Source organism: Cygnus atratus, chromosome 1, assembly GCF_013377495.2.
Source record: "Cygnus atratus isolate AKBS03 ecotype Queensland, Australia chromosome 1, CAtr_DNAZoo_HiC_assembly, whole genome shotgun sequence".
In the NCBI taxonomy this organism is placed as follows: Eukaryota; Metazoa; Chordata; class Aves; order Anseriformes; family Anatidae; genus Cygnus; species Cygnus atratus.
This window is the reverse complement of record NC_066362.1, coordinates 69,715,549-69,993,013: the sequence shown is the minus strand read 5'-3', so window position 1 is coordinate 69,993,013 and position 277,465 is coordinate 69,715,549. Positions and strand designations below refer to the sequence as shown.

The window sequence follows — 277,465 nt, the reverse complement described above, 5'->3', positions numbered from 1 at the left end:
GCTGAACTGACCATATTAACAGATAAAGATCCGTCTTTGAACTAGATCTTAGTTCATAGCCTGCTGCTGCCTTGGGATTAATTTCAGAATTTCTGTTTTTTTTTAATATGAAGAAATTACTTGCAGCTGATTTTTGAAGGTCTTTGTATTCTTTAAACAGGAAAACTACTAAAAAGAGATGGGAACATCAAAAAGAACTGTAAGGACTGTAATTTCAGATGACATTGACTACAACCTTTTCCTTTCAGTTTAGAAAGGAAGTGTTTATTGGGAACATGCATTGTCATGGACAGTCTGTTTCTGTCTCTCAAAGCTACTGTACTCCCATCACATCTACTGTCATGACCTAGCATATGAAAAATATTTGTTCCCCTACCCCCACTGGAAGGAGGCAATTGTTGGTGGTCAGATGAAGTGGTCAGTGAAAGATGTTTCTATGTGCTTACTGCATGTATAATACTCAACCTTCAAGTTGTTTTTCTTCCGTGATTCAAGTCAAAGTTTTCAAAGTAGTTTGTTATACATCCCTCTTTACTGCGGGATCTCTTCAGATCTTACAAATCAACTAAATGCAGGTCATCATTTGGCCTTCTAGACAAACTCCAGCATGCTGTAAAGAATTTTGAGTGGGTGCTAACATTAATGTCCAGGGGTGTTATTAACAGAAAGAATAAATCTGCCTGGGTGTTCATTCTTTTGATTAAAATTTATATTTCAAGTACTGAGCATAACTTATAGTATCTCTAAATCAAAGAGATCAGGGTGTTGTCATTGTAGCTGTAATTTCTCTCCCTAGATTTCACTCAAATTTTTAAATTAAATGTGTTTGGTTTTGTGTTTTTGTTTGTTTGTTTGTTTTTGTTTTGTTTTGTTTTTCCTGAATTTTCTGAACTAGTGTTTTGTAGTACAGGTAGTTCCACTGAGCTCAGTTCTCTGCTGCAAAAACAAACAATCAGCTAAATAAACAAATACATAGAAAGAAGCCTTTGAAAACTTGATGGTTTTCTCTGCATTTATGTCATCATGTATGATAGCAAAATTTGACCTATACAGAAACAGCTTGCTGCTGTAGTCCGTCACCTAGACTGGACCAAGTGACTTCATTAGAAAATATACAGCATAGAGCACTAGGGGATCCCTCAAAAGGCAAGGTGACATACAAAAGACAATGCAATGTGGAATAGCTGTGTCTATTTATTCATTTATTTATTTATTTTGCTTACTCCTTCAAATTCCCCATCCAAAGATAAGTTAGCCCATAGAGCCAACTGAGTCAATTGAGTATTTCAGGGAGTAAGTGTACTAATACCTTTTGAAAAAAATACACCCATCATCTTTTAGACCTGTAGACATCTCTAAGCAGAATCTTGTCTCTTATATTTTTCTAGTTCCTGAGAATTTGTGAACCAGTATTAGCTCCAAATAATTGAGATAAATCAGTTTCTTCCCTCAGCTGAACTCCTATCACTGTGACTTCACCAGTCCACATAATCCCAGATATCTTATACAACAACTGGACTAGTCAGGAAAACAAGACTTTCATATTGAGCAGAAGACGTTTCAGCTTTAAACCTTAACTGAACTCTTGCTTAGACAAGTCAAAAGTTACTGACAGTCTGAAGACTCGTCTGTCTGTGTGAAATTTGTGTGAACCTCAAACTAGTTCCATCTGAACAGACACAGTTTCCTTTTAGCCACTCTCATGGATGGCTTTGATTGGAGAAATCAGGGGAATGATCACAATTCTTTTTCAAAGAAGAGGTGGTTGCATGTATAAAATCACCTTCTGGGATGCATGTGGCAAGGTCATAATCTGAGGATTAGGCTCAGCTGTGACAAAGTTGTCTGCCCCTTTACAAGGCACATTTGCAGAATGGAATTTCCTGTCCACACATTAGGGACAGAAAGGATAAAAGGATTTATGTAGAGGAGGATGAGAGGAAGGGGATATACTCAGGATATCATTTCAGATGATCTCCTTGAAATACAAAGAATAGACTTGGGCTTGCTAGAGAGCTGGCCTGCTTTGCATGTCTGCTCTGTAGACTGATGGAGCCATCCATCACTCCTGACTTGACATTTTTCAACAATAACACATTAATAGCATATTAAATTTAAAAAGACATCAAAGGAAACTGTACACTAATGAAAAGCAAGGCTTTCTGTTATCCTCTGTAGAGACAGGCAAGGTGAAGAATTTTGGGAAAGGTCAGGTTTTAGAAGATGTGGGAAGGATGGATTATATTTTGCTGCTTTAGATTCTTGGCTGCTCTGCTACCCATGAATTACTTCTAGATGGAGAATGTCAAGGAGCCTGGAATGGCAGAGAGGTGTCTTACTTTACTTTGTATTTAAATCTAAATATGTAAAATAAGACATTTGCCATGGTCTTTTTCCCACTGAAAGAACATTCAATGGCAATTACTCAAAGTGATCAAATAGACAAAATAGTCTCATCTCAGACTGAAAGTCACAGTAGTTCATAATTTTTAAAACCAAACACAAAACAGCTAAGGGACTTACAATTTACATTTTTATTCTCACTCCTAAAAGGCTGAACCAGTTTCAATCACAGCTGGGGACAAGGACAGCCAACAACAGCACATCACTCCTAGTATGAGACCTTTCTATGTCCTCTTTTGGGATGCATCAAATGTTGATGACCCAGTTATGACCCTTTCCACCTCCCTTCTGGAGAGCATAACATTTTTGCTAATGGCCATCAGTCAAGGTTTTCAAAAATGTGAAGCATACAATTGTTTCTTAAATATTAAAAAACTTTCCACTGTATTTGTTTGATTCTTAAGCAGCTGCTGGTGACCTTGGCGTATTAAAGAACACATGGCAAGCAGTCAGGCATTTGGTACATGCTGGACACCTCATTGCCAGTTTTCTTTTCTTCAAAAACATCAAACTGGTGGCCTTACCTTTTTTAAATAAAAAGGTAGTGCCTTTTTTTTTTTTTTTTAAGCAATTACTCTACGTTCTCAGTAGTAGTAAGTCTGTAGTACAGGAGGTGCAGAGTCAAACTTTAATGTTCTTATGATAATGAGAAAATGTGAAGCTCTCTTGTTTACTTTCCAAAGTCATGGTGTACCCATAGCTTAGCCAATGACACATCCAATATGTCCTGAAGGAAAATGAGACAGAACATGTCACTTAGGATCAGATACTTTTGACTGAGCCTTTGGGATCTGATCCATTCTTCTCATACATGGGCAAGTAGAGACTATGAACAACCTGACAAAGATTTAAAGATATAGCTTAAAGAATCACTGAAATACTTGTTTCAACAGCTCTAGAGTTTATTCAAGGCTTTCATGCTTTCTGGTTCTGCAGAACTAGGTGGGAGGATTTATTGCAATAAATTTTCTCAAAAGAGCAGGGTCAAATTCTGCTATAGCTACTCTGCAAAATCTTCCAACTGTCCTATTCAAAATAGGTTGGACTGAAGAACAAGGCAGTGGTAGAAGATATAACTCAAACCTTCCTGAAAATGAAGGCATATTGAGTTTCTTCACTGTTCTTCATTATCCATGTTGGAACAGATGGAGTTAGCTGTGAGTGTCTGTCTACAAAATTCCAGAATTTCAGTTTAAATTTACTTCTTATTAGATGCACACACACACAAAAGACACTTTTGAGGAAAAGGAACATGTTCTGTGAAAAATTTTTGAATTGTCAATAAACATTTTTTCCGTCTCTGCACAGGAAACCTGATAAAAGTAAATACTATGGAATCTGCTTACTTTGATACTACACAACCTTCTTCAGGTTTATCTGTATTTACCAACATAACACACAAACACATAAAGTGGGCTGGTGAAAATATGTATCTACAATGATTTTCATGTGAAGTTATTTAATAGCAAAACCAGCACCTGACAGACCTACTGGTTGAAAAAAATATCCTTATTTCTGACTCATTAGAAGACAGAAAAAGCACCAAGTAACTCTGTACTGAAAGACTAAACAAGAAGCTACTTTTCCATTTCTGTATTCCAGAGCCATCACTAAATATGAAGAAATGTTAGTGATATTTTGGCTACAAAACTTTTACTCATTAATGATGTATGGAATCATTCAAAAGATTTTTGATTTATGCTTGATGATATAGTTAATGATTATTTTTGCTCTCAGCAGTTCTATAACAGCCTTTGGGAATCCTGAAACTAAGTATATGTGCCTTTGTTAAAATGTTTTTCTTTCAATGGGGCACACATGCTAGTCAGTCCTTGAAGTGTTCTTCTGGAAATAGTGAGTCCTTCCCAGCTGACAAGGGCTGTTGTAACATTGTTCATGGATGCAAGAGTGTGAAGATCAATTTGCTTTAGGGACTGGTAGCATGTGCTGAGATACATGACACATTGGCTGGCACTGGTTTGATTTAAAAATCATAACAGAGAAACCACTAATAACCTTTAAGCAATGTCTCAACAATTTAGAGTACATAATAAGAAATTACAGAAGATTTGTAAACTACACAAAACACCACTAGAACGTAAAAATTTATTACAGCTGTGGGGCTAGGAGTTAACTAGTCAAACTGAAGGAATTTAAATTCAACATTTTAATTAAGTTCAGATAAACTAATGAACCAAAAGCTGCAATTTATGATGGTTGTACAGTAAGCTACTTGAAATATATGTTAGCACAATTGTTTTAAAGACAGGCTTCGTCCTCGGTATTCATATCATTAGTATAACAGTTTGCACTGGTATAAGACATCTGAAGAGGAAGCAAAAGAGCAAATAGACAACACCTTAGCTACAGTCTCAGAGGAAGTTTCTCTACTCACAGAAGGAGTATATTGGCCAGTAGCATCCCCCACGATACAGTTGAAAATATAATTCCTGAGATACCTTTCAGTCAGAAGTCCACCTTCAGGACACCAACCCATTTTCTTTATCTAGCACTAAAACATTTTCTTGAAAGAGATTTATTTAAGATAATTTTACACCTTTCATGCTTATCATGTGTTTTTCTTTTGAATGTGGAGTGGTCAATGCTTTGCATGACTAGACACACTTGCTTCTTCAGTACATTCCGAGCTTGTAGTGTCATTGATTTTGTGTTCCTTCAGTACAGTGACAAGGATTAAAAAGAGCAGCAGAAATTGAGAGAGTTGCCATCTTCAGTTCAAATGCAGAACAACATAATATCAAGTCCATCTATGAGCATACATCAGATCCAAGAAACTAAATATGTAGGCTATGTCCTTAAAGTAGCGTAAACTATTGTAGCCAGAGGAGAAACACAGAACAGGGCAATGGATCAATCCTGTGTTTGGAGCATTTTATGGAAAACTATGGTACATTCCATTCCTTTCTGTAGGAGCTCACACAGACAGGAGAAATGAATGTCTTCAGGGAAACTTTTGGACAGCTAGTTATTTGACTCATTAAATAAAAATTTCTCCTTATCCCCCTCGGACTCCTCCTCTCTTCTACTTCACTCCCCCATTTTCAAAATGGCATGCTAAACCACCTTCTAAAACAAAAGCCTACCTCTAATTGAAATGAAGCAAACAAGGGCAAGATCCCTGCAGCATCAGAAGTCCTGTAAAGTATTCCAGGCAGCTGTTTCCCAGTTCAATTTGTTTGCTTAGAAGGTGGTGCAAACACTTGTAAGCTTTTCCTCAGGTGCAAACAGAAGGAAAATAACTATTCACACAAAATCTGATTAAGGATATAAAGTCATCTAGTCATCTCACTCTAGGCTGACTCAGCCTGGTGTACCAAATCCATGTATGAGCTTAAGGAAGCCGCAGACTTACTAACACCCTGGTCTAAGAGCCTTATCTACAGTGAATGTTGTTTTGTTATTTCAAAATGGTTTCATCTTTTTTCCTATTCCCTATGAAATATGAATTTCAAAGGAGAAGAAGACATTTCAGGGAAAATCTTTGATCTAAAGACCAAATCTAAAAGACTTTTAGTCCCCTAACATGCATTTAAATACTTTTCTTCCACAGGGAAGAATAGTAGTTGCTATTCTATGTTATGAATGACATACCAGTAAGAGTACTAGATGGGGATTTTAAGCTTTACATGCAGAATGAGAAACTTATTTTGCTTTTTGTTTTTTCTTTTTCTAAGCCAGACTTCAGTAGTCAGCTTCCTTTTCTCCTAATATGCAGCTGCTTCATTGAATATCCATCATCTTTATTATAGTGTCATTTCTACACGTCATTCTTTTACACTAATCAGAAGCAGACCAAGTGGAAAAGAAATTGCTCCACAGGGATGAGGTCTGTTGCTGCAAATGATATGTTGAATAAGAGTGGAATTCAAAGCAAGATACATTGTGCTTGTTTACACATGTTGAACTAGTGTCTTTTATCTGTAGGATACATTGCAGCTCTTTGTTGCGGTCATTTATGGCCATAATCCAACAATATTCTGCAGAAAGTGGTTAAGCAGTAAAGCAGTCCCACTGATTCCACCACTGTCATTAAGTTGCATAAAGCCAAGCACCAATTGTAGTGCAGTGATGACCTGGGGTGCAGCAGCTTGAAAATGTTGATCCATAAGCAGTAATACTGATGATGTCTAATTTCTTATGCATGCATATTCTGCATGCTTTACACCCTCACATTACAACAACCTCAGCCTCTTCCACTATCCTGAATTATTGGCCCAAATTTGACAGTAATTCCTTCCACCTTTTCTCCCCCACCCTGGAAATCCTCAGCCCTTTTCAACCTCTATTTATCTTTGGTAGCCTTGCTAGCTCAACAGAAGATAGGTGATACTGTCAGTTTCAAAGTTCAGCTTTCCTGATTGCTTGACTGACTGCTCATTCTAACTTGTTACATACAGCAAAGTCAGCAAGTAAAGGATGATCCCTTTTTTCAATAAGGCTCCGTCAGGGTGTCAGAGGAGGCTCTATCAGCTCTATCAGGAGGCTCTATCAGCCTCCTTCCACCCTTCAGTATGAGTTTTCACAAATAGTGACTTGTTGTCTTTAATACCACTATTCCTCTGTCAGGTTTTGTTGATGGATTCAGACTGTAGGTTCAAAAGTTATTAGAAAGATGTAGATGGACGAACAGGCAACATGAACAAAGTCACATATCTTTAGAAAACCAAGAGAGTTTGTACTTTCATCTAAAGTAACATTCACTGTAGTTGTTCAATCACTTAAGCTTTCAGAGAAAATTTTGCCATCTTATCAAATACATATTCCACAAGACAAGTATTATTAATGGAACTGCTTGAAATATGTAGTCACAGTGAACAGCAGTACCTGAAATCAAGAGGATTTGGGGGACACCGTTTCTTCATTTTCAAGTGATGGTGTGGGTAAACACAAATATCAGCATGACAGAATGGACATTACTGGGGAACTCAGTAAAGGAAAATCAATAAAGATAAGGAATTTAAATAAAAATAAGTTAAACAAACAAACAAACAACAACAAAAAATAATTAAAAAAAACACAGCCACAAATCATAAACAGAAATACAACCTTGTTAAAATAAAGGACTCTTCAGATTATTGTTTACCCTTAGGACTACTATTGGTCACATGGTGCTTTGAGGGATGGGTGTCAAGAAGATGGAGCCAGTCTCTTTTCTGTTGTGCCCAGTGACAAGATGAGAGGCAATTGGGAACCAACTGAAGCACAGGAAATTCCAGATGAATATAAGGGGACACTTCTTTACTGTGAGGGTGACAGGTCACTGGAACAGGTTGCCCAGAGAGGTGGAGTCTCCTTCTCTGGAGATATTCAAAATCCTCCTGGATGCCATCCTGCACAATGCGCTCTAGGTGATCCTGCTCAGAGGGTTGGACTAGATGATCTTCAGAGGTCCCTTCCAACCTTGGCCATTCTGGTATTCTGTAACAGGTTTTAGATATTAATGATAATATTAATAAGATGTAGAGTCTTAATATATATATAAAATCCAAATGTGTGTTTTATTCCTCGTTTGTATTCAACAGTCCATTGCAACTAAATGCAATAGTTATGTTTTCAGTGAGTATTTCTGGTGTCTAAATCAATGATATTGTGTGTAATCTTCCAGGTGGTATTTGAGCATGTTTATCAAACTGGGTGACTTCAAGAATACAGTAGTGTCTATAGGAAACTCCCAGTTACATTTGTAAACAGAAGTATGCAATTATATATAATTATATATTCCTAATTTATATAGTTATAAACACATATATAAGCACAGATAAAATACATAATAAAATGCATTCAATTCTGCTAAAAGGCATGCTGTGATCTATGAATTAATTATGTGTGTTTTGCCACTCACTACTGATGTCAAACCTTTGAAGTCTTCTCAAACACTAAGGTTTTAATTTTTCAGTAACTACCCAGCTGTTAAGTGCTGATCTTGCATTTGGTTAAGTCCGCCAGAAACTTGGATTGCTGATCCTGTTCAGCACTTTAGTCCTTAAAAGCTGTATGCATCAATGGTGATATCACTAAGGAGTTTTCACTTATTTGACAGGCCATGACATTATAAGTCAATTGCCTGGGATAACTGCAGGTAAAAGGCAAGACACAGGAAGGGGAACTAAATGAAACAATAAAAATATACTACTTCTTTGGTCATCTGAAGTCATACATTTTTCTTTGAATAGAAAGGTTAAACTCATCCAAGGTCATGTTGGGCACTTTCTTGAAAGCTATAAGGAAAGACATAGCTTTCCATTCACTTCCAGGAGCAAAAGTGGGGAAAGAGGGTGTGAGTGAAGAAAGACTGATACCACACCTGCCAAGGGAAAGAGGTTCTTCCTTAAGCCTGAGAAATACCATGCCCTGAAGCTTGGGAGGTTTGACATTAGGCTTTCTCACGGTGAAGAGAAAAAGAAATTACATATGTGAAGCACAGTAAAGCAAATAAAAAGAAAAGTCCTCTCATTCATATGATTGTGCTGTGTTTTTGTCTGTTTGTTTTGTCACAAAAAAAAAAAAAAGTTATATTTCTAGACATTTCCAAAGGCATGTTATTCCTAACAAATTCTATCTTTCAAACAAAGCTATCCGAGAACAAAATTTCTACAATTAATACTAATAGACGCTGTTCTTTTGAACAATCTAACATGTATTGATGAAGCTTAACTTTTGGAAGGAAGCTCACCAAAATTCCTAGGCTGCTGGGCCCCCTATTTGTATAACTTTGTAGGAGGCTTTTCTTTCTACTACAATAGCTCTTAGTCCGAATTTCATGTATCCTTGACATACTCTTCTGCCAAATCAGCATGGCCTATTCTCCTGGCAGATGCCAGACTGTCATCAGTGGAGGATGTGTCTCTTACGAATAGTATAAATATCACCTGACCAGCAGCAAGAGAAACTTGCCCCCTTCTCTCCATTCCTGTCCCCTAATTCTCACCAAGTGACTCTCCTGAATTGGTGAGACTACACATCAGTCCTTGTGCTGTGGCTGCCAAGAAGCCTGCAAATGGTGCTTGTGGTTTCTGTAATGCGGACACCTACCCCATAAGGTCTGGCCTGAGACCACCAGCTAATTCTGTTCTGGCCACCTGACAGTACCACTCAACCATTCGGTTTCCTTTAAAAGTGTGTGTGTACATGTGTGTGTGCATGTGAAAGACTGTATTTCTTTCCTTTTATTGTTTTTTTTTTTTTTTTCACCTGCTGCCAGATAAACAGCATGGGATAAGAGTTTGCTTTGTGCCAGACATAATTTTGAGTTTATTAACTTGCCATTCTTTTTACTCTTGATAGAATTTGACAGGCAAGCAGACAAGCACCTACATTAACTTAGCTCCTAAGCGGCACTTAGACAGGCCAAGAATAACACAGAGATAAATTGGAGGGGTAGAGGATGGCAATGGAGTCGAAAAGGGGGGAAGGGGGGGGGGGGAAGAGCATCGGAGAAGGGAAAAATGTGAACTTTGGACTGGAGAAGTTTAAAAAAATAATTATTCAAAGCATAAAACATGACGGAAAGCTGCCAGAAAAACCTCATCTGTGCGAGGAGGGCAACACATACGCAGTGGGAAAAACTCAGACGCACATTTGCCTCTGGGACAACATGGATTTAAATGTAAGACAACTTCGTAAATGGAAATGAATGCAATGACCTCAGCTCAGGTCGCAAGAGAGTAGAAGCCCACCAGGTTATGAAACTACTGCTGAATTAGCCATGTTTGGCAGCATGAGCACTTGGGAGAGGTCCAAGGATGAGCAAGTTCTGAGGATTTGATTTCATTTCAAAGGAGGGTGGTCTTTCCATTTCAGGGTCAGCAGCAGGACAGCATAGTGGGTGTAGAAGTGGAAAGGGAAGCACACAATTTGGCTGACTCTCATGACCTCTGGATAATTGGAGATTTAACTTTCCATGTCTCAACGCTCCCTAAATCTTCCCACACAAGCCGAGTCACCAAAAAAATAGATGGAGGAAAATCTTCCTAGGTGGAGGAAGGTGCATAATAGATATGTTATGACATTCTTCCTCATCAGCTGATGTTTTCTGTTTGTTTGTTTGTTTGTTTGTTTTGTTTTGTTTTTGTCATTTGCAACTGAAGTTGTAACACATCAGACTGGAAGTTCTTGGAATGTGTGGGAAGAGAACTCATTGAGTACTGGTTAGAGTTGTAAAGAACAGTGAGTTATGTCTGGAGCAAAGGGGTGTGTGCAAATGTACTCAGGGCTACAAATTTTTCTTCAGATGCATCACATCTTGTTTTAAGTGGTCTTTATGACTTTATCCCATGATCCTTCATGAAAAGGCAAGGTAAAATCGGTGGTGTGAAGCAAAATCAGTTGAGCAGAAGTAGCTATAAGGTGCACACATCTACATCTAAAACATAGAGAAAGAAAAGCATGTCATGTAGATCAGGAGCAAAAGTCTCCAAAGCTCACAGAGGTTTGACAAACAAGTTCAAGCCTGGGATGAAAAGAGGGCTTCAGAACTGTTCTGCTACGATGATGATGATGATGATGGTGATGATGATGATGATAACAATAATAACAATAATAATAACAATAATAATAATAATAATTAATAATAATAATAAATTTGGTAAGGTAGCTAGTGAAAAGCAATAAACTTAATATGTGTGTATGTGAAATGAGAGGTGAAACTTGGCTTTTATGAAAGAAACATGGAGAAAAATGTCCCAGCCAAACTTGTGAGTTTGCATTTTCAGGAATCGTATAAAGTACTGCCACTTTAAATGTTTTCTCAGGAGAAGTAAATATTTAATGTTATACTTAAATATCCTAAGTAATTACCCATGTTCCTCTAAAAAAGTGCCCCACAGGGTGTCTCAAGACTGTCTTTTTCTGATAGACAGTAGCTCTGCAGAGAGGCACCTCATGCTGACATACTGTTTCTGAATCTGCCAGTGAGCTGAAGGGTGGAGCACGATTGCTACAGCAACAGCACGTCCAGCTGCAAATGTACGTGCTACCATGAGTTTAAGCAGAGGACACATAGGTAGGCAAAAATACCTGTGGTGACAAATTACGCATGAAAAACTAAGTGGCCTCCTTCCTGCGGATGCTATCAAACCTGCTTCATCTGTGCCAGTGGCATATCGGGCATTTTAACATGCACAGAAGCAAAGAATTTACCAGAGGGATGCATGGTACTTGGCCTTCATTGCATGGTTAACTGTGGAAACAGTCTTAAAAGACTTCATTGTGCTGTATCAGTATATCATGGCCCTTGAACTGTAAAAAGTGGCATTAGCTTAAAGATAGAACTTATAATAAATAAGGCATTTTGCTAAAGAATTTTATTCTGCATAAACAGGAGTTGTACTCGATGATTCTTGTAGGTCCCTTCCAACTCAGGATACTCTATAATTCTATGATTCTATGTTAAACTGCATTTTTTTTGGCTGTTTCCTGCTCCTATTCTCCTTCCTTCTTTCCTTACCAAAGAAATTAAAAAAAAAAAAAAAAGAAAAATCAATTACTAGCTCTACAAAGCTCTTTGCAAATTGATTAAGTGTACTGAGGCTCCAGAGAGCCATCAATGTTACATGACACCACAGCTGGTAGAAAGTAATCCATAGTAGAGTATTTGCTTGTTTATCTTCTGTCTCCCCGTTCCTACAACATGGCCATGCCTCAGAAATATGTTTCCAACCAGTATTACATGGTTATTTCCTATTCTAAGCATAAAGTTCACAATATATCTCTTTCTAATTCCTGAATGTGACTTTGAAAAAGACAAACGATTACCCCTCAAGAGAATTCCTCCCATTTTCTGCTAATTAAGTTCAAAGCATGTTTGGGCAGGACTCTGAGAGTTTAATCAGTGTAGTGTAATAAATGATGCAGTGCAGATAGGATCATTTAGTGATTATAATGGAATACCCACTATTGAATATCTGAGCTTTGATTTAAAGAGCTCTAGGATGTTTAAATACAGAAGGATCTGTGGTATTTCCAATACCACTGAATGAGAGCTTTTGGTAATGCAGGAGATTTGGGGGACTTTTCTTTGCTTTTTAATAGCAAAAGAGTTTATTCATTCACATGGGGTATGGGGGAGGCACCAATAAATTACCTGCACTTCAGTAGGTTAGCTGGTATATATTCTAGACTAGAAACAATAACCAATAATAATTTTCCTATTACGTGGAAGACTTCAATAATGTTGCCTCTTTCTTTTCCATATCTGGCCAAACCATTTTATGAAACAAAACCACACTGCATAGCAGTGATATGCCCAACTCCTAAAACAAAAGGGCTGAATAGATAGTAAACACAGATTTATGTCATAAATAACTTCTGGTCAAGAAAACAGATGAGAAAATCTCACTGATTCATTGTGATATTTCCTAATTTCTTAACTTTTATTTCTGAGAAAGATTTAAAGTAAACAACTCCTTTTCAGTGGGTACTGCTTAGTGGGACTGATACAGCCATTGTGTCATGACATATATGTTCATGCATTGCAAGACAGTGAAAAGATATTTATGGTGATGATTGACTGGTACTATGCTTTACTTGCCTAAGAGCTGTGGGGGCTGCCAACCAACCAGCTGCTCACAGAGAGTTTGGCCATTCAGCCAATCTAATCCTGAGGTGTTTTAACAAGGTAAGCCATGACATATAGAACAGCAGAATGGTTTGTGTATATTCAGGTTCCTACAACTGCTTCTTGGGAAAGCTAAGATCCTGCTGGGTATTATTTTACTTATTGAACAGTAGAAGTCAAAGTGTTCTTGGCACAGTAGGAATAGGAAGACATTCCCCTTGCCCTCTTTAAACCTACCATCTGGATATATTTATGCTCAGTATAAAGTTCCTAGGAAATGACTCAGTATGGCTGGAGGTTGAATATGCCCTCCCAGAGAAGCTAATGTAGACAGAAACAAGTGATAAAAAGTTTGTTTGTTCTTTTTTCTTATTTCAACAATTGATATATTAAGGTGTTTCGAGTAAAGTAGGGGGTTGAGTTAAATTCTGTGTGAAATCTGACTCGGCATCCTAGATTTAAGTGCTACCTTTTCTGTTGCCCACCCTGCCAAAACGTTTGCACCAGGCTTGACAGCCACCTCAGCCAGTACCTGAAAACTACTCACCCTCAATCAGCACAGAGCACCATCTATCTCAGTCTTGGTTTCATCTCAAGTATGTTCAGTTTCAGGTTGCCACAGTCTGCTTTTAAAGGGAATTACCTCCTCATCAAGCATATCTGCAGGAGGATATCTAGTTCTCTTCCTTGCTGATACTCACCTGCCACTTCACAAGTTGTCAAATGCTTACAAAAGCAATTGTAATTAAAAAAAAAAAAAAAGCATTTAAAAAGCATTTGTAAAAAATAAAGTCTCCATGCAATTTTAATTTAAGTGGTTACAAATATCTGACAACTAGCAATAACCTTCCTATCCAAGGCTACAGAATAGGCAAGGAGACTTCACATTTTACTGAAACTCTTACACAGTAGTTAAAACTTTTGCTAGTTTCTCTTCTGATTTTTGTAGCCACAGCTAGCTGAACTTCTGAGCTTAGGACACAGTCAACTAACATAACAGACAGATGATTCCCATAGATCTATGTTCCATAGATCTATGTTAGAAGTAAACTAGCAACATTTATCAAGTACTTGTGGTTATTTCCATGAATTTACTAGAGCTTTGCTCCAGACATTGAATTTTTTTCTGTTAGAATATAGACATGTAACAAATGCAACTTGGGAAACAAAAGGCTTTTGTCACATAAATGGTGAGTCAGAGCTAAAGTTTTGCCCTGGATCATTCAAGAAGACTAGATCTGAAAACACCTAGATTTGAAATTTTGTATACTGCTTTTTTTTTTTTTTCATCAGAAGGCAAGTATTTGTACTTAGAGAAGACTTGAATCTATGCAATATTCCACTTTGTAATTCCACAGGGTGACCTTACTTTTGCATTTGGACAAGGCACATTGTATAGGTTGCAAAAGATATGGTAAAAATTTCTTACTGTTCTGTAACATTGCAAAATTGAGGGGAAAACATGATGCATATAAAGAACTGTTTAGGCAGGAAGAATGAAGCATAATTCTTGTATGATTAAAATATATGAGGACACTTGCTCTTACGTGTAAAGGTACAGAAAAAAAAATCTAACAAAATCCAAAAAAGTTACAGAAAGGATCAATTTATTGCATGCATGGATATGCTTTTTTTTTTGCTTTTTTTTTTTTAATCTAGTGGTGAAAATAAAGAATGCAAACAGTCTGAACCATTTCACACGTCTTTTCCCTTCATTTACCTCCCAAATTTTTAGTTACTTTGTTTGTTGTAAGGAAAGACATATTTTCTCTTCCTCCCTTCCATTAGAGTGCCTGAGGAATTGTGATGGAACACTGTCACTTGTATTGGCTGTCTCTCCAAGACATGCTTTGAGATCCTTCATTCCCCACTGTCTTTGACCCAATAAAACTTTGTGCCACAAATCATGGAAACTAGGAGAATGTTCTGGGAACTTGTCACTGTACTTGTGCTCCACTCTTCCTTTGGCATTGGACTATACCCCTCCTTAGATATCCAGTTTGACTACTGGAGGAGACAAGGTATTGGGCTAGACAGGCTGAGTCTTTTGTTCTTTCAGAGATTTTTTAACTTTCCCAGATACTTTCAGTTCATTTTGATATTGCATACAGTAATGAACAAAGGGGTAGAAACTCCAGACCATAAAGATATCCATCAGGATATGTTCATAAATTAGAAAGCACATGTTTTCTGCTTGTCCCCTGAGACCTTGACTGGGTTCTGCTGGAATAGCTAAAAAAGGGACAACAGCAGCCTAAGAGCACAGGTGCCAAGCTGAAAAGAAGCTGTGACAGAGATAGAGGGATTACAAGAGCCTTGTGCAAGTAGAAGGGCAAAAATGCAGGGTACTTACTCCATGTCTCATGCATGTTTGAAAACAACTAGACCACAGAGCCTTTTTTGTGCAAGGTAAGAGATGGATGTTAACCAGTGTTTTTCCATAACATGGATTGACAGGCAAATATGCGATGGGTAAAGGCTGGATGATGAAGCAAACTTGGATGCAATTACACAACTGCAGGACAGTAGTTTGACTGTGAGAAAGAAAGAGGCCTTCAGTTTCAACATAGCTCTCTGTAATTATAATAAAGGCTGCATAAGGAATCAGGCTATCTATTTAAACTGGCTTCATACTTACATTTCCCAATACTTTTGTCCAGAGCAGTTTACAAATGTCATTTTAGTGACAGGAACACTTTCCTAATTTTTCATTAATTTTTCCCATCTGAATTGAATCCCATTGCTCCATAGTGCAAGCTCTCTAAATAATTTCTTTCCCTTCTAGTGTTTATATTTTTCAAGCTTCTGTAGAATCTTACCTTTCCCCCTCTTCACTGCCCACCTCCACCCCCACCATCCCTCCCATCCCCCAGCCTCCTCGTTCTTCTGTCTTAGTTATTACTAAGCCAGGTTGTAGACAAATGGTTGGTTGAATCCCCGAAGCAAGTTATGACAGACATGCATAAAACAAATACGTGTATACACACCCTCAACCGCCCAGAGCATAGACAGGATGCAGTCAAAGCTCAGCAATTATTGCTCCTTGCTGTTTCAGACTTTGACACATAATAACACCCTCTGACCTAGCTGGGAGTGTCTTGCTAATCCTAGAAATTTTTGTCTTTAAATGACACAAATGCAAGAAGCTGACACATTTCCAAATTGTATTAAAATCTGGTGGAAAAAAAAAAAAAAAGCTTCAAAACCATAAGAAAACTTTTTTTTTTTTTAAGTTCATTGGGCCTGAATAATTCCTTGTGCAGCATCTGTCAGATCCATAAAGTAGAGCAGTGATGTATTTGTGTCATTAATTTCTAAACAAGATTTTATAAATCCAGCTTGTAGACATAGGCAGATATAGGTAGATAGATATACGCAAAAGTTTTAAAATTCTCTGCTTTTCTGTTGGATATAATGTCAGGAGAGAAGAATTGCCCAGTTGGTTACAGACATGGAAGACTCTCTGTGTTCTTTGCCTTGTCCTGCTAAAGCCTTTCTGTCCAATTGCAGTCATTTCATTTCAAGCCAAGTTTTTAATAATATCCAGTCACATAAAACCCTAGAAACATTTTCTAAAGTGCTCATCTATTTATCTTTCAAAGCTGGGAATTTCTGAAAGATCCTATCCAAAATTTGGTCCAGATCTCTTCTGGGGGGTTTCTCCTTTCTTCCAGCTAGAAAATATGTATCATAAATTTTGTCTTCAGAAAGAATGTGGGGAAGATGATGCAGAAAAAAAAGTGGCAAAGCCTTAAGACACTGCACAAATGGGAGTCATATAAATGCCTAAGAGTAAAGTTCACTAAGGCTTGAATCAAAAGAGAGCAGCTGTAATAGTGGATTAGGATGGAGATATTTTAGCAAGAGTGTTCTCTGATATGTTAAGATCATCATAAAGCACTTTTATTCTATCTTAGTTCATCTCCATACAATAATGCCATTGTGTTCAGTTCTTTAACATAAAGTTTCTCACTTCTTCAGCTGTGGAAATAATTCTTAGTATGGTGAAGCCAACAATGGAATTTAAGTGTTGAATTTGAACTAATGCTTTGCTAATTAAGAGTAAGGATTACATGGACAATTGCTTCTGGAGATGTTCTTGTGGTACCAGGTAGCAGTTCTCATCTGGCCCTCTTTCTTTTTTGATTTGGAAATCTTTATCCATTCCCTGCTCGATCTCTTGTCTATTTCTGAGATCATCCTTTCTCTTTTCTGAATCCCATGTGCTTAGAGATGGGAAGTTAGCTATCCCTGTTTAAATACAAAACCAGGTTCAACTCAGACCATTCATGCCCACTGACTTGAATAAATTATAGCATGTTAAAATTACAGGATTGCTAAATTGCTTTTGTTTGGGCCTGCCTTTCTGACTACAGTCCTTGGAACTGCTAATAGTATTAACAAACCAATGGGGAGAAGGTCTTTGAGCTTTCTCAGCAGGAAATCTGTTTAATAAATAGTATTCAGCTAAAATGTCCAAAGCAGATTCTAGATTTCAAGCAAATTCATATATCAAACACATATAAAACATGGAAGCAACCAGAATAAAAGCTACCATTGAATTAATCCTCACCAGAAAGGCTAAAAAAAAACCTTTGCAGAAGAGCTGTCTGCAAAGAAGCCTTCAGACAGGTTTCACTTACTTGCAAATGCATAGAGATGCCTTTGCCATTGCTGACTGTCTGATTTTCCTTTCATTGCACAACTGTTTCACAACATTTATACACATTTTTCTCAACAATGCAAATAGGACATTCCCAAAAAAGAAAGAAGAAATCAGAGTCAATACACTCCAAGGACCAGTGGAAATCTACTTTAGAAAGAAATGCCTACCTGCTGTAATCACAGGCTTAACAGGTACACTGGAGGAAGTTTCTAAGGTGAACACTGTATTGTGTTTTATCAGAAAAAGTGTCATCAAACACCGCAGTGTGCAAAAGAGTGCTGCTGTGAATTTATCGTCAGAGACTGTAGGAACATTAATTCTTGCTCTGCAGCACTACCAATGCTCTGTGCATTCTTGTGGTCCTCTGATATGATTGTGTGTATTGCCCAAAGCTATATCTGCCTGTGCCTGCCCAAATTTACGTGTTGGGGATGTACATCACTGCATGAATACCCAGAAAGCTTCTTGCTAGAGATGACTTGTTTCTTGTGAAAAGTGCAGATAAAAGAGGCATTCTTTTTGTTTTCTCTGAAGAATTTAAGACTTTTTCAGTTACTATCCCAGAAGCTTTCACTTATTGAAGTATTACTTCAAAAACTCAATATTAAAAAAAGACTTTTTCTGATAAACATTTTCCTTGACATAAAGTTTTAGCTAAAAGCCCAAAATGAATTTCTTGTGTTGAAAGTATATGACTTGTTCCAATCACTGAAGATAAAACTTTGTGAAAATATTGACTGATCATCAGCTCTACCAGAAAAAAATTCTGTGATTGGATTTTTTTTTCTCCCTCTATGTCCTCTTGCCCTTTCCCTCCATAAAATTTGGAAAACAGTTAATGAAAATATAAGTTTTAGTTAGGCTTTATAGCAAGTAGACCTTTTGTAAAATAAATAAATAATGATGACAAAGATGTATCCTTGTTTCTTGCAATCTTAATTTGTTTCATCAAATATCTACCTCTGTCTGCATTCATCTCTACAACAATTAAATCTGTTAAAACATTAGAAAACTATGACTGCTGTATGGGTAAGAAATTGGCTTGCACATCACTTGCAACAGACTTTCAAAATAATTAGACCAAACTAGGGAAAAAGCTATGCTGAGAATCTAAGACCTGAGCAGAACTGTAGACTAGAAAGAGTGAAGTCATAGTAACATGACAGTTAATGAGAATTTTGCAACTGATTTCTCAGGTAGCAAGCTTAAAGTTTTCTACCGAACAGCATTATATTTATTTGTTTCTGAAGTATCCTGAACTACACGGTTTTTGATTCAAACCTGCAACATTGCTGTTCTGTACTTCCCTTTTTCTCTTACATCCTACATCTGTAATGACAAAGAATAATCTCTAAATAGAACAAAGTAAATCTTATCACCTTAAGTATAACAGGTGTTATAACTTAACTAGTTAAGTTCACCAAACCAGATTCTAATATTATTTTTCAGATGCTCATAAATTTCCTCATTGACACTGAAATTTTCTAAACTCATACTCATGCCAGAAATAAATCTGTTTTCATGACCTTGTTCTTAAATTCTAATGTAAAACAACAACAGAAAACAAAACAAAACAAACAAACAAACAAAACAACAACAACAACAACAGAAACAACAAAACATAGGGAAGGGACCATACTATCTCTGTGAAGAAGTTTAAAATTTTTTGAAAAAAGTATTTCAAAGGCCTGTTGCTTCCTAAAGTCCAATTTTTGAAATAATGCCTGATTTGAGGAAAATAGTTCCATTATTATCATATTGAGTTAAAGATAATTATTTGAAGGCACACATTAAGGCATTTCTAATCTTTATCCTTGATGCACTTTCTAAATATATTAATTAAGGGATATAAGTGTTAAAGATTTGTTGATACTTTTTCCTAAATAATTGTGTAGCAATTGAGATTACTCTTTCCAGACAATCAGATTTCAGAATCTCGCTAGGTATATAAGTTTTTCAGACCAGATATGTTGTTCAGTTCAGTTGTTTTTGAGCTTACCTGTCTAAATAAGATAATGACAACTACAGCTGAGAAAATCACCATAACATGCAGAATAAGCACAGGCTCAGAGTCTCACTCAGTATCTGACCTGTAATTGTTCTTGTGTGCTAGAAGCCTCACTTATCTGATTTCATGACTTTAACACCAAATGCCTTGTAAAGTCGCAATGTACTCCCATATTTATTTTTGAGCCAAATGTGACAAAAACAGAAGTTAACAATGAAAAATATCATTATGACTTTCCAGATATTTATATCCAGTCAAGTAAGTAGCCATTCAGCATTGTCTAGTAGTTTTGCTGCAGTACCTTACATTGTTCTGTATGCCTGCAGGTCCACCTGAAAACATCTGTATCATCTTAGTCCAACAGAAACAATTAATAAATCTACTAATTCTATTTGTGCTGTTCAAATCTGGAAACATTCACAAGCAGTTCTACTTTTGTATTTTACTACCACAATAGCTCAGTAGAGCTGTCCAAAGTGGAACTTAATGCACACCTAGGTGGATGCTCTGTTTTCCATATAACAGTAGTCAGCATAGAAATGCACAGAAAACAGAAAAATATTAGACATCAGACTTGTCTCCAAAGACATATCTCCATATAGAAATCTGTATTCTTGGATTATCTGTATGCAAATAAAAGCTTCTGTCCTTTTCTACCAGGTTAGGTATCAATTGTGTAAATTCTTCCACTAGTTCTCTGACTTGCAGAAAAATGATCTTATCTAAAACAGTACTTTTATTATATCTCCCTTATAGTCACAAAGGGTATGTGGTACACCTGTCTTCTTGTCTATACTCTTCAAAGAGCTTTTCTGTTCCCAGAAGATGAAAATCTACCCTGTCCTGTTTCCATAAGCTCACCCCCCTTATATGAAAAGCCTTGTCACTTCTTTTTCCATCATTCATTTTTTTTCTCCCAAACTATATTAGAAATAGTGTTTGCTTTTTTATCCTCTAAGCTATTTACTCTTAGTGGATACTATTAATCAGTGTGGTTTAGCCTGTAATTTCACCTATTTAACATCCATTACCTTGTATCTTTACTGCAAAGACAGAATGTCTTTCTGTCTGGACCATTAAGAAATTAATTCCATTATCAGGCTCCTGGTCCATTCCTGTTACGAAAAATTTGTCTGATCAATGTGAATCTTTTAGAGTCAAATCTCATACAGTCCATTTGTCTTTTTCAAAATACCGGTTGTCTTGGACTATGATCTTTGTCACAGCTCTATTTACTGTTTGTTGTTGTTGTTTGTTTTTTTATTTGTGACATTTTTGTTTGGTTTTGGTGCTTTTTGTTGTTGTTGTTTTGTGAGTTCTAACAATTTCTGCAAGGCATTCTGCCATCAGTCTCTAGCTTGAACACTCCCCCAAGCCCCTTTTTTTACAGCCTTGGAGCTTTCCTTAGAGGAGTCAAGCAACATGTTTATAGCTTAGTTTTTAAATCATACTGTTTGTGTTTCCTTTTCTCAAGTCTTCAATACTGTTTTCTTGGGAATTAGCCAAAAACTACTGAAAACATCAAGTATGTTAAGAGTAATTATTCCCAGAATCAGGTTATCATCTGAGGGTCTCTCTACTGTTGGTATATTTTGTTTACAGTAATAGACAAATGTGCTGTTTGATATATTATCAGTTATCCTGCAGATATCTTAGAGAGTTTGACTTGAGCAAAATTGCTCCATTCTTCTATTACTCACTAATTTTACTGATACTATATATTATTCAGTATTTGAAACTGCTTCATTCAGCCTTCAAATGCTATCTGACTGGCACTGCAAATCATCCTTTTGCATAATATAACCATCAAATTTAGATCAGAGTCCCTGAAACTTAAAGTCCTTGTGACTGGTTGGTTAAAGGCTTAATGTTAAAGGCTATAGCAGGAATGTCTATGAGCAGTAAGATCTGAATTGTGAAAAGTTTTTAAAACTGTATTTTGTAAATTCAGTTTTGTAAAACTGAATTGCAGGAGCAACGGTGTCTGAAATGCCTGTAGCATAGTCAAAATTGGGTAGATTTTCAAAAGATCTGGGTCATTTTTCAAAAGACACAGACTTGACACAACTCAAGTAGATGAGCAAGAGATTTTAATCATTGCACCCTCTATTCTACATCATCCTCCCTGTCCTGGTTTCAGTTAGGACAGAGTTAATTTTCCTCCTAGTAGCTGGTAGGGTGCTATGTTTTGGATTAGGATGAGAAGAGTGCTGATAACATGCTGATGTTTTAATTGTTGCAGAGCAGTGCTTACCTTACACCAAGCCAAGGACTTTTCAGCTTCTTGCTCTGTCCTGCCAGCAAGCAGGCTAGGGGTGCAGCAGGAGCTGGGAGGGGACAGACCCAGGACAGCTGACCCAAACTGGCCAAAGGGATATTCTATACCATCTGACGTCATGCTAAACAATATATAGGGGTGGCTAGCTGGGATGGGGGGCCGGCTGCTCGGGGATAGGCTGGGCATCGGTCAGCGGGCGGTGAGCAATTGCATTGTGCATCACTTGTTTCGTACACATTATTATTAGTAATACTATTATCATTATTATCATTATTATTATTATTATTGTTATTATTATTTTCCTGTCTTAATAAACTGTCTTTATCTCAACTCACAGGCTTCACTTTCCCGTTTCTCTCCCCCATCCCAGAGAGGGAGGGGGGAGGGTGAGCGAACGGCTGTGTGGTGTTTAGCTGCCAGCCGGGTTAAACCACTACACTCCCCCACTTCAGCTTCCAGGAAATGGGATGACAAGAGATAAGTGCACTGTCATTCTCTAGTAGAGCATTTACTGTATCAAGACTGGCAATCAAGAGATTCATTTGCAGACCAAAGGAGTTGGCAGATTTCCACCTAATGTCAGGCCTGTACCCTCCTCTCACTTCAGAAATATCATTGTTGAATCACTAAATGACAATGGTGTAGTCTCTATCGTGCTGGATTTGGAGGAGAGTTTTGTTATGCACTTACAGAAGCTTGAAGTAGTTTATTAAAGAGTTTGGTAATAAGATTTAACCATCTCAAGAGTTTATACTAGGGTATGAGAAGTTCGTGTATGCCATAAAGAAAAAGAAAGAGAAAAGAATAAAACAAGCCCTAATCTCACTGGCTTTCTCTGTGTAAGAGAGAATGTAAGACTTCTTTCTTGAAAGCTTTTAAAATGCTCTAGGAATAACTTTTGGACAGTTTGGGAGGTTAAGAAGGTGAAGAAAGAACAACTAAACATATAATTTAAATAGCTTCCAAGAAGAAATGGAGCCTTTCAGTGATGTTTGAGATGGCAACTGTCTTTCTAATGTCATACTGGCATAACAGTAATGGAAAATATGTCTTGGTGGAAAAAAAAAAAAGGAATCAGAAGAAAAATAAAAAAAAGAAGTAGGTTTCATCATCAAAGGTGTGGCAAAAGGTTTTGTAAATTAAATCATATATCAGTCAACTTTTACTTCAATTAGCCTAGCCAAAAATACTCCTATTAAAAAGAAAACAACAACAACAACAACGACAACAACAAAACTCACTTCAGAGTTTAAGGAAAGCCATAAATCATCGCCTAATCACAGATTTTTGTACCTTAGAATAAAGTACCCTCCCAGTACTGCCCACCATGCTGGCATATGAGTGAAGTTAATAGGGAGCTTGCCAAAAATTTTTGAAGCAAAAACCATAGGGATATTACTCTTTCATTCAAAAAATGCATTAGAGACTTTGGCCATAAATCTTAGCGTGGTCTGTGGCACTGCTTAATCAATTTATTTCATGTTCTCAAGGGAGATAGGGTATGTGTTAGCCTGTGGTCCCTTTCTGAATATACATAGTAGAGCCTATCACCTCCCTGACAAATATAACTGCTAATTATTGAATAAATTCACTCTAGTGTTTTAATTAAAGCAACATTTCTTGTTATAATTTGTGACACTGTGTCAGGTCACTCAGGGCTCTCAGTGTAGAGAATGTGTGGAACAAGTCAAGATTTCACAACAGTCAGAAAGCTCTGAGAAATAAAAGCTGATTTCCCTTCCAATTGCACAATTGTGTAATATGGACACCAGCCTTGTGCATTTGATTCAGTACAAAGCTTACATCCCACTTTTCAGAGCAAATCATCTATACCTGAGATAGTCTTTTGGAACTGGAAAATGGATGGATGTCAGAAAACATAAAACATTCTGTTTCTGAATTCGGCTGGTTCAGAGAGTGGAAAGTCATAGAAATACTGCAGAAAAAAAAAAAAGAAAAGTGAATCCATGGTGTACCTTTTATTAGTGACAGAGATGAGAGCATTTGGAATTCTTACTAATTGTGAATGCCACACATCATTCAAGGAAGGGAGTCTGCCACAATTATGCCTGCTCCTCATCCTCCAGAGCACTCAAGATTTAACTGTTGCTCATTATCAGCTAGTATACAGCCTGCTGCTCTGCAAATCCTTGCACAGCTTAACCATGGCCATCTCCATCCAGTACTAAGTATTGCCAGCACCCTAAAGCCCATGCCTCTATCAGGACAAGGAAAGGGTGAGAATGGGAGGAGTTGTGGCTCAAAGTTACATCATGATGTCTATGTTGCTGAGACTTTTCTCACCATTTCATAAAGGACTTCTGCTAACCTTTCTCAGGAAAACAATTTTTGATTATGCAGAGGAGGCTGGTTATTTTTCTGTCTTTGCACAAATTTATGTTGAGTAAACTCTCTCCCAGGACCTTGGAAGCTGAGAACAAGTAAATCAATCCATCAATTTGTTCTACAATAATAAGAGATCCCCCATTGTTACATGAAAGAGGAATGCAAAGATCCTCTATTCCTTAGTTCCACTTTCACAGCAGACATGAATAACATTCAGCTAAGCTCATCAGTTAGTGAGGTGAACCTGTCTGGGGGAAAAGAAGCCCTCCAAAGAACTATCTTGCAATATAATGTCATCTTCAACAAAGTAAATCTGGTCTCAAAATGTCATGACGGTCTGCAAGTTTGATTTTCTTCTGAGCGCCAAATATTTCTGACCACACACACACAAAAAAAAAAAATCCTTTCCATTCGCAGTCAGGAAAACAAGATTAAGGCCAGCCTACTGGATACAGGATTAGTCATTATGATTCACTTCATAAATAACAGTCCTGGTTATTGTAAATTTCCTATATCTAGCTATCCAGTTTCCTTTGAGAAACTTACAGTTAGTTGAAAACAGAACAAAACTAAGACCTCAGTCTTTATACTTTACGCTTGATATTGAGTGACATTTTTTGGCCTGTTATTGGCTGAGGATCCATAACTTATCTTCTGTGGAAAGCCCAAGTCCCTTCTGACTTTAACAACTATTAACCTTCAGAACCCTCCATTGTTCTAACACACTCAGCATTCTCACCAGGAACAGAGCACTGTGGTCAGGACAAGCTCTGTGCTTGTAGAGAAGTCTGCAAAGTTATTGTTTGGTTTTGTTTTAATTCCTCTTTTGACATGTACAGTTTTCAGCATGCAACCTCCTTTTGTTTCAGCTCTAGGGTTGGGTTTTCTTTTAGTCATTAATTACTTGATTTAGTTTTCTCAATTTTTCTTTATGCTTTTTCCTCTTTATTCCCTCCTTCAAAGGGAATTGGATTTCTTTCATGGCATGCTTCTAAATCTGGCTTTCTTTCACAGTATATTTTAAAATGTTTATCGGCTTTGACTTTTACTTTTTATAGTGGTTTGAAAAATGTATTTGCTGCTAATGAAAGGTACCAGACCATGACAGCACTGGAGACAGAAATCTTCCCTTTTGTCTACTCTCAGAGTACCTATTCTAATTGTACAGGATAAGGCACTTCTGTAACGTTTTCCATCTTCACAACTATTTCAAATACTTTGTAATCCTCTCTGTGCTAAGAAAAGGATAATATCTTCTACATTCATAGAAGGAGTATGTGAAGGTCCTAACTGATTACAAGGAGTCATCCAAAATCCATGCATGATCTTTAGAGTTTTGATGATACCCTCTCAAGGGAGTCAATGAAGCAGAAAGGAAGGAATTTAAATAGGGAAACAGAGGCAACATCCAAGTAATTTTTCCAAGGCAGCAAAGGGGAAAAGAGTGCCATAGACACAAAATGCAATCCAAAAGGATCTGTCTTGACTTTGGTGTAGGGTGTGGTGGCTTTATTCGGGTGGGCAGACAAGTTCCACCACGGCCACTTTCTCACTCCCCCTCCTCAAAGGGAAAGGGGAGAGAATACAATGCAAAGGGCTCAAGGTTTGAGAGGACGGGGAGATCACTCAACAACTATTGTGACAGGCAAAACAGACTCAAAGTAGGGAGCTGGTAAGATTTATTGCCTATTACTAACAAGGTAGAGAAGTGAGGAACAAAGGAAAGAAACCAAAAACTCCTTCCCCCGACCCACCCTCTTCCACCTCCTCCCCCTGAGTGGTGCAGGGGAACAGGGAATGGGGGCTGTGGTCAGTTTATAGCACTTCTTCTCCTCCGCTCCTTCTCAGTCACTCTCGTCCCCTGTGCTGTGGGGTCCCTCCCACGGGATGCTGTCCTTCCTGAACTGATCCAGCGTGGGCTTCCCACAGGCAGAAGCTCTTCAAAAACTGCTCCAAATACAGGTTCGTACCACAGGGTCCATCCATCAGGAGCAAACTGCTCCAACCTGGGTCCCCCACGGGCAGCAGCTCCTGCCAGGTCACCTGCTCCTGTGTGGTCTCCTCTCCACGAGCTGCAGCTCCAGCCCAGAATCTGCTCTGGTAGGGGTCCTCCACAGGCCGCAGCTTCCAATAGTGTAGGTCCACCTGCTCCACTGGGGGCTCCTCCATGGGCTGCAGCATGGAGATCTGCTCCACCGTGGGACCCACGGGCTGCAGGGGGACAGCCTGCTCCACCATGGTCCTCACCACAGACCACAGGGGAACTTCTGCTGTGGTGCCTGGAGCACCTCCTGCCCTCCTTCTGCACTGACCTTGGCACCTGCAAGGCTGTTTCTCACTCCTCTCTCTCTCGCAGTTACTGTTCCCCAGCAGGTTTTTTTTCCCTTTCTTAAATATGCTCTCGCAGAGGCGCAAACAACACCTCTTATTGGCCCAGCTCTGGCCAGCAGCAGGGCCCTTATCTAACATGGGGCAACTTCTAGGTTCTTCTCACGGGAGCCACACCTATGGCCCCCTGCTACCAAAACCTTGCCACCTAAACCCACTACATTGGGTTATAGACATACTAAGTAGAAATATAGGATTTAATTCCTCCTGGTTGACTATACAGAACTTTTTACCTGTTCTCAACAGAAATGCAGCTGACATATCAAATAAAATGGGAAAACTGCCTCTCCTCTGGTGGCAGTGTCAGCACATAAGGAGAACAGCCTAAGAAATAACACGAGGAAACACAAAACAATGTTACTGTTCCACCTTAACATCACATTTCTTTCACAGAATTAAGGCTGCTTCTTTCCTTCTGACTCTGCAGTAGTCTTTACACTCCTCTCCTCTCCTCTCCTCTCCTCTCCTCTCCTCTCCTCTCCTCTCCTCTCCTCTCCTCTCCTCTCCTCTCCTCTTTTCTAAATCTCTAAATTTGTACTGTATTGTATTTTAGACAGCATACTTCAATAGGAGAAATAGACTTTATCTTTGGGAATACCCAAGTTTGCTCCTTCCGCAGAAGAGGCATAAAACTTCACTAATTCAGACAGAGGACAGCATTTAATGCCCTTTACCTAGTAAATAGCTCATTCCATTACTCTTTGTGTATCATGGAAGAAAGCCCCAGTTTTCTTTGTTCCATTAAGTCCTTAAAGCCTTAATTATATAGCTCTGAGAATAGGCTGAAAGAACTCAAGGAGAAAACGGAACAGAGAGCCATGATCAGTGTAACACAGTGTACTTGTGTTTGGAGACCTTATATTATTATATTGGCTAACATCCATTACATTTACCTCGTGTGTCACTTCTCAGTAGAAAGACTCTACCTTTCAGGGGTCTGAGACCACCCAAGTCAATGGGAAAGTACCTTGGGATATATGGTCACTTCAGGTCGGCTTGCTGAACAGGATTTTCCCCACTGCTGCTGACAATTAGATTCATAGTTATAAAAGGGTCTCAAAACAGCAGATCTGGACACCCAAGCAGGAGATACACCTTTTCCAGGAGTTTTTTAGGACTTTGTTTTATAATTCAAGTTTCTGCTTACATACCACCAGTGAGAGTAAAGAGCAGCTGTTAAACTCTTTTCCCTCATGTATGAGTAATAAAAACTCCTGGTTTACCTTGAAGCCCCTCTAATTAACTCCCTAATACTGCCAGTGAATCCCATATAATCCTGCACTCTGCCTACTTGAAAGTCAGCAGTGGATTCAAGCACTGCAGGGTTTTCCAAGTCTGTGTGGTCACCTCATTCATTACTCATGAAAGAGACAGCAAGAGACCCAAATCTCAGAGGACCCTCTCATCTTTATTTTACTGTTTGTTTGTTTATTTTGCCACAACACAAGAATTAGGCCAGCCAGTCTCAGAGGAGACCACTGCTCTTACGACCAGGTTTTCTAGAAAGAGCATTCAACTTCTGGGTTGCCATGAGCCTTGTTTTTGAAATAGTTAAGCCAAGATTTCTCTCTCCTCCACTACACTGCCTTTCTTAACATGAAATCTAGTAGAAGCAAAGTAAAAGTATCTCTGTTTATTTGTTTAATACATAAAAATAACAATAACACTCTACATAAATAAAAAAGGAAAGGTACTTCCTGTAAATTTCTGAAAGCTTCTCAAAATAGTCTCAGGACTCAGCCAAAATTAATACTGTTATGTAGCCAAAGTTTCCATGAAAGCATCTGTACCTGGGTGTCTGTACAAGTAAAATTGTGCAAATAATTACAACCTCTTTTCTGGCCAAAATTCTGCTACATATCAACAAATGAAGTCCTTTTTTTTTTTTTTTTTTTTTTTTTTTTTCTTACTGGAGAGATAGCAGCAACTTTTTTTTTTTCCCAAAAAACAGTTTTTAGAGACAGTTCTGATTGCAGAAAAGTAGGTTGTTTCATTAAAGTTTTTATGACTGTCATATTCTATTCAGTGCAGTAGCCAGCTGCCACCACTTGGTTTTTCAAGTCACAGACTTACACGCACTGATGGCTTCTGCATGCCACAGCTATCTGGCAGAGTTTACTGCCAAGTAGAGAGAGTGGTGGGATAGGACATTTTGTCCATGGCTCAGACTATTCATTTTAAAGTCCAAAAAATTGGTGCAAACTTTCCTTCTTCTGTAGTATAATAAATTGCTAATGAAGATGACGTGAGATAATATCTTGCAGCCCATTCTTTTACCTCTGCCATAGGGTGGTAATGCCCCATGTTGGGATGGGTCATCCATGGGAGAAGTAACATCTCAAATTGCTAGGGTTTACTCTCAGAGGGCTTTCCTGTCAGTGTCCAAAGACAGATGGGATGTTAAAACATTGCAGCATTTAGTGAACTGCCCAAAATCAGTCTGTGACACACAGAATATTGAGAAAGATGACTTGGTGCAGCACAACACTGCAGCTGGTGATGTGCTGCCCTAGCAAGAGCTTTGTACTGAGTAGAGGTGCCAGAAATGTTCTTTGCAACCACTGTCCTTGGACCTCCCCTCTATCTTCTCAACCACCAGAGTCCATCCCCACAAAATGACTTGAGATCAGATACAATCTGTGACATACAGCTTTTTGTTGTGCTTTCCACTGCTCTTCATTGCTTGGATGTGTGATGTGTGTTCCTGCTACCAGTCTTCTCCAGTATCCTGTTGTTGAGCATCCTGGAAACCTAGCAAAGCTTAGGTTTTGTCTTGGGAGGGTTGGGGGAGCTCAGGGGAGGAAGGGGATAAAAGAAAGAGAAAGTGCAATTTGTAAAGGTAAATCCCTAGAAATGAACAGTGGTGAGTCATGAATTGCTGTGAGTTCTTAGTGGTGTCACTGTCATTAATTTTGCTACACACTGCTCTTTGAAAAACTTTTATTTTGATAATTCTATTACCAGTGATATTTTTCACATCATTTATACTTATTTTTTATAAATATGAGCAAATAAATAAATAAAAGAACTGCCCTGTTAAATAGAAGCTCTTCCTCTCAACTGCTTTCATAAAAAGTTAAGTAAACAGATGGGCTTCCTGGCATGTCTGAAGTGGATGCGTATATCACATTGCAGGCAATTGCTCTCTATATCATCCAGTAAGCATTCACATCTTTGATGTACGGAAGACAGCACTTACACTAAATCTCTAGGTAGCCCTGAAATCACACACAGTTGGCTCAGAAATAGAGACCGGGCTAACTACTTCCTCTCACACTGTACTGGGTGGTTTACATTCAGGAGCCCCTCCTCAGTTTCTCTATATATTGTCCAGGTCAAGCACATCTGGCAACGTTCACTCTCCAGGAGTAAGGAGCCCAAACCATGGTGATCAAAGACAATTACTGTTCCTTCCCAGCTGAGAGATCAACAGCTTCTTGTGCAATAATATCTTTCTCTTTACCACACAAGAAGGAAAAAAAAAAAAAAAGAATAAAAAAAAAGGTCAAATAGCATAACAATATATTTTAAAATCTTTCCTGAAGATCAGTCTTGTGCTTCACACTTGAAAGAGTACGAGGCCAGCTTCAGGGCTCACTTGCAGGAAGACAGCATGCCATGACATGTCATTGCAGGTTTGCATCTGACGTTGGAAGATTGGGTATGGACACTGGTACAGTTTTCTCATTTGAAGAATTTCCCAGTATATATAAAACACTTACCAGGCAGTTATCTTGCAAAGACCTGAATAACTGGAATATGATACATTGGTTAGAAAAGGAAGGAAGAGTGGGGGGACACTAATATGCTTTATATATAGCATGCTATTAAAAAAGAATAAAAAAGGACATTTTTTTCTCTATCCTGTGATAGGTGGTTTTTGTCTTATTTGTTTATTTATTTATTGACAACATTATTTCTGAGTACAGGATAGTCTTTCTTGGTGTACACCTATGAGATGGAGTGGTAGGGAAATATAACGGAGAATTGCCTCTTTCTCTTGTCCTGGCTGCTAGACTATAGAGAAAAGGAGAAGACTGCTCCTCCCCTGAGAGTATCTGAAAAGATACAACAATGAGGGAAGGTGAGGGGAGGGTGGTAGTGGTTGGAGGTAGTGGGAGGCAGAGAAGACTGCAAGCAACAACCCTACAGTGGGGAAGAAAATAGTAGACTGCTGAGAAGAGTGTGGAGCAGAAACAGAATCAAGCCTCCTAGGCAATGGACAGAGATGGACTGTTCACAGGGACTCAGAGAAATCTGTGTAGAGTTGTTGCATTCCAGGAAGCAAATGCTGGCACATCAAAATGATGCTGTGCTGTGAATATGGGAAATGGTCACCTTGCACAACGAAGAGCGAGAATCCCTGTCAAATTCCTCTATTTCTGTCCATTTTAACCTGAAGATCTTATTCCTCTACATTGTAAAAAGATCCATACTTTAACTGAAGTTCTCAGAAATCCCATCTCCAGAGTTTTGAAATTCTTTCCAGTGTTTTGGGGGGATTCTTGCTTTAAAGAAAACATACAGGCAAGTCTCCCTCAATCTTCTGGCTGATTCAGGGTCCTGTCATAAGCAGTTTAATGCCAGCTTTGGCTGCTATAAGAAGTCTAAAGTAAAAGAATTGTATTTTTTACTAAAAGATTGGTAAGAAATCACTATCTTCCAAAAAAAAAAGTGTTGCTGGGGTGAATACACAGATTCGTATATGACTCTATCTCAGTTTTCTTTCCTCCTGCTTTTATCAAGGTTGTGTCAATCTGACCTAAAAATTTACTTCTCTGTTTAAGTTGTTCAAAAAACAGTCTCCAGTGCCTTTCTTGGTGGTGGTAAAAAGTTCTCTGTAAAGACATAATAGAAGCTGAGAAGCTTTTTTTTTTTTTTTTTCCCAAAATAGCTATTTTTAAAGCTATTTTTTTTTCAAATTTGCAAAATTTGAAAATGGTGTAAATGAAATATATGCTTAATAACTCAAAAAAAAAAAAAAAAGACAACTGACAAAAGTATGTTGCTGCTGGCTGGGGAAAAAAAAAATCGTGAAACTCCACACAGCTTTTTAGCTTTAACAATAAGAAAATCAGACTGACTAAAGGAGTCCCTCAGACCCAGTATCTTGTCTCTGTCAGTGGACAATAATATCTGCTTACAAAAAGGGTATAAGAAGCAGGTGCATATTTCTTCCAAGTATAATCAATCTTTCCTTTGGTATGCTATCCCATGCTCTGGCAATTTCACGAGAGGAGGATGAAATGATACTAAACACCAGATTCATACCAGGGCTTTCTTCCATAGCCTTTCTTCCCTGTCTACCTTACATAGACCATGATCCCATAATATTTAAAAAAATACTACCAGCCACTGCTGCCTGTTCATTCTCCTGTAATGAAACTGAGCAAATCCTTTCTGTGGGGTGGGAAAGAAGAGAAAAAGGCCAATTTCTTATTTAGTTTCCTCCCGTTACCACACATGGCCTGAGTTTGCTCTGAGGGGGAAAATGGAACCTTCTGGATACTTAACTTAAAAAAATAAAGTCATCTCTTCTTGTGTTTGATTTAAGAATTATTAAACTTATAATTAAACTGACAATTCCTTTGCTATTGAACCAGACTATCATCAATTATATAGGAATATAATAAAAAAGGATACTGAAATATATTGCAGCTTTCAAACCCTTTCTGCGTCTGATGCTAAAAATGGAGGTATAGGTTTTTGTTAAACATGTTTCTTAATTGCCTTCCTGATGTTATACTCGAGACTAGGAAGAAGAGGAGAAATTGACTGATGTGCCAGATGGACTTAAGCAGAAAAATACTGATTGAAGAGGTGGACACCCACATTTACAAGCAGAAAAGAGATCACCTTTTTCTGTTTCTCTGAATGTCAGTACGGGTGTGAGGTCCTGGATTGACAAGCTCAGAGACTTGGGTCTCCTGTTTAGCCGCAGAAACATTATACTGTGGCTTAGCTTTCTGTTTTTCCAATAAAACAGCCACAACACTGGAAATGGTGTTGTACTTCAACAAGGGTGGAAAGAAGAGAGGAGAAAGTTGTACCAAAAAGATTACCTAGAGGGTGCAAAACAGCAGGAGGCGAAGGGGGGCAATGGCAACCCCATAATGCTTTCCCACTAGCCAGCTGAGCAATAGGGGCGGCTGGAGAGTGCACATGAAGCCTTTGTGCAGATAGGAGGGCAACCCAGGAGACCATGCCCAGGCTGAGGCAGATGAAAGGAGGGTGGTGTGCAGTGCTGGCAGGGCTGCCCACAGGGTTAGCAACTTGTTCTGGTGCTGCCCAAAGCAGCACAGGGGGAGGCAAGTCAGGAGGCTTTGCAAGTCAGCGTGGTTTTACCTGGGGTTACAGGGGAGAGACAGAGATGGAGACAGACAGGTTTCACCCTGTCCCTAGTGCTTGGCATTACATTTTCTCAGCCTTTTTGACAGAAAGGAGCCTTTACATACAAGACAGGCCGGTCCTTGGAGCAGAGCTACAAATGATTAATTGTATCAAGAAAAAGAAACAGTGTCTCCTTGCTGAGCTTTGTAATGGGCTTTATATAAATTTGCGTGAAATATTATGTGGGATTACTGCAGCCAGCCAGGAGTTTGGCTGCAGGAGCCAAGAGGAGGATGGGAGCACGGCCAACAGGAGAAGCAGGAGATGAAGTGGATTGTGTTTGCCAAGGCCAGGACATGAGCCAAACCATAGCTACAGTAGCATAGTAATGAGGAATGGGAATTGCATTCAACATTGGTTCTTCTTCTTATCATGATCATTACTACTCTGAATCTAATTGTCTATCCTACCTGCCTCCCTGCCCCTGCCTCAGGCCTCAGCGCAATGCCTGATAACAGCAGAAGGCAAAGAAAGCAGAGTGCAGGAGTTTAAATGTAATCCTAGTGGAGCCCACAGCGGGTGCTGCGTGAAACCACCCACCCACCCACCCACCGGTACAGCTGAAATTGCCACAACGGGCGCTCCCTTCTTACACAGGAGCAGGGAGGGAGAGGGGTGACACCAGATGCCATTTTCCAGGAATTTTACTCACAGCCACACATGAAGGTCAACCAGGGAGAAATGGGATTTTAGGACATCATTTGTTGGACCCTCCTGCTTTCTCTTCTCCTGCACTGTTGGGTTCTCCCACTTTGGTTCTCATTGAGTTTTTGCACTAGGAGGGGGATATCCATCTCCAAAGCACGTCATGCCATTCAAAGCTAGAGGGGCTGTGTAAGCAGCTGGACCACTGTCTCATGTCCTGTCCCAGCACCTGGGGAGTCCCTGGTTGTTTTAATAGAGAGGCCTGACCTGGAGCTCCACATTTATGAATGCATCAGGTGTAATAAAACTTGAACTGCCTATCTCACTCTTGTTTCCTTCATGGAATAGACTGCAATCCCAGACCTTCCCAGAAAGTTGGGTCTGGATCCAGACTTGGCATCCTCACTCAGTAATGGCCTGAACTCAGCCTCTTCCTCCCAAGACAGACCGGATCTTGAACTACTTTGTGCTTCAGGACTCTTTCTAGTATTTCTGATTCTGTGCAGAGCTTCATGTAACCAATAACCAGTGATGGAGGACCTGACTTTCTGAAGACGCATATTATCACAGCTGAACTACACACTGAAGATGCTCTGCAGGCAACAGCCCCTCTTGGCAAGTCAAAGGGGAACCTTATCATTAGCCATGCTTAACAGGGCAACACTAAGCCTGCCTCAGCCCAACACCACCCTCTGCCTACCTCCAGGGTGTTTTCACCACAGAAAGTACTGCTTTCCCCAGGGGCTGAGGATTTCTGAGCAGGGTGGGAAGCGGGGTGCACACAAACCATAGTGAAATAACCCACAGCGTCAGGTGTGGGGCCTAGCCTGTGTACACAGACAACCTCCCGCCTGGCTAAGAAGAGGGTGTGTTTTTTCTCTCTCTTTTCCCTCCAGCTGGAATGAAATGTGAAATCTTCTCATAAACGCAAACTGAGAGATTCTTGTTTTCTCAAAGGACACAGGGCAAAGACCTGAATTTCTTCTCCCAGCCAACACTGAGGGAGTTCCCCTCCTGAAGGGACCATGCTTGCCAGCCTCACAGGGCATCAGAAAAGGGCAGCACCAACCAAGGGCTCCGTGGGCTGGGGATTTGTCTGTTTGCTCCACAGTGTCACCCATGTCTTCTGTCACATCACCTGTTCAGAGTAGTTTCTCTCTTGCCCTTGCCTTGCTCATGAAGAAAGGCAAATCTTTTCCACCGTACTTCATCTAAGTTAGTGCGAGTTCTGTGCTTTGAGATACCCACTGCCCAGAGAAGCTTTAGAAGTGATCATATGCAGCTTTCAGTAAAAGTTACAAAAACTGTTATGTTTGCATATCTGTAGAAATATGTACTAAAACTTTGGCCTATATCACACATGTAGTCTCAATGGTAACATAAATTAAACTCTTCATGTTTAGAGGAAAAAATCCATTACTAAGGTAGCTCCTCTTCAAAATGGAAGATTTGAAAATGTACTATTTTTAACCTAATGAAATGGTTTCTCTGTAGATAAAGTAGACATTCGGAAGTAGACATTCTGTAAGAATAGGACAGATAGAGACAGGATCTCTCTCTTGTTTTGTTTTCATTTCCTTTTGCAGACTTTTTGTAATTTAACAATTAATTTGGACACAGCAAGCCCATGTTAGCTGCATATTCACACTCACTACACTGCCTGAGACTCTTTCCTTGCAGAGGACAGATCAATAACAAACTCTGAGTAGAACCGCTTGGACTCTGATAGTGGGCTTTTCACTTTTTTTTGTTCATCACATCTTGAACTTCTCATAGGAAAGGGTTTCTTAACTTGGTCTGAATGGAGACAGATTGTAAAGTAAATTACTTGCTCTATCCCTTGAGGCTGAGCCCACAGTTTTTTTTTCCTGTAGTGTTTGAATGAGCTTTGAGTTTTATGATGTGGCCAAATACCATGATCTGTATTTCTCTGTTTTAACAAAAGCAAATTTTCTTCCACTCCCTATACCTCTCACCCCTGCTCAAGATAAACAGATGTGATTCTGTCTATCAGTTAACAAATGCTAAACTTTGCTTCCAACTTCCTAAGCTCTTTCTAAGCAGCCAGTTAGCCTTCCTCTCCTTTTCTTCTTTGTATTTGGCAACCACATATTTTGGGCTGCAGGCAGACACTCCTCAGAAATCAGTAACTCTAGTCTACTCAGGTTCTTTAGTGTATATTGCACTGCAATACAATTAGCCAAGATGACTTCCCTCTGCATCGTAGCTCCTCACCCTTCCATCTTTCCAAAGGAACAAATTTCCTCCCCCTCACCTTTGCATTTACCTTAAAAAAAAAAAAAAAAGTTTTGATGACTTAGTCCTGTACAGTTGTTTTTGCTGCCTTTCTTCACTTTGTGTAGGGAAACTTACACACGTGCACAAACCATACCCCCAAGTAGACAGAAGTGTCTGTGTCTTTGCCCCTTGCTGGCAACAGCCGATACAAGGGTAGATTTTGCAGCAGTAGGAACTGTAGCAGAGCTGTGATCTGAGCTTTGGAGCATTGGAGTTGAAAGCTGAGTAATGAGCCAGTTTATCTGGGCTCCTCCATAAAAGAGCTGCTGCTGTGGCACATATGCAGCCTAATGGCACTTGAAGGGGTTAATACACCTGGAAAGTGAGTTTTCAGATGTATTCCTTTTCCTCTTGGCCTCAACATAAGGCAGTGCTCTATTAGACTTGACCTTTCTTAATGTGAATTAGCAGCTCAGTGGAACAGGATCCAGAACTGAGTCCCTTCCCTCTTCACATCCATGCATTAATGTAACAAAAGCAAAAAGGTGTCAGCAAGGCTAAGAATAACTGAACAGATCTTATGCCAATTTGGAATAAAGTAAAGGACCCTCCAGAAGTGGAAGTAACTTGGTTACTTCTGAACTCTAGGTAAGGCAGGCATTTTAACTCACCCCCTCCAAACCGCAAAAAAAAAAAAAAAAAAAAAGAAACATGGACAAATTCAGGTACTGAATTTAAAATAAATAAAAATAAATAAAAATAAATAAAAATAAATAAAAATAAATAAAAATAAATAAAATGAAATGAAATGAGTCAGTTCATCATTTTAGTGGGACAAACAAGATGGAATGCCAAATTGTCTCTCTAGAATATAAATTACTTTTTCCCTCTTGCAACAGATTTGCTCAGTGATTTAAAATATAAAAGTGCCCCCTTGCCCCATTTCCACTGTTGTTCTGGGAGGGTTTCCTTACCCATTGCCCTACTCAAAATGTTCCATCAATCTTGTCACCTCAGTCCTACCCTGTCTCATGAGGTAATGGATGGAGCCCAGCTAGACATGAAGATGTGCCATCCAGGAAACCAGACCAAAAATGGTATGTTTAAAAACGTGTTTGAGAAGAGCACAGGATGACAGGGAGGAGGGAAAGGGGGCAGGGGATGTTTTTCAGCCAATGCTCTCCTTCCCCCCTTCTTCTCACAGGCGCTTGCTGTCGTCCAGCAGCCCAGAGAAAGATATATGTATTATATATATATATATACTTTTTTTTTTTTTTTTTGACGGGGGAATGGGAAGGAGGAATGATAACTAGATCCTCATGGCACATCTGTCTTTGGATCCTCATGGGAGCCACAGCCATACAAAGAGGGGAGGGCAAGGAGAAAAGGGGAGGGGGGGGGGAAGGGGTCCAACTTCAACTTTCTAGAAATTGAGTTATTTTAAGCAATATCTTTGAAACAAAAAAACATGTGTTCTCTGTTCTGCAACGCGTTGGGCAAGGCTCAAACACCGGGCTGGGTTGCCCGGGGTCGCAGGCCCCGCCAAAGAAAACAGGGAGCTCTGAGGTGGGTCTGAGGCGAGCTGGTCACCAGCGAGGAGCGGCGAAGGGGCCAAGTCTGAAGGAGCGCGCCCCGGTTGGCAAACAGGGAGTGCAGTGTTGACTGCCCCTCAGGTATTTCCCTTCAAGTTCGCTTCTTTCTCGGAGCATGCCACTACGAGCAAATGTTCCATGATGCGTGGATGAAGGATGGGGGCTCGCATACTGGGCATGAGCTTTGTGTGCATTTCAGGCTGGAATTTGCTTTTATTTGTTTTTCAGGTTTTGATCTTCCTGGGCTTGGCTGGACACTTTGCTGGTGAGGGGAGTGGTGACACATCGCACCCCGCTGTGTTGTCGCTCTGGCTTGCGCGCCCGCTAGCCTCTGTGTGGCCAAGTCCAGTCATACACTGCTTCCCTGGTTAGCAGTTCACACCATCGCACCTTGGTACCTCTTCTGCACCTATAAAAACCTACTTCCGCAGGCCCTCAAAGGAAGCATTTAACTATGGTTATGCACTGAGGGCAGGTCTGGATGCTAACTTCCTCAAAGGCTAAGTGTTTTCAGACAGGGAAACGTTGGTTCAATCACATCCCCAAAACCCAGGCGTTATTGTTAATTGAGTTTAAAAAGCTGTCTCAGCCCAGAGAGGAATTAAGCTCCATTTTCAAGTAGAAACAAACCAGCTGCTTTTCCAAGAAAGGACCAAACACCTCCACCATTCAAAGCTGTCAGAGTGCTTTTGACCAGCTGGAAAATAATGGCACTGGGTTCTGCCCAGCACCCAGTACCTTTTGGAGGAAAGCTGGTGCAAGAAAACAGGATGCCTGTCTGCCAGTGGCTTTTGGAGTGTGCTCAGGTGCTGCTGCAGTTCTTGGGACTCAGGGATGCATATGAGAGGGATGTGGAGGCCCTAAACCATTCCAGAGACTCAGAAAGTTAGCAGAAAAATCCTCACCTGTTTTTCCTTTTTGGCTGTCTTCTTGGGAGGTACACAAGAACATTTTCATGGTTTGGGAGGAACAATCAGATAGAGAGAAAATAAGTAGTGCCTGTCAGTTGTCATTTTCAGCTACAAGCCTACAAGTTACAAACCTCTCATGTAGAGGGTACAGATGTCAGGCTTGGTGGAACTTCTTATCATAGACATGTTTGCTTTCATAAAAATATGCAGACTGAGGGATCAGGCTTCATTCAAATGCCTTTTGTTCATCAAATGATTATTTTACAACTGAATTTGCTGAGTGCCCACAAATCAAAGTCAGTGGGGAGCAGAGGATACTCAGCATTCCTGAGAATTAGCCCCAGGATGTATAAGTATTAAATTAAGTCTCCTTAACATTTTACAGATTTGGTTGATTTTCAAGATCTTTAAAGCATGACACTGTACATTTGTTGTATTCTTTCCTTCGGTGTGGGTGTGTGCCCATGGTGGGAGTGCTGGTATAAGAACTTACCTCAAAAGCAAACTTAAATCCCATCTCTTGTTTTCCCAGGGGTATTTGTTTACACAGAAGACACTGTTACGGCAGTAATCACTAATGTTTTTGAAAATCTGTCACACTAATTAATTTATCCTCATTGCACCAAGCTGTTAGATAGGTTAACATTATCCCCATATTATAGGAAGAGAAGTGAGGAACAGAGATTAACCCATGAGGGGCCTATGGACGCTGTATGAGAGCCAGAAAAGGAACACAAATCTCCAGAATTAATAAGCTAATGCCTTAACCACATGAGTATCCTTTCTAAGGCAGTATTTGTTGCCATATCCTTTTTCTGCTTCATCACTTAGGACAAAATGACCTGTCCCTAGATAACATTTTATATGTTGGAACTAAAAATAGGAATTATCTTCTCCTGCACTTAAAGTATTGTAAGCATACAGCATGGGAACCTGCGCAAAAAAATATGCTAAGGATCAAGAGGAAAAACAGATAAAGGCTAACTGTGTGAGAAGAAGGTTGCTATAGGAGGGAAAGAACTTCTGAAAATATCTGCAGGGGATCCAGTTCCAAACGCCTCTCACCATTCAAGATTTTTCTTGCTGTTTTCCTTCATACCTTTTTGAGAAATAAATATGGGATTAAAGAGCATTTGGTTTAATCGTCACACATGGTCCATGTACATGCAAAGATTTACCATGTTATTGCTTTAACAAGAATCCAACCACCAAATAGGAGAGGCACTGACCAAAAGCTAAGGGAGAGCAATCAGATCTTCCTATTCACTTCATTACATTTTTGTCTTTATCTCTAAATACAGCGTATCTATAGTTTTCAAGTAAACATAAACCCAACACAGATTGGGGCCAGTGGTTTCTCAGTTGTCTTAGCAAGCACAAAGAATACAAGATCCTTCATACACCCCACTGTCCCCTAAGGCCAGTTTTGCAACAGTTTTGCAGTGCTCGTCCCTGACCTGCCAAGCCTCACAGTTTCTGGTTGAAGATTCACTTACCTGGCTCCTGTCTCACCGTCCTTCATCTCAGGGCTGGCAATGCAGTTAGCAGTGCACCACAGCTTCTCTCTGTCTCTGGGACCATCTACACCAGATGGAGCCAGCTGGTCTTCCAACCATCAGGTTCCAGGAAGCTCATGTAAAGCCTACTAGCAGGAGCAGACTCTGTTCAAAGGATCCTCCTCGGAATGGATGATGCCTCTGGCTGCAATTTTATGCAATACCTGTACATGACCAGTCTGGAAGAAAGGGGACATTACAATTGTCTGACAAAAATAATTGCTTAATACATAGGCCCTAGGCCTTGCAATACATGGAGATTCACATACTGAGACTAAAGTTATTTGAGAGGCTATTGTTGCATAGTTTCTGGAAGTGCAAGTGTTTTGTGGAATGGTATCTGTTGGAATAACACCACCAATATTATTAACGAGGTCCAGTTTGGGACCTAGGATTTCAAATAAGAGATAATTTATCTACCAAGACTGTGTCCCTCTGACCTTATCCCTCTGACTATGTCCCTCTACCACCTTTGTCTCTTCCAAACAATCATAGAATCATAGAATGGCTTGGGTTGGAAGGAACCTTAAAGACCACCTAGTTCCAACACCCCAGCCTATGTCAGGGACACCACCCACTAGATCAGGTTGCCTAGGGCCTCATCTAATATGGTCTTGAACACCGCCAGGGATGAGGCATCCACAACCCCTCAGGGCAACCTGTTCCAGTGCCTCACCACCCTCTGAGTGAAGAATTTCCTCCTAAAGTCTAGTCTAAATCTATCCTCCTCTAGTTTAAGACCATTGCCCTTTGTCACATCATTATCTACCTGAGTAGAGAGTCCTTCTCCATCTCTTTTATAAGACCCCTTTAAGTATTGAAAGGTTGCAGTGAGGTCTCCCCCGCGCCTTCTCTTTAGGCTGAACATCCCTAGCTCTCTGCATACAGAAGGCCGCCTTCAGTTCAGGATGCCTTTAGTCACAGTAAGAAAAGCCTGCCTTAGCCCTCTATTCTTATACTAAAATGTGCTTTCAATCTGTGGGAACCTGTGCTTCATGTAGGTGTTTTGTTAAACATCACTGCCAGTGCCTGGTATTGTGAAACTGGGAGGTTACAGAACAGTGTATGCAAGCTGAAGTCACCTTCCTTAGAAAACATGGGGGCCCCAAATTACCTTTCAGTCTTCAGGGAAAACCTGCAATTCCCTTTAGACTGAGCGTTCCTGGAAATACTTGGTTCTGGTACCATAACAGGCAGCGGTTTTTACTTATATGCCTGAGCAGGAGGAGACATTTGGCTGCTCACAGGATAAGGACATACATTGACTTTGGGAAACCAGCCTCAGAAAACATTCATTGCCATACACCACACACTTCCTCCTCTCCTATTAGTGTAGTAAACATTTTGCATAGCAGGCTCAGAACAATGGTGGCATTTTGCAATAGTGTAACTTGGATGGAATTGTCATACTAGTCATCTAACCAAAAAAAAAGCCAGGTGGCAGCCACACTCTGTGTACACAGAGACATTGCATACACACTCTATTGGGTAATCTGATGGGCTTGCTGTCTTCAGAACACAAGGATCCTGGTTTCAGATTTTACATAACTGGCAGGGAGCCAGCACAGTGCCTGTGCAATGCATCCTGCTAATTCACTACCAAAGCTTATCTTAGTATCTGACCTCTGGACACAATACTTGTCTTTGCTTAGGAAAAAGGCCTAAGTGTGGTGATTAAATGTTATTGCTGTGCTAGCAGCTGTGAAGTCATGGCTAAGGGCAGCTACAACACTTGTCCTCTTTGAGCCGAAGTGCTAATACAAGTATATGTAGAAATTAAATACATCTACTTACAGGGTTCAACTAAGATTTGTAATACTAATGTCTACATTCATCATTAAATCCAAGATAGACCTATAACATATAGAATGCAAATTTGCAAAAAGAATGCCAAAGCACAGTGCAGAAGAAATTCAGTACTCTTAAAGGGTCAACACCAAGCTTGTTATACACAGAAATGGCAGAAAGTGTCTCACCCAGAAATAAGTCATTTGACTGTCAGGTGTGAATGTCCCAAGAAGTGGAAGAGATGATCAGGCCTTGGACTCATGCTTGTAGCTAAGTTCTTTAAAGAGGAACCACGAACCTACACATGGTTATTTGGTAGAAGTGCAGTCAAAGAACCTGCCATTTCACTGAAAACAAAACCCTTTGAGCTGCTGTGATCGGCAAGTAATCTGAAGGAAGCAGGTAATACTGTCCTTCAGCAGGAACAGTTCATGCATAGTTAGCAGGATTGGAAAAATAGAGCATAATGAGTTTTTTCTGTCTGGGTGGATAATGAATGCTTTTTTAATGTCTACAGGGCTTTTACAGGTAAAATTTGAGCTAGCAAATTGGCATTATGCCGAGACCAGCTCAGCTCCCCCCTCATATTGGCTGCAAGGCACAATCATATTCTCTGTTCCTTCTCTCCCCTTTATCTCTTAAAAGGATAATTCCTGAAAATTTACATTTAGAGGCAGACGTGGGGACGGGAAAGGGATAGGGGAGCTTGCTTGCTTATTCTGTTAAGTCCTTAACTTGAGGTTCTGTGTCTCCTCTCAGGAGCCATTTAGATGTCATTTACTTGCACAAAGGGAGGTGGGAAACCAAACTGCCTATTATTGCCTACTATTTAATCTTTCAAAACAGGCAGAGGTGCAGAGCACTTCCCTCACTCCTCAGTCTCTGTTCCAAGAGGCAGAACAAAACCAGAGCTCTCCTGACTGGCTTTGAGCAGATGATACCAGGATCAGAGCCAGGTGTAAAAGTGATAAGGTGGAGAGAGAGGGATATTATATTCTATTCAAGTTTTATAGTTTGCAGCCAGTTAGTGGTATTGTTGATGCTCCCTGGCAAGGTCAAACCATGTTGTTCACTACTTTCAATGGATGTGTAGCCCAGAAACAGCTTCCTCCTGGGACGGGTTCTCAAAAGTGGCTGCAGGTACACTATCTCGGTGGGAGGACTGAACTTCTGAGCACAGATGTATCTTGCAATCTTGCAAGCTAGGGTGTATGTGGTGTTTAAGGAAGAGCTTTTGGTGCTTCCTGGGACTTGCAGACCCTTTAAAGGGCTGACCTGGCAAATGTATGTTTGGAGAAGGCACTGCTCTGTTCTTTGTTCCTCTGGTAGGCATGTGTGGCGGTGTGAAGGAGATATTTTCTTTTTGCCAATGAGCAGAGAAGCCTCCTAGAAAACCACCCGCTGCCAGTTTTTCACAGTGAGTGTTACCCACATTATCCCTGGCACAGAAGCATAGCCAGCTTGGAAACAGACACTATGAAAGAAAAATAATGGCTCAGCATTTCAGCCTCAGAGGTACAATGGGTTTATTTTCACTGCGCCATGGAACAAGCAGGAGAGGTAGGGCTGCTGAGCTGTACTTCTGGACCTGGCCTAGTATCACAGAAAGGCTTTGTGCCATGCGGATGTGCCAGCTTGACAGGAGCAGCTTGGCGCTTTCTGCTGTGTGCTCCTTTGTCTGCTGCAGATGTCCACATTCACAGTTTTGCCCAGCCTTTTCAAAAACTCTGTTCTTTCACTGCTTCATCAGTGCTAGCCTCTCCCCATGAATGAGGAGATAAGAAAGGGATGCATTCATCTGGTTTCTTTCTTTTATACCTGCAGTACTGACATGTGGAAACCTCTGTCCCAATATTCAATCTTGGTTTATCCTTCTCTGTTTCACCAAAGGGTTTAATTACCTGAAAGTTGTGTTTTATGAGATGGGTGGGCTTTCGTGCTTTTTTTTTTCTTTGAACATCACTATAAACATGACACAGAAGATGGCTGCATGGAGACTGATTCAATGCTAGAAACTTAAGCTGAACTCCTACCTCAGGTCAAAAGGTGAAAATAACTCAGTTACTGTCTCCTTAGCTCCTAGTGGGTTTGTGTTCATCAGAGAAATGAAACCAATTGGTAACCTCTGTGTAGGAAAACATCACGCTTCAAACACCACAAGAAAGCTTCTCATGTGTTGGCAAGGTCGTGTGTATCTCTGTACACAGACTGTCCCAGGGCCTTGACTAACTCTAACTCCAACTATTAATCCTTCACTTTCCTGCCCTACCTAATAAAAATCATGCAATCCTCTTGCATGTCCAGCTAGAGGCAGGATGCTGTCTTTAAGGTCTGAAAGTCAATTTGTTGTCTTGGTATGGTAGGCATTTTGTATATTTGAAAACCTCTGTTTCTGACCCTTATGACTTGTTCAGGAAGAAGTAATAATTTTTCAGCCATAACCCCCAGGCAACCTGAAGAGCAGCTCAGAAGATATTATCTTCTGAAATGTTTTATAAGAAATTTTTATTTAACCTAATTTGGCTTTGATCTCTCTGTATTTCCCTATTTGCATCATACGATTTGAAGTTTTCTTTTCTTCCCAGAGTAAACAAGAGATACAGAGCAAATAAAGGAACTAACAGACAAACAGAAGTATTTGCTAGCTTATTGACTCACCATTTCTTGAAAGCAATGGGGAATTTAGAATCTAGAGATGGAAAAGCCCCATTAAGTAATTTTGTCTATCCCCCTGCCAAAGCAGGTTCAAGTACTGGATGTTATTAGCCAAGCTGCTTTTCAGTTTACAGCTCTGTCTTTTAAGTGAGCAGATTGTATCTATGCTGGATAGTGCTAGAGGGGAATAGTCTAATGATCTAAAAACTAAAGCATTTGCTTGGTTCTCCAGGGCCTGGTTTGCTTAGTTCAGCTGATGAGATGGCTGTGGATGAGGAGCACTGCCCTTGTAAATAGGTGTTGCCCTAATCAGAGATAGTTATTAATGGTGAGTTGTACAGATAACTGGCTGAATGTGAAAGGTAAAAGCATAAACAAAAACAAAATAATGAAGTCAGAAATGGTTTAAGAGGAGAAGCTGATAAGACAAACAGAACTTGATGGCAGAGCAGAAGCCAAATATGAGGATTTGTTTATTTCACACCAATTAACCTTTGGGTTAAACCAATTAGCAATTGCATTTTTGGAAGCTTTACTGTAACACACATTACACAAGGAAAACCATTCTGGCTCCAAGGCATTGGGGTGTTCAGCTCAGTAGTTTTGTCCACATTGTTCTCATTGTTTTTGTCCCATTCCTGGCGTTTGCCAACAAGATCCAGGCTTTTCTATTCCATGTCATTTTATTTCACATGAATTTAAAGCTGTTGAAAGGAGCTGGATTTTCTGTCTTATATCATGGATTCTCTGTATACCTACGAGCTAGCCGTAGCTAAGCAAGCTTCTCTAGACATCCTGTCAGGATGTCCTAGTCCAAAGGACAGAACTCATTCCCCATCTCAATTGTTCTTACGCTGCTGAATCAAAGCAATCGTTTCACAGATCCTTAGGTTTTAATGCCCTAAAATGGTCACTCTGAACATTTATTCTAGTCTGTAATGTGTGAAAGTATAAATCAGATATGACAAGCAACAACTTCTACACAGGTAGGTAACCAAGATTTTTACAACACCTTTCTCTACTCACCATCCCAGGCAGAAATAATAATATTTGTAATATAATGTAACATAATATAAACACTCCTGGGAAACATAATATAAACATCTACAGAAGGAACTGCTGCTTGTGTTAGCCTTTAAAGTAGGTCAATCCAATCTAATTGTAGTGAGTTGTAGTTTATGAGCTATACTTCAGGTGATCGTGAGATGCTTGGATACACAGATCCTGGAGACCTGGCTAGATTTTAATTTACATAATACTTCCAGAAGGAAGAAAGCATGTGAGCCTAATGATTTATTTCAGTAGCAAAAACATAGAGAATGTCAGAGAAGCCTGTTCAGGAGCTGGTGTCTTCACAGCTCAGAGGCATCTCAGGAACTCATCTCCGTTGGCACTTCAAAGGAGGGTGGACAGCCTCTGAAGGAAACCTTGAAGGGTTATATGATTCCGTCGAGTCATAATAGGATAAAATGGGTGAAATATGGGAACCCTTGAGAGTCAGAAATAATTCATAAACAGAAATAATTTATAAACAAATTCATAAACCTGCTTAGGCCTTCTAATCACCCATGGAAGTAGAAATCCATCTGTAGAAAGTTCTGGATGGTCTTTTAAGCTCATGCATAGAAGGCAGTAGGCATAAAAAAGGTCCTTTAGCAATAAATAAATAAAACAATAAAAAAAATTTACACACATCAGAGCACCAGAACTCCAGAATGTCTGGTGTATAATTAGTTGCTTACCTGCCTATGTAAAGGTGCTTGAAAAGCTCATTTGTGAAACTTCTGTGTTTCTTTCAAGACCTTACACTGAGTGATTTACCATCCTAGCTTTTCATGCCAATTATACATCAGTATAACTCTCCTAACTTCAAAAAAATAACATCCCAAGACCTTCCAATTCAAAGATTAGAGAAGCTTATGTTAGGATCAGGCTTAGTTTTGGTGGACCTACAGATTATGCTTAGACCTATCCTGAAATAAAGAAAACTGGTCTTGGTTTTAAGGGGAAAGGAAGAAACAAAACAACGAATCAACTCTGTTATTCCCAAAGATTCGTTTTCTTGTTTGCAGCAAGCAAAACTTTTATCACCTACATTTGCTATCCGAGTTTTCTCACAACTAGCCATATACTGCTTAAATTCTTTCTTTTCCTCATTCTCTTATATAGTTTTGTCTTTTAGCTCAAAATAGTTACCTCCTGAAAATGTAGCTCTGCTTAAAATATAGATACATTTAAAGGTGCAGACTATTTGAATGCATAAACGTGTTATTAACTCAAGTATATTGTCATCATTAACTATCTTTATAACAAGAATAAGAAGGTACCTTGGAGGTAACTGTCTATCATGTGTAATTACTATTCATGCACTGAAATGAGGCACTATTGTCACTTACTGGCTTCTGAGCCTAGTGCTGGAAAACACATACTCTATGGCATAGGCTTTTGTGTGACATGCTGCGCACTGTTTGATGCTATGAAATTACAGAGAATGTCACACACCCAATATAATCAGGTATATTAAGCCTTCATAAAGTATCTCATAGGGAGCAAAGCATCTCCAGGGTAGAGTTACAGCCTGATATGCCACTGAGTGGATTTTATTATTAAAAATACATGCTAAATTATAGACCCCATATGCTCCTGATTTCACTGATTTTAAAAATAGAAAGTGAAAGCTCCCAGCTGGGGGCACAGCTGCTGCTAAATACTAGTAGAAATCATAGCCAGGAGTGTCAGTTGTAAATGCAGTAGTCCGCAACTGAAGTAGTGGGAGAGTTTTGTTTCTTCTTTGTCTGCAGCTGGATCGGGGCGGGGGGAGGGGGAGAGCCTTCCCTGCTGCCTGAAGGGTCAACTATCTCTCCTCAGAGGCAGATGCAGGCATGTTTAGCTGTAAGATTCTCAAATATTGACAGTATTCAGCCAACACTGTAATTCCAGGAACCTGTTGTTATTGTTGCTATCTTCCTTCAAAATCTTTCAAGTCTGAGCACTTAAAAAATGCATCCATGTGGACTGTCAGGATGGTGCTGGGCCACAGACTTAGTGACACTATGCACCAGGGTGAGGAAGAAGGCCAGCTATGGAAGGCAATTTTCATGACCTTCAGAAATAATGAAGAGAAGAATAAAAGTGAAGACAGGCATGGAAATGAGTTGCCACAGGAAAAGAGTACTCAGCAGTGGTATCATGCCTGTTAGGCAAGCACCAGCATCTTCCCAAGTAATGTCCTGTTTTCTTCTAGCTGGAAGGTTCTGTGGGAAGGAAGCTACTGGGAGAGACAGCTGCAGAGGTCAAGCATCTCCTCTTCCTGCAGATAATAGCTTGCATTGAGTCATTGTTGCCAATATAACAGTAGAAAAACCCACCCTCTGCTTGTTTGTGCTTTATTTTGGGTTGTTTAAAATGCACCTACTTGTAAAGTTTTATAAATATCAGATCCAGTTTATCTTTCCAATCTTCTGTCCAAAGTGGAATGCATTTGTATAAATGGACTTTAAAATGCAAATGTAAACAGTCATTTTACCTCTTTCCTTCTAAGAGGGAGAAAGAACAAAACTGTGAAAAATGGTTTTAATCTATTAGTGAGGCTCTGTGCAGGGTCTATGTAATGAGAGCCTCCAAGGAGAACAGTTTCTACACAGCTGCTGCCTCTTGATCTTTAATGTCTTCAGTGCTCCTGACTTGTACAGCAAGGAAAATAAGAAATGCTATCTTGTTTAATCATGCCATCTCCTACCTTGCTAAGAATTTATCAACTGGACTGGACCACCTAACTTGAAGACCTGCATTAAAGGGAACTCTTTGATGGCAGGAACTCTTGGTTGGGGGATTTCTGAAACAAGAGCACCCTCTAATGGAAGTGACAAAGTAAGAACGACCACAGGCGGCTGCAGCTGGGAACATACATATTCTCTTCCCTATTTTTTTAATCACTGTGCAAGAATCAATTCTCCTCCTATTCTCCCAGGAAGGGCTAGACATTCGGCCCCTTTAAGTGTAAAACAAACAAGAAATCTTTTTCACTGCTGATCAAAGCTTACAGAAAACATTCACCTTCTAGTCAGAATCCAATCAACACTTCACCAACCTGAAAGGCTAAATAGCATCTTGGCATCCTCTGGTCCCAGCTGTAACCTAGGACCTGTAGCCACTGAAGAGGCACAAACAGATGCACAAGCCTATCTTTAGGCCGATTCTGTCTAGGTAATTTACTTTTCCTGCTGCAAACTGTACCAGCAACAAGTCGGCTTCTCCTGAATTGCTGCTGGTGCTCTAAGAGAGCAAAAATTGTGACACAGAATAGGAGGACACAGTAATTGCTTCACTGTGGTCACTTATTCTTGCACAATCAGACTAAAGAGTTGTTTCCTGTGAAACAATGGCATTGCTGAGTGTGCACTGTGATAGAATTTTCTAAGGCTGTGTTGACAAGCCCAGTCTTACATGTCAGCATAGGTGTTTCGCAGATGGTGAAAAGCAAAACAGAAAGGATGACTTGCATAATGTCACATAACTAGGACGTCTTCCAGTAATGTTGCTGGCTGCTTCTACAAGTTAGATCTTTCCTAATTCTCATACAGAGAATGAACAATAGTGTTCCTGCAGAGAAATAAATTCCACGTGTGTTTATGAAGTTTCTTGCCTTGGGCTTGCCCTTTCTCATTCTGTGTGTCATCATGTGGCTACAGGGGGCTAAGAACTGTGAGAAATTAGTCACTGGTGCCCTGATTTGTGTGTTACTATAGTATCAGAACATTTGAATTGTGCCACAGCATATGCTTACCATCTAGTCATCAGCCAATTCCATTTTGCCCTGAGCACACACAGGACTATGTGATACAAAGGATGTGCAAGCCCCATGAAGCCACATCAAACAGAAGAGGTGTGTTATGTCCAGGCATGCCGGCTGCACCTACTGAATGAAACACGCTCAAGTATTTCCTGAGAATGTCTGATGAGTAACTAAGTCAAATCAGGCCAGTAGCATGTCCCAGCTGTGTGCATCTTCTGTTTTTCTTGCATTAGTGGTCAATAAAATAACTGATTGCCTCATCTTCAAAGATTGCATTTGTAAATCAATGTTATGTCTGTATCATAACATTGACATGGAAGCTGACGTAGTATTGTAGTTAAAGTTGCAAAACAGCTTCTGCTCCAAGTTTAGTGTTTTCTCTTGCTCCTGTGTTTCTGAAAGGTTCTACTTTCTAGGCTGAAATTTTCCATAACTGAGGTCAGCCAGTGTCTTCTGAAGAGAAAGTTTGAGGAAAATCCATTCAACCATTCTGTGAAAGTGGAAAACAAAACAAAACTTCTCTGGAAAATTATTTAGAAATACATTTTTCCTCACATCCAGTGTTGAAAATAAGAGTAGAAAACACCACTGTGATTTGATTAGGAAGCTGACTAGTGATTTTTAAGGACATGATTCCTGTTTCAACCGCACTGGATTAATACTGATGTAGCTCTCTTGATTTCACTCTTCCCTGGCACTGATTTAAGTGACACCAGAGCTAGATAGAATTTTGCCATGACATTAGGGTTATCTTTTTGTGTGCACTGTGAGTGGGGATGTGTTGTCACTTAGAGCAATGTGAGTATTGTCACTATGTAATTTCTTTTTGGTCTGTGCTGTGAGGCACAGGAGCTGCCCTTCTTCGTGATCTGCCCCACCACATCTGCCACGTGAGAGGTCCTGTTTCAAGTGTTACTCAAAGCCTGGAACTCCATAGAAGGCTCCAGAGAAGGCAGGTTATTTTATATATATATATATATATACATATATATATATATGCACTTTTTGGATGAGTTATATCTAACACAGAGCTCTATCACATGATTATAGAAAGTAACTATTATTCTGTACATACTCACTGTGTTGACTTTTTGTGCATATGCTTATGTTATCACTAAGTAACAAGGGACATGAGGCAAATAGATACTGCTACAGAATAATACTGTTTTGTTTCTACAGCTCTCAGTAATAGGCATACACCTTCACTTCATTTCATCCATACCTAACTAGAAGCAAAAATGTAATATTCAGAGTATCCTGAATACCCTGTGGGTTTCCCACACTTTTTTTTTGGTCATGGTGTCTCTCAAGTTACCAACAGAACTAGGCCAGCAAGTGGCCATGGAGTACTCATTTGCTGTGGTGGACGCCATGGATTGGGTCTTTGGTGAAACTTGACAGGGTAATGCTGGTGAATTGCATCAGCTGGAAGTCTGGCTCGCTGTTGTATTTGGGAACTGTGGTGACAGAGGTGACTAATGTGTTACAGTGTTTCTCAAGCTTTGAGGCTGAACATCCTGAGGAAACTCTGATCTCAGAGCAAACCTGAAGGAAGTGCCTTGTGTACGTTATGGGAGAGGAAGGCTAGAAGGATGGATGAGAAAGGATGGATTTTTAGGGGATTTTTAATGCTCAACACTTGGCAAAACCAGATCTTGGGACAAGCTCATATTAATAAACAGAGCTTGTTTTGCTGAGTCTAGAGAAAAGCTGACTTAGTGAGAAAGAAATGAAAAAGCTCCTGTGTTAAAAGTTTTAAGATGTGCTAGAAGTTTTTATAAAGAAAGAAAAAAGAAAAAAGTTCACATTTCCATGTCTATTTTCTGTTTTTTGTCTTCTAGTCTTGAAACAAATGGCTCTTTTCCAAAGAAGGTATTTAGTGTTTATGTCTTTGGACCAGACACTGTTTTGAGAAACCACTCCATGGAGCTAAGCTTTACCATGGGGGTCCTGGCCCAGAGCCTTCAACATGGCTGAGCTCTCCTGTCCTATGGACAAACTGAACAGAAGAGTGAGCTGTGGCAATTCTGGATCTCCTTCCTGCTTCATTCAGCTGCTTCCAAGTGATCAGCATGCTTAGTAATATACGATGGGGAGATTGGGGAAATAAGGCAAATAGCATTTATTTTGCCCAGGGCAGAAAAATTGCTTGGGCCAGTGAAAATGAATTAGGTAAATTCATTTTGTAGGACTCCATCAAATACTTCTTTAAGAACATCATTCAACTTACCTTCCACGGAGTTCAAGCCAGGAAAAAATGGGGAATGCTATAGGTCAGGAGAAGGATGATATGACAGGAAAGACAGGGAGAACAAGCTTCAGAGGGATCTAGCAAAATAACTGCTCATAGTAGCCACTATGAGTAGCTCGAAATACAGCTGTTTACCCCTGGATTTGTCTGAGCAAGATGTCACTAAAGCTAAAAGGAAGAGGGAGGGAAATAAAGCCCATTGCACGTATTTCTAATCCACACAGGCATTCGCATGTGGAAAGTTTAAGCGCGGGAGCCCTCCTGTGGCAGTTCTTTAGAAGTGTATTTTTCACCAGGATTAAAGTAAACAGAATCGTGTTGAAATCCGGGTAGAATGCAATGTAGTCATAAAAGGAACCGGTATCTGCGTGGTATGAGTGTGTATGTGTACGCAGTTACTAAATGTTAGAGGTCAAGCCAACAACATGTTGTCTGTGCTGGGCAGAACTTAAAAAAAAATAATAAATTAGCAAATTAAGCTGAGAAACTTCATGTCCACTGCTGAAGCTGTTTGCAACTGTGGTGGTCAGACATACTGACAGCAAGCACAGGGCTCCTGTAAATCTGAAGGTTTGAGGGTAAGTTATATTCTTGGTATACTTGGTATATCAAGGTGAACAAGGCAGCAGAGGAAAGCTGCATGCTGCAAGTTACCCCTATGCAGAATTCTGGCCCAAAGCTGATGCATGACTTAAAGGATTTGTTTGAGGCTTCTGAAACAGCCAGGTGGTCTGAATGTGGCTGAAGCTATCCCACACTGCTGGTGGTGAATTTGCAGGTCAGGCTGAGAGGTTCACAAGGGAGCACACTGGGCAAATGTCACCAGCAGTGGTCATGCAATCTGGCGTGTCCCTCTCACTCGGTGTCAATGTGGGCACTGCAAAGGGCTGCAGATGCAGCCAAAGCAAAATTCTCTTTGGGATTCAGGGATTGCCACCCATGCACACACACAGTTCACTCAGCCCACACCAGATTTTCTACTGAGATAATTATCCACCAAACTGAGCAGAGGGATCAGATGGGAGACTATTATATGCTTCCTTCTGTGCCAAATTGACAGTGGCTGTGGGTTTGTCACAGCTGTCCCCTGTGCCTCTGGGGTTTGCACTGCAGATTTACAGCTCTGGAAAAAAAATAAAATAAAATAAAAATCCCACAAGAGAGGCTGTTTTCTTGATGTTTATGAGTGGAGGGAGGGCAGGACTTGCCCTTTTGGGAGATGAACAAATGTAGATCTATGTAAGCTGGTCCAAGGGTGGTAGCGTCATGCCTGCAATGGTATCCACAAACTGCTGTAATGGCTGCATCCTATTAGCGGTGGTGTGTTTCAGCTGAAGCAGTCATTTGTTAATTATTAGTATTTCACAGGAGAACTTCAAAAGCATTTCTGTAAAGTCAGAAAATACATGAATTTTGGAATATCGGTGTCTAAAGATATAAAATTCTCAAATTTTAATAAACAAACCAAAAGCCTTTTGAACAGAAATAACACATATTGCCACATAGAGCAACTGTACACCTCAGTTAACCAGCACCCACTTTTATGCAGGTTCCAGACCATGTCCTGAAACTCACTTGGTGAAGCAAGAGCTTAAATAAACTTGAGTTTGCTTATTCAAGCTAGCAGTATCCAAAGGACTGAACCTCAGTGTAATTATTGCAGAAGAGGCTGTGTCCAGGAATTTTAATGTGAAGGACCTGCTTTTATCTTATGCTTTATATGCTTGAAATGAGCTTCCAATGACCAATGATGAAGCTGTATAGTAGCATAACTGGAACTAAAAGTATTGTTCACTGTTTTTGTTGTTGTCGTTGTTGTTGAGAAACTAATGCCTTTGTTGTTGTTGTTGTTTGCCTAATTTAGCTTTTTTTTTTTTCCAATACATTCACAATATTTCAATACACTTTTCAATATGTTTTACAGCATAGGCTGACACCCTCTGGTTTCTCTTGTGTCTTCTTGATAATGAGGTTCAATATGACCTATTTATGTCTAGTAGCTTTTATTAACATAAGTTGCTATATCCTACTATTTGCTACTTTTGTTAAAAGAAATATTTTACAGATAAAGCCAGTATTTTATGAGTGCTTAGGAAGACCGGAAAGAAAACCTCTGGACACTTGTACTAACACCAAGAAAATAATTTGTAGAAAACTCTCTCTCTCTAAAGTGCTAAAACAATGGGAATTCATGCTGTTTCCCCTCCTTAAATCAAGGCCATCTCTGAAGACACAGATATAAAGAAGTTTCCAGGTCATATAAAATATTTTTTATGCTTGGATAAAAAGTCAAAATTCGAATTCTTTTTGAAATGATGAAAATTCTTGAACATTTTCTTTGGCATGCCTAAGCATCCCTGCTGGGGCTAACAGGCTTTCTGACTGCTTGACTGACTTGGGCCAGTCAGATGGCTAGCAAGGCACGGTGCCTAAAGAAAGCAAGCAGACCAGCTGGTTTTAGTTAAATCAGTATATTCCCAGTCAAGTTCCTATTATACAGCAATGTGCTAGCATCTGGTGATCAGATCTATGTTGGGACTAATTGTCTAAGGAGGCTGTGGCAAACCATTTAAAAATCTGTCTAATTCTGTCCATGTGCAAAGTGTATTGCCTGATGGGAATAAAAATAAAACTCAAAGTGAGAACTTAAAAGTTTTGACTGACAGAGGGTCAAATGATCCCAAATCGTAACACTTTATTTAATATGATAATGTAAGTTCTTCTTGCATTGCCATACCATAGCCCCCTACCATGATAAATTGAGATTTTGTCCATACCTTTGTGGTTTTGCGAGACAAAATGATTTGCAAGTTGCAGTAGTAGAAATTCAAGGCAGTCTAGCATAGCTTGTCTTTGTCTTCTTCCCTTTCTCATGCCTTGGACAACTGACCCCCTCTGAGAAATGGATAGAAACCATATTTTTGGTGTGCAGCACAATATAATGACAATTAATTAGAACATTTTCTCTAATCCTAGTTGCTGTGTTAAAGGAAATAAATTTTAATTCAGCCATAAAGAAATAGAACATACAACAGTTCACTTGAAAGGCACCTACAAAGATCACCAGGTCCAACCTCCTGTTCTGTTGACTATGCCGGATAACTTCTTTGTTCTTTAACTACTTTTCAATATCACCCAGTATAATCTTCTCCGTAACATTTTGTGTGTCTGAGGTTAGACTAAAGGGTCTGTAGTTTCCTGGGTTTACCCTAGTGCCCTTTCTGTAGATGGGTATAACATTGTCTAGCCTCCAGTCAGGAGGGACCTTCCATGACCCGTGGTATATTGTTGAGAGGGGCCCAGACATAACATCCACTAACTCCCACTGTAAGGTGAATCTCATCAGGCCCCATGGACTTGTGAATATCCAGCTGATACAAACGTTCCCTTACAGTTTCAGCGACCACAGATGGAAAGTCACTGCTCTCCTTGTCATGGTCCTCCAACTTTGAGGATGAAGCAGCCCAAGACCTGTCATTACTATTAAAAACTGAGGGGAAAAAAAAAAAAAAAAAAGCGTTAAATGCCTCCACCTTTTCTCATCCTTACCTGGTGCAGGTGGTCACTTAACAAGTATCACTCCAATGTTTTCCTTTGACTTCCTCTTGCTTTTGACATACTCGAAAAAGCCTTTTTTGTTGTCTGACACCACACTGGACTGTGTCATCACTAGTTGAGCCTTGGCTTTTATTTTTGTTTTCTCCTTGCAGATGTAAACTGCAGCTCTGTATTCTCCCTATGAAGCCACAGGCCATCATTGCTTGTTCAGTCAGGCAAGTCCTCTGCCCCATTAGTTTGACTTGCAGCACAATGGCATTGCCTGCTTCCAGGCTTTTAAAAGGTTGTTCTTGAAAAGCAACTGTCTCTCATGGACCCGTAAACTGGTTAAAGCAGATTCACAGGGGATATTGCTGACTAGCTCCCTGAGTATCTTAAAGTTTGCTCCCTTAAAGTCCAGTGTGGTAACTCTGCAGAGATTTTTTCTTGTTGTACCAAAAGTTTTGAACTCCATTCATTATTACTGTGGCCAAGGCAGCCACTTACCATCACCTCTCCCACAAGATCTTCCCTATTCTCAAAAAACAGAACAGGGAGGGCACCCTTCATAGCTGGCTCTCTCAGTATTTGTGACAGGAAAATTTGATAGGTGTTTTATTCCCTCTGGGTGAATTAATTTGTATCTTCAGTAAAGCTAATTGTGAAAATCAGTGAATATTTTGTCTGTCATTGCAGATGAACATATACATATATATTTATATACTATATGTAAGTAGAAATCTCTTTAATTCATTTTGGAAGATTTTAGAAATGGGAGGAAATAAGGTTTTTCCTATATACTTTTTTCTATAATTATATTTTGATTTTCCTTTTCTCGTGTCTCTAAGAAGATCACATGGAAAGAGTTTAGGGATCACTGATGCTTCATTGTCAAAGGCTTCTGTGAAATTTAACTAATGTTTAAATGTCCACTGTTGGGGATTGAACATGACCCATAGTGAACTAATATGGTAAATCTTGGTATTTGGGCTGGCAAACAGCTGGCAAGTTAACAGTCACCTACTGTGCAAACCCAGGACATTCTTTCCCAAGCAAAGTTTCACAGGGCTTTCTATTCTGAATTCACACATGCTAATAACGCAATTACACACCTTGTTTGTTGCCACTGTCTAATTATAAAATATAATTTTCCTCTCCTAACAGAGAAGAAGAAGTATAAATATTTTTATAAATATTAATCTTGATTATGCAGATAGATATTTACAAAATTAGAGCTGGTGATGCTGTTTGCAAGGACAACTTCCCATCACTAAAAAAAAAAAACCACACACACACACACACACACAAAAAAGTAAACTAAACTGGAAGATTGGGATGTGCTGTAACATTATGAAAATAAAGGAAATAAAGGAAATAAAGGAAATCCTTTGAGAAGACCAATCATTCTGAAGAGTTCTGGCATAAGTCTCACCAGGACTGGTCCTGATTCCCCTATCCAGGCAAAATTCTTTCTGAAAAGGATTTTTAGCTTGTATGCTGCATTTAAAGGTCTTCTGAAACCTTATTTTTTGTGCCAAGTTTTTATTATTTCAAAACAAAAGTGAAATAAGAATCAAAAATGAATATGCCAAGGCCAAGTCTTAATAGAAAAAAAAAAAGCATAAGACAGTTTTCCCTTCCATGGGATATGTTGCAATGACTGACATCTAACAAAAGCTCTTGCTGATTTATACTGCATCAACCCCTTCCCACCTTTCATGGATGACTGTAAAATGAAAACTTGCCTTTGAATTTTATCAGAGAATAATTACTCCATTGGTAAAACTGTGATCAGACAGAGGTTGTTCATGTCCTTGTTAGCTGCAGAAGAAAAACAGAAAAAGGTATTTGGCTTCCAAGAGAAGTTCTGTTGCTAATGCAAGTATCTTTAATAATATTTACTGAGAAATGTACATACTGGCAAAGAAAAATGTAAAATGTTTTCATTTCTGCTTGTTTGTCCCAGCATGAAAGTCCCTCTTTAATTACTTGCTACAGCCATCTCTCTGCCAAAAATGAGGAGGAGGGCAAGGGAGCAGGCACATGGGAAAGAGCTATTTTAAGAAATAAGAAAAATGTTTTCAGGCTCTTTTCCTATTATTGTTTTACCATACTTTTTCTCCTTGAGAAATTCCCAAATACAAGTGGCTTTTTGCCATTCTTTATGAGTTAAATATAAAGTGTGTAAATGTCACGTACGTCTTGTCTCGGCTATAGTCTTGCTCTGTTTCGTCCTTTGCCATTGTGAGTTCCTAGAGACTTCTGAAAGCTGAATGCTTTTTCTCCTACAGACTGTGCTAAATTACCAAGGTTGAGTAGATGCTGCAAAGCCCCTCAGTGCTGCCAGAACCACAAGATCAGGGAGTTCCTCGGATCTTTTTTGAGTTTCAGAAACAGCCTGTTCCTTTAACGTGGTTTTGACAGCCTGCATATTGCTTCTCTTTGTACAACCTGTACTTTTAGAAGTAGTAAGGTATTTGTGGGTGTCTGGCTAAGAGATCTCAAAATCCCAGCCAGAATGTAAACAAAATACAGTTCTTCAATAAAATTCAATAAATATTGGCCAATATAAACCTGTGAACATCAGACTGTGCCATGCAACATTAAACCTTGTGAACTGCTGAAATCCCTCACCTCAAGTCTTTTTAAAAGCGCCAGAAAAAAAAAATACAGTCTAATGTACACAAATACACAGAGACTGTGTTAGGATAGTATGCAGAAGCCAGTTAGTGTACTTGCTTCATATTTCAGGGAACAACTTCTGAATCTGGATATGCATTTAGAAGATCCAGTCTCTAAACTCCAGTTCTATTGTCAACAGTATTTTCTTTGGAAAATAAACTGCCTTCGCTGAAGTTGGAACTGCTCCTACATTCAACTTGGTGCTCACTTCATGATAAATGGTAGTAGAAAATTTAGACCAGCTAACATAAACATTAGCATCTGTGTCCATAGAGAGAAAAATACATATAATAATACTGGGTGGACATCACTCAAAGAATTGTGTAGGCAACTTAAATACAAGAATCCACGGTGCTTTATTTATACAAAACTGACAGATAGTTCATCTGAAAAACCGAGTCAGGCTGTAGGGTAGCATTATTCAAATGGCAGTTGTCTAGGTCCAGACCACAAGTAAATGTGGTAAAGTAAAGACCCTATGAAGGATTTATAAATCAGATATATCCCTAATACTTGTGGGAGATCTTGTACTTCTGATGATATTCCTTTTTTAATTAAGGAGAAAATATGGTGCACAGGTAGAGTCCACAGCTGACGAGATGTGTTCAGATCCCAGCAGAACAGGAGGTTGCTCTGTTTCTTGCTGAGAAAAACTTCAACAGCACTTGTTGATCTTCATAAGATTAACCATTAGACTGTGCTAAGATTTAAGTAACTTTGAATCACAAACAGAACTGTGGCTGGACCAAAGCTCCTGAAACACTGCTCTCACAGCCATGAAGGAGCAATTTCTGTATACAGGGACACAGTAAACTAGAGGGATTAAAATAATAATAATAATAATATATAGCTTATATTTGTCTTCAGCTGTCAGAGAAGAAAAAGAACTTCCTCCTTAAAGAAGCATTTATATGCCCTTAACAGCTGCATCTTCACAATATACACAATTTTTATCCCTACTGTCTTGCAGCGCAGCCATTCCAGGCACTCTTGCTTGCTTTCTGCTGTGTTTCATTGCTAGGCAATTATCCCTGTTACAGTTCTTCAGGGCAAATGCATACCTCTTAATGGTGTACAGCAGAGAGATATGTTGCCCATCATGGCCTAAGAGCTGTCCTGTCCAAGCACCAGTTGGTTCTCAAACTGACAAACTTATTCATAACTAAATCTTGTCTTTTTGCAGCAAAGAAACACAAAGGTGTAGGGCAAAGGTTATCACTAGGAATCTTAGTAGTAATAATGGCTACATTCCTGTTCAGTACACACTCTCATGCTTTCCAGCACTGCCTTATTTCTTTTTCATCTCAGTTAAGTCATCGTGACTATTCTGTCCACATCTCTCAGTCCACACTCATGATACCACCATCTGGGAGGCACAGGATGTGTGGCTTGTGGCAGAGGAGCAGGATGTGGCAATGTAGTGGAAAGAGATGGGCATAAGCTCATGTTTGTATGGAGGGAAGACAGAGTAAGCTGCTAGGAGAGTTTGGCCTCTGACAGAAAGGATACCCCAAAACCTGGATCTGATCTCCATTTGGAGTCTCGTGTATCTTTTCTCCTTTAGCCATTCTGCACACCTATTTATGAATGCTTGCAGTGGCTGAGTTTTAATGGAAAAGCTGCACAAGCAACATTTTTGATACCTAGCCATCATATACTTCCAGTTGCCATGAGAGATCGACCTAGAACACAGGCCAGATGTATAAAAACTATACATGCTAGGATTTTTCATTCTGGAATGGCAATGAGAGGAAAGGAAGTAAACGTACTACAGGACAAATACCTGTCTAATGGTGACAGAGAAGGGGATAATTCAGAAATAATTGTTTGCTACTTCTCAGAGTACAAGAAGAAGGGAACACCCCAGGAAATTAGCAGGTGCATGGGCCAAAGTAAACAGAAGGAAATGCTCCTTTACAAAGAGCATAAAATGTGGAACTTATTGACACAGGACATTACGAAGGCCAAAATTATACTTCAGTTAAAAAAGAAACTAGATAAGTTCATGAAGAATAGACCCCAAAAGAGTAATTAAATTAGTATGCTCCAGTTTTAACCTTCTACTGAGGAAGCCCTTAAAATACCTCCTGTTGTAGGCTGCAAAAATGCAGGAGGATGTTTGTTTGCAAAGTTCTTCCCTGAGCAGACACCTTTGGGTAGATAATAGAACTTCAGAAATTGACATCAATAATCTTTGAAGAAGGTAATTATTATCACAGAAGGTGGTGGACAGATGCCAACATAATTTCTCTACCAAGAAATCAGAGAGAAAGAGACTTTAAAATTATATTTTTAAAATGTTTCGGGGAGGGACTGGGGGGGGGGGGGGGACAGGAAGGGTGTGTGGAGTGGTGGCACAGGGAGCAGCTGGAGCAGGTTGACCAGGAACACATCCAGTCATGTTTTGAATGCCCCCAAGGAAGGAGACTCCACAACCCCTCTGGGAAACCTGAGCTGGTGTTCAACAACCCTCACAATAAAAATGTTTTGCCTTACTTCTAATCATGTCTTCTTTTTATTTCAGTTTGTGCCCATTGCCACTTGTCCCATCACTGGATACCCCTCAGAAAAGCATGGCTTCATCTTCTTTGCTCTCTCCATCAGGTATTTTTACACAGTGGTAAGATCTTCCCTGAGTCTTCTCTTCCATAGGCTAAACAGTCCTAGCTCTCTCAGTCTCCACTTGTATGGCAGATGCTCTTGTCTCTAGATCATTTTGTGGCCCTCCACAAGACTTGCTCCATTACACCCATGCCTCTCTTATACTGAGGAGCACAGAACTGGACACTACTCCAGGTGTGGCCTCACCAGCGCTGAGCAATACTTTGCCTAATGCGAGATACCATTGACCTTCTTTGCAGCTAGGGCACAATGCTGGCTCACGTTCAATTTGTTGTCCACCAGGACCTCAGATCCTGTTCTGCAAAGCTGCTTTCCAGCTGGGTGTCCCCCAGTGTTTACTGGTGTATGGTGTCATTCTTCCTCATAGGCAGGTCTTTGCATATCCGTTTGTTGAGCTTCATCAGACTATTTTCAGCCCATTTCCCTAGCCTGTCAAGGCCCCTCTGGATCGAGGCACAATCATCTGGTGTATCAGTCACTCCTACCAGTTTTGCATCATTTGCAGGCTTGCTGAACTGCTCCATTGTCTATGCCATTAATGGTGATGTTGAACAATATCAGACCCACTATCAACTCCCGGGGCATGCCACCAGTCACTGGCCTCCGTCTGGACTTTGTGCCACTGACCACAACCCTCTGAATCCAATATCTCATCTAGTTTTTAATTCACTTCGCTTCTAGTGTGTACTTCATCAGTTGTTTTATGAGTATATTATGGGAGATAGCAGTGAAAGCCTAGCTAAAGTCAAGATAAATAGCAACGGTGAGCTCCCTTGGTCCACCAAACTAGTCATTTCATCATGGAAGGCTACCAATTTGGCCAGGCATGATTCTTTCTTTCTTTCTTTCTTTATTTATTTTTGTAAATCTGTTGTATTGATTGCATCACTGTCCTGGTTTCAGGTAGGACAGAGTTAATTTTCCTCCTAGTAGCTGGCAGGGTGCTATGTTTTGGATTAGAATGAGAAGAGCGCTGATAACATGCTGATGTTTTAATTGTTGTAGAGCAGTGCTTACACCAAGCCAAGGACTTTTCAGCTTCTCGCTCTGTCCTGCTAGCGAGCAGGCTAGGGATGCAGCAGGAGTTGGGACGGGACAGACCCAGGACAGCTGACCCAAACTGGCCAAAGGGGTATTCCATACCATCTGACATCATGCTGAACAATATATAGGGGTGGCTAGCCGGGGTGGAGGGGGGGGCCGGCTGCTCGGGGATAGGCTGGGCATCGGTCAACGGGTGGTGAGCAATTGCATTGTGCATCACTTATTTCGTACACATTATTACTATTAATACTATTATTATTATTATTATTATTGTTATTATTATTGTTATTCTTTTCCCTGTCTTAATAAACTGTCTTTATCTCAACTCACAGACTTCACTTTCCCGTTTCTCTCCCCCATCCCGGAGAGGGAGGGGGGAGGGTGAGCGAACGGCTGTGTGGTGTTTGGCTGCCAGCCGGGCTAAACCACAACAATCACTCAGCTTGGTGTCATCTGCAAACTTGCTGAGGGTGCACTCAATCACAATGTCCATATCGTTTATAAAGATATTAAAGAGCACTGGTCCGAAGATGGATCCCTGAGGGACACCATTCATCACTGGCCTCCAGCTGGACATAGAGACATGAACTGCAACTCTCTGGCTGTGGCCATCCAGCCAATTCCTTATCCACTGAATAATCCCCCCTTCAGATCCATCTCTCTCCAATTTAGAGATAAGGTTGTCATGTGGGACCATGCCAAAGGCCTTACAGAAGTCCATGTAGATGACATCAGTTGGTCTTCCCTTGTCAACTGATGCAGTCACTCCATCATGTAAGGTCACCATATTGGTCAAGCACAATTTGGCTTTGGTGAAGCAGTGATGTCTGGCTCATATCACCTCCTTGTCTTGCATGTGACTTGACGTTGCTTCCAGAAGGATCTGTTCCAAGATCTTCCCAGGCACAGAGGTGAGGTTTACCAGTCTGAAGTTTCCCAGGTCTTTCTTCCTACCCTTTTTAAAATTAGGAGTGATGTTTGTTTCCCTTTTTCCAGTCACAAGGGACTTCAACTGACTGCCAGGACTTTTCAAATATGATGGAGAGAGGCTTGGCAACTCCATCAGCCAGTTCTCTCTGGACCCTGGGATGCATATCATCGGGCCCCATAGACCTGTATCTGTTTGGTTTCATAGATGGTCTTGAATCTGCTCTTCACTTACAGTGGGAGGGACTTTGCTCCCCCAGCCCCTGCCTAGAGGCTCAGGGTCTTGAGAGAGTTTGGGAAACCTGACTGCCAGTGAAAACTGAGACAAAGTACTTGTTGAGTATCTGAGCCTTCTCCACGTCTGTCATTACCAGTTCTCCCTTCTCATTTATCAGAAGGGTACATTCTCCTTGTCCTTTATATTCTGACAAATGTACCTACAGAATCCCTACTTGCTATTCTTAGCATCCTTTGGAAAGCTCAGTTCCATCTGTGCCTTTGCTTTCCTGATCCCATGACTATATATCTGGACAGCATACCTGTATCCTTCCTAGGCCACATGTCCCAACTTCCACTGCCTGTGCATTTCCCTCTTACACCTGTTTAAACAGCAGGTCCTTGCTCAGCCTTGCCAGTTACCTGCCTTCACTGTTTGGTTTCTTATACATGGGGATGGAGAGCTGTTGCACTGTAAGATAAGTGTCTTAAAGAGTTGCCAGCTCTGATCAGTTACTCTGTCCTTAAGGACAGTTTCCCAAGGGATCTCATCCACTAATTCTTTAAACAGCTGGAATTTTACTCTTCTAAAGTTCACGGTCCTGACTTTGCTCTTTGCCAGGCCCATATTCGTTGAGATCACTTCTTGTAAAGGCTGTGGGAAAGATCAGCTGACTGGTGTGCATTTATGACCAAAAAAAATCTAGGGTCAGGTGTTATTGGCAAATTGGGTGCTTCTTGTAAGTGCCAGAAGTCAGAGTTGAGTTTCTGTTCATGCTGTCCAAGGAGCATGTCTTCACTGAGTTGTGTGTAAGCCTCTACCCTGCTGCCTTTCAAAGTGAAAAGAGAGCTGCAGAACAAAATGACATCTGAGGAGCAGACACTTAAACATGCAGAATAAATACAGACACAGGAACCTATTCTCTTTAATGAATTTTTTCTTGTGTATTGCTGAGAGTACTGCTATTGTGTTGGATTACTCTATACAGTGTTTGTGATGTTAAAAATACTATAAAAATCTTTAGCTGAATATATGGCTTTTAATGTTTGTGTTTTTTGTTTGTTTGGTTGGTTGGTTGATTGGTTTGGTTTGGTTTTTGTACCATCTTGCTCTCTTTATTCTTGTTTCAATTTTTTTTTTCATTTATTTTCCAAACAGTATTGCTGGGCCATTAATTAATCATGGATATATTCCTTTATGCAGATTCCAATTATTATTTAACATTTACTATTTCTGCAGTTCCCCGAGGCCTCTATAAGACACAAGACTCTTCTTCCACTTATAAATACATTTAAAGACTGGTATCTCACTCAGTGATTATGTTTTAAGCAATTCTAAAAAGAAAAACTTCATACTTAAATTAAAATTTCCATGATTTTTTTTTTCTGGAAATGGCAGTGTGTTGTTTAATACTTCATATGTTTCAGGATGAAGCACTCCAGGTATTTATAATCTTAAGGGATGCAATGTTCCATTTCCATTTATAGGATTAATATTTGAATAAGCTGACTCTGATTGCCAGTGGCTGAGAAACACTGAGATGATTTTAGAGACAAGTACAACTCAAATAGGAAAGTGGTTTTACATCATGTTATGTTTACTTGGAGGAATTTTGTTCACCCCACCTCCTCATTCATTTCCTTCCTTACTTGTCTGACTGGAGACTCCTTTGTGCTTGGTGTAATTATGTTGGTTTCACTTTCAGGGTACTTTACAAATGGTTAGTGAAAGGTACAGTGCCTGTTATTAGTCTTGTTCATCCCTTGTTATCTGTGGGTTGTTTCTGTTTGTTTGTTAAAAATAAATAAATAAATAAATAAATAAATAAAGATCTATGTCTCTGAAGCTTCATTATTTATCCAGTTTCTTTTGACAGATGCTTACTAAGACTTGGCTTTTCTCTTATAACAAATGGTATAAACAATGTCTTCGCTTAATATACATGTTTTTGCTGTGCACAAACCCCAGAGTCAAGTGTTTATCTCTGCTGTATGAATTTATGTTGTATTTTTAATATACTAAAATACCCAGATAAAATATAATACCTTAAAATTATGTAATCAATTTGTTCAAAACTCAACTTTATCCTAAAATATGATATACAATGAAATATTATTTATCATATATAATATAATATATATTATTTATATATTAATTATTTTTTTTTATTTTACAATAATATTCAGTTGCATAAGACTTTATTTTTTTTTCCATATATCTATGAGCTTAGCAAGAGAAGCTAGTATAGTAAATGAAGCTATGAATTTCTTTAAAAAAATCATATCTTGGCTTTATCATGGCTCCAAAGGAGATCTTAGCAGTTTCTCTAAGAGCAAGGTTCCATACGTACCCACACAGATATAGAAGTCATGTGCTAGAAACCTTAATGCTAGTGCCAACTGAGCAGACCTGGTATCCATCAGCCTTGCAAGTGAGAACATTGACTGCTGAAAGTATAGTTCTGTTTCACCCATTGCACTGAGGCTGTGCAGAGGAATTGTATATTCATCTGCAATGCAAGCTGGCTTTCTTCAAGACTTGGTTGTTTCTCTTGGTCCACCTAGCTTTGAAGGCCCTGAGCACTAAGATCCCCTTGGCAGGAGCCCATGCCTTTCTGCTTCCCCCACCCCATATTTGTACCTCTGGAAAGGCTTCTTTCTGACTTTGGGCTGTTCTTGATATGTGGCATCCTGAACAGGGAGAGGTTCCATGGTGCTTTTTCTTCTGTTAATGCCTCACTGGAAGAAAATCTCTTTGGACAGCAGCATACTGGTACAGTTTCTTCAGCCTCCTGTGGCCTTGGATTTCTTCAAAAAGAAATAGCTCTCCATACATGCACAGATATTCTCCTGCATTTGCAAAACTGCTGGGTTGCTTTCTTGCATGTGCAAAGGAACACGGACTGTGTATCAGAAATAAATAAATATTTAAATATAAATAAAAATGCATGAAGCAATTTAAATTATCATAGGTTGCAAAGGAGGTGTGCCTAGCTCTGAAACTCAAACACTGCTTTTTATGAGCTACAGAGAGCAGTATTGTTACCTCAGTTTTGTGCTGAGTGAATTTAATTATAATTAAAAGGGATTCAATAAAAGCAAAAGAAAAGATGAAAACATTATGTACCATCACTTTGCACCTCCTCCAATTGGAGGTTAGATGCTACCATTCTGTTTTGGCAGGATTTTGCACTGCTGTAATTGTCTGTGCCAAGTAGATGACAGCAAAGAATCTTTTTAAGAGGAGAAAATAAAAGAGTCTAACAAAGCATGTCAGGGGAATAAGCTGAAAATGGTAAAAAATAAAAATAATAAAAAAGGAAGACAACATTGGTAACTGGGAACATCCTAGAACTGCTTATGTAAGTGCACCAGACCATGTAGTGCAATGATGCAGAATGATCTAAATTTTCACCTAACAGAGTTAATCCAGTAGATTAAACTTGATATATTTGCACAGCCTGAAAATGGAAAATAGTACTTCGGGCTTTCTCACAGTAGCTAACTTTAGATCTGCAAGGACAATCCTGTTAGGTTCCATCTAGTGCAGTGACTTTAAATTTCTTTTAGTTGCAGAACTTAACAAATTTTTACTGCAGGTAAACTGAATTCAAGCATATTACGTAAATGTTTGCTGCTCTTAGTTACACTTTGCATCACCCTTGGAATTATCCATGGATCACAGGATGAGATTATTGCTTTATGGTTGAGGAAACAGAGGGAAGTTTATTTAGTATGTAAATCGGGACTGAACTGATGCACTGAGTATCAGCCCCTGGAGTAACTCCTTTCATTAGCTGTAGAATGACTGTGAACACAGGTCTGTTTTCTCTGAAGCTTCCCTTTTTGGAAAAAAATAAAAAATGAATAAATGAATCATTTGCTATCCAAATAATTCACTGCACTTCAAAGAAATTTCACACACACACACACATCCTTTCCTGAAGAGGAACAACTTATTCACAGATTATCTAAATGCAAACTTTTATTTACTTAATGAATAACCATTGGACGGAAACCCTGTTACTGTTGCCCTACTTTGTTTTCCTCATTTGTTTGTTTTCTGTTTGTTTTGGCCTTATGCAAATCACACAAAAGACATTGTTGTAAGACATGTTTGGTCAAGAGAACATCTTCTCCAAGTGATTACAAACATTAAGTATGTATGAACTCTTTCTGAACTACATATAGTTGAAGTTGACTTTGCTATTTTCTTAGTGCTCTGTAACGTAGTAGTTTTACTTACATACAAAGTTACTGTGGTAAGAGATATAAAGAGAAGCTGAATGGAGAGTCAGAGATGAGATTAGGTGGCTGCAGACAGGCTTGGATATCATTGTGAGTTACTGTTTTCCTACTTGAAAAACTGTATTTGACAATTACCTGTGAGAATCTGGGTGAGAATGCCATGCTCCCCAGCCGAGGAAAGACTTTTTGAGCAAGGAATGGAATGGAAGAACAAATGGAGTTATTCAAGAGTACTAAGGAAAAAAGATAAAGAGGAAATTTCAACAGAATTGTCTAATGCATATCATATTCACTTCAGAAATAGCTTTGTTGTTCATGGATGTGGCTTTATTTTTGCATGATTTCTATCTTAATAATGTATCGAGTCATTTGAATATCTTTTGTAATACTTTTCACAAAAATTCCTTTTCACAAAATACTTAAACACTGTAGCTAATTGATATTAACTTAAGATTGGGGTGTGTGTGTGTGTGTGTCTGTGTGTGTCTGTTTGTTTGGGTTTTAGTTCTTTTTTTTTTTTTCTTTTTTTCCACTCAAGCACTTGCACCTTCACATTGTATTAATGCTAGTAACAACAAGGCTAACAAAAATGTTTTTTGATTCAGGGAAGAAGATTTCTCCACCACTTTTAAGGGACAACAATACCCAAATCTTAAAAACAAAGAACAGTAACAACAAAAAAAAAACATTCTATTTTAAGTCTTATTGTTAGGTCAACAATAATGTTATTAGTCTAGTCATAGAATCATAGAATCATAGAATGGCTGGGGTTGGAAGGGGCCTTAAAGATCATCTAGTTCCAACACCCCAGCCTATGTCAGGGACGCCACCCACTAGATCAGGTTGCCTAGGGCCTCATCTAACCTGGTCTTGAACACTGCCAGGGATGAGGCATCCACAACCTGTTCCAGTGCCTCACCACCCTCTGAGTGAAGAATTTCCTCCTAATCTCTAATCTAAATCTCCCCTCTTTTAGTTTAAAACCATCCCCCCTTCTCTCATCATTTTCTGATTGAGCAAAGAGTCACTCTCCGTCATTTTTATAAGTTGATCTCTGATCAACTTCGTGGCCCTCCTCTGGACCCATTCTAACAGGTCCATGTCCTTCTGGTTTTGGGGGCTCCAGACCTGGACACAGGACTCCAAGTGGGACCTCACAAGGGCAGAGTAGAGGGGGACAATCATCTCCCTCGACCTGCTGCTGGCCACCTGTGTCGTTATGACCACACGGAGGCCAAGGTTCTTTTAAGGATCATAACTTCATCTTCTTTATTGAGGACATAACTTCAACTCGTTATCGATAACATGACTTCAACTAACTTTACTGAGGACAGCCTCCCTTCTTATACCATTAGCTCTACAACAGTACTTTTCCACTAACTATTCATTGGTCAACAACTTTGCCTGGAAACAGCAAACACCGAGCAACTTCCATGTCTTAACGGCTGGAGTACAAGTAGTTTGAGACAGCAAGGTACCTCCTGAATCACCCTTCTTTGTTCCTTCTAAACTCTTTACATTCCTCATGGCCTCATCATTAAGAGTCCGATGTTATCACCAACCATGGGGCTTGTCGACCCCCATGGCGATACTCCCACAGGCACCCCTCTGTTGATGCAGCCCAGGGAGCACTTGGCCTTCTGGGCTGCAAGTGCATACTGCAGGCTCATGTCAAGCTTTTCATCCACCAGAAACCCCAAGTCTTTCTCTGCAGGGCTGCTGTCAGTGAATTCTTCACCCAGTCTGTCATGCTTGGGATTGCCCCAGACCAGGTGCAGCACCTTGCACTTGGTCTTGTTGAACCTCGTTAGGTTCACGTGGGCCCAATTCTCAAGCTTGTCCAGGTCCCTTTGGATGGCATCCCTTCCTTCTCTTGTATCGACTGCACCCCTCAGCCTGGTGTCACCTGCAAACTTGCTGAGGGTGCACTCAATCCCAGTGTCTGTGTCACTGATAAAGATATTCAGCAGAACCAGTTCCAGGACGGATCCTTGTGGTGCATCACCCATCACCGGCCTCCACTTGGATATAGAGCCACTGACCACCACTCTCTGGGTGCGATCTTCAAGCCAACTCCTTGTCCACTGAATGGTCCACCCTTCGCATCCATATCTCTCCAATTTGGAGACCAGGATGTCCTGTGGGACCATGTCAAAGGCCTTACAGAAGTCCCGGTAGATGACATTGGTCAGTCTTCTCTTGTCAACTATTGTTGCAATTGTCACTAATGAAAAATATGAAATAATAATTAAAAGAAGATTATAGTCTGGTTGACAAGTCATATTTCAAATTGCATTTTTAAAAATAGCAGATCGCATACAGCAATTTTCTTTAATGACATTATCTCTGCAGAAATAAAACAAAGGAAAACCAGTTCCACAAATTGTTTCTCATTCCCAATTTGAAAAAAGTGAAATTTCAAAATTTAATCATAAACTAGAAATACAAAATTCAATGAGCTCTACATGATCTTTAATGTCCCTTCCAACCCAAGCCATTCTATGATTCTATGAATCTCTGCAGAGCTCTCCATTGTAGAGCTAGCTTATGGGATCCCTTTTGACTTATCTCACAGAAGAGCTGGAGTAAAGTTATAACTTGTAAAATGTTCTGTGATGTTCTGAGATAAATTGGAATATGATATGATAAGATATAAAACAGAAGCTGACCTTTGGGGGTTTAATAACAACCACAGGCTTGGTAAAAATTGCTTTAAATATTTGAAAGCATTATCACCCCTTCCCTTCTCTGCTGAGGAAATTGAAACAGCAGAAATTGCTGGGATGATGGCAGAGCTGGGAACAGAAAACAGCATCATGATTTCTAGGTCTGTGTGTTTATTGGTCTAGTGGTTACAGTACAGCTAAGTAGTAAGACTATATGTACTAAGAGAGAGTTTTTATTCAAACACAATAGCTCAAGAAATTAATAGGAAATATATTCCAAATTAGGACAGGTGCTTTAAAGTTAAATATATTCAGGAGTGATGCACAAGAAATGTTTTCTCTTTCAAAAAGTTTGTATTCATGGTATTGATCTTTTAAAACTCCCATCACAGTACTAATAACCTACACTGGGATGCATGCCTTCAGTGGTAAAAAAAAAAACAAAAACAAAAACAAACAAACAAAAAAAAAACAAAGAAACAAGCCAACAAACTGTGTCCAACACAATGCTATGAAAGTATTTAATAGATAGAAAAATAAAAAGAACTAGATCAAGCACATATTAATCTGGTATTTCAAGAAGTTCAAATAAAGCAATACATTTTATTTATGCCTTTTATTCGTGATACTACCTCCCCCTCACCTCTACTTAAAATATACAAATGAGTGAGTCACAAAAGCTTTGCTTTGAGGTAATCTAACTTTGAGACAGAACAATTTAAAGACCAACCAAACTGATCTAGAGAACCAAAGTATCTTCCCTACAGATTCCAGAAAAATTGGGCTCAGAAGGCAGAAGAAATGGCTCCAGACCAAGATACTAAATTTGACTCTGAGAATGTGATGCAGCTTGTGGTAATGGAGGTCACCAAAACATATGATTAAACAAATTTGTTGACAGTGGAATATTTAACTCACTTTGTTTCTGTTCCCTTAAACTTGCAGCAAGACTTGAAACAACATCTTTATTTCATATTTCCTTTTAGGGCCTCCTAGCATGTCATTTGGGCATCTTGCACCAGTGAAGATCTCTTGCTTATACCATGCCTTTTTGTCTGTCTATATCCACTCTCCTTTTGTGTTCTTCTAGCCAGGCAATAGTCTCCCCATGCTCTGCTCTTGCTAGCTGATTTCTGATGGGTGAAGTCTTGGTAACCAGGAGGTGGCTCTCTGCAGCAGCACAGTTCAGCTCTTGAGTTGACAGGAAGGGTAGCCCAGCAATACCTCAATGCTGCCAGAAGGTGCAAAGGAAGAGGGAACAACTCTTACTGCGGAGGCCCAGGTCAGTGTTTGGCAGTGCCTGAGAAGCTGCAGCATCCCAAGATCTTTAAATGCTCCTCATCTCATGCAACACCAGATGCTGAATGCCACATAACTCCAGCTTTGCTGGAAATACCTACGTTAATGTCAGTTGTGTACTTCTTCACCCATGCAGGTCTACCAAGGTACTAGTACAGCTCAGTGAACAGCATTTTAACATAACCATCATGTCACCTAACTCTGTACACAGCAGTAGTAGCTAGACAGTAGCAGTAGTTAGATTGGCTGGTCATTAGATTTCCATGCTGGGTTTTCTAATTTACTCCAAAACCTTCTTGAAACAAGGTCTTCTCTATGGGCTAGCTGTAGAATCCAAAGCTTGCTTAGTGGAGACAGGGTGAGGGCTACATGAACTCTGGAATATTACCAGTCTAGAAAGGCCGCCTTGGAGAAAGAACAACACAATTTCATTGAAGCTACTGATCTTTTCTTCAACGGATAAAATTTTGGGAGGCTATGGCCATTTTCTCTGGGGAGTAAAAAAATAAATAAATAAATAGATGAATGCAAAGCCTAGAAACAAACATGCAAAAAGCTGTGCTTTAATATCCTAACTGGTGTGTTTTTACTGTCAAATAACACAGCTTTCTGGCTTGCTTCCAAATACCAAGTCCTGCTTCTCCATATTGCTTCTGCATACATATACAAAGCAGACAGGATAATTCCAATTTCTACATAAGAGTTCTGTCTAATTTCTGCAAGTCACTTAAATATTTTATTAGATATTGTGCAAAAAGTGTCTTTAGCAAACCACATTTTTTCCTTGATGTACATATTTTATTCATTTATTTATTTATTTTGTCTTAATCCACTAAATAAGGTGTGGGAGGCAATATTTTTCTTTTTTCAGTTCTGTGTTGAAAATCTTCCATTTTCAAGCTGCCAAAGCTACCAAGATTTTAAAGTACCAATTCTAGAAAAAATGTTCAAGTTTTACCTTCTGTTAATATTTCTACTGAAGTCATAAGATCAATTTTACCTAGCTTTCTTTAGAGCCCAGCTGTGACATGCATGTCCATATGTATACTGTATTTTATACGTAAACTATATTTTATGTGGAAATTCCTCTGAGTTTTAGAAAGAATAGGGGAAATAAGATTTTTTCATACTTTTTGCAAAATGTTGAAAATCTATGTGTTTGTGTCTAAACATAGATCTTATTCTTGGAAAACAGAGATAATCTTTTCTATTTATAGCAAGTTTGTTTTAAAAAACAACTCAGATCTTCATCCAACAGACCTCTGAATCTACATGAAGTTAGAGCTAACTGTACAGCTAATATGCTTGTAAAGGCTCACAGTTTCTGTTTGCCAGGAAGAATATATGTTAGAAAACATCTGAAAGTCTTCATGTATATTTTTATATCATTCCCAAAGTGTTCTGGCTTTAGTAAATACAGCTAAGAAAATAAACTTGGAGGGGCTGTATTTATGCACTGAGAATATTTTTAGTGTTTTCCTCTGCTTTAAATTATCTGCAGCTTAAAATAAAATAAAATAAAATGTTTCATAAAAGCAGGAGCAATGTAGTTGAAAATGGTAGACAGATGAATGGCTGAAGAAGAAAAATATTTATGGCAGCAAAAAAATTCAAGAATTCTTACTCTGTCATGTTCCAGTTGAGGATATTTGCAAAGACAGATTGATTAATCTTCCTGTCACATTTATGAGACTGATATATTTTAACATATCATTTTTCCAGAGGGATAAACTGATGTTTAAATGAAACAAAGTTATGAGACCATAATAAATGGTTTTAGGGCTACAAAGATGGTGAAGGGCCTAGAGGGGAAGACGTACGAGGAACAGCTGAGGTCACAAGGCCTGTTCAGCCTGGAAAAGAGGAGGCTGAGGGGAGACTTCATTGTGGTCTACAGCTTCCTCACGAGGTGGAGTAGAGGGGCAAGTGCCAATCTCTTCTCTCTGGTAACCAGTGGCAGAACCCGAAGGAAAGGAGTCAAGCAGGGGAGGTTCAGGTTGGATATCAGGAAAGGTTTCTTCACCGAGAGGATGGTCATGCACTGGAACAGGCTCCCCAGGGATATAGTCAAGGCACCAAGCCTGTTGGAGTTTAAGAAGTGTTTGGACTGTGCTCTCAGTCATATGGTCTGAATTTTTGGGTAGACTTGTGTGGAGCCAGGAGTTGGACTCGACAATCCTCGTGGTTCCCTTCCAACTCAGGATATTCTATGATTCTGTTCTATGACTCTAAATGTGTAACAGTCAAAAAGAACAAGATGCTTTGCATGCACACTCATCATATTAAAGGTTCTTTCTCTTTGCTCAAGAGTGATCAAAGGTCTGCCTAATTGGCAGACAAGGCACATTAGAAGCAATTCTTATGTAAGCATGCGAACCCCAAGGGCATATTTTCACCAAGATAATATTACTTTTGAACCTTAAAGACTGACAGCACTCCCCCAGAGAAATGAAAGAAATGCTGATTTGGAAACAGTAGAAGGGTTGCCAAGTTCATCTCCCCTAGTGAACTGACACCAGCAGAATCCTTGCTACACATATTTAATATTGCATCACCTGATGTGTACTTACAGACAATCATTTTGTATATGCATTTTTATTATTCTGCATTATGATGTAAAATACTTTTTTTTTTTCTTTGAAGATGACATGCAAAAGGTTTTCGATTTCTTTTTAATGTAGGTTTGAAATTCTTTAGTGGTGAATAGGCAGGGCATGTATTTTCACTGTACTTTAAAGTCATGGTAGGAATGCTCTTTTTTCTTCCCTCAAAAGTATCAGGAGCATTACGTTATATTTTCTTTTTTTTTCTTCCTTGGACTGCAACATCACAGATGTGCTCTGAACCCTCACATTTTTATTGAAGTAGTAGTGGTAAGTGTTTAGCAGTGGTATCATTTCATGCACGTGGACTCTTTAAAATAGTATGAGTGAAGAAAGCTTAATTTTAAACATTTCAACAAACATTCTCACCGTTACTCATCTTTCTTGCACTGTCAACATAACCATACTCTCTACTCCATATTAATATTTCAAATTTAAAATGCTAGATGAATGTTTCAGTATGCTATTTTTAACTAGATAAAGCTAGAATCTTTTCTATAAAATCTAGATATTTTCCTTGTTTTGTTTTGGTTTGGTTTGGTTTTGGGGTACCATATTATCTTAAATAATGGATGTTCATGTACTTTAAATGAAACAGTAGCACAAGTTGCAAATTAAACTTGACTCTCAAAAAAGAAATCTTTGTCCCAGTGCTAACACCCCTGCCTCATGCCAGGATGTGCACGTTCTGCTGTGCCTCTGTGCTGTTCTGCTGGACCACTTTCTATGTCTCTCTTCAGAACAACACAAAGAGAGAGGGTTGTCCTAATTTGGCCGTCTTTTGTGGGCAGGGTTCTCCAGCAAAGCAGGGTAAGCTAGTGTCTTCTCCTCTCTCTGAATAGCAGCAGGTGGGGTTGTTCAACAGGATCTGTTGGTTTAGACGTGGTGAGATTTATAGAAGTGTTCTGCTTGGGTCTAAAACACACCGAGAAGGGACATGTATCTGACATGGTCTCAAATGGGGGAGCACTGTGAAGAGTATCATTTAACACGCCTTCTGGAAAACGTCCCAAAGAGGTGCATTCTTATAGACTTGCTACAGATGAGACTTGCTACAGATCAGGGTAGAATGCAGACCATGCTCTCACATGAAGCGAAGTGTGATCGCAGATGGAAATGAAGTTGATTCAACAGAAACTTAGACTTTCTTACTACCACCCCCAGTGGAGGATGTGCAGACTAAAGCATGAGCCATGTGGGTTTAGCTAGAGCCTGGTAAAAGAAAGAATGTCCCCCTTTGTGGAGAAGAGCAAGGTCTAAGCTCAGAGTGGATTTGTAAGAGTAGACAGGCTGAGAAATAAGCACAGCTGTAATGAAGACTCTTTCATCTTGTGCCCACTTATGTGTCAGGATCTGCTGGAGCTGGCTGGAACCAACTGTGTCCATGGGGCAGACCCTGGCCTCTTCTCCCAGAGGCCATCCCTGAAAGTCATTTCTCTTTGCCTTTTATAAAATGTTAAGTGAATTTACTATCCTCTCTCTCAAGCTTTCCTTCTCTTAAAATGTGCAAGCAAGTTATTTTTATGTGAGAAAGATAATGGTGGGCATTCTCAGTAGCCAATTATGAAATTACATGTGCAGCTTGGGGTTCTTTCATTTTGTTTTGCTTTGCCTTTTTTACATTTCTAAGTATTATGAATCAATATAGATTTACATACTCAGAAAAATCCTATGGCCATGCCCATACAGTTTAAACAATAGAGCCTGAAGAGCACCACTACTTATCAGTAAGTGTGTTTCCACATCTACGTGCATTTTGCAAGAGCCCTGCATCTTGGTAGCCCAAGAAGTGCTTGGTGAGAAAGTATTTATGTATAGAGATATCTAATATGTTTCTCTCCCCTTACTACATGAGAATGGCTACTTAATACCTTGCTAGGCTGCTCACTAACAACTGACTTGTGTTATCTTAGCCAAGTTTTGACTCTTTGTGACTTGATGTGCCATCCAATCTACTTCAGTGTTAGAGCAGAACACTGTAACAACAATGTAGTCAAAATGGGAGCTTGATTAACAAAGCTTATCACAAATCTGACCAGCATTAAACAAGAAGTTGAAGAGATGGTAGAATTTAGTAGGCAAATGAAATGCTGAAAGTCCTCAGCACACATGCACACATCCAGTTCTGTGTTGTTTTGGGCTCAGTGCTCCATTACTTCATGTGCACATGGTGGCCTGAGATGGAAATGAATAACATCACCTTGTTTTGCTTGTTTATATCTCAAAGTAAGTTTTGAAGCCACTGATTGTCATACTTCAGTAACAGTTACTCTTTATTATTAATAGTTTTGACTGTTCCAGGATCAGGATCTCCCTGCTGTAACCTTTACTGCCAGGTCACTTTTACCTGGACATCTTTTAGTACATTCAGAGTCCCCACAAGTAGTATTATACTTTCAGGTGAAGAGCAATCATTTATGAGTTAATTCTTATAGTAGACAGCTAGAACTAATGTGATAATAGCCTGAGCACTAGTATGCCTATCACTCCCATGAAGGCATTTCTTGACTCTGCTGGCTGGGCAGTTGATATGCAGGTGGGAAAATGCTGGCCTGGGCTATTGAAAGAGGATTATCCTAAGTCTTGCTCAGTCTCCTTCTGTCTTTATGATGTTTTAGCTTGAGGTTTGACATTTTTCCATGATGTTATTTTCTTTTAAGTCACTATTGTTGTCTCACTTTCACTTACATTTTTATTTTCACTTTTCTAATCTTGCATAGCATGTTATTCTACAGGTCAACGAATTAATTATTATTATTATTATTTTTTATTTTTTTTTCAGTGAAGCTAACCAAGGTGGTACAACCAGTGCTTCTCAGAAGAGAGCTAATGATCAGGGTTAGGTGAGCCCCTATGCTGTAGATCACTCAACAGTTTTCTGATCTGGAAATTTATAGGTGTTTTGGAGATCAGTAAGTAAATCATAATTGGGTTTTAACCCTACTTCTAATGGCTTAATAAGTTTGTCACATTCTGAAGTGTTTTGCTGAAATGCTGAAACTCCCTACTCATGCCAAGTCAGCAAGGTTCTTTCAGGAAGAAATGTCAATAAGGTACAAAATAAAGTTTGAAGGAGAAATCTGTTCCATCAAACTGCACAAAGACACAACATATGCACATGTAAGAAATAAATGCTACCAAAAGAAATACAAAAACAAAAACAAAGAAGTCAAATTAATGAACATGTTTAATACTTTTTCTTTTGTATATTTAAATTGTAGTATAGCTCCACATTTCTGATATGGATCTGGATTTTTTAATACTAATTCAAACCTATGCTAGTGGAAGTACCTCAAATGTGCAAAAGCAATTAGTCCTTGAATCATGTTCTTGCTGAATGTAATTTTCTGGTAGTTTTTCCAGGCTTTTTCTTCTGTCAAGCTCCAAGCAAGATGTCTGTTATATGTTCTATTTTTGAAGTTGAATTCAACTGTCTTTTGTGCTAATATTTACTCTTGTTCATCCTGCCTTTTACAATTGTGTTACAAATACTACAAATAACTGAGAAGGTGCATTCAAACTGTTTTGCATGGCCTCCCAGGCCTCATGGATTTGATACCAGAATGCTTATTGTGCTATGATACACTTGTTTGTGTTGTTCTATCTTGCCATTGGCTTCCTTTATTTGATTCTCTGACTTGATCATATATTTACCTTCTCTAGATTCTGCTGTGCTGAAACAGTTGATGGCTCCATCTCTGCCAAAGACCTCCTTGCCTAACTATGCACAGTTGTCTTTAGTTTCATCACTGTTTCTCTTCCAAATCTGCAACTATGAAGTGTACACAGTAGCTCACCACAGGTTATATGGTCTTGCCGTTGCTCCTGTGGCTTTGCAGCTGTGGCTTTTTCACAGCTGGGCTCAGTCTTGCTCACCAGTGCATAGTGGCTTTGCATACTGAGCCCTTTTGTGATGGAATAATGCTTTATCTCTAGAGGTGTTTCATCCAGCCCAGAGGAAAGTATGATACAATATTCTGCACTAATTGTATAAATAAGTTGCGTTTGTGCTTTCTTTGGATTATTATCCAGGGTATCTGACACTTTCTGTAGTATTACCAAGGAATATCTAGCATCCCCTACTGTAGCCTAGATAGGAATAGGAAATAGTGTGAGCTCACATATAAAGAAGAGTGCCTAATATGTTCAGAAAAGGTTGTGCATGTCTGTGACCTTCTACAAAATACCACTAGGTGTCCTCTTGTAGTAACTTTACTTCTGTAACATGTCTAGAACTGTATTCAGGGATGGGAAAATTCAAAAAAAAAAAAAAAAAAAAAAAGCCTTGTAGATGCATACCCCAGAACTGATTTTTGGATTGACTTTTGTAGGGTCTCTGAAGCTCGGTTTCTTTTCTGAAACACAGGAAATATTGGGATGTTTTCAGCTCATATTTCTGTGAAATATTAATAATATTAATATGATTTCCAGATCATACTGGTTTTGTTTCTTTGTTTGTTTTGTAAAGACCAAAGTAATATGTGTATATAATCAAAAATATATTAAAGCAGAAAATTGTCCACATGCATCTGTCACATGGAAGTTGTATTTACAGATCAACCAATCAGGAAATAACCCACTCCACCTTTGGACCCCTAAGAGAAAGATATTAGTCAAAAGATTACAAACATCGTAAAGTCTATGGTTTAAAAAGCAGAATTAAGACTCATGTGACAAGGAGCCTATTTCTGGCTGGAATCAATCACGTTATGCGAAGTAGGTTGACATTTTGTGATGTAAGTCACTTCAGGCATGCATAGTAGCATTATTTGCTTAGTCATAATTTGCTTAGTCATAATTTGACCTGAAAATATGAGGTATTTCATTAAGTCCTTGCAGCGCTGTGATGTTTCACTGCAGGTTATTCAGTACAGTTACTCAGTGCTGACACTGAGCTGGTGAAAAACAGCACTAATTTCAAGTGCACCACAGTATGTTAATCTGACCTTCTTAGATGTCTGCTTTTCTTGAAATCATTTGACCATTATACTTCTGTGCACTGCAGTTCTTGTGCTAGCAGGGTTCTTTTCAAAAATCTTTTTTTTTTAATTATTATTATTTGCACTCACAGCTTTCCATCTTCTCTATCTCTCCATGTATTATAACCACATGAGGAAGCTGAAAGTGGGATAGATTACTGTTAAGAAATAAACCTGTCCAGAGTCTCTTGGTAACATTACACTGCTATGATTCTCTCATCAGGAGGTTCAAAATAAATTCAGTCAGACTGACAGATGATAAGATCTCTCATTATCTTCCTCTTATTTTTAAACATTTAAGTGTAAACTTAGTTTTTTAAATTTCTTCTCAGAGTCTCTAATCTTCAACTATGTCTTGAGAGAAGAATAATAAATTAGTAGGGGAAAAAGAGAGAGAAACTACTAAATGTGGATTTTTGCATTAAAAAGAAAAAAAAAAGGCAACTACCTAAATTCCTTAATTCCCTCCCTTCTGCCACACACAAAATAAACAAAGAAAAAATCTCAATGCATATTGGTAGCAGAATGATGTTTTAAATCTTATTTTTTAATACATAGCAATAAATCTTCTGTTCAGAGTTTGACTGTTTACTTTTCAAGTGTCCCTTACTCCATTAATTGGAATTTTAGTGTTTCTCTAAAAGATGATTGAAAAATACCAGATCTTCTATGTCCTTTCAGTTTGTTTCATTCACCTGGTATATATTAGGTGGAATATAGAAGTGATAGAAGTGGGTATATGAACTTTGAGGATTAGCTGATATACCCTGGCTTAGCATTGATAGGAAAATGGGGCTCTGCATCTGTGTGACTACTATAAAATCAGCAGAACTGGAGCATAGCCACAACCTAGAGAGTTTTTGTGTGAGGGAAGGCTGACTGAAGTCCCCATAGTCTTGAAATAAATCCATGCTAGAACTGATCTGGCCTGGCACAGGAAACTCTGTAATGTGCTTTCGGTCTAGAGCACTTTGAACAGAAATTCAGGTGAACACAGAAGATCCTAAGACAAATTTTATTTTCTTAATTTTGCTTCATTTGTGCTATCATTTGACAATGCTGATCATGACTCTAGCCTTTAGAAACAACAACAACAACCAACAAAAAGGTATTAAGAGCACTGTAAAAACTGATTGAATGGTATTTTCTGTAATGTGTGTGCACACTGGCAATGTTGTAACCTGAGCCTTATAAAAGCAGCAGAAAATGTGCCTTTTCAAAATCCAGCTGTATGCAAGAAAAGATCAGAGAGTAAGCTGACTTGCTAAATTGGTTAGTTAGCTGTTTATGAAGCTCCATGGCTGTCAGTTGATATGAAATAACAAGGGCATGTGGACTAATCTGGATCATATTCTGTAATGAACCTTTCACTAATATCAGAATTGCATGTTTTAAACCATAAAGAAAACACGCACTCATTTAACATTTGGCTGCTAAATAACCATTATGTAAAAGAAATTTCAATCCAGTTCCAAAGTTGGGAAGCTGTAAATAGGAGTCAGTGGCTGGTTAAAATTACTAAAGACATGATTTTCTGCCATCATCACTGAGGGTTTGCAATAAACTTAATAGTTATAGGATTTGATTTTTTTTTTTATATATACGTTTGTTTATTCCTATAGGCCTCCACCCACAGCTGGGCTTTTCATGAAAGCTAAAGTATCTCTATGTTACTCTGCAGACTGTTTTATACTTGTGCTCTTGGAGTTGGTGATCCTGCTAGCTATGTTTCACAATCTCCATCTAAATAAGCAGTATGATATTAAACGCAAGTGAAAGATAAGTTTAGTGTTATATATTACCTAAAAACTGCTGTTCCTAGAAGTTCCCTTTCTGTATTGCAGTGGTAACAGGACAACTCTAATCTCACGGCAATATGAATATCATAGGTCAAGCTGCAACTTTTTAAAGCCACAGGTAGAAACTTCTGAGGAAGAAACAAAGTTATTTAATTCTGTATGCTTTCTTTCATAACATATTTCTTTTCCCCTCTGTATGGTTAATGGAAAACAGTTGCTTTTCTCAGAGTACCTCACAAAGTTTTAATTCCTCTCATTGGCAAAAATTCAGAGAAATACTGATATCTGGAAAGAAGCCAAAGAAAGCTTGTCTTTTAATAAAATGAAACCAAAAACCAAACACCAGAACCAAACCAAACAAAACAAAACAACAACAACAACAGCAAAAACCACACTGATATCTGAGAGGGTTTTGAGAACCTGTAGAAGTTTCACAGTGTTCTAAAGTATTTGCAGACCTCTTAGAGGAAACTGCAGATGTTGGAGTCCATATTGTTCTCAGTCTTTTCATCATTGTCCATCTTAACCTAAAAAAGCATATAATACTTATTTTCTATACACTTCCACAAGACTTCATATAGATTATTTCTCAAGCCAATCAGCATCTGGAAAGTACACGTGGAACAGCCATATCTGAGACCTTGGTATACTCTCTTGGGGACTTTTACTTGAGCCAGAACTATAATCTCAAAGTAAAGCACTGCTATTATAGATGTTGTAGTTTTCTAAGAAAGCAATGTATTTTACAATTGATATAAACCAGGACTATGAAAATTCAGTTGAAATAAATCCTTGATGATTTTTCTATGAAATTGAATGGATATTTTATTTGACACTTGCAGTAAGATGTACTAAATGCTGTTTTTTTAGAGCAAATGTGTACCTCCTTTTCTGAAATCTCTTCCATTTTAGGTTTGTCCTCTTTTCCTGGCTTCCAAAATCCATTTTCTCTTGCAAGCGATGGATTACAGAACTACTTAAAAGAACTTCTGGAATAAAATGAGCAGAGTCATTATGAACTATTAACGCCGTGCCAGTGATTTTTCCTCAGGCTTTTTGAAAATCATCTTATTGGAGAGTATTGTGGTTTTAACCACGTTACAATAGCCCTATTCTCGCTGCTCTTCAGCTTATGCATAGCTTGGCTACCTCTTGTGTAATATGGTTTAAATATGGTTAATTTGGTAATGTAATGCTAATTTAGTAGTACAATATGGTAAATGTAGCTTTATGGTTTAAATACTAAAAAGTGGTGTTGCCCCATTAAAATTAACAAAGTGATCTATGACAAGCAGTTACTGTGAGTTCAAGCAAAGCATTAATGGATATAACTGTTTGTAATTTTGTTTTATAAATAAAGATAGGGATTGCATATGCAGGCTTTAAGAAATCAAACTGATTCATCTAGAAATGTATTTATGAATGTAAATGAAAAGTTTATGAATGTAGATTAGTATAGTATAATATTGGGGGTTTGATGGATTTTTAAAATATTCAAGAGACGATCTTGAAATTACCAAAGGATTTGGTGGTTGGGGTAGAACAACCCATTTTTTGCAAATATATATACTTTTAAAATTGTATCAAATTTATGGTTGGACCAATTCAAATACTTCCTGAATATATAAATTATGAACATCTTTCTGATTGACACTGACCTTCATACTCTTGAGTTGTTTCATATTTAAGCAGGAATTCAGTTTATTTTTCCAGTTCCTACGGAAAAAAAAAGGTTTATGCAATCACTTGGTCATTTCTTTTTCTTGCAAACCACTGACCAAGTTTTCTTAAGTGTAGTAGAGACTGCAAAGTTCTGAAGTTTCTGTAAGTTAAAAAAATAAATAAATACAACAACAACAAACAACAGCAAAGTAAAGGTGAGAATCCAAAATATGGACCTCTACTTAGTCCCTTATCTATTTGGAGAGGTATCAGCTAGCTGGCTACTCAGCATGTGCAAAACTCTAAAACAGCTGAATCTGTTGCCAAATAACTATGTGGTCTGAGAAGGTCACACTGACAAAAGAGAGAAACATTTATCTGACACCTTTGAGAGAGTTTTGTTTTTTTTTGCTTATTTTGAGAATTTACAAGTGAATCTAACTCTTTTCCAGCTAGCACCAGCTACTCTGCGCTGGTGCGGCCTCACCTCGAGTACTGTGTGCAGTTCTGGGCACAACAGTACAAAAAGGACATTAAACTGTTGGAGAGTGTCCAGAGGAGGGCTACGAAGATGGTGAAGGGCCTAGAGGGGAAGACATGTGAGGAGCGGCTGAGGTCACTTGGCCTGTTCAGCCTGGAGAAGAGAAGGCTGAGGGGGGACCTCATCGCTACAACTTCCTCGCGAGGGGGAGTGGAGAGGCAGGTGACCTATCCTCCGTTATCACCAGTGACAGGACCCATGGGAAAGGTGTTAAGCTGAGGCAGGGGAAGTTTAGGCTAGACATCAGGAAGAGGTTCTTCACCGAAAGGGTGGTTGCACACTGGAACAGTCTCCCCAGGGAAGTAGTCACTGCACCAAGCCTGTGTGAATTTAAGAAGAGATTGGACTGTACACTTAGTCACATGGTCTAAACTTTTGGGCAGACCTGTGCGGTGCCAGGAGTTGGACTTGATGATCCTTATGGGTCCCTTCCAACTCGGGATATTCTATGATTCTATGATTCTAGTAACAAAAGCTTCATGAAAATGTCTAATTTTCAGCTTCCTCACCTATCTTTTCTATTGTCATCTAACAATTTCTTAAGATTCCCAGACAGCTGTTGCTCATCAAAATCTTCTGTCTTCAGGTCAGCTAAATGCTAATTTTTCAAGCACATTTGTGTGTGGTTCTTTCATCGTTGCTGTTGTTAGGTTATTCTTAGGGAAAAAAAATGCACTAAGTTGGCATTATTAATGAGACATATCAGGAAAGAAAGAGCAGAAAATTGATAGTCCATCATAGTTATTGCCACACCACGACACAAGATGAGGCAATTGAACAGTGAGATTATATTTTAATGAAAACTAGACAAAATTAAATAATGTGAACACTAAGAAATAATATGTTCAGGCACAGCTGTTTAAGCATTTGGTTAAAAAAGACTTTCTGCACCAGCTGGGAAAGCTCAGTGGTAATCCTAACAAGCCCATAACGAATGTTGTGCACGAGGGTCTCCACAGCACAGGCACTGCATGTGTGCATTGTGCTCAGTATCTCCTGTATGTTTCTAAATAAGATGGTCTTGCTTCACTAATTGTCACTGCGATGGCAACACCAGTCCCCGTAACTCGTGTTTTTATGCTGCAGTCATCTTGCTGGCTGCCTGTCTTCCTTCTTTTTATATTACAGTAGTAAAAGTTAACAGACAGAACTATATTGATTAGTCTCAGGTAGGGTTTTGACCTTAAAAGTAATTTTTTCCTTAAAGAAAAAGGTGTCTTTCCAGACCCCCTGCCACAGGTGGAGAAACTTCTGTTGCAAGCTCTGACTGGAGCCCTGACCTCTGAGTCTTCCTCCATGTTCTGTTTTACTCGAGACTTTGAGGACAATCATCTTGATGAGAGGAAGGTGGCATTAAAACTTTTCCTGATGGAAGCTCGAGGTGAAAACTGACCCACAGAATTCTCTTAAAGGGTGTTTTCAAAATGGTACTTACAGCATATATTTGATAGTATTAAATGAGTCTTTTTAACTAAAAGAGGGACCACAAAATTAAGCATCAGATGTCCTTAGGAAGAAAATCTCTTACCAGTTTTATCAGTCGTTCCTTCTGAATTTCAGTGTATTCATTACTCTGATAAACCTTGCTTTCCCAAGCAAATATTAAAAAAAAAATCACTTTTTTTTTATTTTTCCCCGCATTGGCTTAGAGTAAGAGGGAGGGTTGTTTTGCACAGGCTCTGAAATCTGAGAGTTGTGTGGGTCTCTCTCTTGCCTAGAGGGTTGTGCCATGAAAACCATGAGGAGCTGGAATGGTATGAGCTGTGCATATTCAACAAACAGGAGGAGTTTTACAGTATGGCCTAATCCTTCCTGTTTCACATTGTCTCACATGCTGCTTGAGATGTTCTTTGGCTATCTCCTGGTCCTGGATGGGAGAGCCTTTTCTAATAGTGTATCCCATGAGAATGGAAAGTTTTTTGGGCTGCTGGATATGATGTGAACCCAAGATTTTCCCGTCTACTAATTAGTAGCCAGTGAACCTCTCGCTGGGATAGTTCCTTAATCTGCAAGTGTGCAACATGTTAAGCTGAATGCTCTTTCTTGGTGTGAGTAGTATATGCTCAGAGAGGTAACAACAGAATCTAATGCAAGACAGCATCTACCTGTAAACTGGCTCTTGAGTGGGGGTTTGCCCAGATAAAGCAAATCGTTGTTTTGTTTTCAGGTCAAAAGCCAGAGTGGTTACCCTTGTGCCTATGGTAATGCAGGTCATCATGGTCAGCACTGCAGCTTAAGCCACAAGTTGGAGAAGGCTTTGTCTGAACTTACCTGCCTTCATACTCTCATGTAGCTGAACTTGAAAGAAAGGGAAGTAGTTTACATTTCTTTCATTGAGTATGTTCCTGTTACAGTTGAGGTCCCTTCTGTTTTGGTCTTGTCTCAGTTAGGGTAAGCAGGAAGAATTCAGATGTAACAAATAGTATTCACATAGATATTAATGAGTGGAAATGCAAATGTTAATACATTTTGATGGTGTGAAGGGCATCAGATCGTCCTGACAAACTAAGAGGTGAAGATCTCAAATTCTACTGTTTTGTTATTGTTGTTTGTTTTGTTGTTGTTGTTGTTGTTGTTTTGTTGTGTTTTTGAGATCCATGTTGCTGTGTGGAACATTTTATTAAGCCTGTGAAGTAAAAGAGCTTTTCAGAATAACCCAGTTAGATTTTCTCAAGCCATCAGTAAAATAAAAGTATTACTCTCTGTTGAAATAAGACATGAAAATGACAAGCTTAAGACAGAAGTTTTTTAAGGGTTGAATGCAACTAAAAATCGGGGATAGAATAATTTTCAGCAGCCAGACAACTTCAGCAGCAGTTCTATTAGAAAAATAAACATTAATATTAAAATGTCTGTCAAACTTTTTCCTTTGGATTTTCTTGATGTATTTTGATATTTCATTGCAATGATTTCTGATATGAAGAATCTGGACTTTTTTTCCTGTTTATAGATCTTTTGTGATCTTGTGCTTTTTCTTCAGATTAAGCTACTTTGATTGAATTTAAAACAAACAAACAAAAATATCAACTAAAAAAAATGACATATCTGTGCTCATTATTTTCAACATTGTTGAAAAGATTTTTGTGAATAGTAATTCTACATTCAGTGTAATAGCTAACATCAAAATAAGCAATAATATTTTTCAAGAGCTGATCACTAGTGTTCTACCTCATCTTTTAAGACTCGGGATGAATACTAAATTGGTTTTAGATGTTCAGCCAAGTGTGGACACCATAGAGAGTTACTGTCATTGATGTTTATTTTAACAGTAGTGAGGTTCTTTAGTGCTTCACCTATTAAGAGGCATCAGAGTATATGATGTGTCATAGCATGGCTTTTATACTGATTAGTTGTTGTGGGACTTTGTATAGGAAGACTAAGGCATACCACAGATAAAATGCAATTATGCCAGATACTTGACTATAAACTGATGTAATTTTTAAGAAATTGTGTTCAACTCTTATTTGTTTAAATGAGCATATTAACCACTTCACTTACATTGAGACAAAACTACATCCTAGCTAAGTGAGGATTCTTTCACTTGGGGTTTGTAATGACACGAGGTTTGTTGTCAGGTATTTGAGTTGTTACTGTATTTAAGAGCTTCCTTGTTTTCATGCTCCTAAGGCTTTTTTGAGACTCCAAATTTTTAATGATGTAAAGGTGTGTAAATGAAGCTTAAGGAAAAAATAGTCTTTTTTTTTTTTTTTCAAGGAGATAGTTTGTACTGTTAAGTCTGAAAAAGGGATTCACTTTATTTTGAATTTTAGGCAATTCTAAACAAAATTTTTCATGACTAAATCATACACCTGAATTCAGCATAAGAAGGAGTGTAAAAAAAATAAAATCCTGTTTATGAAAAAAAAAATAAAGTCCTGTTTATGCTGTGTTGAAAGAAGACACTGGGTAAGACTACATCCATAGGTTACAGTAAGCAATCATTGAGTCTGGCAAAGGTCTGTCTGCAATTGTAATGAAAAGAGTACTAACAGACCTTGTAGGAATTAAGCTGCTCAAACTTCTCTAATTTCTGTGAGCATTTGTAAAATTCCTTAATTCATCATCCATTAAAAGATGGGAGGGTTTATACTGAGGCCCAGCAGTCCCGACAATCCTCAATTTCAGATGGTGTAGTGGGTTTACATGGCAAGGTTTTGGTAGCAGGGGGCCATAGGGGTGGCTTCTGTGAGAAGAATCTAGAAGTTACCCCATGTTAGGTAAGGGCCCCGCTGCTGACCAGAGCTGAGCCAATAAGCGATGTTGTTTGCACTTCTGTGAGAGCATATTTAAGAAAGGGAAAAAAAAAATGCTGTGCCACACAGCAACTGCGAGAGAGAGAGGAGTGAGAAACAGCCTTGCAGGCGCCAACATCAGTGAAGAAGGAGGGGGAGAGGTGCTCCAGGTGCCAGAGCAGAAGTCCCCTGCGGCCTGTGGTGAGGACCATGGTGTAGCAGGGTTCCACACTGCAGCCCGTGGAGGAGATCACGCAGGAGCAGGTAACCTGGCAGGAGCTGCTGCCCATGGGGGACCCAGGTTGGAGCAGTTTGCTCCTGAGAGATGGACCCCGTGGTACGGACCCATATCTGGAGCAGTTCTTGAAGAGCTGCTGCCTGTGGGAAGCCCACGCCGGATCAGTTCGGGAAGGACTGCATCCTGTGGGAGGGACCCCACAGCACAGGGGATGAGAGTGACCGAGAAGGAGCAGCGGAGAAGAAGTGCTATAGACTGACCATAACCCCCAGACCATAACCCCCATCCCTCCATGCGGCTCGGGAGGAGGAGGTGGAAGAGGGTGGATAGGGGGGAAGGTGCTTTTGGTTTCTTTCCTTTGTTTCTCACTTCTCTAGCTTGTTACTAATAGGCAATAAATCTTACTATCTCCCTATGCTGAGTCTGTTTTGCCTGTCACGATAATTATTGAGTGATCTCCCCATCCTTACCTCAACCCTTGAGCCCTTTTCATCATATTTTCTCCCCATTCCTCTTTGAGGAGGAGGAGTGAGAGAGCAGTTGTGGTGGAGCTCAGCCGCCCGCCCGCCCGAGTAAAACCACCACAGATGGTCAACTCTTTCACACTGCTTTCCTGCCCCTAAGTCATCCATTACAGTTAGGGCACACTGCTAAAGGAAGTGAGGGAAGTGCTGTTCTGATTCTTCTGGTGCTAGCTTTGTGGACCCTTGTCAGGCAACTCTCCTTAAGCAGTTTTGTATTACATATGTTAACGATATTTTGATGTAAAAATTCATCTTTCCTACTTTTATGTCTCCCTTATACAGCTTAAGATAGAAGTTCAGGTTTGTGCAACCTTTTGCAAGCTCAGTTTCAAATTCAGGCTTACGGGAGTTTTTGTCACTTGCAAACAAGACCATATAATAAGCAATTCAAGAACAACTAGGGAAAACAAAGTGGGAGAGGAGGAGAGCGGAGTGTGAGAGCAGTTATGGACTCAGGAGTTCTGGAAAATATTTACTCTTCTGTTCATGTCTCCTCCTTGTGGTATGCACTGAAGACCCAGGCTTGCAAAAGCTTTCTCCAGCTCAGTCACTTTAATTAATGATGGAATTAAGAAGGTTACTCAAGAGAGAACAATGCAGGCTAATCTCTCCCATTTGTCCCTGAGGGCAATGTACCCTGTAGAGTTTACATTTTTTAGTGCTTTTAAGCATTTGTGATGTACTACTTCAACTAGCCTTTTAAGGCATTTTTTTTTCAGCCAAGCCTCTAGTGTTGCCCCACCCCTTTATGAATTTGAGAGCTGCATTGCAACCTTCAGTTCATTGGTTCAAAGGGTGGCTGTTTCAGGTTGGCACTGCATTAATGATTCTTTATTGTTTCTTCATCTCCTCAGTTACATTACCCCCTCATTTTTATTTTATTTTTCCTAGAGACTTCTTGGAATCTGTCATGAATTGTCCCTAACATGGTACCTGTTCAATATTGTCACTGGCTTTTAGTTGGGAACTGTTCGTCAGGCCTGCTCATTTTTTTCCCAGTTCACAAAGGAATTTCTATAAGTTTGTAGATTTGAAAGTACTTTGTCTCCCATGTAATGCCTCTTGATACAGTTTCTGCAAAAACTGATGCTTATTAAGCTCTTTTTTCAAGCTTATTAAGCTCTTTTTTCTATTTGTTCAATAATCTGAAAGACAACACAAGTGATAGTTGTCTCTAATTCTGTGCTTCTCAGAAACTTTCCTTATGGTTATTTTTCCAGACTCCAAGATAACTCTTTCAACAAAGCCACTCCTGATTGCCTACTTATTTTCACAAATTATCACATTTGCCTACCTGTTCCCCATTTTAGTGCCCAATTTTTCAATTAGACAGAGGTCTGTCCAGTCTGTTGAGGCAGACGTTTATGTTAAAGAATATGCCAGAGATGTATGTAGGCAACCAAAACTCTATTTACCCAGAATTATCTGAGATACCATCAGTCACTTTCTGCAAACAGCTGCGACTTCCTTGGATAAGAACCACTTCCTCTAGTTTCTTTCCTTGGAAGTTCCCTCCCACTACATTTCTGATGAATGAATCCCAAAATTCTTTCATATAAGTTGTAGGTTCCTTTTCCTTTTAAGGAGAAAAAAAAAATGAAATGAAAACCAGAGCTTCTACTCTCCTGTGGAAGCTACTGAGATAGCACCTAGTTATTTATGAAAGCAGCAGTCTATCTTCCATCTATATAAGGGATACTGTCAACGTACCCTGCGCCGTGCTTTTTCATAAAATGAATTCCCTGAACAGCTCTATCTGACCCCACACAGATAACCCTGCAGCAGCTCTGCAAGTGCAGTGTGGAGACCTGTTGATGCAGATCTTTTGTCCTGGGTAACCAGGACTTTTAGCCCTATGCACAGGTTACAGCACAATATTGCATTTGGAGTAGAGGGATGTGCATTGTAAGAACAGTGAGGAGAATAAGGTGAAAACATGAAGGCCTACCTACTTTGGAGCTAGTCTTAGGGCTTAATTACTAGTGCCAAGGTACACAAACACACGCTTGGGAAGCTCTCATGGAAATATCAGGCACCTGCAGCCTTTAAACATCTAAAGGATGTAGCTCGGTACCAATGAACTGCAGCTGTGGGCGTAGCACCTAATCCCTTTGTGTTTGGAGGTCTGCTGTGATACTAATTTACTCATCAATGAGCATCTTACCTAACCTCTCTGTGGCTTTTTTCATTGCTAATAAATTGAAGATAGTAATTAGATGAACCCATTCTTGTGAAATTAATTAATGCTTTTACATACTGTGTGATAAGTGATATAAAAGCATCACATCTCGCTAGTTCAACCCTTGGGTTGAAAAGATCTTTCTGGTGGTGTATCTTCAGTAGCTGAAGTGAGAACAGGATTCATGGCTGAGTAGGTATGTTGTGTTTTTTTTTTTTTTAAAGCTTATAACACGAATTGTGTAGTTAATGTGCTGATTTTATAGCTATCCCTCTACACAACACTCTTCCTCATCATTTTAAAAACAGAGCCGAACGTACTGGTTTTAAACCGATGAGGGAAGGAGGTGCAATACCCTCGGAGGGCAGCCTGGGGACCACTTGCCCTGCTCCTTCGCCATGGATTTGTGAAGCCTTCAGTTTCCTCCCCTTCCCCTCCCGTGTGGGGGCCGCAGCTCAGCCCTGCCTCCCGCAAATTCCGGCCTCCCGCTCACGCCCCGCTCCGTGGTGGTGCCAGGCGGGGGGGGAGGAGGACGAGGGCAGGGCAGGGGCTCGGGGAGGCGCTCAGGAGCCGCCGCAGGTCGCTCGCCCCGCAGCGTCCTGGGGTTGCGCGGAGGCGGCGGCGCTGGCAGCGGAGCCCCGGGATCCCGGTAAGGAGGGGGGGCTGCGGGTGGGAGCCTTTTCTTGCCTGCCCTTTGAAGGCTGCTGCGGTTTGCTCGGGTGCCCTGCGGCACTGCGAAACGTGGCTCCGGCTGCTGCTTCCTCCTAGCGGCTCCCGCTGCAGTGGGGCCCCGGTGGCCTGAGCCGCTCCGCATCCCTGGCGGGCTCCGGAGGGGAAGGCAGAGCAGAGGCGCTGCTCCTCCCTCCCCCGGCCGGATATATAGTATCAAACCCAAAAGGGGAGGAGAGGTTGAGGTTCGTAATTTTTTTTTCCGCTCCTTCCCCCCCCCTTCGTTCGCTGGGAGTTGCTTGCGTGCTAAGGGAGGGGGGGGCAGCGGACTGGAGACGCGAGTTCGTCGGAAGGGCGGTAATTGAAGGTAACGACCCGTCGCGGGGCATGGGGAGGAAGCAAAAATAATAATGAAAAAAACAAGAAAAAGAAATGAGGTGGGGGAGAGGACGAGGAGGCCACGCTGCGGGAGGGATGGTGCCGCTCAGGAAGCGGGGAGGGCGGTGGGGCCGGGCCGGCTGCAGCTCCAGAGGGGCCGGGCTGGGAGCGTGGCCCCCGGCGCCGGGCGATGCCCCGGGGGGAAGCGGCGGCACTGGCCCGTCCCTGCCCAGCCGATGCCTCCGCTTCTCCCTGGGAAAGTTAAAGGCGGAGGGCCAGCCCTATGAATGAGGAGCGTGGTGAGAGGTCCCTGCGCTGCTTTGCCCTGGGTAGGGGGTAACCCGAAGTGCGATGTTACAGCCCCCCCATGCACACCGCCCAAAAAAAGGGGAAAATCTAATGCGATTCGAGGGGAGGGTTGTCTTGTTTTCCCTGTTATTAGGCCCTAGATTAAAAAAAATATATATAAATGGGCGTAGTATTAGCAGTTGTATGAAGAGGTCTGGTTATTCCAAGCCTTGGTGCTGTTTCCTATCTCTTGATTGGGAAATTACTGGATAGATCATGGCACCACAAAGATTTAACCCAATTTTTGTTGCAGGATCCTGTGAGGATATCCTTAGTTTTCTAGAAACTAGACACGTGACCTTGTCTCATACAGTCCTTTACAATAATGTTGTTACTCAGAACAATTTTGCTTTATATGTTTGCCTTGGAGCCTTTTAAGGGCATAACTAGAGACACAAATAACTAATGACAGACCATTATCTTGCAGTGGGAAGCAATGAAACTAAATGGGAGCTGATTCACCCAGAAATACTATGCCATAGGTTCAGTCAAATGATTGGTTTTTCTTTTTGCCTTATTTTTGATGCCAGTAAAGGTTATTATTAGGTTGGTGAAATCTAGTCCAAAATTCATATCTTCTCTAAGTCTGATTTGTTTGAATTTGTATTGAAGTAAGAATAAAATTGAAATAGGATGTGATCCCAAAGGTATAACAAAATGCATAGCCTTTCAGAAGCTTTTGATCCAAAAGCCCACATCTCTTTACAGAATAACTTTCTGTGTGAGCTGGTATTCTGGAAACTTTCACCTCTCTTTGATAAGAAGCTGATGGCAGTTCAGAGAGATGCTACTGGAGTTCTTCTGTTGCATCTACTGTATCAAAACAATCATAATTTTCTGCTTACCTGTAATGTTCTTAAATAGAAAAGTGCAAGTTTTGTTCTTGACTGTATAATGTACTCATCTTCTCTTTAAAGCAATTACATAGCTGAAAAATTACAGATAGTTGCTTTATAGGAGTTGTAGAATCCCTGTTATGATTTAGTGCTTTAATCTCCATTTCTTTAATCTTTCATTTGATAAACTACAGTTCTGTAGAAACAATATTTTAAAAACTTTTCCTTATGTGTTTTGGGGTGTTTTTCTAGATTAAATTCTTCAGAATTATGTAGGTGATGAGAATAGAAGACTTGGGTGAGGGAAGGATGGGGAGAACTGCACTCATTCAGAGGTATCTGAATTAAACATGAAGCAATAGCAGATTTAGGCTAACCTTTCACTATATTTAGAGGATGTTGATGGATGCATCTGATATTGTAACAAAGCTGCAAATTTTTTCATTTCTGCCAATTTGGATTTCAGTTCTAATCCCTATTAATGTTTGTTTAGATTAGTGGTGAGGAAATTGAGTTCTAAGAGTGCTTAATGTCTTGAAGATCGTGTAAGAAAAGTCTGAGTAAATAAAACTTTTGTAACATGTCATCTTGGCAAAAAAAAAAAAGACTGTCATAAAGGTGGTAGGGAATGGCTTGCTAACAGAAGCATAAAATTAGCAGCTCTGTCAAGGCAGCTTAGATAAACTTCCCGTGTTTTACTCAAAGTCAGTTCAGATCTGGATCATTGGCAGGGCAGAGTGGGTGGCTGGTGAGCTGTGGGCTTGCTGGTATGAATGTAAGTGATGGCAGGGTGGAAGGAATGTGGCAGGGAGTATAGATAATATCACCAAAAGCAGAGAGACTGACATTTGGTCTGCATGCTACAGTGGGGGAAAATTAATGAGCAGCTGATTTCTTCAGTAATCTCTCTGCTGCTGCTGATTTCAGTTCCTGTAGCAGAGTGTAGATCCTTTCTCCAGTTGGGCAGTCTGCAATGTTAGACTGTCATTGTAGGAAACTTTTCATTCTTTTACATTCCACATAGGAAGTTGCAAATCCTTATCACTTAGCAGTTTGTTTGTTTTTCCCCAATGGCAGATAACTTTGCTATTTCCAGTGGATGGATCATGTAAATGATGGTATACTGAAGAAGGAAAAAATACATGTTTTGAAATGGGAAAGGGAGGAAAGACCCAAGTTTCTTGGTGTTACCACAGATGTGAATAGTTTAAAGAAGCTGAATAGTTTATAGAAGCTGAAGGGTGGTAGAAAGTAACACTGGTCCAGGGGAAACCCTGCTGATGAGTGATTATCTAACCTGGGGATTATTGCTTGCTGTATTGTTTGGTTTTGTTGTGTTTGTAGGGAGATGTTGGGGATAGTCATAGTGTTGCTCTATAACTGTGCTATTATCCCATTATCACTATTAAAAACTATAGTGTTCTTATTCCCTAAGGCTCCTGGGTCCACAAAGGAGGCTTAAGAAACAAATTTGAATGTAACAAAGCTGTCCAATAAAATTAACACTATCTAAGTTATTAGCAGTAGATCATGGAAAGAGTCAGGCATCTACAGACATACCTAGAAGTAATTGTTGATTGAAGCATGTTCACTTCCCTGGCACACAATGTTATTATGCAAAGGCAGTTCTTGCCTGGGAGCAGTTCACCTGCATTAATATGAGACTGTTGCTGGAGGTCACAAATACTTGTCTCTCAACAAGGTGAAGGGTGAGGTTCAGTGGTCATTTTAAATTACCACAAACATGGACTACTGCCAGAGGGTCAGCCTGCCTGCCTCACCTCTGGCTACACGTTCCTGATCTCTCACTTGTGCTGATACTATAATTTGTGGCCAAATGCAAATCCGTTCTTGTTGCTGTTGGCTTGGTTTTCAGTTGGATGAGTTCCTGGGTCTGACTCCATGTGTGACAGAAATGCACCAAGGAGTCAGCAGAGACATGCAGATGGGGGAAGAGCAGGCTGATCCTCATGGTACTCAGTAGGAATCCCATTAGTGCCAGGTTAAAAAGATGATGGCACTGCAGTATAATGAGCTCACCCAGTGCCATGTTAACACTTTTGCATGCCTTCCAGATTAGATTTGGTTTTTATCTGGCCAATTAGGAGAGTGAGAAGTACTTGTCTGCCTCTAGTCACCTGCATAGACATACTCTGGGAGAGACTGTTGAAACTAAAAGAGGAAATTTGAAAGACAAAAGGTTATTTTAAATACCTGCACCTTTGAAGAAGGTGAGGCCTTACTCTGGCTTGCTAAATAAACATTGCCCCCCTCTGCAAAGGATTTCAGTCTCTGGATTTCGGTTTTGGGTCAGTTCTGCCACTGTTGTTTCCAAATCTACCTATGTTAAATTTAAATCGCAAACTACTTTAGTGACAGTCTGGTTTTCTTGTTCTGTGTTTGTATACAGCCTGTACTAACAAGGTTCATGTTTGTGGTCTACGATGGTCATTTTATCAATGATGATCACAGCCATAGAAGCAGTCACGGGGAAGCATGACTCTAGTTTGCTCTCTCTTGTGAGGTATCCTGGACTTCTGCAAATCAGTTCCCATGGACAGTTGTGTACTGCCACCATAGGTCACCTTCCACCCATCAGCATCACAGCCCTCCTTGATACACAGCTATAGCTGGCAAAACTTCATTTTCATTTGCTTTCACAGTGAAGTTTATATTACAGTGAAGCCAATAACTCATGTTTTTAACGCCTTCTGATGTAGCCTATTTATTTTTAAACTCTTATCCAAAGAGTGCTTTCAGGCTTCCTTTAGAAAATATAATTGTTTTTGGGTGATGTACTTATACGGATCACAGTGTCAAAATTACAGCTAATTAGGTCTTTGCACAGTAAAATAGTCAATAGTAGGAACTTGTGTGTAGGCATATAATTAATGCTCTATTGCTAATTATTGGAGGCTGGAAATCCCCTTTCCCTCAAATCTTTGGATACATTGTTTTTTGTTAAAGTGTGATGCATATTAAAGGTTTGGCAAAAATACCTGTAACTTTACTGTAATTGCATTCAGTTCTAAGCTTATATTAGCTGCCTTTTGCAGGAGTTGCTTGTACGTGTGTTTTTCTTTGTGTGTACCTATGCTTAGACAGTTACTAGAGACTGGAAATTACATAGGGCTCTGTTTTTATATCCATGCTAACAGGAAAAGATACCTTGTGCCACAGAAATTAGCTATTGTGTATAACTCCATTTTCTGCTTACTGACAGTAAATGTGGAGCAGCTGTACCCATAAGAGATGCATATTATAGGTTTTCCTAATACGTAATTTCATTTTTTAATCCATTATGCCAGTATCTGCCACCTATATATGTTCCTTTCAGAAGCAGTGAGTTGTTCTATAGGGGTTAGCAGAACAAACACAAAGCCTAATGTCTGGTTAATGCATGTAAGAGGGACAGGACTGGTCACAAACCTGAATGCTTACCATCTAACGCTTAATTTCTAATGCTGCCTTCAAGCCTTGCCTTATCCAAGCCCAGAAACATAGTTTATCGTCCACAAAGGTGAGTGGCAATTTTACTGCTGTGTACTTCAAAATACATATGTTTATGACTTCAGGTTTGAAATGTTTGTCTACCTTTATAGGAAACTCTTTTTTCACAACTGTTTCTATTATGCAATATAAAGTTGGGAAGAAATAGGAAGGTAAAAAAAAAATGGGGGGGAGGTTGGGGTTGACCTTAAAGTAACTAGAAAACCTGTTGACTGTAGGAAAGAAAGGTTCCCCAGTTTCATTGTTTATCCCATAAAGAAAGTGGAGTTATTTTGCAGTAGATGGTTCAGGAGGGCTTTTTCTTATATAGGGGACACTGAACATAAATACACCTTAGTGTCACTATAGTCTCTAGAATATTCCCTCAGAAACTATCTTGATACTGTGAATGAAATTATGGAAGTGTAAATTGATTGAAACTTTGTAAACAATGCTATAGATAGAAAATAAGGGAAAGATTCTCATCAAGGTATACAATTATAATGTTTAAAGAAATAGAAAACAAAAATAAGAGCTGTTCTGAAATTATATCAAACAGATCTGGTTCTGAGGAAAATCTGAAGAGCAGAGACACTATGTAGAAAAGGTGCCATCCCTTTAAAAGACCATAATTCCTACAATACACCTTAGTAAATCCTGAAAGAGAGATTCTTAATTTATTCATAAAATGTGTGGATATTAACAAAGCACAGAAGTTTTCTAAAAGGTTCTTTGAGATGAGTGTACTGTGGAGTTAACAATAGGCTATACAAATTGGTTTGATAGTAGCCAAACCTGGTACAATTTAATGGTTCATCAGTTGTATATGAATTTGCCTGAGTCATCTTTATAGGTAACTGTGATGCCTCAAACAAGAGGCATCTCATTACAACTGACTTAACTGTTGGTGTGCTACAACTGATGCGATGTGCAGAAAATGACAGCCTCAAGCCAGCACTGTTTACTCACTAGTAGCGAGTCTCCCAAAGCTCAAGTAATGGAGAAGTTGTAGCTGCACTTGTTGGCAGTTTTGGTCAATTACCCAACGCTGATTTGGAAACTTCCTTTTCTTTTACTGTTCCCATTGCCATGTGAACGAATTTTTACCATATCTCTCTGTTTTGAGATTTGATGTGAGTAATTGTGCATCTGAGTTTTCTTCTCAACTGCAGTATCACTCTAAGTAATGACACAAGGTTATTTACCTCTTGTGGAAAATTTGTTAGGTTGTGCAGGATTTTGTTCTTCATTCTGCAGAAACATTGAGGTAAGGTGTGGTCTCACCCATTGCCAAGGCATTCAGAAGCAAGAGCAGATGGTTTTCAGCAGAGGTCTAAAGGAAGTCAGGTGTTTGTGTCTAGGTTCAGCGCTGGAGTGTTAATGGATGATCATTTTTAGATGTCTTCCTTCAGCATGGTCAGAAGTGACACATATTCCAGAAGCGAAGTGGTCATGATCTACAGTGAATATCCACAGTGCTGTACTGGCTAAACCAGCAGATATGCCCACTCTGTGCCAGGTCCAGCAAACACTGGGGTTTTGTGGCTCCTGTCAGATCATCATCCAGCTGGTCTGCTTGCATTAGTGGCTTGCAATAGGGAGGGCTTCTGTAGTGAGGCAGAGGTCTGGAGGTGGGATGAAGAATGTGAACAAGTGCACTTTGCTGGTCCTATCCTGGCTCTGTGGCAGCTGGTGAGGTCAGCTGCTGCTGGTTTTCTCGAGTGAGGCAGGGAGAGAAGAGGTGGGGAATTGCTTTCTCTGCCAGCATCCTGCTGAGACAGTAGAACAGCGGAGCCAGGGGCTGCTGCAAATCTTTTCAAAACCATCTGCTTTTACCACCTGTCATTGCTTATTCACAAACATGTGATATTATTTGGAATTAGTTTTATACTTAAAGATTTTTAATACGAAGTACATTTCTTCTGAAATTCCCTCATGATATGTCCATAGCTCTAGTAGGGGGCTTTAGAAGTGTGCTCTCTTGAGGTAGTGGGAGGGAGGAAAGGGAAAGGATAGAGAGAGAACTTGTGTGCTCAACTTAAAACTCCTTCTGATGTTGTTCTTGCTCACAGTACCATGAATGGGACTTATTTGTGTTATCAGCTGTTCTGAAATGGATGTATGATTTTATTTAAAGATAATTTAAAGGACAGTTTCCAGGGTGAAAGAAAATGTGTTACAGAAACAGTCCTTGGCAAAATCTCCATTGAATGCACTGACATCTGCTGTTTTGCTGCTTCTAGCTTTATGTTGGGGGAGCATGACAGTTCAGGGAGTGCTTCTAATTTGTCTTTGGCTACTGAATTGAATGTCATTGCTGTAAAGCATCCAAGTCCTTTGTTGGACAAAAAAATATGGAAAGACTGAGTCCATTGGTCCCCAGATCATAAATAAGCCACCCAAACTCTAATGTATTTACATTTCTAAATTGAATGTGACAGAATTATACCCTAGACATCCCTTGCTTCGTACAACTGCATCCTCTGCTTTACTTCTGATCCTGCAGACAGCAAAGAAAGATTTTTTGCTTTTCTGATAAAAGATCTGTTTCTGTAAACCCAGAGCTCTGATAACCATGTAGTCTAATGTTGCATGCAGTAAATTCCACTTCTGTGACTATATCTAGGTATTAGTTTAGCTCTTTACATGCCCTATGATTCTTTCTCCAGTAATGTACGTTATTGCTTTGATGTGGTTCTGTTTGTACTTTCCTATGGAGTCCTTCAGTTTGTCATTTGCAGGAAGAAGTAAAATCTCAGATCAAGATGTTACAGACATTGAATGACCCTGTCTTATACCAGTAACCTTTTTAAAGAGACCATTTCTTCTATATCTAAATACTCCAGAACAAACTAAGTTTATATGCTCCTAGTATAGCATAAAATATCAGTAATCCTCTCTGCCTTTGTTTTCATTTGAAATAATCTTGATGAGACAATTTCAGAGAAGCAGAGTACCGGGGTGTTTGTGTCATGCTCTATTGTACACTTCAAAACAATCATTAAATCTTGTACATAGGTAAAGTAGTTAAAGGTTTTCCACTGAGTTCACAAGTTTCGGGTTCTTCTGATAACCAGTGACTTTGGCCATAAAACCATGTAGTTTTGATTTTTTTTCATCGTTCTTACATTTCTGTTTAGTGGTTGTTGCCTTGCCCCACATCTCATCAAAGCAGCCAATGTGCTGCTACATGCTTGAATTCAGGACAGGCTGAATCTTCTAAATATATTGATTTGATGGGAGACATGGGATCTTGATGTCTTTTCTTCCTCATCTCCCTTATTTCCTAATGACTGTATTATCTCCCAGTCACTTTTTTGTTCCTTTACCTAGTTCTGCCATCAATAAGCTGACAGAGGAGATGAGAAGGCTAATTGTTCTTAAAGACTGATTTTTGTCAGATGTATGGCTTTGCCTTCATTTTGGCCTATTGCTGACCCATCATTGCTATGTGATATCTGGCAAACTGCTAGCTATATATTAATCCCTGTCACTCAGAAAAGAATTTAACCTATCTCCACCATGTTCTGAAGTATCTTGGATTTATGTTAAAACCAATGCTTTACAGGCACCTGGCTCAAATCCTGTGCATTGCTCTTTGCTACAGGGTCCAAGTTAGTTGATATGAGGAGAAAAAATGTTCAGTTCCTGCTTCCTCAGTGCCCAATATATAGGACAGTGTTTTGGTCCAGCATTTTTTCTGGTGAATTACTTGTAATGGGTCAAATACAACTGATGTGCAAGCATTTCTTTATTTGTGAAGGGTAACACTGAATCCTCTACCACTGCTTTTGCTAGCTCAAGGGTTTTCAAGAACTGATTAGACATTGTTTACAGCTGATGAACTCTCCACACAGAATTTTCAGCAGGCAACTTCAGGGATCAGATGAAACTATATGCTTTCAAGATGAGATAAATTTAAATATGAGGTTTCTGAGCTCTACCAACACAGTGATACTGGTAAACCAATGATATATGCAAAACTAGACTCTGATCTGGTAGCAAGGCAGTAATGTTATATAGCTGCATTAGCTGCTCATACTACCACACCCAGGCATGGGGGGAAGGTCTTACTTCTCAGGTTCCTCTCAGAAAACCTATGACTATTGTTATAGTTACTGTAGCTTTAGTTTTCAAGTAATACATGACTGTATATTTCAACAATCACCTTTTTGCTGGTCAATCATAAACAGGGTGATATTTAATTCTGAATACATTTGTCATCTGTTCTAAAAGGCTAGGTTTTCTTCAGATCTGACGCGTAGGAGGATATTGTTTTGTGACTGCCTCTGCCTTGCTTCTGAAGTTAAATACAACTTCTCAGTTTTTATGGTAATAGGCTGGCATGTATAACTGTTGTTCATGCTGAAAATTGGATAGTCATGTTGAAAAGTAATATGCAATGCCAGAGTTTCCATCACTAGATTGAGTCCTTGAAGATGGGCAAGTTCTTGCCTTCTGAAACAACATAATCTGCATTTATCAAACCATGTACTCTAATTCTCACTGATGTTTAATTTCCATAGCAACCTATGTAGCTCTTCCTCTGGAAGATGAAGTGAGGTGATCAGGAGCCCTTTGTAGGAACTTGTCTCTGATCCAAGGTTCATGTGTTCAAAATGTGACAATACAGTCACAATACTGTAAAAGTAAAGCTATCTTTTGTTAAATGACAGGGTGCCTTCAAAGAGAGTAGTTCTCTTATTTTCCATCTACACCTAATGTGACTAATGTGATTGTGACTGTGAGCCCTTAAACTGCCATACAGACAAAAGTAGAATTATAGAAGCTGGTATCATATAACTCCTAGATTTATAGCAGCAAACTCGTGGGTAAGAAGAGTAAGCTAAACTTATTATGTCTGATGGATAGATATGAAGAAGATAATAGGATTTTTTTCCACAGTATGCATGTGAGCCTTTGTCTGCTGTAAACATGTTTTCAATGTGTCCTCTACATTGTCACCCTAGAGTTACATCAGCACCATTAGATGCTTTTCTCTTTAGAAATTTGTACAAATATTACTCCATACTTCTGGTTCATTTATAAGTCTAAATGGCACCTCCTTGCATTCCTTTTCTTTGTCTTTGAAATTCTTATCTGCTATGTGCAACCTTGTGTACTGTCCATGTAAAATATAGTGCCTAAAAATTTTGGTTTGAGAAAATTTCAATCTAAAGTGCTCCTAATTGCTGGAAGTACTTTCCTTTAAATTTATTATATAAAAGGCTTAAATGTTCACTGACACATCCCATAGGTAGCTGTTCTGTATTCTGTACAGTGTGGTACCAAAATCTTATCAAATCAGAACTTCCTATTTATATCAACCACATGTATTTATATCAGTTGCATGTATTTGACACTTGTTTTGAAGTGAGAAGGTTCAGGAAGATTAGGAAGAGGAAAGTACATTAAGAATAAAGTGTGATGTAAAGGTCATACTTCATTGCCTTATTTTTTGAAGTGCCATATTTTCCATACTTCATTTTTGCAGCCCTTTCACTAAGAGTTATGTCTCCAATCAAGCTCATTACTATGTCCAGTTTGAAAAATTTCCATCCTTTCTTTAAAAAGCAACTTCTGAAAGAATCTGACTTAAAAAAAAAAAAAGCTAAAATATATATGCTTTCTGCTTCCTTTGTCCTCTGATGCATGGGTTGTAAACCGACAACTATAAAAGCCACTTCTGTGTTGAGCATTTCTTCCTTGTTTAAATCAGCTCTTCAATATATTGCAAAAAATACCTTTATAGTGTTAACAGGGGTACAAGTGCTGGTGTCCTGGTGTAATTTTAATGTTTAGCCTAATATATCTTCACCAGAATTTTGTGATATGAGAACAAAATATACTGGGTCACAGCTGAACTGTCTGTATCATCTTGAGACTGTTTCCTGCAATAACACATTGGTTTTATTGACTTCTAAGTTTACTTCATCTGTGCTTTGTGTTTGCTCATATGTTCACTGGAGATGTGCTTTTCCCATCTAGTAGGGTGGTATTAGTACTTGAAAGCAAAGGGAATGTAGTAAAGAACCCAAGTAATAATCTCCAGTGCAAAGAGAAAGTGGAAATCAGGCAATATGATAGGCTTCAAGTCACAGATATAGAGGTCTGCCAGTGCACCACATGCTGGATGAAGAAGAGAAAGGTAGTGCTTTGCACCTGTGTATCCCACTTTACTGTGAGCAATAAGTGTGATCTTTAACCAAGTATAAATGCACTGTCTTAACATGTGGTAGAAAGGGCTCGTCTTCTCTTGTTCTCACTTAGCACTGGTTGTTGGAACAGCACAGCTGGGATTTGTTGGAAGATGTCTGTCTGGAAGGCAGTGTCATAGTGAATATTTGGATCCTCTTGAATCAGAAGAAAGCAGGGAAGAGTCTGCAGCAGCAGGTCATAGGTCCCTGGTGAATTAGGTTTGTAAGGATATGTAGAAGTCTTGTCTTGAACATTCAAGAAGTTTATCTCACAAGTTTATCAAGGCAACAGTGCAATCTCTAATGTCAGTGAAAGGAACTTAGTCAGGAACTTAGTCAGTTTCCCTTCTTCCCCGAAGGGAACATCCTAGAAGAATCCAAATGAAACCTGATAATTTTAGTCCTGTTAAGCAAGTATGAGCTCATGTCAGAACTGAGAGCTATTCTTCTTCATTCCTCCAGTTACTTCAGAGATACTGTTAAGGGTATGATCAGAAGTTTTCTTTGTACAGTGGTGTTTCATAGCTTTCTGTTCTCCCTTAATCAGTATTTGGAGCTCTAGTGATCGGGAGATTTGGGTTCTCTTCTTTCCAATATCACTGTCTGCTTGTGAGAAGTACTTACTACTAGATGGTTGCTCATTAGGACTAGGGACAAGAGCACTTTCATATTTTAAAAGGATGAGATGAGGATAAATACCATGTTCTCAGCACCCAAGTGATGTGGAATTGAGCATATAGGCAAGAGATTGCTAGAATGGTAATGTGGCCCACTGAGTGAAAGGCATGATAAATTTCTATTCCAAATATGGTTTTGTAGAAAAACCATATTTGCCTAAAAGAACATAATCTAGCACTGCCACTCAAGAAGTAAAATACTTTATTCTTCAGAACTACTTAGAAAAACTGACTGTATTCAAATCCATCAGGATGGATAGGATTTAAGCTAGTGTGCTGAAAGACATGGGTGATGTAATTGCAATGCAGTACTTCATGAAAAAAAATCGCAGAGAGGTCTCTGAAGGTTAGAAATAGGCTATCATTTCACTCATGTTTAAGAAGAGTAAGAAGGAGAATCCAGGTAGCTATAGGACAGTCAGCCTTACCACAATCCTTGGAAATATAATGAATTGCATCTGTAGGGAATTTCCTTCCAAACATTTGAAGGATGAGAACGTACATCTGGGTTAGCTGTTCACGGTCACCAAGGGCAAGTCATGTTTGACCAACTTGAGCGCCTTTTTCAATGAAATGAGGGGATGTCAGTGGATATAGCATTTTCTGACTGACTTAAGCAAGGTGTTTATTTTCCCTCTTGATAGGACAAAAAGGAATGTCCTCAAGTTGCTCCAGGGGAGGTTCAGGTTGGAAAATGAGAAATTTCTCCTCAGAAAGAGGAGTTAGGCATCTGAATGAGTTGCCCAGGGAGATGGTGGAGTTACTGTCCCTGGTGGTGTTTAAGGAAAGGCTGGACACGGTGTTTAGAGATGTGGTTTAGTGGGCGATATTGGTGGTAGGGTGATGGTTGGACCAGATGATCTTGGAGGTCTTTTCCAACATTAATGATTCTATGATCTCTCACTGAGGAAGTTTTGGAAGTATGGGTTGGAGGGTGTAGATTGTTAAATGTATTGAAAAATGACTGGATAGCTGCATTTCAAGGGTAGCCATCACTAGCTCAGTGTCTCATTAGAGATCAGTAACAAGTGGCCTGCGAGGCATTGGACCAGTAGTGTTGTCTCTAGAAATTACCTAGATGGTGAGATAGAATATACCCTGAGAAAATTTTTAGATCCAGTTACAATGGCAGGAGAGACAGTTTAATACACCAAGTGGTAGAAATTCAATTCAGCTAGACTGTGAGAGACCTGAGCTGACTGAAATCCCATGAAGGGCAAGTGTCAGGAGGATGGAGCCAGGCTCTTCTTGGTGACATCCAATGATAGGACAAGGGGCAATGGGTGCAAGCTGGAACATAGGAGGTTCTGCATAAATATGAAGGAAAACTTTTTTTTTTTTTTTACAGTAAGGGTGACAGAACACTGGAACAGGCTGCCCAGGGGGGCTGTGGAGTCTCCTTCTCAGGAGACTTTCAAAACCCTCTTGAACATGTTCCTGTGTGATGTGATTTAGGTGTTCCTGCTCTGGCAGTGGGATTGGACTAGAAGATCTTTCAAGGTCCCTTCTAATCCTGAACAGTCTGTGATTCTGTGAAAAGTAAATGTGAAATTCTGTGCTTGTGCAGATTAACCCATGCAACAGTACTGACTGGGGAATAACTGTCTAAATAGAACATCTGTAGGGAAAGTAATGGGATATTATGGCAGCTACCAAGATGAAAATGAGCTGATGATGTGCTTTCCTTGCAAATAAGGCAAACACCATAGTAGTCTATATTGGAAGTATGGTCAACAGATCAAGGGAAGTTATCAACCCCCTCAGCATTGCTGCTTACTATGATTCTGCAGTCAGTTTTCAGGCTTCTCAAATGAGAAGGGGGATGGCTTAAAAAGTGGAGAGAGGGTACAACAAAGGTCTGCGGAGGTGATTGGAGCCATTGGACCCATATGAACAAGCTGCAATGTCTGTGGAGCCAAACTAAGTAGTGGCAAATGGTAATAATAAGGGGGCAACAGCCACAAGTTACAGCTGGGAAGTTCAGGCTGGCAGTTGGGTAAAAGTTTCTCACCAGGGAGTAGTGTAGGAGTTTTAACATATCTCCTAGGAAGGTTGCGGAATCTCTTCTTGGGGGTTTTCAAGACTTGGCTGGGCCAAGCTGTGGATGACCTGATCTAGCACTGGGGACAGTCTCTCTTCAAGAAGAAAGTTGGGCTAGGTGATCTCCAGAGGTCCCTTCCAGCTAGCTTTTATGTGTTTCTAACTACAAAGAGATCTGTTCAAGTTAGTCTGTCCAGAGCAGCAAGACTGTGCAATGTGGAAGAGGAATTATGTAAGTTTGTGACATTTACCTGTCTGCAGTGGTAGGCATGGAATGATGAGCAATGGAAGCTCCTCTTTCAAAAAGACTTCCTCCCTATTATTAGCTTGAATTTCATCTGTGCTCAAGACTTTCTTAACTCCATATAATGTGTTGTTATTTTCCTTAGCCTTTTTCAAATTTTCTGCTCTTTTGACTTGGCTTTGGGAAAAAACAGAATGACCATAGAAATCTAAGAAACTTTTATTTCAGTTGAGTTAAGGTTACTTATTGAGAATTATATCTACTTTTACTATTTCTTCTCTATTCCTAAGTGTGCTAGGAGCTGTAGAAATGTACAGAAATTTGTCTGAACTTGTCAAAAATAAGATGCAGATAGAGACACAAGATAAAATCAGCTCTTGGGAATATAAAAGACCTGTTTTCAAAAAAGTGTTCATGATATCTGGTTTGTTTTCAATTGAATTGATTCATTTAAAATCTGATTGTGAGAGCTGTAACATTTAACTGAAGGACCCAACTTGTGGAAAGGGAAAAAGGAAAAAATAAACAACTAAAAGCCAGGATAAATGGGAGTATGATATCAGTAATCTGAGGTAGGAGTGGAGACAGACAGAATGGGGTCAATCCTTGTACAAGAAAGAAAGGAACACCCAAAGTTTCAGTTCCCCAAACCCACAGCTGAAGTCCCGGTTCAAGAACGCTGTAGGTGGCAATGTCACAGAGTACATCCTGGGTACCAGCCCTCCCATGGGACTGTTTGGGTAAGATTTTGCACTCATATGTTGGTCGTCCTTTGTGGATCCTTTTCTGGGTTCTAGATTAACCCAGTTGCATTATCAATGCCAGTTGCATCAGTGTTATGCAAATGTGGCTATATTACTTCAGGCCTGATTCTAGTCCCAAACCAGTTTTATTTCTTTCACTTAATGCCTGAAACAAGAAATCCTGCAGCCCTGAAATTGCTAGGAGTTAAACCAGTGTGAGATCTCGCTTAGGTTGTTATGATTGTGTAGAGAAAGATTAAAAGAAATAAATACACTGAATCCAGGAGACGACAGTTTACGAAAGCGTGGATTTAACCTCTTGACTTCAGCTGATATAAGTGGATCCAGGGAACAACGCTGAAGTAACTAATGCAAACAAAACCTTACTAAACATGTGGTCATGGTCTTTCATTTCCTTGTTCAGTGTGTTTCTGTGAAATACTTTTTTTCCAAGCTGTGCCTGTTTGATTAAAATAGGTATTGCTATTGATTTAGTACACTCTTTTCTGCTAGAGTGCTATGCCATGAAGAGAGATGATATGTAGAAATAACACACTGAGTAGATGTGGATTTCCTTCCTATGGTTGGTATTGCTATAGCAACACTTCCCTCCAAACCATAACTGTAATTACAAAAGTTGCCACTGATGTTTTATGTGGTAAATTTTATCTGTATTTATCAAGAAATAGAATGCCCTAACGTCAAATGAAATAGTCAATTTTATATTAATTCCTCAGACAAACATCAAATTTGTTTCAGCAAAACCATTTTACTTTTAGGAAATTTCTTTTATCAATTTGGTGAAGTCATTGCTAGGTGTGACCAGAATTTTTTCACTGTCAGGATTTAACATGCTTATAGCATTTTAGCTTAAGCATCATGACTTGCTTGCAGCTGTTTTGCTGATTCTTGGTAAGATTCTTGGTAGCAGTGTCAATGCCTCTGCAGGATAAATTTTCAAAAGAGGATACTTAGTCTGGATCTCTGAGAAGACAAATTTGGAAAAAAAAAAAAAGGAAATAATTTACATATTGGATATCATGAAAATATATTCTCCATTAAATGTTCCTGAAAAATATTTATGTAAACTTGCATCTCATTGTTCAGATAACAGGGGTTGTGTGTATGTTCATATTTGTTTTCAGTCCAGAAATAGAAGAAGCAACTGCAGAGTGCAGAGTAAGTGTATGTACTAGACCTGTGTAAATAGGGAGTGTGGGAAGCAAATCAGCACTGAGAGATTGGACTTCCTTTTCTTGTGGTCTTCACCAGGGTTCTGAGATGCATTTTTGAGGCCCAGACAGTGATAACTTTGCTGAGAAATGCATGTTTTCTTGTGTGCTTCAATATTGTTGTGGTAATATAAATAGCACAATAAAGAATGTCTTACTTGACTTTCAGTTTCAGATTAACTGTGCCACAGAAGCTTGCTGGTCTCTATGCAGTGCCATGCTGATGCAACTGTTCAACCTTCAGGGCTAGCTCTAGCCCAAAAGCAGTTTTGCAGCTTTCTCCTGAAGTCTGAGCCAGGAGCTTTCTACCAGCCGGAGAGTCTCCACACTATGAGGCGTGGGAAGGCAAAGTACAGATCCCTAGTTGTTTTGTATAGATCCAGGCAAACCAATGCAGTCAGCCTTCAGTGGGACTAGCAAATTCAATCTGCAAAATTCAGGCTCTTCTACGGTGTGCTGCAGCTTCTGGGGACAATGTTATCTTGGCCATGCTGTGGCTTGGGTGGCTGTATCTGGTGTCTTTCAGCAGGCCAGAGTTTTTGAGCAGCTGTCATCTCAGCAGGCACCAGCCTATGTTTGGCTGGGTTTGCTAGCTCATCAAGTGCTGTTTGGGTGACCGGACTGTCGCCTACAGCATGCCTGTTATGTATTACCTTGGATATGCTGCTTTAAATTTACCTATATTTCACTAGAGCCAGAGCATCAGAATCTGGTGGTTAGACTACCTATAAACACCCAAGCTCCTAGAAAGTACAATATATAAACCTGATTCTGATTACAACCCAGGACATTATGCAAGAGCATTTATGAAATGATTTTAAATTATGGAGGGATGGAACCTAAGGTAGGAGTATGATAACATGAAATCATGATTTGGCCCGGAAGATGAAGGGTTTTTATTGTGAAAACAGATGCAGAAACCTGTTATGGGCTTGGTAGTTCTCTTGTGAATTCCTTGGATATGATCTGTCTCATCACACCTTGAAGTGGTCCGGCCTGCAAACCCCAGCAGGGTTTGTGGTAACAAATGATGGGCATGTAGTTTCAGTGTGAACTGTAACATTGTCTGGATTTATTGCTCCTGTTTGTCTTGTAATACACGGCCTGTTGATTTGGATTATTTTAAATTCCACTTTGGATTTAGACTTTGGACTGATTTTTATTGAAAAGATAAAAGGTTTCCAAGATGTAACATGGATACAGTTTCCTGAAAGACCTTTGTCTATGTAGCATAGTGAAGTAGTAGTGCTTCTGGGTCCCTTGTATCAAAGTGACTCTGATATGATTCCACTCCTCCTTTCTTTTTTTGAAGTGCTATTGAGAACAGAGTTATGCAAGCCTCATTTGCTCCCCTTCTGAAATTGCCTGTGCAGAAGAGCTCCAGTGATACCTCTCTTTCTCTGTCTGGCATCCTGGACCATAAGGAAGAATGAGACTATTTTTGTCATGAAAACATGTAGAGAAGTAAAACTGCTTGCATCTCTGGAGAGAAGGAGAATGTGTGCAACATATGACAGATGCTTTATCATCAAAGAGCATCACATTGCACAGATGTTCTTGAAACCTGAACTTGTTGAAAACAAAGCTGACTGCTGTGTGAGTAGTGGCAGCTTTGTGTGGGCATCTGAGGACATCAGAAACACCAGTGACTCTAAATCCTGTAGTTAAGCTAGTTGCAAGTTTATCACAGGAGTCAGCATGGACTTTGCACATATGCATAATAGTCAACTCCATATGTGGAACACTGATCATAATAGTGTTATAAAAACACTAATATGGGATTATGAGGTATAACCCAGTATTTGCAGGCAAAAACTTATGTGCAAAACACACCTAAAAGTGGTCTCCAACCACTTAGACCAGCAATCTGTATTTCCTTAACATCCTATGAAGAAATGGAATCGCTCTTCATGCTGCTTGTGTAACAGTCTGCAGAAGTGCAGTTGGGCAGTTTGAAGGCAAAACTTTCCTTGTATTTCTTAGTATGCAGTCATCTTAAATCTGATAATTGAGGAGGAATCTGGCTTGTTTTGTACATCTGAATAATTTAAACAGTTCAGAAAAGGGTGTGTACTGTCCTGCCTGTTAAATAGATTCAATGTGTCAAAACCACCTTGTACTTCCTTCAAATACTAGTAGGTAATAGCTCCAGTATTTTGCAAACTAGAAGGAAAATATACTTCATTGCTGGATGAGATTAAGTGACTCAAGCAATGGTTTTTATTAAGGTATTAAACATGTCACTTGTAGCTGATTAGGGTTTCTTAACATTGTTGAAAATGCTTCATTTTCTAGATCAAAGAAGTGTTTCAAATGCCACGTAAGTAGAACTAGGCAATAAACAGTCCATTTCTTTTTAAAGTTGTGTACTGTAAATTTTGTGTTTCATGAAGCATATAAACTGAGTAGATGAGTTGGGAGCACATATCCTTGGAACCCTTCCTCTCTGCCTTGACTCACAGATACTGATTTAGCTTCAAGGGTGATTGTCCTTGGATCCTGTTATCCCCAAGTTGTACCAGTTTCATCAAGCTCAGCTATTCAGGAAACATTAATCATGTCCGCACAAAATATGTAAAACTATTGAATAAACAAACAGTAGGACAAACATTCACATATTTGAATTTGTTATACTTAGTCATCTCTCTGCAGTAATCAAGGCTGCAGAAGTAGAAATTCACATGTAATCAGCAAGTCCAAGTAGCAAGTTTGGCTACTCAACAAAATCACTACTGCAAGGATTGTTGTAGTATTGCTATGGACAGGAATGTTACAATATGGGCATAGACTGTTTCTGGCTACAGCTAAGTGTCTGTTACAATGAATGTTGTCTTGGAAAATGTCTTTTGGTTGTTATTGTGCACCTTTCTTCATGCATGAGCTCTCAATTCATTTTGCTAATAGGAAAAATATTTTTTTAGAAAGCAGTCCCTGAAATCTCAAAAATACATTTATTGCAAAAATTGTGATGCTGTGGGTACAAAACATGCCTGAAAACGTAGCTTATTTTATTTCCTGGGTAACTGCTTGGTGCAAAAATACTGACCCAAGGAAATCACAACATGGGACAGTTGAACTATTCTCTGCATAATTTTCATTTTGTTCTTTCCAGTTTCTTTTTGGTTTAGGGGAATGTAAACGTGTTTCTTCTGAGCACAGTATAAGCATTTCTTCGCATCATCAATGAAAGCTTAAAGGTAATACTATAAATAAGACTTTCTTTTGCCCTTCAAATTTTATGTATTTATTTGGTGGTATGCAGGCAACTGCTCTTCTGCATCATAGACTTTGGTTCATTTTATGTCAGCAGTAGAAGAAAGGAGATAAGGTGGTAGTTGCCAACTAGTTTACATATGACCACCAAGAACCTTATTTTATCAATCTTCTTGCAATTCTTTGTTTTCCTCAGCTTTCATTTTGAGCTTGTCTTTTGAACCTTGGCTAGGATGGAAAGGGAAATTTAACAAACTAAACTCAGCTTCATGTGACAATCATCTGTAAGCTTCAGAGTTAGAAAGTGTAGGTCTGAACACCTTTTAGCAAATTTGGTCTGGGTAGTTAACAGTTCAAAGCAGATTAACTTGATTTGGCCTCAGGTATGAAGGTGTAGTAATTGTGTAAATTTATTTCCTAATAAACACCAGTTAACTGCTGCTGATTACATCTTAATCTTATAGTGCCTTGAATCATAGGTGTCAGCCTAGGCATGGTGAATTTTAAAGTTTAAAATCTGGCAGTCTTATGTACAAGTACCTCCTGAGGGGATTTTTTTCCTCTGAGAAAGGAATGATTCTTCTCTGTTACAAGTACTAACACATCTAACGTAGTGTTTTGATTTACAAAATAATTTACGTTTTCTTTTTCATTTAAAAAATCATTAGGTATAATTTTTTAGCTGTGAATTTGTATTATCAAGTAGAGATGTAATCTTTGTTTTGACTATTTGCCACAGCCCCAGTGAAATGAAATGTTTTGGAACATGATGAGCATGCCTGCTCTCTCTTTGAACCTTGGTAACCTAACAGAGCAGGCATGCATTCCTCAGCAGAAAAAGAAAGGTCTAACTGGTCATTGTTGTGCACTCTCCACTTTAGAATGTCAATGTTCTCTTTATGCAGACTTGTGCAAGTACTAGTGGTATTCTAACTGCTAAGTACAAAGATGCAGATGTTCTTTCATATTTACAAATAATTCTTAAAATGTGAATTTTCATGAGAGCTGATGACAGCATGATATCTTATTTATAAATATTTATGTAAGCATTTTGGGCTCTTGAATGTCTTCTGTCTACACCTGTGATTTATACTCCTATTAAAGTAAAGTCCTAATGTCTAAACAGGTACATCTAATTCTAAATCTCTTTGAAATGGTAACTTTGTTAAAACTTTATAATTTGCTTCTGTTAGAAGCATGTGCTTCAGATACTGTCCTGAATAGGAGCATTTTGCAAAATCATGGATATAATGAGGTCATCCTAACTTATTACTTGCTATGTTATGGCATCTGTTATGTCCTTGTATGTCCCCTTACCAACTCATTCATTCTGAAAGTCTAGAAATGACTTTTCAGATACAAAGCTAATAAAGTTAAGCTAATGTGTAGTTTGAGGGATGGTCAAGTAAAGAGAAAGTATGTGTCAAAAAGATGTTATGAAATCTCTCAATCATTGCTTTGAAGAGGTTTCCTAATAAGAGTCCTTTCTGTAAGGAATTCTTAAACTCCTTAACTCCTTTAAACTCCTTGCTCATAGAAAGCTCAAAAAAAAAATCTCCTTTAATGTGGACTGCAGATGTAAATAATAATAATAATAAATCCAGGTGCGTTATTTCCTTTAAAAGAAATCAGTGAAGAAAATAAAGTGGAAAGCCATTCTAACAGTTAGCATTCTAACAGTTATGGAGCATTTACAGCAGCTGTGTATAATGCCATCTGTCTTAAACATGATTAACAGTCTCCCTGGATATAATTAAAGGATATCTATTTCTAGGAGAAATCTTCCTTTAGCCAGGTTGGTAAAACCTATGATTTTGGTGCAGTAACTGAACCTCTGTGAGTACTTTGGCAGTACTACTCCCGATGATCTACTGGTACCCATTTTGACAGACCAGCAGTTTTATTCCCATATGAATTGTGGCCTAGTTTTTTTCATGCTTTGCTTGTGTGAGCTTTAGACTTATTAATGCTAAACTTAAATGTTCAAGATGCACTTGGAAACAGCCTTCTGCTTTATGCCACAAGGTTTTCACCAAACTTCCTGAGGTAAACCTGTTACTGTTCAACTTTTGGCTCACTTCTGCAGTGGAACCAGTTATCTTGATGGTGAAGCTTTTGCTTTGTGTGGTTGTTGTTTTGTTTTTCCTCTTAACTGGCAGGCTGTGGAATATAATCTATTGCATGCTTGGATTAATTACTTTACTTGATTTGTTAACCTGGCAGTTGCAAAGCTTGGAAAATGTCTCAAATATTTTAGAAGAAACATACGTAATGTATGTAATTTCTTGTCCTTTGATCATGGTCAACAATGTACCTAAAAAAAAAAAAGCTCAAAATAGTCTGCATTTCACTCCAGGAAGACTGCTGCACACTGTACCTTAAAATTCATTATGTAAATAAAGAAATAAATGTTATGTATCTTGGGTGAATATACTATTGACTCACCTACCTTGAATTGTGGCAGCACTAATTACCACTGAACTGTCCTTTTGCAAATAAGCCTGGTTCTTTATGTAGTTTGCTTTTTCTTTTGTTTTGTTTTAATACTTGGCAAGGGGAAAAATGACTTTTATTCCAATCTCTTACACTCCCATGTAAAACCTACTTCAGTGTGATCAGAGAGAAAGAAATGCTTGGTAACAAAGTTTTTGCACTGTGCTTGTTACATTAGTAAACTACATGTGCCACAGGCATTGCTGTGGAATGCAAAAAGATCTGAAAACAGAGAGTGACTGTGGATACCACTTCAATGAACTTATCAGTCTCTATCTTTTAGAATTTTTAGAATTAAAACTTCACTAGACTGTAAAAAGGACCCACAAGACTTGGCAAACGCTCATTTTCAAATCTGTAAGGGCAGTACCCTCTATGTAATTCCCAATTGCATTTGGAGCCAAGCACTATTGTATTATTTCTGTTTAATGAGAACAGATAAAACCTAATAATCTTGGGGAACATTGTCATATCTGAGATCTCCTTTCAGACAACTGAACACTTTTTTACATCTACTTTTACAAAATATTTTACATAGGCTCCAAATGCTTTTTTTTCTTTCAAAATGGGAAACTTAGGACTTTATATTTTACTAATTGTAAGTAGAGATGAGAGGGAAACTGTCAATTTCTTAGGCAAGGTTTTGTTGGGGGGGGATAGGGGGGAGTAACCTGGTTTGTCAAGCTCTTTCTAATTCTTAACCCTAAACTATTTCTGCATTCATAAACAGCAGACTGCTTGTCATACATTTCATTCAACCAAGAGCTGTTATCTACTGTTACCTCATAAATATGAAGAAAATATCTCTGCCCCAGGTTGGGTGCCAAAAAGGACTGTGGTGTGGTTTTACTCAAGTGGGCAGCTGAGCTCCACCACAACTGCGCTCTCACTCCCCCCTCCTCAAAGAGGAAGGGGGAGAAAATACAACACAAAGAGCTCGAGGTTTGAGATGAGAATGATTTAATTAAAAGGAAAGGGAAGGGGGAGAAAAAGAAACAAACAAAAAAAAGGCCGTGCAGAAGCACAGAGAAAAAGGGGAAAAAAAAGTTATTCTCTACTTCCCATCAACGAGCGATGTTCAGCCATGTCCTGGGAAGCAGGGTCTTAAAACACGTAATGGTTGTTCAGGAGGACAGCCCCCTCCCCCACAAGAGCCCCCCTTTTTATTGCTGAGTGTGACATCAGGTGTTATGGAATATCCCTTTGGTTGGTTTAGGTCAGCTGCCCTGGCAATGTCCCATCCCCATTACTTGACCACCCCCAGCCTGCTGGCTCTTGGGGGCTTGGAGGGAGTCCTGATGCTGTGCCAGTGCTATGCAGCAATAGACACAACACTGGAGTGATACCAGTGCTGCTCCAGCTACGAGTGCAGAGCACAGCACTGTGTACGCTGCTGCAGGGAAAGGTGACTCCATCTCAGACAGACCCAACACACCTGGTGAGTACCAGTGAGAACTAAAGCAACCAGTTGAGATTCAAAGGTACTACTATTCAAAATGGTGCCTTCCAGATCTAGGCCCTTTAAATGGTTTTGACATTTAGCCATATACCTAGGCACTTTGTTTAGGCCTAACCTAATACATTTAATTATATGACAAAGGGAGATCTGATGATCAGATGTGGTTGGAAAAAATATAATTAAAAAAAAAGTATTACAAATTGTTTGCTGTGGCACATTTCTGTTGGCCTCTGCAGCAGCTGCAGCTACTGAACATTGTTGCTATGTCAGCACTGATGGAACTTGCACCCAGAGATGTTAGGCTTCTTGTCATAGAAAGGGATGAAATCTGGGAGCTACAGCTCGTGATGGGGCTCTGGCCTCAGTCTTCAAGTCTGCAAACATCCCCCAACCTTCAGTGATGGAGCAGAGAGCTTTGAGGGTCCTTGCTGAAGACCTTTGACCTATGTATGGTGGTGTTTGTAGGTTTTTCTTGGTAGGAGTACACTGAGTCGGAAACTGAATTTGCAGGTAATCCCAATGTTTGGCATAATTTTAAATGGCTTTTATTGGTGACTTTTTTTTTATCTTAATGTGTTGTGGTGGTTGCATTGCTTTGTGGAAAAGTTGTAGTAAATGTATGGAGTGCTATTTGTCCTAAAGTGATTATCTGGGACAGGAATTGTGACTAAAAATTAAAAAAAAAAAAAGTCAGAACTACTGATAAGTCTGCAAGACAAATGCAACAGTGCTAGTGAAGTCATGATCCCAGACTCCAGTCTCCAGATATACCACTGTTTGCTTTTTGCTATTACCTGCATCGTGTGTTAGTTTCCCTGGAAGGACACTGTCTTAGAGCTGCTGTGTTCACTAGATCTTATTGTGAATAGAGTAGTATTAAGGAACAGAGCTTCGCACTTTTTTAAAAAAGAATACTACAACAATTTGTAATTACAAATAATTTTAAAAGTCTTTGCCTATGGATTACAACTACTATCTATCCAGCTACGGGAGCATAGTAATACCGCAATCCAGCACTGAGCAGAGCAGACAATGTATACACACACCAGAGAATAAAGACTTAAATGTTTTTTTGTTTTTTTTTTTTTAATTTTTTTAGTACAGTTTTGCTTAGTGTTGTAACCCCCGTTTTTTAACTATAAGGGTTTTGGGGTCAGCTGAATAGTTGTTAGTGTTAATGGTCATAAGAAGAAAGGTACCTCTTTCCTTAGCACAAGCATGACTATATTCAGGCTTTTGTACTACTTCTGTCTATTCTTTAGTAATGATTGTGCAATAAGGGGTATACTTTTTTTCTTAATCCTCATAAAACTTTAATTGCCCCATTATCCTCCCACACGGTTCACTCTAGCAGGTCTCAGGGGTGGAAATGTACTTGCTATGGAAGTCAAAAGTGATGAATAGACTGGGCAAGGTGTATGTAATTTATTTTTCATTTGAGAATGTTGTCATATGACATTTTGTCTTATTAAAGACTGTTTTTATACTGATAAGCATAAGAGATGATCAACAATAATTTTTGCCCTATTTAAATGGTGTTTTTAGAATTTTCACCATAGAAAGAGGAAAGAAAGAAGAGAAGGAATATTTTACTTTTTGTTGTTGTTCATTTGTTGTTGTTCATTATGCAGTAAGCATTTTAATTGCTGCCAAAAACAGTAATTTACAAAAATGGTAATTTACCTTTCTGGTGAAAAGCAGCAGTTCTTAATATGTACGCAGTATCTAAGCATTAAAGACTCAACCAAAGCAAACTGCATGTGACAACAGAAACACCTTCGGAATTTCATTAGTGGTGATAATATACTAAAGTCGTTTTGAGATCCGTGCTAGAGAGTGTAAAAAGATGACTGTTTATATTTAATGGTAGCAGGGTTGGTTTGTTGTTTTCTGATGTTTTTTGCATATTGGATTCCGATTTAATCTTATGTTTCTCATGTATGCTATGTATGTACCAAAATAGGAAGAAAAATATTTTCATTGGTGTTTGTTAATAAATCCTGGTATGAAAATTTCAGGAGGGTCATGTTTAGATGGAGTATGTAGGAGTGACAAATACATATGAAATATTATGGCTAGCATTAAATACTTAAAAAAAAAAAAAAAAAAAAAGGAAATCAATAGGTATAGTTATTCACAGTTAAGATGAAGAAGAAAAGATGAGATGTTCACAGCTTCTTAACACATTCACGTACAAATTCCAGTACACTTATCTGGGTTACTTTTGTTTATTAGCATGTCTAATCTCAATAGGAATAAAACCTTTTGGTTAAAGAAACTTAAAGGTTTCAAATTCAGACCCTCAACACTGAAAAACAAATGTATTGCTTTTCTTAAATTTCATCTTCAGTTTTTCAGAATTTTATGTGAGGATTTTAGTTGGACTCTTCTTGTTCAGATTTTTATTTTCTTCATGATACAGTTACATAATCTGATCTTCACAGAAGGCTGTTAAATACCTGGTTATTTTCTGGAGAGTCATGATCAAGAATTTCTCTATGAGCACTAAAGGGCTTCCCTTCACATCTCAAAGTATTATTACACTTTATGCTGTGAGCCTAGATATAGCTCCACAGCGCTCAGCACTTGTTCAGATGTGCACAGAATGAAAGGTTCTATACTATAGGGCTTGTAAGACTGCTTTTTTTTTTTATGGTAACAGAAGGAGAAAGTTCCTGTTAGCAAGCATTAAACCATCAGAAACACTCCAGTTGTTCTCTATACTCAGTAAGAATTCCATGTTTTCAATATGGTTTTCTGTACTACTGAATAAATTATATAGAAGGTATTATACAGAAGGTACCCAGGTACTGTGAGAAAATAAATACTGGCATGACCTTAATGGTGCATGTCTAGTTTTATCCTCATTGCTTTTTTACTCCTGAGAATTAGAACAACTTTGCAGCTATTCAGTATAACATAATTTTCATAACACAGTTAATTGGGGGAATGGTGTCTTGGTTAGAACACTTTTATTGAAAGGTGTTGCTTTCCTGTCCATTCTGAGCCTTGGGAGTGATTTAAAGTGGAAAAGGTGCCCTTGGACTGTGAAAGAGGTGGGTTGTTGTGGTGACTGAGGCTGGGTTACTGCCACTTTCATTTTTTGAAGCTATTCCTGGAGTCTGGAAAGTTCTTGCTGCTTTTCCTGTTGAAAAGCAAAGAATGGGTACAGCACATAGGCATGTGCTTAAGGATATTGGAGAGCTGCACCACCACAGATTCAAAGTAATTTTTCTGTCTTTGAATACACCCTGTTCCATGTACTGAGCTTCTAATCTTAAAACCATGGCTGTTCTTGCCAGTGTCTTTCATCAATACATGAATATTGGACAGACTGGAGAAAGATAAAATGACCCTTCTACCTTTACAGGCTGTGGAGTGTAATATCTGAGTTACTTTCTAGAAAGTAAGAAGGCTGCTTCTGTCACTTCTGTCCTGTCTAAAGCAATGGAGAAACTGGGAGGGCATCCCCACACTCTTGGGAATTTTGGTGGCTTTAACCTTCTCTGGTCTCCATAATTATTCTTGGTTTGGTTTCCCTCTTAGGCATGAGGGCTTATGTTTGTGCTGGTGATCAGAGACTGGGAGTTCAGAGAGAAAGTAGTAGGTAATATAGTAGGTAATAGTAACTGTTCCCACTGTGCTTTCATTCTGTACTTCACTTCTGTATCCTGACTGGGTCAGGACACTCAGAAGAAAACTGAAATTCTGTAAACAAATATGAAAGCAACCTTGAATTGTAACATCAAACTTTTCTTTACCTTTAAGACATGGGAAGTCCAAATAAGAACAAGGATTTTTTTTCTTTAAAGAATTTGTTGGCTATTTTGTGTTTCCTGTCACCCCAAGCTAGAATGAAATGGAAAAGAGCAGAAGGCACCTGTATGCGTAATGTCTTTCATATTGGTACTTGATCCTATGCTCCCTGCCTTGCAGTCTTGACACTTTGTATGGCATGGAGTATGAGCTCACTCTTTTTTCAGGCAGATAACTGATCAAATTACCATAAGCAGTGTTTCTCAATCTTATTTTAATATGTGAAAATTAAAATATATGCATTTCTGTATGTTATTTCTAAAGGGTAAAGGCCCCTAGGTTTGGCAGTCATTCATATACCCTCCTAGGTATAGTCTTTGGCTGCAGACTAGAGGATTTGGAGCAGTGGTGGAAACCCAAGAGGGAGATGTCATATAAGAAAAGTGTGTTATTGTCTGCTGATTTGATAGGTGGAGAACCTCTTTATTGTAAGGTATATGTGGAGTCACTTCTAACAGAGCAGATTGAAGGGTGAGCCAGCTGCTCAGAGCCTCTTCTTTTGTCAGATCAGATTCCTACATTGAGTTTTGTTATTAATGTTCAGGGTGTTCATGTAACAAATCTGTTTGCTGTAGATGGTAAGAAGGAAACAGTTTGGAACCTATCACATCTGTCCAGCAGCTGACAGTGAAAATGAGATTACTTTCTTAGCCCTGAGAGCTAACTTAAAGAAGTTCCTATCCATGGTAGATAGACTAAATCTGTGAAAGATGAAACCAAAATAGCAGCCAGACAGGGACAGCTGGAGGTATTTGTTGGATATTCTTTTAAGATTTTTTTGATAACAATACAGTAGAAGTGTGGGGTGCTTAATTAGAAGTTGTTAACAAGGCATAAATCTGTCTTTAAAATTACTGTTAATGTGACTCCTAACTATGTCTGTCCAGGTGCAAGGGATAGAGGCATTTCATACTATCTGAGAAACTGAAAGAATCCTGCTGCGACTTTTTCTTTAGGTAATACCGTATTTTGTATAAAAGTGATTTTTCAGAAAGCTTTTCCCTTGCTTTCCCCCCTCAATGTCCTAAGTGGAAGCCTATGTTTTGTAGATTACTAGCTTGTGGCTCTTTATATTGTGTAGCGTATATTAAATACATCTTTCATTTCTATGCATTTTCCTGTTAGCAAGAGAAGATTACAAATACATAGTACTTACAAACATGATTTTTTTTCCATGTAACTATTGTAAAAGTGCATTTGATACTGTGTCACACTGAGTGTGTCAAAAAACATCCAAAAACTAATAGACCAGAATTTTTCTTGTTGTAAGGTGTTAAGCAAAGCTAATTAGGACAGATTTCCTTCCAGATATATATACTTTTGTAGTCGAAGTAGTCAAAGCATCGTTCTGGCTACTGTTTTAAATAGTCAGGTTTTTCTTGTCAAGAACTGTCGTCATGTTTTTGGTTGATATGAACTTAAGTGGTGGGGTTCTTGGCACATGGTTGCAACTTTGCAATGTGAATTGGGAAAGAGGAGTTTTTCATTAGTTTTCTGCACCAAGTGCATAAAACTTGCAAAAAAAAAGTTTCTCTGAAGAAGCACAGCTCTTAATTTTCTACCTGCCATAATGCCATCTCCTTGGTTTTTGTTTGTGTGTATTCTTAGATGGGGTCAGTGCCCTTCACTACTGGAAGGGATACTTTCAGTCCTGAAAGTGTACCTATAAGAAATCAATCCTAAATTACACACACGACACTTCTGGGTTCATAGTTATCTCCCTACATTAGGTACTGATGTGCACAAAATACCAAACTATTAAAAGGGAAGATCCTTAAATCACGGGGGAGAGGGGGGAACACAGAAGTTGGAGTTAAATGTGTTTCTCCTTCCTTCAAGTAAAGGCTACACATTAAAGGTCTTCCTTGGAGGGAGGATGGGGGGGAGAGCATATTTATGCCTACTGAACACTGTGCTGAGTTGTCATTATCTTTCTGCTGTTTTCTTTGTCTTTTTTTCTTAAGATATTGGTAGATATGTTTGTATAGAAACTTTGCGTGTGAACAATTTTTTCTTTTCCACCTGACAAATCTACTAGTAAATAAGAGTGAAAGTTGCAGGGTGTGTAAAGTGGGAGAGGCTATGCATGTCAGGTATCTATAATATATTCTTCCACCTTCTTCCTCCTGATGTCAGACAACAGTAACAACAAAGTGATAAACACTTCATCTTGTCATCCTCTGCCTATCCATATGCACCACCGTTTGTTACACACAGACTTACTACTTCTATCCTTTTCAGCCTTTATCATCACACCCCTTTATAAGCCTCAAAATGTTAATTTGCAGCTTAGTTGTTATCATTCTTGTTGCTTACATCTTTCAGGCTAATCATGCTACACATGGCATAGTGCTTTCCTTGTCAAGTGTATGACATGGGGTCATGCTACAGTACTGAGACATGCAAACTTGGATGAAGGTAATTGCTGTGCCTTGAGGCAACAGCCTCAAGGTAGCTCTTGTAACAGCAACTACCACCTACATGGGATGCAGTGGTTTGTTATCCTCCTCCTCTGTGAGGGGAGAAAATGATCTAGTTAGATCTGTGAGGAAGCAGCTGCTTATCATTGCAGCCTGGCAAGACAAGGCTATTGTCATTGGAATGTGTGCTGTAAACATTAGTGACATTGATATATGGATTCAGTCCACCGATCTTGGGATCTCTGGAAAAAAATAAAATATATTTCTGTCCATCCACTTCCTGTGGGTGCAGCAATACACACCCATGATAAGGCCCAGTTCCTAACGTAATTTGGGGCACTTGTGAAATGCTTGAGGATGTAACAAATACTGTAAGATACATGCAGACCAAACAAGTAACATATACTGCATATGAGCTCTGGAGCAGTGTCTGTGCCTTACTGGTACCTTTCAGGGCAGTTCCACAATCACTTTCTTGCTCCATATTTCCACATGCCCTGCGAATGATTCAACCTGGTCCGGTATTTGTTCACCAGCTATGTTTCATCATCATGACATAGTGCAGCAATAAAGCTAAGGAATCTGCTTCCAGCATTTTCTTTTTCCAGCAGCCACCTGTGGCAATGTCCCTCTTGTTACAGTGTCCAGCTTGTGGACACCTGTGCCAAGTGAGGAAAAATTGCTAGGAGACCTATATTTTGATGGTCTGTAGCCAGCTGGACACTTTGCTCAGCAGATGTTTCCCAGGTATTGGATATAATAGTTGTGAGCAGGTACTTTTATCTTGCAATAATCTTGTCAGTGGAATCTATGCTGAAAAAGAGTTTCTCTTGTGGTGTGCTAAGCCATCAGAATCAACGTATAAGCCAAAACAAGTGTCCTGTGTATGGGTATCTATGATACTTTATCTTGCTCCAGTGGAGAGATGACTCCTATTCTTCTATTATCAGATTATTACTTTATTACTTGAGAAAACTCATTGTTTTTGCATTTAATTACTTTGGTTTCTGTCCCTCTGTGTTTTTTTGTCTTCTCTTCCCTGTATCCTTTTACCATCTACCTGGTGTGATTGCCATTGCTGCCATTTCTTTGTTGAAGGCTTTCAGACTACTGCCTTGTTGAGTAAAGCCTGACAAATATGGCCAAGACCAGCTGGAGCCTCTCACATGGTTATGTACTGGGCTTCCCTGCATCTCTGCAGTGCACTCCTGAAAGCAGGTTTGCACAAGGTCTGCAGAGGTTCACTTGACTGGGAGCATCCTCATGAGGCTCTCTTTACTAGTGGAGACCATGTAGTCTGAGCAACAGTTCTCATACAATGACTGTAAAGTAACCAGTCTCTCATGGCATGGTTTTGGAGGGATAGGTTGTTGGGTAGGGGTGTAACAATGATGCTAGCAAAGTGAGGTGCTATGATGGCAATTCAGTCACTATGTAAATACTAGAAAAGGATTGGAGAACCCTAAAATGGTATGTGTGTGTGGTCAGTGCTCCCATTATATGTCAGTCATTTCGTAGATTATCAGTACAGTAAGAAATGTTAAGAAGGAAAGATTTTTTTCTTCTGGATGATGAGTACAGACATAATAGGCAAGGAGGGTTCAGGTGAGTTGTGCCATCATGGCTTTCACCTCAGACTGACAAAAGCATGCAGCCAGATGTACAGGAGCTGAAAAGTACCCACAGCCACCTGTGCAACAAGAGAGAGCACTGATGCAATGTTAATAATATTTAATAACATTCTAGAAGTCATGATTAACAGAGCTTTACTTTTTACAATTTTTATTGTTATTAAAATTGGTGGATCTTTGGAGTGTCTACAGCCTTACACTAGAGTTGAAGGTACATATATGCCTATTATTCCAAGAAGCTAAAATAACAGAAGAAATAGCATACAGTTTGTAAATTTCATATTAGCCAAATGAAAGTCCTGTTAGTACAGGAGATACAGCAAGGGAAAAGTCTCTTCTCATAACAGCATTTTTTAAAGATTGCAGTTTATTATAGCTTGTCTGTTAGATGTCCTTGACCTTGCTCCACTAAGATACTTGCACTAGCAGATAACATAAGCCTGGAGATAAATGAAGAGTCTGCATTCCTATGCAGATGAACTGGGAGAAGCTATAGCCCAAGCAGTTCTCCCATGTTTTGATTTTCATACCTATATGGAGAGGAGGAGAGAACATATTGTAATATGTAACTTGATCTCATGTTTAGCATGATATAACCTATGTGACAGAGCACAAGCTTCTGCAGGCAGGGAAGAAAAAACAGCAGTGTGGATATGAAACCAGTAGGGCTGAGCACCATGTTGTGTCCATGCTTCTTCTCATGCTGATGGCTGTGGCACAGGTTGGATATGTTTCCACTCCAGCACCCCCACTTCTGCTCCTGCCAATGTTTGTGGGAGCGGGACAAAGTGAAAAGGAACTGCTCCTTCGAGCCCTCTTGTTCTTTTTTTTTTCCTAAGTAAATATTAAGCGGGTGTTTTCCACTTTTTTTTTTAACGTGAAAGAAAATGGCTGATTTCTGGGCTGGTAGGTTACACAGGTGAAGGTACAGTTGTTGAATAAGGATTGTTTGGTGCTTTCTATCTGAAGAAATCAGGCTAGTCTCTGGATCAGTGCTAGCTCTGAAAAATCAGAGGGGGGAAAAAACACTAGCATGTGAATATAAGGAATAAAACTTTTCTGGATAAAATAAACAGTTTAGGTTGTGTATGTTGTCATCCTCCCATCCATCCTCCTAGTAACTTAATGAAACTAACACTGAAATTGCCACTCCAAAAATGTTGACATTGCCAAAATCTTCAATTTTCATTGAGAAACTTTCAGCCAAATGTTTTTGGTTGCCTCTAATAACACTTCCCTGTAACTTTCATAAGAAAAGATGGATAGAAATGATTGGGTGTATCTGTCTACACCTACATTTAAGATGCCTGAGCTCAGGTCAAATGATGCTATTTCAAAGTGTGTATATATTTTGTTCTCTGCAACGCATCTGACATTTAGTGTTGTGTGTTTATGGTATGTTAACTGCATGAGCAGCCTGTTTCCCACAATTAGGTGTATTTTGAGCACATCAGGAGGCTAAATTGGGGTGAAGAGTCTGAAGGCTGTGAATGTAGCTCCATGTTGCAGACCGTCATCCACCATATCAATTTGTCTATAGTAGTCCAACAGGGACCTCTTCCAATGCAGTATTCTAGGATCATGTGCTTAGTAAAATCTTCCTTCTCCCTAGCCTTTGAGTCTTTTCATCACTCCGGAGTATTTAATCTATGGTATGTAATTAAGACTGTGGACTCTTTCTTTTACAGAGATTGCTGCATGGGTTTGTGAAAGGCAGGTCCTGCTTGAGTAACCTGATCTCTCTCTGACTTTAGTGGATGAGGGAAAGGCTGTGGATATCTACCTAGACTTCAGTGAAGTTTTTGACACTGTTTCCTACAACATTCCCTTGGAGAAAAAAGGCTGCTCGTGGCATGGAGAGGTGTATACTTTGGTGGGAAAAACTAGCTTGGTGGCTGGGCCCAAACAGTTGTGTTGAATGTGGTGTCCCCCAGGACTCAGTACTGGGTCCAGTTCTTTAATATCTTTATCAATGATCTGGATGAGGGGATCGAGTGAACCCTCAAAGTTTGCAAATGACACCAAGTTAGGTGGGAGTGTTGATCTGCTTGAGGGTAAGAAGGCTGTACAAAGGGATCTGGATAGACCGGACTGATGGGCCGAGGTCAACTGTATGAAGTTCAACAAGGCCAAGTGCTGGGTCCTGCACTTGGGGCACAACAACCCCATGCAGCTCTAGAGGCTGGTGGAAGAGTGGTTGGAAAGCTGTCCATCAGAAAGGGGCCCAGGGGTATTGGTCAATAGCTGGCTGAATAAGAGCCATCAGTGTGCTCAAGTGGCCAAGCAGGCCAACAGCATCCTGGCTTGTATCAGAAAAAGCATGGTCAGGAGGACTAGGGAAGTGATTGTCCCTCTGTACTTGGCTCTGATGAGGCTGCAACTCAAATACTTTGCTCAGTTTGGGGCCTCTCACTACAAGAAGGACATCGAGGTGCTGGAGTATGTCCAGAGAAGGGCAATGAAGCTGGTGAAGGGTCTGGAGAACAAGTCTTATGAGGAGTGTCTGAGGGAGCTGGGGTTATTTATCTTGGATAAAAGGAGGCTCAGGGGAGACCTTGTTGCTCTCTCCAACTACATCAAAGGAGGTTGTAGCAGGGTGAGGGTTGGTCTCTTTTTCCAAGCAACAAGTGATAGGACAAGAGGAAATAGCCTCAAGTTGTGCCAGAGGAGGTTTATTTTGAATATTAGGAAAAATTTATTTGCTGAAAGTGTTGTGAAGCATTGGAACAGGCTGTCTGGGGAAGTAGTTGAGTCACCATTGATGAAGATATGTAAAAGACATAGTTTAGTGGTGGACTTTGGAAGTGCTATGTTGATTAACTTGGAGGTCTCCTCCAACCTAAATGATTCTATGATTCTAACACCTTAAATCCTTGTTTTAATTGGCTTTGCAAGCAAAACTATAACTCTCTGAAATCTGTTCTATATTCTGATTTGCTTCTTAACTTCTGCTTGAGAGGTGGATCTGTGGGAGCATCACAGGTTGGTCTGTGATCCTTCCACACTGTCAGTGCCATAGCTGCTCTAGTAAATGCATCATGAAGGTCTTGCATTGCATCAGGCTTGGAGACTGGATTCAGCCCAGCAGATAATAAGCAGCACCAATTTTATCCTTCAATCTATTCCTTGGGGCCCTTGGGTCAGCCCAGGGGAAATTCTCCTCAGCTTGGGAAAACTTCCTGTATAGCTAGCTAGCTGCTTTTGAAACATAGCCTTAACCTCAGGGCTGGAAACCTGTTTGTCTGCAAATAGAGCATTGGACCATATGGCTCACTCCCTGAATGATTTATTATGGTGTGCTTCATAGTCATCTTCCTGCTCCTAGACCCTTTTTCTTGCCAAACTTCATGATATCTTCATCTCTCACACCCTTTTGCTTTGGAATTGCTACTGCTATATTTTTCAGAAAGGCACTGGTTCCTGAGAGCAAATTTAGGGAAAACTCATAGTTCAGTTTTGTTAACTATTAATGTGTAGTGGTTGAAAAACTGATTTCTATAATCAGAATTAGCTTTATATCCATTTAGGTTTCTCACCAGCGGATATACTTGTCTGCAAATGAATAAAGTTAGGGAGAGCCCTCATTAAGACAGATGACCTGTAGTGATGAGCTGTCACTATTACCTCAATATCATTGCAAATATACATTATCTTAGTCTTAATACAATGACACCATTCCCACTGCTGCTAAGAAGACTGTAGTCTTTCGGATGGGAAAGCTCTCCCTAGATATATATATTCCATAAATGAAACAATTTCTACCTTTCATTTGGTTGTGAGAAAATCACCAAAATTCCAATAATTTTATCTTAAAAATAAATGTGAAAAAGGCAATGGGTAGGTTTTCCAACATCCTCTAAACAAAAACAATGTAGGAGCATTGACTAGGTTGTTTGAAATCCCTTCTAATATTAATGTTCTTTTATTTGAATCAGTTCTCCCAACTACTCTCTTCTTGGCTGATCTACATTTGTTTTCCTTTTGAGTGTCTTTGGTTCCTGTGCCATTGCTACTGCAAACGCCAGTAACTATATGGAAAGACTTTCTTAGTGGGCAGAATTTACCCGTGTAGTTACATACTTTAACTCATCAGAACACTTCCCGGATTTAAATAAAACTAAAACTAGACTAAATGAAGCTTCATTATTTGAACTCTTTGAATTGATGGCAAAATATCTCCCAACAATGAGAAGAGGGGGGAAGAAACACCCTACTAATTTATATAGCAGACTTTTAGTAGAATCTGAATCTTTGTGTATGCACTTTTTTAAACTATCTTTATGAAACTTTGATACGGCTGCTGAACAGGGCATGCTGATATTCAACAAGTAGTCCCTGCAGATGGCAGAGCCATGGAGTCAGTATTAATACCTTCATAGGGTAGCATAGTTTTGTGTATGGCTTTAATAAAATAAAAATGAAAAATTAAGGGTCTGCAGAGCTTTCCTTCTCAGTATGAGAAATTCTCTGTTGCAAAGAACCATTTCCCTGAATGTAAAATAGAATAGTCAGGTGCTGACATCAGCTCAGTCTTTTGCAGCCCATAAAGATGCACGTATTCACACTTATGTTCTCTCTCTCAAATGGCATCTGCTTGTTTTCCTGCCATGGTATTTTTCACACATCCAAAATGATGGTGCGTGCTTCCAAATCCACTGGAATCTTCCCTGCTGTGCTTGACTTTAGGCAAAGCAGAAGATTGATTTTCTTTAAGTCTTGTTATTGTGGTGGCATTTGCTGGCTGAGATGTATTCTGTCCCTCATGTGGAGATGACTGCAAGATCAAGAGGAAAAAACAAAGCAGCTAGAAGTACATTTCTGCTGCATGATGGAAGGCAGTGCAAAGAGCAGTCATTGGGCTGGTACTTGTCTGGATTGGTAGTGCTGTGGGATGTTATGAGCTTACATTGTCAAAATTACATTCAAATTGTCAGCTGGCACCACTGCACATGAGTTACAGGAGAAAATTAATGAGGTGAGATGCAGAGCTGCCTGGAGCTGGTTTTATCACTCCCAGTTCTGGAGGCAGCTGAGTCACAGCTAGATTGGGCATCACCACAGTCCGCAGCTGCAAGGTGCAGGTGTGCTCTGTGCCTATTACAGCAGGATATAGCCTTCTTCCTTATCTTGGCTGCTGGTTCTGGTGTTATAATTTGGTTTGGTAAGCACAGCTCTAAAGAAAGCCAGCTGTTTAGCTTCAATGAGTACTGATGTTATAGGACAAGAAAATGGATAGCCTTTGGAGACTATCTTTTGGTGGGGAGGAGAGATTGTTTTGGTGGGGTGGCTTGTTTTCTTGCACTGGTATTTTTTTTTTGATTAAAAAGAACAGCAAATGATTTGTTTGGTTTTGTGCATAACAGAAGAGCATTGTGTGCAGGAATGCTGTCAAGGATGGCGGATGTGGAATGGTACGTGCTGGTTATATTTTACTGTTTTGAAAACAAACATGTCCCTCTTCCCTGTATATCTGCTGATTCAGTTGAAAAGGCAAGGTCAGCTTTCATCAGTCTTCTCCATTCCTCTGTCTATATTCTAGAAATACTTTAGAATATTCCTTGTTTGCTGCTGGAGGATTTCATGCCCTCCTTGCTGCCTGGTGGGCTGGGCTCTGCAATCACCCAGGGTTCCTGAGTGCTTCCTGCTACTTTTGCTTCACACCCAGCTGCATTTTGAGCTGTGGCAGACAAAGTGTAATAGCTGGGAAAGTAGGAGGAAGATTTTAAGTATGGTATAGGAGGAAGCAGAGTTGCCAGCAGAAAGGGGACAGATGAAATGGTCACATTTCTATTTATATGAACAATTTAAAAACTGGCCAGTGTTGTTAAAACCAGGATGCTCACAGACAGTTCCACAGGACTTTCTATCTCTCTCAATGTGAGGGACAGCAGCTGGTTCACTGTGGAGAACTGTAGCAATTTGGCCTGTTTGGGTGACAGCAAATTTCTGAAGAGTGCAGCTGATGCTTAGCAAAATGAATGTGTTCGGTGTGAGATGAGGCAAAGAAACACTGTGACAGAAAATTACTTCAGCTAGAAAGGGCTTCTGCTGAAAGTGCAGTTAATTCCACTTCACAGTGGATTAAGGAGGGCCTTAGCAAAGAGAAGGAAGTAATACCTTCAAATGCCACGTGAAATGTCTTGGGCAACAAAGATTTTGAATTGCCTCCTAGTTAGGTGACTGTTGCAACTGAAAGCACACAAATCCACACCTTTTATTTTTCTAGGCAGTTGCAAAAGACTGGAGAGGAGTTCACGGTGGTGAAAAATGTCACATTGCTGTGAGGTACAGTGCAAATTCTGTTGGATTCTGGTCTTCTGTTGAAAGAAGTAGTCCTTTCACCATTGACTCTGGAGCTACAATGTTTGTATCACTGCCACTCTTAGTCTAAGAAAGGGACTGGGAGAAAGTATTACTAATATTTGCAGTTAGTTGACCACTGTTCATGTGCACCTTCAAGGCAAGACTATTTTTCTCTCATGAACTTCCTGGTCATATGTGGCTTTGGCAGGTGGGGGATGAAAACCTAGATGTTAGGGTAGCCAGACAAACACATTTGGAAAGCTGCCTTGCATGAAGAGATGTTCCTTTGCACAAATTCAGAAGGCCTCTTTGAATAGATAATGTGACTGGATCACCCTACTTAATGACTTTAACTTTCATGTCAGAGGAATCAACAGTTTTAAGGATAGGAACTGAAGTTCCATTACTGTTATTCTAATTTAATCAACATGAAATATAGTAAGCGCCTAATTATGAAACAAGTAAGTGGCAGGCCTCTCATGATCTTATCTTATTTTTGTCCCTTTCTAGACCACCAAGAGCATTGTATTGGTGAGGTAATGAGTATTTTATTTCGCATCGAAAGTGTCATAAATATACTTCATTCAGATAGCTGGATCAGAGGAATTTAAGGAGAGATTGAGAATACATATTCAGATGAAGTGGTGAATATTATACCATTAAGAAGTAGATCATTTTCTTAAGCTTTCCAATATTTAAAGTGTTTCTTTAAAAGCAGTCATATGCTATCTATCTCTGAGAGTACTGGTCCTTTCCTTCACTGTAGTAAAATGATACCTGGCTGGCTTAAATGTGTTGACATAGAACAAACATTCGTCGTGAATTCCAGCTATCATATCTCACCTCCTGTGTCCTACTGACATCCATGAGTGAGAGTAACCTTTTCTGGTGTGCATGGAAAGTCCAGAACATAAAATCTGTTGCACGTATTGCTGTGTGTCAAATGTGTTTGCTAAATACCTGTCCTGTGTAGGAGTTTCTTAGATATCTTAGGAAATGGAATAAAACTTTATAGCTCTTGTGTTTCTGCAAGCTTATAGGGTAGTTGCTAAGCTTGAGAACAGTGGAACAAGGTCCAGATAATTTTGCTTAAAAATTTAGTATTTACATTGTATCAGATTTTTCACGGAGCTCCCTAACTAACCGTTCCTATATGAAGCCTTAAATGAATCTGGTCATTAAGAACTGTTCTCTTAATACTGCCAAAAATTTAAAACCAACATTTTAAATAATATATGAGGTAACAGAAAAAGCCTTATGTCTCCAGTCCTACCTTCAGTACACATGTGAAGGTAGTTTGAAGCTATTCCCAGAATCTATCAGATGGTTGTCTAACACATTTTAATCCTAAATATAAGAACTTCTGAATGGTTGGGAGCATTCCTAGGCCTGCCCAGGTCTCAGTTCTGGATGGAGGATATACCATGTGGGAGAGTTTGGGATCAGCTCCTCCATGCAGTGACACCAGGCTTTTGAGTCTTCCCGTGTTTCCAGGAAAATGCAGCTGAACCACTTGTATTTTGTCATGCATTTCTCCACCGTGCAGTCTGCATTTGTTATCCTCTCTCTTCCCCTTCCCAGCCTTAATGTAGTATCAAGTGTTTAATGTTGTGTGGTGGAGTGGGCTCCTCTTCTGGATGCTCAGCTAAGTTTTTGTTCCCCACTGAAGAAGTGGGCCTGCCTGCAGCCGAACAGCATGTCTGATGCCACAAGTGGTCTGAAAGAAATATCCCTCTGTTACTGCTCCTTAGTGTTGTTTTTTTTAAATATCTACACCTTTTTCTTCTGCCATAGCTAAGATTGAAATCTGTTTGTATACCAAATATCTGGGAGTACCAACAACCTGCTGGAGGAGAAAGAGCTGCAGATGCAATGTTATTTTAGACACCTGCTTTTAAGTGTGTGTAATGCTCACCAACTGTGGCATCTTAGAAGGACAGATGAGGAAATTCTGTCTCGGGTTGTAATTACTCAGTGTAGGTTCAAACTGAATGCCAGTCTCTGTTATCATCTTTCTAAACAAAGTGTGGCTTTAGGAAAAGAACAAAGAAACAAGTACATAGCCTGTTCAGCTGTACTGGTAATTTGGGCTATTTCAGCTTCAGAGTTAGAAGTAGGGTACACAAGTTTCAGCCTCTACAGCTACAGAGTTATCATAACTAATATTGGAATATCATGAGCCACAGTATCATCCTGCTTCTATTTTCTACCCTCCAAAGAGATCCAGAATGATAAGAGCCTACAAGCTTAATGATGCATATTAACTTTGTAGGGTAGGCTCTTTAACTGGTCTTTAAAAAACTGGTCTAATTAGAAAAAATCAGCATTTCAAGTGCATAGAAAAATGCTACTTTTCTAAAGACTCCTCAGAGGCCAGTGACTTGGCTTTACTCTCCCTTAGCTGCAGAGCTTTATTTAGTCCTCAGAAACCTCTTGCTGCACTCACATTCACCCTCTTTTTCTCTTCTCTCACTTCACAGCTTTCTATTCTTTCTATTCACAGCTTCCCAAAGTACACAGCTGGTATGTTAAACTGTCTGCCTTTTTAACTCTTACTTGTCTTGTTTCTCACTCAGATTTGTTCCTTCTCCAGGTTACGCTGGAATTCCTCTTTAATGTATTTCTTGAACTGCAGCCCCTTTTTTGTTCAAAGGATCCCTCTTTTGTACTACATCCTCCCCATAGGTTGTTAACCTCAGTGTCTCTCCAGAAATCTTTGTTTTCTGCAGTATCATTCACTACTGCTGTACATTCACAGATCCTCTCTGTCTACTCGCTGGACTGTGAACGGATAACAGGAAGCCTGGATTCACAGTAACTGGAAAACATAGTAAAATTATTCTTAATAGGGCAAGTTCCTTCCTCTTATAGAAGCTGTAAGAAAATCAAAACCCATATGGCTCAAGATAGCCTCCTTCAATCATATAAAATGGAAAATTAAAAAACATAATAATCTTAATTAAACTTTAGGCATTGGAATGGGATGCCCAGGGAAGTGGTTGAGTCACCACGCCTGGAGGTCTTTAAACGATGTTTAGACATAGAGCTTAGTGATATGGTTTAGTGGAGGACTTGTTAGTGTTAGGTCAGAGGTTGGACTGGGTGATCTTGGAGGTCTCTTCCAACCTAAAGGATTCTGTAATTTGGGGGGGGGGGGGGGAACAAACACTGGGCATTTGGGAGATCTATAGGAAGAAACAATGAGCTCCTTCCTTTATTAATATCACAAATAAAAACTAAAAACACTTCTTAAATTCTGAGATGTGATGGGTTGCTATTTCTGAATTAGTGTGGAGCTGATTCTACAGCCAGTTTGGAGAAATTTTTATCTTTTTTGATTTCAGATATCTTCTGTGGACCCATTTTTAGCTGAAATCTAGGAATAGAGACACAGAGGACCATATTTTGAGTTCTTCGTGCACTTCATTCCCCAGCTTTTTTCTGTTGCATGCAGAATACAGCCTGATCTTAACTGCTGTCAGGATGTTACCCAACAATCCCTCAGTCTTTGGCCACTCCAGCAGCTGTTTTCAGTTTCTCTATTTTCTCTGAGCAGCTAAGAAAGAGGATTTATTTGTAGCTGGGACAACAACCAAGAGTTTTTTGCATGCGTTTTGCAGATTTTTCTTGCTTTACAGTGTTCCTAACATATCAAAGGGAATACATCCCAAAACAGGTACATCCTCGTTCCAACCTGAATTACTGGGCACTGAATGGATCCTATGGAAGAATAAAACAGCAGCAGATTTTCCCTGCTCCATATTCTCCCACTTGATTTCCAGCCATCTCCTGAAATACATCTCTGCATCTTTGACCAGATCTCTTAATTTCCTAGTGCCTAAATCAAAATTAAATACACAAATACTTCTCTAGTTTACAGTAATGTGGCATGCTGCAAACTGGTTTGTATTTTCTTGGGTTAGGAAAGAAAGTAGAGGAAAACTTGGTAAAAATCACAAGGGTTTGTGTATTAGGTTTTGCGTAAAGTTGTCTAGAAAGCATGCAATGAATAGGGTTAAAGTCCAGTCATTGTAGGGTCTAGTCTACCAGAAACCTTTCTTGTACTTGAAGTAAAAGCCTGTATCATGAGGTTGAATTTATTGTTACAGTATGTGCTGTGATAAATACAGTCAACTTTCTTGCACCTTTGGCAGTTCTGAAAGTAGATAGACATATCTTCCTTAACTATGAAATTCACAAGAATATGTGGGAAAGTCAGATGCTGAAAACTTGAAGCTATGAAATATCTGGAAATTTTTATGTAAGTCTCTATGTATTATTGCACTTAACAACAAAGTTGCATTTTCTGTAGTTAAATTCAATTAAGGTCTATCAAAACTATTCAGTCTATCAAGAAATTCACCTTTTATAACTTACCATGGTACCATTTCTTGACAGTCATCTTTCACTGAGAATTGAAGAGTTCTCACTTTCAACCATACAGGTTTCCCACTTTGCAGGGCTTTTAAACGTTGCATCTTTTCTGGCTTTCTTTTATTTTATTTTATTTTTTTAAGAAAATGAAAAAAAAATCCACTAGTCAGGCTGATGATCCAGGAAGCAGCATTTCATTGAAACTCCTATACAGCTGCCACTGATAATGCTCAAAGAAAGCAGTAGTTTCTCTGTTTATTTTAAATGTGGAATCTTACAGAGCTAAGGGAGAGAGCACACTGGGGAGAGAGATCTGTGGAAAAGCAGAGAAGCCCAGAGCACCAGAAGTGTAACAGCTGATGGAAAATGACCAGGAAAACCAGTAAAAGTTTTACAAGCCAAACAGAAAATACACTTTTACTTATGTTTTACTATTCAGGAAAATATTTTCCCATTCAAAAAATAAAATAAAATCTCAGGACTATTCAGGAAAATACCTGCTGAACAATTCCTTCTTTGCTGTTGAATTTTTTTTATGGAATATCTTCAGTTAAACCTTTTATATCATCTATCTGAAGCTTTCCACAGGAAAATTAATTTCTCATCATCTCTCTTCTTTGGGTGAGTTGAAAATTAATTTGTTCTGTCAGTTACATTTAGAGGCCAGACTTTCTCAGCAATTTTGTTGATAGCATTACCTTTATAGAAAAGACCTCCTTATTGCCAAATCCTATTTGTTCTTTTTCCCATTTCAGTAAAAATCTTTCCTTTTGAATGTGTTGAATGAGGAACAAGTGTAGTCCTTCTTTCCCATCTCTGTGAGAAGCTCAGGCAGAACAGGGGAGACTATTGCAAATGTCCTGAGGCTGAAACCGTCTTTCACAGCTGAACCCTGCGATTTTTTGCCCAGAGGTCCTTTCTTATGTTTTGTACTCTTCCATTCTCACTTCTTGGCTCTTCTGGGACAAGTGTCAGTAAAGTAGTAAAATATAGTCATTCTACACATGCATCTTAAAAGTTAAGGGCCAGTAGTTCTAGTTCCCTATATATTTAATTAGGGGAGAGAGGAATATCCAACAAGGAGATGCAAAGTTGTTTATTCATCAGTTTTTGTTGCCTTTGTTCTGGGGACTGTCCTGTCACTGACTTTGAGGGAGCAAGCAGAGCCATAGACAGGTGGCCAGGATAAGGAAGAGCATTGGTTGTATATGCAAAGGAGCCAATGGTCTTCCCCAGCTTCCCATGCAAACTTATATAAAAATGTGGCTGGAGTAGTCAGTACATTTTGGGTTATCGTTCTGATAAAATGGCATTTCAGAAGGGTGTAAATAGTTACCCAGGGTGAAAGAGACAGAACGAGACAAGTCACAGGTTGTCTTTTGGAGAGTGAAAGCAAAGGCTTTTTCTTTCCGAATCAGTCTTCATGCTCGAATGCTCCCTGATCTTAGTCATTCAGTAGTTATTTGGAAGCTTTCCTGATGCTGGAAAGATAAGAATATTTCATCTGGGTTTTCATAAGCCTGTCATTAAGCAGTCAGTGCTCCCTTGATGAGAAAGTTGTTACTGGGGAGCAGGCTGAGGCAGGAGACTGAAACATCTCAGGAAAGCCTCTCTGGCCAAAATAGTTATTAGGCTCTGTGCAATTCTATTGTCCAAAATCAGGATTTGTTGTACTAAGAAACTTAGCTTGGTTACCGTGCTAAGAAAAAAATATAGAGAGAAGCTGCATAACTCCATAAAACTCCATTATTTTAAATGAATTTTTACTTCTTTCTGTAAAGAATTCTTTTTATAGCTTGGAAAAATTACTACATTTACATCTGTCTATAATATCTGGTATTTTTGCCTGAACTGCAAGATAATTTATACTGAGTTTTTACTTTATTTCTTTCCACAAGTAATGAAGACTGTTTCCAAGGCCAGCACTTGTGGGAATACTTATTGGTGGAGGCTAGCATACCATTTATAGCAGGTAAAACAATACCAGTACAGCAAAGACAGGGTAATCATCAGGTCCCCTCCCCCTTTTGATATGTTTGATCTCTTCTTCCTTGTCTTCTTTGAAGGAAAATTGATATGAAATGTAGTTATAACCATAGTAATCAATAATTATAGAAGCGTTGAATAACTTAGGTAAAAAGAGACTAGGCCTCTTTTGGCCTGTAGTCCACCTATCCCTACTATATATCTCTTCATTTATCTACAGCGTTAAGGGAAACTGTGTTGAAAGCCTTGCTACAGTCAAAGTAGAAGACACCTGTTGCTCTGCCTTTGTTCATGGAGCTAAGCTAAGTATGGAAGGTGGTCAGGTTGATCAGCCATGATTTTTTCATAGCTGGCTCTTCCAAGTCATGTTCCTGCACTTCACGTGTCAGCAAACAGCTTCCAAAAGTGTTCTGGGCCATTGAGGTAAAACTGACTGGACTGAGCTTCTCTGGGATTCTTCTTATTGCCCTTCCTGAAGATGCTCTTGACATTTGCCTTTTTACTGTCCATGACTACACTGTCAATATCTATGACATTCCAAAAATAAGGGGTTATCAATGTCTATGACCTTCCCAAAATAATATATTTTCTGATAGCATCACTGAGCTTGTTCAGCCCTCTTGGAGGTAACCCATCCAGTCCCACGGAGTTGTATAGATCTGCTATGCCTGGATCCATTGCGTCATCTTCCTCTAGCAGGGATGTTACTCTTCTCCCTCAGACTCTGTCATGAAACACACACACCTGTGAGGTCTGAGAGCAGAATTTGCAAGTGAAGACTGTAAATTTATTTTTTACGTGGTCTAACTTTGAATATTTCCTCTACTGAAGTTATTGTCTGCTGTCCAAATATCTATGTACCCTCATCAAGACTTCAGTAATTAATCAAGAAACAAAATAACAAATTGATGGAATTTCCATTTCTCAGCTCCCATTCATTAGGGTTTGATGTTTCTTGCAAATCAATTCAGTTATTCTCCTGAAACTGAACAAGATTTTGTTACCTCCTTTTTTTTAAAGGTTGCCATTATACTAGAATGCAATGTGTAAGTTGTCATAGTGCATAAGCAAAAAGCAGGATGACAATGGGAAACAGAGAAACAAAGAGGTAATTAGAAAAGAAGACTTTGATAAATTGTATATTGTGCATTTTTATACAATGTATTTTAAATATAGACACTTCTGTAGGTATGAAGTTCTTCTAAAGAAGCTTGCAAAACGGTGAATTTTATTTGACCTTTAAGTTGCAGGAAACCTGCCTTGATTTTTAAAATCCCTCTTAAGATTTTTTTTTATCTCTAAAGCGATTATTTTCTTAATCTCCCTTTGCAGTTCTGGATTTTACCTTTGTGATTGCACTGTATCAGGAGAATGTGGTGCTCAGTGTACCTCCTGTTCTAGGATTCCCTAGTCCCTGCAACATTACCTGCCACAAGAGTGGATGCAATGCTTCAGGAGAATGAACAGTAGGTTTTATGAGCAACCTAAAACAGTTTTATTTCCTATGTAGGCACTCCAAGTTAATGGTTGAGGGTGGATAATAAATGAAGTTCAGATCTATGATAAAGGTACTCAATAACCACTGAGCAGAAGTGCCTAAGCAACTGACAACAAGAAGCAAAATGAACACAAGGCAGTTTTATATATTTTGGCAAAGATGTTATGATGCTTTCCCATGAGGGAGAGTAATGATGCTCTATCTCATCTCTCTCTGGTAACAGGGAGTTTTTAAAGGACAGCTTAAGTAAAGAAGTAAAAGATTTGGCTGGGAAAGATATAGAGGGAAAATTTAATAGTGGAACACCTCAAGTGCTGATATGAAATGAAAGGAGGAGGAGTAATAACTAGAGCTGATTTAAAACTTGGTGTTCCCTTCCCTTGAGGAATTGTTAGCTTCAGCATTTATCTTTATAGAGGATAGGAATTTTAAAAATCTCAATTTTGTTGCAGAATGGAGGGTTATGAAAAATGTTGACTTTCAAAAGGGCAAGGGTTTGGGTTTTTTTTAAAGACAATTTTCACATTGTTATAACTTCCTCCACTGCTTTTGATGAGTCCTAGAGAGGACAATTCAGAGGTGTCCTCGCTATGAGCTGGGGTCACTGGCTTATCACTTCTGACCTAGTGAATCATGTTAATGTCTCTTGCTCTGCATCCAGGGAAATCTAGCAAAGTGGAGGTCCCAGCATATGCCAGGATTAGCATATGTGGGTCTCTTGGGAGATACGGTGTATCAAGAGAACCTGCTGACAGTGGTAATGAAAGTGTGAACTACTTAAGCTATAGTTATCCTTTGGCATAATGGTAATAAAGATGGATATAGAACAATGTCAAAATGATACAAGACTTGAACAAATGACTTATTTTCAGTTGATTCTGAATGACCTTGACTCCAAGAGAAACATTATGTTTCAATATTTTTGATGGGGGGAAAAATTAAATACATCAATAAAAATGACAGAAACATGCTGGTAAAATAAAGGAAAAATGAGAGAAAATTACCCATAAATTCCCAAACATGATTTCCGATGTACATGTAGCTTCAGAAAAGTCACTGTTTCAACTGTATTATGACATGGCAGAATATTTGCTTTTGGGGTATAAAAAGTTTAGGAAGCTCTGTTCTCAAAGGAAAACCTCATCACAAGAGGTTTTCTAGGTAGAAAAACAAAAGTAATATGGCTTACTGAAGCTTAATGAGATGAAAAGTATAAACAGAGAAGCAGGGCCTGTATGCAACACTTTATAAAGTCCAGGTTTAATTCAGCTCAGTCATGAAGATCTCCAAATCAGCATGGCTGTTACCCTGCAATGAATGTGTCTGCAGAAAGGGATATTTATTCATGTGGGATGGTATTTAATCAGGATATTTATATGATTTCGATGGAAAAAGGCTTCCAAAGTAGCTTGTGTGATTTTCTCCATTTGCTGTCTCTAAAACACCTGCTCTGAGTCACAATAACAGAAAACAATTAGCTTACCCCGGGTGTCATATTGTAAAGATATCAAATTAGCATTTGATTATTTTTTAGCCTGGGGGCTAAACTGATTCCTAACATGACAATTTGATGTTATAGTGGATGCAGAACAATGAACTGGTTAAAATCGGTCCCTCAACATATAGTAGACTAGTGTTCAGCCAGGTATAGGGAGTCCTATAGGAAACAAGGCCCCTTTCTGGGGCCTCTGAGCAAGGAAGTTCTGCTTCGCACCAGTGAGCAGCACAAGCAGGAGATCCACAGCAGAGAACATTGACCTTTTTCCTTTTTTGAGGTTGTTCATGCTTTTCCCATACTCTGAGGTGTTTTTTTTTTTTTTTTTTTTGCTAGACCCATCAGTTTGTCATTAGGATATGACATGAGAAGGTACTACAGCCTGTAATCTCTTCCCTTTGATATGGAAATTCTTCATGGAGAAGAGTATGAAAGCATCATATTAGGTTATTTCAGTGAAAATGAATGTATAATGAACTCTGGAATAAAGGGGCACTTTTTTTCTAGGTGTTAGGAAAGGAGAACTAAATTGTCTTTATAGATTGTCATGTGCATAGCAGTTCTGCTCATATGGACTGAAATTTGAAATATGCTGCTGTTTTCTGATAAGTGACTCATCTTTCCATTCAACTGCAAATTAACCAAAATGTTGCATCTGTTGTGCAAAGAACAGGCTATACCTTCCAGAAAGGACTGTCAAATAAAAAAAAAAAACAGCTGTTGTCTCATCTTAGCTATTGCGTCAACTTGTCTGTAACTGTTCCAGCTCTCCCATTTTATATGCTATGTCATGATTGCATGTGTCCGATGTACCTTGGAGCATTTTTATTTCATAATAAGTAATCGCTTCTCTGCTTCCTGCTATCCTTACGGCAAATAGAAAGGAAAGATTGTCTGGTCTCAGCCTTATTTGTTGAAGTTTCCTGTGTTGCTAGAGTTTGACTTTCCTGACTACACTAACTGCATGTAGATAAATTTTTGTAAGGGTGTTTTATTTTTTATTTTTCATGTAAGCCATGCTCCTATTTTCCTTAGTAAATGATGCTAGACCTTCTTTTCTATAGTGGGCTGGGATGCTTTCTCCTAACTGATCCCCCACTGTTATTTCTGTTTCCACTTCTTCAGCTGCGGCTGTCTCACAGAAGTGGCAGATAAAGGTTGATGGTGACTACTGGGGTTTTGTTTTACTGTTCCTTGCTTGGGCTTGGTGGCCGTGGAGGATCTGTTCCTATTATAAATTTCCCAGTTCAGAGGATAACTCTGCAGGTTGAACTAAAGTGTAATGAGGAAAGAAAGAGAGGGCTTTGAAAAGAAATTGTGAAGTATTGGCAAAGCACCTGTTAGAAGCCAAAGATTGCCTGAAAGTATTCAGCTGAGACTTCATGCAAATAATGGGGAAAGTTGCTTATAACTGTTAAAATTGCTAAAGTTCTAAAACTGAAGTGTCGTTCCCCCCCCCCCCCCCCCCCCCCCCCCAAAAAAAAAAAAGTAGATGATGAAATGTTCCTGCCAGGAGATTCAATGTGAAGGATTTGGCAACAATACAGGACAAACAAATCCTGCCTATCATCCCACCATTGTCTCTCAGCACCTTCAGTGGTGCTGACACAACTCTTCTCTAAGGTGCACTGTAAACCAGTTTAACTAACAACTTGATGCCATGAGATTTTGAGCTCCACAAGTTGAAAGCCCTTTAAGGAAAATATGGAATGAGTTGCTAAAGGTAAGCATTTCTAAAAATAATTTAAATAAATAAATCCTGAAGCTGCTGCCAAAACCTCTGCATTTAGCCACAGTGCAACTCCAGGAATTTATGAAAGAGAGCAATTGAGGATTGAGGATTAATAATGGTTTTCCCCTCTAAAATGTACTGTGTTGGTTGATTTGGTCTTGCTGTCAGAACTGAAAAAATGTTGCAATTAAGGCTTATGATTGGCTCAGACTCTGCCTTGCAGTTAAACTTAAGGTGTTGCAAATTTGGCAGGATCAATCTGCTAAAAAAAAAAAAAGCTTTTCCTGTAGCATAAAGATATAAGAGGTCTGATGCCTATGGGCATCTCTGTGCTATATATATAGAGGTTAGTGGCTCAGATGGTTTTCGTGGAGCTTTTGACACCTGGCTAACTGAACTTGTCATATGTCTATCCCACAGCCAGCTGGTAAGCCTGCCTCTGAAAAGATGCTTTTATTTTGCTTTTTTCCATTTTATCACCTTTCTTTTAGATCTTGGATACTCTTACTAGTTTTCATTTTCTGTCAGTTTCTGATGATGATCTATTTGTTCTATGAAATACTCAATTTAACTACTACTGAACTACTAAAGTGCTACTTTAGTTTTGGGCACACAACATCAGTATATGGCATAGTCTTCAGTCTCTCTATTTATATGTGAAACGTCTGTCATGATGGTAGCCTTTTTATCATATATTTTTAAAGAGTTAAACTAAATCAAATAATCTTCAAGTATCATTAAAATTTATTTTTTCTCCAGTCATGAATCACCTACCATGTCCCAACTGTATCTATTATTAATTTTGTTAATTTTCCTTCTGTTGAAAGAATTGAGCTACATACACAGGCATGATTTTCTCCTTTTCTGCTTGCTTAGGGCTATACCTTCTCCAGGAAATCTCTACCGTTTGGTTGTTAAGATCCATGTTTCTTCAGTGTGTGTTCGATATAAGATCAAAGGGGGTGGATGTGGTGGCAAAATAATTACATCTAAAACCTGCAAAAATTATGTATTGGTTTCCAGTACAAACTAAGGCAGCCTTAGTTCATTTTTTTTTTGTGACTTCAAGCACCCTTCTGATGAACTGAGGATTCACAGGTCACATATCTCTTACTGCCACTTTTTTTTCCACCCTAGTCATCCTATTGTAAAGGGGTCAGGAACAGGAATTGGCAAAAATTATAATGGAGACCATCTTAGGCTGTGAGTACTCAGCCAGAAAAAAAATCACAGGAAGCCAAATATGCTGAGTTTTGGGCTGTTCTGACCAGGGAAAAAAGTTGTTCCTATAATAAGATTCTATGCTACAGAGATTTTAAGAAATAAACTGTCAGAGTGAAACACCTCTCCTGTTCTGTTTTGCCTCACTTTCACAGCCAAGAGTGGTACCGCATTTAAGCTATTAAACTGGAAAGGAAAAAAATGAAGGAATATTTTAATCTTATTCCTAAAATGTGTAATTGAGCTGGAGCCGTACTCTGTGTGATTGTTTTGGTAACTATCTCTGTATTGCAGGAAGTGTCCTACTTACTTTTTGGCAGGTCAGTGTGTGTGTCTTGGCTGTTAATTAAGACAGCTTTCTTGTAGCAAGACCAGTGTGAATACGTGCAACATATTATTCCCTGCTCGATTAAGGTGTATATTTTGGCTTAAATTTTTCAGCCTGGCAATCTACACATCTGCTCACTTCAGCCCTTTTTAATAGGACTCTTATCTAGACCAAAGTTAGGCAGTAAAAATTTGAGACTGGGGGGTTTCCAGCAAATATGGCAATACTTTTAGATTAAGTAATAATTTGATTTTCTATACATCTCCAAGCCATTCTTTGTATGAATAACTAGGAAATTTTAATTGTGGAATGGTTGAGGTTGGAAGGGACCTCTGGAGGTTGTACAGTCCAGCTTGTGTCTGAAGAATTGGGACAATTATGTAATTTGTGATACATTTAAGTTCCAATTTAGAGCAGAAGAGACTTATAATAGTTTATTTATTGAGAGGTAGCTTGCTTTGCACATGTTACACAGTCACTTAATGTTTTCACAGCATCTACAGGGTGAGGACAGAAACCACGTGGGACTGACTTTCAGTGCATTGTGAAGATCTGGGACCTAATAGATCTGACTTGAGATGTAAATCTTTTGTGTTCTGATTGGCACAAATTAATAAACAGAGGGCTGTCGAGCTTATTCTGAATGTCAAAATTAAAGTACACAAACTAGAGACATGTAAGGTAGGGCGAGCCTCTTCTGGATGTTCCAGTGCAACTAAACTAAAAGCTAAACAATACATTGATAGTTTCAGAAGTAGTAATGTTTACTTGATATTTATAACCTGCCAGCTTTGTCTCCAAGATCGTGAGGTCATATAAAAGTCAAAAAGCGCATAATTTCCTGGAAAATATAAGAAATTATAAATAGGAAGTGAGTCATAAGTTATTTTTTCTTAAATGATGTGGATAAATTCGTCCATTTAGGAAGGTCCTCAGTGGCCCTTTATTTCTATTGAGATATTTGATCAAATGCTAATGCTTATGTAGTCACAATAGAGCTAATTTACCTTGGAGCATAACAATTTCTAATTGCTACAAGAGGCAAAAAGGCTTCTAAAAATAAGACATTAAAAAAGGTTATAGTTTAGAGTCACAATCACTCTGTACTTGTACCAAAGCTTGAGACCACAGGTGCACATAACATAAGGAGTTTGTGAATTCCAACTATTTTGAGATATTGCATATCTGGTATGTTTTGTTACTAACTTCCTGAAACATCAGTAGCCACATACATTTATGTTAGCAGAAGAGTGCTGAGAGAAAGCTGCTCATTTTGAACAGACAGTTAACTCTAAGGCTCAGCATGTGTGTAGATCAGACACTGCAGCAGAAAAATCTGGGAGCATACCTGACATCCATCATCTGAAGCATGTCATATGCCTTTGTACATGTATTCCTGTAGCTCTCTTTTGCCACAGCAAGCTTTGATTGTCCAAAGCTGTGAAGGTTATACTGTCTTCTCCATTTTGAGGATGGATGGATGTTAATCAACCCAGAATGTCTGCCAGTAGGCAGGCTGTATGCTGTTACTTTCCTGCTTGAGGGGCAAGGATCCTCCTGGTGGCAGGAGGCTGGCTGGGTGCTGCTCCACAGGGATATGAATCTCATGAGCTATGGAAAGTCAGTACATGCATCTAGTTTTTAGGACATTATTTATCAGACAAATAACATTTTAACTACTGATCATTGGAATTAAAATATAAATAAAATGCATTTTATTCAGAGCAGGAGCGTGTAAGTTTTGAATGGAGAGCTTCCTTAAGCAGAAGGTATTCTGTGATGCAGAAAAACGTGCATTAATTTGAATTTGGTACTGATTTCAACAGGATTATTCAAGTGCTTTAAGCTCAATTTTCTTGAAGATCTGGAACTGTATTTTCATGGAATTAGTTCTTTTCCATTCCTACCTTCTGTTTCAAGGCACAGAGGTTGTACTAGATGACATTAGTACAGTCTGACCATCCTTTTTTGTTCCTGCACTTATGTTATACGCAGTATTGGATTTTTGAACTTTTATAAATGTGCCTTGTCATCTTCTTCAATCATCTAAATACAGGAGAGGGGGGGAAATCAGTCTCTGTATGTGGAAATGGAGAAATGTTGTTCTCTGTGCCAGTATGTCAGCCAAGAGGCGTTTGCTGTTTACATTTTATTGTTGTATTCCTAGAGAAGCGTGTTTGAAAGACTCCCAGTGCTGCAGAGCTGCCTGATTATTCAGAGCTGCTGATGTGCTGAGCAGAGTTCCTTTAATACAGCTTTCAGTAACTCCAGGGAATTTTCTTTAGTTTCCTCTTCCTGCGCTTTTCCCTTTATCTGAAGAGTAAATGTTTGTGTTTCTTTGAGAACTGTGGGGGGAGAAATCTACAGGCTGTACTGCCTATCTTCTACAGAAACCAAGTGATGGGATTTAAGGAGCTCATTTGACTTGCAGTTTGTGAGAAGATCTGACTTGTAAAGTATTGTTTTGATCTTCTAGTTTGGCTTCTTCTACATATCACTGTTAATGCCCTCCTGGAATCCACAGTCTGGACTGCATGCAAGAGGAGTAGCTGCATGATAAAAAAAAAAAAGTACCCGAAGAAAAGTGCAAGTAGGCTTTGGATAGAAATTGGTCACTTAATCTTTTATTTTTTTAAGACTTTATTTACATATGGCCGATACTGATGAAATTGTAATACAGAAGCAGCTATTTTGATGAAAGCAATATATTTTACAATATCCATGTTTTTTTCTTCTTGCTGTTGTGTTGTTTGGTTTGTGAAACAGAAGTTATTTCTCCTCCTTTTTAAAATATGACCTAAACAATTTCATAGAACTGAATACAACTCACAAAAAGAGGAAAAAAAAAGTGGATGCTTGGCAATGCATCATTAACTTAAATTCATTAACAGCCACTGTGAATCCCCTTGCTTCTAATCCTTACGATAATAGAATACACATCTACTTAGCTTCTCTAGGGTATTTCAGAGATCATTACTTAATATGTATAAAACAGTGTATGAGTGAACACATAAGCAATGGATTAATGTGGCGATGTTGTTTGCTATGACTGTTGTATTACTGATTTACATATGCAAATCTAGAAAAATATTTCCATTCCAGTAACTTCGAGGTGACGGCTGTGATCAGAGACCTATTCTGACTGGTACCATTATGCTTGCATAGTTCCCTTCCCATAGAGCTTGGGATGCAGCAAATCTTTAGTCTCTGCTGGGGGTATATCTGTTTCAGAATATTACATCTCTATTTTTAAAAAGTATACTCAAGCTCACTTAACATTTTCTTTTTAGTTTTGTTTCTGTTGTTTGTTTTCTCTATGGTAGAAGAGGGAGAGATCTAATAATTAGTCAGAAATCCTTAAAATCTTCTAAAAACTCTCTAAGGATCAAGAGGTAGCAAAACATAAAGGATCCTGATAATTCCACTCCGTGATGCTCTGTGCTGAGGGAATGTGGCCAGAAAAATATTCTAACTAATCTTACTTTTCTTAATAAAGCACTGAAAATACCGTCTCTGCATAAAGCAATGAATAATATTCATATCTCTCAATTTCCCTGCAAAGGAGTTGTCAATTTGTTAGCTGAGATTAGTATCAAACAAAACAAGATTTCAAAATGGCAACACAAGCTTTCCTCCTTCCCCACCCGGGACAGAATTATTTGCATTATATTTGACCTTTCACTTCAGTCTTTTCAGCATTGCTGAAGGATATTCAGCATTGCTGAAGGATAGCGTCCAACAGCTAAGGAGTAACTAAACTTTCAGAAAAGTGAAAGTTTTATTTAGCATAAGGAGTGCAGCCCATTGAATTATGGAAGATTCTGTGAAAATGTTCTGAGACACTGTCTTTTAGTAGAATTAGTTCTGCTTGCTCATAGCTGGGTTTCAAGTAAGGGAAGAGTGGTGGATGGGGGGAATACATTTTTATATATTTTTAAGAGTAAATATGACTTCGTGTTGTTGACACCTTACGAACTGCACTGCATGTGCTTTTATATTTATATCTTAAATTATTTCATTGGCTTGCTATGTACAAAGATCTATGGACTGGCAGTGGCTAAGTTGTCAGATGTCAAGAAATGAGGGGGTCTCAATCCAATTCTTTTCTTGAACTAGCACCCACTTGACAAAAGTCTACCTTCTCTGTGAGCTATACTGATGTCCCATGTTAAGTAGACTCTGTTAGCAGCAAGCCAATTGGTGAACACTGCAAGAAGCAACTAAGCAACTAATTTTCAAAGGCACATTAGGAGACCCTTGTAAGTTGTTCTACATTTCTTTCAGCTATTGGTCCATTGGTCATAAGGAAACTTATTTTTTTAAGAGGAGTTCAGTTTCTACTCCATCAATGTTGAAGATGGGTAGAATATCACCCAAGAGAATTTTGGCTCAGTGCATTTAGAGATCACAGAATTACAATAATTGCAAGCTGCTGTGAGTATTTTGGGATATAGCACACCAAGGAGGTCTTGATTTGCATGCTTCCCTTGTTGTGAGATGAAGGCCTGCTGGTAGGAGCTGAATGGGAAATTCTACATAGAGAGTGACTCTGAGATGATAATCACGGAGACACCTACGAACTTTTCTCTTTGCTGCTGGCTTGATTTGAAGCCATTTTCATATTTTCTGGAAAGAAGGTATGTTTTGCAGTGTCGTCTTCCTGTTTCTATTGGTAGCAGCTAGCATCCAAGATATGTTCACCCAAGTTAGTAGAGCTATCTATTTATATACACTGCTTGTTTTCACATGGTTAGTGAAGCTTCTGAGTTTAGGCTAGCTGGGCTTTTCTACATTCTCAGTTTTGAGAAGACAAGACATTCTAGCTCATGCTGCCTTCAAGCTGCGTTTGTTGATCCCAGGAAAAACAAGAAACAAACAAAAACTTCCCATCTCTTGGGTTGATGTTTGCTGTCAGATGGAGCAGAGGCAAGCCTATTAGTCCCACTGTGCACTTGCAGCCTCCAAGGATTTCAGCCCCTGGCTCCAAGCCATCCTATAGCCTTGGGGGCAGTAGAGGCAATCAGCTATGCATCATCGCTTCGTGCTATGCATCATCGCTTTGTGCTTCCCTTGTCTTGCTAGAAGCAATAGCTCCCCAGATTAATGAGGTCAGGAGTGTGCTTGCATTGCCACAGGGGCAGTCAGATAAAGTAGGGGAAGAGTACCAGAATGGTAGGATGGGAGGCAAAAACATCACTGAGTCTCTTTGAAATGCCTTCTGTCTCTGTTTTCTGTCATAAGAAATAAGATGCTTTATATTTGTATGTGTTTTGCATTCTATATTTTTTTGCTGTCTTTTTTTCCTCACCCTCTCTCCAGAAGTAGGCAAGGCCCATACTGGTGTCTCCTCTGCCCTTCTCAACACTGCACGCGTGGGTCCTGGTAGGAGGCTTGTTAGTTTTTTCCTTGCTTTGGTTTCTATGCATTTCCATTGGTAGAATGAGATATTCATTTGTGGCATTTGTTCCACAAGAGTAATGTGATAGTGTCCTGCCATGCTGTGACACAGCTGCGACTCAGCTGCTGTAGCTGCCTTAGTATAGGTGTGTATGCTGCAAGATTTGTGTTCAGGACTGTGGCAGCAAATGTGTCAATGCACCACAGTTGAAACATGGATAGTGGTGGAATTGTCTTCAACAAAACAGGGGGCACAGCAAACTGTTGCAGAGCTTGTTTCTGAACCCCAGTTTTCTATCTTGCTGCAGAGTAAGATGGCTTAACAGTGTGCACTGAAGAGTGTAAACATCCACATGGGCTCCTTTGGTTGTTTCTTGCCTGTTCCTGAAGGGCTTTATCCTGCTCTGTCTACTGAGAACTTTCACTTCACAGGAGAGTGATAAATAGCATGAACCTAGATACTTTCTGTCCTGTTTCGGTAGCTGGATGGAACAAATGAGACCAATACTGTTGTCTGTGGGATGGCCAGGTGCCATCAAATGCCCTAAGTGTGAACAATAGACAAAAGTAGGAGAAAGGAGGAAAAACTACTCGTTTCTGTTTAGCCTATATGAATTTTGATGAACAAATGAGGTAAAAGGCATACAGATTAAAAGATAAATACCACGGTTTTGGTTTTATTTTGAAAAGATGATTTGAAGATAGTATCTTATATCTTTGGTTTTGAAAATGTGTGTATGTACTGTGTCACGAAATTGATAGTGTAGGCTCTCATGTTCTTCTGATCATCCTTTTAAGAAAACTTTTTTTGTGGGAAATATTCCAAGCATTTTCATCATTCAGCCTCCACGGAGGCAGGAGTAGGGTTCTAGCTGTCCTTTTCAATAAAATCTGAATATAAAAATGCTCAGAATGCTGAGCTTAGCTTTCAAAAAGAAAAAAAATATATATTTAATTAACTTAAGTCTGAGGCCAAACACAGCAGGTAATTTTTACACTCTCATAGATCTGAGATCTAAAGTGTGAAATTTCATTTTAGCTTGCTGTCACAGGGCTGCTAGACTTCCTCGTATGTTCACCATGTTTTTCTGTTAAGCAGTATATGCTATGCTACTATAATATCTAAGCTCATCAAGAGGTTCTGCTGACAACATATCAAGAGCTTCTCAGTTGATGAGTAGTTTATTATGTCTTCTAAGGGAGTAGTTGGTGAGTTTGGACATTATGATGGGGGGTGGAGCAAAAGGAGTATTCTGTTATAGTTTGAAAATTTACAGTAATTGGTATTGTAGATCTACTAGCATGTAAAAGATAGTTGTGGTTTTGATAACCCCCAAATGGCCGTGACTAACGGAGAAATGTAGTTAACAGATTGTTGTCTACAACCTAAAAGTGGTTTTCTGTGCATGTGTGCATATGTAAACACAAGTACGTGTTTACGTTGCATGCGCATTTACAAGCACATTAGTAAAGGAGACACTAAAGAAGATTTTTCTTTAGTATTTAGCATAAAAGCCTTTAAAAAGGCTTTGGAAATCCAAACAGATTGAATAGGGGATTCTAAGGTCATCAGACACTAAAGAGGGTAAACCTGTGTGTTTGAATTCCTACAGGCTTTTTTGTTTGGTTGTTTTGCAGCTAGTGTCATTCAGTCATTTCACTGTTTTGCATTGTTTTGAAGCTTAACATTAACAGGAATGTATTATAAGTTTGCACAGGAGTACAAAGCTACTCATCTTTTCTATTTACAGCTACTACTGGATGTAGCTGTAAAAAAAAAAAAAAAGAACATAGCATGGCTTAGATGAGCGTTCATTTAAAAAAAAAAGTCACTAAGGGGTCGTCATTTTGATGATGATCGTTTTGCTCCTAGTAAGTTGTATTCAGTTTTCACCAATTTTAGAGAGGGTGTTACAATGCTGAGAGAGATGAATAGGTTTCTCTGAAAAGTCAGGAGGCCGTTCCTGGACTTTTTCACATCAGTGGTCCTTGTGTCTCATTTGTTCTGCTCTAGTTCCTAACAGTGGTCAAAAAGAGTTAGGACTTCTTGGGAGAGTCAGATAATCTGTGAAACTGTGCAGGTAGTGCTTAAGCAAGGACAATCTGGAAGTTCAAGCTTTTGTCCTATATCTGGATATTACTACAGATTTCTAGCCCACAAGTCCCAACTCAGTGCTTTCAAATGGACTGAAAGTGTGTCTGTGTGCCATGTCGCATTCAGGAGTTTGCAGGATCCAGCTGTGTGTTACCTGTTGTATGCAGCTCTTAACTATGCTGTTATATTGCCCTGTCTCTTTAGATTTAACTTATAAATTGAAATGGATTGCAAACCTGGTGTCAGTTTTCAAGTTGGGAAGGGTTTTCAGGAGCAATGGGAGCTTCTCCTTGTTTGTTGCTACATAGATACAGTGTTATGGAATTGAGTCAGTACTACTGGCAAACAAAAAATGATTTGAAATATATTAGCTGTGTGGGAATAGAAATGTTGTTTTTGCAGTGTTACATTGTTTAGAAGGAAGGAATGTGGTATTGAGATATGCTCACCGCAACTGAAGGCCAGGCATTGTCTGTGAAGCATCAGATTGTGAACCTGGATTACCCACTCCAGTGGGGAAACAGGGGAGGGTCCTGTCATCAAAAAAGTATATAAACTGTGTTTTGGAACTAGTAGGTGCGCTCTCCTGCTTGTGGGGCGCCCGCCATTGCAATCGCGAATAAATTACTACTTCACTGAGATCCTCGCCTGAGCCTAAGTTATTGGCTACGGAGTGTTTCTCACAATTTGGGGGCTTGTCCGGGATCCAGTCACCTACCGGGGAGCCCCACCGCCGCAGCAGCAGGAAGGCATGCCCTGCTGATTTCAGCGGTCCTGTGCATCGACGGTGGCGGTTCTGCGGAGAGCTGACAGAGGGCCCGAGACTGATTAAAGAGGCAGGATCCATGAAGTATTGGGGAAAGGAAGAAGGTAGGCACTCCGGGTTTTAAGAATTGATCCGGTAACTCTGTGCACAGACCAAGGTAAGAAATATTAAGTATTGCCTTGGGGGTCGGGTGAGACTGTGTGATGTGCGATTGAGACGTACTTTTGTACGAAGCGAGTGTGGAGTCCTGATCCGTGGTTCCGTAACTCCACGAGGGGTGCGGCCGGAGATGGACGAAGTGTGAGATAAGGGAGAGAAAGGAAGAATCTCGGGAAATTTGGTGTATGGTAAGCCCTTGCACAGGGAAGTGCTTGGCAGTACACCAGGGAAATTTGGTGTGCGGTAGCCCTTGCACGGGGAAGTGCTTGGCAGTACGCCCCCATTTTCCAGAATAGGAAAAATGGGAAATATGAGTTCCAGGGGACAGGGAGATATCCCTGGGGGAGTGCCTACCAAAAGTTCTTCCTGAAGAATTATAAGAAATTGGAAAAATAATCTCAAAATTAGAGGAGATGATAAAAAAAAAAAAAGGTTAAATATTTTGCATTAGTCTGGACAAAAGAACCAATTAAGGAAACAGCAGTATTTTGGCCAAAATACGGGCCTGATGAAAATTCAGGCTTTAAATTTATGTGTAAACAATAAGATTCCTTTTTTTTCGGAGGAGGAGCCAAGTTATGCTCCCTATAATCCTAATATTGCACCGGTGGCAGCAGCAGTTGCTCCAGGAAGTGAGACAGGGACTGCAATTAACACTGTCCCTAGAGAAGAGCATACTCTAGGCTCTGGCAAGAATTGGAACAAGGTAGAAGAGGTACTGAGAATATTGCCTTCCCTGATACTAACAGTGCTAACACTAACTGTGTATCCTCTTAAGTGAACTTCCCCCCCTCCTTACCAGCAGAGAGGTTAGGAGTTTTAAGGAGATGAAGTCTTTAATTGAGGACCCCAGCAGGCTAGCTGAACTATTAGACCAGTTCCTAGGACTTAACTTATACTCTTGGGGGGGGGGGGGGAATTATGTATTTAAGTATTTTGTTTACAGGGAAAGAAATAGGAATGATCAGGAGGAGAGCTGCTATACAAAAATGGGAAAGAGCTCATCCTCCAGGACCAGGGGTAATACTGGCAGGGCAGAAATACCCACTTGCCGATCCTGGCTGGAATAATAATAGTGTGCAACACAGAAATCATATGAGAGACTTGGGGTCAGAATGAGAAAGTACTTGGGGATGAATCCTGAGGACCCGGTATCCCAAGGGCTCTTGAAAGTTCATTTTGTGATTAAAGCCTGGCAAGATACACAGAAAAATACACAGAAAATGCTCCAGAAGGTGGGGGGATGTAGTGAACAGTCACTGGGGGGCCCTCCTGCAGGAGGCCCTGAAGGTGTGTGTCAGGAGGGGAGATGAGAAGGAAAAGCAGAGAGTGAAACTAATGGTATTGACAGTGTAGCAGGTAGTCAGGCAGAGGGTTGGAGAAAGAGGAAGAAAATCTTCAGGGGGAGTCAGGGCCAGGATGGAAAGGAGAGGAAGAGAGATGAAGGAATGGCAGGCAAGGAAAGCTACCTGTGTTGCGGCCTGAATCTTCACAGGGACAGGCTTTGATGGGATGTTTTAAGCGTGGCCAGGCTGGCCACTTCAGGTAGGAATATCTGGAGTGGAAGAAGGAGGAGGGAAGGAAAATGGGATGAAATATGTTATACTGATATGTTGTTTCAGCATCCTGGAGGGAGAAAGGTATGGAATTAAGTTGGCCAATGACTGAGACTTTGGTGAAAGTACAGGCTGGAGAACGATAAAAAGTGTTAAAAATGGTTATAGAAGGTGTTAAAGGTGTGGTATGTAACGTTTGACAGAGCTGTTTTTTGAATGAGTTGGGAAAGTTGAATGAGCAGGGAAAGAGGATGTAGGCATTATCTAAGTAACAGTCTAGAAGTTTTGGTATATTTGCTGTGGTGTTTGGTCAGTTTCCCAAGTATCAAGAAGGGGGGGGGGGACAGGGGGGCGGCCTGCTCCACCAGGGGCCTCTCCACAGGCCGCAGGGGGCTTCAGCTCCAGTGCCTGGAGCGCCTCCACCCCCTCCTTCTGTGCTGACTTTGGTGTCTGTGGGGAGGTTTCTCTCTTCTCGCTCTCCCAGCTGCTGTTGAGCAGCAGGTTTTTGTTTGTTTGTCTTCGTGGATGTGCTCTCACAGAGGCACAGACTGTGTTGCTCATAGCTTGTCTCTGGGCAGCGGTGGGCCCCTTTGGGGCCGGACAAAATTGTCCCTTGTCTGCCACAGGGCGATTTCTGGATTCTCCTCGTGGGGGCTGCCACTGCAGCCCCCTCCCGAACCTTGCCATCAAACCCAATACACTGGGGCAGCTAGGTCATTACTGGCCTATGAAGTATCAGGGATTAAATTAACTAATGAAACCCTAAAAAGTGATGGGGGTAGAAGGGACTGGGATAACAGTGCCACCTTTGGGGGATACCAAGCTGAGACTAGAGGATAAAATGATCACTGGGCAATTATTGTATGTACCCAAGGCAGGGACTAACTTGTTGGGAAGGGATTTGATGATGAAATTGGGCATTCAAATAGTAAAGTGTTAGACTGGAATAAGTGTTATTAATGGAGTGCTCTCAGGCCCTGAGAGCAAAGATATATTCACCTCTGACTGGAAAGACTCTGAAATGGGGGCGGAAGCAACAATCCATATGGACAGTTTTACCTCAGGGGTTTACAGGGCCACCGATTTATTTGAGCAAAGTTCTAGAACAGATTTTGGAGCAATTCCAACCTCCCAAGGAGGAATTACTGTTACAAAATGTGGATGATCTTTTATTGTCAGGACAGAAGAAAACAGTTGTGAAGGAAGCTACTAACAAGCTATTCAACTTTCTGGGAAAGCAGGGCTTGGGAGTATTGAAAAATAAATTACAATATGTAGAAAGAGAAGTCAGGTACTTAAGGCATCTAATGTCTGAGGGAAAACGGAGAATAATAGCTGTAAGGGAACGATACTCTCTTGCCATCAGAGAAAGAGAGAAACTCAAGGAGAAAACAGGAGAGAAAACAGGAGAACCTCTTTGAAATGCGGCAGTTATCACAGTTAAAGAAATAAAAGATCTTAGGCAAACATTTGAGATCGAAACAGGGTATGGGGATGTGAATGCCTGGATAGAATGGGTCAAATATACTGTCCAGAGTCTCAACCATAGCAATTGCTATGCTTGTGCCTCGGGATGACTGATTGCCCAGATAGTGCCCTGCCCATTGAGGTGGACCAAGGATTCCCAGGGGATGCGATGTATGATTGTATTGTACCAAGAAAAGACTGCCTGGGGAAATGAGGCCTGTAAGTTTCTCTCTTTGCTGTTCCCTTCCTTGCGTGATAGCAATATCAGGATTCCCCCTGTATTCTCTACAGCTATAGGTAACCATACACCCTGCTGTGAGAGGCAAGCTGTGAGTGCTACCCGTCATCTGGGAGAATTTGCCTTGTGCACGAGGACCTTGAATGCTACCAAGGACTTGATGGGAAACTGCTCAAGACTTGAGATCCCCAGGGCAGATCTCTGGTGGTACTGTGGAAGGAAGATCTTATGGTCCACCCTACCATCTAACTGGGGAGGCACTTGTTCAATTAGCTATACCCTTCACCCTGGCATTTGAAAGAGAAACATCACAAATACCCAGAAGAAGTAAAAGAGGCTTAGGAATATCATTTGATGATAGAGTATACATAGATTCTATAGGGGTGCCTAGAGGAGTTCCTGATGAACATAAAGCCAGGAATCAAATTGCTGCAGGGTTTGAGTCACTGTTCATTCCCTTACAGCTATTCTCAATCTGGCTGTTGGGTCTCGCCCAGTTACATCTGCTCCGAGACCATAAGTATGGTTTGTGAGGTAATCAGCCTGACTAATTGTTATAGTTATTGGATTACATTGTAGATGCTGACAATTGGGCTGAACAGTTCCTTTAAATATGTTAATTTGTTTCTTTAACCTCATGAAGTAAACACTTGAGGTGGGTGTATGTGACCACCCTTTATGATTGGTCGTCCACCATACATCAGTCCATGCTGGGCAAGGGGGTCCTTCAAACATACTGCTAGTCTTAGGTTCAGGACAGAGATATTTGTGCTCTTTGCTCAATTGTCGTTGAGCATTCAAATCTCCACAAGCATCAAACGTGATGGATTGTGGTTCATAACTGTCACATTCACCCATATTTTGACAGGGTATCCCGTCTTACTATTATCTGGTCATGCCTTTTCCAAGTTGCCAATTGACCAAGGCTTTCTCTGAGGCCTACAATCACTAAAAACAAAATTAATAATTGATTTTTCCCTGTCATTATTTTTAAACCTTAGGTTTCCAAATAATTATCAATACAAAGAATAAGATGTACACTACTACTATAAAAAAACCCCCCTTGGGAGCACTTCAATTCACTATAGGTCTGTCCTTTCTCTCAATCACAAGTCACACTCATTAGCTACCTGTGAAAATAAAAGGTTAGTTTACAATTGTAAGCTTTTATCCAGCTCAGAGTCCAGTATGAGATTTTTTTTCTCTTTGATTTCAGCTTCCAACAAGTCTTCTGTAGGAACAGCTTCCCAGGTACTAGGGTCGACGGATGCCTTCACTCAAGTATAGTGAGTCCAACCTTTTTCCGCAGTTCCTATGGCTGTTTCAGTGGTTAGTAGTACTTGGAAGTGTCCTTCCCATTCAGGCCAGAGTTGATCTTTTCCAGGTCTGAATCAGGACCCAATTTCCCACGGGTCCTGAGAGATGACAAAGAAGAGGACAACCCCAGAATACAGTTCTTAAGAAACCACAATTCGAAACAAGAGAGTTATCTCATCCCTTCTGCCCAGATAGGGTAATCCGAACAGCATCTCATATGGTGAAATTCCTATATCGTTTCTTGGTGCTGTTTGAACCCGTAGGAATGCTAAAGGTAAGCATTTTACCCAAGTTGGGTTTCTAACACTAATTTAGTTAATTGCTTCTTTAATGTCTGGTTCATTCGCTTTACCTTCCCAGAAGAGGAGGGGTGCCAGGGGGTGTAAAAATCCCACTCAATCTCTAAGGCCTGCATTAACCCTTGCAGTACTTGTGAAGTGAAATGACTTCCTTGATCTGAGTCAATGTTTTCAGCTATCCCATATCTAGGGACTATTTGCTCCAGTGATACCTTAGTCACCGTGTTTGCAGTGGCAGATACGGAGGGGAAAGCTTACACCCATCCAGTCATGTGGTCAATTAGGACAAACAAGTACTTAAGTCTCCTTGCTTTAGGTAACTCAGTAAAGTCTACCTGTATACTTTGGAAAGGTCGAATCCCTGGCTCCCGTCCCCCTCTAGGTGAGTTACGGATGACCTTTTTATTTGCCTTTTGACATATGGTACATCCTCTGCATAACTGCTTCACTAAAGCGTGTATTCCTACACAGACATACTTTCTTAGCATAACATCAAACATTGCTTGCACCTCCCAATGACTCTCTTGGTGTAAAACATCATATTTGCCTCATTGGTGCTTTATTCAGCATTTCTCTCCCATCAGGGAGTATCCATTTTCCCTCAGGCTTCGTGGCTCCCAATTCCTTAAAAAAAAAATCTCTTAAAACTTTTTAGTTCTTTCTTAGTTTTTCAACAATTCCCTGAATCCTCTCTGGATTTATTCTCCGTTTTCCCTCAGACATTAGATGCCTTAAGTACCTGACTTCTCTTTCTACATATTGTAATTTATTTTTCAATACTCCCAAGCCCTGCTTTCCCAGAAAGTTGAATAGCTTGTTAGTAGCTTCCTTCACAACTGTTTTCTTCTGTCCTGACAATAAAAGATCATCCACATTTTGTAACAGTAATTCCTCCTTGGGAGGTTGGAATTGCTCCAAAATCTGTTCTAGAACTTTGCTCAAATAAATCGGTGGCCCTGTAAACCCCTGAGGTAAAACTGTCCATATGGATTGTTGCTTCCGCCCCCATTTCAGAGTCTTTCCAGTCAGAGGTGAATATATCTTTGCTCTCAGGGCCTGAGAGCACTCCATTAATAACACTTATTCCAGTCTAACACTTTACTATTTGAATGCCCAATTTCATCATCAAATCCCTTCCCAACAAGTTAGTCCCTGCCTTGGGTACATACAATAATTGCCCAGTGATCATTTTATCCTCTAGTCTCAGCTTGGTATCCCCCAAAGGTGGCACTGTTATCCCAGTCCCTTCTACCCCCATCACTTTTTAGGGTTTCATTAGTTAATTTAATCCCTGATACTTCATAGGCCAGTAATGACCTAGCTGCCCCAGTGTATTGGGTTTGATGGCAAGGTTCGGGAGGGGGCTGCAGTGGCAGCCCCCACGAGGAGAATCCAGAAATCGCCCTGTGGCAGACAAGGGACAATTTTGTCCGGCCCCAAAGGGGCCCACCGCTGCCCAGAGACAAGCTATGAGCAACACAGTCTGTGCCTCTGTGAGAGCACATCCACGAAGACAAACAAACAAAAACCTGCTGCTCAACAGCAGCTGGGAGAGCGAGAAGAGAGAAACCTCCCCACAGACACCAAAGTCAGCACAGAAGGAGGGGGTGGAGGCGCTCCAGGCACTGGAGCTGAAGCCCCCTGCGGCCTGTGGAGAGGCCCCTGGTGGAGCAGGCCGCCCCCCTGTCCCCCCCCTCCTTCTTGATACTTGGGAAACTGACCAAACACCACAGCAAATATACCAAAACTTCTAGACTGTTACTTAGATAATGCCTACATCCTCTTTCCCTGCTCATTCAACTTTCCCAACTCATTCAAAAAACAGCTCTGTCAAACGTTACATACCACACCTTTAACACCTTCTATAACCATTTTTAACACTTTTATCGTTCTCCAGCCTGTACTTTCACCAAAGTCTCAGTCATTGGCCAACTTAATTCCATACCTTTCTCCCTCCAGGATGCTGAAACAACATATCAGTATAACATATTTCATCCCATTTTCCTTCCCTCCTCCTTCTTCCACTCCAGATATTCCTACCTGAAGTGGCCAGCCTGGCCACGCTTAAAACATCCCATCAAAGCCTGTCCCTGTGAAGATTCAGGCCGCAACACAGGTAGCTTTCCTTGCCTGCCATTCCTTCATCTCTCTTCCTCTCCTTTCCATCCTGGCCCTGACTCCCCCTGAAGATTTTCTTCCTCTTTCTCCAACCCTCTGCCTGACTACCTGCTACACTGTCAATACCATTAGTTTCACTCTCTGCTTTTCCTTCTCATCTCCCCTCCTGACACACACCTTCAGGGCCTCCTGCAGGAGGGCCCCCCAGTGACTGTTCACTACATCCCCCCACCTTCTGGAGCATTTTCTGTGTATTTTTCTGTGTATCTTGCCAGGCTTTAATCACAAAATGAACTTTCAAGAGCCCTTGGGATACCGGGTCCTCAGGATTCATCCCCAAGTACTTTCTCATTCTGACCCCAAGTCTCTCATATGATTTCTGTGTTGCACACTATTATTATTCCAGCCAGGATCGGCAAGTGGGTATTTCTGCCCTGCCAGTATTACCCCTGGTCCTGGAGGATGAGCTCTTTCCCATTTTTGTATAGCAGCTCTCCTCCTGATCATTCCTATTTCTTTCCCTGTAAACAAAATACTTAAATACATAATTCCCCCCCCCCCCCCCCCCCCCCCCCCCCCCCCCCAAGAGTATAAGTTAAGTCCTAGGAACTGGTCTAATAGTTCAGCTAGCCTGCTGGGGTCCTCAATTAAAGACTTCATCTCCTTAAAACTCCTAACCTCTCTGCTGGTAAGGAGGGGGGGAAGTTCACTTAAGAGGATACACAGTTAGTGTTAGCACTGTTAGTATCAGGGAAGGCAATATTCTCAGTACCTCTTCTACCTTGTTCCAATTCTTGCCAGAGCCTAGAGTATGCTCTTCTCTAGGGACAGTGTTAATTGCAGTCCCTGTCTCACTTCCTGGAGCAACTGCTGCTGCCACCGGTGCAATATTAGGATTATAGGGAGCATAACTTGGCTCCTCCTCCGAAAAAAAAGGAATCTTATTGTTTACACATAAATTTAAAGCCTGAATTTTCATCAGGCCCGTATTTTGGCCAAAATACTGCTGTTTCCTTAATTGGTTCTTTTGTCCAGACTAATGCAAAATATTTAACCTTTTTTTTTTTTTTATCATCTCCTCTAATTTTGAGATTATTTTTCCAATTTCTTATAATTCTTCAGGAAGAACTTTTGGTAGGCACTCCCCCAGGGATATCTCCCTGTCCCCTGGAACTCATATTTCCCATTTTTCCTATTCTGGAAAATGGGGGCGTACTGCCAAGCACTTCCCCGTGCAAGGGCTACCGCACACCAAATTTCCCTGGTGTACTGCCAAGCACTTCCCTGTGCAAGGGCTTACCATACACCAAATTTCCCGAGATTCTTCCTTTCTCTCCCTTATCTCACACTTCGTCCATCTCCGGCCGCACCCCTCGTGGAGTTACGGAACCACGGATCAGGACTCCACACTCGCTTCGTACAAAAGTACGTCTCAATCGCACATCACACAGTCTCACCCGACCCCCAAGGCAATACTTAATATTTCTTACCTTGGTCTGTGCACAGAGTTACCGGATCAATTCTTAAAACCCGGAGTGCCTACCTTCTTCCTTTCCCCAATACTTCATGGATCCTGCCTCTTTAATCAGTCTCGGGCCCTCTGTCAGCTCTCCGCAGAACCGCCACCGTCGATGCACAGGACCGCTGAAATCAGCAGGGCATGCCTTCCTGCTGCTGCAGCGGTGGGGCTCCCCGGTAGGTGACTGGATCCCGGACAAGCCCCCAAATTGTGAGAAACACTCCGTAGCCAATAACTTAGGCTCAGGCGAGGATCTCAGTGAAGTAGTAATTTATTCGCAATTGCAATGGCGGGCGCCCCACAAGCAGGAGAGCGCACCTACTAGTTCCAAAACACAGTTTATATACTTTTTGATGACAGGACCCTCCCCTGTTTCCCCACTGGAGTTGGTAATCCAGGTTCACAATCTATCTGATGCTTCACAGACAATGCCTGGCCTTCAGTTGCCGGCCTGTTTTTGAGGTGGTAATGTTTTCTCCCCTTACTTGGCTTGACTTAACATAGTGATTTTCACCTGATTGCTCTAAGGAGTCTGGTTGTCTGCATTTACGAGGTCACCTGCTGAGCTTTCTTATCACTGTAAGCATATCTCAATATCACATTCCTTCCTTCTAAACAATGTAACACTGCAAAAACAACATTTCTATTCCCACAGCTTGAAGCAAAATCTCTTTTGTAAAGAGGATTATCATCAGGAGTTCAGTCTGGCTGTGAATATGTCCATCTTTGAATCATAGGGTTTTATTTCTTTGAGCTGTATTAGCATCATTAGTACCTATATAAAAGATGGATTATGCCCTTCCTTTTAATTCTGTAGCTGTATGAGAGAAGGTTTATCTTTGCCTGTTCATTTATTGTTTCTTGGTTAATAGTGCTATTAAATAACTATGGAGGTTCAGCAAACCATAAGTATCCTTTAACTTGTTCCTACACCATTTTAACATCATCTTTGCCTCATTTTCTAAAATCTCTTCTACCTCTTTGCAGACATCAAGTGTCACAAACTTTTATGTATCTAAAAACCTTCAATATATTACATAACTTCAGTGCATCATTGTTGTTACTATCTGTTCGTGTTGTCAAAAATGGAGTGCAACATTAAACTAACATCCTGTCATGTTCTGAGATGCTGTTATTTGTGTATGTAATGTAAAAGCAAGTCATCACTTCAGATGTTGCTAGCGTGCATGGTATGGGACCATGCTCTGTGACTCTAAGACCATAGCATGCTCTATTATTTCCAGATGTCTTGGAGCTAAAAATCTGTGAAATCTCTGAAGCAGAGCCTGGTGCTCAAAAAACCTTGACATCCATGTAAAACATAACGAATGACAGAGCATGCACAACAGAGGCTCTTGCATATGCTCAAGATTTCACTGTGAATTAACAGCCATTGTTATACCCTATGGTTTCTAGAGCAAGTGTGTAAATGAAATATGTAGATGCTTATTACATTTTTCCTTTGTCTTTTTAATGTTTCTTCTTTAAGCACAGAACAGAGCATTCTGTTACTGAATGAATAAATTGGTTAGAAAGTTGCTTTCTTTCAGTCTTTTGCTCCATAGGACTTGGTGTACAGGTGTCTAACTTTTAGCTATTTCTGCTTCTTCATCCATATACGCGTTCTCCTTGGATTATCCTGATTTGCTTCAGACCATGCAATTTCTGTTTATGTATTAATGTTGGAGGAAAACTGCTTGTTGTTCAAGTACAGCATCTACTGACCACCAAAGTGAAAAGGTCAAGCTGTTCCTAACAGCTCGAGTCATAATCATGGGATTGTTTATTTGCTGGGGATTAACTAGCAAGAAATTATACACAGATGTTTTCAGGCACGTTAGAAGGCACGCATATTAGAAAGAATTGGTTTTATGTATTGTAATTACATGTAGAGTTTGTGGAGTCTGTCACACATTGCGGGGGGGGAGAGAATTGTATGAAGATACATTATTCAGGCATCCCCAGTATTAGGTCCATTTTAAACTCATAAAACAGTTAATAGACTGAGGAAGCAAACTGATGAGATTGAAATAGTCTGTGACCACTTTGTATTGCTGCTTCTGACCTCAGCTGTATAAGTTCTCTGAAGCAATACTGGAATTTTACTTTCTCTGCATGTCCCAGGTTAATTATGAAACCTCCAGAATCCTGATTAAAGAAAACTGTCTTATGTATGATGGGATATTTGCATCCAAGATTAAAAAAATATATTCAGAAAGTGGCCAAAAATATTTTGTCTTAAAAGATTTATGCTGTCTGTATTTTTGTTTTAAAAATGCTTCTTATTGCATTTTTTAAAGGTGGCTCATCGCACTTTATATGTCTAAAAAAGTAATATTGATATTCTGACCCTCCTGTTTATAGAAATTACATCCCTAGGTAAAGTTGTGGAAGTGCATCAGACATCAGAAAACTTACCTAAATCAGACTAAATAGAAAGAGATGCAGAGAGACCACTTGTGGGTCTAGACATATATTGATTTACATACTGTCTTTGCTTTTGCTCTGAGCTCTCTCCTTTTTCTTTTGATTTTCATTTTGTGTTGCTGAGTTGAAAAGGCAAATATCTTAACAGATTAGCTTTTGCAATAGCCCCTGTCCTAGTCGAGTAGGGCATGGAAATCTTAGTGGTGAAAACCATAGTGAAATATATTAGCCTGCCCTGGTGTACCTAACTCTTGCTGTTTGTGCTCCATCTTGCCATTTCTTCTTAATATTCTGCAGCCATGGACCTGCTCTGGGCAGCAGCAGTAGCAACAGTGAATGAGATTGATACACATTTCCCTTCCCATTGCTGTCGCTTTGATATCAGTCTAACCTCTGGCATTACACCATTGTAAGATTTGGCATCATTAAAGTACACGAAGCATGGGATATAAGCTGTTCTGTTAAGTATCAGCTCAAATGTATCTGCTCTTGGGCGGGGGGGGAAGCTTTACTTTATGCTTCTGTTGAAGTTGTGTGGGTTTTCTTTTGCAGGAGCAAAGTATTAGGTCAGTAGGATTCCCATCCTACTGGAATGGAACTAAAACAACAGAGCTTTACCTTTAAAGCAGCTTTTGTACTTGTGTCTACAGGAGATCTTGTGTGGTTCCTGGCTGGGTGTCTAAAAGGTGTTTCTTTAACATTATAATTTGAGATGAGTCAGCATCTGTGAGATGTGTACTGCTGCAAAGATGCTGTGTTCAGTAATTCAGATGGCACCAGTGATTACTTTCCTACTCTGATTAGTGTCTAAACTGTAAGACTTGCCTGCAATTAATCACCTGAATTGGACTTCAGGAAGTCTGCATGTGGGCTTTTTGCCACAATTTAGTGGCTTCTCAATGCCAGTCAGTTTTGGAAGCAACAGGAACCCCAGGCTCTCCTTCAGCTCCACAGGGGTCAGCTTACTAGAACTCCTGACTATGGTTCAGACTTCAAATAGTTTAGTTTTCTCTTACCACATGTTTAATTGGTTGGGAAATAGTTAATGCCCAGTGTTGATTGTTTATTCCTTAAAATGAAGAAGAAAGTATAGGTTTCTGCAAGAAACATATATATATGTATTATTACATTCAAATAAATAGAAAAATACAAAAGGAATGTAAGCAGTTCTTTGTACTTTGAAATAGACATTCAAAGGTTCAGTAGGCAGTGCTTGAATAACGCCTTTTGATGCTAGAAATACCCTGGTTTCTTAACATTTCTGAAACTTTTTTAGCATTTTAAAGGACAGACAATATCCATTAAATCAGAGAAGAATGCATATTGCTATGAAATCACACTCTTAAAAATACATTAAAAATAAAACCCTGAAAAAATAAAATAAATCAATATTCCCTGACATTGAAAGGAAAATAACTTCATTTCTTTAAGAGTATATCCTGAATATAAACTGGAATCTGCATTTGAATTTTGAACCTAATAAAAGCCTCTTTTAAAAAGCCTCTTTAAATTTGTTAGAACCATGGAGATTCAGGGATCTGTCTGAATGCAGCGGATTGCAGAAATGTAGTTTTTGTCATGATCTCAAAACATCAATTTGTTCAAGCAGATTAAGCAAATACAAGATTCTCTTTGATTACTGTGGCATCAGCTGGGTGCAAGATAATTGTATTTTTTTCTAAAGCTAACTTAGGAAGGGGAAAAAGTAGTAGAAGAGACAAATCCGATCCTGTAATAAGCAAATATGATTGCATTCCTCACGGATTTTTGTTGTGGATGATGCCCTGAGCACCCTGATCCAGCTCTGAAGCTGGCCCTGGTAACTATGTGCTGCCTGACTTGGACTGCTTTATTATAGAAAACAAAGTATATTTTTTCTTACCTTTTCTTGTAACCCTACAAGGTTAAGCCAATGACTAAGAACAATCTGCTCTAGAAATTCACTTTTAGGTTTGTTTGCTGTTTCCACTGCCATAATATCAAAACTGTTTTGAAGATGCACACACCTGTGTGTTTTCCTACTTTTTTGAATTTTTTGGAGACAGACATTTTAGATGGTCTTATACTGTATGGGAATACCTGTCAGATATCTTTCCAGAAATACTTTAAGAATTCTGGCTGCAGGGGCTAATTTTAAGTAATGCTTTATAGTAGTATGACTTTTTTTCGTCTTTCATTACTCTTCTAGAAGGCAGCAAACATCTGGCCAAAACAGATAAAGCCAATCTGGATAACTCAAATAGAGAACCCACATGAAACAACATAATAAATTTATGTCCACGGTTGGAAATTTCAACAGCTATTTTTGCAGTAGTCCATAAACGTAATACAAAGAATTAACATGTAATGATGCATTTTGGAAATGTTCTATGCCACTGAAGCGTGGGAAGGAGAGCAATTATTGTTATATATTGTAGTAATCTCTAAGTCTGTTATGGAAATTACTTCAAAAATGTGCCTTCTTTTCTAGCAGAATATTAGGTTGAGGTTAGGTTAAATCTTATCTTCAGAAAGTGAGTTCAAAGCAAATATCCTCTGACTGACAATGGTCTTACGTTTCCTCATTTTGTTTCCTTATACTCAGTAGAATTTTTATGGCCTGTAGTGATTAAGGACTTTTCTCCTTAATTTGTTTACTTTGCAGGACGTGTCATACTCTTAAGTGTTTTGTCACCTCCATCTTTATCTGCCTGAACTAGCACGTACTTTTGGATTTGCATACCCTTCCACATGCTTTCAGGTTTTTCAAATTTGTCTTCCGATATCACTCAGTCTTTCCCAACCTGCATGAGATGACTATTTATTATAAATAAATAAATTATCTAATAGTTTAACCTGTTTATCCTTCTTCCCAACTTCCCAAGTGGCCAGGTCTTTGATAGAAACAGGTTTTTAATAGGCCTCTACAAGCCTGTTACATTCATTTAAGCTGTGATCTAGGCCATATCTGAAAGTAGGCTAATATCTGAATTCACTGAGCCAGAATACCCACAGCTAATAATATGTGAAATACTGTCCTTCAGAAGTTTTTCTTCTTGACCCACTTTCTAAATTGGAGGGTACACCTGATGATTTGTTACAGATTTCTTTCAATAGAAATTTTGGTGTTTTCATTAGATGCTAGGTCTCTACTATAGCCTATTAGAAATATGTTTTTAGTGTTTACATGTAGCAATACAGTTACTGTGAAAACTGGCAGAATGAGAAGTCAGATATGGGTAGATGCACCAAGTGTAGATGTGGATAATGACAGCACACTAACACAGACTGTGGATTGTTTTTTGTTGAGAGTGCTTATGTCATTGGGAAAACAATCCAGCTAAAGGCGTTCCTGAGTTGTTGCAGTGAACAATGTATACCTTGTAAGGATGATCTGTGGTGTCTTTCTTGATTCACATAAATAGTGGTGAATTTTCTGGGGTGAGATACCTCACTCATTCCTTAGGAACATGTCAGAAGGTGTGGGCCAGTGGACAAGACATATTTCTCTCACAATCCCATGTGATGAAGGGAATTTAACCTACCGTCACGTTGTCAAAGTTCTTAAAGTGCTTTAAACTCTTTGCTCTTGTTCAACTGTGTTGGTCCATACATCATGTAAGGTGTTTCTGCGTGAAGACTTGCAGTTTGTGCTATAAGTTCAGTTACTTAACTGTATCTGAATGGCTTACTAGGTCTCAGAAATGCAGAACAGTGGGTGAGAAAAGGGAATCTTAGCAGACTGCAAAAGTGCAACAAATGCTACATTGCAGATTCTATGTATTTGTGCTTTTGGAGCTGAGGAATTAGTGTACAGTTGACTCATGTTGAGAAACTTGAAATGGACAATGCTGTCTCTGAAGCTTCTGCAGAAGGGGAGACCTGGAAATTGTCAGAGGGTGGTTGAGGTTGAAATGGACCTTTCTAGTCACTCCACATCTCTCTTGTACTGGCAAGCCCAGAACTGTATATGGTACTCCAGGTGGGGTCTCAACAGGGCTGAGAAGAGGGAGAAGATCACCTCCCTCACACTGCTGGCAACGCTCTTCCCAATGCAACCCAGAATACCGTTGGCCTTCTTGACCACAAGGGCATATTGCTGGCTGTCATGGTTCTTGAGCACTCGAGTGACTGCTCTTCTTGTTTCTGTTTTGAATTTAGTAGGTTTGTTTCAAAGCATTTTTCTATTTTATGTGACCCTTTCCCTTGCAATGGAAGTGTTTTGAGCATGCTGTGAATTCTGCAGCACTTCAAAGATAGGTGGGGGTTTCATGAGTTAGCCTATTAAAGAGAGTGGCTATTCTAGCAGGATTCGCTTCAGATTTCAGCCTTGTTTGAATCAGGATAGCTGGGGACATGCAGGCCTGAGACCATTGTATCTAACTAAAAAATACTTAACTGGGACACTTCATGTGGGAGCCTAGTCATGTCAGCCCCCTTGTATAGTCAGTGGAAGGGGTCAAGGCTCTCCAGCAAGCATTTCAAACAACCTAAACTGTTCGTGGATTGTTGAGAAAACATGACATCTATGTTCCTTACAGTTTAGTGGAATGAGTTTTGGTCTTAACACACAACAAAACAGGTGATGACCTATGTCCAAGACTGCAGTCTTGCAGAGCAATGTCATTGTACTGTATCTTCCATGAAAAAGAGTGTTCTCCATGAATTCATTCCAAGCAATGTCAATAGGAAAAGACTGAGCACATTGCAAAGTGATAGCTGACAAGAAATGCGACTGCTTGGCTGTGGTGGCTTTACTCAGCTGGGCGGCTTAACTCCACCACAACCACTCTCACTCCCTCTCCTCTAAAGGAAAATAGAGGAAATACGATGAAAAGGACAAGGAGATCACTCAACAATTATCATAATGGGCAAAACAGACACAGCATAGGGAGACTGATGTAATTTGTTACCTATTATTAACAAGTAATATTTATTACGTGTTAATAACAAGTATGTCCTTCCCTGCCCCCCCCCCCAACTGATGCAGGAGAATGGGGAGTGGGGGCTGCGGTCAGTCCCTAAAACTTCGTCTCCGCTGCTCCTTCACGGTCACTCTCTTCCCCTGCTCCATGTGGGGTCCCTCCCATGGGATGTCATCCTTCCCGAACTGGTTCTGCGTGGGCTTCCCACAGGCAGCAGCTCTTCAAGAACTGCTCCAGATACAGGGTCTGTACTACGGGGTCCATCCCCCAGGAGCAAACGGCTCCAGCACGGGTCCCCCATGGGCAGCAGCTCCCCCCAGACCCCCTGCTCCTGCGTGGTCTCCTCTCCATGGGCTGCAGCTCTGGCCTGGGGCCTGCTCCTGCGGGGGCTTTCCGTGGGCCGCAGCCTCCTCCAGGCCACATCCACCTGCTCCACCGTGGTCTCCTCCACGGGCTGCAGCGTGGAGATCTGCTCCATGTGGGACCCATGGGCTGCAGGGGGAAAGCCTGCTCCACCAGGGGGGCCTCTCCACCGGCTGCAGGGGAGCTGCTGCTGCTGCGTGCCTGGAGTGCCTCCTGCCCTCCTTCTGCACTGACGTTAGGGTCCACTAGGGCTGGTTCTTACTCCTCTCTCCCAGCTGCTGTTGCCCAGCAGTGTGTTCGTGTTTTGTTTTGTTTTGTTTTTTTTCCCTTTCTTAAATCTGCTATCAGAGTCTCAACCAATGTCACTTATTGGCTCAGCTCTGGCCAGCAGTTGGATCCCTTTAGAGCTGTGTGGAACTGGCTCTGATCTAACTTGAAGCAGCTTCTAGACTCTTCTCAGAGGCCACCCCTGCAGCCCCCATGCTGCCAAAACCTTGCCATGTAAACTCAGTACATTGGCACAGTGGAATTCCACTGGAAAATGGCAGCATTTGAGCCTGCAGTGTTTGTGAGGAGATTCCTACTTTGTCTCATAGGGATAATTGCATATCTTCATGGCCACCACTTAACATTGAATGAGATAAATGTGTTTCTCTTCATAACAAAGGCTCGGAAAAAAACTGGGAAAGACTGGGAAAACTTATCTCTGACTACAGTTCCCTAATAACTGATCTGTCTTATCTCAAAAGCCTGCTTTTTGTATTTTCTCAGGTACCTCCTGCAGGCAGTTAAAGGAAGGACAAAAAAAAAAAAGCACCATGTCTTCGGTCTCCGCTTATTACAATGGAAAGACCGTACTTATCACAGGAGCTACAGGTTTCATGGGCAAAGTGCTGGTGGAAAAGCTTCTGCGCTCCAGCCCTGAAGTAAAAGCAGTTTATATTCTTGTAAGGCCAAAGGCTGGACAATCAATGCAAGAGAGAGTGGCCAACATGTTGAAATGCAAGGTAAGTTTCTATATTTTATTCTAGAATCTAGTCTGAAATCCATTTAAAGTGGGTAAAGCATAGGACTTCTGTTTTACTCAATTCATAAGAACAAAATACCATCTTCTACTGTAATCTTTGTATACTTTTGTTTTATCTATAAAAAGAAAAGTATGCATGAATGAACCTGAATCTGTCTCATTTAGGTGGGTGATGCAGGATTTTACATTGTAGTGATATAACTTTTTTCTTCCTTTTTCTGCATTGCTGTCTGAGAATTTATTTTTCCAAAAGCATGCCATGTTAGGAAGTGTCCTTTTTGGCAAGAAAAGTGGCATTTTGCTTTCATGAACTAGCTCTTTTCCTTCCTCACTTTCAAAACTTATGTTTGAATGATAATATTCAAATATTGAAACAGAGTGAGCCTATTACACCCTTCTCCTTGCACTTAGGGTGTTAAACTTGCTTCAGAAGATGAGACCTAGGGGCAACATATAATGTCTGTGCTTTGCTGCAGTACAGTAGGGCATCTGCTATCTTCAAAAGTCAGCTATAGTTTCACCTCACTTTGGAAATGACAAAATACTGTCACATTTGGGGGAGTAGGGGGAAGTTTTTCAAACTTTTGGTCTTCTGCTGCAGAAAGCATAAGTTAAGTCTGCCTTGTGAACTGAAGAACAGACCTTTATGACTTCCACCCCTGTGGCTTGCCACCCCAGTGAGAACCACATCTCTAGTGTTAGAAGGATGTCAAAAGCCTCTGTTGTGTTGAATGTAGAAATGTGTAAGGAGACATTGGTAGACTAGTTATCTAGAGGGGACTCCAGGTCCTCAGGAGCTTAAGCCAGTGGTAAGGTCATGAGCTTGCTCAGACTCCTCCAGCTGTGATAAGTGGCAGAGTTCAAGCTAATGCTTCCCACTAGTGTGAATTTGTACACAGACAACGTGGAATGAGAGGATGGGACAGATCTGACCCTAGGAGGCAAGAAATCACTTGAAATTAATCCAAGACATGTCAACATATCTTTAGAGCATTGGTTTAAAATTCTGAGTAGGGCTTGAGTGGAAAAACACTCCTACTGGAGTTGGAGGCAAAACAAGTCTTATAGATAATAATTATAGATAATAAAAAACAAGTAGAGCTGGGAGAAGGCTTTTTTTCTCTATTGTGTTTAGGCATCCAAACAACGAACTAGAAAAATCTTTAATATGCCCAACAACAATTTGATTTTTTTTGTGTTTTCAGTAGAGGATAGATTATTTTCCTGTTTAAGAGAACTTTCATAAGTACTATAAAAGGAAACCATCATGCTGGTTGCTTTTTTGCAAATCTGTCAAGTGCAGAGTTTTTCATTACTTTTCCTTTCAATGAACATTTTCAGCTTTCATCACTGACAACTGTGGATAATGGTTTTCATCATCAAACAACAAAGTCCCAAATATGTCATGCTTACATGGCTTTTTGCATTTTGATTTTTTTTGTTTTGTTGTGGTGGTGGTTTTCTTTCTTTTAAATAACTAAGAAAATGAGCAGGAAACAAGCTATTTTCCAGGACCTCTACAAGCTTTGTTTGCATTTTCTATATAACTATTACTGTTTTTTTTCTTCAGCTTGTCAGTACATCTTAGTGTTGTTGTTAGCTCTAGGTGAGGTTCCCTAGTAGCTGTTTTATTGATGCAGCTGTACTAGATGTACCCTTTTTTTCCTAGCATATGTCAGCAGTTTTAGGCATGCCAACAGCAAACAGGACTTGATAACCTCTCCTTGAACCTTTGTCAGACTGCTTCAGTGATTTTCAAATAAGTAAAAGGAAGAGGAAAGTGTCTAAACCTTCAAAAGAAAAAAAAAAAACCTCAATGGGTATGATCACAACTCATCCAGGACCCCTGAGGAGGAGGAGGATGTATCTTTGATGCTATTCTTTTAAAAATAAAGCAATAAGATAACAACTGGCTCTTGTGAGAACACAGCTGTCTTCCATTCAAGAAAGACTGAGAGGGCCAAACTGTTGAGGTTCTACATTTCTTCTACATTTCTTCTATGTACCTAGATATTATGTCTTTTGTAGATATAGCATGTTACATGAGGGCTTTGTCCAAAACCAAGAAAGATTCTTGATAAGGATTAGGTCCTGAATAGTTTCTAAAAGAAGAGAGCGTCTTTACTTTGATTAGTGTAATTGCATTTTCTGTTACTGATATAGAAGTGAGCTCCCCAGTGCTGAGGCACTGTTATACATAGTTAATGTATAAATAGACCTCAGCTAATCAGCAGGATGTGAATATGATATTGTAAGTTCAAGGAACAGCAAATTCTGTTTAGCAGACTGGTTCAGTTTACAGGGTCTATGTTTCCATCAGGCATATCTCACACAACAAAAAACTTGAAAACTCCTGTTGTGAACTGGTCAGGTGTGCTATGCTGTGGTCCAAGGAACAGTGGTGAGGCTCAGAACACTATGGAATAACCTCAAGAATAGTTTTCCTTCACCCATGGGATAGGAAAGTACAACAGTCCTCCTTGGGGAAAGTATGCAGAAATGTATACATGTACACACGGATGGCACTTACCAAAATGACAGGCTAAGAAAAGAAATAGGCTCAGACGCTTTAAAATGTTCATTTAAAACTAATAATAATAACAACAACAAAGGTTAGGTCCATTTTGAACTGAACAATTAAACCATCTCAACAGTCTCTTGCAGTAAGGGTCACACTGCTTCTAAGGACCTCATTTAGTCAGGCCTGAGGTGAAGTCTACTGCATATTTGTGCAGTATATTTTCCCTCAGTGGTCTTGTCCAGAAGGGACCAATCAGGAAATGGTTCCAGAAAGATCCATCGTGACAGGAGGAAGGCTGCAAAGCACTATGGCTGGCCTCCCAGTTCTGCAAGTCCTCTTGACTCCACCTGTAAGAACTGCTTTTGGTGCTAATCCCAGCTACAGGCTTTGTAGAAACCAGGATTTACAGGAAGAATGCTTCTCCAAGGCAGAAACCTGACTTGTCAAAGACAGTTTCCATATGAAAATGTTGACAGCCTTTGTTTTTTTCTTTTCTAGAGATTATATTGTTAATTCCAGAAATTCATTCTTGGTAGGTGAAGAGTGCAAGAAGCATTATCTTAACATTTTTGCGGATTGTTTCCAGTTAAGTCAGCTGTATGTCTTTAAACCACACAATGAGTTATTCGCAGTCTAGAGAGTACACTTGCCATTTACAGTTTTGGTTTGCATTCTCCAGTTCAGAAAAGCTCTGAGCTACATATCAAATAAAAATGCAAGAAAGCTTATTCCAAGTCTGTATGCAACATTTGCATTTGACGTTCTTGATCATAATCACTGATGAAGAATGCATGTATTTGAGTATGCACAGAAAATTTAGAATTAAGATCCTTCCCTTCCTTATATGTGTATGTATAATTTCTAATCTCTACTGCATCATTATTCTTTTGCCCCACATTATGTTGGATTTAATGTAATACGTTACTTGTATATGTTCTTAGGAGAAAATACTTTTTCTACTTTTATGTGTAATCTTCTTTACTGACCAATCACACATTCACTTTAAAAATTAACTCTTCTTCTATGTTATGCCTTGACCCAGTATTATCCTCTGGAATTTCTCATTTTTACATCCAGAAAATAAGTTTTTCAGGAAAGAAAAACTGGAGAAAAACAGGTTGCCAGCTTCCAAATATTCTGGACAAGCAGATAAAAATATTATTTAGGACGAAATAAGATGAAAGTAGAGAATTAGATTGTTACAAATTAGTTGTACTGCCTAATGCCAAGGTTCTTCAGGTAATGTCCTCTGGGGACTCTTGATTTCTGGTAGTACTTAACAGTATTTTTGAAAGAAATTGCCTATCATTTTTTATTTCTCTTCATATATCTCTTAGCACAATCTGTGAAAAAAATGATATGTATTTTGTATATAGGGGTTTAAACTTTGAGGCATTACACTTGTGAAACTGTCTTTTTCATAGTATGTACATGTGCATATGGTGGAAGATAACTCCTGCTGATTAAAAAAACAATCATAAGTAATGAAAGTGTGATGCAATGTGAAGGAACCAAATACCTTAGTGTGTTCTTTTAAAATGTTTCTTGTCCGGAATTTTTCAAATTCTAAATCAAACACGAAGAGTAAAATTATATATTAAAATGATTAGAAATCAGATTTTTTTTTTGCAATGTATTCTGGAGTAGATGAACAGATGGCATCAAAATGTAACATAATGCCATTTTTGTCAGATCTTGTAAAATTAGTTCTACATGAAGTTGTTATTGCATTAATATGAAATGTATAATGAGCAGATCCTTAATTATCTCAGCATTAATTCCAAAATGAATGTGTGTGTTGAGGAATGTGTGGTGCATGGTGACCTTGCCTTTTTATGAATGGAGATGTTCTGTTTTCCAGCAGTAAGTCTCCAAGGGAATCAGGCTATTACCCTGTGCTTAATGAAATGCCGTGTCTTCATGGCACAGGCAGCAGCTATTAAACACACACAAAAAAAAATACTATATTTTGCTGCTGGCTTCTCCTTAATTGTGTCCATAGATGAGGATCACAAGGCAAAGCTTGACAGATGTCTTATTCATTAGCTGATGGGAGGTGTATATTTATCAGAGGTGGGGCAATGTTTGAGTGTTCTTTGTCTCTGATTCCTCATGCTGAAATAGGCAGGAATGCATGGAACTGGGATGTCTCAAATTCCCTGGAGAGCAATTACTGAGCTAATGCTGAATCACTTGTAGCTTTCAGCAAGGGAGAGCAGAGCATGCCCTGCATGCATCAGACTTATGTCACTTGCAGTTGCTGGGCTGTTTCTCAGGTCTCTTCATCCAGAGCTCCTGATTGGAAAGGTCAGTTAAAGCAGGGAGTGGAAAAGACTCTTGCTAACATCCCCGATAGTTCAAAGGGAAGAAGGAGGGGCTCGGAAGCTGTTGAAAATGGGGAGCAGATATTGCAGGATATATCCGGAAATACTATAAAATGCTACTGCTTTTTAGTACTGTCTAACTACAGTTTACCCTTGCACTGCCAACAGTTGCAGTGGATATTAGAGTTTCTCTCCTGTGCCTCTTTCTTACAAAGATTTGTTTGGAAGCCCGTGTTATGATAAGATCCAAGTCTGAAAACTGAACACAAGTCCAGTATTATCAGACACCTTTTCATTCTTCCTGATCAAGTATGTTATATTTATCAGCAAATACACAGTAGAACTCCGGTCCTATAAATTAAGCCAAATCATGCCAGATGTCTCTTCTTCCACTTCCCTTGAGTGTCCCTACTTTCACTCCCGGGCTCATGCATCTTGATCATCACCATAAGCTGTTGAGGTTCTCCATGTCAAACCGGTGCAGTGGCACTCCCTCTGGAATAGTGTCCCCTAGATCTGCTGTGGCCACTGCAATAGGGTATGCGTCAGTACCTGGAAGAGAGTAATTAGATTTTTGGTTGATGGAGCAGGATTCCACTCACTCAATAAGAAGTATGGAAACTGCGAATGTGTGCAACAGAGGTGAAGATGTTTTCTGTTTTATTATTTAGCTTTGCTTCATTTTGGTCAGTAGATTATCAGACATAATTTTGATATTTGTATGCTAAGGGGACTTTAACAAAAAATTGTTTTTATTTATTTATTTTGCTGACTCCATGACTTGTAGAACGTATGGTAGAGAGGAGCTAAATCTTAGGGATGCTAACATAACAGACATGAATGCAGGCCAGGATCTTGAATCATTCTGTGCCTCTTTCCTAAGCTAACACCATCTGCTGCCTTGTTCTATTTCATTTCTTTTTCTCATTTTCTCTCTTCTCATTCTCTCTTTTCTCATTTTTCCAGTTTGTGTTTGAAGAAGGTTGGTGAGGTTTTTCTTTGTATATAATCAGCTCTTTGCATGTAATCAGCTAATAGCCTGCTTCATGCAGCACAAGAAAAGGACAAGACAGCTGGTGCTTCCAGCAAGATAACCTTTCACACTCAACAACAACAACAACAAATGCAGCTCACTGGCATGACCGCAGTGTCACTTTCTGCTGTTGGATATTTGCAGCCCTGCTGCTTCTGCTGCTCCTTGGCTCCAGGCTCTGCATGACCCTGGGCATCTGGAATGAGCCAGGTGCAGTAGCATTGACTTTTCTGGTTACTGTGATAAAGTGAGTGCCAAGCTGCAGCCTTGTATGGTGACAGCTCCTCCTCACCTGATGCACATTCAACCCATATTGTGACTCAGGATGTGGAATCTCACCCATCAGCTTTCAGCTAAGTTGAGAGGTCTGGCAAACCTACCTGCTGTTTCATCTGTTCTGTGTTGCAAAGCCATGTGTACCAGGAGGGTAACTGAGAAGCATAAAGGCCCATCTTACTATCAATTAGCTTCAGCAGAACCTGGCTTCCTACAGCTCCTTTCTCTGTTGCATTTGCAAGGCTGTCAGCACAGTTTGTGTTCTGTGGAAGTGCTGGAAGAACAGCTAGGTGGAAATGAAAAGATATTGTTATTGTTAATGCATGCTCAGACATCAGAGGAGAAACCATGAAAAGAGAAAAAGGGAAAGAAATGTGATGTTTGAAATTGTTGTCCATTGCATCAGTCAGGTAAATTCAAGCTGTGATCAGCTGAGGAAGAATGAATGTGTGTGTGAGACTGAGGAAATTCCCAGAGAAAATAGGTTTATCTTACACTTCCATAGTCACAGTGCAGTTTGCTACTTCCTAGTAGCAAGTAAAGTTCCTATACTTTCCTAGTACACATGGATGCTGCACAATAATTTACAATTTCTCCATCAATGTAAGTTGATCAGATGCATTCAAAGTTACAGATTTAGAACAAAACTCTGCGAGTGATTAGTGACAGTATTGTAACTAATAACTAATTTTCTGTATATAATGTATTTCTTTGCTAAAAACTTTGAATGTTTCTGGTGAGTCTGACTCATCTTGGTGCCCTTTTGTAGACTGATTCCCTTTGGGATACTTTAACTTAAAAATCTTGAAAATTGAGTCCTTCAGTATCAACAATCACTCTGAAAACACTGGTCAGCTTACATATTTGAAAACGTTTTGTCATGTCCATTCTCTTTTTTTAACATACAAAAACAGGTATAGAAAAAAAAAATCTGGTGAGGTATCTATACCTGTTTTTTTAAATAAAGCTGGAGAGAAAATACAGGTGACAGGATTGTGATGCAAATTAAATGTTCAGGGACAGAGAGAGGAAGCAGTTAAATAATGAATTGGTGCTATTGCTAAAGAAAGGACTTACATTTTGGTTATGAGAAGTTACAGTGAATGTCAAGACATCCAAAAGAAGAGATGCAAGCTAAGTTCAAAGACAGGAGAGAGAGAAATGGGTCATGATCAAAAGAATGAAGAGAAGTTTATGACATAATGGTGACAGCAGTGGAAATATTAAGAGTGAGGAAAACGCAGTACAGATGCAAAATTTAAAAGGCTGCAATAGAATTGAAACCTTAGAGATGCTGAAGAAAAAACAGGAAGTGGAAAAAAGAGAAGAGAGCAGGTCTTCAGAGGCTATCAGAAAATAATACTTGGGGAAAAAATTGTAAAAAAGCATCAGAAAAATTGTGAAGAGTGGGGCTTTACTGTTAGTGAAAGCGTAAGGATCTGGAAGAGAATGGGGTTGAGGAGTTAGAAGTGGGGAAAAAAAAGTAACAGAAAAGGAAAAAAGAACAGGAAAAGATGTTGATAGGGATGAGGGAGAAGAGGAATCATCGTCCTTTTCCAAAATCAATGTAATATGTTTTATTTACCTTATTTTGACATTCAAGATCTATAGGTATGCAAACACAGGTCTTTGCACTAAAAATCTTTGGTGAAAAGTCTGGTCATAAGTAGAAAGGAGAGCAGTAGTTTAGGGTGATGGGAGAAGTAGCTTAAGATAACCAGAGAGCCCGTCGGAGTGAATCAATATCACAATTTCTGGATTACAAAAAGGGTTATACCTGATTTAAAACTGGAACCCTTATGCCTGTCATATAGCTCTGTTGAATTCATCAGTTCTCTTATCTCAAGAAGACCAGACAATGTTTTCGTGCTTATTTCTGTTTATGCCAAATACATTCATCTTCACTGAGCTTTTAGGAGTATGGGAGAGGAGTTTTCAAGAAGCTTGAAGAACTTCTTTTCAAGAAGTATTCCAGAAAGAAGGCTTTTGTCTTCCACTTAAATGTTACTTTTAAATTTTTGTGGTCATTTATTGAAGAAGCAAATTAAGTTGTTGATGAATATCTACTAAACTAAACAGAAGTTATTCTTTACCCCTTGGTCTTAATTGTGTTGCTGAACAGAAGAGATTACATATGAGTACCACCCATCTAGTTCTCTTCTCTACAGTAGTTCTCTTCTCTGCAGTTCTTGAAAGTTATTCAGATATAATATGTTATTTTGCAGAACGAGCTCTAAGCTATTACCTTTTCCTTTAGCCAGTTAACTTTTCCATTCCCTTTGCTCTCCACCTGTAATGACATCATGAAGACATTCATGTGGTCTGAGTAATTCTCTCTTCCTCCCAGTCACTAATATAAAGAGTTTGAAAGAGGTACTGTTCTCCAGTTTGAGAGGAAAATGAAGTCTCTTTCTTGTCTTCTAATTAAGATCAGTCTCTAATACAGTCACAATACAGTAGCCATTCCCAGAAAACTTCATTTCCTATTTTAATTAATAGGGAATCTGACAAAGAACACTACAGAGATATTATTTTAAAAATAAGTCTATTTGCTGCAGTTTCAGCTAGTTTTTTATGAACATGAAAATGCAAAACTTTTTCCTTCCTAACTTGTTTTCACACTCCTTTCAGATTCTGTGAAAAGGTGCACAGAAAATCACCAAGGTTGCCAGGGACCTCTGGAAACTGTCCAGTCCAACCCCCCTGCTCTCAGAACAGGTCAGATAGAGCTACTTTGCGAGGACCATGTCCGGTTGAATTTTGATTATCTCTAAGGTTGGATTGTCCACCCCCCTCTCTTGGAGAGCTGTGCCAGTGTTCAGTCACCAGCACAGTAAAAAAAAACAAACAAACAAACAAAAAAAAAAAAAACAACTTTCTGATGTTCAGGCAGAATTTCATGTATTTCATTCTTTGTTCATTGTCTCTTATCCTGTCACTTGGTATCCCGGGGAAGAATTTGGCTCCACCTTCTTCTTTACTCTCATCATCAGGCATTTATGCACATTAGTATGGTCCCCCTGAGTCTGAGTCTTTTGTTTTCCATGCCAAAGAGTCACAGCACTCTCTTCATCATCAAATCTCATCAAAAATTTAGCAAACTAGGATTTCAGTTGAATTACAACTTTAAAGGATCTTCATAAAATTGCTTGAGTTTGCATTTATGCCTACATGCTTTTTGGTTTGCATCCAAGGCCTAGCTCCTGAAATCAGTGGAACTTCCAAAGCTAAATGAAAAAATACCAAGGGTTAAGTGTCTTGTGAAGGGTGGATTTCAGAGGAAACCTTGGAGAGAAGACAGGCCCACATAAGTAATTTACAGTTGTCTTTTAAATCGTGTAGTGGTGGTGGATTTTCTTTTTGTTCTGGATGTTTTTCTTCTTTCTGACAAAAAAAAAAAAGTATTTGATTTTACTGCCAGTATTACAACTTCAGTTGAGTTTGATTTAAACATAACAAGTGCTTGATACAGGAATGCAAATGCATTTAATCATTCTCCTATACCTGGGAAAACAACATTGCCTGACTCCAGCCCAAAAGCCTTGGAACATTTGGAGCGTTAGCAACATAGGCAGTGTCCGAGTTGGGAAGGAACCAAAAGCAAGATGCAACACTTTTATTGGTAATCTCATCCACTTCTTTTGCCCTCACAGTTGTGTCTGAACATGACCCAGGGCATTCGAAAATATTTCTAAATGTGTTTTTCTTTAGTGTGTGTACCAGGGCCTGGGATGAAGGGTCTCTTTTCTCAGGGTGTCCCGATAAATGCATACAGGCACAAAATTGGCTTCCCTTCAGTGTAATTTTTCTGGAAGGGAACAAAGTGGTGAAAATGGAAATCCTATCCCAATGTTTGACTTATTTCAGGTGAGTAAAGGGAAGATTTAGATTCTGTAATCCAAGAAATTCCCTCCTCTGCTAGTCAGAGATCTCTCCATCCAGAAATTCATCCATTTTTGGATGTTGCTTTCCTTGCCGGTAGAAAGCTTTCAATATCACCAGCACTGTTGGCTGCATGTCCTAAGCAGCGAAAGTGGAGGAAGTGGGAGAGTGTGCATGAGAGATATGGAAGAAAAGGGGCACAGGTGAAGGTGAGTTTAAAGTGTTCGGTGTGAAGTTTTCAAGAGGACAGGAAAAGCACAAAAAGCATTGAAGAGAAAAGCTCCACTTTATAGGCTTGAGCGATTATGTCAGTAACAGAAATAGGACTATTTCCCAGTAACTTGTGCTGGCATCAAGGTCATGGAGCAACATCATTAGAGAAGTCCTGTCAGGCATCCTTTGTAACCTTCAAATTTCTCCAGTGTTCGTGTTTTGCTCAGGCACATAGGAAAGCTGAGCTGTTAGGCAGCTGCACACCATGTTTTGTGTTCAGAATTTTGCCAAGTGACCCGTTCACCAATTAGGCCTTCAGCTAACATGTTTTTAAACAATGTTTGTCATTTTGCTGGAGCCTGTGACTTGGCTCTCAACATGTGCGAATTGGCACAATTCTGTTTTGGGCTGTTGCACTTCAGAACCGTTCTGGACGCCAATGGAGCTGCTCGTGTACTGAAGCTCATATGCAGGCTTGGGTGTTCTGCATTGAACTGGGGCTGAATAAGGACACCTGACCTGGGGCAACCTCTGTTGGGAACATCTTGTCCTGCAAATCATAGTTAAGAATAAAGGCTTATGTTTTTTCTTAAATGGGTCAGTAATGAACCATCAGCACCCAAGGAGCAAAATTTGCTATTTGGTCATTCAACAAAATGTAGAAATGTCATGTTTCATCCTTCATGTCCAATTTATTATATTCTGACCCAGGCTTCTCCTTCCAGATTTTCTCAAAGAAAGCTTTTCTGTTTTCTTAAATTTAACCCTAGGCTTCCATACCTATTTTTTATTATCTGCCAGCCCACTGAATTATGGACACTAAAATCAATTCTATTCCAGAATGCCTTAAAAAGAAATAAAGCTTAATGTGAATAAAATTTTACAGTTTAAGAAGAAACCCTAGATATAGTGGCACAGAATCTTGTGTTCTATTTTGCCTTTCCAGTCAAAGCTCTCTGATATGGTCACTGGATAATACTTTCTACAAATAAGGTTGTTAAAACACTGGGGAGATAGGAGTCCTTAAAGTTGAGAATATTCACCCTAAGTAAGGTTTAGAAAGAGCTCCTGCTTGCGACACTGATACATCTTGAAATGCGCAGTCCAGAGTATTTGGTCTTCCAGGCTTCCTGCCTGCAAAGCAAAGTGGCTGGCTCATGCAGAGCCACCATGCTTGCATGTTCATCACCCTTCTCCCGGTCCCTGGCACTATGACTGAAAGAGTGAAAGCAGTCATAGGGTAACCCTGAACAGCAGAATCCTGTGGCTGCTAAGAAGGTGATCATAAGGTGCAGGTACTGACAGCTGAAAGAAGTACCAAAAGGCTGACCCAGAATTGATCCCCTACAAGACCAGAGACCTTAAAAGTTGACTGAAGGTCACCTTCCACTGCAGTTTAGACTAGAAAATCTAGCCTATTATTTTCATTTCATTTACCAGACCCATTAGGACTGCCAAATGTATTAGGGAGAATTATTTATTTAAAAAATGTGAAGTTCTGACTCACATGATTGCAGATGCAAATCAAAATGTCTGAATTGTGCCAGGGAGCCCAAGTGGGAAAATCATTTCTTGGTAATTTTCTGGGGCTTGCATTACACTTTTTAATTTCTAATAAGGGAAATGGAAGGAGAGGGGGAAGGGTATTATTAGTGTTAGCTTGTTGTAAATTAATTTGGCTTCTTGAAAGAAAAACTGCTGCAGCAAAGCAGCTCTTCCGTTTGTACTTAAATGTGAATGACAGGCATGATTACAAACAGCAAGTGATTGGTGGCAGCCAAAATTCAGAGTAAGCTGGTCTGATTTTGTGGAAGGGAACCTTGCTAACTCTGTGAAAACGTGTTACTCCCACATTCTGGATTGTGGAGGTAGCTGTCCAGAGCCTATCATTTGTGACCAGACCTGTGTTTGATCTGGAGTTGGTAAAGGGAAAGGATTGCTCTTCTATCGAGTTGGTGGTGAGTTTTTGATTGTTTTTTTAAAGTCTACATGTGCCTCATGTACTCTGTTAAAAAATTATCAGACTGATTTTGATCCTAACAGCAGACACATTTGTTTAGTTACTATAGACTTCCACTTTTAAAATCCTAGTGGTAAGACACCTGCTTCCAAGTGTTACTTTTGGGTTTGAATGTTTTCCTACATCACGGCCCCTAGCACCACCATGCCATGTCAGGTAGCACTTTGATTAATGTGGCAGGGTTTCATGCTCTCTGTCCCTACTTGGCTGTCACTGCTTGTGTCTGTATTTCTCTTGAGATGGAATTATGTGATTTCCATTCTTTTCTTGTGTCCTGCGAGTTTATTTCACCTAACCAGTAAAAAGCTAAAATAGCAGCAAATCTGCTGGAAATCTGCAGCAAACAATGTGGTAGTGGCTTCTAAGAAAGTCTGATTTGTGGTGGTGGAGGCTGTGATACTCAGGTACCTGAATAAGAGTCTGGGTATCGTGATGAGAAGTATTTTATGAGCCTTGCAGTATTTGTTTTCTTTGGAGGGATTTGGTGTGTCTCTCACTGGCATGTCATTCTTGTTCTGTAGTTTGGGTTAATTTTATCCTAAATTCAGGAAGGTCATGTTGAACTGGATGTTGCTGAAGCATTAACATAATTTTGTTCCGTGTAGATACGGACTGAATTGGGTGAGTTTTGCCAAATATGTGGCTCGTTACTTAACGATAGGATTTATGAAATATAAATGATTTATTCCTAAAATATCCCCCAGCTGGCAGTTGGTGGGCAGTGGTGATGGAAGAGTTCAGATTTGTCAGAAGATAAACTGGTAGGGTCAAAAGATTGAGACTAGAGAATCAGTAACTTGTTTAGTATTAGAGGTAGTAAGAAAAAGTCAGAGTTGGGAAACCTACTGATGCTAGTGCTAATCTGCTCCCACAGTGATAACACTTTGAAATGCTTAAGAGAGCACAGGATTACAAAAATACAGAACAGGACAAGAGCACAGGGGCAGAGGATGCACCAAGAGGAATTACTAAAGGATGAAGACACCAGACTGAGACAAAGGTAGAGGTTTGACCCTGCCTGAGTAGGGGAGTTGGACTAGATGATCTGTACAGGTCCCTTCCAACCTCAACCATTCTGTGATTCAGTATGCCTGCAATGCATAGCATGTTGTATCTGTGATAACAGCAAGATACAGGGTCAGTCGCTAGAACAGCAAAATTTACCAAACAGTTGTGGTCATCATTTTTCTACCGTAGCTTGTTGGAGGTGTGCATTTGAGAGCAGAAATTACTGATTCCAGTAACTTTCATTTGTCTGTGTATGATTGTACCACGATGTAAGGTTTAAAGGCAGGGGCTGAGCATGGTGTACTGATTTCTAGATGGGACAGTGCTGAAATATAAATAACAAATAATATCTACATATTGTTTTTAAAAAAAAAACAACTTGATGCTAGCTAGCTGCGTGTGTACATTTAGTCTGCATTTTCATGTACTTAGTCACATCTCTCGTCTACTCTGCTAGTTGTATTCTTTTGTTGCCATCATATTTTTACAAAGTGGTTTCAGAGGTTAGTTTAGGGCATAGTCCCTTATTTTGTTTTCCTATCTGCAAAACCCTATATTCTGTTTTCATGCCTTCATGCTACAAAAGAGCTCAACAAAACAGGAGCCTGAGCTCTCCAAGCAGAGCTTTACTGGGCATTACAATTGTTTATAATACTGGGAGTTATATGTATTTCATATATATAATCTAGTGTTTATGATAAACAGTCAGTGTCTTCCAAGTAGGGAAGGAAAAAAAATAGTAAGAAAATAGGCTGTGAGAAAATACAGCAGGGGTGCAGCATGGTAATAAAAGGTTTTCTCATACCGATTTCTGTGGTGACCACCTCTGCACCTAGTGGTAAGGTCACATTTCACAATACCAGGAGGATGCAACTGTACAACTACTGCATTTGCTCTGGTATTGCATGTGAACCCACACCCAAGTAACAAGCCACATGAATTATCCATCTGTAAATAATTCAAGAGCTGATCAGAAAGGGCATTTTAATACAAGGTGTGAGAATTTTCAACAGAGGAGCAGGAAAAACATTTTCATGTAGATTTCTGTTTGGAGAGGCTGTTTGCGTAAAGGAATTAACCTTTTAGAAATCTGAACTCTTAGTATGTTGTATCCATGCTTTAAGGCACACTTTCTCCTTAATGTTTGATTCCCAATTGTATGTAGACCGTTTGCAAGCTAGGGTCCTTACTGTGACCTCTGGGAAGCTGGCTCTTAATAATGCATTTTTAGTTGTTTTTTTAAGTATTTTTTATAGCAAATATATTTTCTACAGGGGCAGAGAGTATGAAAATCTATGCATTTCAGTTATGTGAGAAGCCTCTAGACATTCTAGATTCTAGAGGACACTTGTGGGTGGAGAAGGGACAGTGTTGCACCCATCAACAGGAGGGTCAGGAAGGACAATTCAGGAAGCTGTAAACCAGGCAGTTTCATTTCTGTCCATGGAAAAAAAAAATCACAGGGTGAGTTTTCTTGGAACCCATTTTTGACTGTGTGAAGGAGAAAGTGACAGTTGGGAATGGTGACCAACCTCATTGTGTAATGTAATAAAATGACTGAATTGTAGACGAAGGGAGAGTAACCTTGACATTAGCAAAGTTTTCAACATAGTCCCCAACAGTATGCCAATATCCAGATTGGGATGTTACAGTCAAGATGTGAGGGAATAATTCTGGCTGGCCAGTCAGACTGCAAAAGCAGTGATTAATCATCATGGAATCCTGGAATCCAGTTATAAGTAGGTTTGTCTTGGGACCTGCCCTGTTTAATACTTAAAAAAAAAAAAAAAAAAAAAAGTCTCCAGGCTATACCGCATTCTCTCTGCTAGACTACTGACAACTGTCAGTGCCTTTATAAATAACATCTGACTTAAGAAGTTGGAGAGGAGAAATGGAGAAATAACACTATTCTGCTTGTCTGCCCTCCTGAGGGCTGGTAGCTTCCCCTAGTCTTTTCATACATCTCTTTGCTTTTTCTCTCTTGCAGTTTACGTGCAGTGTAAGTTTCTGTGTGCAAGAGGCTACTCCCTAAACAAGCTGTAGTTGGACAGGCACTCCTGAGGGCATCAGGCATATCCTTTCAGTGTGTTCTAAGTCAAAGGAAGTACTGCAATTGGTGATAGTGAAGCGAGTGGACAGAAAAAGGATTAAAATAGATGTAGTGCAGTTAAAAATACTAACATACAGCTTCCAACCGAAGGTGTCAAAGACATGCTTGGAAGTCTGGTGTAATTGAAGGTCTAATTCAGTGAAAGGTTATGTACCTGCTTTAATTTATAAATGTGAAAGCTACATACCAGAACTTTGTACTCTTAGGACTTTAGGACATCTACTGAAGTAACTGGCTGAATCATAATTGCATTGTCCCACTTCTTTGTCAGATAAATGAATATTATTCTCCTTGTTTTAATGAGGGAGAAGATAGGTGTGTAGCTTACAGACCCTATGTGTCAAAAGCAGACCTAATACAAAACTTGATGTGAGTTTCCATTATAGTGAATTAGTTTTAAATAAAATACCTGCTTAGGTCTTTTACTGAAGCAAGTGCCAAGTACCAGAGCCCATCAGTGGCAAAGAAAGTACTGGAACTCCTGTCTCATGAGGTCTGATTTATGGCTTTAACCCAAAGACCTTTAATAGCAAGGTTAATCTTCCCTAGCTTTAGCTTCTAAAAGAGGCATTTACTTAAAGGGTGCAGTTTTGTGGTTGACCTGAGCCAAACAACGTTCCTGGTGGCTCTAACAAAAAGCATGGGTTTCACCATGTGCCACATAATCTGTCTACTTTCCATATGCTGCTGTTAGCCCTTATGCGTGAGTATATTATAACAAATCAGGTAAGTAGTTGGTCTGGTTGAAAATCCACAGGCAACCCTCTCTAACCACCAGCGGGGAGGATGGCAAAGAACCCCCAAACCTGACAACAATAGCAAGAAAACCCTTTTTGGCTAAAAATCTAACTCCTCCTTGTACTGGTCCAGCTCCTGATGCGGCTTTCAGCTCCTCATGTGGCTTTCAAAGGCTGGTGCCAGCAGACAGGAAACTGCTGTGGGAGGGGGGCTGGACTTTCAGTGGTAATTTGGACTGTGATTCAGACAGGAAATTAAAGTAGCTTAAGTACACCTGCACTTAGTCCAAAGTGTTTAGCCCAATCTGGGAAGCATCTTAGACTGAATGCTGAGCCTTTAGACACCTGAAGTTAGAAAAGATGTTGTAAGTGTGTGAGCCTTGGAGAAGAGTACACCCATGAAGAGAATACTGTTGTGATGTCTTCTCATATGCTAGGGGTAGAAGTTTTTACCCCACCAGATTTCCACATTGCACAGTCCCAGGACAACCAGAATGTGGTTTTAGAGCTCATTTGTGTGACTGCTTATTCAAATATTCTCTTGCTAGCTGCTTTCTCTCTAATACTTCATACACAAGGTACAGCTCAGCTTTTTAGGTACTCTATTCAAAGGATATTAACCAAATTTCTAAGAACATGGAGGTGGAACTACTAACTTCTTGTAAAATATTATCACCATTTTTACCTGACTACCTACCATGTTACACAGTCTCTGTATGCATGATCCTAGGAGAGCAGAACATCAATTTGGGGATTTGTATTTTGCCAGGGAAAGAGAGAAGGATTAAGAATTTCCAGGCTTGCATCTTTACAATATGTAAAAAGTATCTCATCCTTTTTCATTTTGACTTCTGGGAAGGCTGGGATGATCTGTCCTTCAAAGCCATATGGCATTAAGGAAATTGTACAGAGACAATAATGACACGTGAGATTTTAACCTAAGCAACTACATACAATTTAGTCAGAATGGCTTAGATTTAGTTTATGATTAGGTTTAGTTTTTGTTTTCTTAGATTTAGATCCACACCATATCTTCTTTGAGATATGCAAATATTCCTCTGTGAAAACTGTGTTTACTTTTGTATTATTTTCAAGATAGTAGAAAAACTGAGGGTGTTTTCTTGTTTTGGGGGGTTTTGGTTTTGTGTTGTTTTGGTTTGTTTTGGTTTGTTTTGTGGTGGCAAAAAGGGCACAGAACCATACATGTGTTCTGTGTCACAAAAAGTGGGAAAACAGAAATTGCCTGCAGAGATAATCTGTACTGTAGATAAGAATTTTGACAGGGATGTTGAACATGTCTAGGCATATCCAGAAAGAGGTGTAGAACAAATATAGACTTGCTGAAAGGACTGAGAGACAAGACTGTTGTCTTCGTGTCCGTCTTTTTGTTTCATTCATCTGCTCCATTTTGTCATCATATAAGATCTTCAAGGAAGGGATTGTCCCTATTGTCCCTGCGCAGGGCTTATGCTCTTATTTATTAAAGAAAGTACAGCCAGGTTTTGATTTCCGATTTTTACATTGATTTAAAGTGTTAGTCCTTAGCATTCCATATGAAATATCAAAATGACTTTTTTTAATTTCTGGGGCATTAATATAATGTTTTAATCACTTCATAAATGTATGGCAAAATATTGATTTAGCATCTCTTTCAAGCATCAAGTAATAGTTATTTAAACATAAAGAACATTTGACAGATTTACACTAAGAAAGGATGTGCAAGCAATCAAAGCATGGAAGTTCAGAGGAAAAATAAATCTTTTTTTAAAATACACATGCAAAAAATACTGTGGCATGTTCTCTCATTCTAATATTTTAACCCAGTGTATCTGATCCTTTAAAAGCTTGATTTCTGCTAGAAATTCTGAATACTGGTTCTGCTTGTCTCTGTTCTAGCATGAGCAGAAATACAAACTGTGGTCAAAGTCAACATTTTGGTAGTGATGTCCAAAAGGGCATCAGGACACTCTAACTGTAGCCTGAATACCAAAGAAATAAAGAATAAATGAAGTTTACTGCAGTTCAGAATTTTTAACGTAACAGCTTTATGATTTTGAAGGAGTTTTATCAATGGAAATTCTCTGAGCCTTAGGGCATGGTAATTAGATTCTTCTGTCAGTTTTTTCCATGTGCACAGTACATTGAGTGAGAGGACTGTAACCATTCTTAACAGTGCAGAGGCCTTGAACTTCAAGGTGCATTGAAACACTAAATCATTTTGTCAGCCTTCCAAAATTTTTCCTTTCAGCCCTTCATTTTGAAGCTTGGAAGAGTATATATCCTTCCCCTATTACTTCTTCCATTTCTTTCTGACAAGCAGGGTTTGCTGCTTTAGGGTCCAGAAACATATTTTCCTAGAACTTTCCCCTAGCCCCAGAAATTTCCAGGGAAAGTTTTGGTTACATCACTCTAACATTCTGGCTGCACCATTACATTTCCAAGTCAACACTGACCCGAATTCTGTGCCCATTTCTACTTCTGTTTTCCATGTAATGATATGTAGAGCATTACAGCCATCATCTGCTCAGTTCCTTTTTCACGTCTCCTTCAGCTATCAGTGTTGCCAGTCACCCATTCCTCCCACATACCCCAGCAACTGCAGTCAACAGTAAGTAAATTCTTTGCCATTTCAGTGCATCATTGCAGACGGGAAAAAAAATAAAGGTGAATTTGCTGAAGTTCGGGGCCTGCTATCTCTGTGTTTCTGTTCACATTGAGCCATCAACACATTTGGGTGATAGCCAACAGTGCTTCTTGTTTCCCTTTCCTCACCAGCTTTTGCAGCTTGTTTTTCTCACTAACAACACAGGTGCTTTTGGAGGTCTCAGTTTAAATGGGGGGGGGGGAGCTGCTGTTTCCTACCAGCAGCCTGTGGTTTTACATACAGTCTGTGAAACTCAGAAGAAATGAGTATACATCTTGTATCTTGGGTTTAGACTAGAAAATGCTATTCATTACATGCAGGTGATGGTTTGCACCTGCTTGTTCACTTACTTCCCATTCTCCAGACCATGCAAGTAAAGCAGCTTGCATTAAGTGCTTATGGCTAGGGAGCTTTCACAGCTTCTACTGATTAGTTTAGGGATAGCCAGTCAGAGTGCATCTGTCCCAGAGTGTTTCCCAAAGAGTTATCCTGACTATTCAGTGTGTTTGGAGCTACTGGACAAGAATGTTCACACGTAGAGCGCTCAATTATATCTTGGCAGTTGTCTAAGCTGATGTGCTGTGCATGTATGGCTGGACATATGTCACGTCTGAAATGAGGCAACAGAGCGACGGCACTAAATGTGCTGCTGAGCAGTGTGCTGTTCCCTGGTCTGTACACATTGCACTGTCCACCTTGCTAAGACACTGATCTTCTGTTTCCTTTGGCTATGCTCCTGTGCCCTGGCAAGTGTTGAATAATGTTTTAAATAGCCTAGCTTGCAAAGTAAGAGGCAGCCATTACCTTCACTGATATCTTTTGAGGTTTGAATAAAGCAATATATTCAGTGGGGGGAGTGAGTGTGGAATACCTCAATTGTTCAGCAACAGTCTCCTGTTAAAGAAAAAAGTATAAAATTTGTATTTTTAGTGCTATGTCAGGTATGTTCTTTCTGTAAGGCAGTGCTAACTCATCTCATGCTTACTCTCATAGATATTAATCAAATTAATACCCAAAAACGCATGTCCAGGAGGACCCGGCTAGCTGACCTTAATGGCCATCTCTCTTTAAGAAGCAAAGTTCTTTATTCTATACCCCTTTGTTCCACTTTTTTTTTTCTTAATTGGGATTAGATATTTGCTCTCCTTTTTCCCCTTCCTTCAGGTAAAGAGTTTTCTATGTGCCCCTCTTCCTAGTACTTGGACAGCCATGCTAGAAACTTATTTCTCATTTCTCACCTTCCTTTTTGTTCTTTTATTTTAGTTCATATTTTGATTGCTTTGGTTATGGGCTATCTTACCTCCCTCAACTGGTCATTTCCTGTGTTTATATATTTCACAAAACAGTACAAGTATGCATACTGATATTTCAGGACAGGGTAATTCTGTGCTAGCATCATAATCTCAACAAAATAACCAACTTAAGTACGTTTGTATTTTCCAACTGCAGCCACAACATGAACACTATATTCAATGGTGTCAGAATTTGGTATCTCACCAGGGACAGAGCATGATCTTATAAGGTCCCTCCCTCCCTCCTACTCTGATTTTCTTTATTTCTACATGTGAATGATAAAGAATTTTTTCTCTCCACCCCCCCCCCCCCAAGGACATGTGTACACTGGGGCTACTGTCTACCCCATTTAAGTTACTTTAGCACTTAATCTGAATGCCATAGTAGTAGTCTTAGCAGTTGGGGGGGGAGGAGGGGGTGACTAGCACTTGTAAAATTTATTGCCACATAGAAAAGAAAGTAGCAAAACAGTAGGTCAAATACACAACTCAGGTGCGCTGCAGGTAGAGCAGCTATGCAATCCATGGGGACTAACAGGAATAATTCTATGTGTTTTGAGTTTCATCCAATTGAGAAGACTTTCCAATAGGACTACATCAGTAACTTGATATGCTGAGCTCACTCTACTTCAGGGCTTAGAACAACTTTTCTTTTGTTTGTCAGGGAGTGGCTTAGGTGTTATATATATCTGCAATGAGAAGTTATGGTAATAAAGATATAGATCAGTTGTTAAACTGCCTGATGTAGACAGTTTTCAGTTTTTACATCAGACAGCTGACAAATTTCAAAGGTTATCATTTCCTTAGGAGCCTTGAAAGAGAAGGTGTTGCCTTCAGGTCGGTATCTTATCAGAGAGGAGTGTATTTAATATTAATTTGCTGTAAAATATTAACCATAAGTAAACTACAAAGGAATTTGTTGATGGACATGTTCCCATCTTCTGATGTACACTGCAAATGCACTCACATTTGTAAGTAAAAGGTACATCACACTGAGAACCAAAATGCATGAAACAAACGAGCCTTTGTAATATTCGCTTCACTATCAACCATGCAAATTTTGCATGGTTTAAGCAAAATGAGAGCTTCTTATTTCTATAGCATTTCCAGTATTGACTAGTATTAATTGATTATACTATTCCTATCCTATCACTACTTCTTCCATAACATTGAAATATCTGCATCAAGTTTAGTTGATTTTTAGTTTAGGTGAACCCTCATGATGTTCTAACATTAATGTTTGTATGGCATGACTGGAAAAGTTCACTGTTATCCCAGGTGATCTAAATTGGATCATTCTAAATGGATTCATACTGTGATAAAATTAGAGCAATGTTAAACCTTAAAATTTATCAGGATCTCTTTTTAATTATGTTACCGTGCCACTGTATCGAAATTTGATAGATTAGTCCCCAGACCCATGTAGATTGTTTAAAATGGATTGTATGACCAGGGACGAATCAAGCTTTAAGTGCTGCTAGTGATAACATAAGGATGCCAGTTAAAAGAGAAAAGGTTTCTAAGCAAAATCTCAGTGGGAACAAAAGAAAGAAAAAGAAACCCTGACAATATGACATTACTAACGTGGTAGTATCTGTTTTTACCTGTATAGTCACTGTGCCTGTATCAACCAGTGCACTGTTAACTCTTCCGTCATGTTCTTGGTGGTGAAGGGTGAAGGGAAGGCTCTCAGTCTTTTCTCATGGGCAGACTCGGGAAAAACTTTATATTTCAGCTTCTTCTAAAGCTCTTGGTCTGTTCAGAAAGGAAAACTCCAGAGGCCTACATAAAGTTTGAGATTTTTCCATTTTCTAAAGAAGACTTCAGCTGGGTTAAAGGTGAGGGTTAGGTGGTATAAAGGGGGGAGTAAGCCAACCTGTCTGTAAGGCATTTCCCTCTGCCTTTAAACCACAGGAGCAATGCCTTACTTCACATTGTTCTTGTCCAGCCCTCCTGTATCTGTGCCTTTTACAGCACCATTACACACCTGCTGCAAAGGAAATGGGTAATAAAACAGCATTTACTACCTCCAAAACAAAGAAGTATCAAGGACAGTAAGGGAGGAGCATCCTGGAATAGAAATAATGTAACAGTTGCCTATAAGTGAGGGTGCTAGGAGCAGACCTCAGCATGCTGGGCTTTAGGATTTGTGGGATAGTGTGACCTGATAGGCAGCACTGGGGGGGTGCAGGGGTTACTGGTAAGATCCCAGTCTCCCTGGCCCATGGAGCTGTCCAGTCAGGACAAGAAAAGTTGAGAACAGCAGTGCCATGAAATTATCTCCATTCAGGTCACAAGCAGCCTTCCTTAAGTGCTGCCTCCAGATGTGGTCTCTCTGTTGTCTACACTATAGTGATATGCTAATTCTGTCATCATCCTGTGACAACATCAGATACCCCCTCAGCTCCACCAGCCTGCATTCATTCTCAGCCATCCTTCTGAGAGCACAGATCATTTCTGTTTGTATTTCCTTTGGTATCTAGAACCATGCTTCAAAGGAAGACTTTTTAATCAGCTTTCTGGAGAAATAAAATAAATATTACCCTTTCTCCCTTTCTATTCTTTTCTTCATTTCAGTAAAGACCTCAGAAATTAAATCTGTTTACATATCGTATGAGGAAAGGGGTAGAAAAGGGCATTAGCTGAGAATATCAGCAATAAAAAATGAGAGCACAAGTTTGAGGGGAACGGCCACAGCAGCCTTTCTTTTTTGAATTATGAATGTCTAAAGGTAAAATTCAGAGTGTGTGTGGTGCTCTGTAGGAATTAAGTCAGTCATTTCACAAGGTCAGGTTCAATTCATAGTAGCGTTGCTGTCTGTGCTTTTACACAGCCAAGGGTTGTCTCTCACTAATTCTGAAACTATTAGGCACAGTTTGTCACTGAATCATTACAGGATGAGTGAGCTGAAGGTATCCTGGAGAGTGCGATGGAAGGACAGGATGGAACATTTATAGGTACCTCGCCCTCCCACCCCATCCAGGAACTGCTCAGACAGTCATAGGGCAGCCTCTGTGACATTAAAGTAACTGACACATTGCGTATAGCCCAGGAAGAGAAATCTTGAGGTTTTTAATCAAATGTATGCAAAAGGCATCTATACACAGCAGATGGAAATGTTTACTGGTATGCAACTTAGATGGGAGTAGTTTAGATTTTGTAGAAAGAATGAGCTGGGGCAATTGCAGTGCAAGGTACTTCTGAAGAGAACATTGCAGCCCGGGGAAGATGAACTGTAATTAATAAAAAGCAGCTCCTGTATGTTCTTATTTTATGACTGACATCTTTTAAGAGGGAGGCTGGGTGTTACTTAGGCAAAGAGGAAATAGCTCCTAGAAATCCTCTCTAGTGTCCGAAGGACATTATTAATAGTGTCTTTTAAAAGAGCTATAGCCAGCCTTCTGCCACTACAGAGGTTTTGGAAAAGGTAAAAGAGGAACAAAAATACAGTGGCCTGAGCTCATGTGAATGTCCTGGGAAGAAGAAGAGATCCAACCCCCTTCTCCCTGGGAAGAGGAGGGGAACCACCATGATCCCCCATATTTTGCTTGCAAAGGCAACAAGCAAGACTAAAGACAAAAGTAGAAACAGCAGCGATATACTTTTGAGTCTGTGTAGACACAGACACAGATTTCTAGGTTGGAAGAGACCTCAAGATCATCAAGTCCAACCTCCGACCTAACACTAAGTACTCCACTAAACCATATCGCTAAGCTCTACATCTAAACGTCTTTTAAAGACCTCCAGGGATGGTCACTCCACCACCTCCCTGGGCAGCCCGTTCCAATGCTTAATAACACTTTCAGTAAAGAAGTACTTCCTAACATCCAACCTAAAACTCCCCTGTCGCAACTTTCGCCCATTCCCCCTCGTCCTGTCACCAGGCACGTGGGAGAACAGACCAACCCCCACCTCACTACAGCCTCCTTTAAGGTAACTGTAGAGAGCGATAAGGTCGCCCCTGAGCCTCCTCTTCTCCAGGCTGAACAAGCCCAGCTCCCTCAGCCGCTCCTCGTAAGACTTGTTCTCCAGACCCCTCACCAGCTTGGTCGCCCTTCTCTGGACTCGCTCGAGCACGTCCATGTCCTTCCTGTAGCGAGGGGCCCAAAACTGAACACAGTACTCAAGGTGCGGCTTCACCAGAGCCGAGTACAGGGGACAATCACCTCCCTAGACCTGCTGGCCACACTGCTTCTTATACAGGCCAGGATGCTGTTGGCCTTCTTGGCCACCTGAGCACACTGCTGGCTCATATTCAGCTGACTATCAACCAATACTCCCAGGTCCTTCTTGGCCAGGCAGCTTTCCAACCACTCATCTCCCAGCCTGTCGTGCTGCTTGGGGTTGTTGCGCCCCAGGTGCAGGACCCGGCACTTGGCCTTGTTGAACTTCATACAGTTGACCTTAGCCCATCGCTCCAGCCTATCCAGATCCTCCTGCAGAGCCTTCCTGCCCTCGAGCAGATCGACACACGCACTTAGCTTGGTGTCATCTGCAAACTTACTGAGGGTGCACTGGACACCCTCATCCAGATCATCGATAAAGATATTAAAGAGGACCGGCCCCAGTACCGAGCCCTGGGGGACACCACTTGTGACCAGCCTCCAACCAGATTTGACTCCATTCACCACAACTCTCTGGGCCCGGCTATCCAGCCAGTTTCTAACCCAGCGAAGCGTACGCCAGTCCAAGCCCCAAGCAGCCAGTTTCTTGAGGAGAACGTTGTGGGGAACGGTGTCAAAAGCCTTACTGAGGTCAAGGTAAACCACATCCACAGCCCTTCCCTCATCCACCAAGCGCGTCACTTTGTCATAGAAGGAGATCAGGTTTGTCAAGCAGGACCTGCCTTTCATAAACCCATGCTGACTGGGCCTGATCGCCTGCTTGCCCTGCAAGTGCCGCGTGATGACCCTCAAGATAATCTGCTCCATGAGCTTTCCTGGCACTGAGGTCAAACTGACAGGCCTATAGTTCCCCGGGTCTGCCCTCTGGCCCTTCTTATAGATGGGCGTCACATTGGCTAGCCGCCAGTCAACTGGGACCTCCCCCGATAGCCAGGACTGCCAATAAATGATGGAAAGCGGCTTGGCCAGCTCCTCCACCAGTTCTTTCAGTACCCTCGGGTGCATCCCATCCGGCCCCATCGACTTGCGCACATCCAAGCTCCTTAGCAGGTCGCCAACCATTTCCTCATGAATCGCGAAGGCCACATCCTGCTCCCCATCCCCTTCCACCAGCTCAGGGCACTGGGTATCCAGAGAACAACCAGTATTGCCGCTAAAGACTGAGGCAAAGGCGGCATTAAGCACCTCAGCCTTTTCCTCATCCTTAGTAACTAGGTTTCCCCTCGCATCCAGTAAAGGATGGAGATTCTCCTTAGTCCTCCGTTTCGCGTTGATATATTTGTAAAAGGATTTTTTGTTGTCTTTAACGGCAGTAGCCAGGTTGAGCTCCAGATGAGCTTTGGGCTTTCTAATTTTCTCCCTGCACAGCCTCGCTACATCCTTGTAGTCCTCCTCAGTGGCCCTCCCTTTTTTCCAAAGATTATAAACCCTCTTTTTTCTGCTAAGCACAAGCCGCAACTCCCTGTTGAGCCAGGCTGGTCTTCTTCCACGCCGGCTCGTCTTTGGGCACGTGGGGACGGACCGCTCCTGTGCCGTTAAGATTTCCTTCTTGAGGAGCGCCCAGCCTTCCTGGACTCCTCTGCCCTTCAGAACCGCCTCCCAAGGGACTCGGCCAACCAGCGTCCTGAGCAGCTCAAAGTCAGCCCTCCGGAAGTCCAAGACAGCAGTTTTACTGGTCCCCTTCCTGGCCTCGCCAAGAATAGAGAACTCTACCATTTCGTGGTCACTCTGTCCAAGACAGTTTCCGACCACCACATCTCCCACCAGTCCTTCTCTGTTTGTGAAGAGAAGGTCTAGCGGGGCACCACCCCTGGTAGGTTCACTGACCAGCTGCGTCAGGAAGCTATCTCCCATGCTCTCCAGAAACCTCCTAGACTGCTTTCTCTGTGCCGTGTTGTGTTTCCAGGATATGTCCGGGAAGTTGAAGTCCCCCACGAGGACAAGCGCCGATGATTTTGCAACTTCTGTCAGTTGCCTATAAAACTCCTCATCCGTCTCCTCATCCTGGTTCGGCGGTCTATAACAGACCCCGACCAGGACGCTAGCCTTGCCGGCCTTCCCGCGGATCCTAACCCACAGGGATTCAACCTTATCATTCCCAGCCTGGAGTTCCACAACATCAAAAGATTCTCTAATGTAGAGAGCCACGCCACCACCCCCTCTGTGCTGCCTGTCCCTCCTGAAGAGCCGATAGCCAGGCATTGCAGCACTCCAGTCGTGGGAGCGGTCCCACCACGTCTCCGTGATGGCAACCAAGTCATAGCCTTCCTGCTGCACGATGGCTTCCAGCTCCTCCTGTTTGTTACCCATGCTGTGTGCATTAGTGTAGATGCACTTCAGCTGGGCCATCGCCTTCTTCCCCAGCCTAGCCGTTGTTTCCCCCGGCACAGCTCCAACAAGCCTTGTTTGAGCCCCATCCCCCTTCTTGCCTAGTTTAAAGCTCTCTCTATGAGCCCCGCCAGCTCCTGGCCTAGGATCCGTTTTCCCCTTGGAGATAGGGACCCGTCTGGGGCCATCAGGCCGGGTGCCGAGTAAAGCTCCCCATGGTGAAAAAAAACAAAATTTCTGTGCTGGCACCAGCCTCTGAGCCACCTATTAACCACGTGAGCTTTCCATGTCCTCTCCGTGCCTCTCCCTTCCCCCGTAGGGATAGACGAAAACACCACCTGCACTCCTGCTCCCTCCACCAATCGTCCCAGCCCCCTATAGTCCTGTTTGATAGCCTTGAGGCTTCTCTTTTCAAGATCATCACTGCCAGCCTGGACTATCAAAAGCGGGTAATAGTCAGAGGGGCAAACCAGGTTTGGAAGCTTCCTGGTAACGTCTCTGACCCTGGCCCCAGGGAGGCAGCAGACTTCCCTATGTGTGGGGTCAGGCCAACAAATAGGGCCCTCCGTTCCCCTGAGGAGGGAGTCGCCCACAACAATCACCCTTCTTTCTTTCTTGGTGGAGGCAGTCCTGAGGCGTGGAGTCAACTTCCTCACCTCAGGCATCCTCCTGGGCAGGCTTCCTACCTCGTCCTCACCCACCGGTCTCTCAAGCTCCAGGGCCTCAAACCTATTGTTCAAGGGCACCTGGGAAGGCAGCGCCGGAAGGGGAGGGCATCTCCTGCGAGGTCGAGAAGGGACCTGTCTCCATTCCTCCTCAACTCGCAGGTCCCCTCCCTCTGCCCGATGGCGACAGGGCAGGGGGTCCACCCCCCTTTGGGGCGTCTCACCCTGGTCCCTCTCCCTCCGGTCCTGCAGGGAGTTGCTCCACCAGTCTATCTCCCGCTCGCACTCCCTGATATCCCTCAACCTCTGCACCTCCTCCTTGAGTTCCACCACCATGCGGACCAGGTCGTCCACCTGCTCGCACCTCATGCAAGCAGTCCCTCTGCCTCCCGCCGATGGCAGCAAGAGGCTCAGACACTCCCCGCATCCGGAGACCTGAACTGCCGCATGTTTGGACGGGCAGTCGGTCTGGGTGTGTACTGACTTCCTAGAGAAAGCACCGTGCCTGGTGGAGACCATTGCAGCCCAGCTGACGGGAGAGTGCCATTAGAGGAGGTGTCCCTATGGGCGGGTGTGAGCGCTCCACCCTTCCTGCCCGCGCTAACTGCCTCGCTAACTGCCGCGTCACTCCCTGTTTGCCGGCCCTGGTCGCCGCGCTCCTGGTCGCTCGCGCTCCCTAAGGGCTGACCTTTGAACGGCCGGGGGGAGGAGCTGTCGCTGTCGCTGACGCTTCTGGCTCCGCCTACGCCTCGTCAGCCTCCCTCACGAGGGCTGCCTTTGCCTGGCGGCTCCCTCACGTAGGCTCACGTACTTTCATTAAACAACGCAACGAAGGCTTCCTTTCTATGTGCATGCAACTATATAGCTGTCCTCTATCTCTCTTTACCAACCACGTTTTTTTAGTAAGAGACAAAATCACGAAGGGACCAGGCCTCCAGCCTGGATCAGGCCCTGCCTGTGGAGCTGGGACATGCTTCCTGTCCTATATATGCTCTCCAGTGTGTTTTGCCCCTTGTCTTCAGAAAGCAGTGGCGCTGGTTCTTGCTCTTTTGCAGTCCTTGTCATCCCATAATGCTGTAATTGTAGAAAATGCAGCCATCTGAATGGGTTGTAAAATGTCATCTTAGTGACAGCATGTTCGGTTAAAAACCTGCACATGTATTCTTGATCTCTTCCTCGTTTCATTTTGATTTTGAAATGTGTTTCTGCTCCTGAAAATGGCAATGTGGGAGCCCATCTGCTTGTTAGGGATAAATAGTAAAATTGTAGATTATTTCCAGTAGATATTTATCAACATTGTGCAGACTTGTACATATACAAATCTGGATATCATATTTGAAAAAAATTTGAATATGTTAATTTCATTTATTCTCCTTTAGTCTACACCTCTTTGAGTGCCCTTCATTTAGGGAGGTTGTTTGGAGAAAAAATGTATATTATTTTAAATGTATGAGGAAATCCTTCCCCCTAATACATGTATTAGCATGTATTTCAGTAGGGAAGACTGGATGATAAAAGAAATCGAACCAGGGGACCAGGAACAAAGGATATCGCGGGCTTCACATTCATCCGTTAACCACCACCGTTAAACACCACAGTAGCTGGAAATATTGCCTTGGAAACCAAGCTGAAATCCGAAATCTATCATATTTAATTTTAAATTTAACAGAAAAGTCAATTGTACATGATATTACCTCTCCACGTGTGCCATTTTGTATTTTAAATAGCAATAAGCAACCTGAAGTAGGTGCACATAAATGTGGTTATGTTTCTGTTAGTTGAGCCTGTACATTGTTTATCTTTGATTCAAAGATGAACATTTCTCAGGTGACAATAGGAGAAAGCAAATAATTTAAGCAGAAGTCGTAGCTTTTACATGGAAATACATGCAGTTAAATGACTCTTTGTGCTGGATGGAATCAGTTGCAAAAGATATGCATTCATAAGTAATTTTTCAAAATAAAATTTATGGCAAGTTTCCTGGGGAGATTCCAAAAAGATTTTTGAGAGAACATACCTGATTTGTTATTTGGCATGAGAGTATGGAGGCTGAGCAACTATTGCAAAAGCAAGCAAACATTTTCGGTGTTAGAGGCCCAAAGTTGTGGCTAAACTGAAGCTTTACTTATGTCTGTAATAAAGTGCAAAGGTTAACCTCCCGCTGAAGGAGACATGAAAGAACAAGCTCTACGAGTCCTAAGACGTTGGTTCCCTGCTGCTGTTTATAGCAGTGACACACATTTAGCCTAATCCAATTGCATGCTACCAGCTCATTTAGACAAAATCGGCTGTATGAAATGTTCTTGAAGGGGTGCTTTCGAAATCTGAGATTGATTGTTTTTCGTGTACCATCACACTTCTACTTCAGTGCTGATTTGGGATCCATACTGTATCAAATAAGAGTTGACATAGCAGCCTCAGTGTTGATATGTGAATTACAGGGAAGATTCTTCTGATTTTGTGCCTAAGTTGGTATACATATATTTATTTAATTTGCTAGTGTCTGCCTCGGTCACACATTGGTCTCTCCTCAGTCTCTCTCCCATGTCATCCTTTGACAACAGTTTTCACCATTCTCACCTGTTTTTAAATTAAACCGCTGGATCACCTAGTGTCAATTTCCACATTTTCTAACTATGTTACCTCTGCAGAACACATTAGGATTTCTGCCTTTAGGCAATTTTCCTCCAAATAAATATTAGCTCCTTATTAGAATAGGTTGAAACTCATTTATGGGGTTAAAAAAGGCCTAAAGAGCAAAGTATAAAAGTAGTAGAGGTTATATGCATCTTCCGTGAACTGTATTTGCAAACTTTTGACTTTCTTTCTGCCTAGAGCTTAATTGGCAGATAGGAAGGTTGCACATTAAACTTGTTTGTACCTTCCTGTTTCTCTTTACATACTTGTCAGCACACTCAACAACATGCAGCAGGTTCTTTGTAGCTCATTCCATCCCTTTCCCCCACTTCTTCTTCCTGTAATCCAGTAGGGCAGTGATTTGTATCTTCTTTCTTTATAAACTTGGATTGGGGATGAGCTATCTTCCCAGCCTGTTTAGAGGCCTGTGGAGGCATTCTCCAGCTAACACCACCTTTAACTGTTCCCCAGAGTGCTAGTACTCTCTCAGGCTTGCATTGCTCTGCTTCACCCATTTGCTTTCCCCTTTCTGCTCCCTGGAGGCATGTGGTCTCCTCACAATCAGCAGCATAACAATGCACATCTAAAGTAGAGAGCTTGTCGCATTTATGAAAAGAATAGGTTCTTTCACAGGTCTGTCATCTGAGTTTGTTACTATTCGCTCCAATGTATCCTGCCTTTATTAAACATAATTTCTTATGCTCCAGTTACAAATAAATAATCTTCCTAATCCTAAAATGTGTGCAGTGTGTTTTTGTTGTTTTTTTTTTTTTGTGTGTGAACGTGGGTTTGATTTTGAGTCTGTGCCATAATTTTAATGTTAACATAGCTCTCAAATGGCAGTTCTTGTGAAGGAAACAGTTAAGGAAGGAATGGGACCTCCAGAAGGGTTTTAGAATAGCTGCGTTCTCTTCCCAGTTCTTCTGCTTCTTAATGATGTGACCTTGGGTAAGTCATGTCAAAGTTAGGTGTCTGTTTTCTTCTCTGAAAAATTATATGGGTCTTCTTTATAAAGAACTTACTGAAAAAGAAGGCTACATAATACTTATATATTAATGGAATACTTAACCAAAACCTATTTGCAGTCCAAAAGACATATCTGGAGACCTTTAGTTATCCTTCTATCCCTTCCATGTCAAATGCAATCTGGAAGGTTCAGGAACATCAAGCAATATTATTCCCTGGCCACTCATATTATAGCTTTGAAAGCATCCTCTTTAAAAAAAATAAAAAAATAAAAACTGTCTTTTCATGGGCCACGGGCTTATTGAAACATTGGGTTCCTTGGAATGCTGATGCTCTCTAGGAAAGCAATCAGCTTTGTATACTTGACAGATTGCTCATGCACTAATAGGTGTTCAAATCCCTGGTATCAGGAGAATCAGCAGAAAATGAAACCAGAGTGGCCAAAGACATCTGTGCTAAAAATAAATAAAACCAAAATAAGATGAAGTCAGTGCCCAGATAAGGGGATATTCAGTGAAAGTAAAAGTAGATTTAACACTGAAAAAGGAGAGTATGTTACTGAAGAACAATTGGATTTTGAAATTAATTGTATACATTGTTATTGAGACAATTAAATGAGGTTTCAAGCTGTACTAAGCATTCCAATGAATAAAAAATATAGTATGAGTAAAATATGTATAGAGTGTTGGGGTTGTATCACAGATTTAAACACTTAAAGCAGTCCCTTCCTCCTAAGGAAACAGGATGAGGTCTAACTGTTAAGACGTGATTCCCCAGCTGCCCAGTGCCAAGTTTATCTTGCTTTGAAACATCCCTTGCACCTGTGTCAGGTGGGGGCTAAAAACAAATGCACCTTACATCTGTTGCTACATAGTAGTTCTTGCATTCCTGTATAATTTCTCTGGCTACACCTTGTTTGGTGTTCCTAACCTTCAGCAGGCACTACATTTAATTTCCCCAGGACACCTTTTCTTTATATTAGTTTTCATTCTAGCAGCAATGCTAGATCAATTTCAGCTCCAAAAGCATAGCTGAGCCTCATACACTGGTGAGATACTAGGGCTTCTAAGCTGTAATATCAAAAAGAAGTAACAATAAATGCCATTTCTCTTCTGAAAACCTTCTTGTTTGTAATGATACCACAATGATCTAAAGCATCGTTAAATTACGGTTAGGATTAAATTATGACTCCGGGAGGGTTGGGCCAACAGGTTCACTTACCCTCCAGAGCTGGTCCTTGAGAAGTGGGTATTGCAGGCTTTAAAATAATTATGAGCAAAGACGTGAGTACTGGTGTTGTCTCCCTAGGGACTCATGTCACCTAGCTTATATAGTAATTGCTTTCCTAACAGAAGAAACTCGTTGTAGGCGTAATTCTACTGTGGTGTGTAGGAGGGAAATCTTGGGGAACAGATGGTTCTTGGTGAACAGACTCTGGTGACTAAGACCAACTCTCAAAAAGGAATGAATGTATCAAGCTGATTTACTGAAGAATAGAAATATGAAAGATAACCATAATATAAACATGAAAGTGAAGTATGAAGTAATCCTGTCTATTAAATACTTAATAGTGATATTTCTCTCTGGTAAAGAAAGTCTCTTTAATAGCTGTCTTATGAAGAGGATTCTCTGGGATGTTTCTTTTGAAAATACTGATATATTTATCGTTGAGCACAGCAGGGCAGAAAATTGGACAACAAACAAAACCTTGAAACATGAAATGAAAATGAAGTACCATGCCCAAACAGAAAAATTTCCTCTAGAGATTTGCTTCTATCTGTCTCAAAGTGGTATAGGAAACCAGAGAGAATTTCTGATGGAGGTCAATGTAAAAATGCTTTCTACTTATGATTTCCAGACATCTCGAGAGAAAACAAACAGTGAAAAAATAATATCTAGGATGACCAGTAGGTACTTTTGAGCCACTGGTAAGGATTCGGATGTGATTGTCTTGCCTGCACTGCTTTCTACCACCAGCAGCACTGGTCTGTTCAGTAGATGACTGCCCTGTTATGTGGATCCCCAAATGTGTGTGGAATTGAGACAACTGGAGACTGTGCTGCATGTCCGTCCCAGATGCACCCTGCTATGGAGTGGTGGAAACCATAAACGAGAGAGAGACATTTACTGCCTAAATGAGCCTAAAGGAGCCAGGCCTAAAATTGCCCCTCTCTGTAGCTCCCCAGGATGGAGCATCCCATCGTTTGCATAAAGAAAGATTTCAGAATACATCCTGTAGCCCCACCAATATTCACAGTAAAAATGGGCAAATTCTTAAGTTCATTTCAGTTCTCTAGTGTTATCAAAAATGTATTTAGTCTGTGAAGGATATAGTTTCGTTACCAGTGCTGGTAATGACTTCCATGACCAACACAGAACAATTTCTGTCACCAGGTGTCTGAATGGATGAATTAAAGTCTTTCCCCATGAAAGAGATTTTCCTCTACAAAAGAAGTACCCAATACCGTGGGCTATTTGCTTAGTCACAGTAACAGTACAAATGTCAATTTTTTGAATAAATGACTGTATGTTCCCTGAACCATTCTTAGCTACAATGACAGATATTAACTGCAGAGCAAAAGGCTACTCATACAAAACAGCCTGAACTAATGCTTCAGAATTGGCATCTGGCTTTGTAAAATCATACCGTAAACTGGTAAGGACTTTTGAGCAACGTGCAAGAAAATGCATATATCCATGAAAAGCTGCAACCCCAAACTTAGATTAGCATCCCTTTAAAAGTGGACTCTAATCTTAGAAATGGTCTCATATGTTTCTTTTTCTGTAATGGCACTGAGCTGTTCTCCATACCCCATAGGGCAGAGGTGCATTCAACATTGTTCGTGTTTTTATTCATGAGCTGTTATTTTTCTTAGTTCAGAGACTAATGATCAAATACTATTATGCAATTTGAGCCTTTTCAGGAGATGCTTTTTGGTATGTGGGCAGGAAGGAAACATGGTGCTTTGGAGAGCTGCCTCTTCCAGTGTAAAAAGGAAGATATTCTCGATTTGGTACATTTTTACTCTCTCTGAATTAGACAAAATTGCAATGCTCTGAGTGATGAACTCAGTAAATGAAGGGGCGATGATAGCTGTACTATTATGCCTGGAGAGAAGATGCCAAAACTGAATGTTTTTCACTTGGAATGCATAAGCTACAATAAAATGTTCAATGTAATGAAAATTGTATTAACTAGGATATTCCTCCCACTACTTCTTTCCTCAGAACCCCACTAACCTCATGATTTAAAAACACTTTTTCTGAAAAAATGTGTCAAAAAACATACTTCTGAAGATAGAGGGATACACATGTGAGATATTTGGTCCTAACGTCACATGCTATCGGAGAATCCAAGACACAAATCTACCATTAAGGCATGTGCCACCTCAAAGACCATTTTTCACAGCTCTAGCACAGCAATGATTCTACTTTCCTGCTTTGGCATCCAATGTAATTGATCAGTGGATCACAAATCTGCCAGCCAGCTGCATGTGATACGTGGGTCCCAAAGAGGTGGAGAGGAAGTGATGTTGCAGCACCAGAAAAAGATGCTGCAAAAGGAAAGTATGGGAGAAAGCAGGGAACCAAGGGAACATGAGATTACCTCCATCACAGTTATGCATTCAGGGGAGAAGATCTATTCATGCTGTCATGGTTTCCTCAGGTTCACAGGGATGACACCATGAAGCCATTTGCTAAACTCACAATCACTTGCTAAAGATCACAATCACCAATAGGTCTGCCATTTTCCTATACAAAAGCAAGAAAGTTAAGTGTCCTGAGCTGAGTACAGCAAGCCAGAGAACAGAAAGATTAATGTCTTCTTATTCCTTTAAAAGTACTTTGGATCTTTTGGGTTACAGGTGTCATTCAGTGGGAGGATGGAGGCAGAGAGAAATTGGATGGGAGGCTGAGCATCCATCTAGAGATGGGACGAAGGCTGCCCCTGTTGATTAATGGATAGAGCTGTTTTTTCAGGCTGGTGAGCCAGAGCTGGTAGCTGTATGTTGCTTAAAGTGTCTGATTCTCTCCTTTAGGTTGCAGGCTTGAGACATAACTGAATTAAGAGAGTATGTTTTTTAATTAAGCTATACACTACTTAGAGACTAATAGAGCAATTAAGTGATAATTAATCTAAATGAACACACAACCATAAAGCTACTAATCATCACTTTTAAGTCTTATGAATCACACCGAATTATTACTGAATTACAACACTATCTCCTTTTCCTTCCCATTATTTAGTACTAAGATGCAAGTCCATGTGTCCTTTTTCCACTCTTGCACACCAAGTCCAAGTCTTTCAGACAAAAGCCTGATGGAGTCTCCAGTGGGTAATTGGGGTCCCTCTGGCATTCTTGTGGGCTTGGATGCAAAGCTCAGCTTCATCACCTTCTGTAGGTGTCCACGCTCCTATTGTCAAAAAAGCCTGCCCATTATTCTGTACCTTATCTCCCATTTTTCTATTTCTAAACCCACCTTTTCACCACTCTTGTTTCTCTCTTTTTCCGTCCAAACTCACCTCAAATAAACATGGGCCCGCATTACTTTTTTTCCTAGTTGTTCCTGCTTCTGCTGCATCCATGCCCAAGTTTGGTGTTTCCAGTGGTGTTACTGGGACAATCTTGACTTTGTACGGTGTTACTTATATGGTTGCCTGGGTACTGGTGACTTTGCAAGACTTTGCACCCCAACACACCTCTGCAGTTATCCAGTTCATACTGGCATCCTACTGTTTACCATATACACTCATTAAGACAAAACACTTTATTTTATCCTTGACTCTTCTACCTAGTACCAGTTAAGCGCAAGCAGTTTTTTATCTTCAGCACATTGTGCATACCAGAGCACCAGAGTAACATGGGTTTGGCACTCCAGTTTTGTGCTTATGCAGTGTTGTTGTCTTTGTGTTGTCTTCATCACTTTCGTGGTTCCCAGCAGAGACTTTAGCTCATTATGAGGCCTGGTACTCCAGCAGGATCTCTTGCTTACACCTTATCACTCTGTAGTAGCATCTACAGATAGCTGTATGCCCGAAAGTTGCTAACTTTACAGACCTTACAGTTTGGGTCAGATCTTTAAGCACTGGGGTAATTTTTGTTTGTTTGTTTCACCAAGGGAATCTGGGAAAATGATGGGTTGCCTCTACAGAAAATGGTAGAGCACGTGGCAACTTAATGTAGAGATGAGCTCTTCTTCCCTCAGTTAAATATGTAGTTTGGATATATAGCCTCATGCAAGTAGTCTTTTGCATGAAGCTATATATCCAAATTATAAGTCCTTTTCTTATTTGTGAAACCATTATGTAGGATGAGAGATGCATTTCATTACAAGTAGTTGGTTATGGTATGTTCTGATTTTTTCCTCTCCACTTGTTAAGTCAGAGTTTTCCACCAGTAGATTAAAGCATTAAAGTAATGTAGAACTTCAGGCCTAAAGGGCCAAGGACACAGGCTCATTAATGGTAATCCCTCCTTAGACACAAAGGGAGACTTTTGTGTACAAACAACTTTTCGTTAACCACTAGTTGAAAATGTTGCTCGTTCTGGTGACGCATGGGCAAGTGTGAACACCAGAAGCATAATTGGTCCAAGTGCTCACTTTCCTGCCTTGTGTGAGCATAAAATTAGTTGGTGAAATCTAGCTCTAGAAGTTAAGGGCAATGAATGCAGAAAACACCAATGCCATTTCAGCTCACATGAATTATCCTCTTTGGTCTCCATTGCAAGGAGTAAGAGCTGAAAATACACTTGCAGAGAAAACTAACTTTTCTATTTATAGATGTATTGTATTTTGTGAGTGAGATGAATATTGCATGTCAATATGGAAGATGTCTTGAGTCACAGATGAGAAATTTTTAACAGTATGGTTTTAGCTTGAACAACTAATAAAAGTGCCAGAGATGGTAAGTGAGGGTCGTAATGGTTGATTACCCTCCAACAGCCTCTGAGAGACACCAGAGTGGGCTAGAACCTGAGCATGGCTTAAGAACACTTGGTAAGGCTTTCCTGATCCTCTTTAAATGCATGTGTATTTTCTTCTTTACTGAAATACCTGGATTTTTCTACCAAAGAAGAGAGAGAAAGAGAGAATCCTATTGTTCCCATCTGACTGCAAATACAATTCTCATCTTTTGCTTAAACATGAAAAGTCTTGCAGATCATGTGTAACATCAGCTGGCTTGTCTCTTGCCATCAGTGCTGTCAAAGCATTCTAGTCAGGTACAACTGTGATGGCAGGGGAGGGAGAAAACTTTCACATCATGTAACTGAGCCATCTGTGGCAACACTCTGATCTTTGTAGTGGGAAGTGAGTGACATCTGCTCCTCAGAAAAGTCTTACTATCACATGCTGACAGTAACTGGCCCTCCTAACAACAGGTACCTTTATTGTGAAATAAGACTACACCTCCTGCATTATCAGACCAAGCTACTGGAAAAGGGAGTACGCATACCAGAATTCTAGCATGGACTTCATGGCCCAGATTTGCCTTTTCTTTACATCAGGATAATTTGATAGAATTCAGTGGGACTAATTATGTTTTATTTCTACCCCTGCCAGGAAGAGGTAAATTTTAAGAGCATTTACTATGGGCAGAACCAATCTAAACACTGTCAGAAGAGGTCTCAAATACTCTCTCAAGTAGAGCAGTCTCAAGTACTCTGCTCAAATAGAGCAGTCCATATTTTGTATAACATGCAAAGAGGCTGGATTCAGAACAAAGGTCTGAGCTGTGAATCCAGCTGTTGGACTTGCATGTGTGATTCTGCAGCCATTTCTGAAGTGTCTCCATGGATTCTTCTAAGAACTAGCCATAATCAGAGGCATTAATTACACTGGGTCTCTGCTAAAATTGGTACTTGCAGAGCCAGTTGGTGTTGTAAGTAGCCAGACACTATTTTGACAGATGGTTCTATCTTCTTAAGGAAGTTTTTAATTCCCTAAGCTGAAGGCTCCTTGGATGGAAATCAAGGATTACTTGTAACTATATACTTCCTTGCTTACTTGGAATAATGATACTACAGACAATCAATTTGTCATAGTTAGGTCATCTTTTCTTAGATGTTTCTTAGAATAACAACGGTTTTCTTCTTCACTAGACTCAGTCTCTTCTCAGTCTTTTTTTCACAAGTGCATTCATTTCCTGTAGTGTTCCTGCTATCCTCTCAGTCTCATAAATTGTATTGCCTTCTGATCAACTCCCAGAAATGTTCCAGGTTATTTACTTACTGTATGTGCTGCACATAACCTTACTATGTGAATATGAAATATGATTACAGTTAAGTGACAGCAAGGAAAGAAAGAAGACATTTGATGGGCCTGAGGTACCTGGACTTAGTGCTTTTAAGCACTGCTCAAAAAATTGAATTGGTTGAAATTATTGCCATGATAAACATAATGAAAATGTATGTCAAATAGCATAAGAAGGCTAAATTATTTGTATTTTTGGCTGGTGGGAATAGACACCAGCACACACTGGACAACAAAGAAAAATGATGAATTGGTGCTTTGATAAATGCAAAAGTTCCATGTTTAAATGATCATACTGTTTGGCAAGGTCCATAAATTATAATCACAGAAACATAGAATCATAGAATAACCCGAGTTAGAAGGGACCCACAAGGATCATTGAGTCCAACTCCTGGATCTGCATGGGACCACACCAAAATCAAACCATATGTCTGACAGTGTTGTCCAAACATTTCTTGAACTCCAGCAGGCTCGGTGCTGTGACCACCTCCTTGGGGAGCCTGTCCCAGTGCCTGACGACCCTCTGGGTGCAGACCCTTTCCCTAACACCCAGCCTGATCCTCCCCTGTCCCAGCTCCATGCCATTCCCTCGGGTCCTGTCGCTGTCCCCAGGGAGCAGAGCTCAGCACCTGCCCCTCAACTCCCCTCATGAGGAAGCTGTAGGCCATAATAAGGTCTCCCCTCAGTCTCCTCTTCTCCAGGCTGAACAGACCAAATGACTTCTGCTGCTCCTCATACTTCCTGCCCCCTAGACCCTTCACCATCTTCATAGCCTCCTTTGGACACTCTCTAATAGTTTTATGTTCTTTTTATACTGTAGTGCCCAAAACTGCACGCAGTACTCAAGGTGAGGCAGCACCAGCGCAGAGCAGAGCAGGACAATCACTGCCCTCAACCAGCTAGCAATGCCGTGCTTGATGCACACCAGGATATGGTTGGCTCTTTTGGCTGCCAGGACACACTGTTGACTCATATTCAGCTTGCTGTCAACCAGAACCCCCAGATCACTTACTGTGGGGCTGCTCTCCAGCCTCTTGTCCCCCAGTCTATGAATATATTTAGCGTTACTCTGTCCCAGGTGAAAATCAAATGTTCTTGGGATGAATTTCAGGGACTGAGACCAGCTGACACGAAATAGCTTGTGCTCATTTCATTAAACTTTCTTACCATCTAAAACATAATGGTCACACGTGTGCTATCATGGGAAAACCCTGTGGCCCAGCCTAACTCCTCAACTGTGCTAACTCCTCAACCCAAGGAATAATAACCTGGCACAGTTTAATTTACAGGTGTAGATATTTCCACAGAAATCATTGGCTCTCTTGGATATCGGTAGTTCAGCACAAGACTCTTACCATTTGCTGACTGCCCATTCCTTGTGTCCCAGAAAGCATGCTTCATGGTTAACATACACATTTCCCAGATTTTCATCTCTCTAGGTTTGAGAGCCATCTCTGGTAGGGCCCAGATGCATCCATAGAGTTGTCCTTGCAACAAGATTCTGAATTGCATGCCAACATTGTGTGTTAGTATAGGTTATGGACTAGCTACCTGAGCTATATCTGTGTGACAACTAATGTGACTGGTTGTCCTTTTAGGAGCAGTGTTGTAGCAGATGGAGAAGTACCCTAAGGCTCTGTCTGAAATAAGGTTGCTTGAATGTGGGGATCCCTCGGTGACTTTTTTGGCAGAGGTCTGTTTTCACTGAAAAGTGACAGTGTGAGTTACTGTGTCTGGCCTAACACACAGAAATACCAGAAGGCAGACCCTAAGACTTCTGTGGGACTCAGCCAGTTACAGTTGATATGGTCATTTGTATAAACAAGGTCTGCTGTGCAGAGCATACCCTGGCAGCTGGTTGCATTGTGCTGGTTCATCTCTTTCACAGCTGGCTGAGGATGCCATCATGATACATTTGGTCTGTGATGGACACCTCTGTTTCACATCATTCAGTTCTCTGAAGCGTCACAACTGAGAGTGACTTCTCTGCATCCAGGACTGCATCTCACTCATTTGCAGGGCTGCACTACATCTTATTTCATTCTCTGTGATCTAATGAGCCAGGCATACCTGGTCAACCAGATGTGTGTTTGTGGGTAGCTTTGCCTGGCTTGCCTCTCCCCACTAATGCTCCGCGTGAAAGGGAGTCATACCTGAAAGTACACTTTGCAGTTGCTGGCTACATCTGATCTCCCAATTCTCCAAAACCCTACTCTATGCCAATTGCGTGACTATATGCATGAATCTTATATTTTCAGAGGGGAGAAACCTCAGAGTTCTACACCTCTAATATATAACAAGTTCTAATGTAATTATAAATGAGACTGTACTAGAGATCACTCTGTCTAGCTCGTAGGTACTCCAATCTCTATAAATTCCTAAAAATCGACCTGATCTTAGGTACTTTAAAATGGGAAGACACTTGGTCACCTCTTTAAATGGCTCCAAGAAGTAGGCATCTGTGTTTAGCGTAGCCTTTAGTCCTGGCTGTTTAGCCTTTGGGGACTTAACAAACACTCCTAAAGTTCCCTAGTACTCAAGCAAATCTGACACTGAAACTTCAAAGATCTGTAGGTATGAAAAAGCAGGTTCAAATCCTATGTCTTGGTAACTCTGTACTTTTTAACACTTCCAAGTACATACATCTTAAATAACTGATAGTGAATTCTACATGGCAGAAATTGAGGAAGGGGAGATGGATGGGTCTCTGACTGGTCATTCTTTGGTAACTGACTCCCCTTGCACCTTTCTCCTGCCACACTTGAGCATAGCTATAGTGGAGGGATGAGAAGGTAGACTGTTCTGGAAAATGCATGTAAAGAACTATGTTAATTATTTCCTGTAGGAAAAGCTTGAAGTGTTACCATTCTCCTTCCCTGTGCTTAAATTCTACCCTTATGTAAAATGTCAAACATGCCATCAAATTCTGATAGTGATACCTGTCTAAATACAACAGAGGCAAAAGAAATATCTGTGGTGAATGTAAAAAATGACCATATTTTCTGTGACTTGTCCACCCACCTATAGGATGATACTATAGACCACATAAACGTCTGTCAAGTCCTTAATACTCCTGTCTACAATGCCCGTCTTCGAAAGAGCTCCTTTTACTGTTCCAGATTAACTGACATGTAGCTTGAGTATTCTTGCTAGAAAACAGAAGGCTTTGTCAGTAGCCAATTTTCAAGGAAATTGGCCATTTAAAGCCACATCCTAAGTAGCTGGCTATACACATTAGCCTTAGCTGACCTACATTGAAATTTACTGTCATCTCTTTGTTTCTGTTGTTTTTATCTTTAAATAATCAGCTGTTTTGTGTACTAGATGTTGGTCATGGGTACTGTATTTCCACTACATTAGCTCTACTCAGGGGAAAGTAATAACTCTAGATTGAAGCATAAGCCATTTGTTTTCCTTTAATGAGGAACACTCTGCTGTATGCTTTCTAACTGATTATGTGAATTATGCTTTATTTGCCTTGAGAAGAACCATACCTAAATGCAACTTTCTGAAGAGGAACTGAATCAGAGAGTACACGAGGGAAAAAAGGGACTATCCTGATTACTGCTGCTTGAGGTTCATATTCACACATTTCTTGACTGAAAAATCCTGGTGCTTTCTGCTGGAATGTTCCAGGATAAAAATTAATTGCTGGCTAATTACTTTAGGTCAGGAAGCTGCCTGGTTATTTCTCAGATTTACTACAATGGCAGTTCTGAAAGTGGTCATGTACCTTTCTTTCTTCAAGCTTGTAGTGGAGGGTTTTTATCAGTGGCGAACATGACCAGAATGTATTTGATAGGTTCTTTTGTCAGATGAAAACTGCAGAGATAAGGAGGTTTTTGCAGAGCTGTTTTCATTTCTCTGGTACCTTCAGGAGTTTGCTTTCTTGCTAGTTATTTGTGTCCACTTATGACACTGCCATTGAAATCACAGAGGAATGTATGCACCAGGGCATTAATCTATGTATGTCTATATAGAGAACGTTCCCTAGCATTTATATACTGATGCTCTCTTCTGAAGAGGGTACTTCAATTGCTTCCTTTTGAAAATTGCTCCATGCACTGATGGACATCTTGTTCTTCAAAGGAATTGTTACCACAGCTTTTTACCACTTGGCCTATGTTTTTCCTGGAATAAATTATTTATATTTCTTTTACAGAAGTAATTCATGGTTATATTCTCCTGAACTATGCAAAAGCATCCCTTTCCATTTCTTTGTCTGAAAAGATGGAAGTTTTTGTTTGTTTTGCTTTGTTTTCATTATTCTTGTGGTTTTTTTTTTTTTTTTTTTTTTTAAATTGAACTCTCTCCACTTTAATCCTCCCAGTAACCCCTCATATATGAGGCACAGTTTGTAGGAATTCTCTGATTTTCATTTTGTGTTCTCTTAAAGTAATAACTTAAAATGTGTATATTATAACGTAAGTTACCATCTTATGCTAATCCTCTTAGAGAAGCCTAATATTCCAGCACCTATTAAACACACCTGATTCCACTGTGCACCATTTTGCATTGGTCTTGTCCAAAAAATAAAGAATAATTAAAAAAATAAAAAATAAAAAAGCTGGGGTAACAACTGGTTAAATAGTTAAAATAGTATAATTTGCATGCCTCAACTAATCATTATTTTTGTACCACAGGAGAAAAGAAAAAGTTACCTTTCTAGGCCATACTTAAAACTTTATGCTTTCTGGGCCAGTCACCAAACTGGCCCTGATCCAGCAAAGGGAGCAAGCACAAACTTGGTTTTAAATATGCTCCCTGAAAGAGCTGTTAATGTCAACAGGAGTGTTCAGGGTAAGCAGTCTCTTCCAGAGGAAAAGCTGTGCCTGCTATTACAGCAGCTGGATGTAGAGTAGTAGATGACCTTCACCACAGTTTGCATTGCTGGGGCACAGCATGTTTATACAGCACTTTGGAAGATGCATCCTTCACATCAGGGGAGAGGGCAAGAAATAGATAGCATGACCAAGCAAATAGGAGTACTGCTTTCTCTCCATGTTACTCAATGAAGTGCCATCCTGCATAGTGCCTGCTACAGTAAGTTGGTCTTTCAGTGCTGAAGACTGGTATGCCCCAAAAACGAAGGACTGTGCAGGCTTCTTTAAAAAGCAGTAATAATACACTGGCTTTACCAAACTCATGCAAGTTATTTTTTGAAGTAGATCATGGTTTAGGCACTCTACTTTTCATTATTTTGTCTTTGCTTCACTGAAAATGTCTCCTGAGCAAGAAGTGAAGCCTTTGGCATTTTACACTGTTCAGTGATTCCTTTATCTTTCAGCTGCGCCATTCCATAGATGTGCAGTTTGCTCTTTCTTGGAGGTTTTTACATCTTTGAGATATTAAAAAAAAAATCTGATTGAAAGATTGATGGACAGAAATCTCTCTGAACTATTACATGGTTTAAGGCAAAAACAGAGAACAGAGAGAGTTACAGATGTGAAACCTTCAGTGGGAAGGAACAGGAAAGAGATGCCCCTCAAACATGTTGAAATATAATATTGGGATAAATTCTAGAAGTCCTGTTTCCATAATAAGGGGTTGACAATGTAAATTGAAGTCATAGATTACTTTTATAAGTGGGAATTACCTAATTATAAAGTAGGAAGAAATCAGCAAATTTCAGAGTGAAATTTTCATCTCTGTTGAGGGCAGCACAAATTCTGTGCAGAAGCTGAGTCCTTCTATAAGGATTAAAATGAGAATAGAATCTGTTAGGTTCATTTATTTCCATTTAGCCAATGCAGCAGTGTTGCCACTGGAATGCATTAGGATACTCAGGAAGACACTGAAAACAGGATACATTATTATTGATTTACCTCTATTTACTTAACACTGGACATGGTTGATCAACTTAAACATCTTTTCCTTTCTCCTCAATATAATTATGTGATAATTAATGTATCACTTCTGCAGTATTGCTGACTGGGTCAGTGTTTTCATGCAGTTCCAACAATACAGCATACCAGCCCACTTCTATCCATTGAATCTATTTTGTATGGGCAGACAGCTTCTAAAACGAAAAGATGGAGCAATCCTAAGGACTCATGCAGTTGTTGGGGATTTAAGTTATTGGGGATTTATCATAGATGATGTCTATGAGTTAATTAGAATTTAGAGTTGCCGTTATTGTGTTATTGTAGACTCAGAATCATCTTTATGTTAGGCATTCATTCAGGTACAGGAAGCAGCATAGAATAAGCTGTATTTATTTTGTCTTTAAATCTTCTTGCACCTTCCCATAAAGCACTGACAAAACTTAAATCTTCAGATTCCATAAAAGAGGCAGCAGACTCGATTTAACAGCTGCTCATGTTATCTGATTTAATAGTGATGATGAACTGAATGTTCTAGTGATCCAGAAGGTTTCCAAAGCAGCATGTTGCTTTGTGAGCTTGCATTTTAAAATTGCCCTACTCCATCAGAGGAATACAGTGAATCATTGGAGGGAGTGAGAAACTACAGCTGTTAAGGGGTGCGTAGTAGTAAGCAATACTTAGCAGTAGGCACAGAAACTAGAAGGAATATTATCTGCAGTGGGAAATTCAGGAGGAGATGGGGTGTAGGCAGAATATATGTCTGAATTCAAGGCAGGTTGGCACTGCAGAAATACTACTCTTCTATTTATATATAGCGTGGCTGAAATGGAGAAAGAGCTGATTCATTTTTTCTCCGCCTTTGCATTATTTATGCCAAAGTAAAAAAAAAAAAAAAAGTATAATCTAACTCTTACTGGATGCAGTTTTATACTCTCTTTCAATAGAACAAACAAATGAGAAATTATTCTTAAAATTCTTAAATTATTACTTAAGTCTTAGATTGTCCTCTGAGAACCCTTTCCATTTTGTGTCAGAGTTTGCTCATGTATAACCTCTCAAACAATGACTCATATTTGGACAGCCACTCTAGCATCCTTCTGTTAGAAGACAAACTTTTTAAGGACATAAATATTTCTAGGACCTGGTTCTGAACATAAGTCATTGGAAACTGAGTTTCTACAGTCTATCTGGCTCATACCAACATCTTTGTCCATGAATGTCATCCTTTGTCTAGAAATCTGTAGTCTGGCCTAGACTACATTTCTGGAGTATGTATTTAGTTGGATGCAACTCAGGGAAATGAAATGACATTATCATGTCCAACCTTCCATTAACTTGCTAAGGTTTCAGGTTAATGAAGGACATTCATCTGTGTGTTAAAGAAAAATATGTGGCAAAGTGCACAGTAAATGCTGCATAGTGGGGAAGACTGATGCTTTCTTTATCACTAAGAACATTGAGGTTTATCTAAATTTGGTTCTCAGCTAAGCAGAAAGATCATATTCCTGTAGTCAAACAAGAAAATGTAGCTATTAGTAAAAATTTAATCTTTTATATATTTTTTTCTTTTAATATGTTTAATCTGTGACACTCAATTTCCCACTTTTACATAAACACTAGGCAAATCAAAGATAGAGCAATCTCCAGGAGAACATGGTCGTGATAATAAAGAGATGTACAGGCACAACATTACCGGTGAGTAGGCTACAAAGCAGAGGAAACAACCAAAAAATTAGGGCTACTGAGGTCATGTGGTCAGTCCTTCTGCCCTCAGGCAGGCTTAGCTATTCCCTGCTTTTCCTGGCAATGCTCATCTAGACAGTTCTTAAATGCATCCAAAGGCAGTGCACCACGGTTTCTTCCAGTGATCTGTCTCAGTAGTTAGTCATTCCCGTCAGTGGGCTAGTTAACTTTGAAATGTGATTATCCTTTGAAATATAGTTTATACTTCTTCAGATCCCACTGACTCTCTATTCTAATTATTCTTTCTACCCTTGCTGTTGTCACTCTGCCCTCAAAATGAAGGACCTAACTGTTAATATTATTTCAGTTGAAGTTGCCCAGATACAATGATATTGGCTGGCAATACAAAACCCTTAGAGTAGACATTTCTAGTTTTGCCCAATTCAAAACCCAATATAATTTTCTCATATCCTACTGCAACAAATTCACACCTGGACTACTGTGTCCAGTTCTGGGCTCCCCAGTACAAAAGGGACATAGAAGTACTGGAGCAAGTGCAAAGGAGGGCTACGAAGATGTTTAGAGGACTGAAGTACCTGTTATATGAGGATAGGCTGAGAGAACTGGGCCTGTTTAGCCTAGAAAAGAGAAGACTGATGGGAGAGCTCATCAGTGTATATAGATATCTGAAGGGAAGGTGTCAAGAGGATGGAGCCAGTCTCTTTTCAGTTGTGCCGAGTGACAAGATGAGAGGCAATGGGCACAAACTGAAGCACAGGAAGTTCCAGCTGAATATGAGGGGCACTTCTTTACTGTGAGGGTGACAGAGCACTGGAATAGGTTGCCCAGAGAAGTTGTGGAGTCTCCTTCTCTGGAGATATTCAAAACCCGCCTGGATGCCATCCTGCGCCACGTGCTCTGGGTGATCCTGCTCGGCAGGGAGTTTGGACTAGATGATCTTCAGAGGCCCCTTCCAACCTTGGATTCTGTGATTCAGTGATAGTGTTTTGAAATTCAGGCTTCCACACCTTTGTTTGTGTAATTTACCAAATAAAAAGTCTCCAGCTGGAACATGCAGTAACTGCCTTTTTTCAGATCACAAGCACAACCGCACCCAGACCTGATATATTGTTATCATTGACTATGAGGTAATGAGCAAAATGTAATTACAGATTAAGAATGGGACTTGAGGAAAGTGTTGTTTTTATATAGAAATTTTTCAGATTATGACAATTTTGATTTTCTTTTCCTTTCAGAAGGGTTGCACATAGCTGTCTTGCTGTTCAGGGTACCTGCTCTCTTGGATCTTAGGCAAAGCAGGATGTCAAATGTTGTTTTTGAACAAGTCATCCAACAGACAGTATATGGAAGTGTAGGGATCTTTTTAGTCACTAGATGCACACTCTTGTCATTCTGCAGAAGACTGGGAAGAAAACATGCATTTGAAAGGGCTACAAAGCATAGTCATAGACAAAAAAGGCTGCAAGATAGCTTAAGAGGTCAACCAGCTGCATGTTTGTCCAACCGTGTTACTTCAGCAGTATACATTCTTGAAGTTCCTCATCTTTCCATTCAGAAGGCAGTTTCCCATAAGACTTATCTTACATGAATGAAGAATGAAGGGCAGAAAGTGGCAGTAAAGAAAGAGGAGGAGCCAGAATGAACATTAACTCCGGTCTTCTCTCCTCAAGTCCTTTGTAGAACAATCAAGAAAATTACTAGAGCTAATGGTTCATGGACTTTCCCAATCTGTACTCTGCTTTCCTCCTCTTTAGTTTCCTTTATGGTCCTGTAAGCAGCCCCTGAGGTCAAATGAAAACTGGTTGCAGGAGATGTGGAGATACAGCAATTTAAGTGGATGCCCTAGGAAATGAGCGGTCTAGAGAAGATTCATTCATCTCTTTGGGGCAATACATTACCTCCTGTATTTTTGTTCTGTTTCCCCTGAAAGTTTTCTCCTTGGAAGGAAACAAGTGAAATCTCACCTGTATGTCGTCTCTGAAAGAAACGAGGATTCACTTTTGTGCTAATTTCATAGATTGATGTAATCAGACCGGCTACTAATCAAAGTGATTTCAGTAGCCTAATTCTGTTCTTTATCTCTGTTTCTTTGTGCTTCAAGGTCTTTGACAGGGTTCGAGAAGATTGCCCTAATTTCCACGAGAAGATTAAGCCTATTAATGCTGAACTCACTCAGCCCAAGCTGGCCATCAGTGCTGAAGATGAGGAGGAGCTTCTGACTCGAGTCAATATCGTCTTCCACTGTGCAGCAACAGTACGCTTTGATGAACCCTTGAAGTATGTTCTGCTTTCTGTATTTGCTAAGCATGATCCAGAATGCATAATGGTCCATATTACAGTATTCAGTGCATCTCTTGTGTACCTACAGTAATAATTCTCCATTTACATTTTCATGAAACGGGGTTCTTCACTGAATGTGCAACATAAATGCTCTGAAACTGTCATGTGTGTATGCATATCAAAAGTGAACTTGGCAGATTTCCATGGAAACATAAGGAAGTACTGCATGCTTGGGTTGTAAAATAGTAAGAGAGAAAAGTATGACTCAGAATTGGGATAGTGTTTTAGATCAAGTGGGACATGTTTTGATAGAACTATTTGGGGACAGCTTGAAATGAAATTATGTTAAGTCTTTCTCTAAAGTTAGTGTTAATGGCCTTTCTTTGTCAATGAGCAACTGAAGAGCGAAATGAGATGTCGTTTAACAAAATAGCCTTTCACAAGCTTTAAGATATCCAATATTCAGTGTAATTAACTGTTTAAAATAAATGCTTCAATTTCTGAAGGAACTCCCTTGGGAGACCCTGTCCAGGCAGGCTTTCCATTAAAACAGAATAACAGAAGTAAGCAACTAAATCAAGATGAGATGTTCGTGCTTCTGTGCAAACGATAAAGGCCAACAAGCTGAGGTGGATGATCTGAATTACCAAATCTTCCCAGTTTTATGAAAAACACTAGAGCTGTGAGAATAGAAAGCACAATTATTGATATTTGTTCTTCATTGGCTCCTCTGCAGGCTAAATAGATATCCACTGTGTCCATCATAAATAATTACTTTTTGCAATAAGTTACTAGAGAACCCACCAGAAAGTAAGCAGCTCCATGAATAGAACCTGGCTCAAGTTATAACTAGCAAAGCACTGCACTGCATTAATATCCATAAATGTTCTTAAATTGACACAATAATGAATGTGCTATAAAAATACACCACAGTGACATATAACATCAAAGGATAAGTACATTTTTTAATAAGGGAGATAGCTAGAAGGAAATTAAAAGAAAAAGTTTAAATGGTCCTCTGCTTGCGGGCAGTGTAGAAGCTGTCTAAATGCTGATTGCATATGATCTGTCAAAATCTCTCTATGAGAACAAGGAAAATCCACTATGATTAAATGACAAAATATGTGAACTTGTTAGAATCAAATGATTGTTGTCTGAATGAGAAAATATATTTCTGGAAAGTTAAATGTGAGAGCATATTACTGCAGCTCAAAAAAGTTTTGAGCAGCAACTTTCTAACAACACAAAAATCTATATATTTTTTAAACACATGAGAAATCAAAGCCTACCACAGAATACATAGAGCTGATAGGTAAGTTAGTACAAAAGCAGTTCTGTGAGGATACTAAAAAAGCAGTAGCAAAGAAACTAAATGAATTGTTGGCATCAACATGCAATACATTAAGGGAATTCTTCAGATGAAATTCTTGAGGGCAGAAATCTGAGAAACAGTGTTATAGTGAAATATTAGTAGATGCAGCTTCAATATAAATAGAAAAAGAGAAGAGCAACAAATCATCAGAGTTAGATAATATTCCCCTAGAAGGCTAAAGGAACTCTGAATGCCTCAGCAGAAATTCATGCTGAGCCTGTATACTGAATGCAATTCTGTTCACCCCATCTCAGACAGGATACAATGCAATAGAGACGTACTGCAGAGAAAGAAAATTAACTTTCATATGAAAGGAAGCTAAAGTAGAAATCTATAGAAAATGCCATTTTTTAATAGCAGTATGTTAAAAAAAAAAAAAGTATTTCTGGCTTAAGATATTGTGATTCAAACATTAGTCATACTCTTAGCTTCTGCTTTCATTCATCTGGACTATTTACAATTTCTCTTCAATGTTGGTGTAATTAATTTCTTTAGTGTACACTATACTGGATAGCATTATTCATAGTCTTGTACGTGTTGTTGAAAGTTTCTTCTTCTGGGCTGAACAGATTGCATATTCCTTAGCTTTTTCCCTTCTCCACGGGAAAGTGTCTTTATTCCAGTACAAAGTGCGTGGCAAAGTTGAGCATCTGTTCACTGAGATCCACTGCAGATAGTCTCTAGGATAACTTCTAGCTATGTGGGTGCTTCATGATCAACCTTGCTAACCAGGAGTCTTTTTCTCCTCTTCTTATCAATCCTCTTTTTTGTTCCGTGGTAATTTAAGTTATTATCTCATGTTGTGGCTTCTTTCAGTATTAATCTGCTTTTCTGAGCCCAAAGACCCTTTACTGAAACCTTGTGTTTATCTGGTTTAGCAGTGGTCCCATAAGGAAAAAGTTGAATGGGGCCTACAGGAGCCATAATGCCTAAGTGGCCATGTGTGTTGGAATTGTTTGTTCCAGGAGAGGATGGCAAAGTATGTCAGATTTAGAGATTTTAGTGAAATGTTACTGTCCTGGTTTCAGCTAGGATAGAGTTATTTTTCCTCCTAGTAGCTGGTAGGGTATTATGTTTTGGATTTAGGATGAGAGTGATGTTGATAACACACTGATGTTTTAATTGTTGCAGAGCAGTGCTTACACTAAGCCAAGGACTTTTTAGCTTCTCACTCTGTCCTGCCAGCGGGCAGGCTGGAGTTGCAGCGGGAGCTGGGAGGGGACAGATCCAGGACAGCTGACCCAAACTGGCCAAAGGGATATTCCATACCATCTGACATCATGCTAAACAATATATAGGGGTGGCTGGCCGGGGTGTTGGGACCGGCTGCTCAGGGATTGGCTGGGCATCGGTCAGTGGGTAGTGAGCAATTGCATTGTGCATCACTTGTTTTGTACACATTATTAGTAGTATTACTATTATCATTATTATTATTATCATTATTATTTTTTTTTTCTTTTCTTTTCTGTCCTAATAAACTGTCTCTATCTCAACCCACGGGCATCATTTTCCTGTTTCTCTCCCCAGTCCCAGAGAGGGAGGGGGGAGGGTGAGCGAATGGCTGTGTGGTGCTTAGCTGCCGGCAGGGTAAACCACAACAGTTACCTCTGATCCTTTGAACTGGAAAAGTATTTGAGTTGCATTCTGTGGATAGAACAGTGGATCCAATAGCACTGCACTGAAAGTTGACTTAACCATTGCATTTCTCTGAAGCTTTCTGCTCTGCTGTGACCCCTTCCTTTCCTTTACTTGCCTTTTCCTTATTTGCCAGGAAAAAGGTTTTGGGTACTGCTTAGCTTTGATATATTCTTTCCAATGAAATGCATTTTATTTCTTTCCCCTGCTCTCTTTAGACATGCCCTGCAACTGAATGCAATGGGCACTCAGAGACTTCTAGAGCTGGCCCAGCAGATGCAGAAGCTGGAGGCTTTCATCCACATCTCCACTGCCTATGCAAACTGTGTCCGGAAATGCATAGATGAAATCATCTACCCACCCCCAGCTGAACCCAAGAAGCTCTTCGATTTAGTGGAGTAAGTAGGAACAGCATCACCTCTTCTGGTGTTGGTTTTATTTCACTCCGCAGAAGACTTCTGTATTGTTCACATAACCAATACTGTAGATTTTCTGTTCATCGTTAATGTTATTACTGCATTGCCTTGTCTGCACACACACACTCATGCCAGCAAGAAATGCTGTCCATAACGAGAGGGAGACCAAAGGAAGAGAAAGCTTTTATTCCATGTTGTTTTGAGATGTGCCTTTCACAGAATTTCATCTAGTAACTCTGTGCTTTCTGGATTTTCTCTTGAAACTAGGTTTACTGAAGTTTTCTGAAAATAGAAGTAATAGAGATTCTGGGTTGAAGTACTTTTATCCAGAGAGCTGCTGAAGTTACACTTGCTAATCATTTCATTGAGCTTAACAGTTCCAAATACAAATGCAGTTCCAAATACAAAAGAATTACAAAATAACATAAGCCATACTTGATAACTGTGATTTCAATTACTCCTACACATTTTTCCACATACCATTTTAAAGAAGACTGTGATTTCATGAGAGTCCAACACTAAGCTATGCACAGTGCATTTGCTACCAGGAATGGAGTTGTGCTTCTTCTTTCTAAAGTTGTCAGTTCTGTTGTTACCTTAGTAAGATCTGAGATTTCTTATACCTTATATTCACTTCTTTCTCTCTCCAGCTTCTCAACATCAATTCTACTTACTTCAAGAATTCTGTAATGCTAAGCTAGAATTATGTGTTGATGAGTAAGAAACAGGCTGTTTTAGAAGCAGTTTGAAAATGTTGCCAAGAGATGCCAACACTCCAAGGTCTGCAGCTAAGACTGCTGAGTTCACCACCTAATGACTGCTTTCCACAGGATAACTGTTTTCACATGGTTTACTTGTTCATCCACGGAAATTCTCATTCTGTGGTTCTCTGTTGAAAACCACAGCTCAGTGTGAAAATTTAGGATTAAATTCCTAAATTTAATCAGAACAACAAAAAGGCAAGTTTAATTGACTTTACCAAAATGAAGAATAATTAGAAAGAATAACAAAATCTGATGATAAACATCCCAGGAAGCCTTCCCCTTAGAATTTTCCCACAGCCATAACTTTGTTTGCCTTGTCTTCTAGTGCTATTCCACTTGTGTGATATAAGCAACTAACTTGTGAACTAGTAACCCAAAGAGCTGGTACTAATTATTTCTTCTCCTTGATTCTTGCCAAAAGAAATTACTTAACAAAGTACTACTCCAGAAAATGTAGTATGAATCTGTGTTTTCTTTTAAAATTTTTCCTGTAGCCTATAGTCTTGAATATTTTTGCTTCCAGCTACAGTCGTCTATCATTTGTCATTTATTCAGCAAGTGGAGCATGATAAAAATGTAAGAAATGCCCTATTTCATTAGAGTGATGGACTGCCTGGCCCAGTATATTGCCCTCAACAGGGGCAATGGGAGATGCTCTGCAAGGTAACTGCACGAGCCTGGATATTCTTTGTGATTCTTTCCCCTTGTAGCCTCCCAGAAACCAGAACCATTGTATGAGGGTTTTTACATCCTATTCTTTTTATATCCATTTTTGAAGCCCTGAATTTGTTTAATCCCATTTTGAAATATTTGATACCTTGCCTCTGCAACTTGCCTGTGACAGCAAGTTCTAGAAGTGTACTAACTGTTGTGAGAAGATGAGCTTTGTTTTGTGTTTCAAACTGTCATAGTAATGGTTTCATTGCTTGTCCTGTAGTTGTAGCATTGCAGTATCTGCAGCATTTGCCCTATTCAAGCCCTCTGCAGTTTGGTAAAACTGCATTGCATTCACTCTGTATCCTCTCTTTGGCAGACTGAAGAGTTCCAGTGTTTTTGCTGTCTCCTCATACGCCAGCTGATCTGTCTCCTCGATTTTACCTGCCCCTTTCTCTTTACCTTTTTTAACTCCTCTCCCTCCATGAAGGTGATGGCCATAGAGAAGTGCGTGCAGTATTGAACGTGTGGGCACCCAAGGTTTTATTTAAATAGCTTCAAAATGACACCCATTGTCTTGTTCTCTGTGTGATAATGTCCAGTACTTCAGTGAATTTTTTGTTGGCTACTACTCATTGACATGGAGATTTCATAGAGATGTCAGCTGTGCTCCCAATGGCTCTTGCTGAGCTGTAACTGCCAGTCCTGGGTTCAGCAACCTCTAAGACCTGTTTAGCCTGCTCTTCCCTAAACATACTACCTCCCATTTATCTACAGTGAAACTCAACTGCCAAATTTTTGCCCTTTGACTCAGTTTTACAAGGTCTTTTGGAGTTCATCACCATCAATATTACCTTTCACTGCCCCAAAAAGCTTATCACCACTTGCAACTTTGGAAACTATTAGTATTGATGGCTCAGATAAAATTATGCTATTCAGAAACATGCAGAAGTTCCTTGCTGCTCCAGAGATTGCTACTTCATCTGCTTGACATAAGACAGTAAAAATTCATTTATCTTAGTTTGCATATACAGCAGAGAGAATGATGTCTAAAAGACAGGCTGAGTTACAGAGAATGCACTTTCAAATGTGTCCTTCAACGTGTTTCTCTTGGCAGTACATTTGGTTATTGTTTCTTAGTCACATAATTAGAGATGCTTTTTTCTTGCCTTTTTTTGCTTAGCTTTTGTAATTTGTTTTACAGTTTTTCTTGTGTCTTTACTTCAGTAGTTCACCACCTCCTGGTACTTCTACTGAGATAGAAGTCACAGCATCCCCTCAACTAGGATGACATCTGTTCATTTACAGTGTTTGGAGGTAGAGGTATAATTACTCACAGCAAAGACAACCACTGCCTTCAAAGGCATTAAAATCAGGTAGTCCCCATTGAAAATCACTGTCTTCGGGGCCATTGGTTCAGAAAGTGTTCTGCAAATCAGATCAATATATTAGGGAGATGTATGGAGGAGCAGGAAGCAGAAGGCTTCTGGGATGTTAGGGAAGTAAGGTAATGAAGAGACATGCAGAATGGAACAGGTGCTGTGCAGTGTGAATTTTTTAGGGGTTAATTGCATCATGAAACTACAAGTAGAAAAGAACTGCAAAAGCATCAAAAGCTGTGACCCCACAACTGGAGTAAATAACAGATCTGTTCAATGATGCTTTGGCCATGCAATTGGTATGTGCTTATGATTCTGTATTCAGGTGAAATCCCATACACAGTTCCCAGCTGTTTCTTTTTCTCTTCTTTTTCTCCTACTATTTCCTTGCTTTCCAGTATTTTCATACTTTTTCTGCATTGAAAACCTTAGGTTTTATCTGTGTAAACCAGAAGTCATTCTTCTAAGTGCTGCCAGGCCACTAGGGGAAACATATAATCTGCCACATCAAGAAAGGTTTGCCTTAATCTGAAGCTGAGGGAAATCATCTTTGAAGGGTATGCTGAGGTAAGAAATACAACACACAGTGAAGTGTGGGCTGAAGCAAAACTGTTTTTACTGTTATTGCAGAAAATGTAGATCTGTCATCACTTACAAGAAAGAGAGAGTCTTTGCAAAACGATTAACACAGTAAGATACGTTTTCCTATGGCAATTTAGTGCTTGTATGTGGTGGAAGAAGGGGCTACTTATTGTTTGATTTGCATCTCTTGCTTCTATGGAGCAGTTTTAGCTGTGAGTGAAAGCAGTAGCTTTATGATTTAGCATTTCAGACTCTTCAAAGTAGGTCACCAAAGACAGAGAGGAGTAGGAACAGTTTACCTTTCTGAACAATCAGCACAGCACTTCTGTGATGGTAATGCTGGTAGATTGAATCACCTGGTAGGATGGTACCCTTGAGACAAGCAGGAGTGTGGTCCTACTGATGACCACTTAAAGTAATGTGGAGGTTTGTCTGGAAGGATGAGGGAAAGGGGAAATTGCTTCTGTTTGTAGTTCTACACCTGTCTGCTTTGTGACATCTGCTAACCTGTAAGTCTTTATTTAAATAAATAAATTAACTTAAATTTAAATTGGAAGAGGGACAGAAAAAATATCTGTATGCAGCTCAGTCTGAGCTTACGAATCAACCTAGACTTCCTCCAGGATCTGCAGAAATAGATGTCTCCTTTTAGTAGACTGTTAATTAATTACTTGAAAGATTCAGACAATGACAATTTAGCTGCAACCCTGAAGAGGCCAAGTTCCATGACTGTCTAAACAGGCTTTGTAAATTAAGTCAATATTATGTGCTACTTATAGCCTCTGCTTAGTTCAATTTTTTTAATGCTTAAACAATTTTTCTGCCTTATTTCTGGAACATGAGACTAAGGTTGCAAAGGAAAATATTTGTGCCTACATATGGCTTTGATTTTTCTTTAAAAGATTTAATTTCTATATACTAAAAAATGTCAGATTCTTTTTAGCTAGTTCTGAAACTGAGAGATTCACTGAAGTCCACTCTTTGCAAACTGGCAGTTTCAACAAGTCATTGTTTTCTAATACAAGTTTTACTGTAATATATTTGGCTCTGGTAGGACTCCAGTCAGAGTCATCTGAAAAGCACTGTGCCACCAGAGCCATTAGGTGTTTGCACATTTAAGTTGATGCAATCAAGTAATTCTCCAGGCATGACAGTCTCCACCTTATTCCTCTCCCCATGACCTCCACCTGTTTCTGAAATTCAAGATAAGGAGGGGTAAACTGAGGATCTGCAGGAAATAGTATCCTTGCAATGCCCCTGGGAAGAGTACAATCAGTCAGTCTGAGCTGTAAGTCCATTGACTTAATTACAAATTGGATTATAGGAGTTAATCTTTGATTCTGTGGTGCAGCATCAGCCTACAGAAAACCTGTCCTGGATTGGCAGCAGTGTGCGAGAGCTGTGGAAGTACAGCCAGTTCCTGTCCTTTAGACCTAAATGCTGGCAGAACTGGTAAAGTATTGCTGGTGTGCCGTGGAAGAGCCCTAGGTTCTCACCACAGCACTGTGGTGGTAAGGACTACATTTTTAAAGGTATATATGTAACTGTTTCTGATGGACTAAATAATTGAATATCTTAATAAGGTGATCTGGTTGATTTTTTTTTCTTTTTAAAGAAGCTAACACTGACAATTTTGAAATTTTCTGTGTGAACAAGCCAGTGGAAAACCAGGAGAAAGGAGCATCTAACTTTTTTAAATAGTGCAAGTGGAATATTGTTGCTGTAGTACCTAGTTTTAGCTTTTGTAACCTTTGCAATGACACTCAACTCAGTAACTCAAGGTTACCAAGAATCCCCTGAAATGTACTTGGAGGCATAAAGGGACTGTATTGGCTAAAGAAGAGTGCTACCTAGCTAGAGTAAGAGGTTGGAACACTCCATCAAACGAACTGTGGGCCACAGGTACACAGGTACAAAGCAGATTGTACTGAAACATAAAACACATGAGATTGCTTTACAATGAGATAGTGTAGAGATGTGTAGTTCAGCTGGACATCACAACATGAAGCTCAGAGTTATCTTGTACTTCCAAGACAAAAGTAACCTTTATCCCACAGAGCTATTAAGCAAAATCCAAATCCAGTCACTCCTTGCTTTGACTTTGTTTCAGGTGAGGATTCCTGTCTTAATTGGTCTTTTTTGCCTCTGTATACTCTGTGTGACAGATGACAATGACATTGTCCTTCTTGTTTTCTGTAGGTGGTTGGATGAATCTATCATTCAAGACATCACACCCAAGCTGCTTGGGGACTGGCCCAACACTTACACCTACACCAAAGCCTTGTCAGAATACCTGATTCAGCAAGAGAAAGGAAATCTGAACATTGCTATCATCAGGCCATCCATTGTGGGAGCTAGCTGGCATGAGCCTTTCCCAGTAAGCATTAATCCATAGCAATTCCCTGCTGAGAGTCCTTTGATGCAGCTGCAGTACTGCCTGGAAACTGTTCCTACTTCTGGTATTGTCCACTTGAGAAACAGGTTCACAGGAAAGCATATGGGGGAAGTGGAGGATCCTTGCTGAAGTAGAACAGTAATTCTTCAACATCTTGACAGATTTTTGTCTGTGTATGGAAAGAACACATTTAAGCAATACTAAGAAGAGATAGAATAGTATTTGTGTAAGATGCTGGACTTGCAATTGACAGTCATACGCAGAAGATTATGCCCAGGCAGACAGACGGGAGAGTTTCAGTACTGGTTTGGGGAAACACTTAGAAAATCTGAAAGTTAGTCACGGTCATGCTGCATTATGGTTCAAGTTTTTCCATGTTCCATACGGCCTGTTAATGAGGCCCTGATGAGCACCCTAGTCCTTGAAAACATTTGATAATGGCACATGTCATGTGCCATTACTAATATCTTTGTCTTACTTCGGTAGTTGTTGAATTCAGTGGATTTACTCTTGTATGGGCCTGTTGCAGATACAAATGTGTCAGCCACAGTAATTAAATGCAGCTGTACTTCTGGACTGAAACAATTCACTAGGCTAAATATACCAGTAGGAATAATGTGCCCTAATACTGCAGCCAAATTGGAAAGGCAACATAAAGTCACCTTTGCCTATCATAAACCTTGAACTGTGCCAAAGATGGCTGAGATACAGTCAAGGCTCTGGGCAAAATTCCTCATCTCATAAAGACAGACTGAATTCTAGTAGGTGTCATAAACCACTTCAGGTCATACAGCTCATCACTGCTCTAACTCCAGCTCCCCCAAGGGGCTGGAATAGAATGGGATTCAAAATGTTTTGTGGTGTTTGTTTTTTTTTTTTTGGTTTTGTTTTGTTTTGTTTTTCTTCCTTGCCTTAGAAATTAGTTGAAGTAATCAAATCAGTCTTAATGGCATCTGAATGTTTTATGCTGGTGGATATATAACATGCTGACAGTTTTCAGCAAGTCTGACAGCACCAAGACACTATAGTGTTTTAAAGCCAGAGTTTATTCATGTAGCCAAGTTGCTATAGGAAAGAAGTGGTTTCCAAAAAACAAAGTTTGATTATGTTGTTGATAGGTAAATTGCAGACAGTATGAGGTATCATGCAAAGCATCCTGTATTTAAAATCAGTTAGATACTTTCATTCCAGTTAGCTTCCTGGCAACTGTCGTAGATGGGCTGGTATCTGTCTTAAAGAAGCAATGAGACAACAGTTATCTACACCACAGCATTATAACCCTTTGGCCATTTTGAAGACTGTGTAAGCAACCTATCATAGCAATAAAGAGTAATCATTCTTCTTTTTTGCAGGGTTGGATTGACAGCTTCAATGGGACAAGTGGAATATTTGTTGCGGTATGTCTAGTGCTATTTGAAGTTCCCTTAAAGTGGAATGAGTTACTAAAATAACAACTCTAAAGAATACTCTAAAGTCCTGCTTAGAAACTGTGTGCAAAAAAAAGTGTCATAGCAACTTCCTGAATCTTGTAGAAAGATGTCACATGCCTGCCGTGCACCTATGTGCTTATGGCACACAGCATACTATTTATGCTGCTCTTGAAAAAGGCCATTGAAAGAGTATGCATGTTGCATGTTGTTCACTAAACATGAATTTCAGTTTTCAGGGATTTGGACAAATCTGGCCAAATTTTCAAAGAAATGGCATAGAATGCATCCCTGAAACTAGGTGTAATTCACAGGTGTCAGAGATTGAATCTTATAACAGAATTTAACTTTCTGGCTGGAATACCATGCCACAAATATGAGGCAGCATTACTTATACTTTGATTTATCTTCATATATATTGTTGCTAAGTCCACTGCTACAGTTTGTGACTGCTCTACAGTAATAAAGATTCTGTGTCTCGCTTGCCATTGCTTTGTGCAGGAGTTCTCCTTCTGCAGAGCACATCTAGATGATGTACACAACAATCAATTCAGACTTCACCAGTCACATGGATGATTCACTACATTCTGGTTAACCCTGGTGTAAATAGTCACTGGTGCATAATGGTGATGAGCAAACCTATAAGATAAATAATGAATAACTTGAGAAAAATATTCCCTCAATATGAAAACCATAATTACAGTTTATCTCATGATAACAGTAATGTTGCATGTCTTTTCTCCTGGCTTAGATATATAATTTTTTTCTGAATTAAAATCACTGCCTTAAATCTCTCAACAATGCATTATGTTGTGTAGCTATGGACAGATATTTTTGTTCAAATATGTTTCATCCAACTTGATTACTTTGTAAAACTATGTTTTAATCAGCCCTCTGCAGTGTATAATAGGATGAGTAGTCTACAGTCATAGGAGAGTAGAATAAAATATATATCTTATTTTAAAAGCTCATTTGTACGTTAAGTACAATATAAATAGAAACTATTACAGTTACTTCTGGAATCCACAGGACTAATTAAATAGTGGGTTTTTCACAGCTAATGCTTTCATCTGAAACCCCAGTTACACATTTCAGACACATCTCAAAAGCCCTCAAACTGTGTTCACAAAGTGTTATTAGCTCCTATTCATACAATAGTTTCTTTCAAATAATTTTCTATCAGTCTTCTATTCATTGCTGACTGCTCAAAAGCTTGTACTGCCTTTCTTTGCTTTACTCCTAGCATCTTGTGCTGTTTTCAGTGTTCCCATGTCTTCACCACAATAAAGAAAAGTTATGCAGTTCCTTAGTTTTGCAGATCCACTACTTTTTGTGTGACAAGTTCTAACTTTTGTAACAATATGTGAGCCTTGATTTTTTATGATTAATTTTGAGCATTAAAAATCTGTCACAAGAATTTGTCTATAATTACAGCTTACAAAGAAGATGTTATACAAAAAAAAAAAGCATTACTTTTTATCCTCACAAGTGGGTTACCTAAGTGACAAATTACAGCAGCTAGTTGTCATACATGTATCATATGCCAATACATTATGAAACAGGCTAAAGTTCATATGCTTTCAGTCAAATAAAAACATGACAATCAAATCTTTTGTTATGTAAAAAAAAATAAAATTAAAAAAAAAAAACTTTTTTCCCTGCTTTTTATTCTTTTAATCTATAAGTAAATAATGCCTAATGGTTAAGTATTTGGAAATTTTGACCATACATCACTGTAGGTTTGTGTCTTGTTTTGTTTTAATAATGGCTACTTTTTGAACATAAGCCAAAGCTTGCATATATTTTATATGTTTATCCTTTACCACTCATACAAGTAGTGATTATTTTCTGTTCTTCAAAGTTGAAGATTTGAAATATAGTTATATCAAGATTAGCCGAGAAACAAACAAAAAGCAAAGACAGTACATCCTGGGTGTAGTGACGAGGGTGTCTGGTGGCTTTCTGGCCCCACGAGCAGCAGTGTTAGCTTGAAAGAATTGGGGCAAAGATTCTGTAATGTAAAGAAGGGAGAGGGAATTGCCAGTGCTGACAGGCAGTGTTTGTCTTGCACTATCTCCAGGTGCTACTGATTTTAGTTGAACTGGCACTACTTTTCTGGAAGTGAAAGGCATTTATTATTACTGAATCCAGGAGACTTTTTGTCTGCTGTGGTGAGGGAACATTCGTGTTTGAATTAATGTGCTTGGATATGGTGTATTTAATTCCTGTGTGGTAGTTCAAAAAAATAGCCCATGAATATCTGTGTTATGCTTTAGTTTAATTATCTGAGAAATGTTTGATTAAAAACAACTCTCTGGGCTGACTGTATTTCAAAGTATATTTATTAGTCAAGTACCTTTATTGGTGGTAATTAAGGATAGAAAAAGCAGAGGGGATGTGCTCTGGTGTTTGACTTTTTTTTTTTTTTTAATGTCCCCCCTATATGAAATTATTCACTTCCAAATTCTAACCCAAGCTCATCCTATAGGGAGGAAAAAAAAAAAAAAAACAGGTTTAGATTTTGCTCAGATGATCTTTAGGTTCACTTGGGTATAATTTCAACTTCAAACTTTGGAATAATTTTTCTTCTGTCACTATGATATCTGAGTCTGACTTATTCATCATTTCATTCCACAAAGTATTTCTTTTAAATATTAATGAAATATGGAATTTCAAGTTGTCTGTGATAGTGCAATTAGTTTCACCTATAGTTTGTTCAGCTGCTGTAGACAGAAGCTTTGTTTGCTGATGGAAAAACAAAATTAAGTTAATTACATTTCTGCTGGACTATAAGGCATTTTGTCTCACTGTTCCACATTACACATAAAGACTTTCTTCCCCTGCAAGGCAATGAAGCTGTAGGGCAGAACCATGGCTTAAATCATGTTCTGAATAGCAATTGGCCCCAAAGCACATCAGCTGGGAGGCTGTCAAGAAACCTCAGACTCAAGCTGGCAAATGGTTTCAAAGGCTTCAGCTGAAGTAGTTTCTATTTCACTAAAGAGAAAAAAAGTAACCACAAATAGAAATCAAGTCACAACCGATGACCATTTCAAATATTAAAAGTAATTTACAACATTTAAACCTGCAGTTTGTACTAAATATAGAATATACTAAATGTCCAATTCATTCTTGTGTATATAACCATCACATGCTGTTCTGAGTAGAGATGTTTGCAGCACATCCATCAAAATTCCTGGTTTAGAAACCTGACCCCAAAAAAGTCAAACCTTTTGTCTACCTATTAAAATGGGATAGTTGATCACACAGTGGTCTCTAGTGGGCATGCTTTCACAGCAGCTGAAAATTTTCAGCTGAGTTTCGTCGTCTACTTTGGGTCTTTTTAATTGCTTTTTTTCCCTTGAAGATAGCAGTAAGAACAATAACAACTACAAAAACAGCAAGTAGTCATGTTGCAAGTAAAGGTTTTCATGTCTAAACGTAACTGTGGTTGGTTCAGGTTAAGACAGCAGAAGTTAACTGCATGCCATGGGTTTGAGGAGGATGTTTGGAGTCAAGTGGAGAAGCTTACATGGTTGCTTGTATCTGAGTCTTTCTGTCTATGATCCCTCTACCAGCTGCTCCAAGGATAAGATGTAACAGTTCAGAAGCCTTAGCTCATGAAAATTAAATCAGTGTTGTAAGTGGTATGCCCTTAAGTAGCAAGTGCAACTTTGTAAAAGAAGAAAGTGTGAGTACATCCAAAGGAAAGGAAGAAAACTTTCCAAAGAGCCTATCAGGCTTTTCCAAAGCAACTGCTATCTTTGAGGGATACTCAGACCTTCATCTGCCTGGGTCATTTAGGAAAATGGAACTTCACTGCAATTTTATTACAAAAAATTGTAAAAATTTTTATTGCAGTAAATTCAAATATATTTCTTTCTTAAGGTATTTCTTTTATATTGAGTTAACTAAAAGTCACTGATTTTCTTGTTATATGCAGCACATGTCATCATGCTTTAGACTTCCTCTGAAAATGCAGAACAGTGGGACCACATGAGATCCATGTTTGTTTTCACAGAAACCAAGCAATCTTCTGCATCAGGTGCCAGGCTTGAAAAGTGCTAAAGCGAAGGTCTGCCCATGCTCTAAGCTAATGAAATGTTAGTGTGGTGGTACTGTCAGTGACTGTTTTCCTTTGTCCCACAGGCAGGTAAAGGGATTCTGCGGACTGTCATTGCCAACAATGAAGCAGTAGCCGATATGATTCCAGTAGATGTTGTCATCAACCTCACCCTTGCAGCTGGGTGGTACACTGCTGTGCACAGGTGGGAAGGCACTCCTGTTTCTGCTAGGCTCGAGCATTTACTGATTGCACCTGGACTTTGGGGAGAACCTAGAAAAAAGCTAAATGAAACCTTGTTGATTCATTTTCTGGTTCACATTTTCTCCCCCAGGTTTGGCAAGGATTAAGAGCATACAGAAGTGATGAAGGTAGACTTTAGAGTTAGGAAATCTCTAAAGCTGCAGGGAATACCTGTTTCTCAGTAAAACATAAGCTCACTTGACAAGTCTCTCTCATAAGTTATTTTTTCTGAAGGTTTTTTTGTTTGTTTTGTTTTGTTTTTAAATGCCTCCATTCTCATGCAGCTACATTGAGTTGCTTTTCGATTGGCTTCTAGAGTTTTCTTGGTGAAAATACTCTGAATGTTTTCCTTGGAAAATAGTGCAAAATATATATATTATAGACTCGCATGATAGGAGAGATGAACTAAAACTCCCTATTTTTTGCTTTGTTGAGAAGGGTATGTATGAGTGACATTAAGGTTTTAAGTTCTTTTCTTGTGAGCCTCCATCTCTGACCTTAGATCATTATGTAGGAAGTGCTACAGAGTAAAGCACATGAATTATTCTAGACGTTTATGCAACTCTGAGAAATACTAGGCAAATAGGTGCAGAAGTGTTTTACTTTGAAGAACAGAGCTCTCCACTGAGCTGAGAGTGGAGAAAATTTTCATACATTAACCTCAATACAGAGATCCTAAAAGGATCTTAAAAGGCAGCTCACCAGCTTTTCAGATTTATTTCTCTCATCGTTTCTTCCTTTTTCATCTGCAACAGACGAAGTATCACAGTCAGGGGAAAATATATCTTCCTACACACAAACCCTTTAGAGCTTCCAGATTAAGAGGGCTACAGCCTGTCCAAGAAGCTGGGAAAGAAAAAGAGCATGTGCTAATGAAAAGTATATCAGCACCATATCTAGAAGTCCTGTCTTCAGCCATAGTAGAAGTGCCATTATTTCTGACTGTTTGTTGGCAAAAGATGCATGTTTTTAATTTTGATCCCACGCAAATAATTGTTAGGCTGAAGGAGCAAGTGCAGAACTTGATTTAAAGCCTTGTCTAGCTGAGCAAGACCCCAAGGTTAATAAATTGTGTAAAAAAAAAAAAAAAAAAGAGCCTGAGCCTTCTGTAAATTTGATTTATCTGAGTGAGTTTCATGTTTAGGTGCTGTCTCAAAGGATAGCATGTATTTTATTTCTTTTTTTTTTTTTAATTATCTAGTTAGAAAGTCAGTATCCTTCAGGGCAAGTGATATTACTGGGGGGAATTAGATTCTAAAACTTAGAGAACTGCAGTCTGCACTACATACTATAGAACCTCTACACTCTACCAAGACCACTGACTCAGCTGGAGGGTGGAGAATGGAGAAAAAAATTTTTTTTGAATTTTTTTGAGAATTTTGTTGAAATTGATTGATTTATAATCACCACCTTGACAAATGGAATTCAAAAGTACTGCAGATCATAATTATTAAGTAAATGATTGTAAAATGCACAGTATGTCCCTGAGGTTGGTTTGGGCAAATGATTTACAGTACACTAAGAGAAACTATTAAAAACAATCAGAAACTTGTCAGCATGCATGCTTTTTATAATTTTAGATAAGTGGTATATGGATAATTTATCTTAAGCCCCATCTGTCTCTATTAACTAAATATGCTCTTCAGAATGTGAGTGAATCTAATTAAAACTTCATGTTTTATACTGTTTTCATAGTTATGAAAAATGACCTCCTCTGCAATTTTTTTAATGAGCTGTTGTTATTGTTACTTGGGCTGTTAGCTTTTATGCTCCATTAATAAGTCTTTGTGTGCTTTTCTTCACACATTAAAATAATACTTCTTTCTCTTTTCCAGGCCAAAAAATATGTTGGTGTACAACTGTACAACGGGTGGAATCAACCCTTTCTTTTGGGGAGAAATGGGTAAGGTACAATTTAAAACTAGAACACGTCAACCATCAGTAGCATTCTTTGGCCAGGCTTTGAAAAGGTGGTTTCCTGTAGTTAGGTGACATTCTGCTTCTGTCATTCAAACCATGTGTGGGAGGCCCAATTGCAGTTAGTGAGGTCCTGTGAGCAAAACCTCCTGGTGCTGGGCATTCAGCTCAGGAAAGCATTTATTCAGTTTTCGTTGTAAGCATGATCATGTAACAGCCCAGCAAAGTACATGCTTTGCTAAACTAAGGTATTAATGAGGTAGAAAAGGGAATAGAGAACCAGTCTCAATTTTAGAAGAAGGTGTTCGACATAGCTGTAACTGGATATTTTCATTTCCTGGTTGCTGGATTTTGTGTTTCTTTATTTTGGTTTGGTTTGGTTTGTTCTTTGTGCTCTGAAATCTCTTGGAGAACCTCAATAGTGAATCTTGCATCCTTATAAAGAAAGCTCTAACTTTCAGAAAAATAGTATATTAAGGCAGTAGGATAGCCTTTCTTCCTCCTTCCATGCAAAACATTTTAAACAGAAATAGTTTGTGTAGACCAGAGAAGGCAAAGTTTAAAATGACAGATATGCTTCAAGAACAGTTTGACTTTTGATTGTGAATGAAATGATTAATTGGTGGATAAGGAATTTGCTTGAAGGTTGCACCCACGGAGTGGTGGACAATGGCTCTATGTCCATGTGGAGGCTGGTGACAAGTGGTGTCTCTCAGGCATCTTTCTTGGGACTGGTGTTTTTCAATATCTTTATCAATGACACAGACACTGGGATTGAGTGCACCCTCAGCAAGTTTGCAGGTGACACCAAGCTGAGGGGTGCGGTCGATACAAGAGGAGGAAGGGATGCCATCCAAAGGGATCTGGACAAGCTTGAGAAGTGGGCCCACAGGAAGCTAAGGAGGTTCAGCAAGGCCAAGTACAAGGTGCTGCACCTGGGCCAGGGCAGTCCCAGGCATGAGGACAGACTGGGAGAAGACCCTATTGAGAGCAGCCCTGCGGAGAAGGACTTGGGGGTTCTGGTGGACTAAAAGCTCGGCATGAGTCAGCAGTGCGCGCTTGCAGCCCAGAAGGCCAACTGCATCCTGGGCTGCAGCAACAGAGGGGTGGCCAGCAGCAGGTCAAGGGAGGGGATTGTCCCCCTCTGCTCTGCCTTGTGAGGCCCCACTTGGAGTCCTGCATCCATGCCTGAAGCCCCCAGCATGAGAAGGATGTGGACCTGTTAGAATGGGTCCAGAGGAGGGCCACGAAGTTGATCAGAGGGCTGGAGCACCTCTCCTACGAAGAAAGGCTGAGAGAGATGGGGATGTTCAGCCTGGAGAAGAGAAGGCTCTGGGGTGACCTCATTGCAGCTCTTCAGTACTTAAAGGGGACTTATAAAAACGATAGAGAGTGACTCTTTGCTCAATCAGATAATGACAGGACAAGGGGGAATGGTTTTAAACTAAAAGAGGGAAGATTTTTATTAGAAATTAGGAGGAAATTCTTCACTTGGTGAATGGTGAGGCACTGGAACAGGTTGCCCTGAGAGGTTGTGGATGCCCCATCCCTGGAGGTGTTCAAGGCCAGGTTGGACAAGGCCCTGAGCAGCCTGCTATAGTGGGTGGCATCCTTGCCTATGGCAGGGGCATTGGAACTAGGTGATCTTTAAGGTCCCTACCAACCCGAGCCATTCTGTGATGAATGTTGTCAGTGGAAGAATTCAAGTGATTAGCATGACTGTCTTTTTCAAGTGACTCTGCTTCTGAGGCAGGGGTGAAACAAAGGGAGACAAATCCTGACACCATTTCAGTGGAAAGCTGCCACTGAGGCTAAGTAGCAGAATTTGCCCAGCTGCATACTGTGAAATACCATGTAGACTCAGTACATTCACGGACAGATGTATGTGACCTGATCTGCTTTCCATTATACAATCATTCACATCTTTGCACTTAAAATGCAGGATGCTGGCAAATCACTACAGTGGTATTTCACCGTTCAACCTTTGCTTTGCATTATTTAACTGGCAAACTGTAAGTCAGCAGAGAATCAGACCATAACTGCATTTTCAGAACAAGACTTGTCTGAAAAAACTACTAATGTCCTACCATGCAATTTGATCTAGCAGGGAAGAGGCTTCAGCAATTGGCAGAGCTGTGAAAAAATCAAACCAGGTTCCTGACATTTTTTTTAATATGAGATCTAATGTTGTGGTTTGACATAGTCTGAGAAGAGAGGTGAAGCATCATAGATTAATTTTTTGAAAATGCAGCCTCGTAACTTGTAAATTTAGAACTTCTGTGGCTTTTTCACAAGAGTAAATGGAAAGCTGCTTACAGGCTGTTACTTTAGGCAACAGCCACCATAACATTGCCACCTGAGGTTTGCCTTTCTAATCTATTTTCAGCATAATTTTGCTGATGAAAACGGTATTAATGCATTGTGATTGATCTTATTCGGTTACTTTGCTTATAACTGTGAATTTAACAATTAAATCATCTGAGCACAGCAGAGGCTTGCATAAGCAGTTCAGCTTTGTGATTGGACTGAAGGCAATCTTTTCTCCTTGTGTGACACTGTGGCATTCTATCTAAACCCTTCTTGTATCCACAGTTTTCCTGAGATCAGCAGGCTGCAGAGGGGTATGAGGGGTATATTTCTCTATATACTCACTGTTTGGCTTCTGGGCACCCACTCTTTTGGCATGAACTCACATCTGGCTTTTCAGACCTATGCTCTCCCTGAACTATGAGCTTCCACCATGTAGTCCAGCCCCTGCAGAGACCAACCAAACTTCACCCGCCAGTTCCTTCCTTTGCACACAGGGCAGCATCTGGTACTCAAGTTGTTGCCCTCTCCCCTTCTGAAAGCACATTTCCAACTGTGTTTAGCTCTGCTAATGCTTCACTTTGCAGGTTGAAATTGTTATAGCTGGGTGTCTACCTCCAGATCAGGTCATGGAGGTAGGCAACTGATCATGGAGATGGAAGATTGTGAGAGTGAACTTGGAAGAAACAAGACTGGGGAATGGGGATCATCTGGCGTGGGACTGAGCATTTTAGTTCAAGTCTAAATTGGAGTTTGCAGAGGGGACGACCTGGAGTGCCTGGTTACTGAGACTTACACCAGGACAAACTGCAGGAATTACAGAAAACACCACACAGTTGGGATTCTTTGAGGAGGAGGAAAGGAGAGAAAGACAAAACAGAGAAATTGAGACTGAAGTGGGCTGAGGATGCCCTGGGTAGGGAACAGGAAAGACTGACATGAGAACATGAGTACAAAGGTGATGCACTTGGAAAGAAGGGAGAGAAAGATCTGAAAGAAAATTATTTGAAAAGTCTAAGTAAGAGCTTAGGCTGAAACATACATTGCGGAACAGCTTATTCAGTAGATCTCCAGATAAAACCAAACCTCTGTTGCTAAAAGGAACTTTAACTGGTTTATTTCTTTTACAAAGAATTCTATGCCTTGAGATTTTTTCTGTCTTCTGTTACTGCAGTTATTCTCCCCGCTATTAAAAAAATGTGGTCAGACAACTGAGTATTAATCTGAAGAAGTGTATTCTGCTTTGCTGCAGTGCAAGTCTTACTAGTCTGACTGTGTAAAGTACATTTTTTATTTCTGCTCAAGACAAATTCTTAAAGCATACTTTAAAATAGTGTTCAGTGTGTGAAAAAAATAATTTCAATTTATCCTTGATGGTCTGTCTAGGAGAGACCGATGTCTGATTCTCCCTCTGCTAAATATGCCCTTGAGTTGTAGAATTTTCTGCTGCGTTTTCATACAGTGGTAGGAGGGGAAAGACCACCCACTGTCATTTTAGTAGCTTCTAGAGGTGATGTGTTTCTGGATCAGGACTCTTTGCCTGCCTGGTCTGTCTGTTGGACTGTCTCTTCAAAAACAAACTGTCATAGCATAAAAGGATATTATTAGTCATGTGAAGTTTGAATCTTTTCCAGAAAATAGGAGATAGTGCAATTGTGCTGAGTTGGTGCAAGCCAGTATAGGGGAGATTTGTAGAGAACACATTTGTAGGATTAACTGTTCCAAGTTATGAAAAAGTAGCATTTTCTTAACTCTTTCAGAAAGTCTTTCAGACTGGTCTCAATTCCCTCTTATTCGCTTTCTAAAACAACATTGCTTTTATTCCTGACTTCCAGATTTTTTCTTGAGTTTTCAGCAGCATGTCATCTGTTCTTGATATAGGTTCTTCTCACACCAAGAGAAGAGCATAATATTGTTGCTGCTTTACTACAGCTGCATTTCTCAGTACAAGCCTTAAGTAACTAAAATGAGAAAGGTGTTGCTGATCTGAGTGAATTCTGTGCATGGCTGATGGTCTGACATGACAAGGGATGTACTTTCAGCTTTTTCTGCCAAAAATGCAAAGAGAAAAGAAAGGCGGCAATATCTTTAACGTCTTACAAAAGGTCACCTCCACAACCAGTTTATGGTTGAAAACTAGATTTGTGGTATAGTAACATCAGGATTTAAATTGAGACTGAGCCATGCAGACAATATCAAAACTATCACAATTCCAAAATATCAGCGGTTCCCAGTAAAACTGCTATGTTTCCATTAGGAAATGAAGTGACCAAAGAAAACAAAATGAACTTAAATATTGATAAACAGGTGAGAGTTTATACATGAACTGGGATTTATTGTCTCTTGGAGAAACTTCCTTAAGGGGAAAAGAAGCAGAGTTCATGGGGCTACTCTCCTGATTCATGAGCTCCTTGACTGGGCACAGAGATACAGAGCTCTTCACACTCAGAGCAGATCTCTTTACCTACTTAATCTGCCACTGGGAAGAGTCACTCCCCTTTGGCTGGCAAAGCTGTTGATACATTTACCAGTAGCCTGTGTCATCTCTTTTTCCCAGTACTGGCAGTGCAGCTACTTGCTGCATTTCACCTCTGCAAATGCCCTCCTGCAGGCTCATGGTCTCCGTGCGTTTGTTTTCACCGAGCTCTTTGCAGGTGCTCGCAGCATGCTGGGAGGCTCCTCTGGCTGGGCCAGCATTTTTTTTCAGAGGCAGCATCTTCCCTGCCTACCCGTTTCTCTCTTCATTAGATTATGTATGTCTTGAGTGCAGCTACCACAACAGTAAGTAAACTCATTTCTTAAAAAAAATAATCCTTGCTTCCCCACCTGCTGCTGCAGAGTTGCAGTTGCCCAGGCTTAGGGCAGAAACCCGTGGGGTTTAGAGACAAGCACTACCTGCCAGAGTGTGTTCAGCATACTGCTGTAACCTAGAAGTATGCTTGGAAAGACAGAAGGCAATGTAGAAATTTTCTTTTAGAAAATTTCATTTTTCTCTGATAGGGCAACAGTTTCAACACTTCCACCTTTCATTTATGTCAATGAAAGAACATGCTGCAAAGGATAAGACTTCCATACCACAGTCCACAAGATGACCACAGGATAACCACATCATTGCAGTGTGGCTACATAAAACAGAAGGAATGTCACTCAGTTCTAGCTATGCAGATGGCAGACAAGTTTCATAAGACCTGCTCTTCACCATTAAACTTGCAGCATACTGGACACAAAAGTTAACAATGAATTTGCAGTCAAATTAGATTGTCCTAATTTAAGTTTTTGTTGTCTGAACTTAGCAGCTAAGTGCCTAACAAGTTTCCTCTAGTTGCTGTTACTTAGAACAAGTAAAGTAAAAATCACTATTTGAAGTGCGTTAATGAGCTGACTGCAGATGCATGTGAAGACTGCCTGAATATTACGACTGGAATCTGCTTATCTAAGGATGATCTGGATGTTTCTTGTGACTTGCGAATTCTCATCCGATTTTCTATTTGTAACATAAGCTTATGATATCAGCACAGATTGGTGCTGTAACTCGTAAACTCATTTGAGGGCTAATGGCTCAATTTTTTAAAATGTGGAAAAAAATTACATTCTTTTTTGCTTAGCTCACTGGTGCTCAGGAATAGGAGCTCCATCTGTTTGTCAATCATTAAGATGGCAGTCTTACATTCAACTACTGCCATTCCATTAAGCTACTCCAACATGCAAATACCCCAGATACTTGCTGTTTCTGTGGCAATGTGCCACTGCAGGAGCTCAGAATCAGGCCCCAAATATTCCGTGCCTTGACATACAAAGTGAATGAAACTCGTCACCCTATTGGGAGTTTTCAAGTTAAGGATGCAATGGAATTTGCTGCTTATTTGCATGCAGAGCTCGTGTGAAAGCAGGCTGCAGTATTTGATGTTGTAAGTCAGGTGTGGTTTGAAAGAACTTAATGATGCCTTTAGAGAAGCACAGTATGTGAGTATGCAGACTGTTCCTGACTCCAAGTAATATTGACAATAGCCCTTTTGAAAGTTTCATTAGGAATAAAAGGTCAATAAAAGGTTTCATGCTAATAGGTCAAAGTTTGCTTTCAGTGATCTGAGCATAATCTAAAGAACACTTACCAGTTTCTTCTACGTCTACTGGAAGTGAAAGCAGAAATGCAATTCCTTGGTTTGAAGTGTTTCAGGCTACAACTGTCTGCTTTTCCTCCATTAAATTATTAGTGTTTTGATAGGAAAGTTTATGCCTGCTGGTGTTATATGTTTCATATAAGTAATAAAGAGTCATCTCTATTCTGCACTGGTGCAGCCTCACCTCAAGTAATGTGTATGGTTTTGGGTACCACAATGTAAGAGAGATGTAAAACTATTAGAGAGTGTCCAAAGGAGAGCTATGAAGATGGTGAAAGGTCTAGAGGGCAGGAAGTATGAGGAGCAGCGGAAGTCACTTGGTTCAGCCCTGAGCAGAACAGGCTGAGGGGAGGCCTCATGGCGGTCTGCAGCTCCCTCACGAGGGGAGCGGAGGCGTAGGCGCTGAGCTCTGCTGTCTGGGGACAGTGACAGGACCTGAGGGAACGGCATGGAGCTGGGACAGGGGAGGGTCAGGCTGCGTGTTAGGGAAAGGTTCTGCACCCAGGGGGTGGTCAGGCACTGGGACAGGCTCCCCAGGGCAGCGGTCACAGCACTGAGCCTGCCAGAGTTCAAGAAGCGTTTGGACAACAGTGTCAGACATAGCGTCTGTTATTTTGGGTGGCCCTGTGCAGATCTAGGAGTTGGACTCAGTGATCCTTGTCGGTCCCCTCCAGTTTGGGATGTTCTATGATTCTATCAGTTTTAAATCCATACGGGACCATGGGATCATTTTGTCCAAACCCCAGTTACATGTCTGCAGAATGATAGGTTAAACATTGCAAGCATCATAATTTGGGTTTTATCACACCATGTTGGTATGGCTGTGCCCAACTCAGCTGAGTGCTTGATTTTAAGTAAAATTCCTGCTCTCTTACAGAACAGTATGTCATGTCCACATTCAAAAGAAACCCACTGGAGCAGGCCTTCCGAACACCTAATGCTCACTTGACATCGAACTACTTGATAAACCAGTACTGGATAACTGTCAGTCACAAGGCTCCAGCCATACTCTATGACTTGTACATGAGGCTGACAGGAAGAAAGCCCAGGTAAGAAACTGCATGCCCTCAACTATCTGCACATCTGCTGCTGTTATAGAGAACCTATCTCTAGCAACTCCTGAGAACTGGCTGCCCCAGCATGGAGTCCCTGCTCTTCCTCCCATCTCCAGGCCTTGTCTTGAGATTACTCAAAAAGAAAAGGAACCGAATGGCCATAGTTAAGGATAGCCTAGCATTCCCAACATTTCCAGTGCTCAGGGCACAGCACAGGTTTTAAACTCAGCTTTACACACTTCAGAGGTTCCCAAGCCAGCAGAAGAAAGACTGTTCTATCCTCTGTGTAGCAAGATTTTAATTGTTGCAACTTTGTGATGTGATTGCTGCTATCAGTCATGAGTAAGGAATCAATCTTGTGTAAGGACGTTAGACTGGCAAGGTTTAGAACAGTTCTAGGTAACATTTTTTTTTCTCATGAATCAGATGCATAATTAGCAGTTGACAGCACTGGCCAAACAACTCGAAATCTAGGATGCATAACAATTGTTTCTGAGTATGAATAAATTCCAAATTGTATTTACAAGTACAGGTTACCATTGCAATTGGTATTTGAGCCTTGGCAGTGTCACGGCTAGGAGGAACATAGCTATCTGTGTCCCGTGTGGAAGGAATCCTAATGTAAATAACACAACTCAGTCAACTTCCTTCTTTACTCCTTGCCATTATGGAGGAGAATTTATTGTGAAAGAGCAGAGCAGTGTGCCAGTGCTCTGCTCCATGTCAGCCTCTCTACACTTCTCTGCTACTTAGAAAACTGGCTTTGGCTGTTTGCAGGGAAATCCCTGGCTGGTGCACTGCTCTGATTTCTCTCTGATCATCTGCTACAGAAGGAAACTGGTCTGTAAAATGACTTCCACTTATTTAGTAGGCAAGAATTTCCATAGAAATAGAGGTAAACTGAGGATGAGGAAGAATAGGCTGGAATCTCAGTACTCTGTTAAAACAGGCAGCAGTAAGATCTTGTTATTGATATTACAACTGATATTTCTGATAAAGTTGATTGTAGGTAGCCAGTGGTTATTGGCCATAAAACCATACTTGAATTTCAAGTAGAGTTCAGCATGAACTCATACTGAGAAGGATCTTTTCTTGTGCACTTTCAGATCTGTGACCTGAGCAAACATGGCTCAGCAATTAACTTGTTATTTCACCGTCTTTTTTTTTTTTTTTTTATAATTCACCTTTTCTTTTTACAGGGCTACTTAAGCTCATCCAGGTACTGCAATAATGTGAGATAGAGAGAGCATGGTAACAGCTCATTCTTTCTTTTTTTTCACCTACCTAAATAGCAGGTCTTTATGCCTTAAGAGCAGTAAACCATATTCAAATATTATTAAAAAAATAAAAATATAATGTGTCAAAGAACCTGCTTTAATGTTTCCCTTCTTATTTTTTCTTCTGCTTTGAGAAAGCTCCTAGACTTAACTTTCTTCCCACTTGTCACTCTCACCTATCAAAGAACAAGCTATCTTCATGGCTGCCACAAAAGCCATCTCCGTCAGCTTTAGACTTTTATATACTGCCACTCCTGAGAATCTTACTTTCAATGTTAGTTCACTTCACATAAATTGCTAGGTGTCTAGCAAAACTGCCCTAAGTGGATTATCTTTATTGCTATACATCCATCCATGTCTTAGAAAAATAATGTGGTTTATATCTTTACTAGTCTCTTGAGGCAATCTGTCGCACCTGAGAATCTGCTTATGCTAGGCTCAGTATGGAAGAAAATAAAGAAATCATTTCTGTAAACAGCTTTCTAGAAGACAAGATGCCTTTCTGAAGTGTAACTAATAAGGCTATTGGTGACAGGTAATCCTGGCCTCTCAATTCATCCACAGTGGAGAAAAGAGATATTCTGATAAGAAGTCTTTCCTATAGCTGCTCAGAGTCTGCAGAAATGCATGTATCTCCTTGGTTGATGTTTTTTAACATGCTATTCCTTAATCTAAATTAGTAAATATTTTAAATGTGGTAACAACATTTGAGCTGAACCCGTTACAGTGAAAAATGCAGTTCTTGTGCATTTCTGTTTAGATGCCTTCATTTATCTCCTTGATGAATACTTTCAGCTACTCAGATAAGTTGGTTTGGGTAGATCTACAGGCAGAGCTCATTCTGCCCACGTTGACAGGAGGCCATGTCAATAGGATATTTGTTTTCAAGTGTGACAGCCTATTTTCAAAACAAAAGCAGGGACACACTGTTAATTCTTTTATGTTTTTTCTTCCTTTTTTTTCTTTCTTTCCTATTTTTTTTTTTTTCTGACAGACTCCATTAACCCTAAGCACTTTAAAGATACTGATGGCTTTTTAAAAGCCAATTTAAGAGGCAACTCTAGATCTTTGCAATGCAATCTTATATGTTGTTTTCCGAGTTCCTAAAAGGTATTAAAATATTCACAAAGTTCTTCCTGTCGTACTTGCCTACACATGCACAATCAGGAAGATTAATTTGAAGCAATTTTAAAGTAGTTTAGATAAACTGCGTTTAATCAATGTGCACATAGCTATTCAGAGTGAAAGGTCTGATGTATCACTTCTAAAATGAAAGCCACTTTAATTCTGAGTAGGAGTGTCTATGTAAGGTTTCAGTGTGCTTTAAAATCACTTTTAGTAAGCTGTACAGCTCTCCTCTGAATTGATGTACTCATTGTGTCTTTTTCTGCAGTGCTTGGTTCTTATTGAAGTGGCAGTCACATCTGCACAGAGAGAGGCCAGCCTGGCACCATTCTTCCAGAGACTGCCGCCTTTTATTTGTCACACTGACTTTGTTACCCTCTAGGCAGCTCAAAATTCCTAGTGAAAACAGCTCTGTTTTCCACAGAAATCAGCCTTTTAATGCTTTCCCTTGTCCTTATCCAGTCTGAGAGAACATGGACTGAGCACTGCACATCACACTTTAAAACAACTGCCTCCCACAGGCCTTTCATACTCATGACCATTGGGATACCCGTAAAATAATCCTGAGGTAGGACAGCATTACTGTCATCCCCTTTTATGTAAACATGAGTCATAAAGAAAGGCCAAGACACATGAAGGACCTAAACCCACATTTCCAAAGTTCCTGTGTAGCAGCCCTGAACCAGCTTTCATCTTTACGAGGATGCTTCAGGAAGATATTCAGATAGTTTCACTGTGCCCTCCCATTCCTCCCCCACCAAAATAATGCGTACAATGATTTCCAAGGTCACCCACCAGGACTGCAATGCTATTAGGATCTTCCTGTATAAGGAAGGACACAAAAATCACTCCAAACTGCCACTGTATTACACAGGGAGAAGGGTGGCCTTTAAGTCAAACGGAGAGATCAGAGACCTCAAGACATGAAAAAGATGCTGTTATCTGAAAAGTGAAGTTGAGCAATAGACTTCAGATCTTGTCCATGCTGCAGACGCAGTCACCTCTGAATTAGAGCTGGCTCAGTATGAGCTAACTCCAAAATCAGAGCCAGCCTCAATTCAGGAGTCACCTCCAGCTTGAGAACAGACAAACATTTGTGGTAGAAAGAGAATTATCTGCCTTGTGAGGCAAACAACATGCCTTTGTGGTTGTGCAATCTGCTGTGCATACTTGGTACTGGTTAAGATGGGCTCTTCACCTCACACTACTATGTGGTGCAGATATGGCCTCTTACCCTTTTTCAGTTCAGGCCAGTAAGTTAAGCCTCAGTCCTGCCCTGGAGAATGCTTGTTTGCACTCATGTTCAGAACAAAAATAAAGGCTGAGCACTGTAGGCTCAGGACCTCAGCTGGAGCAGTTGTTAGACTTGCTGAGCTAGTTTTCAGCGGAGGGCTCATCAGGCTTTGGAAGTCCTGTTGTGGGAATAGGAATGTTGTTTTTGCAGTGTTACATTGTTTAGAAGGAAGGAATGTGATATTGAGATATGCTTACAGTGATAAGAAAGCTCAGCAGGTGACCTCGTAAATGCAGACAACCAGACTCCTTAGAGCAATCAGGTGAAAATCACTATGTTAAGTCAAGCCAAGTAAGGGGAGAAAACATTACCACCTCAAAAACAGGCCGGCAACTGAAGGCCAGGCATTGTCTGTGAAGCATCAGATAGATTGTGAACCTGGATTACCCACTCCAGTGGGGAAACAGGGGAGGGTCCTGTCATCAAAAAGTATATAAACTGTGTTTTGGAACTAGTAGGTGCGCTCTCCTGCTTGTGGGGCGCCCGCCATTGCAATTGCGAATAAATTACTACTTCACTGAGATCCTCGCCTGAGCCTAAGTTATTGGCTACGGAGTGTTTCTCACACTGTTCACCTGTGAAAACATCTACACATCAAAAATCCAGTTTTTGTGCAAGGACAAACTTCAAGTTCATCTCTGACTCTCCTCCTCTATTTTAGAATGATGAAGATTATCAATCGACTGCACAAATCTATGATGCTCCTGCAGTATTTCTCCACCCAGTCCTGGGATTGGTCTTCAGATAATATGAATATGTTAATGGGTCAGCTTAACACAGAGGACAGAAAGGTAAGTATGCCCTGCATGTGGATTGCTGAACTCCACCTCTGTTCATCTGCAGCAATTATTTTTGGTGCATTGTTCAGCTTTCAAATGGCATCTGCCTAGATGACTGGTACTGACTTTGATCTGAAAAAATATATTCCTCCTTGTTTTATTAAAGAACTTATCAGGAACCTTCCATTTTGAAGATTTTGGAGGATGTTTTCTCCTGATGTATTACTCTTTCTTCTCTGAGAGTTCAGTCAGTGAAGTCTTTCCAGTTAACAAGGCAGCTCTCTGCCTTTTGTTTTCAAGTTTCTGTGTGGCATGTAAATAACCTGGATTTGCTTTCACAGACAAAATGGCCTGCACAAAGGGAGCTATAGTGGTTTTACCCCGCTTGACAACTAAACTCTACCACAACCACTTTCTCACTCCCCCTCCTCAAAGGAAAAGGGGGAGAAAATACAATGAAAAATACTCAGGGGCTGAGATAAGAACAGGGAGATCACTCACTGTCACAGGCAAAACAGACTCAGCAGCATAGGGAGATTAATATAATTTATTTCCTATCACTAGCAGACAAGAGAAACTAAAAAAAAAAAAAAAAACACCTAAAGACACCTTCCCTACAGCCACCCTCTTCTACCTCCTGCCCCCAAGTGGTGCAGATGAACGGGGAATGGGGACTGTGGTCCGTCCCTAACGCTTCATCCCTGCTGCTCCTTCACGGTCACTCTCTGCCCCTGCTCCACGTGAAGTCGTTCCCGCAGGATGCCATCCTTCCTGAACTGATCCTGCGGGGGCTGCCCACAGGCAGCAGCTCTTCAAGAACTGCTCCCACACGGCTCCGTACCACGGGGTCCATCCCCCAGGAGCAAACTGCTCCAGTATGGGTCCCCCCCACGGGTGGCAGCTCCCCCCAGACCCCTGCTCCTGCATGGGCTCCTCTCCACGGGCTGCAGCTCCGGCCCAGGGGCTCTCCATGGGCCGCAGCCTCCTCCAGGCCACATCCACCTGCTCCACCGGGGGCTCCTCCACGGGCTGCAGCATGGAGATCTGCTCCATGTCGGACCCATGGGCTGCAGGGGACAGTCTGCTCCACCAGGGGGGCCTCTCCACAGGCTGCAGGGGAACTGCTGCTGCTGCGTGCCTGGAGTGCCTCCTGCCCTCCTTCTGCACTGACCTTGGGGTCCACAGGGCTGGTTCTCACTCCTCTCTCCCAGCTGCTGTTGCCCAGCAGTTTTTTGTTGTTGTTGTTGTTGTTTTTGTTTTTGTTTTTTTTTGTTGTTGTTGTTGTTTTTCCTTTCTTAAATCTCTCACAGAGGCACAACCAACATCGCTCACTGGCTCTGCTCTGGTCAGCAGTGGATTCCTTTTGGAGCTGTGTGGAACTGGCTCTGATCTAACTTGAAGCAGCTTCTAGACCCACCTCACAGAGGCCACTCCTGCAGCCCCCCTGCTACCAAACCCTTGCCACATCAACCCAATATAGGAACATAAATTTATATCCTCAGTGAACCAGCTGTACTCAGCCCTTTGAGTTAAAGAAGTTAATGGCATCATATGTAATGGTGGCAACTTTATTACTTCCCATATGTTTGTCTACATAGACTGGAATACCCAGTGGAGTAGGAAGGATAACGGCACTCCTTTTTGTACCGACACATATTTCTAGAAGAAATTGTCAGTTCCAGTTTTCATATTACAGCTCTGATTCCCAAGAATTTCAGGCATCACCTGTCATGGGGAGATACATCCATGTAAACTAATTGTGCTGTACAGGTACCTCTGAAAGACAATATCAATGGTAACATGAAGTTATGTGCTCAGGTTAGTTTCATTGCAACTAACTAATCACTGGATAACTGTGTAGCATTCTCAATAGCTTCTCATCCTAGTTTTCTTAGTGTCTCACTTTTAGAAAGCTAGAAGGCTCCTTTATATCACCTTTTCCCTCATCTCCTCTTGCAGTATGAAATTTGCTGGGTGATCTGGAAGGAAACCACTTGAATGATTTTGGCATTTTCATTAAAACATTAAAAACATTAAAACATTAAAACATAAAACATTAAAACATTAGTTTTAATGGGCACTGCATTGGCAAGTGTCTTGTGTCTAAGACACATGGTGTCTTAGCCTGAACAATATGAAAAAAGTTTCTGTTTGATTTAAGTTCCCAGGCAGCAATTTCTTTGCACGATGTCAAGTTCTGTTGTAGTCCTTATAGGGTTGAAATACAACTCCTTAAGAATGGGGTTGTAACTGAAAGACTGAAGGAGTACAGGCAGAAGATCTGAAAAGTTTGAATGCATTTTTGGTCAGTATCTCCTTGCAAAGAGATACTTAGATGTTCACATCAAATTGGTCTCACATCATGAAATTCTCACACAGATTCCCAGCACAAAAGTCTAGAGGTTTCTTTCCTAGTCCGTACTGGTATTGTTTGCAACAAATTCGAATGGTTAAGGGCACTGGTACTGCTGTGACTATAGCAGATGTAGAGGGAACATAAGTGGTAATATAGGAGCTTGTACTGATGCAGATAAACAAAAAGTCACAGCAGCAAGGACTTCAGTGCAAGTTAGTGTTTCAGGCTTACCAAGCTGCTTACGAAAACTATTGTTATGCACTGCATCCTATGTTGCCACAGGTACATTACAAGTAAGTAGACAAGCTAGGTGTAGTATGGGCAGCACAGTTCTCTAAATATACCTAATGCCCATGGTGATCTGCACAGTAGCTAACCTTTTGCATTTAACATAGTTAGATAACCCCTCTTCACTCAAGTTGTTGCTGTCCTGATACCAAAGTTCTTGTACCAAACCAACCAGCCTGGCTTGTCATGAGAGTGAAAAGAAGGTATTTTTCTGAGTATCCGTCCTTTTAGGACCTTGTAAATAAGAAGCACCATTCACTTCACTGCTTCATTAAAAAAGAAAAAAAAAAAACACTCTACAACAAAACCACTTCCTCTTTACAAATCATTTCTTTGCTCTAGTAGACAGACAACAACCTGAGGGCTTGCTAACAATTTTTCCAATATCAGCTTTTGAAATTAATTGGCATAATTAGCTCTGCAATGAGATTTCATGATGCCAAACAATGGAGTAACCCATTCCTTGGATTTCTGTCAATCTAGATGATGAAAGAGAATGGAGCACATCACAGAGTAGTAACCACTGCAGAGGTACCTGTTGATTCAATGTCCAGTTCATTTACTTACACCTAATTCTAGTGACATGCAAAAAACCTGCAGGGAGGCTTTCATTTCTATGTTTGCTTGAGTGGAATGTCATTTTTCTTCCATGATTGTGTGTGTGTACATGTACAATACATGTGTTTATGTACAACTGGCGACCTGAAAGACAAACTTACCTTTGTTTTCTGCCAGCTAGCATTAAATTTCTACTTTCTTTGCCCAAATTCTCAGCTGTTTAGGTCACTGATTGACAGCTGTGAAGTACAGTTTTTAAGTGTCCATGTCTTCTTTGAAACTTAGTGGTTTTAAGAACTTAATAGAGAGGGCCTTGTCAGGAGCAGGTCAGTGAAGAATGATGCTTAAAGTGAACTTGTTTTGAACTCTGGCATATAACTTCTGCTCTTTGTCTTTATCTCCCAGTTATACAACTTTGATGTTCGTCAGCTGCACTGGTCAGAATACATTGAAAGCTACTGCCTAGGTGCTAAGAAGTATTTGCTAAATGAGGACATGTCTGGCATCCCAGCAGCAAAGCAGCACTTACGAAAGTAAGTCACACCCAGTGACAAGGACCAGAGCTCCTGGCCGTCTTGAATGTATTGTGAGGAAAATTATCTTATTTGCATTGAAATATGTTATTGTCGAATAACATGGAGATAAATATAGCATAGCTTTTTTTTTTTTTTTTTTTTATGACAGAACATTGTTGGTACTTCGCTTTTTCATCCCGTGAGAAAAAGAGGACTCTTGATGACACTAACAGTCAGGGGCTAAACATTATGCCTTCCCAGGAGATGATCAAATAATGAAGTTGCAATACATAAGAGGAATTTATGAATGTAGAAGTTTCTGGTCATTCACAATTATAATAGAAAACTAACGGTCAAATTTAGATTTTATGAAGCTCCTAGATATATATATTTTTTTTTGCAACTGAGGGGGATTGCATAAAAACTTTAAGCACTAGTGCAATTTTGAATTTCATTTTAAGTTGAAGTTTCTAATTTCTTAGGAGGAGAGAAAGATGCAAAATGGAAAAAACTCCAAAACTTATGCAGAACTTATGTATTTCAAGCCCCGGTGAAAGTTTTATGAGCTTCTAAATGAGCAATATGAGATTGTCCTCCTCCTTTTCAATTAAAGCTCTTCCTGTCTTCTCCAGTCCTTTTACTGAGGAATGCAGGCAAAATGAGAAAGCACAGCTCTCTTGGAGTTCTGTTGTTTCCTTTAAGAAAACCATTCTCGTGCACTGAAAATACTAGAAGTAGAAAACATCTTGTTGCCAGAGCAAGGAATCATAGAATCATAGAATGGTTTGGGTTGGAAGGGACCTTAAAGATCACCTATTTCCACCCCCCCTGCCATGGACAGGGACACTTCCCACTAGACCAGGTTGCTCAAAGCCCCATCCAACCTGGCATTGAATACTTCCAGTGATGGGGCATCCACAGCTTCTCTGGGAAACCTTTTTCAGTGCTTCACCACCCTCAAAGTAAAAATTTCCTCCTAACATCTAATCAAAATCTCTCTTTTTTGGTTTAAAATTTCCCCTTTTGTCCTATCACTACCCCTGATAAACAGTCCCTCTCCAGCTTTCTAGTAGGCCCCTTTTGTGTACTGGAAGGCCACTATATGGTCTCCCCGGAGCCTTTTCTTCTCCAGGCTAAACAAACCCAACTCTCTCACCCTGACTTCATAGGATACAGCAGAGTAGGAGGGGAGAATCACCTCCCTTGACCTGCTAGCTATACTTGTTTTGATGCAGCCCAGGATATGGTTGGCTTTCTGGGCTGCAAGCATACATTTCCAACTCATGTTGAGTTTTTCATCAACAAATATCCCCAAGTCCTTCACCTCAGGGCTCCATTCACCACCCAGCCTGCATTTGTGTTTGGAATTACCCTGACCCAGGTGCAGGACCTTGCACTTGGCCTTGTTGAAATTCATGATGTTCACATAGGCCTACCTCTCACAAGTCTGTCTAGGTCCCTTTGGATGGCATCCCTTCCTCCCTCCAGCGTGTCAACCACACCACACAGCTTGGTGTTGTCCACAGACTTGCTGAGGTTGCAGTGAGTTCCACTGTCCATGTCACTGAAATGAAATGCTAAACAAATTCTTAGTTCATTGGTCATTTTTAAAGAATCTCTAAGAATCACTGTAACAAGCTAGTAACTGCCTCATAGTCCAAACAAGTAGTATGGTATAGATTAGTGACAGAGTTTACAAACAAAACAGTTAACTCTTACAAAAATTAAACCAGTCTTGAGTAGGTTAGATATAAAGCTTTCTTCCCTCAGTCAGACAGTGGAAAGTCAGAATTTCTAAGAGCACTGCAGAAACTTTTGCTTGACATAGAGGACAATATAACTAGCATCTTAAAGAGATAGTAATTCAGTTTAAATATATGGTGTAAAAAAAAAACATGAAAACAAACAAACAAAAAAAATACAACTAATCAACAGTGCTGCAGTACTGCAAAAGTGAAGACCTTTATGATTATTGAACAATTTCCCAGCATTAAATGCAAGGTTTTATCCAAATAGGAGAATCTCATTCATCAGCTCCTGTAAAATGCCTCCAGTCTGTCACCAATCCTACATAGTCAAAAATAACTGATATACCAAATCAAAGCAGAAGGTATTGGACTACACTATCATGAAAAAATAAAAATTAAAAAAAAAACCTCTCAGCATGACTTCAGTATCTATTCTGGTCTGAAAGTAGAGTGCATGGAGCAAGAGAGACTTACAATACAGTTATTCCACCTATTATATTAACTATTCACTACATCGTAACTCCAAGACAGTCTTGGTGGGTGGTAGAGACATCTTACGCACAGTATTTTTACTCAAATAGGAGAGGCAAAAAGCCCAAGGGCCACTTACAAACAAGATTTCTTAGAAGATTATCTGTAGCAAATGAAGTAAGCTGGTAAGGTTTTTGTTGCTTTTGTCTTCCTTCATAATATGTCTCTTTCTTTTCTCAGACTGAGGAATATCCGATATGCATTCAACACCACCCTCCTTGTGATCATCTGGCGCATTTTCATTGCAAGGTCACAGATGGCTCGAAACATCTGGTACTTTGTGGTGAGCCTCTGCTACAAGTTCCTTTCCTACTTCAGGGCATCCAGCACCCTCAGGCACTGAAGCCATCCATCAGCAACCAGCCTCTTCCAGAAGGACCTCCATCCCTTCTAATCAGCAACTATGGGCATTGGGGTCTGAAAGTAGCAGAAAAATCCACTCCCTCTAATTGCAGCCTGCATTTATTGTGCACAGTTATGTGTTCACCTTTTTAATTTTAACTAATGCTTTAATACCTGGTGGTCTTTCTTCCATAGGAGCTGACCAATTTTTAAAGCCATAAAGCTTTAGGAACAGATCAAGCTGGAACCTTTCATCCAGAGTCCAATGTGCAAGAGTAAGAATTAACCAAAGTCACAGTCTTCCCATGTACTATCTTGGCTATCTTAATTCAATCTTCCTTCTTAAAGGAAGCAAATTTAAAGCATAGAACCTTGGAAGAAAGGGATGCCATCAGAGAAGAACCAGTCAAGGAAATTAACCTGTGAGAGGTCTTCATAAAGAGGCTAAAGGAAATTAACCTGTGAGAGATCTTCATAAAGAGGCTATTTATTTCTTCATTCTCATTCAGTGAAATTGTATTTTATTGAAAATCATGATTTTACATTTTCAATTTTTCAAAACATGGCGTGGGGGGGAATCAGTCACACTAGGCCAGTGAACACAATGAACAGCTTTCAGATCTTGACTTATATTGCTACTGAGGACTGATACGTTCAAGCCATAACTGAAGACACACATAGAATTCATATACCTGTGTTAACTGTTCTCACTCACAAACTGTTTTCTTATGGAAAGGCATTTTTTTCTCTCTTTGGTTAAGATTGCAGTTCATCTTCTACCAAACAGCCCTGTTCTTGCATTTATCACTTTTGCTTGGAACATTTCTTTGTCTTGTAAAATGCTCTATTTATTCAAAGGATGAAGAGAAGACTTCCTAAAAGATTGAAGAAAAAAATCATAAACTTGTTACTATTTTTGAGAAAGTCCTTTTCCCCCTTCCATTTGTCTGCTTGTAGTTCAAAAACAGCCTGATACTGTCCTTCAAGATTTCATTACAGCAAAATCACTTTGCAGTTGAGCACTTGCACTGGCAAAAAAAAGTATACAGGTATGTATTGAGGGAATCCTATCAGGCCAATTCTGCTACCACTCGTCATGAGGAATTAGAGTCTAAAAACCTGTGTTTTTTTTTGTTTTGTTTTGTTTTTTTGAAGTTAAGAGAGGTTTTATTGACTTTTGAATAAAAACAGTTATGCGATATGAAGTTAACGTTTTGTCCTACTTTACATTTTAGAAAGGAATCCAGGGATCTTCCTAACGCTCAAGGCTATTGGAGATATTTGTTTTACCTAGTAAAATATGGATTCCTCTGGAGGAGGAGGGAGAAAGAGAAATAGCTTTCTTCAGAGTAGCTGGTGCATTGACACTTAGTGCAACAAAATTTTTCATGCTGTCAGATTTTCAAAGTAAAATGTAATACTGGAATATATTTTATTCAGATTACACTGAATAAGCACTTTAAGATTATGAGATTTTAAAACAGCTAGTTTTTGAAACAATTGCAGCATCCAGTTTGTCTAGTCTTGCGTCATACTAGCTGTCTGAACAACTAATGCTACATCACAAAAAAAAAAAAAAAAAAAAAAAGACTGACTCTTGAGAACTGAGAATACTGAGAATAGTATCTACAAAGCTGGCATTCTTTAAAAGTTATACTTGGTTTTGGCAGTGAAGGCAAGAGCAAATTGTGATGACAGTGTATATATTTACTTGTGCATCCAAGCTGATTCAGAAGTCTTTCTAAAGGTTCAAGGAATTAATCTTCCCTTGTATGCCCCAGAGGTCTAGTTTTAAGCAATTACTAACTGATGCCTGTAGCAGACCTTGACCAGAAGCACGGTGTCCAAAATGGCAGGATTCCTGCATTCCCTAGCAAAGGCCCCTATGTCACACATTACTTCTGATCTGTGTTCAATTAAGTCAAGCACCCATTTTATAAAGAAGCAATTTTTGTAAGCCCTTGACTTGAAAACATATTTTCAAAATTAAACTGTACTGGTTGTTAGTTACGTGCTTTCCAATGCCAGAAAGTGGGCAGTGCATGCTGTGCATTGCAGTAATGCAAGGTGTCACTGCCTGGGAAACTAGGAGGTACAGGTTTCAGTGCTGGTGCTCAGATATTTCATGTACACTGACTGTAGCAGTGTATATGGTGAAGGTCAGCTGCATTATCCTTGACTAACTGGGCTATGCAGAGACTGTGGCTACCTTAGCAGCACAAGGCAGGTCGCCATAGGGATGCCTCTAGAAAGACTGCATTCCCTCAAGTAAATAAGCAGGTCATCAGCCAGCTTCCAGACTTCTTATGTGACAGGCTTAAAAACAAAACAAAGCTGCAGACTATTTTGAAAAAGCTTCATTTAAAAAAAAATAAGGTAAGAATTCTAGCTCATATCCAAGAAGTCTTTTAAGTGCCTGACTTATGTACAAAGAGAAACAACAGCTAAGGGGATCATATGTCTTAAGCTGTCTACATGATAAGACAAAACCCCTCAGTGTCACAGAAAAGTCAAATACTGCAGACCTGCTACACCTACCCACAACACCTGACTGATGTAGACCGGACCTACTATTGTTGGGCTATGAGTGAATTTTTCTGCCTTCCCTTCACCAATGCTAGTCACTCCATGCATCCCTCAAATATGCTTGCAGGCATTCACAGTTATTTGCACAGGCTGTATTGTCCCAGCAAGTCTGAAATAATGTATCTTTGCTTATTGTGAGCATATCCGGACCTGTTTTCTATGTGTGCAGAAAGACACTTCAGGCTTCACTCAGACAGTGGGGGTATCACGTTCTAAAGCAGTTCAGCATTTCTGCTGAAGGTAACAGCCACAGCAAAGCTACTACTCATCCCTGAAAAACAGCAGGCGCTGCTTGGAATGTTGCAGAAACACAGATATTGCAGATGGTGTATACTGTTCTGGAGATCTTTTGTAGCCCACGCACCATTGCCAGCAGCTGGCTCCAGAGCCTTGCCTATTGGGGAGATTAAGCTCTTAGCTTGTTTCAACACAGACATAACATGCGGTGAAGACTGAGTCTTTTTTCTTGTGGCTTGACATATTTTCAGGTGACTGTCTGAAGCAAAACAGACACAAAAACCATAGGAAAAAAGACAATGCAGAGACTTGACACATGGTGATGGCATTTGGCTGCCAGTTCTGACAGTAATAATGGAAAGTTGGACCTGACATAAGAAATCGTTCTCACCTCAAGCTGTAACTTACCTTTGACATTTCTAATTTCTGTTTCTCAATGTATTTGTATGTGCTCTGAAGAAATCCAAATCTTGGGGAAGATATCTAAAAGAAAATGCCAAGTAGCAGACTTTTTTTTTTCCATCTCTCTCTCCCATGTATACTCACAACCTTTTTGCAATAGAAAAGTAAAATAAATTTATTGTTAGATCAGAGGTACTGACAAATTAACAAGAACAATTCAGGAGTGGATACTATTCATGGTTGAAGGCTAGAGATATTACTACCTGTATGAATGAAGCAGGACCCAGGCTGTCTTTTGTTTGTTTTTCTCCTCTAAAGAAGTAACTTGGTCAGTGCTATGGTGAGAACTAGAAGGAGCAGCCTCTGCTAAGAACAGAAAGATCAATGAGGAAAGGGAGACTCAAGAGATCAGAGAAGCATGAGTTGCCAAACCCACGGTTGCCTCCCAAGGGGCAGGGGAAGAGCTCCATCAGCATTTTGTCATCAGTTTGGTTTCTTCTATGAATTAAAAGGCTCCCCTGCCCTTCGCCCCCAACAACCAACGTGCAGCATAAAGAACAGTATTGACAGTCATTCTGAAGAACCATAAAAGAAAATATCTGCCACAAGACAGTATAATGAGATTATCGTCTATAGTTTTTGTACCCTATGAACTTGCATTGTAATTACGTGCTCACAGTGTTGGAAGCCTGCAGTGCTGCTACAAAAATAACAAAGACCACTGCTGAATCCAGTGTATTAATGTTTTCTTAATACCATGCACACACACACTAGTCTGTAGACTATAGCTATGAAATGCTGTGTGAAAGCAATGAAACACTGAATAGCATTTCATTGTCAAAGAGCAATGAGCATAAGCTTGCAATTAAGAAGTGTTGCTTTTTTTTATTAAATTGTTGTAACAAGAACAAAAAAAAAATCCCTAAAATTAATCAGAGTTTAAACAGCTATTTTACTGACAACCAAGCCTGTTTATCTCCAGCATGTCTGTTATAAAAAATAAAATTACTCAGCCCCTCCCCTCCTGACACCTCAGTAACTTTGTTAAGAAAACACAATTCTTTCTTCGTAGAAAGAATTCTTGAGTAACAGACATACCAGTATTCTACTGGTTGTTGGCACATTACACACCTCCTCAAGAGATTTCTTATTTTACATTTTCCAAGAAAACATAGTTGTCTGTGGGTATATTTACATCTTCCTGCACCAGTCTTTTCATTCAACATACAGAGAGCGTAAAATAGTGGAGCTCATATTGAAATGCCAGGCTGTGCTTGTTTGGTATGCACTGTTCTAATTCAGTTTAAGATGAAGCGATAAAACCTATCCTAGTTTCCAATGTAAAGGAAACCAAACCTGTAGTACTATTAAATAATCAAATCATTATCATGAATAAGCAACTGGGAAAAGGGGGGGGGGGGGGCAATCTTTTGTTTGTAAATAAGCTACAGCTTCATGGTTGAAAGCATGCTGTTGCTCTTCCAGCATTGACGTTCTACTGCAGAAAGCAAGGGTGAATTTTTGTTACAATTGGACCCTTTATTCTAGTTCAGAGTAAGTAATATACTGTACATTCCCCGTAAGTTAAAATGGTGAATATCCCATTATATGGTGCTAACTATTGGTGTGAAGGTGATACAGACCTACTTGAGTCAACTTAAAAAGAAGTGTATTTGGGGAATAATTAAGTGCTATCTGGCTCTTCTCAACTGCTAAAAAGTCAACCGTGAATTCAGTTATGTTCAGATTAACATGAAACTGCTTATAAAAGGTTTATTGATCTTACATAATCTTGGCAGACCCCACTTTATAGTAAAATATTCTCCCACTATCCAAAGTTTATATGGTTCTATCTGATATTTCTATTCTCTTGTTAACTATGAGGCAACTTACTGTTATAAATCTTACTTAGAAAGTTTCTAATGTAAAGGTGTAATCTTTTGAGCTCTCAAATCAGATAAAATGTTAAATTCAAAAATTGTGAGAACCTCAGCCATAAAATTGTTACTATGATGTTTATGTTATTTTAAACATTTAATAAAGCAAAATATTTTAAAACTATGGTTATTTTGCATCAGTTTATATTAGTTGCTAAAGGAGCTGGTTACTTGCTGGCCATCACAGTTAAGCACAGGCTGCTTCTGAGCCAGACCTGCACCAGATTTGTACCATGCTGCTGCCTGGGTCCCATCCTCTGTGGAATCACATCCCCACCTACACCTACGAGAAGCTGCCAGCATGAGAACCTCCTGCACAGGCCAGGATAGGAAATAAGCAAGGGAAAATCCCAATTTTTAAAAGTAATGATGGTGACACTTTAATTCAGACAGCCATAACCACGGCAGGAGCATCTCAGCTACATGCCCTACAGAAGGTGATAGGGACAGGTCTTCAGCGAGGACAAATTGGTAACAAACCAACCAACATCCTGAACAATTTACTATTTCCATCTGAGAATATTCCCCAAATTCCTAGCTTTACAAGGTAAGGGCTTTATTTTACGTTCGGTGTTAACATCGTCTGTAAGGTTTTAAAGTCTATAGAAATACAGTATGCTTTTACTTCAATATTACTTTATAGGCATTTCCAAGAAGTGTACACAATACTACTTCAGGCTGTTGAGCAAACTCTTAATCTAGCCGTTCTTAGGATTGCCAAAACCATTCATACACTACGACAAATACTTGAGTGTACTTCAAAATGTCTTCAAGGCTATTTTAGAAGCAATGGCACAGTAAGATAGATAAGGAAATCACCTTGACAAGGTGATTTCTAGCAGGAGTAGCTAGAAAGTTGTTTTGTTTATTTAGAGCTGTTTAGAGCTATTTAGCTGTATGTTTAGAACTGTTTGAAAAAAGTTCTTACTCTTTCCTGTTCTGGGAAAAATATATATTTTTTTTTCTGAAAAAAATCTTCATGGTTGGCAACTTCAATAGTCAAAATTCTCCAGCTACCAAAGAAAATGGTAGTTTATGGAGTTAAATCCAGCTGGCCACTGGTCACGAGTGGCATTTCCCCAAGGGTCGTTGCTGGAGCCCATTCTCTTTAATATCTTTACTGATGATTTGGATGAGGGAATTGAATGCACCCTCAGTAAGTTTGCAGATGACACCAAGTTGAGTGATGTGTTGATCTGCCTGAGGGTAGGAAGGCCCTGCAGAGGGATGTGGACAAAACGGGTCAAAAGGCAGAGGCCAATGGGATGAGGTTAAACATGGCTAAGTGCCAGGTCCTGCACTTTGGCCACAACAACCCCATGCAGCGCTACAGGCTTGGGGGATAGTGGCTGGAAAGCTGTGCAGAGGAAAAGGATCTGGGGGTGTTGGTCAGTGCTCACCTGAACATGATCCAGCAGTGTGGATTTCCCTGTGGCTGCAGGAACTAGGGTTGTTTAGTCTGGAGAAGAGGAGGCTCAGGGGAGAACCTACCTGAAAGGGAATTGTGGTGAACTGGAGATCTGCCTCTTCTCGCAGATAACCAGTGATAGGACTAGAGGCAATGGCCTCAAGTTGAGCCAGGGGAGGTTTAGGTTGGAAATTAGGAGACATTTCTTCTCAGAAGGAGTAGTCAGGCATTGAAAAGGGTTGCCCAGGGAGATGGTGGAGTTGCCGTCCATGGGGGTGTTTAAGGAAAGGTTGCACATGGTGCTTAGGGACATGGTTTAGTGGGTGATATTGATAGTAGGGGGATGGTTGGACCAGATGATCTTGGAGGTCTTTTCCAACCTTTATGATTCTATGATTCTATATCCTGTCTCAAGGTCTGAGGTCAGGAACTCTGTCAGTATGTTTATAGATAAAGAGAATGCCATATCCCTCGGAGCTCTCTGCTATGAAACCTTCATAAAAGAAAAACAAACAAACAAACCAAAAAAAAAATCTGTGCTTAAAATTTTAGTCTAGTAAATGTTTCCATCTATCTGCTTTGGAAGAGCCTGAAATCAATACATTTCCATTCCCTTAGCTGCTGCAGCAATTGTGTTTTTAAATGTATATGCACAGCACAACCTAACACCAGTTCCACACACATCTCCTTTAGCTGTCCCACTGCATCTTGATTTGTTCCCCAACACTTCAGGAAGATTCATGATAGGAAGACTATCTGACCTTCTCCCAGGGCTCAGCAGAAGCACAGCGGGATCAGTAAACCTCAGCACTGAGCACAAAATGTTATTTTTCTGTGGTTCACCACTCCCATGTTAATCAGTGACTGCACTTCCTTGCAATAATCTCATTTTTAAGAACCTTTTATAGATATATACGTGTATATACTCTTACGTACATATGTGTATAATAATACATCTATTATACCTGTGTCTTAAGGCAGGACTGGTCAAAATATTTGACATTTATGTATTCATGGAGGAACATATGAATGCATTTAGACACACATACACACAAAGTGTTGGAAGTCAGGGAAAGAGGGCTGATTTCCTTGTAGTTGTTAGTTGTTTTTATTTTTTTTTCTGGAAAAGAAGAGCAGTGGTGTTTTAATATTGACTGCCATTACAAGTAAGTATAACAGGAGGGTAGCAAGGTGCAAGCATACTATAAATAGTGACATGCTACGCAATGCCAATGAATGTAATGCAAAACTAATTTAACAGAAAAAGTAGCCAGGGCTGCCTTAATTTCACTTCAAATGTAAACCATTTCTTTTTAAAATCACATTTACTTAGTGATCAAAACTTTAGCATCTATTTCAGATATTATTTTGAAAGCTAGAAGTTAAAATGCCTTTCAACAATTTCTGTTATTAAATTCCAAGAGGGTTATGGTGTCCCAGACTTGGAGGTGGTAGAGGTGGATGGACTAGTGGACTGTTTTTCATTTTCCAACACTAGTCAGGAAAAAAACTTTTAATTCTCATAAAATTAAAAAAGTACAAATTGTTTAGTTTTCAAAAGCACTGTTTACCAAAAAGCACACTATAAAATAGTTTCTCCAAGTATTATTGATAACAATATTTTTTCAAGAATCAGAAATAATCTCACTAGCTCCTTTCCAACAACTGTATTTCTTATAGGAAGTTGTCATGTTAGTCTCATTTCATGAAACCACAAATACATTTTCCTTCAGATTTCCCCATAAGACTAGTTTTGTTGTGTTTTTGTTTTTGTTTTAATTTATTTATTTTTTCTTTAATAATTATGAATACCTAGATAAAATCAAACCAAGAAAGAACTGGACTGACTCTGGAAAAAAAAAAAAAAAAAAAGAAAGCTGAGGTGGTATTTGGCACATATGACTAATTCTATGACTAATTCTGAATGAGAAGAATTTCTTGCCACCATATAAACAGACAATCATGCAAGCAGTCTGTTGATCATCATCAATTGGTCTATTTCTTTTAAACACCATGGTAGAAGTTGTCTTGTGGAACATCTAACACATAGTGTGCTGGCAAATACAGATATCAGCGTCTTCTCAACAACACAGTCTGAATAAATATAAAAACATCTGTGTGTATGTGTGTGTGTGTACTTGCACATGGATATACATCAATCCATACACACATATTTGTCTGTGCATGTACATGTATATGTATACGTATATGTATATAAACTGTGGGTTCTGCAAATTCTTCAGGTCTAATCAAATGCTGCAGTCAAGGGTACTTGACTCACCATGACACTAGGACCAAATCCATGCTGTTACATTTCTGGAAAGCATGTCTTTGCCAAGACAACCAGTTTGGTTGTTTTTCTGTTTTCCCCAACCTCAACAATACTTCTGCTATCCCAGCTTCACATTGTTCACATTCTTCGGAAGGTCGTGCAGCTCCTGAGTTTACTCTCTCTTCATAATCTGTTTACACACATCTCTAAACATTTTGATATAATTCCTTTATTACAAGAAAATCTTCTGTATCAGAAAGGAGGAAGAAAGAGAAGAGGATCAGTCTAGCGAGGCCCTGTGGTTCAAGATTATAACAAAACTGGCTTTTCCAAGCTTCGCTATTAAGGGATTGTGAGAGAAGAAAGAGGGCTGAGCTTGACGTTTTTCAGCCCCTAGAATATCCAGTTGATGGTACATAGCTATTTGATGTAGATTAAAACAAAAGCAGGGGCAAGGAGAGAAAGAAGAGGGGAGCCAACCCTCTTTGCACAGAACTCCAGATAAAAAGAGTGGCTTTGCATCAGCTTCCTGATGCTGCTATTGCCACCATAACCTTATTCCAATCTTGTCCACCAGAATTTAGTATGAAAAACAAAATCTGATCTGTGCTATTCAAATTAGACAGAAACAGTCTGTCATTGTACTTCTTAAGTTAAGGACACTTTTAGTGGCTTTGATTTGTAGTGGTATTGACTTTGTAATGACATGCTTTCAAGAGAACAGTATATTCCTAGTCTTGCTCTAGGTTTTGAAATATTTATATTGTGTGTACTAGTCCAATGGAAAAAAAAAAAAAAAGAAAAAAAAGATGTTGAGGGTTAATTTGGTTGGTTGGTTGTTGTTTGGGTTTGTGTTATATTGGTGGAGAGGATTTTTTATTATTATTATTTTTTGCTTTTAGAACACAAATAGAAGATAAGTCTTTCAGCCCTAGTAATTTTGAAAATCAAGCACAGAGGAGTGCTCTTCATGATGCTGGTCTTCTGTAAAGCAAGAAGAGATATGGTCTAGGAACAATTTCCTACTTCCTTGTAATATAGCATAGATTTTAATGTGAGAAAGTCATAGCATTATCTTGTGCCTTTCATTAATGAAAATGATTTCAAATTGTGAAACACAGGAGATATATCCAAGACATCATTTTCATTTTGTTAGCAAATCTTCCCTTAAAATATCATTTTCCTTTTTTTTTTTTTATGTAAATGTGATCTTTAGGGAGAAAAAAAAATCAATTTTCCATTAAGATACATCAGGGACTTAAAGTCATCAGCAAAAAAGTTCAAATTCATAAAGAATAAAGACTTAAAGGTCAAAATGCAGATTTCAATATTTAAAGCTTTTCTTCTGACATTCTGATGACATAGTATTATCAAGCCAAATAATCAATTAAATAAACTACAGAAATTGTATTACTATTTATTTTCTAAAAGAGGTAGAACAGAAAGGGGGAGAGGACGTTATGTAGGAGAACAAATCTTTAGCTATGCAGTTTAGCTTATATGACAAAATATTTCCAGATCTCAAATGAAGGGATCCCAGCCAATCATTCCCATCTCCCTCAACTAAGGACAATCAGAAGTTACTGCTACTCATTAAGAATGGACTCCACAGGTCCCACTTCATAACAACTGCCTGAATCAGGACTATTAGACTCTGGAAAGTTGTATGGCACACTGATAAAGCAGGATTCTGGACTCCAGCATTCACACTACCTAATGGGATACCAAAACAAAGGAAACAATGAAGTAACCCATGTCCATTCACAGCCACGAGGAGGGCACATGCTGATCTAGTTCTCTTGCCAGGATTGACTTGATGGTGTGAATTCTTGTAGCTTCCTTCAAGAGCTGACTTGCTCCATCCAGGGTAACAGCACAAAATACATTGCTAATCACATGCGCTTCACCCAGACCCAGATGCCAAATATAAACACCAGAGAAATGTATCTTCTATAAAAATAACCCAGAATGAAGATTTTCTAAGACAGCGTCAAAGTAAAAACTTTGAAGATGTCTTTGAAAAGCCACCTAGTAGTGATTTCTCTAGCTTGCCTAAACATAAACAGAGCAAGCTTGCCTAAACATAAACAGAGCAGGGGGGAAAAAAAAAAAAAAAAACAAAAAACTTTCGTGCCATTATTCTGCATCTCTACCTACTGGCCTTGTCTGTGCATGTGAGGTAAATTTGCTGATGACAGTAAATTAGGAGGAGCTGTTGACTCCCCTGAGGGTGGAGAGGCCTTGCAGAGAGATCTTGACAAATTAGAGGACTGGGCAATCACCAACCATGTGAATTTTAACAAGAGCAAGTGCCGGATTCTGCACCTGGGAAGGGGCAACCCTATCTACATGCACCGACTTGGGGTTGAGAGGTTGGAGACCAGCCTCGTGGAAAGGGATCTGGGAGTTTTGGTTGATAGCAAGCTGAATATGAGTCAAAAGTGTGCCCTGGCAGCCAAAAGGGCCAAGAGTATTCTGGAGTGCCTCAGGCACAGCATTGCTAGCTGGTTGAGGGAAGTGATTGTTCTGCTCTGCTCTGCAATGCTGCCACCTCACCTTGAGTACTGTGTGCAGTTTGGGGCACCACATTATAAGAAGGACATAAAACTGTTAGAGAGTATCCAAAGGAGGGCTGCAAAGGTGGTGAAGGGTCTAGGAGGGAAGATGTATGAGGAGCAGCAGAAGTCCTTTGGTTTGTTCAGCCCAGAGCAGAGCAGGCTGAGGGGAGGCCTCATGGCGGTCTGCAGCTCCCTCACGAGGGGAGCAGAGGGGCAGGCGCTGAGCTCTGCTGTCTGGGGACAGCGACAGGACCCGAGGGAACGGCATGGAGCTGGGACAGGGGAGGGTCAGGCTGCGTGTTAGGGAAAGGTTCTGCACCCAGGGGGTGGTCTGGCACTGGGACAGGCTCCCCAGGGTAGCGGTCACCGCACTGAGCCTGCCAGAATTCAAGAAGCTTAGACAACACTGTTAAATGCTTGATTTTTAAGTAGTCCTGCATGGATTCGGTAGTTTGACTCAATGATCCTTGTGGGTCCCTTCCAACACAGGATATTCTGTGATTTTATATGTATTCAGGTCCCAATGAGGTAGAGGAGGGAGCAGAAGAAAGAAAATTATAGTTGAATGTCCACTGACTGGGATTTCAGGCACACAGACACGAGTGAGAGTCAATGTACACAGAGGTTAGTTTGCATACAATTCCACACTGGGTCAGGTCAGAAAGTAACATTTAAAAACACCACTAAATAAAATCCACCCTTCCACAATTTTCCCTAAACAGGGGATGCAGAGCACTTTTTGGAGGGCTTTTGTCAGAATTTCCCACCTCAGCTTGTGACCTGCTGCTGTTTCTAATTGACTTGTCACTGCGATCTCCTCCTCTCTAAATGAGCTGCTAGACTCATAACCACTCTGGGAGAGCATAACCCCTTGAGAATTACCGGCTGGTGCCAAAGTGCAATATATTTAATTGGATTTAATGTATAAAAACTGGTTAGAGAACTAAAGGCTGGTAGAAATGTCAGTAAAAGGAGCAAGAAAAGGTTTGTAGGAAGAGGTTTTGTCTATTTTTAAACCAGTAAATGTCATCAGAGAACAGACAAGAAATTTAAGGCATGCAAGACAAATGTTTTGCTAGTTACAATGCTTGTCCTTTGTACTGTCATTTGTCATTGTTTCTGATAGTATTTGCTGTATCAGACACTGAAAGCTCCTGAAAGAAGGGGCAAATACCCCAGTGCCTCTGCCAGTTAAATCTTGACAAGTAAGAGAAAGCTGCTGTGTGGAAAAATCTTGCAGAGGTGGATTTAAATGTCTCTGTCTTGCTCTCATTGTCTCAGGCCTTCAAAAATTAAGACATTAAGAACTAAAGAAAAACTATAACTAAAAATAGTTAAAAATAGAGTTTGTAATTGTAGAGTAATAAAGAAAAGTTTGGCTACTTGGAAGTATAAATGGAAGTAACTTATTCAACAATGACTACGTTTATGGAACACTAAGTTTATGGGAAATATTTCTGTGAGTTAATCTTGTGCCACCACAATCTGTGATTACTGATCATTTAGGACATTTGGTTGTTCCCCTCACGCCTCCCCTTACAGCAGGGGTTGATGTGACAATTGGTCTGAGAAAAGAGAAGTTTCAGTTGGAGGTCTCTGGAAACTTTGCTAGCAATTAACACATCTGGGTAAACTTTGCTAACAAATAAAAGGCTGCCAGACAAGATTTGCCAAGAAAAACATTAAGTCAGCAAAAACAAATTCAGCAGTGAACAGGCTAATAAGGTAAACTAAATTGAAAAGGCAAGTGAGGCTGAAGTGGCAGTAAGTCAGGGATCTGATACTCTGCAGGTCAGGAGAACAATTGTGCTGAAGCAGGGCCAAACAAGATAAGTCAAAAAGTAAAAGAGAGAAATAAACAAATTTTTCATCTTGCTCTAGTGAAAGTAAGCAGATATACACAGCCATATTACTTATGACTTACAGTTCCATTTATTATTAAACTAAAGTAACACAGATTGACTTCACATGCCAATTTATAGCCCTAGCTGTTCAGCAAACCTTTTATTAGCTGTGTCATTTGTAAACAGGGTGACAGAAATGAAACCTTTAAAGTGCTGGGTTTTGTAAAGCTAAGTAGTGACTAATTTGGGCTGCCACCCATATAGCACCTCTATACATACAGTTTATCTGCCTGACAGTCACATTGCCCATGCTTCAATGAGCCACCCTCAGTCCAGGAGCCAGGCAAGCACAGTTTTGCTACCAGGAACAGGTTAATCAAGCAAGCACAGTCCCAATGGGAGAGAAAGCCACCCCACTGAATGACTATGCCACCTAGCACTGAAAGAGCCCTTAGCCCAACTGGCGGTAACTCCTAGCCTTGACCTGTCAGAGTACTAACCTACGTGTAATGCTTCCAGATCAAAACAAAGTCATCTATCTGCAGGACAGAACAATTCATATTTTTGTGCATCATCATCTCTCAAACACAACTGAACAACTCCTCCCAGAACTACTGGGGCACTTGGACATGTTCTTCCATCCACGCTGACTGAGTGATGTAAGGGGAGCTAGAGAACAGATTCCTGCTTTGTGACCAGATTCCTTCACATCTTGTAGTGCCACTGTTGAGAGTGACAAGAAGAAGAGACAGCCTCCAAACCCCTTGCTCTGCTCCTGGAGCTGATCCCTTTATCCTCTTAGATTTCTTAGTGTCTTAGAAAAGCAGCTTCCTGCCTCAGCAACCAGCAGCGAGGAACCTCAAGGTAATCAAGTAGCACATGCTGTATTCCCCAGATACCTCAGTCCCCTGGTACAAAAGCACTCAAAGTTACACAGCACATTGCAAGAACAACTTTACACAGTTATGAATGCATCCACTGGTGGGACGGTCCTTAGACAAACTTCATAAACTGATTTTGGAACCTAGCAGACATTCATATGCATAACTAACTAGCTAGGCAGCAGCTCTAAAGAAAATTATATCTATTAATATCCAGTCAGACAAGTTGGCCAAATAGTTGCTTCTGGGCAGTGAGTGCCACTCATTCCCTGCATGCTATCTTGGAAAACATGTTGTAATCTCTCACTGTTTTTGCATTTGTTGAGCTTTCAATTTAAATTTTTAATTATATTACCATGGAAAAAGTTATTGTAGGCTTAAAGTTTCTCCTTTGCTGTGAGGGAAAGAAGAATAAAAATGCTTGATTTTTACAAATCCAGTCAGATTTTTATAATGTGAGAATTAACAAGTCGCAGTAAAACTGAGTTCTGCGATACAACCTTATCAACCCCACTTACCTTCCTAAGGTTCATGGGGTGAAATAATGCTAAATAAAGGACAAGATCTAACCACAGCAGCAAACTTCAATCCAGTACAGGTTATCCTGAGTCACCAAACACTGTAATCACTTTTTCACTTTTTTTTTTCCTCCTCTCCTTCCACCGCACTCATTTTCCAGCTTTTTCATATACTCTTTCTCCTCCATGAGCCACTGCAAGGCCTCCTTACCTCAGCTCCCCTCCTGGAGCTGTACAGCTCCTTATTTCCACCTCAGCACTGAGCCAGAACATCTCTGTATTGAATCATCTCCAAGGTCTTCAGGGCATTCTTCCCAATTCATCAAGGTCATTTCAAATTCTAATCATATCCTCTGATGTTTCTGCTCTTGCTGCCAGCCCGATGTCATCTACAAAGTTGAAAAGCACACATAGTACCCCACACATTTAGATCATAAATTATAGTACTAGGCAGTGCCAAACCCTCTCATTTCCACACACCACTGCTTTTCTCCCTCTCCCCCTTTCACCCTCACATCCTTCAAGCGGAAATTTGTGCTCAGCTGTTACTGATGACCAACACTGTGGGCCAAGCACTAACTTTTGCTCCCTTCCATGTGCCATGAATGACAGCTCCCCGCAGAGCCATCTGTGTGTGCAAGCAGCCACCCCCAGCAATGAATACCGGCTGCTGCCCCGCCACCACTGCAGCTGCTGCCCTCCACCAGCCAGCAGAGTTACACATGCACCATCCCAGCCCACCTCCTCCTTTGACCTCCTGCAAGCCTTCACCCTAAAGGCATTAGGCTGCGTCCCAGAGTAACGCTGCCTGCACTCACCAGCGTGGGGTTCTGCCAGCCTCGGGCAGTGTTAGTTTAAAGCTCAACACTGCTTTGTGGACTTCTGATGTGTCTCTGAGCAGCTGTCCTCTCCCAGCAGATGAAAGTCTCTCAAAAGGCAGGCAGACGGGTGGCATTTGCCTATCAAAAACAGGGGAAGCCAAGCAGGGTTGGAATATGGCTACTCCTCTATAAATAAATACATACAAAAGGGAGGGAAGTTGTCCCAGTTTTTAACTAACGAAGGGGAGGGGAAAGGGGGACAAAACATGGGAGCAAAGTAACAGTATAGTAAGTTGGGACTCTGTTTTTACCCCGAAAGTGATCATCTTTCTTGGGAAATAAAGTGGGGTTGCAGCAGAGAATTGTGAGAGTGGCAAGAGTCACAGACATGAGATATGGACCATACTGACGCCAGAAGATGTAACATGCAGCTTTGCCCCCTACACCATGGGGCTGTCCAAGGCTATGATCAGCTGCTAGAGGGGATGGAGATGAGCAGCAGCAGTGGTGTTAGTGGACATGGTTGGGAGTAGCTGAGGGGGTGGAGGTAGCTTGTTTTTCTTGAGGAAGAGGCATGTCAAGGAAGCACTACCAGTCCTATCTTAAACCACGAGCTGTAGTGGGTTTACCTGGCAAGGTTTTGGTAGCAAGGGGCCATAGGGGTGGCTTCTGTGAGAAGAATCTAGAAGTTACCCCATGTTAGGTAAGGGCCCCGCTGCTGACCAGAGCCAAGCCAATAAGCGATGTTGTTTGCACTTCTGTGAGAGCATATTTAAGACAGGGAAAAAAAATGCTGTGCCATACAGCAGCTGGGAGAGTGAGAGGAGTGAGGAACAGCCTTGCAGGCACCAACATCAGTGAAGAAGGAGGGGGAGAGGTGCTCCAGGTGCCAGAGCAGAAGTTCCCTGCGGCCTATGGTGAGGACCATGGTGAAGCAGGCTTTCCGCATGCAGCCCATGGAGTACCACAGTGAAGCAGGGTTCCACACTGCAGCACATGGAGGAGACCACGGTGGAGCAGGTGGACCTGCACCGACAGAGGCTGTGGCCTGTGGAGGACCCCCGCCAGAGCAGATTCCGGACCGGACCTGTAGCCAGTGGAGAGGAGACCACGCAGGAGCAGGTGACCTGGCAGGAGCTGCTGCCCGTGGGGGATCCAGGTTGGAGAAGTTTGCTCCTGAGGGATGGACCCCGTGGTACAGACCCATATCTGGAGCAGTTCTTGAAGAGCTGCTGCCTGTGGGAAGTCCATGCCGGATCAGTTCGGGAAGGACTGCATCCCGTGGGAGGGACCCCACAGCACAGGGGATGAGAGTGATCGAGAAGGAGCGGCAGCGAAGAAGCGCTATAGACTGACCATAACCCCTGTTCCCCCATTCCCCTGCGCTGCTCGGGGGGAGGAGTTGGAAGAGGGTGGATGAGGGGGAAGGTGCTTTTGGTTTCTTTCCTTTGTTTCTCACTTCTCTAGCTTGTTAGTAATAAGCAATAAATCTTACTGTCTCCCTATGCTGAGTCTGTTTTGCCCACCACGATAATTACCGCGCGATCTCCCTGTCCTTACCTCAACCCTTGAGCCCTTTTCATCATATTTTCTCCCCATTCCTCTTTGAGGAGGGGGAGTGAGAGAGCGGTTGTGGTGGAGCTCGGCCGCCCACCCAAGTAAAGCCACCACACAAGCATGAAGGGACGTGCAGATAGACATACCCCGGCTGCCACATTCAAGTAAGCACATCGGTTAAACAGAAAATACATCTTGAAAAATAGTGAGTTGGGCATTTCGCCTTGTTAAAAATATGGTTTCTTTGTGCCATTCTCTGGCTTACAGGTATATTTGAGGCAAAGAGAAAGATGTCCTTTCCATACTTCCCCATGTCAGGAAGCACAAACCTGGTACTTCACAGTTGCTGGAGATCCCCAGCTCAGAGCTGCTCTATTCTCTGCCTTTGGCAGCATAACCTCCTCTTCATTCCATGCCTCCAGCCAAAGCTGTTTCACCACGGTCATTCATCCTCCGCTTCCACTCCACTCTGTGGGCAGTAGATATCTCATGTTCACATCCTCTCATGCTCAAGAAATACGGCAACAGCAAAATAAAATCGAAATAAAGGATATTAGCCTGCCTCTATCAAGCATGTTAGCTCAAGAAGGCAGAAAGCGGGTTTCCAGTTGTGTGATTGCCTGCAGCTTTTGATTTCATACTGACCCCAGCAAAGAAACACAACATGGAGCACTACAGTGGCAAAATTTCACATAGCCGATGCTCAAGGACTGAGCATGGTTCAGATCTGGACGTACCAGAACACTATTCAGATCTCAAAGGACAGTGAGACTCTCATATATAGAAAGAAAGAAAGAAAGAAAGAAAGAGAAAGAAAGAGAGAAAGAGAGGAAAGAGAGGAAAGAGAGGAAGAAAAAGAAAGAAAGAAAAAGAAAAAGAAAACCACAAAGCCAAGCTTGCTGGACGGTAATGGTAGCATCTGAAAAAACACATTTGTCTCAGATGCAGTCACATATCTGTGACTGCCTTGAAGGTAAAAAGCCCCATTTTTTCAAGTTAGAGGGGGAAAAAAATCAAACATCTTTTGCAGCAAGGGAGGGTAACCACATGTGCACGGAGCAAAGCCTTGCAAGCAGAAGGACCTGGTCAACCAGAGAGCAAAGAAATTGTTTGGCAGGCTGGATGAGTCACTGCATTAGAGGGAGAAGCCAGCAGAGAAAAGAAACAGGAAAGCAGAGGAAAATTAAGCTTACCCCAGTGCTGTACTACAAACAGCTACGCAGCCTCAGAGGATTTATCCCAAAAAGAGACCTAACCTCAGGAAAGATTTCATGCCAGGCAGCTGCTGCCCATACCAGGTCAAGTCTGCCCAGACCTCTGCTCTGCTCTCTCTGCTCCAGCTCCAGATTCACCTGGTGGCCTCATGACCTGCAGATTGTGTGACACATCTGTTCCAATCTCCTGGGGAGCATGGGGTAGCACTTGCCTGGCCAGGGGACATCCTTACAGGAGGATGCCTTTTATCCCCACCATGCATGGGACCTCAGCTTGTAGATTGCTACATAATCACTTAGAGCAGTCCAGAGAAAAAGGTTCAGGTTTCTCTGTGTCCATGGAATGTGAATATCCAATCATATACCCAACTGGCATTGGAAATAAAGTTAAAATCTTTCCCCAAGTCTGTGTTTTTAGTCACCTGTAAAATGTACTCTTTTTTTTTTTTCCCCCTTTACCTTGCTGAAATATATGTGAATTTGAGTTAAGGAGTTGATACAAACCGTAGTAGAACAGAAACTGATACATTTAGAGGATTTTTTTTTTCCCCAGTGTCCTGGTTTCAGGTAGGACAGAGTTAATTTTCCTCCTAGTAGCTGGCAGGGTGCTATGTTTTGGATTAGAATGAGAAGAGCGCTGATAACATGCTGATGTTTTAATTGTTGTAGAGCAGTGCTTACACCAAGCCAAGGACTTTTCAGCTTCTCGCTCTGTCCTGCTAGCGAGCAGGCTAGGGATGCAGCAGGAGCTGGGAGGGGACAGACCCAGGACAGCTGACCCAAACTGGCCAAAGGGGTATTCCATACCATCTGACGTCATGCTGAACAATATATAGGGGTGGCTAGCCGGGGTGGGGGGGCCGGCTGCTCGGGGATAGGCTGGGCATCGGTCAACGGGTGGTGAGCAATTGCATTGTGCATCACTTATTTCGTACACATTATTACTATTAATACTATTATTATTATTATTTTTTTTTTTTTTTTCCTGTCTTAATAAACTGTCTTTATCTCAACTCACAGGCTTCACTTTCCCGTTTCTCTCCCCCATCCCGGAGAGGGAGGGGGGAGGGTGAGCGAATGGCTGTGTGGTGTTTGGCTGCCAGCCGGGCTAAACCACAACACCCAGGAATTGACATAATTTCTCAGAAGTTTTTAACTTCATGTTTTGGAGGTAAAATAGTTTTATGAAAAATTCTTTACAATCTTCAGATTTTGATACAAGCTTGCTTATTTTCTAAAATATTCTTAAAATGCATAACATAATTAACCCCACCCATAAATCAAAATACTGCACTTCCAACTATGTACATTTATACTGTAAACATTTTTGGTACTGTTTATAATATTTTGGTAAATAAAACTGGCAAAAACATTTTAGACATAGTCTTTTTAATCCATCATGTTATTCTGTGTTATTACCTATCTTTTTGTGATACAGTGTACGGTATTGATGTAAAGCAGTGTATCATTACAATGTTTGAGGGATAAAAATGCTTTCTCATCAGAGAGTCTGAAAATCAATATATCACACTGTGCTTAATTTCTTAGTGGATGCAGCCTGCTTGTCGAAAGTTCTGAAAACTTGACTGATGCTAAACTGTCTGCAGTCTTATGTGTTCTGAAATACTGTTTGGAGAGATGGAGATGGACCAAGTAAAAGTGAGCTCTCATCTAGGACTTCTTGACTATGGTAATAGCTATCGAATGCTAAAGGCTGTAGGAGAATGTTTATCAATAATGCAGTGAATTACCAGTGTGGATTTTGCTTAAATCTATTTGGTGCAAGTTGATTTTTGCAGCTTTTGCACTGATTGAAGAGGGATAAAAACAAACAAACAAAAAGCAACAAATATGAAACAATAAATAGCCATTTTCAAAGGACTAGTGAAAGTTCGGATACACCAGGTAAATGAAAAGATGTGTGGAATTATCAGCTTAGCATTTAGCAGAACAATCCTATTAGGTAAAGCAAGTGTTTTATTAGAAATAATTCCAATTGTTTTGTCCAAACTTAGTATAGCTTGTCATTGTTTTTTTTTGTTTGTTTTGTTTTGTTTTATTTATTCCAATCACAACTTCAGCAAAAGCAAAATCCTAGTTATTTCCTGTTGTTACTATAGTATATTCCACTACCAGGTTTTAGTTATGAATATGTTCCAACCTAAATGATTCTATTACTTAAAGGGTCAGTGATAGCCCAAAATATACCCTGTTAGGTTGAAAGGCAATCAGATAGTCTGTGCATCATTGGGCAAACATGGATGGAAAGATGTTAATGATTATGATGGAAGGAGCTGATTCTTAAAAAACAAACCATAAGAAAGGAAATTCTAAAAGCTTTCTAAGTTAAGATTTATTTAGAAAACAGTGAAAGTGAGGGTTAAAAAGATGAAACTGATTCATATGCAAGCAATCTCTCCATCATCAAGATTCTGAAAAGATTTAACAAACACAGTAATAGCCAAAGGAAAGAGGAAGCTGAGAGAGAATGTGAGTTTGGATGTCTGATAGAAAGACACTCCCAGTGGTAGGCCATCCACAAACTAACACCACCAGATGATAGAAGCAATAGCTACATTATTATTATTTTAGTGTTTGGTATTAAGGTGAGTCTAATATTTGCATAAAGAAAAAAAATAATTCCCAAGGCTTCATTGATTACTGACTCAAAATAAAGGACATGAAAGAAAGCAAAAGAGTTAACTTGATTTAATATCTATTACATTAAAACTAGCTTCCGTTATTATTCATTTTAATTAGGATACTCTTTAGCCTTAGAAAGCAGTATAAAATTAGCCATTGTGCAATATAAAATAGCAAGTATGTTTTGGTATGCAAAGCAAGAATTTTCTGCTGATCAAGTAGTGTTTTATTATAGCAATTGGCATTTTATTTTGAAGTGCTATGTTCTATAACAAAGAAAGAGCTGAAGTGTGAGAAAGTTTTACTAAACTAGACACATACATCATTTTCACTTACTTCTTAGCAACAAAAAGGGGTATGAACCTTTTGACTCCATTCTCACTGGCAGTCTTCCATGATCACATAAAAAAACAAGACAGTTCAAAAAACTGCATGAACATAAGTTAAAGGTTAACCTCACTACCTGCACCTTTTTACACCAGTTACAGTTAAATTAGCAGAGCAAAGATTTAAATGTCATGGTAAATTTGGAGAGACAGAAAGGGCATTCTTATGGGAAGAAAGATCAGATCTTCCTAACTGGTCTATGAGACACACAAATATTGCAAGATCCAGTCATCACTGTCATTAGCAAACAGATGAGTGAGCAATAGTCTTTTCAGCACATTGGGAGTGCATATTTAAGTATTCTTACTAGATGGAATTTGCAAAGTAATGTGGCTTTGCAAGCTAATATGTCTCAGGAAATCTCCAAGCCAGAGACAGTATGGAACTACACACTCAAGACTGATGAAGAAAGCTAAAACCCAGTGATAAGCTAAAGAAAGAAAAGCTAAAGAAAGCTAAAACCCAGTGTAAGACTAGCCCTGACTTGATGCACTAAACTTGCACTGGCTGAATGGCATGGCTCTGGGGACCCAGATATTAAATCCCATGTTGTACATACAGTTTGTCATAGTTAGAATCACACCATTTAGCTGTGCAATTAAGCTACATCAGTACTTTAGGGCTACTAAGATGATTAGAGGACTGGAGCACCTGTCACATGAGGACAGGCTGAGAGAACTGGGCCTGTTCAGCCTGGAAAAGAGAAGACGGAGGGGAGACCTCATCAATGTATATAGATATCTAAAGGGAAAGTGTCAAGAGGATGCAGCCGGTCTCTTTTCAGTGGTGCCCAGCAACAGGACAAGAGGCAGAGGGCACAAACTGAAGCACAGGAAGTTCCAGCTGAATATGAGGGGCACTTCTTTACTGTGAGGTGACAGAGCACTGGGACAGGTTGCCCAGAGAGGTTGTGGAGCCTCCTTCTCTGGAGATATTCAAACCCCATCTGGATGCCATCCTGTGCCACATGCTCCAGGTGATCCTGCTCAGCAGGGAGTTTGGACTGGGTGATCTTCAGAGGTCCCTTCCAACCTCAGCCATTCTGTGATTCTGTGATTCTGTGATACATATTTTCATGGATGTTCACATATTTATCATTGTAAAATGAAACAATTAAAAAAAATATTCTTAGGTAAGAGTGGAATTACCTTCAGCACACTGATTTTAGTAACCTAAACCTTTGGGTGTTTATAAGGCGCAACTGCAAGAATTTTTATGTTAATTGTGTTCTATAGCATCTTTTAGCCTACAGGATATATTATCATTCTATGATTCCAAATTAAAAATGAAATATTTGTAGCAGGAACTACTCATTCTGACCCCACATTTCTCTGGTAAAACTTCTACAAACTGTAAGATTAACTAGTCTGACTCTTAGTTCAGTTGTCACTACATCAGGTTATCACATTCCCCTCTTTTTCTGCCCATAGTTGTGCTGTTATTTTTTCATAAATTCAGTAGTGTAAAAATTATATTTAATCTATCACATATATATAAGAACCATTTACCTTGCAGAGAACAAAAATTCATTTTATTACAACACAGTAATATTACAACCCATTCCTCCTAGCAAAGCGAGTGAGTTACATAATTTATCCATGAAGTCCACGTTTTCTTATTCAGCTAAACAAGTAGGAACAATCTTTACATCCCCGGCCTAGCAAAGATGGAAGGACAGGTTCCTCACCTGGGCACTAATTCTACTAATACACCAACATGAATTCAGAACCAAAGTTGCTTAAGGAACAAGTTTTAGAAAAAGGAGAAAACCAACAAAAACTATTTCAAAGAACTAAAATCTGAATATTACTTACAAACATTAATTACTGAATAATGTAATAAAATACTGGATAAAATTATAGAAGTTGAGTATTATAAAGATAGCAGGAAAAAAATCAGTCTGAACATGGAAATTATCTTAAAATGGTAATAAACAGTGGTAGATGGCTCATCAGGTGGGATTAAACCTTCCCCATATATCATATGTGAAGATGCAAGGCAAACAACCTTTTGTTACCTGTGGGTGGAAACCTCAGTAAGATGTCTTTACATCCCTCCCAGGCTACCTGTCCTTGCTTCCACTGTCTGTAGGCCTCCTTTTTCTGCTTGAATTTGGCCAGGAGATCCTTGTTCTTCCATGCAGGCCTCCTGGTGTTTTTGCCAGATTTCCTCTTTGTTGAGCTGCATTGCTTCTGAGCTTGGAGGAGGTGATCCCTGAATATTAACAAGCTTTCCTGGGCCCCTCTTCCTTCCAGGGCGTTGCCCCATGGTATTCCACCAAGAAGATCCCTGAAGAGGCCAAAGTCTGCTCTCCCAAAGTGCAGGGTAGCGAACTTGCTGTGTGCCTTTCTCACTGCCCTTAGCATCCAAAATGCCACAATTTTGGCTGCCCTTGACCTTTACATTCCCCACCAACTCCTCCTCAACAAGGAGAATGAGGTCAAACATAGCACCTCTCCTCATCGGATCCTCTATCACGTGGAGAAAGAAGTTATCATCAGTGCATTCCAGGAACCTCCTGGATTGCCTATGCCCTGCTGTGCTGTCCCTCCAACAGACACCAGGGTGATTCAAGGCCCCCATGAGAACCAGGGCTTGTGAATGTGAGGCTGTTTCTATCTGTCTACAGAGGGTCTCAGCTGCTTGTTCTTCCTGGTCGGGTGGCCTGTAGCAGACCCTCACTGTAATGTCACCTGTCCCTGCCTTCCGTTTAATCCTTGCCCACAAGCTCTGTCAGCTCCTCACCCATCCCCAACCAGAGCTCCATGCACTCCAGCTGCTCACTGACATAGAGGGTGATGCCCCCTCCTCATCTGCCCTGCCTGTCCTTCCTGAAGAGCCTGCATCCTTCCATTCCAACACTCCAGTCATGGGAGCCCTCCCACCATGCCTCTGTAATGTCAGTGAGGCCACAGCCCGGTAATGTGGGTACATCTCTAATTCCTCTTGTTTATTGTTCATGCTACGTGCATTAGTGTAGAGATATTTGAGTTGGGCCCCTGATGAAGCTGACTTACTGGCTGGAGAGGCTGGAATTCCTTAGTGCTGCTCTTTAGTGCCTCTCCTGCTGATCTGTGACCCTTCTCCAGGCTCTGGGCACCTATCACTGACACTGACATCAAAGTGAGAGGAGTGGGATGGATTGAGGTTCCCCTCCCCTGGCAACTCTAGTTTTAAAGCCCTCTTCACTAGCTTGGCAAGCCTATGACTGAGGGTGCTCTTCCCCTTGTCTGACAGGTGGACCCCATCAGCCTCCATCAGACCATGTTTCTCAGAGTGATTCCCATGGTCTAAGTAGCCAAACCTGTTTCTTTGACACCAGTCCTGTCACCATCTGTTGATGTGCCAAATTCTAATGGCTCTTTCAATCCCCTTCCCTTTGACCAGGAGGACTGATGAAAAAACTACCTGCACTCCTGAGTCCCTTACTGCTGCTCCCAGGCCTCTGTAATCCCTCTTGATACTCCACAGACTGCTCCTGCCTGGATCACTGGTGTTCATGTGAAATAACAGCAGTGGTTAATATTCATTAGGCTGTACCATGCTTGGTATTGCGTTGGTGACAGCTCTGATACGAGCCCTGGTAAGCAGCAGACTTCTCAAGAGTGGGTCAGGTATTTATTATTTATTTTAAAGACTAAATTCATCCTTAAGAAAGATGCTGAAATGATGTTTCAAGAGTAAACTCACTATACATGACCTCCTAATGATGTATGTCAATGAGGCACTGAATGGGACAGGATTTCTCTCCTAGGTGAAGGCTGTGTCATTGTGCAACCAATGAGGCTTCACATGAAAAGGACAGTAGGAAAAATGGAAGTATTGTTCATAATGTGGTGGTTCAATGGTTTAGATACTCAGCCCAGAGTGGGGATACTGTGCTGTTAGTGATTAATTATTTTCAGTAACTTCTTAATGCACTTCCTATAGAGTTCAAGGCATTTTTTCAGAGGCAGGGAGTTGAGTATCTAAATTTCAGCCATCACCCACTTCAAGACCTTTAAAGACCTGCCAGAGCATCACACTCAAATGGAGACAGAAGAACTGCAATGCATTAATTTCTTGCTCCAGGTCCCCTGTTCGAGCATAGTGCTTATCTCAAGCTGCAGCCTGCTTATCTTCCATTTGTGACAACAACAATCTCTTCTAGCTGTCCTGACATATGTGACAATTTGGCTGCTGCTGTCTTCTGCTGTCAGTGTTTTAGCACAGGTTCTTGCTTTTCTGTGTGGAGGTCTCAGCAGCTTTTGTCTTGAAGATGATCTTGGTAACTGGCTCCTTTCACTGGACAGTAGATGTTGGTCAGCCCAAGGCTCTTAGCTGTCCTGCCCTCTGCCATTGCTGTGTGTTGCAGAGAGAGGACACCTACATCTTTTTAAGACCTTCTCCATCCATGCTTATCATGGTGAATAGAGGTGAGGGAGGGAAGTGGAAGCCATGCTCTGTTCCATTCAGGTCATCTTTATGACATTCAATTTGGTGGTGCCAGTGGAAAGGAGTCTAGTTTATAACTGGCAAACACTTAAGTATGGGAAAAAGCCTTGGAAGAAAAAGACCAGATCATGAACACAGAGCTCCACTGAGAATGTTGACTGCAGAGGCCACAGTCAAGGATGCTGTGTGTCCTGGTTTGGTTGGAATAGTTATTTTTCTGCATAGCAGCTGGTACAGTGCTATGTTTTGGATTTAGGATGAAAATAGTCTTGATAACACACCCATGTTTTAATTGTTGATGAACAGTGCTTACACAGACTCAAAGACTTCTACTTCTCATGCTGCCTGTCTACGAGGTGGCTAGGGGTGCACAAGAAGCTGAGAGCAGACACAGCCAGGACAACTGACCCAAACTGGCCCTAGGAATATCCCATACCATATAATGTTGTGCCCCAAAATAAAACTATGAGAGGATAACTGCCCTTGTTCAGGGGCTAGGCATCGGTCAGTGGGCAGTGAGCAATTGCATTGTGCATCATTTTTTTTTTCCTTTGGTTGTAGGTGGATATTTTTCTTTCTTCTCTTTGTTTTATTTTCACATTTTTTATTAATCTGTCTTTATCTCTTCCCAAAAGTTAAAAAAGTTTTTTAACTTTTATCCTTCCTATTTTCTCTCCCAAATGGGGGGGGGGGTGTGTGTGTGTGGCGCGGACAGTGTGCTATGTGGTGGGTGCTTAGCTGCCTATCGGGGTTAAACCACAGCACTGCGCCTAGACTGCACAGCCTAGTTGTCCAGAAAAAATCAACTATAGTATTATCATTCCCTTTAGTAGAAAATTTAAGTCTCAGCACTGACATGACTCCAGAGGATACATGCCAATACTGCTAACATCTCATGGAAAGAAAGAAATATGCATGGTAACAAGCCATGATTCTGCTTCTAAGGAAAAAAGAATCCACAAACAAACAACAACAACAAAGCACATTTGAAAAATAGGATGCATTTATTTAAACTTGGGTCATTTTTTACTTCCTTAAAACTCCTCCTCTTTTACTTTTTTTTTTTTGTTTTGGTAAGGAGCGCCATCTGTGTGCTTTCATGCAAATGACACCACAAAGAAGAGGGATACATTTACATAAAGATACGGTAATAGGAAGATGAAGATCAGGACTAGATCCATAAAACAACTACATAAGGAAATAGGAGAACTGTGAAATTCAGAAATTTTGCCTGTGACTTACAAAGAGGGAGAAAAAATAATGAGACAAAAGATCCCTGGCAGCATCTGATCCTAGAGGACACAAAAGGCAAGTCAAAAGTCCACTCCTCGCTTCTGTTCAAGAACACAAGAGACACATTTGTGGCCATACACATGTACTTTGGTGTGAGTGTGTTTGTGTGTATGAATTAAATCTATACAAGAATAAATGTAAGTAGGTAAAATCAAACTCATTGAGTTCATAAAAACAAACAAAAGCCACCAGCTTCCCCTTCCATAAGTTCTCGCATTGAGTTTGACATTTCCTATGTTAGTTCTCAGGTATATAGCAAATGGACGTGGCTGATTCAGTGCCAAGGAAAGCCACGGAAAAGGAAGATGCTACACTGTCCTTTCTTGTGATAAAGTACAAAAGGAGCAGAAGCTGACAGAGAGATAAGAATGCTTGGTGAGTATTAGTGATACAGAGACGACTACTCCAGGATAAGGAAGAGAGGACATCATTCCTATAAAATAAGTTAAGCAATAGTCTTCCATTAATACCAGTAATATTCTGAGACATTCTCTTGCTCATCAGAAAAGTGGATTACTATACAATCAAACTTACAAAATGATCTTTCAAAGTTTATAATGAAAGGACATTTAAAGAGCTCAAACAGGTAAAGGTACTCAGATTTTTTTTTTTTAGCTATATTTTTTTTCTTAAGATTGAAGCTAAGTAATCTGAAGTTCATGTACATTTAATGCAGTTCCACTTTAATGGCAGAATTCCCACTGACTTAACAGAGTAAATTATGTTTCTGCACTATATAAAATGCATATTCACCAGAGCAAAGACTGCTCACCACCCTTCTCTTACTGCAAAGGAGAAATTTGTGAATTGAATCAAGTCCTCAATACAATAGTCCTTTATGCCTTCCAGAATCTTAAAATCTGGCATGACTTTCTTAGAATAGAACAGTTCATAGAATCATAGAATCATTAAGGTTGGAAGAGACTTTCAGGAACATTTGGTCCAACCATCCCTCTACCACCAATGTCACCCAGTAAACCACGTCCCTAAGCACCAGGTCCAATCTTTCCTTGAACACCTCCAGAGAGGTCGATGCCACCACCTCCCTGAGGCAACCTGTTCCAGTGCCTGACTGCTCTTTCTGAAAAAGAACTTTCTGGAGAACGCAGGCATCAATCCTGCTACCTCTCGCATGCTAAGCGAGCGCTCTACCATTTGAGCTAATTCCCCAGTTGTTAGGGTCTTTTAAGGGTTGTCTAGCCCAACTGCCTGACCACTTCAGGGCAACCAGAATTTAAAGCATATTACTGAGGGCATTGTCCAAATGTCTCTTGAGCACTGACAGGCATCAACCACCTGTCTAGGAAGCCTGTTCCAGGGTTTGACCACTCTCACATTAAAGAAATTTTTCCTAATGTCCAGTCTGACCCTCTCCTGGCACAGCTTTATGCTGTTCCCTTGCATCCTGTCAGCGGTGACCAGGAGCAGAGACCGGCACATCCCTCTGCACTTCCCTCCTCAGGGAGCTGCAGGGAGCAGTGAAGTCACCTCTTGGCTCCTTTTCTCCAGACAAGAAAACCCAAGTGTCC

At 40.1% G+C, this 277,465-nt stretch overlaps 1 protein-coding gene across 5 annotated transcripts; it reads left to right on the top strand.

The window, feature by feature from the left end:
• The first annotated feature begins 89,992 nt into the window (after window positions 1–89,992).
• On the top strand, window positions 89,993–254,230 carry FAR2 (fatty acyl-CoA reductase 2). 5 transcript variants are annotated; one of them, XM_035550933.2, is made up of 14 exons: window positions 153,225–153,270; window positions 153,369–153,575; window positions 155,631–155,716; window positions 165,703–165,938; window positions 213,623–213,798; window positions 217,027–217,206; window positions 222,803–222,980; window positions 224,351–224,395; window positions 228,575–228,693; window positions 230,567–230,634; window positions 237,954–238,125; window positions 242,489–242,618; window positions 246,214–246,341; window positions 248,783–254,230. In XM_035550933.2, the coding sequence occupies exons 4-14, from the start codon at window positions 165,750–165,752 to the stop codon at window positions 248,943–248,945; spliced, it is 1,548 nt and encodes a 515-aa protein (XP_035406826.1). In that variant the 5' UTR covers window positions 153,225–153,270; window positions 153,369–153,575; window positions 155,631–155,716; window positions 165,703–165,749; the 3' UTR covers window positions 248,946–254,230. The 5 variants fall into 5 exon arrangements, with proteins under 5 accessions (XP_035406820.1, XP_035406821.1, XP_035406826.1 ...); XM_035550932.2 differs by lacking the exon at window positions 153,225–153,270 and having other exon boundaries at window positions 153,311–153,575; XM_035550927.2 differs by lacking the exons at window positions 153,225–153,270; window positions 153,369–153,575; window positions 155,631–155,716 and adding an exon at window positions 89,993–90,133.
• Window positions 254,231–277,465: the final 23,235 nt, after the last annotated feature.

What these genes read in the sequence shown, in the direction of transcription:
- FAR2 (XM_035550927.2), top strand. Translation starts at nt 165,750, where the DNA reads ATGTCTTCGGTCTCCGCTTATTACAATGGAAAGACCGTACTTATCACA. An exon ending in GCTGGCATGAGCCTTTCCCA is followed by an intron (nt 222,981 to 224,350) that starts GTAAGCATTAAT and finishes TCTTTTTTGCAG; the next exon opens with GGTTGGATTGACAGCTTCAA. An exon ending in TTTCTTTTGGGGAGAAATGG is followed by an intron (nt 230,635 to 237,953) that starts GTAAGGTACAAT and finishes GCTCTCTTACAG; the next exon opens with AACAGTATGTCATGTCCACA.